The sequence below is a fragment of the Tamandua tetradactyla genome, chromosome 3, assembly GCF_023851605.1.
Source record: "Tamandua tetradactyla isolate mTamTet1 chromosome 3, mTamTet1.pri, whole genome shotgun sequence".
Lineage (NCBI taxonomy): Eukaryota > Metazoa > Chordata > Mammalia > Pilosa > Myrmecophagidae > Tamandua > Tamandua tetradactyla.
The window spans coordinates 209,120,335-209,407,234 of NC_135329.1; the positions used below are offsets into that span (position 1 = coordinate 209,120,335).

Genomic DNA, 286,900 nt, shown 5'->3' on the forward strand with positions numbered 1-286,900 from the left:
TTCTATCCTTATACAATCTCTCTTTCCCTCTCCCCCTCTGTCTTCCTTACACACACATGCGCGTATGTATATGCACACACATCTGTATCCTTTCTTTTACATTTAGGCAGCATCACAATATGCATGTTATTCTGCATTTATTTTCTTGGTGATTTTCCAATTCACCACACCTTGAGGTCCTCCCATTTACAGCTCTGCTATAGGAAAGTTCTGGAAAGTTACTCAGAAATCCCTTTCAAGACCTGGGGTGCCTCTGACCAGAAGCTTCTGTGATGGCTTTCTGGGTGACAGTTTTTGCTAGACCCGTTAATGGGCTTCATAATCATAAAACAATTGTTTTTCAATGGCTATGGTAATTGTGCATTGGCAGGAATTGAATAGTCAAGTATAATGAGTTTAATTCATTATAAGAGAATTTCTTTTAAGATTATCCAATAACTTCCTATGTTGAGTTTGCTATTGGGGATGGAGAGAGATGAGACATTTTAATGTTTGAAATTTCTTTTTATTGTTGTGGTTATTAAAAAATGCACTTCAAATGCATAAAGATGATGGATGAGGTTTGGTCAAGGAGAGCTGAGCAGAAGCAGAAATAATTGTCATAACAAATATTGACAACCTCTGATCCAGTCCCTGTTCTAAAATGATTTGTTTAATCACTGCTATAGTCTTTTGATGAAAAAGCCAAATATACAGAGTTAAATAGCTTCCCCACAATCTATATATACGACTGTTTTGGTTTAAAGCTGACAAAATGTAAGGTACCAGAAATTGATTGGTTTGTACAATGGGGATTTATTCACTTACAAGCTTTCAGTTCTTAGACTGTAAAAATGTCCAGCTTAAGGCATCAACAGGCAATGCTTTCTCCCTGAACACTGGTTACCCGCGAGCTTGGGCTCCTGTGTCAGGTGGCAGGGCACATGACAATGTCCGCTGGTTCTTCTCTCCTAGGTTTCGTTGGTTTTAGCTTCTGACTTCAGTGTCTTCCTCGCTCACCTTCTGCATGTTTCTCTCTTTTAGCTTCTGTTTCTCTTAGCTTCTGGGTGTCCTTCTCTCTAAACTTTTCTGGGTTTTTGCTTTTTTTTCCTCTATATTTTATCCTCTCATAAAGGACTCCAGTAAGAGAATTAAGATCTACTTTGAATGAAATGGGTCACATCTCAGTTGAAATAACAAGTCAAAAGGTCTCACCTACAGTAGGTCTACACCCATGGAAATGAATTAAAAGAACGTAATCCTTTCTGGGGTACATACAGCTTCAAACCATCACACATGCCTAGGGTGTCTGTTTTAATTAACAGTTGTGGTGGGACAAGAATAAAGACTTAAAAGTGTGAGCATAGCGGGGACCTTAAAGAGAGATTATGGCTCAGAGGTAAGAAATGTCCCAGGCCATGGGTAGAAATGGATATCATGGTGAGAACCCACAAGAACATGGAGAACGATCTGAATCCACATAGGCTCCAACTTTCCACCCCTCATGAAGTGCAGAAACCCTAAAATGGAAACTAAGAAAGAAATTGAAAACTTAGTTGAGAAGCTGTGGACACTTAAGACTTGGGTAGAGACAACTACAAGCAGGTTTCCCAAACCTGGGGCCCTGTTGGGAACATCCCCCTCAACTGTGCCCTAAAGATATTTCCCATTAGGTGAGCTCACACTTATGAATAGAACACACTGAGAAGTAGGAAGAGATGCAGACCACTGGCCAAAATGGGAGTTGACACATGAGGAAATAGAAATGAAAGAATAATATAAAAGAGATTTTTTGAGTATGTTTAATGTGTTTAAAGGGGTAAAGGAATAAAATATACAAAACAAGAATAGGAATATAATTTTTTTAAAGGAGATTCAAAGAACTAAGTAGAAATCCTAGAAATAAAAAAAATTTAGTCATCTACATGGTCTTAATGAGACACAACTTCAGATTTAGTGCGAATTGATGATTTGGAAGATGTATCTGAGGAAATCACCCAGAATGGAGGACCAGGAGATAAAGATATAGAAACTCTAAAAGAGAAATTGAAACCCATCTGGAGAATAAATCAAGAAAACCCACTATATCTTTAATAGGCTGTTCTGAAGAGCCTAGAGGAGAGAGATATTCAAAGAAATAATGACTGAGGATTTTTCAGAATTAAAAGACGTGCGTTTTGAATTTGTAAAAGCATTCTGAGTCCTAGACAAGGTGAATAAAAGTGAATCCACACCCAGACAACCCACAGGGATCTGCAGAATATCAAAGATGAAGGAAAATCACAAAAGCCATAGAGAGAAAGCAGACTGCGTGCAATTAATAATGAACATGCAGGAGCAGACTCGAGGGAAGCCAGGCCCACGTCCCTCACTTGGTGGCCCCCTTGCCCCTTCCTTCCCTTCTTTGGACTCTGATTGTGCACCTGCTAGGATCACCTCCTGGAATGTTCTGTCTCTGCTTCTGTACCCTTTATTTCTCTTCCTGGTCTAGCCCAGGTTCTAAACCTTTGTCCAGGAAACCTTCCTGACTATACCTATTCTCACCACTTCCCTTTTCTCTCAGTCACTGTCACGATTATACTCCACATCACAGCGTGGTCCCTGCCTTCCCCGACCCTATTCCTTGTGTGCTAGTCTTTTTTTCCCACCTAAATAAGCACTTGGACTCTGTTTTGGTTTGCTAATGCTGCTGGAATGCTATAGACCAGAAATGGAACAGCTTAAAAAAGGGACTTTACGTTGCAAGTTTACAGTTTTAAGGCCAAAAAATGGCCAAACTAAGGCATCCTGGGAAAGATACCTTGACTCAAGAAAGGCCGATGGGTCCAGAACGTTCTGTCAGCAGGGAAGTCATGTGTCTGGCATCTGCTGGTCTTTTGTCTTCTTTTTTCAAACACTTTCCCCAGGGGCATTTTCTTTCTGCACCTCCAAACATCTGAGTCTTGTGTTGACTCTGGTGGCCCTGAAGCTTTTTCTAAAATGTTTTCCTGTTAAAGAACTCCAGAAAGCAACCCCACATTGGATGGGTGGAGACACATCTCCATGGAAAGCAATTACTCAAAAGGACCTACCCACAACTGGGTGGGTCATGTCTCCATAGAAACAATTTAATCAAAAAGACCCCACCCAATAATATAAACTCAGAATCAAAGAGCAAGGCTTTTCTAGGGTACACAACAGTTTTAAATCAGCACAGACTTATCCATCATCTTTTTCCCCTTCTCCTCTCCAAGTTAACATGCTGCTGCTACCTAAGGTGTGTTCATGAACATTTTGTGAGCATTGACTCAACTGGTCCTTTGGGGTCAAGTACAAGTTAAATTTGCATGCTGAATCCATTCCAGTGTAAAGCCATTTTAGGCCCTCTTGAAGCCATATTTTTTCACTTGATGATCTGGACAGGACAGAGTTAAAGGGTCTCCTTGTTCCACACTCAAAAACCTTGCATTATAGGGCTTACAATTTTATTTATTTATTTATTTATTTTTGCATGGGCAGGCACTGGGAACTGAACCTGGGTCCCCAGCATGGCAGGTGAAAACTCTGCCTGCTGAGCCACTGTGGCCCACCCTACAATTACTTTTTTAAATGTCATTTTAAAAAAATAATAAAGTATCATATGTGCTCTGAAGTGTATGAAGAAGTAGACGTGACTTGTGATCCTACTACTTAAAATTAATGAGGGAAAAACAGAAAATGACAAGTGCTGGAGAGGATGCGGAGAAAGAGGCACACTTATTCACTGTTGGTGGGAATGTCAAAGGGTGCAACCACTGTGGAAGGCAGTTTGGCGGTTCCTCAAAAAGCTGAATATAGAATTGCCATACGACCCAGCAATACCACTGCTAGGTATCTACTCAAAGGACTTAAGGGCAAAGACACAAACGGACATTTGCACACCAATGTTTATAGCAGCGTTATTTACAATTGCAAAGAGATGGAAACAGCCAAAATCTCCATCAACAGAAGAGTGGCTAAACAAACTGTGGTATATACATACGATGGAATATTATGCAGCTTTAAGACAAGATAAACTTGTGAACCATGTAATAACATGGATGGACCTAGAGAATATTATGCTGAGTGAATCCAGCCAAAAACTAAAGGACAAATACTGTATGGTCCCACTGTTGTGAATGGACATTCGAGAATAAACTTGAAATATGTCATTGGTAACAGAGTTCAGCAGGAGTTAGAAACAGGGTAAGACAATGGGTAATTGAAGCTGAAGGGATACAGATTGTGCAACAGGACTAGATACAAAAACTCAAAAATGGACAGCACAATAATACCTAATTGTAAAGTAATCATGTTAAAATACTGAATGAAGCTGCATCTGAGCTATAGGGTTTTTTTTTTTGTTTTTGTTTGCTTGTTGGTTTGTTTGTTGTTGTTGTTTTTTACTATTACTACTACTTTTATTTCTTTTCTTTATATTAACATTTTATATCTTTTTCTGTTGTGTTGCTAGTTCCTCTAAACTGATGCAAATGTACTAAGAAACAATGATCATGCAACTATGTGATGATGTTAAGAATTACTGAGTGCATATGTAGAATGGTATGATTTCTAAACGTTGTGTTAATTTCTTTTTTTTCTTTCCGTTAATAAAAAAAAAAAAAATTAATGAGGGATAATATTTATACATTGCACATTTAGTGAATATTTACTAAATGCATATTTCGTGTCAGGCACCTGGTAAGTTTTAGGGGTATAACAATATACATTTTAAAGTATTTTTGTTCATTTCTTCAAAATAGATTTCTAAGTATATAATATTCAGATTCACTAAAGTGGGAGCCTTCCTTACATGCCATTTGGACCCTACTTTTTGTACGTAGCACCATCCCAACATTTCCTTATGCCATTACCTAGCCTTTAAAACATGATTTTAATTATTGACCTTTCTAATATTCCATTTTATGGATGAGTCACAATTTCTTTATTTAGTCCCCTACACTTAACACACATTTAGAACAGCTCTTTTGTGGTCCTGTCAATTCACTGGAGAAAAACCAAGATGTAAAAGCTTTGCAGTGGGTGCATGATGTCCTATCTACCCAGAAACTCCAAAAGTGACCTTATTTAGAAATAGGATCTTTGCCGAAGTGATTAATTAAGGAACTCAAGACGAAATCATCCTGGATTTAGAGTGGGCCCTAAGTTCAATGACTGGTGTCCTTACAAGAAGAGAGAAGATGCTGAGAGGCATGGGGAGAGGGCCCTGGAAAGATGGACAGCAGAGTGATGCCGCTGCAAGCCAAGGACACCAAGGACAGCTAGAAAGATGGGGATGGGTCCTTCCTGAGAGCCCTTGGAGGGAGCAGGCCCTGCCCACACCATGATTTCGGACTTCTAGCCTCCAGGATGATGAGACAGCACAATTCTGCTGTTTTCAGCCACCTCCCGTGTGCTAATTAGCTGTGGCAGCCCCAGCAGTCTACACAGGCACCAACTTCAAAGGTAAGTCCCTGACCTTCCATGGGGTGCTGGGTCAGAGCTGAGCTGGGTTTCCTGGGGCCTCCCAGGACAGTTCAGGAGAGCACACATTGGGGAGCATGGGTCTCTAGGGAGCACGCAGTAGGGGGAATGGGCCTCTAGGGAGCGCTGGCCTCCTGCAGGGCAGGTACCCCGCTCTGAGCTGCAGGAACCATCCAGAGCTGTGCGGCTGACCAGAGACATGGTGACAGGCCTTTGTCCAGTGGACAGAAGGGAAACAAAGAAGGGGGGCCTCCTTCACACACACACACACACACAGTTCTAGACTAAGCAGGAAGTGTACTTTGAACTGAATTTCACTGCCTTTTGATTTTCCCAGCTTCTGCGGCCTCGCCCATATGCTGGCAGTGGAGTGGGGTGAGGAGGTTTGTGTTCTCTGGCAGTGTGCCCGTGATTGACTTGTCCTCCTGGGAATGAGCTCATGGTCCCTGGAGCCTTAGCCATTGTTTTGGGGTAATAGAAGAAAAGGGTTTGCTGCCATGTGAACAGCCGAGTCCCTACCATATGTCAGATGCTGGGCTGAGAGGTTTAGATGAGGTATCTCATTTCACCCCCATGTCACATTCATTCATTCACTCCAAGAGTATTTATTGAGTGCCAATGATGTGTCAGAAGCTGTTCTAGACACTGGGTTATAGTAACAGACAAGACAGATGATGTCTCTGCTCTCATATAGCTTAGAGTCTGTTGGGACATTTTTATCTGCATTTTTCTGAGGAAGATACTGAGGTTCCAAGTGGTCAGGAAAGCTGCCTGCTCACCTAGCTAGTGTATGGCAGAGCTCCCTGCTCTTGTCCCACACTCACGTCCCAGTACTTTCAGGACTCTTGCAGGCCCTGGGAAGTATGCTCCCCTCCTGCTAACACTCCTCACTGCATTCAGGTTTAAGAGGCAAACTTGCCTCAGGCGGTGCGTTGGCCAGGCTCTGATTCAGGTATGACTGTGTAGAGAGCTGGATGGGCTTCCTGCTGGCTCATGAGAGGCTGCGTCCTAACTGGGCCAGGGCTGTCCCTGGAATGACTGATCAGATGAGTGGGAGGCAGATGTCAAGACTCCCTGGGGTGTATATAGGCAGATTCCAGAGAGAGGAGACCCTTAGTCTTGAGGTCAGGCCAGGGAATTTGGGTGCCACACTTTTCTTCTAGAAGCCGGGTTCCTAGCTGCCTGCACTGACACCTCACCTCACGCCCAAGCCCCGTGATCTGACCTGGAATGCTCCCCTCAAGGTATGGCTTATCTCTGTTTCCACCCACATGTTTTTTTGTTGACATAAACACCAGTTCTTCTGTGTAGGGTGATTATGACACAGTGGTGGGATGTCGGGGAAAGTCTCAGATGGTTGCGTTTTGAAAAAGCGTGCCAGCTCTCGGTGCCTCAACCCTTCACTAAGGCACCGCGCTCTGTTCTTGGGATGTCGAGAGGAATCGCTGGGTGGGGAACGTGGGGAGAAGGTTCACAGCTCATGAGAACGCCCCAGTGCTGCCCGCATGTCATTGGCCTGAGCTTCCGAAGGCCACTCGCCAGCCCATACCAGCCGGGGACCCACAGAGAATGGAGGTGTTGAACCCACTGGAAATGGGTTTTTCTTGGTAAAAGAGGCTGACCAGGCTCCAGGCTTGTGGCCCCGCAGCCTTGCTTCAGTGATGCTGCTAACAGATCAGAAGAGGACCACTTGCCCACTCTTTGAGGGGTGGCAGCCAACAGGTAAAGATCCCACCTAAAACTGAGCCCACGATCACGAGACCCCTTTGGGAACTGCTGCGAAGTGCAACCGTTTCTCCTTCCCAGAGTCACTGGCCCATGGTCAGATCCATGGCTCTCCCTTAGGGTTCTGAATCCTGGAGGGCAGGGACTGAGGACAATGCACGCAGCCGGCTCCTGGCACGTAGGAACACTCACGAGGGAGGTGTGAATTGCCAAACATCTCCCTGACATGGGCGAGCAAATGGTGGCGACAAGACCCCTGGATCTGGAAGGAGCCCAGGAGGGTGCACTCGTGCGGAGAGGCAGAGCGGCTGGCGGGGACCTCCCTGCCTCCCCGACCTGGAATCCATTCAGGCCGAGCCCTAGCCCAGGCCTCGGGGCAGGAGGAGCTGAGCCCAGGTGCTGGAATCTGCCCCGTCCAAGTTCAAATCCCGCCCACCTCCCCCACGCCTGGCTGCGCTCCCGGGAAGCCATCGGCTGCCCCTGTTCCCCCGGACCTCGCTCCTCCTTATGGCTTTCCAGCATCTGGAGAGGGAAGGAGTGTGAGCAGCCTCCACGCAGGGCCCTGCTTCCAGATGAGGAGACAGAACCCCGGCAGGGGGGGCTCACCTGCAGGTGCCCAGCTGCAAAGGAATCGAGCTGGGACTGGATTCTAATTTGTTGGCTCCTAATTCACTTCTCCCTGTGCGTGCAGTCTGAAGCTGCTGTGAGGGCTGGGACCCCTGGCTGGGTTAAGGTGGATCAGCTCTCTATAAGAGGTGGAAATTTAATAGGGAGCCCGGAAATGGCATCTTCTTTCTTTTCTTTTTTTTTTTTAGTTGATATTTCTTAAATGGTTTTTAAGTCCCCCTTCCTCCTTTTATTTTCCTTTGTTTAAAAAATATTTTAACATTTCTTTCAATACCGGATGTAGCAGACACACAATTAACAAACTTAGTCTGATTAACATGCACAGAACACTGCCCTCTAAACCAATGGTGTACTTATTTTTTTAATTGCACATGAAACATGTATGAACATTGATCATGGTGGGGTCATCAAGTCTTGAAAAATTCAAATAAATTAGAATTAAAGAATGTTCTTTTGCCACAGTGGTATTAAGTTAAGAAAAAGAAAACTGGAAAACCCCTAACTGAAACCAGAACTATTCAAACTGCATCTTCTTAAACTCCTCCTAGAGGGAGCATTAGGTGGAGTTAGAAGTTGACATTCGCCCCAGCTCTGCCACTTAGAAGTTGGGCAAGCTCGGTTTCCTCGTCTGGTAATGGAATAATGACACTATCTGCCTTATGGAGGCGCTGTGAAGACTAAACGGATGAATATTTGGAAAACACTCGGAGGACACTCGGCCCTCCGGAAGCACCGCCTGTTTGTTATCATTATTATGAAGGCATCTGGGGCCGGGCAGAGAGCTCACAGCGTCACTAGATGGTCTCCCAAGGAGGACGGGCTGGGACACGAGGGACTCAGCTGTCCAGCGGGTCTGCAAGTCGGGGCCAGCGCTGGGGGCGTGCAGAGGAGAATGGAGAGGATAGCTCGAGGGGCGCGGGGGTCCTCTTTGTCCTCCACCCCACCCCGCCCCCGGTGCCAGCTTCGTCTCTAAACATACATTCCACAAACACAGCCCCCCGCCCGCACGTGCCAGCTCTGCCCACCGCCGGCGCGAGGCAGGGCGGCCCCTGTAGGGGGCGCTGCGGGGTCGGCTCAGGCAGCGCCTGCAAAGCGTTGTCTGGGTGTTGGGCGGTGATAGGAACCCCCCACCGCCCCACCCCGGGCAGGGGTCTCTGTTTTCATTCCCGGTGCCTCCCAGGTTCCTAGAACAATGTCGGGCACGAAGTAGGCCACGATAACTATTTGCCACGTGAATGAATCAACTTGCCTCGCTCTCCAGGGGCCCCGAGTATGAAGGGGGAGCCTGGGAACCAGTCGCAGACACTGGAAGTTGATGCAGATGACAGCAGACTCAGGCATTCGCAGTTCCTCCCTTACTTGCCCCCCACATCATATCAGTTCCACCCCACCTGTCCCCAAGAGCCTGTGGACCCCTCACAGGTGTCACTGTCTTTGCATCATCGGGATTCTACCTGATCTCACCTGAAAAATTACAACAGACTCGCCTTCCAGCCCCTGAAACCCAAAGAGGGACGTCCTACAAGACAAACCTGAGGGGGTCACTGCCTCCTCTAAAAACTCCTGAAGTCTTCCCACTGCTTCTAGGACGAAACCCAGCTCCTCACAGCCAGCAGGCACCAGCACCACTTGTCGTCAGGAAATGCAAATCAAGCCAGACCCTAGGGTGACCAAAGTGACTGACAGGTACAAGCTTTGATGAGAATGGGGAGAAATTGGCGCTCTCATACGCTGCTGGAATTAATTTGCTAAAGGTGCCAGAATGCATTACACCGGAGATGGATGTGGCTTTTATAAAGGGGATTCTTTTATAAAGAGTTTACAGGTCTTTGGAGGAAAGGCAGGTAGCTTCCGTCTGAGTTGGTCTGTCACATGGGAAGCCACATGGGGACGTCTTCTGCAATTCTCTCCTGGCTTCTGTGTTCAAACAGCCTTCCTCGGGGTGATTCCTTTCTGTACCTCCAAACGTCTGGGTCCCAGCCGCCTCTGAGCACTGAGCTGAGGTGTGCTGGGCTGCTGAGCTCCTTCTCACTTCTCTGACCTCTCCTTTTAAGCCTCACTCATCGGGGAAGGCACTCCCCTTAGCCCACCCCAGATATGATGGGCCATAGATGAGATTCACCTGCTAACCTGCACCCCCTCCCCACCCCCACATTGTAGATAGAAGGCCAGCTTATTGTAACAGATACCGAAAGTTTTCACTCTGAGAACACCCTAACTACAACATTTTAATTTGAATTATACCGACACTGTTGAAGTGTCATCAAGGACATAGTTTCCAGAGAGATGTCTGCTGAGCTTAAATAAATCCTTGGTCAATTTTCTACAGAACACTGTTAAGCTGCATCTTCTCACCCCCTTATTTTCATTTTCAATCCTATTGGAGTTTTTTCCAGTTACATTTTAAATACTATTTTTTTTTAACATGGGCAGGCACCCGGAATCGAACCTGGATCTCCCGCATGGCGGGCGAGAACTCTGCCACTGAGCCACTATTGCCCGCCCCCAGTTACATTTTATAACAAAGTTTTAATGTTGCTTTGTCTAGCAAGCTCCATTTCCCTGAATTACCATTTGCAGAGGTAGATTTTATCACGAACATTTAATTCTATCCATAATGAGGCCACATACGTTTTCTCTTGTGCTGCATTGCCCGTACTTTTTGCTACATTTTCCTAACGATATTCATTATGGTTGGAATAAAAGATGGATAGGTTGTATTTATTTCTCAATTTTTTCCTACATTTTAAATAGATAGTGCAGATATATAATACAAAAAAAAGTGCAAGCATTAGAAAAAGGGCTCACAGAGGGGGAAAGGAAGCCTGCTGACCCCTTTCCCCATGTCCCCTCCCCAGGCAACATTCAGGGGGAGTGGGGGCACCCCTAGACTAGCTCTGATGGGAGATCAGGGGCAGGAGGTTTATGAGGGAGCGCCTCTGGGGTCGGCACTGAGGGGGCCGCCTGCCGTGCACGGAGGGGTGCTGCTGGCCCCTTGGGAGTCAGGAGCTGGGCTGGCCCTTTGAATTGGGATAAGGAGCCGGGTCTCCACATGTGGCCATGGGATAGGGACCGGGGAGATGCTTTCCAGCTAAGAACAGTTTTGGGGACTCTGGTCTGTGGCAGCACCCCAAGTCTAGGGTTTGACCTTCAGACCCGTGGGGGACTTGGAGGCCCACTGGAGACCACTCCCTCGTCACCAGGTTCTCTCCAGCCCTGTCCACCTTTGTGGTCAGATTGTCACTGTGCATTTGTGTTCTCCCTGGCTCTGACCTTCCCAGCCCACTGGTGTGTCAGGAGCTCCCTCTCCTCTACCCCCACTGGCAGCCCTGTCCCTGCTCGGGGTGGAGCCCACACAGCGGGGGCAGCCTGGGAAGGAGGGTCTGCAGAGCCAGGGCTTTATTTTTTTCCTTCCCTTTTTTTTTAAGAGCAACTTTCTAGGGCTTTGGAATTATAAAAAGCTCCCATGTGTCATTTTCTGGCAGTCGGACAGCTGCAGAATGCCACTTGGCGGGTGTCCCTCTCCTTCCCTCCGCGCTGGTTACCCTGGACTGATGTGGGTTTGGCAAAAGCCATCCACGCTTTATCACAAACCTGTTGTAAGGATGTTTGAGACCTTATAATAAAAAATATAACACAGAATGCAGTTTTTCCAAATCCCCCTCCCCGATTTCTCACGGGCAGAGCTGTGTCATCTGCACAGGTGGCATGTGCAGACATTTTTAAAGGGGTCTTGGAATAAAACCAAGGGTAATGAGCCCTGGTGCGAGGGGCCAGCTCCACCGATGCTCATGGCTAACTCCAGCGTCCTCTCTTCCCGCCCAGCCTCATGGCCCCCCGCCCCACGCTGCAGAAGGAGACGCTGTTCCAGTCCGGAACCCATGCCTACAGAATCCCCGCCCTGCTCTATCTGCCCCAGCAGGGCACCGTGCTGGCCTTCGTGGAGAAGCGAACGAGTACGAAGGATGAGCACGCGGAGCTGATTGTCCTGCGCAGAGGGACGTATGACGTGTCCACCCGCCAAGTCCAGGTAAGGCAGGACATGGCTATAGTTGCTTCTCTAGGGTTGCGTAGCACACCCCTCTCTGCTGGGTGTGCCCATGGACCCAGGCCTGGAATGATGGAATGTGGGGACAAGGCCATGGTGGAGGTCTGGCGGGGAGAAGGGAAGGGCACCGAGAGCGTCCCAGGGAAGCATCCGGGGAGGCGCAGAGAAGCTGCTTATCCAGAACACACACAGGTTCACCGGGCGCAGCTCTCGCCACCCCGGCTGCTTCTGCTTCGTTGCAGGGCTGGACGAGCAGGAGGGGAAACTGACGTTCTAAAGATTTCCCACAGGCCTGAGCACTCCGGGGAGAAATCATTCAGTACCACATAACTGAGGGGTTGGATCTTTTGAGTAAAATTAACGTGGGGGAACCATGGTGGCTCAGTAGGCAGAGTTCTTGCCTGCCATGCCGGAGACCCAGGTTCATTTCCCGCTGGTGCCTGTCCATGCAAAAAAAAAAAATTAACATGGGGGTGGGGGGCAGTTGGGGTGATTTATTGAGTCCTGATATTCCAGCAGTTCTATCAAGTTAATTCATTTGGTTGAAGACCCCCAAGGCTGGTGTTCTAGTTTGCTAGCTGCCGGAATGCAATACACCAGAAACAGAATGGCTTTTAAAAAGGGGGATTTAATAAGCTGCTAGTTTACAGTTATAAGGCCAAGAAAATGTCCCAATTAAAACAAGTCTATAAAAATGTCCAATCTAAGGCATCCAGGGAAAGATACCTTGGTTCAGGAAGGCCGATGAAGTTCGGGGTTCCTCTCTCATCTGGAAGGGCACATGGCAAACACAGCATCATCTGCTAGCTTCTTCTTCTGGCTTCCTGTTTCATGAAGCTCCCTGGGAGGCATTTTCCTTCTTCATTTGCAAAGGTCGCTGGCTGGTGGACTCTGCTTCTTGTGGCTATGTCGTTTGGCTCTGCTTTCTGAATCTCCCATTCTCCCAAATGTTTCCTCTTTTATAGGACTCCAATAAACCAATCAAGAACCACCCAAATAGGTGGAGACATGTCATCAGCTAATCCAGCTTAACAACCACTCTTGACTAAATCACATCAGCCAGGGAGATGATCTGATCACAGTTTCAAACATACAGTAATGAATAGGGATTATTCTACCTTTATGAAATGGGATTTTGATTAAAACACGGCTTTTCTAGGGGGCATACTTCCTTTCAAACACACTTCCTTTCAGCACAGCTGGATTATCATATTTGAAGGATCTAATAATACTATTATTATCATTCTGTGGTCATTATTTCATATGGCTGCTTAGAGCATAGGGTTCGAAGTAGCTGGACCTGGGTTCAAGTTCTGGTTCCACTACTTCCCAGCGGCATGACTTTGGATAGTCCATCTACCCACATCAAGGCTCCTTCTCTCCAGGTGTAAGAGGGAGTTAATAACACTTTCCCCCACCCCAGGTATGGGAGGGGGCTTGGACGAGAAAATGGGCTTTAGGCTCTGGGCACAGTGTTTGCACTTAGAATTGCTCACTGGGCTGTGTGTTAAAGAATGGAGCAGGTGGCTGAGCTGCAGCACATATGCCATAGATTCAGGTGCTTACAGGAGCTCAACGCGTGTCCTCAGCATCACAGGGCTGCCCCTCCCGGGCTGCGTTAATAGAGTACAATGAGACGAAGATGGGAGGGGACCATCATAGCCATCCTGCACTGGTGAGTCTGTTGGGTTGCCACGAGGGCTTCGCTTTTCAAGACTGGCAAGCTGGACTGGAACGGTAGGTTCAAGGAACCAGGAAGAAGCTGGGAGTGACTCATGCCTGAGTCATCTTTGTACCTCAGAGGCCAGCACATCGTAGGTGATGTGCAAAGTATGCTGAAGGCAATGGAAGTAACAGAATGAGTCAAGGATGAGCAGGCTGCTGGGGGGGCACGGGGGTAGAGCTCTGGCTCCCCTTGCTCTGGGGAGATGCTGTGGGGAGGAAGCAAGTGTCGGAGGAAGGGTTCTCCTGGGAGACCTTTGAGTCCCACCCCTCATGAGGCACACTGCCTCCGAGGCGGTGGCTCCTGTTACCCACCCTGGTCACTCCAAGGTTGTGCTTCTCTTTTTTCCTTTGTCCTCCCAATCAGTGGCAAGACCAGGAGGTGGTGGCCCAAGCCCGGCTGGAGGGACACCGGTCCATGAACCCATGCCCCTTGTACGATGAGAACACAGGGACGCTTTTCCTCTTCTTCATCGCCGTCCAGGGCCAGGTCTCCGAGCAGCACCAGCTCCGCACAGGGGTCAACGTGACGCGCCTGTGCCATGTCACCAGCGCCGACCATGGCAAGACCTGGAGCCCCGCCACGGACCTCACGGGCTCGGCCATTGGCTCGGCCCACCAGGAGTGGGCCACGTTCGCGGTGGGCCCCGGGCACTGCCTGCAGCTGCACAACCAGCCCCGGAGCCTGGTGCTGCCCGCCTATGCCTACCGCAAAGGTCTGCCCGGCCACCTGCCTGTCCCCTTCGCCTTCTGCTTCGTCAGCCACGACCACGGGCTCACGTGGCAGAGAGGGAACTTCGTGGCCCAGGACACCCTGGAGTGCCAGGTGGCTGAAGTCGGGGCTGGGGGGCAGAGGGTGGTGTATCTGAACGCGCGAAGCCCCCTCCAAGCCAGGGTCCAGGCCCAGAGTGCCAACGACGGGCTCGATTTTCAGGAGGCCCAGCTGGTGAGGAGGCTCGTGGAAGCCCCCCACGGCTGCCACGGGAGCGTGGTCAGCTTCCCCAACCCCGCAGCGGGGGCGGACCCCTGGGACAGGTGGCTGCTCTACTCCCACCCGGCCAACCACATGCACCGGGCCAACCTGAGCGTGTACCTCAATACACGGCCGCCGGCCCCCGCGGCCTGGTCGGAGCCCGCCCTGCTGGCCTCGGGGAGCTGCGCCTACTCAGATCTCCAGAGCATGGGGGCTGGCCCTGACGGGTCGCCCCAGTTTGGGTGTCTGTACGAAGCGGATAATTACCGGGAGGTCACCTTTCTGATGTTCACCCTAAAACAAGCCTTCCCGGCCGAATTTCCCGTCAGTGAGTCACGGCCCTGCTGTCCCGGAAAGGCTTCCCTTCTCCCTTCCCATGCTAATTGAAAGCCTAATTATTTTTCTCTTCCCTCGGTGCCCTTGGGACTTTGGATGCCGGCTTTTGGTTCCCTTTGTTAAAAGTGAGTGGGGAGGGCGGGCCGCGGTGGCTCAGCGGGCAAAGTGCTTGCCTGCTATGCCGGAGGACCTCGGTTCGATTCCCGGCCCCAGCCCATGTAACAAAAACGGAGAAACAGAATACAATAAAACAAGAAAATGTTTAAAAATGTTTCCCTTTCTTCCTTCCTTCTATCCTTCCTTCCTTCTCTCTGTCTTTCCTTTAAAAAAAAAAAAAAAAAAAAGGTGAGTGGGGAGTACAGAAACTGTATAAAAAGTGGAAAAAGGGATCAAACTTCGGCTAGAGCTGATCTGGATAGGACTAGGGGAAGTCAGAATACAGGGCAAAGGATGATATGGTCCATATTTTAAAACTTTAACTTCTGTGTGAGACCAAAGGAAGAGATGTTTATTTGCTGCAAATTTTGTGTTTTGGGTAGCATATTACCTAATTTAACTTGTATGGTCAATTTAGTTCAACACCATAAGTGCATGGAATCTTGAATAGGACGTGAGATCTTGTTGGTTTGTATAGGTCAGTGTGATGCCCTGATATATCCCAGAGTCATTTGGGCAGTGAATAAAAAAGTATTTTCAAAGTCCCCTTGGGGGACTGGGGAGAAAGGAGGAAATATTCCCATTTTGGGAATTCCTGATACTCTTGCAAGCAGTGGGGGCTGCATGAAAAAAAGCAGCAACTGATTTGGTTAAAGCTGAACTGATCTGTTCATTAAAAGATGCCTCTAGAGAGAAAAGAGGAAACCTACAAATGGGGAGAAGATATTTGTATACATGTATCTATCTGACAAAGGACTTGTATCCAGAATATAGAAAGAGCTACTACGAATCAATAAGAAAAAGATAAACCACCCATTATTACAGGCAAAGTCTTGAACAGGTACTTCATAAAAGAGGATATCGTAAAGGCTGCTAAAGATTTGAAAAGATGCTCAACATCATCAGGGAAATGCAAACTAAAACCATGAGATACCAATGCTAGTCCATTAGAATGACTGAAAAAAAAAAAAAAGACTTGACAATACTAAGGATGTGGAGCAACCAGAACACTCCTATATTCCTGCAGGATGTGTAACTGGTACCACCAGTTTGGAAAGCTATCCGGTGATATCTTCTAACACTAAACGTACAAGTACCCTGAGACCCAGAAATTCTACTCCATTAAGTATATATCCAAGAGAATGCAAACATCCACCAAAGACAGTTGCAAGAATGTTTTTAGCAGCTTTATTCGAAAAAGTTCCAAACTGAAAAAAAACATTTCCATCGAAAGTAGAAGGGATAACTAAATTGAGGAATATTCATGCTCTGAAATAGTACACAACAATAAAAGACTGAACTATTGCCACCTGCCCTAGCAGGGATGACTTTCACTGACATTTTGTTAAATGAAAGAAGAAAAACACAAAAGAGTACATCCAGTAGGAGTCTATTAATATGATGTTTAAGAACAGGCAAAAGGGACTATGGCATGTAATTCAGAATGGAGGTTACTTTTGGTGGAAAAGTGCCATCACTAACCTTTGGGAGCTGGCCACATTTGCATGAGCTGCTGCCGTTGTCGTGGGGATTTCCTATGCAAAAATTCTGTGAGCTGTACTCGAAAGACTTATGCATCTTACTGCATGTATGTTACACTTCCATAAAAAATAAATAAAAGTCAAACGAGATAGTGGATTTGCTATTTTAACTTTCAAAGCCACATAGTATATTGGGTTTTAAAACTTTGCAACTGAGTTTTTTAATAAACTTTTTATTTTGGAATAATTTTAGATTTGCAGCAAGGTTGCCAAGATAGTACAAAGAGTTCCCCACATCCAATTTCCCCTAATGTTAGCATCTTACATAACCGTGGTACATTTGTCAAAGCTAAAAGATGAACTTTGGTACATGACGATGAACTAAACTCTAGACTGTATTGGAATTTCACCAGGTTTTCTGCCAGTGTCCCTTTTCTGTTCTAGGATCCGATCCAGGATACATTTAGTGCATTTCGTGAAACTGGATTTTTACTGTAATGAATTCGTATCCTTAGAGACGCACACACGCGCGCAGAGCTGCGCTCGGTTCCGGCAGGCCCCTCCCCGCCCCCACCACCCCTCTGAAGCCATTTCCCCGACCAACACAGAAACAGACAAATGCCCAGAAGGTGCCCTTCCGGCCCTGAGCACTGGCGGGAAAAGGTGGGAGAGACGGTTCAGCCTCTGCAGACTCAGGAAGGTGCCCCCCAAATCACCCCCACTAGAGCTCCGGGTGCAGCCTTGTCCAGGGTCCCACTGGGTGACAGGCGACCAGGACTTAGGCCCAGAATGCAGGGCAAGCTGAGGCTCTGGGTTGGGGGAGTCCCCTTGGTCTGGGGTCTTGCAGATATTTGGCTCAGGGCTGCTGCCCCCACCCCACTTTGCCTCTGAGCTGCTCAGTCCATTCTTTGAACACCACCGTTAGCTGTGCCTTCTGGTGTGGTCTTCTGGGGGGTGGGATCACAGGTACCTCCACATGTGTTTCTCGGCCTGGCGGGGTCAGTGATCGGTGACCGGAGACTCCAGGGGCCTTGGAGACACACTCTGGGAGACCAGTGAAGGGCTCCAAGGCTGGGCAGGGGGCTCCAAACCTGGAGAAAGGGAGATGGGTCCTGACAAGTCCCCGAAGACGTCTGCACCTTAATTCTTGGAACCTCTAGATATGTTACCTTACATGGCAAAAGGAATATGCAGCTGCAATTCAATTAAGTGTCTTGCGATGGGGAGAATCTCCTGGATTAAGCCGTAAATATAACCACACGTGTCCTCCTAAGAGGGAGCCAGAGGGTGCTTTGACTGGAAAAGAAGACCATGCGCCCCCTGAGCAAGGTGCCACACTGCTGGCCTGAAGACGGAAGGAGGGGCCCCAAGCCAAGAGAACCAGACCTTCCTTGGTCCAGAGAATTCCCTCCCTGGAGCTCCCAGGGAAAGGGCAGGCCCTCTCCCCGGGACAGATGGACAGATGGCCATCCGTCTCTTCTGCCCTGACTCCAGCAGGAGTAGGCATCCTAGGACCTGGGGCAGTTCCCAAAAAAGGCCCGGGAGGGAGGGAGACCCTCCCCTCGGGGGACTGAAGCAGTGTCAGTGTGAGGAATCTGAGCTCATGCCAGCATCAGGGACCCCCGCAACAGAGTCAACATTTTTGTCACATCCTCATCGATCTCCCCTCTTTGGTTAGTCTAGACATCTGCCGGCTCCTGGGAAATGACAGGGAGTATTGAGAGTTACATGCTGGGGTCTCACCTGTCACCATGGCAAACCTGAAACTTTGCAGACCTGGACAGCTAAAGAGCCAGGTAACAGGTCAGGGTCAGTGACATGGTCAAGGCCAGCTGGTCCATGCCACCCACTTCAGGTGCCAACAGTCTGCTTTCCTGGGCCAGCCAAGGCCGCCATGACACAACAGATGCGTGTTGAGAATCAGCAATGGGCCAAATGCTGTTCTGGGGCTGGGGATTCCACCGTGAGCAAGGCAGAGCTGCTGCGCTCAGCTCCCATCTCCTGGGAGAAAGCAGACAGTGAGAACACGGGCAGCTGAGCAGGAAATGACACTTCTTAGTGAGACAGAGGGTGTAAAAGGGAGCAACGTGGCCAAGAGTGAGTGAGGACTGCTGAACCTGGGGTCATCAGGGATGGCCTCTCTGAGAACATGACATTTTAGTGGAGGCCTAAATAAGGAACTACAACAGCACACCTAGCCATGGGCCCTGAGACCTGGCCAGTGTCCGGCTGGCTACCTGACCCGTGGACTTTAGTCTCCTACTTTTCCCAGCATTGAGTTGGGCATCTACTCCACAGGTTTCTACCTGCAACTTGGAGCCACAGTTTTCAGAGTGGGGTCCCTGGAGCACGAGCAGCTGTGTCACCTGGGAAGTTGTGAGAAATGCAAAATCTTGAGACCTTCCTTAGACCTACTAAATCAGAAACTTTTGGGGGATGAGACCTCACAATCTGTGTTTTAATGAGTGTTCTAGTTTGCTAGTTGCCAGAATGCAATATACCAGAAACGGAATGACTTTTAAAAGGGGAATTTATTAAGTTGCTAGTTTACAGTTCTAAGGCTGAGAAGATGTCCCAATTAAAACAAGTCTATAAAAATGTCCAATCAAAGGCATCCAGGGAAAGATACCTTGGTTCAAGAAGGCCGATGAAGTTCAGAGTTTCTATCTCATCTGGTAGGGCACATGGTGAGCACAGCGTCATCTGCTAGCTTCTTCTCCTGGCTTCCTGTTTTGTGAAGCTCCCCAGGAGGCATTTTCCTTCTTCATCTCCAAAGGTCGCTGGCTGGTGGGACTCTGCTTCTTGTGGCTATGTCGTTCTGTTCTGCTGTCTCTGAATCTCTTCATTCCCCAAAATGTTTCCTCTTTTATAGGACTCCAGAAACTTATCAAGACCCACCTGAATGGGTGGAGATGTGTCGTCACCTAATCCAGTTTAACAACCACTCTCGATTACATCACATCTCCAGGGAGATGATCTGATTACAGTTTCAAATATACAGTATTGAATAGGGATTATTCTGCCTTTACGAAATGTGATTTTGATTAAAACATGGCTTTTCTAGGGTCCATACATCCTTTCAAACCAGCACAACAAGCTCTCCAGATGATTCCAATGCATGCTCAAGTTGGAGGAGCACTAGCTATTGGAAAGCTCAACCTGCTCAATACTTTGTCCAAGATGCAGGAAGCTCCTCTGAGTTCTGTAAGACCACCCTGTAAGGCTCTGGGTGGTCTTACAAATGGCCGCTTCTGGGATTTAAGGTCAGGAAACTCTTGAGATCCTTGGATGAAGGCAGTTGGATGATCTGGTCTGGGAGGGAGAGATGGGCAAGAGCTTCTCATCACATAGACTTCCTCTCTACCTGTGGCACGTGTGGGATGGAATGGGGGGGCCAGAGGGGTACTTTGACCCTCTAATTTGTCAAAACTATCAGAATAGGAAGCTCCTTTGGGCCTCGAGTGAGGGTCCACAGGATCTCAGTGAACCTTCCTCTGGGTGCTGGTGGGTTCACAGCCTCATCATTCTCTGCTGGTCTCTTACTGCTCTGGCCCCTGTTTAGCCCTGGTCCCAAGCCAGGCCCTGCAGGGAGAGCAGACAGGACAGACTGCTAAACCCAGACTGCCAGTAGGGAGAGCCTGTCCCTCGCAGGACACCCTTTCTCTGCAAGGCTGGGATGAACTTGAGGACAAGATGGTGGCCACAAAGACCAACTTAAGCTTGTTGGTTCTTAGAGGTGAGGCCGTTCTGAGTGTGCCAATTATCAGTCCTTTAGAAATGGAGGTGACCCCAAGCTCTGTTAAGTCTGATCATTCGATTTACAGGTGGGTGAAGAGAGGCCCCAAGTGACTGCCAGTTAGAGGCAAGGCCAGGGGAGGAAGGAGCACTTTTGGAGCCCAGAGCAATGTATCTGTTCTCAGTCGCCCGCATTGTCTCAGGTATCCTGGAGGTACAAAGAGGCCGGTGCTTCAGAGCTGGGATGTGGAATTTCACTTGGCCCATCTTCAAGACCAGGGCCACTAGCACTGCACACCTTGCCACCGTCCCTGTCCTCCCCCTCATCTCCGCCCCGGGGCGCACAGAAGGCGTAGCCCGCCCGGGGTGGCCTGGACCTGGCACAAAGCTGCTGTGGTGGTTTGAACCGTGGACCCTAACCAAAACCACACTGTTAGCTGTAACCCCCATCCTGTGGGGATGGACCCCATGTAGACAGGACCTCTGAAGCTGGGTGGCGTGGACTCAATTGTGGACAGCATCTTCTAAAAGCCTCCTTAGGTGAAGCCAAGCTGAACCAAGGCAGGCTTTAATCCATATTACTCGGGGTCTTTGTAGGCAGAAGATCCTCGTGTACTGTGAGTCAAGGACCCCGCGGGAGGACCAGGGATGTTGCCGGGTGGCAGGAGGCAAAACTGCGAGCCAAGGAACCCCAGGGACCGCAGCCAGCCAGCACCAGGGCATGGCAGGCTTCGGGGATTGAGTGTGGCCTTGCCAACCCTTCTAGATGGGACTTCCGGCTTCTAGAACCATGAGCCAGTACATTCTTGGTGCTTTGGCCGACCCATGTGTGGCATCTGTCATGGTAGGGCAGACCAGGATGGTGCCGGGAGCTGCAAGCCTGGCTTCACCCTCCCTTGTCGGCAGCCCCAGGCTGGGCACAGGCAGGAAGTGGGGAGAGCTTGGGGTTCAAGGCCCCAGTTCTCCACCATGAGGCTGCTGGGCAGGGGCCATGGAGCCATCTGCCTCTCATCCCCAACGTGTGACGAAGGAAGGAATGAATCCGGTATTTAAATGCAGCGCTTCACTCACACTGCTCAGGGAGGAGAGGTGAGAAAGCTGACTGTACTTCTGGCAAGGTATTCCTTTTTCAGATTCCATTTTCGTACAGTCTTTAGGGGAGGGCTTCAAAGTTGTGTGAACCGTGATCAGACATTTGGAAGTATAAAAAAGCAGAAGGAAAATCACCCGTAATCGCACTAACCAGAAGCACATTTTCTTCTGGTCTTTTAGCTGTGAATTTTTTTTTTCCTCCCCAAAATGGAGATCGTGCAGTAAAATTTTTTAGGGTCATGCTTCCCTCTCCCCGCCCCCCACTTGACATTGTATCATAAGTATTTCCTCCAGGTCATACTCTAACCAAAGGTACGTGGCAAAGAGATATTCCATAAATTATCTGAATTTGAAGTTTCTCCCTTTTTTTCTGTTATAAATAATAGAGAGATGAAAATCTTTGTGAGTAAATCTTGGTCCTTATCTACAATTATTTCTGAGTTCTCAGAATAATTGGTTATTTCATGTATTTGTTCTTTAATTTGTAAGTCCTGGAAGAATTGGAGAGGGTCTGCAGGGACCCAGCGGAGGCCAAGCCAGGTCAAGTGGGATATTGGCAGGTCGCTCACCTCCCCAGACCCCTATTTCAACTCTCAGCGAATGAACGAAATAGGCCAGGTGACCTCCAGGATGCTTCCAGCATCCATGACCCCGGAATTTCTTGCTTGCATGTCTGCCTCCGGTCTTTCATCTAGATTCTGGGAGCTGGGAACTAAGTGTATAAGAGGAAAGCCACTGTGATGGTTGGGTTCAGGCGTCAACTCGGCCAGGGGACGATGCCCAGTTGTCTCATCAGGCGAGCACTGGCCTGAATGTTGCTGCAAGGATAGTTTGTGACTGGTTGATACACCGGAAGGCTGGTGTATTAAATCATCAGTCAATTGATTGCATCTGTGGCTGATTACATCCGTGATCGAGTAGGGCAAGTCTCCCACAATGAGATAATCCATTGAGTTGAAGGCTTTTAAGGAAGAAGAGAGACTCTTTCACTGCTTCTTCACCAGCGAGCCTCTCCTGTGGAGTTCGTCCAGACCCTCCATCAGAGCTGCCAGCTTCGCAGCCTGCCCCATGGATTTTGGACTCTTCCATTCCCACAGTTGCATGAGACACCTTTATAACTCTCGTGTTTACAGATCTCTCCTGTTGGTTCTGTTTCTTTACAGAACCCTAAGACAGCCATTTCAGGGCATTTAAACTCATCATGGCGAGCTGTGTTTATATTTCCAAACAATGCATTTCAAAAGATTTCAAACATCCATTTTTGACTCAATAATTTCTTTTAGAGGACTCAATTTACAGAAAAATTGGCCATAAAGCCACTAACCAGAGAGACATCTTCAAATTCCATTTGTGTACTGCTGCGGGGCAAACAGATGAGTGCAACTGTGCGAGGAGCTAATGTGGCCCCACTAAAGCACAGAGTGAGCATGGGAAAGAGAGAAGGAGGCCAGGAAAGGAAGGAGAAACCTTGAGGAGCTCACAGTGACCTGCCAGGGAACTTGATTTCCTCCTCTAAGAGAGGGAAGCACTGGGGGAGTCCCAGAGCTGCCACTAGAAATACAGATTTTGGAAGGCGTAAGTGGGGCAAATGCCTTGGGAGAACATGTAAAGGGCAAAAAAGAAACTTGGGGGCCCCCAATGTACCAGAGTGGGGATGAGCTAGCTGGTCAGGGAGGGAGGTAGAGAACTAGGGGTGGGGGGAGCAATCCGAAGGGTTTCAGGGAACAGGCGGGGGACCGCAGGCTCACAGGCCCTGGGAGGGCTGGGTGGATGAGCCCCACAGTAGCCACTGGGTTGGAAGAAGGAAGTCGTGGGAGACCTTGACAAGAAGTTTCCAGGGTAGGGGTGGGGGAGCAGGGTGGAGCTGGACTGCAGTGGGAGGTGGTGACGTTGAGACAGTGAGTGGTGACAATTTATTCAGAAAGGTTTTCAGTTAAGGGGCAGAGACAGGGGCTACCCATGGGAGAAAGAAGCAGGTGGGGCAGGTTATTCTCAATCTTGAGTGCCCATTGGACACAGCCTGGGATCTTTGAACCTCACCCCAGAGATTCCCTTTTAATTGGGGTGTAGATGTGGGGGGGAGGGGGGTGGCGGGGGGAGGCATTCGAATGTGCAACTGAGGCTGAGAACCATTGCTGGGAGGATTTTGTTTTGTTTTTGGAAAAATTTTGGAAAAATCTTAAGCTTGCTTTTAGGGTGAGAGGAAGGAGAGAGTGGAGAGGAGAGAGCGGATGTCCAGGAGAGCAGGGGGTGGCTTTGGAGCTGGGCCCAGGCTGGTGATGAGGAAACCCTGGAGAAATATCGGGGGTGGGGCACAGCTGGGGTGGAGGTGGATGGGGATACATTTCAAGGTGGTCTACGGGACCCATCTATTCTTCATGGGCAGCAAAATAAGGGATTTTAGTTTTTGATGACTTCTTGGAATGAGCTGGTCTGAGGAGCACTGGAAGGTAAGGTAGGGAAGCAAGGATAACAGAGAAAAATGCAGGCTTTGGTAAGGCAGCCAAAGGAGGCAGGCAGAGGTGTCTGGGAAACTCTGGTGGCTGTGGGGGTCGAAGCCATGGGTTTGTCCTGGGACTAAGATGCCTGAAAGCAGGGTGTCCTTTGACTATGGTTGGCAGCCCCGGCACGGAAATGGAGTCTGGCCGGCTGAGAGATTTTCAGAGAGGCTGTGGCAGGGGAAGAAGGGACAGGGAAGTCGTTGAGGGCCCTGGAGAGAACAGTTGAAGTTGCGGACACTGTGCGCTGGAGGTCGAGTGTGTGGGAGTGAGGCAGGGGGGGAACATGGCCAGGGGCAAGGATGGCCTCACTGTGCTCAAAGGGTGGGGACTTGGGAGAGATGGAAGGGAAGGAGGGCGTGGTCCAAAGGGGTGGAGTGAGGTTCAGAGGCTAAGGTTTGGGTCATACAAGTTCCCTGGGCTGCACGCCACCGTGGAAAGAGTGGGGAGTAGATGCCGGATGCCGGCAGAGAGTAAGGAGGACAGCTGTAAGAAGGTGGGAAAGAAAGCAAGAGAGGCAGCTGGGGCCAGCTTACGGAAAGTCTTTGCATGTAAGGATTTGGGGTTTTGTTCTATGGCAACAAAGCCATTCAAAGATGTTCAGCAGGGAAGGCATGTGACGTAGGCGAGGTTTTAGGAAGATGAGCTTGGAAGCCCTTCACTGTCTGGATGGCCAACTGAGGACTTAGAACTGAACATCTGGGAGGTCGGTGCTGCAGAGAGAACAGGGCATGTGTGATGGGAAGGGACCCTGCGGTTAGACAGATTCAACTTCTATCCACGGCTCTGCTCCCTCTCCCACACCCCACCAAGGGGTTGGCAAACCGTATTTGAGTTCACGATAGAAATCCTAGAAGTAAGATAACAACATACTTCTGTTCCCTGGGGAACCTCTTCTGACTCTGCAGGCCACACACGCATAACCAAGGACCCTTATAATAGTCACTGAAAGGCTCACGGGTTGGGGACCTGCTCCCAACCTCACCACCCTGTTACTCGTGAGCTCTGCTGCTTCCAGCCATGGTCTGGGTGACCCTGGTAATGGGGACCCAAAGGGCTTCCAGTGGGAGAGGAGGCTGGGGTGATGTTACGTGAGCCAGGAAAGGGCTCTGGGCATGAAGAACTTCTGCAAGTTCAGCCTGGACCTCCTGGCTCATGCAACTCACAGAGTGTGCCGCGGCCTAGTGATGGGAGGTCAACCAGTTGCAGGCTGGACATTCACATCCGCCACTAGCTGCAGGTGAATTATTTACCTCCCTGCTGCTGAAATGGAGTAATAATAGGCCTCCCTTGGGAGTATTGTGGTGGGCAAACAAGGATTTTCTACAGAGGGTTCAGAACAGCGACTTGCACAATGGCTGGTGAGTAAATTTAGCTGTTATTGCTGCTCGATAAACGTGTCCTGGGTGCCTCAGCGTGCCGGCAGGCTTTGTGGCAGGGACGAGGCATGAACAAGACAAAGGTGGGTTCTCCAGGAGGTGACGAGCCAGGGAGGGCATCAGGAAGGCACACAGAGGACACTGCATGCCAGAATGGGGACACACTGTAAGAGGAAAGCGGCAACGTCAGGCTGTTGGGCTGCGTGAGGAGGGATGGCATCAGGCAGGGGTCTCGGGAAAAGGCTTATGCGTTAGGCAGACCTGCAAGGCTGGACTGGCCCAGGGAGAAGACGGCTGCACTGAGGGACGGTGGAAGGAAGAGAGGAAGTGGAGAGACATTTCAGAGGCGGTGTCATGCAGGTTTAGGAAGCCAGTCACCTGGCGTGGATGTCCTCAGCAAGAGCTCGGGCTTGCTGAGATCTGGGGGCAACCGAGCAGAAGATGCAGGGTCTGCAGACCTCAGCCCAGAGTTCACGCCAAGTCATGCACAATCTTCACCATCTCCAGATGTGAAAATATGGGCGTGTCTTGATAAGGGGGTCGAGGGGATGAGAGAGGACGGCGCGCCTGTGCATTAGGACAGAGGGTTGGGAGCTTCTGGGGGCAGACGGGGCAGGGGCCAGGGGGATGGAGATCACGAGACAATGCTGGGAAGAAGATTCTGGTGGGAATGAAGCTGGAACTGACAAGTTTCTCTTTCCTTTTTCGTTCTGGCACATCAGTGAGAGAACTGCTGGCTGTGGAGGCAGAGAGGAAGAGGAACGGAGTATGAAGCCTGGGCGGGTGGGGGGCTGACAGGTACCCGGGGCCCTGTGGCTGTCGGCAGCAAGTGCGTTTAGGCCGCGCGGTGGTGGGCCCTGCTGGGGGAGGGCTGTCGTGACTCACGCCTGGGAAATGCTCGGCTGGAAGGGAGTTTTGGGGAGGTGGGCAGAGGCCCTGGCAGCCCTGGCCGCCCCAGCACGTGGCTTAGCAGCCAGGTGAGGGCTTCGCTCAGGCTCTGGCTGGCGGGAGAGGTCTTCTCAGGGGGGGAGAGTGACAGACCCGACCCTGGCGTGGGGAGAGGGGTGGTTGCTATAGCAACGTGGTTACCACCTGGGCTGATCACCGGGTGCCTTGCTTGCCGCACCAGGCGTGGACCCTTCGCAGTGCAGTGTGGGACACTAGGCCCAGACAGATTTCCTGGAAAGGGGATGCATAAAACATTTTTTAAAATTCATATTGTAAACGCACAAGGGTAGCTCGTTCTTAAATAGATACTGTGATGCAAGTCCAGAATCCTTCTGAAACACAAGGAACCACTGCCTGGTTTTTTTTAAAACCTGTTTCGCAAGTAGAATTTTCATCCACGTCACTTTCATAAAGTGAGATACTCCTGAATCACCCCGCTGGGCTTAAGGACACACTAAGGCCCTCTCTCTGCACATGATGGGTAGATAAATGGGTGCGACGATTTTAGAAGACCTAGGCAAGGTCAAGGTTAAAGACGCATCCAGCCTTGGAACCTGAGTTGCTCTCCCAGGGATTTGTTCTGCAGGGACAGTGTTCTGCACAGCACTGTGACGTATGTCCAAGGGCACACTTTGTGACACGGTTTGTAAGAGCAAACATGGAAACTTTCCCAGCGCCTGTCAGTAGGAGACTGATTAAATGCCTCCCGTGATGGTATAGAACAGCACGCTGATTTAAAAAGAACCTGGAAGATACAAAGAGCTCCACAAAATCCTGAGAACTGTTGTTAAGTGGAGAAAGCATGGTGCACAATAGAGCCAAAAGACAGAAGGAAGGAAAGGAAAAGAAAGAGAAGGGAAAGGGAGGGAAGGAAATGAAATGAAAGGGAGGCCTTACTAAAATACGCTTGTCTATGCACAGAAAGTTTTGCAAGAATTCACAAGATGCTGGCCCTGTGGAGGTGGGAGTGGGTGTCTGCGATGGGAGGAAAACTTATTTGTCAGTGGAAACCTTTTCGTGCTGTAATTTTTACTATGTGTATGTATTGCTTTTCAACTAAAAAAAAAAGATTAAAAAAAAAGTTACTCTCTTCCTTAGTGTTCTGGTTTGAAAGGAAGTATGCCCCCTAGAAAAGTCATGTTTTAATCAAAATCCCATTTCATAAAGGTAGAATAATCCCTATTCAATACTGTATGTTTGAAACTGTGATCAGATCATCTCCCTGGATGATGTGATTTAGTCAAGAGTGGTTGTTAAGATGGATTAGGTGACGATGTGTCTCCACCCATTTGGGTGGGTCTTGATTGGTTTATTGGAGTCCTATAAAAGAGGAAACATTTTGGAGAAAAGAGATTCAGAGAGCGCAGAGAATGCTGCAGCACCACGAAGCTGAGAGTCCACCAGCCAGCCACCTTTGGAGATGAAGAAGGAAAACACCTCCTGGGGAGCTTCATGAAACTGGAAGCCAGGAGAGAAAGCCAGCAGATGACACTGTGTTCACCATGTGCCCTTCCAGCTGAGAGAGAAGCCCTGACTGTGTTCGCCATGTGCCTTCTCACTTGAGAGAGAAACCCTGAACTTCATCGGCCTTCTTGAACCAAGGTATCTTTCCCTAGATGCCTTGGATTGGACATTTCTATAGACTTCTTGTAACTGGGACATTTTCTCGGTCTTAAAACTGTAAACTAGCAACTTATTAAATTCCCCCTTTTAAAAGCCGTTCTGTTTCTGGTATATTGCATTCCGGCAGCTAGCAAACTAGAACACTTAGGGATCCCGAGAGCTGTGTGATGAAAGAGGGGTCTCCTGGAATACAATCCACATAAAATCAACCACATAATACCAAACTGTTTCAGCAGGATTTACGCACACCGTCCAGAACCAGGGGGGGTCTGTTTTGTTTCTTTACTTTTTATGGTGATAAGAATACTATGTGGTCAATGAAAAAAATCAGGAAAAGTGGAAGGAAGAAAAAAAAAATTGCTTGTGAACCCGCCACCTAAATCAACCTGTTCCCACAGCTGGTGTTTTCCTAGGAGAGGGGTTTTCTGTGGTCGGAATCGTACTGTATGCCCAACTAATTTCCTGATTTTTTTTTCTCTTAACATTGTAGTGCAAATGTTTTCCTAATTCCTTCACAATCTTAACAAAAGACACACATCTCTTCCATGGATGTGGTTAACCCTTGTCCGGCCCTTCCTTAAGTCTAGCCTTAAGGCTCCTTGGGGCAATTGGAGCCTATTTCATCTTCTGGCAACATCAGTGGCAGGGGAGAGCTGTTGGCTGCCCTGCCTGCCATAGCCCCGTACTATCCTTGAGCACAATTTCGAACCCCTTGAGAAATCTCCTCCGTCCCTTCCGGCGTCGTTACTGTGAGATCATGGAAGTTGGACTTCTTAGAAAGTGACACCCCGAGTCAGCCTGCCTGGGGAACTCGGAGCTCAGAGCCGTTGGCCGGAGCTCGCGGTGCCCCCTGGTGGCGGGGAGTGACAATGCTCAAGGCCGGCTCCACCGGGCGGTTTTTATCCCAGGGAAGGCGGCTTCTGCAGAACAGGGGCTTCTTCCCACCCGGGTTGGCTGAGCCCCTGGCCAAAGTCACCAATGCCCGGCTGCCCGTCGGGGCCCACTGTGACAGAAGCTGAGATTCGGAGATGCTGTGTTCGGGGCAGAGCTGGGGCTCGGAGCCGGGTCTCGCGCCCAGTGTGTGCACTTCGGGTCTGCTGTGTGGCTCGGAGAGACTCATCCTAGAGGTGGAAGAGAATTGGGAGGTGTGGGGAGAGGGTGCTGGGAATTCACACCTCCCCTTCCCAGCTTTTGGGGTGCTGCAGCTCCAAGAAGACGTGGGCTCAAGGACCCTCAGGGAGCACTCTTGCAACCCACTCTGCAAATCTGAGCCAGCGGGCTGTGTCCACAGGGTCCCGGGAGAGGAAAGGCTAACTTCGCCAACGCAGAAGCGGAAGCTGGGCTCCTGGGGGGAGAAGGCAGATTTGGGGAGTCAGACACCCGGGGAGGGGAGCTGGGGGGAGAGAGCTCTGGATGGGGGGAGGGGGTACGGGGAGCAGGGCGAAGTCCATGCCTTGGTTTGGAATCCTTCCTTCCCGGCTGGATTCAGGTGTCCTGCTCTGCAAGAGGTTTCCAGCAGCTCATCTGTTTGGACCAGCCCTCCCCTCCCACCCCTTCAAAAAGCAGCCTTGGCCTTCATTGGGAGGGGCTGATGGGGCAGGCCCATTCTCCCGACAGAGGCACATATTCTTCCCAGGAGCCACTGGCACTGTACTGGCTCCTGTCTTTGACCAGCCATGCCTGGTGCTGGTGGTAAGGAGAAGGGTCCCAGGGGCTGACCCCCTTGTCCCCGGCTCCCCGTCAGTGGGTGACCCCCTTCTCCAGCCCGAAAAGATGCTGTCAGGCCTGCAGGTAAGGAGCTGGCTCGCCATGACAGCCAATGGCAGCTTCTGAGTTTCATAGTCAGGTATTCGCTCCCTTGGCTTTTGGTGACTGAGTGACCCCTTCTTTCTTAAAGCAGTGGATGACACCTGTCATCTGTCCAGGTTGTTGGGGGGGACACGGCGGAGTCCCATTTGGGGTGCAGGGATGGGCTTTGATGGGCACAGGAGGTGAAGGAGAGCAGAGAGCTCTGATCTGTGTCTTCTCTCCCATAGCCTGGCCTCCCTGTGCCCCTCTGTGCCCTCCAGTACCGACAGAGCTGCACCCACATGGTCTCTCTGCTGGCCTGCACCCCGCCTCCACCCCCCCAATTCTGTTTCTCAAACAGGGTGGAGGACCTGGGGCGGGTAGCTTGGTGGTTGCTCCTCCTTCTACCTCTCCCCTGACCTGACCTGTCCTGAGGCTCAAAGGAAGAACTTTAGCCTGTAACCTGTGACCTATGACCTGTGACCTGTGACCTGCCCCCAGCAGGAGGCTTCCAAGCCGAATCCCTGCTAGGCCTTACATCTGCCACCTCTGCCTGCACGGCTCCCGGCAGCACCCTGGCCAGGAGCCCCCTCTGACGCTGCCACTTGCTTGACTTCTCGGGGGCATCATTTCATGCTGATCACCCCCAACACCTGCCCTCCTCACTCTCGGGGGACTTCCTGGCGGCTTCTGAGCGCGTGCGCCTCCCACTGCCTCCTCCCCACCGTCCCTCCTCCCGGGCTCTGTCCTGCAGCCTCTTGACCTCTCCCTCTGCACACGCGCCCTGTGGGTCCTGGCAACTTGCCATGATACCACATCCTGCCCGTGGTGCCCAGGGCTGCATCTGCCCGGGGTCCCCCGAATTTCAGGCCCTGACGCTTCCCTCTCCCTCGGACACAGCCACCTGTCCATGCTCCTCTACAGAACCGCCAGCCCTCACCGCCCTGTACTCACGGCGCCCCCACCCCTGCCCCGACCTCCATCTCCTGCCACCTGCGCCTCTAAGGTGCCGGATGGGTCACCACCCATGTCGGCTGCACGGTCCAGTTATGTAATCCACACCAGCCTGGCTGCTGCCGCGAGGTATTCTGCAGATGCAGTTGGCAGCTGCATCAGCTGACTTTAAGTAAAGGAGTTTATCCTGGAAAAATCACCAGAAGTCCTTAAGAGCAAACTCAGAGGTTTCCCAGAAAAGAAGAAATTTCTGCTTCAAGATGACAGTTTCCAACCTGCTGACCTGCCCAATGGACTTCAGACTTTCCAGCCCCCTACACTCGTGTAAGCCGATTCCTTACAATTCATCTCTTAAGGTATGTGTATGTCCTCTTGGTTCTGCTTCTCCGTGGAATGGTGACTGATGCACAGCACAGTCGCCAGTCCACCAGGCCCCCTCAAGGCTTCTCTGTAGCAAGTTCAACGCTGACCCATCCCCTCCTGGGTATGTGGTCCCTGGCTCGCTCTGTCCCCTAAGGTTCCTGGTTCTCAACCCCAGGACGATTGGGTGCCCCTGTGACTCACCTTTGCAGAGCAAAGAGGACAACTTGCAAAAATCCCACTAGAGACCTTTGAGAAAATATTATGAATAAAATGCAAGAAGACCTGTTGCCTCCACCCAGCCAGAGATGCCCTTTACGAAGCAGCTTCTCTCAGGGAGTTGCTGCCCAACCCTATTGATGACACATCCCGAGAAGAGAGACGTGTGTTAGTGTTCTGGGCTGCAAATCTGAGTCCAGGGGGAGGACAAATGCAGGTGGTTCCACAGTAGGCCACTGAAGTGGTGCTGGCATGCTGGTGTGGGGTGACCCACACGTCAAACACAAGACAAGTTTGGGGCTGTAGGCCACCGACGGTCCAGTCCTTGGCATGGAGCCATGTGGCAGGTGTTCTCCATCCCGGGGTGGCAGGTGGCAGGGAGGGCAGCAAGTATTCTCCACCCCGCGCACCTGGTTGATAGCATTGGACAGTCACTGACCCTTTCTGGGGGCTCCGAGCCCCGTGCCAGGCAACCTGTCTCGTCTGAGGGCTTTTGAAACCACTGCTGCACAGCCCCCGGGTTCCTTCCAAAGGATGTTGAACTGCTGCTCTCCGGTTTGGTCTAAGTCATGCCAGACATGGGACGGTCACCCTCGAGAATGGCGCTGCTCTTCTGGCACCAACCACAGCCGTCCCACCTCCTCTCCCCACTAGTGGAGGATGTGGAAGGCAGGGGTGCAGTGGTCAGCGAAGGACATCACAGTATCAGAAAGCGGTCACTGTGGCCAAGAAGTTCAAAAGCAGATGTGCTGCTCTACATTTATGCAGTCACGTCCTGAGCAAGGCATTGAACAGGACCTGATGACGATGAACATTCTTCCTGCCTATTCTGAGTAAGACGCTGTGTGGCCATCGGCCAAGCCGAAAAACCACCCTGGAGAGAAGTGCTGGAAGCCACTGGGAAGAATCACTGGGTGAAGCTGGGCCATGAGGACAGACATTGCCAGCAGTAGGGAGGGGGCCTTAGGGGACCACAGTGGCTAGAAGGTCTGTCCTGTTTCAACAGGTTCTGAAGCCCCGTGATGTGCTGCCACTTCGGGCTGGCTACGTGAGGTACATAATGAGCCAGGAATGGTGCCTTCGACCATCAAGGACATGAAGAAGTGATTCCTGGACCTGAGCAGGAAGAGATGATCTGAGCCCTAAAAGAATCTTCATGTGCTCTCATTGGATGTTGAACAGATACGTCACCTCCCTCTCGATCCAGTATTTTAAATCTTCATCAATAAATCACTGTACTGCACACAAGTCTAGAAATTATGTAGTACAGGTTTTAATTGAATTGTTTCACAAGTGGGGCACTGCAAGAAATATATATTTACCAAGATCTCACATACCATAGGGGCTGCCCTGATCTAGATGTTGGGATTTTCTGAACATGGAGGGTAGAAGGACAGGGGGACAAGGAAGCTGACCTCTTAGAACAAATCAGGCAATTAGAGTGAGAATGAAGTGAAGAAGAGATAGGCCTCAAAATTAGGAAGCCAGGTAGGTGTCTGTCCTAGGTTGAATTGTGCCTCTTAAAATTCATATCCACCCAAAATCTGTGATGGCAATATTTTTTTGGAAATAAGGTCTTCGCAGATGTAATCAAGTTAAGAGGAAGTGGACCTGAATCCAATGTAGTTGGTGCCCTTATAAGAAGAGGGAGATTTAGACACACCCAGAGGCCTGGGAAGAAGCTGTGTGAAGATGGAGACACTAACTGGAGGACTGCATCTGTCATCCAAGGAATGCTAAGGATGTTAGCAAGATTGGCAAAAAGAAGAAGAGAGAGGATGCAAATGAATAAGATCAGAAATGGAAGAGGAGACATAACCATTGACCCCACAGAAATAAAGGAAGTAATGACAGGATACTATGAACAACTTTATGCTAATAAATACGACAATGTAGATGAAATGGACAACTTTCTAGAAAGGCATGAACAACCAACTCTGACACAAGAAGAAATAGACGACCTCAACAAACCAATCACAAGTAAAGAAATTGAATCAATCATTAACAATCTCCCCAGAAAGAAAAGTTCAGGACCATATGGCTTCACATGTGAATTCTACCAAACATTCCAGAAAGAATTAGTAACAATCCTGTCAAACTCTTCAAAACAATTGAAGAGGAAGGAAAGCTACCTAACTCATTCTACGAAGCCAACATCACCCTCATATCAAAGCCGGACAAAGATATTACAAAAAAAGAAAACTACAGATCAATCTCTCTAATAAATACAGATACAAAAATTCTCAACAAAATTTTAGCAACACATTAAAAGAATTATACGTCATGACCAAGTAAGATTCATCCCAGGTATGCAAGGATGGTTCAACATAAGAAAATCAATTAATGTAATACACCATATCAACAAGGAATGCTAAGGATGGCCAGGAACCACCAGAAGCTAGAAGAAGCAGGGGAGAATTCAAGGAGACGCTCACTGGGGCCAAATGGCAAGGACAGAGGGGACAGGGGTCTGGGAGGGAAGGGTGGGTGGGCTGCTGGGGTGCCTATGAGATGTGGGAGAGCATCTCTACAGATGAGTCAGTCAAGGAACTAAGGGGCCAGTCTTGAGGATGGGACCTCCTGATGGAACCAGAGGGCAACTAGGAAGCTGGTAGATGCCAGCAGGGAAAAGAGAAATGTACAAAGATGGATTGTGGGAATATCATATGAGCAGGGGCTTCCTAAGGGGAGGGTTGATATGGCGATGCGGTATGAGAAACTAGCTGTGCTGTGCTCATGACCTTCGTGAAGGGAAAGGGGCCATGGATGAAGGGAAAGATAAGGTAACTGGGGTCCCAGGGGTAGAGCTGGCTTTGGGAACGCCAGAGCACGCAGGCCGGCTCTCTGTCACTACTGTGTCCACTGCCTAACAAGGCAGCTGGCCAGGGTTTCCTCAATAACTTTTTGCTGAAGGTTTTTCAGAGTTTCACCCTTGGGTTCAGTGGGAGGAGCTGAGGGGGGTGGGAGTGGTCAGGAGAGAGGAAGCTCAGAACAGCCTGGGAGGAACTTGGCTTCTGGGAGGTGGGAGTGAGGAAGGGGAATTTGTTGGGCTCAGATTCTGGGAGGAACTTCATCTGGAGCCCAGAGGTGCCAGAAGCATGGCGAAGCTGAGCTCGCCTCTGGGAACTGGGAGGCCATAGCGCAGGGCCCTGACCCTGCGAGGGTAGCCTCCCCTGATGGAAAGTCTTCTATTTGGGTACAATTTCTGAGCCTTGGGTCAGAATTGACCGCCTCCTTCCATCATCCCCCCACCCTTAGCCCCACTCCGGTTGCTCTTTGCTGAGGCCAGTTTAGGATTCTGTCCCCTGAAGGATGGGTCTGTGCCTACTCTCAGTTGTGGTTTGAATTGGGTCCCCCCACAGTGAACTTATTTGGAAACAGGGTCTTTGCAGATGTAAGTGAAAACAAGGTTGCACTGGATGAGGGTGGGTCTTTAACCCAACATGCCCGGTGTCCTCATAAGAAGCAAAGAGACACAGGGACACAGGTGTGGGGAGAAACCCATGTGACAACCGAGGCTGAGATCAGAGTGCTGCAGCTCTGGGCCAAGGGATGCCAAGGATTGCTGGAAGCCACCAGAAGCTGGTAGAGCAGCAAGGAAGGAGGTTTCCTAAACACTACCAGAGAGTATAAGTCCCAGCCGACACCTTGATTCCAGATTTCTAACCTCCAGAACCAAGAGACTGTGTTACAGCAGTCCTGGGAAACAAACACTCTTCAAACACTTTCTTTTGCTCCCATTTTCTGGGTGCCCCCCTCTGCTAAAGACAGGGCAATGTTGGGGGGCTCCTCTCCACCAGAACAGCTCATGCTTAGCTCCTCTATACACATTAGCTCCTGTAGGTGTTATTTTCCCCAGGTTTGAGAAGAAACCAAGGCTGAGAGAGAAGAAAGTTGGCCAAGATCCTGCAGCTTGAATGTTGGGGAGCAGGGTTCGCATGGAGGACTGCTGTCTCAGGCCCTGGAAGGGGGTCTGATCACGTCCTGGGGGACACGACCTGGATGTGGGACTTGAGGGCGCCATCTCTTGAGACGCTTAGAGACCTCTGGATCCTGGGCAGTGGGCCCTGATGTGACAACCCCCCTCCCACACCCCTTGTGAACAGGCAAACACAGCCATATCCAGCGCAGAGGAGGCACAGTCAACTGGTCAACCCAACTCAACTGAGCTGCGGAACTCAGGAAAGAACCTAAACCTTTGGCCAGCAGCCAGCCTTCCCTGGAGGGAGGGGTAGGGTCCTCTCATAGCTTGTTTCTGAGTGTCCTGGAGAGGCCCAGGGTGAAGAGCAGGCCTGCACTTATGCTATACATGACCCGCTTCTGAAGGCTTCCAATGCTCCCTTTGCTTTTAAGCAGGGATCTGATATCTTTGGGGTAAAATTTCTGAGCAGTCACTGAAAAGGACTCACCCTCGGGTTCCCTTGCACATGCCGGAGCCTCAGATTGAGTGAAACGGTGTCCAGAGCACCCTCCAAAGAAGAGGGAGGGTGGGTGCAGTTGTCCCAGCACCCAGAACTGTGCAGTGTCTGGGTGGCTGTGAGCCTCCAATCTGGCAGGGTGCCAGTTCAACTCTCCCCATCCTCTCCATTTTGCCAAGTCCTGGGGGCAAGTCTCAGTCCTAATTGAGTATCTTGAACCATGATTCCTGGGGCATGTAGGGGAACAGGGGGTCATTGCAAAGCCCTGGGAGGCTCAGGCCATCTGGGCAGGGTCTGGCACCCCATGGGGGTATTGGCACAGATCTCGGAATGCCCCTACTTTGGCCTGTCCATGCCCAGTAGGCCACACTTCATCAGAAGCTAGCCACAAACCAGGCAGGACTTGAGCTGACTTTTGCTGCTGCCGGAGACCACGACCCATTAAAAGGAAAGAGAAAACACCAGAGAGGATGAGGGAGGGGAGGCTGGGTGGGCTGGGAAGGCGGAGGACAGAGGACCCCAGCTCCCTCTCTCCGCACCCCGCCCCCCCCCCCCTGCTTGGTTTCTGTAATGAGGAAGTCCTCTGCAGCTCAGTTTCCTTTCCCTCACTGAGCGCCTGAAACAGGAAGTCGGTCAGTAAGCCGGTGGCAGCAACCAAGGCGACCCGGAGGGGACAGCAGGCAGGTCGCCGTGCAGGGCCCTCGCCTCCCGTCCGTGGCGCGTCGCTGGCCCCGCCCGGGCAGCCCGTGCCCGCCATGGTGCCCTGCTGGAACCACGGTAATATCACCCGCTCCAAGGCCGAGGAGCTGCTCTCCAGGACCGGCAAGGATGGGAGCTTCCTCGTGCGGGCCAGCGAGTCCATCCCGCGGGCGTACGCCCTCTGCGTGCTGTAAGTGCGCGTCCCTCTGGGGCCCTCGCCACCCCCAGGCCTGGCTGCCCCCCTCCCAGCGGGTGAGGGAGAGGCGCCAGCGCCGCAGGCCCCACGAGGAGAGGGGAGCCCCGCTCCGGGCCTACCTGGGGCCAGCATGGGGGCAGGTTGTTTTATGCCGCTGGACAGAATGATCGGTCTTGTGCGCTCCCCAGTTTGTTGGGGTCCCCTGAACCCCACCTTCGACCTGCTTGGCCTTGGCATTCAGGGCTCGTTTTGCAGTAGGTGGTGCGGTGCCAGGGCTCCCCAGAGCCACCTTGGGGCCTGGTCCCAGCCAACCCTGAGCTGTGTTGTCAGGTGATTTCTAAGGGGTCTGAGGGCCAAAAGCCGGGGGTCCAGGAGAAGGGGGTGCAGGCTCTTTGAGCCAGACTTGAGCTCCGGGCTCTGTGGGGTGGGTGTGTTCAAAAGCAGCTTGCTCAGCAACCAGGCATTAAAGATGTCCAGTTCTGAAATCCTAATGAGCAGCAAAGGTGCCCAGAGGCAATTCCTGGGTCTGGTCTCCAGGCCCCTGGAAGAAGCCATTGTGGGGGGGCCACCAGTCTGGGGTGGGTTCAAGCATGGAAGGGCTTTCCATTTGCGCAGGAGCCTTGGCATTCTGGGGCCTCGGGCAGAGGAGGTCCAGCAGCCCCTTCTCACACCCTCCCTGTCCTCTCCTCACCCCAGCCCTCAGTGGATTCCCCCACCCGCTGGGTCTCCATCAGGCCAAGTCCCTGCTCCCGCCTTGGGGACGCTGCTGAATGGGCCGGTTTTGATGAGAACCGAGGAACCAGCTACTTTCTGAAGGTTCCTTTTTCAAGCACCCTTAATGTCCGATTTTGAAGGAGGGGGGCTGGCCCCCCGGCCCTCACCCCTGCAGCCCTGTGGTCTAACCATTTCCCTACCTGTGCAGGGTGCAGGCAGGGGGAGGGCGTGTCCGCCCAAACCTCTTAAGGAGCCTCTCTGGGTTTCTAGAAAGATCCTCATGATTAGGGAGGGCCCTGCCTTCCCTGGGTGGGCGGGGGGGGGGGTCTCAGACCACAGGATCTGCTCTGGACCAGCACCTGCTCTGCTAAGCGTTTGTGCATGTGTCCTGCTACTTCCCCACTGTGCAGATGAGGAAACTGAGGCTGGGGCAGGTTAAGTGACTTGAAGACAGTTGACCCCAAGACCATCTGCCCCCAGAGGTCACAATCGAGACATCAGACGGTCCCACCCAGCCCGCCCCACTCGGGCCCCTAATCAAGCCAGGTGTGCGTGTAGCTTGGGGGTGGAAGTAAGAGAGGCAAGGGAGTTTACAAGGGCCACCTGGGAGTACTTAAAAAATGACCTGGACTCACGGCTCTCCCCGTGTCCTGTGCTCTGAGTCACTGGCACCGCCCTGAAGGCCCACTTCCTTCCCCCCACTCCCACGCCGCAGGGCAGGGACGTGGGCTGGCCAGACTTCCTGGTGGGCACTGCCTCCATGGGCCCCTGGTGTATTAGGGAGGCCAGCGTCTCATGGGCTGCCTTGGGCCCATGTGGGGTTCCGTCCTGCCGGGAGGGACCTTGGCCAAGGGCTGGTTGCGCCAGCTGCTCCCTGGGGGCCGAGCCTCCCTGCTTCACCTCCCGCATCCTCGCAGCAGCTCTTTGGCTGCGTATTCAGGTTACAGACGTGCAGCTTGGGGCTCTCTGACTCCAAACATCTGGGGCCCGGTCGAGCCAGAGCCAGAGTGGGCAGAGGTTCGAGGACCCCTGCAGGCCCTCCCTTCGCGTATGCACAGATGCGCTCAGAGAGGTGCAGGCATTTGTCCCCAACAAACTGGGACCCAGGCCAGTTCCCCTGAACTCACTCCTCCACCTCTCCCCAACCTGCCACCGTGTGCCCGTCCTGCCAAGCTTGGAGCTCGGCCATGTGCTGTCTCACCCGAAAGAGGCGCCCCGGGGAGCCCCCACCTACCCTTGGCTGGATCTGGGCCTCTGGTCAGCTTCTACCCCCAAAGCCTTGTGGCACCAAACAGCGGGTCTCGGGCCCCCCATAGCCAGGCCGTTCCCCCAGCTTGGTGCTCCCCCTTCTCCTCCGCCTTGTGGGGGAAACCACCCTTCTTGGGGCCAGGCTCCCCTCCAGGCTTCAGGGACAAGCAAACTTCCCCCAGAGTGGCCGGGCGCATATGATGGCGTCCCCTTTATTTTGCCAACTAAACGGGGGACAAGTGACTGCCATTTTGTAACACCTCTTTCATGAGCGAAAGCATTCTTTCACACCAAAAAGGAAAGGACAAATTATTTTTTTAAAAATGCAGTCCTTGAAATCAAATCCATTTCTCTTCATGGAAAACAAAGCTGGCTTTCGTCCTTTTCTCTTTCCTCATGGACTGGTGGAAACCTCGCCACCCCCTTCCTGGGGCACCATGTGGGGTGCAGGAGCCCCTGCTCCCGCGGCAAAGGGGGACAGAGGGGGAGCAAAAAGCAGCCGGGCTGTCAGCAGCTTCCCCAGCGGCGAGTTTGCACCTCTGCCGTCCCCTGGGGTCAGCAGCGGGTGTGGGGTGCAGGCAGGGCAGAGTTGGGGCCTTTAATGCCCTGCTTTTGGGGGCCCAGGATTGCAGGGCACTGCCAGGATCGTCCCCCGATGTGGAAAGGCCCCAGCCTGCCGGGTCCAGGTGCCCTCTGTGGTGAGCAGGCGCAGCGGGTTCATAGGGGGACCGGGCACTGCCTCGTGGGGGCGGGGCTGCTCGTCTGGACAGAGGACGGGGCTGACAACTGAAACGGAAGGCCACCAAGCAAGGGGCTACGACCGGTGCCCTCCTGTGCCACGTGCCCGAAGCTGAGCAAATGCCTCGTGTCTTTGCGCTTGGCTGGCCCATTGGCTGTCCCCCAGCCCAGAGGCCTGACCCCCCCCCCAACCCAACAGCCTCACCCCCCAGCCCAGCAGCCTGCCCCTCTCCTAGCAGCTCAGGGGACCTGGCTGTAGGGCAGCCGGGCTTGCATCTGGGGCCCAGAGAGCTGAGGTGGGAGGCCCAAGGCAGGTGACCAGGCGCTGGCGTCCAGCTCGGCCATCTTGGGGCAAGGGGCTGGCGAGCACGAGGGACAGCACACCCTGTGTCATCCTCCCCTGTGACCCCAAGTCCTCAGCAGAGCCTGCCCTGCTCAAGGGGGTCGAGAGGCCACCACGACAGAGACAGGGCCCTCATGGATGGTGGGGAAGAGGGCTGCGGCCTGAGCCTCCTCTCCCGGGCGTGCACTCGTGCTGCGGAGATGAGCTTATGCCTTGGAGCAGGGGCGGCTGCACAGGCAGGGCCAGAACAGGGACCAGCATTGTGGGGACACAGCTGTCCTCCCCATCAGAGCGACCAGCCCCCGAGGGAAGCCCACACTGTGGTTTGCCACACTGTGGTGTGTGGGCCTTTTAGGTGAAGCTCCCACCCGACCACCTCGGAGTGAGCTGGCTTCCCTCGAGGGGGAGGGTGGTGTGGGGCTGCCTCGAGCACAGACACCAACCCTGGGAACAGCAGTTGCGTTGAGGCACATGGGTTGGGTTCCCTCGGAAAGAGCGCTGCCACTCCTGCAGCGTGTGGGGCAGGCTCCTCCCGAGAGGGCGGTGCTCCCAGCTGACCTGGGCTGGGGGGGCTCGCCCGCACGGCTGGGGAAAATGGAGGGGCGCAGGAAGAAGGAGGACACGTATTCACTGGATTTCTCTTTAGAGAAGGCATTCCACTTGCTTGGAAGAAATAACATGCCTAGCCCTTCGAGGTAGAAGAGGGAAGCGCTCAACTCTGGTCAGCGGGGAAGGGATGGTGGTTCAACTCTCCTTACTATGTGCCAGCTGCCGTTTGAGGCACCCACACTTATTAACTCATTTAAGCTCACATTGATCTTCTGAGCAAGTAGTGTTATTGTCCCCACTTTACAGATGGGGAAACCGAGGCATGGAGAGGTTACATCACCTGCCCTGGTTTACAGGGCTTGTAAATGGCAGCGCCCATTCATGCACCCATGTTGGGAGGGACAAAGAGAGAGGGGAGAAAAAAAAAGGAGGGGCAAAGAGAGAAGATCCAGCAGAACTGTGTACATCAGAGGGTGGGGTGGGGGTAGGCAAAGGGCTGGAGAGGGGGCACCTGGTGATGGTGCCGCAGGGAAGGGATGTGGGAGGTCAGAAATGTCCAGAAGAGGTGGAAACGCTGCCGGGTGGTGGGACCAGGTGGGACCCAACTCCCCTCCCTCCAACCCCCTTTCAAAGCAGCGGTAAGTTTTGCCCTGCTTGTCGATCATTTTCTCACAAATGCAAAGAGACGCTGTTTTCCCTACGTGGTGCTGACAGGGAGGGGACGAAAAGCCAAAAGCCGACCCGGACAGAGGCAGAGAACCAGGGGCACCAGCAGCCAGTTCCCCTGGAAGACGAGGTCAGGGCACATTGTGCAAAGAAAAGTCTCCTGAGTTTTCCTTGGGCTCCAGGACCCAGAGGGGATAATGGGCCCCTGAGGTCTCTGTGTTCAGCTGATCAAGTGCGGCTCTATGCAAATGTCTCAGAACAGCTGTGTGCAAAGGCCCACGCCCCCCTCCCCACCCCCGGAGGAGCCCCTCCAGAGCCAGCCCCGGCTCTGGCTTTGGTGAGTTTTGCAGTTCAATTTTTCTCACGGACCCGGCTAAATTTGCCTGTGCGCCGGATGTCAGCGCTTCTTGTCTCCCCAAGCAAGGACCCATGGGTGCTGATGAGATGTGGAGCTCCTGCCCAAAGAGGGGGCGAGAGGATGGGGTGCTCTTCCCTCCCTAAATCCCCCCACTCGCTGTCCTAGGTGCAAGGCCCCTGGGGCGGGCTCCGTCTGACGGGCATTCTAGCGGCCCCGGGCACGCCGCATCCTCGCTGGTGAAATGTGGATGATGCTGTCTTTTAATTGAAATATAATTCACATATCATCAAATTACCCTTTTAAAGTGTACAATTCGGTGGTTTTTGGTATATTCACAACATTGTGCAACCATTACCAGTATCTAATTCTAGAACATTTTCATTACCCAAAATGAAACTCCATGCTCATGAGCAGCCACTCCCCATTCCCCTCCCCCTGCCCCTGGCAGCCACTGTGCTGCTTTCTGTCCTGTGAATTCGCCGATTCTGGACATTTCATATAAATGGAATCATACAATATTTGTTCTTTTGTGTCTGGCTCCTTTCGCTTGGCATCATGTTTTTGAGGTTCTTTCATGTTGTAGCATAGATCAGTATTTCGTTCCTTTTTATGGCTGAATGATATTGTGTTGTATGTACAGGCAACATTTTGTTTATCCATTTATTAATTGATGGATATTCGGGTTGTTTCTTCTCTTTGGCTGTTATGAATACTGTTATGTGCTATGAATATCTATGTGCATGTTTTTGGGTGGACATATCTTTTCAATTCTCTTCTCTTCTCTTCCACCAAGGAGTGAAATTGCTGGGTCACCTAGTAACACTTAACTTTTTGAGGTCTGTTTTCCTCAGTGGCTGCACCGTTTTACATTCCCATCAGCAGTGTATGAGGGTTACAGTTTCTCCTCATCCTCACCAGAACTTTTTATCTATCTTTTTTATTATAGACATAACACTGGGCATGAAGTGGTACCTCATGGTGGTTTTAATTTGCATTTCCCTAATGGCTAATGATGTTGAACATTTTTTTCATGTACATATTGGCCATTAGTTTACCTTCTCTGGAGACAGGTCTATTCCGAACATGGGTCCATTTTAAAATTGCCTTTTTTGTCTTTATATTGTTGTCATTGCTTTTCAAGAGAGGAAAATGGGAGCATGTGGCCAGCACCTAACCTACCAAAGGCTGGCCGTGATTTTTCACAAGCTGGAAGTCAGGAATGACATCTCAGAAGCAGAGAAGGACAGAGGCAGAGAGTGTCACTTCTAGAACTTCCTGAGGGCCTGCAGGAGCCTCCGGGGGACACTGGGCTGTCATGTGGGCCTCCTCGGAGGAAGTGCTCAAAGAGATTTCGAGGCAGGAAGAGGCCTTCAGTGACGCATGGGAGTCTAGCGGCTCCTGGGGCCAGGGAGGCATTTCTGGAAGCCTGATGGAGAGAAGGCTGGGGCGGGGATCCTAGGAAGGGCCACCAACTGAAATCAGATAGAGTGAGAATAACGTCAAGAGACATGGTAGCCACGTCGCTTATTATACACAGCACCTCAGCAGGCTAACCCCGAAAGGGACTGTGGAAATGAGCTGGTCCAGGGCACTCGTTCGCCAGCCAGGCACTGGCCATCCAGAGGTGGGGGGTGTGGGGACGGCTTGCCGGGACTATCACAGGCTGTCAGAGCAGGAGTGGAAATAGATCTGATAACCAGTGCAGCAGCCTTTCCCAGACCTTCAGTAAGTCCAAGCATGCAAAGACCACAGGTATGAAGAAGGAAGGCTTCTTCAGTAATATGGACACTGTTAATTTACTGGACTGCCTTCTCCCTGTCCTCTCTGCATGAGTATATATCATCCGTTTAGCTGTAACCAGGTAATTTTAGTCTGCTCTCTCCGGTAGCATTAGTGTTTTCCCATTTAATTAAAATTTCTTCCTAAAGATCACATTTAAGATGGATGCACGAAATCATATTACATGAGGTACTAGCATCTCTGAAATGATTTTTCTGTTGTTGGACATTTAAGTCATTGCAAGTGCTGCTGCTATTATGATATGACTATATGGAGTTCTTTGTTCAGAAATGTGAATTCTCATGTTCAGTCGTGGATTTGAAGGGTGGAATCACTGCATCAGAGGCTGGGAACATTTTAAGGCTCTTGATACAGAATGAGAGATTGCTTTCCAAAAATTTTGTTTCAATTTATGCTCCAGCAAGCAGTACAAGAAAGTGCCCACTCTGTTCCAATCTCCCAATTTTGAAGATTCTCATTCTAAAAAATTAAGTTGCATGGTGAAATGTGGTAAATATTCCTTTTGGTTAGCATTTCCTGACTGCAATCAGGCTGAGCTTTCTGATAGGATTATTAGCCTTCATAATTTCCCTTTCAGCAAATGGAATGTTTGGTTCTCTTTGTCCATTTTTCCATCGAAGTTGTGGTCTTTCTCCTAATCTTTATGATTTTTTTTTTTATTTTGAGAAATTTGTTCATATAGCAAAATCTACCAATCTTTTTCCTTTTCTCTTGTGGTTGTTTTCCTTCATTTCTCAATGTAGCAAGTCTCATTTCTACATTGGTCCAGATCGCTTGTTTTGCATGCAGGTTTTCCAGCCCCTGTGCTCTCACCTTCTCTTGTCCAGCACTCTGCAACAAATAACCAAGAGAAAATACAGGTTCGTGTGCGTTTGGATTAGAAGTCAGAGTCGCTGCCAGAGCAAGGCAGAACCGCTAAGGAGGTTCTCGAATTTTCCAGTTTGATTTTCCTCAGTCCTGTGTGTGGTGCTGTTTGGAGGTACAGTTGTCAGACTAGTAACCAGACGTGGTAATATTCATCTGAAAGGACAAGTAAAACACTGCGATGGCTCTTCCAGCGTCCCATCCCTCCTACCTGAGAGGAGACTTCCTGCAGCCTGTAGATTTGATCTGGAAAGACCATCCCTGGGAAAGCCCCTCTCCCCCACCCCCTAGCCGGGGGTCAGCATCCTGCCTTTACCCTCCGCTGCCCCGGGTCTCATGGGAAACCTGACCCAAGCCCCATGTTCTTGAGGATGGAATGACTCTCCTCTGTGAAAGGAAGTAAGTGGTGCTGGGCCCAGCGCTGCCTCCCCTGGATCTCGTGTGGGGTAGTCTGGACACAACTCCCTGAAATGTGCCCCAGTCCTGGAGTGCAGAGCACCCCAAAAAGTTGTTAAATCACCATAGACGCTGAGACGGGACTGGCTGCAACCCACTGCTCTATGGGCCTCTTGCCCGGGTCATGTTCCGGTGTAGTGGGGTTTTAAATGCATGTGTATATGAGTGTGTGTGCATGTCTGTATTTGTGCGTGTGCAAATGAGTGTGTGTGCGTGTACCCGCGTGCATCTATGACCAGAGTGAAGCCCAGACGCAGGTGGGGTGGGGACGGCGAGGGGGCGCCCTCTTCCACCGCCCCGACAGAGCCCCCAGGACCCAAGGGTTCTCCCAGTTCTCCTGATGGATTGCGTGCAGACTGCTGGTGGGACTGAGGTGCATTTGTCGTTCAAGTTTTAATCAGATCGGGCCCCAGGAACAACATCTGGGAGGGATGCGGGATTATTTACATCTGCTGGGGGCTTCTGAGTGTAAAAAGCAGGGCTTTGGGCAAAGACTTTCCAAGGGGGAAGTATTCTCTCTTCCTAGGTCCTAGATTTTGAATTCTGACCCATTTTAGTAATATGGAGAAGTTTCTTTGTTTTAAGTGCTTGGTTAAGCAGACGTTCCTCTGGCCGATGGCAGTTTGTGTCTGTCTCGTTGTAGCTCTGTGTCTTTTCCTTCTGTCTACAAACAGAGGCCTGCTTGGGGCCTCCCATAAATTAGCTGCCCTCAACTAAATAAAAGTCGGTTCACACCCTTGTCTTATTTGCATATCTACAAGAGGAAGTGTCACAAGAGCACTGCGTTGAAAGATAAAAGGATAGCAGGCTCCAGGCTGGCTTTGCCATTTGACTGGCAGCCTCTGCCCAGGCGCTGGGGCTGGGGGCGGTGGGGGTCTCCATTTCCCGCCCTGGGAGGTGGGTGGTCCTGAATAGAGATGAATCCTGGCCAACTCTGATAAAGATCAATTCTGCTGTCAGCTCAGGCTCCAGAGACAGGGCAGCGAGCAGAAAGATGGGGACCTAAAGGGATGGAGGAAGAGAGAAAAGGAATCTTCGCCATGAGAAGTGAAGAGATGGCAGAAGTGAAATTACCCAAAAGTTTTCCCACGATTTTATTTTAACATCGATTAACTCAAAAGCCACAAACTAAAAGATGAAAACGTTTGACCACGTAAAATTGTAAAACTTGTACACAGCTTTAAAAGAATTAGTAAGCCCTGTTAAAAGTAAATGACTACAAAAGTATGTTGCTGCATATGTCAGAGTCTTACAAATAAATGAAAGCTGAACGATTTTAAAAAGAGAGTGAACGATGTGACAAGGAATTTGCAGAAAAAAGAGCTACAAACCACTAAAAGATGAGAAAATGTACAACCTTTCTCATGAAAGAAGGACAAATTAAAGCAAGCTACCCTTTTTCTTTCAGCTATCAGATTTGCAAAAGTGAAGCAGTCTGATGACAAGCAGCTGGCAGGGTGGGGGGAGCAGACACTCTCATTTCCTATTAGTAAGAGAAAAAAAATGGCCCAACTTTGTTGGAAGGAAAATGGAAGTCTCCATCAAAATACAACGTGCCCATGGGATGTCCTTCAGCCTAGCTGTTCTCCTTCCTGTGATTTATCGACAATCACTAATGATAATAATTGTAGTGTTATTAATAATAATAATAACACGTAGTATTTAGTGTGTGCCCTACAGGGTTCTAAATACGCTTCATATCTTAACTCTTTTAATCCACCCGACAGATGGGTGATATGAAATTACTATCCCCATTTTATTGATGAGGAAACTAAAACTATGAATTCACTCACGTGTACAAAGATGTAGAACAGAAGTATTTGGTGCAGCATTACTTATAATAGCAAGAAGCTGATGCTACCTGTCCCTCACCAAGAGTCTGGTCAGATAAATGATTCTGAATCTACCCAGCGGGACACAGTGAGAGCATGATGAACCATCTCTATCAATCTATTTGTAGAATCCCTAAGATTTTTGTTTGTTTGTTCTAAAAAAGCAAATTTCAGAGCAAAGTATGACATTATTTGCATTTTCTAAATATGCATATGTGTTTGTGTGTATGCTTAAGAGTTCTGAAAGAGTTTTGAATCTAAGAAGCGGGACTTCCAGGAGGAGGGACGAAGACATTGCTTTTTTTTTGCATGGGCGGGCACCAGGAATTGAACTCAAGTCTCTGGCATGGCAGGTGAGAACTCTGCCTGCTGAGCCACCGTGGCCCGCCCAAGACATTGCTTTTCGTTTTACATCGTTCTATACAATTTCAATTAAAAAAAAAAACTAGTGTATGATTTTTAAAATCTAGTTAAACAATAAAATAGGCAAATACTGAGTGAAGGGCCTGGACATGGGAGGAGCTAAATAAATGAAACCTTTATAACGAAGCATTGTCTTAATCGCAAAAACAAAATAAAGATCTGTTGAGGTGGAGTGTGGTCCCTGCCTTAGAGGGTTCCTCTGGGGTCTGTGAAGTGGGAGGGCAGATTTTGGAGGTTCATGAAAACCCAAGCAAAGGAAATGAGAGGACAATAAGATAGGTCAGAGCACAAATCTGCTGGAAGATCTAAGACCCAAATATCCCTCTCCCCCCACCCAAGCTCCCATTGTCTTGCTGGGCTCAGAATTTCTGTAGATGCCAAGTGGGTGGACTTCTGTAGAAGCCAGGATGGACCTCCATGGCCATCTGCTGCTGCCAGGCTCCCAGCTGGACTTCCCACCAGTGTGCCCCTCTTCCAAGGAGCTCAGGCTTGATGACTCCCCCTTCCTCTCAGAGGCTTTAGGAAAGGAGAGACCCCTGAACCAGAGAGTGGAGAAGGTTGGTGAGAGAACCTGTGATTCCTAGCACCTTCCTCTAGGGCCTACTCAGCAGCTGCTGTGGGAATACAGGTCTCTGATGGTGATCGACCTTTGGGAGAATGAACCAAGGGTGGCAAGCCATGGGGGATGGGAGCTCAGCAGGAGGAGGGGCCCCATCAAAGCCTGGGCCGGTGTGGCCCTCTGGCTGGGGCAGTGCCCACACCTGTTCAGCATGACCCCACCTTGCTCAGCCCAATTGGAGCCCCATTTCTTCTTGAAACACCTACTTTGGCTCCTATTCTTTTGGCCAACATGACAGTTGAAAAGTGCAGGAAGCTTTCCACATGGCAGACTCCCGTATAACAGACAGGATAGCTGTCAAGCCCAGATGTACATCACATGTCACGCCCGCATGGCTTCACGTCCCATTTCCTGAAGCTCCTGGAATGCTGAGGAAGAGGTGGAGGGGGGCAAGGAGGGCCTCAGTCCAAGGTTGCTGGACATCAGGGCTCAGAGAACGAGCAAATTCAGAGCACGGTCAACTTAATTTGGAGACTCTGTGCCCATGTTCCTCTCCCCGTGTCAGGAGTTCTGGTCTTTTCAGGTATGAGAAAAATGGATTTTCCTGCATGGGTCTAATGAAGTGTTTGATCTATTGCAGGTACCGGAATTGCGTTTACACGTACAGGATTCTGCCCAACGAAGAAGATAAATTCACTGTTCAGGTAAGTCCTTTATAAACATAGAAATTTGAACGTGACTTGCACCTATATTGGCAGAGAAAGACAGTGAAAAAGAGGAAAAAGAGAAGGAGAAAAACCTTCCAAAGTAACCTTGGGCCCACGTGAGCCTGTCTTTCTCCTGGAGTCCATGGAGAGTGGGGTGGGGCCGTGATGTGGCCTCCAAAGTGACTGTGCTCGGTGCCACGATGGAGCCAGGGAGCAGAGACCATGGGTGTGAAGGGAAAATAATGGCCAAGAAGGGTTCCCAGGGGCCAAGGAAAAGAGTGGCTGTGGCTCAGGTGCAATCCCCTTCACTGCTCCCAAATGACTGTGAGCAAATGGTCAAGGAAGGGATGCAGGGGAGGTGAACTTGCTGAAGAAAACAAGGCCTTTGTCTGACCACGTGTGTGAAGCCAAGAGCCGCGGAGGCCAAGGGCGCTATTTGTAGGTGGCTGCACAAGGAGAGCATGGGGCTGGGGAGAAGGAAGGTGACACCTGTCTCTGCGTCCTCGGGGAGCCACTGCCATAGCTGGGAGCACAGTCACAGCCCGAGTGGCGCCGTTGGAAGAGTCAAGGGTTTGGAAATCACTTCATGGAGAAGCCGGGAAAACGGTGGAGGTGGGGGGAGGTGGAGGGCATGGTCACTGGCTTCCAAACCTTGAAGGAGTTGATTCATTTCATCTGGGCCCTTCAAGGCGGGACAGGTAGGCACAAATCACCAGAAATGGACCCACAGGGAGACGCTGTGTGGCGCAGAATGCCTCTCGGGAAGACTTTGTATGTCAAGGAAAGGAGCACTGAGTCAGGGGGCTGGGCCCAACCCAGGTGGTCCTGGAGCCTGGGTCTAGGACCTGAAGGGTCTCCGTGGGGGACACAGGTTGAGGCTGGTGGGCAGTAGCTCCGCACGCGCTCTCGGCACCAGTAGCTCACGATGGAAGGTTTTTAGCTAATCTCGGGCACCCCATGCCCAGGCTCCGGGCCTTGGCGGGAACCCCTGGGAGCAGGTGCTTGGCCGGCATCCCGAGCAGGAGGCCCTCCCGACCGGCCAGTGGCAGCTGGCTCCCTCGATGGCCCCTCCAGACTTTTCCGGGGTTTAGGACCACGTGGGTCTGCCTGGCCGGGCTGGCATCTTTGCTCGGTGGTTTGCCAAGAGGAGCCTGAACTTTAAGTTAAAACTCGGCCACGGCTTTTGATCTTCCTTCCCTTGTGGTTTCTTCTAGTCCTTCAAAGTGAAGAACACTTTAAGTTTGACTGTGCCTTCGGGGTGGTGGTGGGGGAGACGTGACCTTGCGGCTTCCCGTGTCTAGTTTGTACCCACGGCTTGTCGACCTGTGGAACGTGCCTGGGGCGTGTCCCTCGGGGCAGCGGCCTGTCCCCCAGCCGCTGCGGGGCCCGGGGCCTCGGCAGGCTTTGCGGGTCGCAAGGACTGGCTTTGGCTAATCCGCGTCAGGCGTGGGTGCGCCCTGGAGGGCGAAGCGCACGTGGAGGCAGCACGGGTGGAAGGGCCCCGGGGCTCCGGGCTCTTCCCCTGCCTCTCCGCATGACTCAGCTCTTCTCTGTGGGTCTGCCCTTCTCCCTCCCGCCGGTGCGCTTCTCTGTTCCCATGACGGGCGCAGCCCAAGAGCCACTTTCTCTGCACCAGCCCCCAGGGGCCACGAGCCTGGGCCCAGGTCTCTGTCCTGGGGTGCAGAGCGTGACTCCCAAAGTCCCCTCACTCAGCCAGGACAGCAGGCCGGCAGTTTTGGGGAGAAGCGTGGCTGGCTTCCAGACCCCAGGCACCCAGGTTGCAGGGACCCGTGGGGCTGGGCTGGGGAGGAAGTTCCACCTTGCATCGCCGCCTTTCTCTAAGAATAAGCCTGGTCTTTATAGGTGGGGCACATGTCTGCTGGGGAAGAGGCTCTAGCCCCCCACCTTCCGACTAAGCTTCAGCAGGTATTGATTGCTGCTTATTTTAACTCAAGTTCCTCTTTCCATGTTGAGACAAAACCTCACTCTCTTTTTTGAGCTTAGACCCAAGTTTCCAAATAACTCATCTACCTGGGCAGATGCAGCCAACTGCAGGATTCTAGCTCTGGAACGCTGCAGAGTGAAACATCAAAAGTCTTCACTTGCTTTCTTGTTTTAATTATCCTAGTAAGCCCGGCTTGCCGTGGCCTGTCCCCCCATCCGGCCCCCCCCATCATGAAATCTGTCCTCGTTTCGGCGAGGGAGAGGATGTGGCTCTTTACAGTCCACCCTCTTTTCACAGACAGGGGAGGGCAGGATGGGAACTGTAACTTCATTCAAGCCCCTTGTTTTCAGCGTGAAACCAGCCCAGGCCTGCACAGGTCGGAGCCCACAGCCAGGTCTCCGCCTCCCGCGGCTAAGCCCTGGGCCGGTGCCGGGGACAGGCACAGCCCAGGCCTCCCGGAGACTGTGGCCACTCTTCCTCTCAATGGCAGTGGGCAGTATCTGATCACCCGTGGCATTGGCCCTCGTGGCAGAGCGCACCTGGGGCTAAGGTGGATTCCTCCCGATGGGGAGCGGGGCTCGAGCCCAGCACAGGCCTGGCTGCCAGCTCAGCGCCACAGTCTGCTGACCCTGACAGCGGAGGTGGCACGGGGGCTGAGGTCCGGGGGTTAATGCGGGAAGAATGGCCAGGCCGGGGAGCGGTGGGCACGGGGCAGCCTCTGCCGCCATCACAGGGAGAAAGGACAGAACTCAAAACCTCCACGGGTATAAATCAGCTCCACCTCGCCTCAGGTGAGAGAGAAAAAAATGAGAAAGAGAAAGACAACAAAGGATTGAGAAGGAGGGAACAGAGAAGGAGAGCAGAAAGAAGGAAAGAACAAAAAGAGAAAAAGAAAAGGGAAGAGAACGACAAAAGGGGGGGGAAGAAAAGCCAAGGACGAGAGAGAAGTAGAGGTGGGCGCAGTGGGGTGGGGGTTGGGGTTTGACAGGAGGAAAGATGGAGATAGGAGCTGGGGCAACGAGACAGTAGAGGGCCAAGGGGGACAAAGCGGAGAGGAGAAGAGAGCGGAGGTCTAGGGGTTGCCGGCGGGGCTGGTGGAGAATCTGCGGCCATCGGTCTCCTCTAGCTCCTCTCTGAAGGTTCTGGACCCCAGGATCTTCATCACCTGGGCACAGCAAGAGGCCAAAGCAAGCAGCGACAGCTCAGCCCCCGGGCCTGACTTGCCCACACCCTAACGGGGTGTCTCTTGTCAAGTCCCCAATCTTTTTCTGCCCGAGAAAGAGAAGCAGCCCTCTCCTTAAGGGAAGCAGCCCTCATCTGTAGCCCTTGGCTCCAAAACCAGCTGTCTGGCTCCGGTGACATTGCGAAACGACCGGCCTCCTGGGGCGGGGGCGGGGGGGGTGGGAAGGAGAGCCCGAGGCTGCCCAGTCGTGTAGACTGACGCGAGCATGACCGAGGAGGGCCGAGGGGGACCAGGGGCACTCCAGTGGCTCTAGGACTTGTCACCCAGTGGCTGCCCCACACCCCATGCCATCGTCCAAGCAAACCGGGCTCCCCTCCCTCCAACCCTCCCCCCTCGCTCCTTTTCTGACATCCTTCCCACCGAGAACAAAGAGGGACATTAAAACCTCCCGTAATCCACCCTCCACCCCCCCACCCCACACAAACCGACATTCACTGGAAACTTCCTGCGGCGTCCCGCATCTTTTCTTATCTTTGAGGTGGCTCCCAGGACATTGGTTAAGTCAGGATGGGGACACGCGTGGGTTTTCACACACGTGTGTAAGAAGAGGGAATTAGAAAACTTCTGTCGCGTGAGATCTGCCCTGTCGCGATTGGGAAGAAACCCCAGTGGTTTGTGTCCTTCGGATGTTTTAAAGGAGAGGACTCGGGTCCCTGGTCCCTGCCGGCCGGGCAGCTCTGGGCAGCGCGGCTCTTGCTTGGCGTGGGTGTCCGGGAGCCTCTGGGAGAGTCGGGCCTGTTACCAAGCTCAGGAAGAGGGTGGCAGCTGTTATTTTCCGAGCGGCCCCCAGGAGATGGCAAGAGATTCTGTCTGAACCGCGGGGCGAAGGATGTGGCTTTAAACATATTTCCTGACATTGCACAATGAGAAGGAGCGGAGGGGCTCAGCGGACAGAGGCCCGTGGGCCAGGCCTGCCCTACTTGGAGGACAGCGGGCCTGGGGAAGTCCACCGTGGGCTAGGGGTCCTGTCAGGACCTGTTCTAGAAGCTCAGTTTTAATTTTTTCTTTTTTTTTGTCTGCTGAAGTACGTGGATGAGTCGGTCCATTTTCCAAGCCTCTGAATATCCAAAAACATCTCACTGTTGCCTTCACATTCAAAAGGGAACTTGGTGGATGTAAAATTCTCAGGGATCAAGTTTTCCTTCAGCGTTCTGCGGGGTTTTGTTTCACTGCCTGTAAGAATTTAGTATTACTGTCACACATGTGCAATCCAAAGGCTCACCAAGGTATAGCTACTAACACGGGAAACCTGCTTTTTTTTTCTGTTTTGAGGCTGGACAGAATCCTTTCTCACCCTTACCATTTTCCTTCTGCTGATGGTGCCTGGAGTACATGCAGCCCTTTCACTCTGCAAGCTGGACTCCAAGACTTTTCTTCTGTTTGATCTTTGAGTATGTTTTTATTCCAGCTCTTCTGGTTTCTTCCTTGGAACTTCCTGAGAAAGCTGAGTCTCCCCCTCATTTTCTAGACTTCTGGGACACACATGTCTTCATGACCAAGCCAAAGTCCAGCCCTTCTCCTGCATGGCTGCAGGCTATCCAGTCCTTTCTCAAGTCCTTCAGGCAGTTCTGGAGAGAGTATCCATGCTATTTGTGGCCTCCACCAAATGGCTATCTTTGTTTCCATGACCCCTACCCCTTCGCCCCCGGACGTCTTGTTTCTGCTTCTTTGTGCTCCAGAGACTTTGGTCCATGCTACCCGGGAACACGGGCCCATTTCCTCTCTTTGTTGTCCGAGGCAGCTCTCACACAGGACCAGCACCGACTGTGTGACTGATGGGTTTAGTCAATTGTACAACTGAGATGCCGTTTGTAACCGATGAGATGTGAAGGAAACTCTTCTGTACGGCTTCTGCTAAAGGTTTATTTGTCGTAGCAATGCAAGGATGAAATGGGGTTTTTTTTCTGCCTTTGGAAACTGTCATAGGATGTGATGTCTGGGGCTGAGGCAGCCATCCTGTGCCCACGAGGGTAGGTAGCTGGAGAGTGAGGCTGACATGCAGATAGCAAAGCAGAAAGACAAAATGAACACTGGTCTTTGATGATGTCATTGAACAACAGAATTAAGCAACCTGGGAGCTTCCCTGCTTATAGACTTCCTGTCTTGTGAGATCATCAATTCCTTTTTGTTCAAGTAATTGAGTTGGGGTTTTCTATTACCTGCAGCCTAAAGTATGGCTTTTGTATATGGCTGCAGTGTATTTGTGTGTATCCTAACATAGGTTTGGGCAAGTTCCTGGGGAACTTGCAAGTTCCAAGCAGAAGATGAGATGTTTAAATTGCACATCAAGTTCCATTGCCCCCAAAGTCCTCAAGCCATGGTCTGACATATGACTCTGTTTTATTTTCTTCATAACACTTTTGACTACCTGACTTTATATATTTATCACTTGATTTCTTTATCTTCTGTCCTAGAACTGTCCCTGCCACATAGTGAGTACTCAATGAACGTTTATCAAATGGATTCATTTTGCTGCTGCCACCCCTAAGATCATAGAAAGAGCCATCAGTTTGGGGCAAAATGTGATTTGTTTTGCCCTTGCTGCAGTTACAATTCTTACATCAGACCCTCCAGTGTCTGCCTTATCTGTTGACTTACGGCTCTTGTTTTTCACGACCAGGCCAGTGTCCCCTGCATGCTGAGAAGGATGCTCTCTTGCACAAGCTCAGCTTTGCTGGAGCTGCCTTCAGTGTGGATTTTTATTTCACCATCAAGTCTTCCATCTTGAAACAAGCCCATCCTGCTGCTCGGTCTCTCGTCTGTTGTCTGTTCTCTTCTCCTTCGCTTCCCGTCCACAGGGCAGCCCGAGCCTTGCCTGGACCCCACGCCAGCCCAACATCCCCTTGCCCTTGGTAAGAGGCTCCTTTTCCCTGCTTCCTTTGTTGCCTCGTCTGAACAGCTGGGCTGATGGCAGCACTTCCCTCATGGGCCGGTTGTGAGGACCGAAAGGGGTGGTTTGTGTGAAGTCCCCACCCGGATTGGGCACAGGATGTTCTACAATCCACAGTAAGGGGACAGCGCGGCACAGACACCCGTTCGTTCCTTGGCACCCAGGCGGGGTGACCCAGGAGGACCAGGCTGTGGGTGGGGTGCCGGGCTCAGGCGTGGGGGGACAGGGCCAGGGCCTGGGGGCCCTAAAGCCCCGAGAGCGTGGGGATGGGCAGCCAGGCAACCCCGAGGGATGTGGAGAAAGGACTGCGTGGAAAGGGGACCCCGAGGCTGTGCCTCTGTCCTGTCTGCGTCAGGACCCGCTTGAGAACTGGGGCTGTTCCCGCTTGAAGAGTGGAGAAGGCAGAGGCAGGGGCTGGCACCTGGGGTCCCACAGGGTGGCAGGAAGAGAGAGCCTTGTGGACTTCAAAGGCCACACGGAGGGTCTGGGGTTTGCCTCATCACCCCTTGCAATAAAGAAAGGTGTTTTCCAAAATCCAAGCGTCTCTGGCAAATGTACACCGAGACGAAGTCCCAGTGTCTCAGCACTGTGGTGAGGACAGGACACGGGGGATAGGCCCAGCCTCTAGAGGAGGAAGCCAGACGTCCACACAAGAAGATGTCATGGTTACCTGGAGAGTGTGCAGGAAAGTTAGAGTGCAGGAAAGGAACGAGTGGCTGCTGCGGGCGCCAGCGCAGCTGCCCCCACCGACGCCCACCTCCCACCCACCCCAGGGCCTTTGCACGCACCCTGCCCTCTGCTTAGGGCTCCGTCCTCCCAGATCGGCAGGGAGCTGGCTGCCCAACAGCACTCCTCACCCAAAGTCGGGTCCTGCCCCAGTGCTCCTCCTCGTCACCCCCTCGGTTTATTTTTTCTTTTTAGCCCTTAGCACTGTCTGCAACCATATTCCTTTCCTATCGAGGCTGTAAAAAATTGACAGAAATCTAGTAGCTTAAAACAATACAAATTTACCATCTTCCCATTTGGAAGGTCTGCAATGGGCCTCCCTGTTCTAAAGTCGAGGTATTGGCAGTGCTGCATTCCCTTCTGCAGGCTCTGGGGGAGACTTCTTTCTCCAGCCTCTAGGTGCTGTCTGCATTTCTTGGCTCACGGGGGTCCCCCTCCTGCATCTTCTGAGCCAGCCGTGGCCAAGCAGCCTTGCTCCTGGCACCACCTCTCTGGTTCTGACTCTCCTACCTCCCTCCTTCCTTCACAAGGACCTGGTGACCACACTGGGCCTGCCCAGGCCGTCCGGGACTGTGTCTCCATCTCAAGGGCAGCTGACGAGCAGTTTTAATTTAATCAGCGACCTGCCTTCCCTTTGCCGTGTAACTAGCACATTGGCAGGTTCCAGGAATAACAATGTGGACATCGGGCATGGGGGTGGGGTGGGGGTGACGGAGTTATTCTCCCTGCACAGCAATCTCTGTCATGTGCTGATTCACTCCTACATCCAGAAGGGCACCTGGCACATAGTGAGTGCTCAAGAAATATTTGTAGGCTGAATCAATGCAAGGGCGAATTTCTAATACCAAGGCGGTAGGGAAAGGCCCCCCTTTCTTTATCTCTAAAAGGAACAGGGTGGACTAGCAAATCTCCAAAAGCTGCCTCCTCCAAATTCCCACAATTCACTCTAGAAGGATGACATTCACGAAAGCTCAGGACGTGGGAGCGTCCGTGGAGTGTGTTTCATAATCAGATCCTGCAGTATTGGGGAGCGGCGGGTGCAGCAGAAGCTGGGCCTGGGAGAAAAAGAGGGGAGCAGCAGGGTTTGGGGGCTGGGCTGTCAGGTCAGGCGGGAGAAGGGCCAGGCGTCAGCTACCCCGGGGTCCAGGGCTGAGGACACCGAGCATCTCTGCAGGCTGCCATGTCTTTCTCCCGGGGGGCAGCTCAAGCCTGCTGGGAAGAACTTCTCAAGCATATAAAAATATCCCTCACAGCCTCCCGAAGTTGGAAAATGAAGACTGCTTGTGGCCCTGGGACACACTGAAGGCTTTTGCACCATTGTGGTTAATACAGGCTGTTAGTGCTGCTGAGCCCGAATAAGTATAAATACTGTCGCTATCCAAGCAGCGCCAAAGGAAGTGGGATTGAAGTCTCGAAGGGAGAAGTCAACCCCCAGCAGCATCTTCAGTGCAGGCCCTCGGGCGGAGGGAAAAGGGGAAATGGAAACAGTGACCAAGAAGGTGCGTGTGTCAGAGGGAAATGGCTATTTTAAAGGCAGATGTTGACTATCGGAGGTGGAAGGGGACTCGGGGACAGCCAGGCCCACCGCCTCTTCACTCATCACCCCATCTGGCTCCCGGGCCCCGGGCGCCCTCCACCCCCACCCTGCCCGCTCCGCGGCTCAGCCCCGGCCCACTCCCTCTCCCTCTTTGCCCCCCACCCACAGCGTGTACCTAAAAGGGTTCAGGATATTCCTGCCAGATGAATGGAAGGGTAGGGGAAAATAATTCACCCCCAAGATGGAAATTAGGCAGGAAGAAGCAGAAAGATAATGGAGAAATAAGTCTGAAAGCGGCTGTGACGTCCTATTCTCCCTTATGAGCCTGACTTGAACCGCTAACTTCTCTCTTGTCTAACTTTTCTTTGTCCAAAGAAGGATTAACAGAGATTGGTATTTTTTATCTCTGCTTTTCCTCTTAGAGAAGTAGTGCACGAGGGTGAGGAAGTTTAAAAAGAAAAATTCCCTGACATTGAAACATGCCTTGCGTCGTGCAAAAATGCTGATAGAAGTATGTATATATATACATATATACATATTTAATTCAAGTTTAAAACCTATAATATATTTGACATCTTAGAAACAGCCTTCATGCCTTTATGTTAAGCACAAAACACTCTCTGAGGCATTTAAAGATGTTGACAGTCCCCCGTTATTTTGGGGAGAAAAGAGAGGTGAAAGTTTGGTAATAATAGCAATCGTGCGTGGTCAGATGGAGCAAACTCTGCAATTCTAAGTTCGCGGTGACTCCCTTTCAAAGTGATTGGGAATATTGCCTGGGAATATTCTCAGCAACAACAGTGATGGCATCCATTGCTTGGAATCCTGTGACATCCAGAGCTGTCCTACCGCAGGCCTGTAGTGTCAGGTCACCTGCCTTTCGCTAGGGAAGCACGCCTCCCTAGTACCCCCCGAGTGTCCCTCTCCTGCCTCCCAGCCCATCAGCCCTGCATCCTTCCAGGAAGGCACTGCCGCCTGGGGGCTGATGGACATGTCACCCCCATCTCGTACCCGGCAGAGCCTAGAGCTGCTCAAGATCCCTGGCCCCACGCGGACACTGAGAACTGAAACGCGACTGGTCTAAACGCAGCTGGGCTCGAAGTGCGAAATACGCCCCTGATTTAGAAAGTTTAGTACCAAAAAAGACAAGGACACAAAATACCCTGTCAGTTTTCATTTGCTTGTGTGTTGACATTCTAATATTTTAGATATATTATTTCAATTAATTGCACCTGATAACTTTTTTTTTTTACTTTGTACAATGTGCTACTAGAAAATTTAAAATTACCTAGGAAGCTCGCGCCACATTGCTGTTGGCAAGCATGGCTCTGGGCCTTGCTACTGAAGTGCGGCCGGTGGCATCAGCCTCACTTGGCAGCTTGTGAGAAATGCAGAGGCTCGGGCCCCTCCCCCGCCCCAGACCGGTTGCATCAGCAGATCCCTGAGTGACTCCGGTGCTCATTCGAGTTGGAGGCACTGCTTTAGAAGTGGCATGGGATGGGGGATGCTGGGACTGGGGGCAAAGGGGGGCGAGGGTCCTGGAGAAGGCACCACCAGCCCCCGTCAGCATTTTAGTGCCCCAGCCCAGTACGGGACGCCCCCTCCAAGAATGCGTCCAACAGGTTTCCTGGACCAAGATCTAATACGCAAAGGACATTCCTGGCAACATTACTTCAAACCGGGGGCAAAGGAGAACCTGCAAACAACGAAAATATGTGATTAGCAGGGAACCACTCAGAGAAATTGTGGTCCAGCCAGTGGAAGACTAGCCAGCTCCTTAAGACATCACAGCCGAGCTGTGCGTGCTAAGAAGGAAAGGGCTCCAAGGTGAAAAAAATTGAAAAAGAAGAGAAAAGAAAGCTGATATTATCATATGAGAGTGTCTGGTTTGTTTTGTCAGGGGATAGAATATACACTCAGAATTGCTCAGCCATAAAGTGACCACAAAGATCCCCAAGGAACGGTCAACAGTGGGGCTGGAAGATGGTCCGTGGGTCTCAGTGGTCACCAGCAAGGAAAGGGAGCATCTACCTGCCAGTTTACATCCTTGGGCACCAGTTTAATTTTCTGACCATGGCCCAGATGTCAGTTTTATAACCTTTTTTTTTTTTTTTTAACATTTCACTTCTTGGCTTCATTTAAAAATTATTATTAAAGGGAATGGGATGGTCTCACAAAAATCTGGGAGTAAGGTCATCATAGTTTGGTAACCCACATGGAAGTTCTAACAGAGAAGCCTGGGAAATGGGGGCTTGGGATCAGATTACAAAAGAACGCAAATGTTGGGCGGGCCGCGGTGGCTCAGCGGGCAAGAGTGCTTGCCTGCTATGCCGGAGGACCCCGGTTCGATTCCCGGCCCCAGCCCATGTAAGAAACAAACAAACAAACAAAATATAATAAAACAAGAAAATGTTTAAAGATGTTTCCCTTCCTTCCTTCCATCCTTCCTTCCTTCTCTCTGTCTTTCCTTCCCTTCCTCCCTCTCTCTTTAAAAAAAAAAAAAAAAAAGAACGCAAATGTTGGGCCGGGGCATTCCGCTCTACTCTGCAGGACGCAGGAAGCCAGGGCGATTTCGTTTTTTTTTTAACTGAGATAAAATTCACATAACTTGACATGAACCATTTTAAAGTAAGGAATTGAGTGACATTTGACACAGTCACAATGTTGTACAACCACCACCTCTGACTAGTTCCAAACAATTTTCATACCGCCCAAATAAAACCCCATACTCATCTAATAATAATCTTGAAGTTAGTTTGTACATATATATATATATATATATATATATGTATATATATTTTAAGACCTTTTATTCCCTACGACCCTCTCTCTCTATCAAACCGGCAAGTGTTGAATCTGAACCCTCCGTGGCGAAAGCTGGGTTTTTGTGTTTGTTTAATGGGTGGTTTTTTGGTTGGATGCCGGGTCTTGGCATCGTCCCCTCCCTGCCCCGACAGGTGCCCGGGTAGGGAGTGTCCCCTCACGCGCAGGGGCTTTTCGGGTTCAGAGAAGAGAGGTGCAGCCACCGACCAGGCTGGAGAGGCTGCCGAGGCTGGGGGTGGGGGGAGGGTGGTCTGCACGCAGCTGCTCTTGCTTTCCTTCTTTGCCTTTTTTTTCCTGTTTGGTTGTTTGGTGGCTGGCTTGGCTTGATTTCTTGTTCAACCCAAATGAAATACGAATTACACTTTTTAAAGCATCCAAACCAAACAGAAGCACAGAGAATGAGAAACGAACGCCTGCCCTCTCCACAGCACCCCCACCACCATGCCCCTACACCCCGCTCTCCCCCAGGGCAGGGGGGGTAACCTTTGCCAAAAGTTGGGTATTTGCCGTTTTTTGTGCATTTAGGTAGACAGATGAGCCTGTATGAATGTATAGGTGGTTGGTTATTTCTTTTTAATGAAGTAAGATTACACGGTACGTATTGTTCTGTAATTTGCTTCCTTCCCCTTGCAATCTTTGAAATCTTTCCAAGTCAGAGCATGTATCTCGTGGGCTTCTTGTCTGTTGTAAAGTGCAGTTTGCCATCCTCCTACGGATGAACATTTAGGCTAGTTCCTGTTTTTGTTTCTGTTTTTGGTTATATAAAACCAACGTTGCAATGTGCAAGGCTTGTTTGTGCCTCCGTGCCCAGGTGTTAAGTTTTCTCCAAAATGCAATGTTGAAGGAATGCATACTTTGTATTGTAGATATAGCCAAATTTCCCTCTCAAAAGCCCCTTCGAGGTGACCCCTTATCCACACCTGCCCACCTGCGTACTCACAACTTCTCAGTACCGGGCATGGCTGATGTTTCCAATTTTTGCCAAACAGCAGATGAAATTTGCAATGTCAATGCTTAATTTGGCATTTCCTTCATTAGAAGGGAGGGTAAGGGTATTTTCACACGTGCACTCACCATTTGCATTTCTCTTCCTATGAATTGCCTATTTATATTTTGTCAAGTTTTTTTTTCCTTTTTTAAAACTCCCTTCTGCTTAAAAAAAGCTTTTCATGTATTTTGTGTATTAATTTTTTAGCTTTAGATTAGTTATGCTGAAAATATTTTCTCCCAGTCTGCTGTTCAGCTTTTTTTTTTTTTGTAACCTTTATTTATGGCACATTTTGTCGTGTGGAAGTTTAATACTTGTATGGCTCTCTCTTTTTTTTTATAATTTATTCTGGCTCTCTTTTATGCTTTCTTCAGTTTTCTTCATGTAGTTCCTACACCTGCTCTACGATGGGCAGATACTGTTTTCATTACTTTTGCAAACAGAATCATTCTTTCCCAGGGCATTGCCTGATTGGGTTTTGTTGGTGTATAGGAAAGCCACAGTTTTTGTAGGATGCTCTTAGCCATCTTTTGAATTATCTCACAAGCTTTAAGAGATTCTAAGTTAACTATCTTGGCCTCGCAAGATGATTTTGCTGTCTGCAAATAATGATAGATTTGCCTCTTCCTTTCCCCACCCCTCCCCGGGGAAAGGAAAGGTTTTCTTTTTATTTTTTCTGCTTTGCACTGTCTGGGACCCGCACTGCGGCGATGCGGATCGAAGACAAAGCCACATGCTGTCATCTCACTTCTGATTTCCACTTATGTTTCTGCTCCAGAAAGAAGATGCAAATCAAAGACAAGAAGCAAAACGAGCTGTGTTTGGGGGGGATGGGGTGAGGCTGGGAGAAGCGCATCAACCAAATGGTGCCCAAACTGGAAGCGCCATGTGGACGGACGCCGATGAGTCTGGGCGGGTTGTGAGCGGCAGGGCCTCCGGAGCCAGCACATCCACTATGGGGACCCCTGCTGGTGAAGCGCGATGCTGGGTGGCCGGTCAGGGCCAGGCACCAGGGAACTCTCGAGACCACAGTTCATTGAACCCTAGACAGTTCTGCTCATCTTTAACTTGTTCCTCAATCGGGGCAGAAATTGGCCTCCTCCTAGCGTCCACCTCTCGATCCCAGCTCTACTCATTGGGAATCCCGCTAACTCCTCACCCATTTGAAGATCCAGGCAGAGCTCCCTTGTGGTTTCAAACCCTCTGAGTTAGTTTAACCATTCCTTATGAGTCGTGCTCCTTCTCTGCCCCTCCCCCACCTGCCCCCCACCCCCCCTCCCTGTGCACTCGGCCTGGTTTCTCTTTCCTACACTGCAGAGGTGGACTGACCCTCCCATTAGACCCTCTTCTCCTCCTATGGCCCAGCAAGTGCTGGTGTTTGCAGGGAGCTTTTCTTTAGCATGCATTTGCCACCAGCAAAAGCACCATGGCCTTTTTTGCATGTGTTTCTGCTGAGTTAGACTCAGAACTTTTGATTACTTCTACCTAAACATCACACTGCGATGCCTGGCCCATCACTCCACAGCGCGGAGAATTGTTTGGTCCTGGTTCTGTCCAGCTCCTAGCATATTTGAAATCGCTTCTCACTCGGTGGAAGCTGCACATCGGTAAGCCTAACTGCCGGACCCTAGCCTGGCTCACAAGAGTTAGAACCCAACAGCACCAGAAACCCGCGCCTGCGCTGACTCCAGGACACCCTGGTCCATGTTTTTCTATGTAGTTCTCAAGAAAAAAGTCGTGGATGAATGAATGTCACAAAATGCTTTACTGAAATCTCTCTATACCAGAACAAAGATCCTAAATGGGTGGTCCGTGTGTTGCATTTTGTTTGGCTGATGCATACTCCTAAAAATTATGAAAATACTAGTTAAATGTTGCAAGCATTAAAAAATTAGGCTAGCTTACATTAGAATCTGGATTTTCAGCTTCATTTGTAAAACTTGATGAGGCAGTAACCATAGACCTACATTACGCCCGTGGTGATGTAACTGGAGCTGAATGGAAGCTGCTCCCTTCCAATGGGGCTTTTCTCTTTGATGTGCCACAGTCCTCACCTCCCCCTAGTGCCTCACTCCCAGCCTGCTCCACTCATTTAAATAAACTAAGAAAACAGGTTAACTTGACTTGGTTTGTTCTCAGTGAACTCTGGCTGGTCCTTGCTTTGGCACTTCTTCCAGAACATGCTTTTAGGGATCTATTCTAAAGTCTTGCCTGAGATGGCCCTGGAGCTCAGTAAAGTATAAACTCTAGAATAAACCATCTTGCCCATTATGAAAATCACAACATCCTTGGCTGGCCCCCAGGCACCCAGGCCCTCCTGTTGGCTCTTGCCTCCGACCCTTGAGCACCCCATGGAGAGCTCTCTCACCAGTTCTCTTCTTGCCTGGGATGCCATTTGGCTTATGTAGAAGCAGGGATCATTGCAGCCCCTTCCCTGCCAAGGGCTTTGGTCCCATGATGCAGGCGTGCCTTTATCAGTTCCGCAGAGCAGCCGGAACCTTCCAACGGTAACTTTCAGTTCCCCTGCAGGTCATGGTGTTGACTGAGCTGCCATCCCCTCCTGGGCACTTACCTGAGCCCCTTTTCCCCAAAGGTCTAGGGTGAGCATTGCTGGGGAACTGGAGGGTGCACATTTGTCACATCTTGCCGACCAGAGCACTTTTGTTGTGACCCCTTTTCAACTTTCAACAATCTCACTAGCCACCAGAGCAGGCTTGGAGCCTCCTGCTTTGACCTGGGCCTCTACCATCTTTAAGTGCAAAAGTGTGTTTTCTCTCTGAGCCCCTCCCCATGCCCCCAAACTAATCATTAACGGTCTTGGGAAACCATATTTTTTTCCCGATCGAATGTTGCTCTCTAGAGACCGGAGCCAGGCCGAGGGGAAAGCATGTATGTGTGTGAGGTCGGCCCCTAGGAATGGAAGGGACAATCTCTGCCAATGTGACCCCTTGCACCTGGCAACGTGTTTAAAACTGGCTCTCCAGGGGAGAAAGGAAGGCCCTGAGATCTAGTGTGCCAATTACCAAGGTGTAAATACTCACTTAGAGCTCCCACCCTGGTGGCCACTGTTAACAACCGGCTCTTGGGGTTCCTGACAAATCAGCTCTTGAGCCAGTGTGAGTCGGTGCAAGCAGCGCAGGGCGGCCCCAGCTGGCACGAGCTCACTCCAGCTCTCTGGACGCCTCTGCCCTCCAAGATTCACACCCCTGGAGCTTTGGTGACCCCACCTGCCTCCGGGGCTGGAGCATCTTTATCAGAGATTCCTGCAAGCAAATTAATCATCTTTTCTTGCAGCCCTTTTGCTCCCAAGATCCTTATTTGTAAGGCATTTTAATTCTGTTTTACCCATCCCTTTTTATCATATTCAGGGAGGATTTTATTATTTCCTGCCCGGCCCTGCTGCCTAGTAATTGCAAGATCACAGACAAATTCTCTTCTCCTCTGAGGTTCAGTTCCTTCATCTGAGAGTTGAAAGCGGATGCTACGTTAACCTGCTCTACACACAGCATTGCTTTTCCCAGTGGAGAACCTTCCTCTGTGCTTGTATTAGTTCACTGAAGCCCCTGGCAGAGGGGCCCTCAGGATTTCCCCTCCTGCATGAGGAAATCAGCTTAGGCTCGGAAGGAAATGGCATCCTCAGGCCGCACAACCCGTGGTGGCAGAGTTAAGACTTGAACCCACGGCCAGCGTGCTGTTTTCAAAACCATGCTGCGAGTATTTTAAAATCTGAGCTTTCCCCTAAGAATCTGGATTTTCACTTCTTCTTGAAAACTTTGAAATCCTGGCAACTCTAAGACTATGTTACCCTGTGAGAATACAAATGGAGCAAGGCAGAAGCTGCCCATCTGGAAGGGGCATTTCTCTGTCATGCCGCAGTCCTCACCTCCCCCTAACATACCTCTCTCTGCACCCACCTCAGTTATGTCAGGTTTCAGATGCTGCGCTTTTCCCCAAGGGCCACACTGCTTTCTAACTGAATGATACTTCCCCTTGCCCACTCTTTTCTTCCCACTGATCGAGGAAGAAGAGAGACTCAGAATATTAAGGTAATCAATTCAGACAAAATCAGAGAGGCCACAACAGAGCAAAGAACCTCTTTCACAATCAGGCTATGTGATCAAAAACTGCAGCGTGTTCTCATTATAAAGCCATGTTTTTACAGATTGTTTTAATCTCTTCTATCTACCCCATACTGCACTTGCATAACCCGCCCTTTCATGGGCAACCATTTCAGAGGATGTCTTTTTATTCTAACATGTTCTTAAAGGATGCGTGTTGCTTGTGTGCATGCATTTTTAATTTCCTGAAGTAATAACACAGGATTCGTTCTGTTTTGCCACTTTCTTTCACCAAACACTCTGTCCCTAAGGTCCTTCCATGTTGCTGTGTGCATATCGAGTTCTCATTTCTGTCTGCTGCCTGGACCACTTTACCTACCCACGCTCCCAGTGATGGGCACCCTGTGCCCTCCAAATCTCTGCCACCATGGACAGCCCTGGGATATATGTCCACATGGTGAAGCAGTGTGGGCCTGGGTCTCCCCCCCAGCAGTGGGATTGCTGGGGCAAAAGATGTGCACATATTTAAGATGCCTGCCTTGTGTCTGGTTGTGCCTCAGAATGGTTGCACTGGGCTACCCTTCTGGGACTCCTCCTATATCACAGATGTTGAGGGAGGGAGAGTCTTTTAATATATACTGCCCATCAGTGAATAATGTCCTCTGAATAGAGTTCAAGATAAGCTTGTGTTTTAGTTTCCCGGTTGCTAAACCAGGTACCAAACAATGAGTTGTCTTAAACAATGGGAATTTATGGGCTCAAAGTTTTGAGGCTAGGAGAAGTGTCGGCACAGGGATGCTTTCTCCCAGAAGACTGTGGCATTCTGGGGCTGACTGCCAGCGACCCTGGGGACTTGGCTTTTCCGTCACATAGCAATACCCATGGGAATGTCTACTTTCTTTTTCTGGGTTGCATTGACTTCAGCTTCTGGCTGCTCCCATGGCGCCTCTCTCTGTATCCAACTTCCTTTGTCCTCACTCAGTGTGGGCACATCTTAACGAATAATATCTTCAAAGGCTCTCTGTATAAGCGGGTTCCCAGCCACAGGACTGGGAGTTGAGACCCAAACGTGGTTGGGACACGACTCAATCCCCAACATCTGGCCTCATGACAAAGCTACTGAAACACACAGGCAGGCAGACGGGAGGACAGCAAACTTTTGGGGTCCAACAGCACAGAATATAGAGTGAGGGATCTGGGATCTGGGTTCAGGTCTTCATTCTGCTACTTATAGGGCAAGTCACTCAGCCCTTCCAGCCTCAGTTGCTTCATCTATAAACTGGGAAGGCACAGAAACCTACTAACAAGGTTGTTAGGCACTCAAAAAAAAATTCATCCTTTCATCCATTCATTCTCAACATTGAGCTAAATACATGATGCATTTTGTCACCTAGTGTTCCCAAGTCCGCCTGTCCTGTTGAAGGCATCCTGTGCCCCCTCCTGCTGGTGTAGAGATTCAAAGGGCCAGAGGCCAAGCTGAAGGGGAGGATTTGGGGCAGGTCTGTGCAAGCAGAACATGAGCTAGAAATGGGTGCTGAGGGTCTGCTGCGCCCATGGGGGCAGGGGAGGGAGGGAACGAGTGGGAAAGGACGGAATGGCCCCCTGGGGAAGGAGAAGGGGAGAGCGAACAGCTGCACATCTGGCCAACTCCATTAAGTGGGAGTCCAAATTCCTCTCTGGTGGTGAGGTGCCTGGACTGAGGACCTGAGGGACTGAGTTGTTGAGGAGTGGCTTAAGATGGACAAATAAAGGGACTGCTGTAGGTCACGTTCTCCCAGAATCAGATCTGGAGCTCAGGTGCTAGTTATTGGTTCAGGAAGGGCTCCCAGGAGAAACCGGGAAAGGAGTGGCATGCAGGACAAGGAAAAGGGGGACAAGAAGCCAAGCAAGGGGGCCATTTCAGATGGACACTCAGACCCAGCCTGATCTCACATGGAGCCTGGAGTGTAAACTGCATCTCAGAGTTTACATACTGCACAGGGTAAAGAGCAGGCCTTTGGGCAGCACAGTCCTGACACTCATCAGCTACCCCAGGTGGGAACAGGGAACTTCCAGGCACTTCTGGATTCCCATGAGTGAGGGGACTCCAGCGCCCAAGGAAAACTGTCTGAGGTTATAGGTGTGAGACTTCAGTAGCAAAACACCAGAGCCCACAGCGGTAGGGCTGGGAAAAGATGGAGCTGGGAAAGGGATCCTAAAGGATCTGGGTAGATCACCAACAGAGCCCCATAGAAAGACCTAACTCTGATTAGAAACTCCAAATTTATATTAACACCAAAGCTTTGCATATGCTGTTCCCTCCGCCTGCCATGATGTTGCCCTCACTCCTTACCTGCCCACCTCCTAGCCATCCCTCATGGCTCAGCTTAAGTGTGGCTTCTTTGAGGAATACCTCCCTGACCACGCTAAATCCCCAAGCAACTATCCTGTCCCTCACAACTCTCTGCAGCTTGTAATTATTTACTTATGTCCTTTCTGGTGTCTCACTTCTTGGCTGGCTGGGGATAAGGCATGGGTCTGTGTTGGCCCCTGATGAGTGTGGGTGCCTTGGGGGGAGCGTGGTGGGAGGTTAGAACCTGTTGTGGACTGCCTGCCTCCTGATGAGCCACCGGCTCTGGGTTTCTTCAGCCCCCAAAATGTGGCGTGTGGGCTGGACCTGGTGGCATGTGGTCCTGCAGAAATACAGGCTTCCAGGGAGTGGAGGATGCCACGAAGATGGTACTGGTGGCCACGCTGGGTGGAAAGATGGCGGAGTCCAGAAGCGCCTGAAGGCTTGCACAGAGAAAGACAGTCAAGGACACAGCCTCTGGGAGACTGGAGAGCAGAAACAGCAGAATAAATATGTGGCTCTCAAAGATTTGTCCCTGGGGGTCGCCTTGGTCGTAACACAAGTTACATGACTTTGGACAAGTTCCCGAAACTCCTGGAGCCTTGGCTTCCCCCTGGGTAAAGTGGAGATAATTAAGTCATGAGGCTCAATAAGAGGAAGACCCTTGGGAAAAGTTCATTCTTCCCATCACATTTTAATGTAATCCATTTTTGCAGCATAGGAAACAATCTCAAAAATCTCAGTAAGGATCACAGCAGCAGAGTGAATTCTCCTACAAAGGAGCCTCAATAAGATTAAATTCCAGTTTCTTATCAGAAACCATGGAGGCAAGAAGGCGGTAAAATGACATATTTAAAGTGCTGGGAGGAAAAATTGGCCCGCCAAGACTTCTCTATCTGGCAAAGCTGTCTTTCAAACCTGGGAGAGAGATTAAAATAGTCCCAGATAAACAAAGGCTGAGGGATTTGGTCACCATTAGATTGGCCCTATGAGAGATGCTAGCAGGAGCTCTGCAGGTTGAAAGGAAAGAACAAAAGACAGTAGAGCGAAGCTGCGTGAAGAAACAAAGATCTCCGGTAAGGGCAATGTTATAAGTAAATATTAATGCCAGTACTATTGTGTTTTTGGCTTGAAGCGCCACTTTTACTTCCTACAGTTTCTAAAAGTTAAATTAATATAATGTAATGATAAATCAGTGGTGTTGGACTCAGAATGTAAAAGTAAGGAATTTGTGGCAAGAACTACATAAAGGTGGAGGGATGGGGGAGTGCAGGAACAGAGCAAGTGTACACTATTGTTACATTTGTATCAAAGCAAGTGGGATTGTTATAGATTGGGGATGTTAAATTTAAGCTCCGTGGTACCCATAAAAGAAATCAGAGAATATGCAAACTCATAGAGACAGAAAGTAGAGCACAGATTTCCATGGGTGGGGACAGGAGAATGGGCAGTTAATGCAAAATGAGAATAGGGCTTCTGTTTTGGGTGAAGGGATAGTGCTAGTAATGGATGGTGGGGAGGCTACTGCAACATTTTGAGTGTGATTCATCCCACTGAATGGTGTGCTTGAGAGGACTTGAGGTGGGAAAGTTTATGTTGCATTCATGTCCCCACAATTAAAACTAGAAAGGGCAACTGTTTCCACTTCCTAACTCTCCTGGAATGCAATATACCAGAAATGGGTCAGCTTTTTAAAGGGCATTTATTAGTTTACAAATTTACAGTTCTTAAGGCCATGAAAATGCCCAAATTAAGGCATCAAGAGGAAGATACCTTCTCTAAGGAAAGGCTGCTGGCATCTGGGGTTTCTCTTTCACATGGGAAGGCATGTGGCTGGAGTCAGCTGGTCCTTCTCTCTTCGTCCTGGTTTCACAATGACTCTCTCAGCTTCAGTGGGTCCTTGCTTGCTGCCCCTGGAGTGTTTTCTCTCTAAACTCTAAGCCCTCTCTGTCCTTTATCCTCTCATAAAGGACTCCAGTGAGTGAGTTACATTCTATGGAAACAACCTAAACAAAAGGTCCCACCCACAATAGGTTTGCAACCACGAGAATGGATTAAAAGAACACGACATTTTCTGGGGTAAATGACCGGCTCTAAGCCAGCACAGTAACGAAAGAGACAATGACAATTAAATGCAATACATGGGCTTTAGCAAGGGAGGAGTAAAGGTTCAAAAGGACATTTTTAAGATATGAAAAAAATTGGAATACAGATTGTAAGCCTTATATCAATGTTAAACTTATTAAATGTGACAACTGCACCTAAGGTGACGACATAAGTGAATATCCTTGTTCTTAGGATAGGTACCTGGCAGTTAAGTATCAAGGAACATGTTGTATACAACTTACACTCAAGTATTCATAAAATTAATTGATAAATGGTTAGATATAGACAGATAGATGGATAGATAGGATGATATTGTAAAATATGGCAAAATGTTAAAATTGGTGGCTCTGGATATCTAGTGGGGGGAATAGGGGTATGTTGGAGTTCTCTGTATATGGTCTGTATTATTTTTGTAACGTCTTGTAAGTTTGTAAATATTTTAGAATAAACATTAAGACAAACAAATCCTCAAAACACCAAAAAACAACAACAACAACAAAACAAATAAATAATTAAGTGATAGGATAGATTTTTTAAATCTCGGTAGCTTACAAAATGTATTTCCCACTCCTGGGTCTGCAGATTGGCTGGGTCCAGTGAGCTATGCTGGGCTCTCCTGTGCTCACTGGACCAGCTGGCGTGGACCCCATTCAGATTCGGTCTGCTCCTCAAGTCTTCACTCCTCGTCTGGGCTTAGCAGCCAGCGGCTCCTGGGGATTCTCGTGGCAGATTTCAGGGGCCCAAGAGGAGCAACCAGGATCCTGAAAAGCCCTCAAGCCCTCAGCTCAGAACTGACACCTTTTGCCCACATGGTCCTAAAGCAAGTCACTGGCCAAGCCCAACATCAATGGGGCAAAGAAGGCAAGTCTTTCTACTCTAGTGGGAGACGTTGCAAAGCTCATAACAAAGGGTGTGGGTACAAAATCCCACAGCAGGAAAGGAGTGGAGACTGGGGCTGATGGTCCAGTCTGCCATGCCCCCCCCCACACACTTCCTTGGGGTCTGTGCTTCTCCTGTTCACGGGAGCTCTTGGGGAAGGAAGGAGGTCTTCCAGGTTCACCAACTACTCGCCTGTAGTGCTGGGCAACAAGCCCAGTTTCTAGCTCTCGACTGTGAGTGCTGATAAGGGACCTACCCGCGCCCAGGGTCTTTGTTGTGGGCCTAGATCCTCAGACCATGAGCTGATGGAGAGCATTAGTCATCCCCTCTCCCTTGCTCGACAGCCAGATTCCGATTGTGGTGACACTGACAGAGACCACAGAAGAAGCATCCCAGAGCCGTCATTTCAGTACCAGCCAGAGATGAAACTACCCAGTCCTTCGATCTGCAGTTCCTTTGATGTCAGGGGTTCAAAGCACTTTATAAGCTGCTCAGGTCTGCAAGGAGAGCACAGGACTTACTCTCACTGCACAGCATCTGAGGAGTCAAAGGCAGAGATTTGAGGCTGCGCCTTCTCAGAAGCCTAGGGAAGGTCTCAGTTTCCAGTCGAGAAAGCCTAAGGAGTTGAAGCAAATGCTTGTGTCTAAAAGTTGACCTCGCCCCAGGGTTTCCCTGGCTAGAGTGTGCAGTAGCGGGGCTGCTGGCTTTTGTTGGGTGAGAAGGGGGCCCCCAGCCTGAGGAAGAGTGGCTACAAGAAACAGCAGCTAAGAAGCGGAGAGGTGGAAGACTATAACCCCAGAGAGGGCTGACAATAGAAGGTGATTGTCAGGCATAGGCTGGAAAACAGGGCAGTTGCTTCTGAGGATCGGGGAGGGGTGTGGATTTAGGAGGGGTGTGGATTTAGAAGTGAAGGCAGAGACTGGCAGGGAAGCAGCGCCAAGTCAGTCTGGGAAATCTGCCCAGAACAAGGGAAGAGATAAGGTGAAGAGCCCTGCTTCAGGAAGTGGGAGCTGGCTGGAATGCGGTAGATGGAAGACCCCAGCCAGCCTGCAGGTGCAAGACAGAGCTCGCCCCCACTGGCGCCCGGGCCCACCGGACCGAGGCAGAAGGTGCTGTCCGTGGTGCTGGGAAAGTACGTGGTGTCTGGGCTGGGAGCAGAGCCTTGCAGAGGGCTGCAGCTGGTGGGTGGGCCAGGAGCAATGCAGTTCCCCTCGCCCTCCCCTCTTCCTTCCCAGAGCTGCCCCTTCACTCACTTCTGCATGTATGTAGGATTCAGCATGAGCCCAGTGTTGGCTTTCACCATTCTCAAGCCCCCAGAATGTGTGTTTGGGGACACTGCCACAGGGCATGTCAGTGGAGAGGACCATGCACCCAAAATAGGAAGCACCAGACTCTCCCCACCCACCACTACCCCCCACAGCGTGGGGGCCAGACATGCTGACATCCCCGACACAAGCTTCTTCCACATGCCGGGTTTCATACCCCCCAACCCAACCACAAAGGCACAGACATTTTAGGCTGCCCAAGGCTTGAATCTGCCTGAGGATCTCTAGCCACCCTGCTCCCCTGATGCTAGCAGCTCAGTGTCTGGTTCCCTACCCCTCTCCAGAAGCTTCTCCTGTGTGGGTACAAAAGTCAGTGGCTCCTCCACGCCCACTCCATCCTGTTGCTTATCTTGAAACATCCTGCCTGCTGCTCTTTGGCCAGTGTCTCTGACCACGCCAGCACAATGCTCAACCTCCCCAAGACTCAGTTTCCCCATCTGGAAGATGGCGATATCGACGCACTCTGGGGTAGAATACATTAGATAACATATGTGAATGCCCAGTTCCTGTCCATACCAATTGGTTAACAAATGCAAAATTTCTTCTCTCTCTCCCTACCTCCCTCACTTGTTTTATTCACTGGACATTCATTCTCTAGCAGTTTTCTTCTATTTGTGGGTAAAAATCAGAGCACTTCCAGGAGACCCCTCCCCTGCCCCCGACACGTGGCCCTCATCAGCTCCTGCTCACATGCTTCTCTGGCAGGCAAGGTCATGGCAGATGCTTCACTTGGCCCCTGCACACCACGAGAACAGCAATTCCCTTGCCCTGTCTAGGGCCCTGTGCCCAAATGCCAAAAGCCACTCCTCCCCCAGGTGCTGCCAGGTTCTGCATGGCAGGGCGGGGAAGGTCTCCTTCCCAGAGCATCACAAAACCTGCCACCAAAGTCCATGCCATTAGTCTCTGTGCATCATGCACCCTAGAAGCTTAAACCACATCCACAGGTCTGGGAGGGAAGAGAAGCCACGTCAACACCACCTCTGCCCCTCTGCTCTTCCTCCTCCAAACCAAACTCCCCCTCTACTCCTGGCCACAAAGCAAAGCCTGCCTTGTTCATTGATGGATGTGACTTTTGCTGGAGCCCAACTCTGCTGTGCCCAATCAATTGCCCACTGCTCCTTTTTCCACCCCCGGCTCACAAAATGAGCATGGACTGAAGCGTGGGCAGTCCCCTGTGGGTTGTGCCTGCAGGTGCACACGTCAATGGAGATGACCCACGCCCTTTGCTATGGGGCTGCTGCCATCCACCTCCACACCTTCCGTCCATTCTTAGTGCATGTAGCATTTATTTTGGTTGTCTGAGCATCATATGTTTCCAAGTTAGCTGTAGTTTTTGTACAGGAATTTCTAGACGTATATAGACCAGTAATGTTGATGCAAGATGAAAAAAAGTTTGGACACTTTTGGACAAGATGCCTTTTAAACCCCTCTCCCCTTTATGTGTCCAGGTATGAGTGTGTACGTGTGTGCAGACCGATTAAAGGGGCTAGGTGACCTACGGTCCATTAAACATTTTTATTGAGGTATGTAATTCAAAAAAAAGTTCGTATGGAACCACCATCCAGATCAAGATATAACCATTTCCATAGTTTAGTGGTTAGAATGCCCGCCTTCCATGCGGGAGACCCAGGTTCGTATTCCCGGACCATGCACCCAAAATAAAAAAATAAAAAGATATAACCATTTCCAACCTGATGGTCTTTTTCACTTTTGTATTTTTATTTTGAAAACAATTTCGAACACATTAAAATCGCAAGCACAGCACAAAGTTCTCTTGTGCACCCTTCACTCAGCTTTCCCACTAATGTTACACACACGGAGTTGACCTCTCTCCCACACGTGTTCGGGAGTGAGTTGCTGACAATGGCCCATGCTCCTAAACACTTCAGTGTGTTCTTCCTAAATGGTAAGGACGCTCTACTATGTAGTCACAGGTCAACCATCAGAATCAGGAAATTGACACTGATAAATACTATCCTCCAATCCTCAGGCCTCATTCAGAGTTCCTCAATTGTATTAATGATGTCCTGCATAGAAATACAGATGTATTTATATCTAATATCTATATGTGTACTTTTTCCCCTTTTGGAACAAGTTTCCATCCAGGATCACATGTTATGTGTAATTGTCAGGTCTATTTTGTATCCCTTCCTTGTCTTTCATGGCCCCAGCATTTTCAAAGAAACCAGGCTGGTAAATTTGTAGCGTGTCCCTCACCTTGAAGGTTCAGGTGTTTCCAGATGGACAGGTTTGGGTCGTGCACTTTTGGCAGCAGGGCCACAGCAGCGATGCTGTGTCCTTCCCCATATATCCATCTCAGGAGGCACCAGACTCCAACTCCTCTCATCGCTGGCAAAGTTCCCTTGGACCACCTGGTTAAGGCACTGCCTGCCTGGTTTCCCCATTGCAGAGTCACTACTTTCCCCTTTACAGTCAAAGAATATTTGAGAATATCTAAACACCCTGTTCCAGTGAACAAAAAACTATTTGCAAAGTCCCCTTGGGGGAATGGCAAGAAAGGGGGAAAATTCAACTTCCCCATTTGGAGAATCCTTGATATTCTTGCAAGCAGTGGGGACAACCAAAGCAACCCTCAAACTTGGGGTTCGATCATATGAAACTTATTCCCGCGAAGGATAGGCTAAGCCTACTTAAAATTAGGCTTAAGAGTCACCCCCAGAGAACCTCTTTTGTTGCTCAGATGTGGCCTCTCTCTCTCTCAGTCAACACGACAAGCAAACTCACTGCCCTCCCCTTCTCTAAGTGGGACATGACTCCCAGGGGTGTGGACCTCCCTGGCAACATGGGACAAAAAATCCTAGAATGAGTTGGGACTCAGCATCAAGGGATTGAGAAAATCTTCTTGACAGAAAGGGGGAAGAGAGAAATGAGACAAAATAAAATGTCAGTGGCAGACAACAGACAACAACAGAGTTGAGAGGTTATCTTGGAGGTTGTTCTTATGCATTTTAAAGATATCTTATGCATTTTATAGATTAACATTTTAGTTTAAGGTATTAGAGAGACTAGAGGGAAGTGCCTGAAACTATAGAGCTGTGTTCCAGTAGCCATGTTTCTTATGAATGTATAATGATATAGCTTTCACAATGTGACTGTGTGATTGTGAAAACCTTGTGTCTGATGCTCCTTTTGTCTACAATATTGACAGATGAGTAAAAAATATGGATTAAAAATAAATAACGGGGGGTGGTGGGCATCAGTGGCTCAGTGACAGAGTTCTCGCCTGCCATGCAGACCCAGGTTCAATTCCCAGTGTCTGCCCATGTAAAAAGCAAAACAAAACAAAAATAAGTAATAAGGGGAACAAATGTTAAAACAAATTGGGTAGATTGAAATACTAGTGAACAATGAAAGGGAGTGGTAAGGGGTATAGAAAAAAAATAGGGGGAACAAAGGTTAAAATCTATTGAGTAGGTGGAAATACTAGTGGTCAATGAGAAGGAGGGGTAAGAGGTAGGGTATGTGTGAGTTTTTTCTTTTTATTTCTTTTTCTGGAGTGATACAAATGTTCTAAAAAATGGTGATGGTGATGAATATACAACTATGTGATGATATCATGAGCCATTGATTGTACACCATACACGGAACGCTTGTATTTTAAGAATGTTCATGGTTGTGTGCTGCTTTGGTTTGATAATACAAAATAAATTAAATTTTTTTAAAAATACCCTGTTCCTCCTCAGACTTTTGCTTGCCAGCTTTAGCATCTATTAATGATTCTCATCTGAATCAGCTATTACTATGATGATTGCCAAATGGCGATTTTCTAATCCCATCAGTCCTTTTGGCAGTTTTTAATTGGCATTCTGTTAGATAGATCTTTCCCTTCTCATTTACAAATTTATATCAATATATGCTCATGAATTCCTATTTAATTCAAATAATTATTTTTGTCATTCATTTTGATGCTCAAGTTGTCCTGGATTGTCCTTTTATTTGGATCCTGTGCGCTTTTGACAAATCTCCACAGTTTTTGAGCATTTCCTTACTTTCTGGAGCAATAGATGTTCCAGGTTCACCTTAAACTTTCCCAGCCCCAGTCCTAGGATCAGCCATTTCCCCAAGGGCCCTTGGCTCCTATCAGTGTAAAATGGTGTTTAGCACCCAAGGTCTGAGCTCTAGTGTGCTCGTTGCTATGGGGCGCTCAACAGACAGAGCTAGGAAATATATGTGTGTGTGCGGCTTGCACAGCTACCTCCCAGCCCCATCCAACATGTCCATCATGCCTTCCTCCTTTCCATACTCCTAACTCCCTCCTCCAACAGCGAGAAACCTGCTTGCTAGTCTTGTCCACATTTTCAGTTATTTGCTCATTTGGCCGTGCTTCACCATCTCCAGCCTGCCGGCTTCCTCCTCGACCCACCCATCTCCGAGGCCCTGGCTGTGCACATAAAGTCCTTCGCCACTTCCTTACCCCAGCTGCATCCTCAGCCTCACCGGCTCTGCAGCCTCCTTGGCCTTGGCCACACTCCTTAGCCCTAATTCCAGGAACCCTGCTGGGCCTGGACACTTCAAAGGAAGGGAAAGGAGCGGATGGGAATGGAGGGGAAAGGAAGGGAAGGGAAGGAACGAGAGCTAATTATCTTTCAAGGAGACCAACTCTGGAGTCTATTCTGTGCCCCATGGCTAAAGAGGGTTTTCCTTTATGGCTTGGAAGTAGGCCTTGAAACCTTTACCCAAACCTGCCTGCCCTCCTCCCCCAGCCTTTCTCATCTCATGAAGTGGCACCAACATCCATCAGCTTACTAAAGCCAGAGATCTAGGAGACATCTTCCATGGCCCTCTTTCCCTCCCCAGCTCAGCGCTGCTGGCTAGTAGTCCTGCTGCTCTAGTGCTGACTCGATCTTCTCTCTCCCTCCCCGGCGCCCGCCCTAGTGCAATCACATTGGCGTCCACTCTGACACTGACCCTCAATAGCCAAAGTGATTTTTCTAAAATGTAAATCTGACCCTGCCACACATGCGTGTGTGCACACATATTCATGCACACACACCCGCCAGCTTTTAAGTATTTTAGTGACTTTAAATCACTTTTAGAATAAAACCCAAACTCTCCGCCAGAGCCCAGAAGGCCCAAGAGACCCATGAACTGGTCTCTCCCTGTGTCCTCCTTCCTTGCCCTCTGGCCTCACCAAAGTTGGGGACTGCAACTCTCAGAGGAGGCCTAGGGAAGAGAAGGTGGTCAAAGAATGAAAACGGTTTTGAGGGCAGAAGGGTTCAGCAGAAACCAGGAAGGGCCAAGGCAGGGTCCAGGAAGGGGTGGATCCCACCAATGGTGACAGGCAGACAACGGCCAGCACCCATGGGTACCTCTGCTGAGCTGGTCTGAGAATGGACATAACTCTGCTGGACCCGAGCATCTGGGGAGTAGCCGTGGGCTGGAAGTGATGATCCAAAGATTTGGGGATGGGGACCAAGCGGCCTCTCTGGAGACCACCCGGGAACAGGGTGACATCAAGACCCTCCCCCCTGGACAACCAATTCAATAGGCTGAGCCCTCGATCTCAGGGTTTGCCCCTATGAAGCTTATTACTGCAAAGGAGAAGCTAACCCTACTTATAATTAGGCCTAAGAGTCACCCCCAGAGAACCTCTTTTCTTGCTCAGATGTGGTTTTTCTCTTTCTAAAGCCAACTTGTTAGGTGACCTCACTGCCCTTCCCCCTATGTGGGGCATGACTCTCAGGGGTGTGAATCTCCCTGGAAACATGAGTCAAAACTCCTGGGACGAGCTGGGACCCAGCATCAAGGGATAGAGAAAATCTTCTTGACAGAAGGGGTAAAAGAAAAATGGCACAAACTAAAGTTTCAATGGCTGAGAGATTTCAGAGTTGAGAGGTTATCCTAGAGGTTATTCTTATGCATTACATAGATATCCCTTTTTAGTTTATGGTGTATTGGAGTGGCTGGAAGGAAGTACCTGAAACTGTTGAGCTGTGTTCCAGCACCCCTGATTCTTGAAAATGACTATGTAACAATATAAGTTTTACACTGTGACTGTGTGACTGTGAAAACCTTGTGTCTGATGCTCCTTTTATCCAGGATATGGACAGATGAGTAAAAAAATAAAATAAAATAAGTAAATAAGGATTAAAAAAATAAATAAATAATAGGCGGAGATAAAGGGTAAAAATCGGGTCAGTTAAAATACTGTGGGTCAATGAGAGGGAGGGGCGAGGAGTATGGAATGTATGAGTTCTTTTTTCTTCTTTTTCTTTGTATTTCTTTCTGGAGTGATGCAAATGTTCTAAAAATGATCATGGTGAAGAGTACACAACTACGTGATGATATTATGAGCCACTGATTGTATAATATGGCTGGACTGTAGGTGTGTGAAGATTTCTCAATAAAGAAATAGAAAATAAAAAGACCCTCCCCCACTGCAGCTGTCCTGAACAGCCAAAGCCCTGCTTCCCAGCCCCTGCTCTACTCTGCTTGTCCGTGGGGGCTGTGCCCCCAGGGCACGGGGACCAGGCCTGGGGGTCTCCCGGGGTGAACCCAGCTCGGTCCCCGGGACCCAGCGACGTTAGACAACTTTCCCAACCTCCGCCTGGTCTTGGGGCTTCCTCATCAGGAAAACAGAGACAATAATGACGTCAGCCGCCCCCCTCACCCTCCACCCTTCTCTCAGCAGCCCACCGGCATTGTCCCTGCTGAGACCCCTAGAGGCTTTCTCACTGAGCTTGAATTAATGCTTCAGTGTAGTGGAATAAGGCGTATGATTTTCTTTCTTTCTTTTTTTTTCTGTTTCTTAATGCTTTCCCAACATTTGTGAAATTTCCACAGTGATCGTATATGCTATTTCATTAAACCCGAAGGCCAGTGGCCCCACGGGAGATGGGGGGCACCTCTCTTCCCGGCACCCCTGCACTCTTGCTCTGGGCGCTTCCTGCCACATGGCCTCGTCCTATTTCAGTTCCCCATTTCAAAAGTGGCAGATGGTACTGGGGTTAAAATGACCGCCTGGGAAACTTGAGCCTGTCCCGGGCTCTAGGCCCGCCTGCCTTCCCCCCTGCACCCCCCAGGGGATGTTTGAAAGTCATACCCAGAGCTGTTTCTGGAAACATGTGTTTTCTGAGTGCTCTGCCTGAGTCCTGGGCAGTGTGGTTAGCAGAAACCTTTTGTTTTAATGGTCTTGGTGCCGTGGGCGGGCAGCAGCCCCTGTCCCCTTCCCCATCCCTTCCCCCAAGGTATTACTACCTGGGTGAGTCCAGGTGCAAAGAAGTGGTTGAAGGAGCTTCTCCATGCAAGGCCTAGCTTTGAAATCTCCATCTTCTGTGTTTTCCTCTACGACGTTTTGATTGTGAGGGCCATTTTATGTAGTGTGTACGTGTCCAGCCAGAAAGGTGCTTGGGGAATGTCATGGTCAGGTTCATGGGTCAACTTGGCCAAGTAGTGGTACCTGTTTGTCTGGTTGGGCAAGTGCTGGCCTGTCTGTTGCGATGAGGACATTTCATAGAATTAGATCATGATCACATCAGCTGCATCCACAGCTGATTCCATTTGTAATCAGCCAAGGGGAGTGTCTTCTGCAATGAGTGATGCTCAATCACTGGAAGCCTTTTAAGGAGGATTCAGAAGAGACAGGATCTTCCTGCTTTGACCAGCGAGCCTCTCCTGTGGAGTTCGTCCAGACCCTCCATCGGAGTCGTCGGCTTCACAGACTGCCCTGCGGATTTTGGACTCTGCGTTCCCGTGGTCGCGTGAGACACTTTTATAAATTTTGTTTTTGCGAGTGTTCCCTGTTGATTCTGTTTCTCTAGAGAACCCTAACTAATATAGGGAACCAGGAGGTCCAGTAAAACAGGGTCACTTTCCCGCAAGGACTTACAATCAGGTGGAGGGAGCTGGCAGAGAAGCTGCAACACGCGGCAGGAGGAGCTGCCGATTCTGGGCCAGGCCTGGCGGGAGCTGCGGGCAGAAGCTTCGTGGAAATGATCTTGCTGGAATCACCTGGAAGTTTCCACAGACCTAGAAATTGTTGTGGGAGGCGGGAGGAGAGCTGGGTATTTCGGCTCACAGTGGGAACTCACCCCTGCCACGCTTTTGCCCGCATGCTTTCGGCCATGACTTGTGGTAAGTTAGGGCCACTCTGTCCATCCGACGGCCGGAACAGGTGTCTGATCTGAGCCTGGCGGGCCAGGACTTAACACTCTGATTTACGGGATGAAAATCTTGCTTTCTCAAAACCGAGTTGTCTGTTTTGGCTAAAGGTATCTGCTAAAGAGAGGAGGGACTCATTCCCGGTGGATGAGGAAGCTGGTGTGAAATGGGAATCCTGCCAGTCGGGGACCGCCAGGGACAGAGAGGGGCTCACGCCAGGAACTCTCGGTTCGCTGGGTCTTCGGGGTCGCCTCCCCCATTTCACAGCGACTTGGCTTGTCGTTTCGGGAAGGCAGTCGCTGCAGAATGAGGAATGGCGTCAGGTGGGCCTCGACCGCTGAGGGGCCGGGGCAGCCCCGTTCCCAGGTGGGCCGCGCAGCCTCGGCGCCCCCTGAGCTGACCCCTGGTGTCTCGGGCTGAATGCGCTGCCCCAGCATCCCTGGGCGTCCTTCCACCGGAGACTGAAGGGCCGGGTGCTCCCTTGTTCCCAGGCCCGCCCGCTGCCCTTGCCACTCTCGGCCGGGTACCTCCCGCTGGCGTCCACCGGGCTTTGTCCAAAGGGGAGCACGGCCAGGCCGCAGGAGGGTGGGGGAGTGAGGGTGGAGGGCCCGCCGGCCCGGGACCCCCTGGCTAGCCCCGGGGAGCCCCTTTACAGTATCCCTCCACCCTGTCCACTAACGTTCTTCTCAAATGACCCAGTGGAAGGTGACACCCATTGCCTGCCAGCACCCTGATGGCACACGCGACAACCTGCTTCGCAAGATTGTGCATTCTTACCGCGCCGAGAGGCACTACCTCTGGCAGGTGTGCTCGGGCTGGGGTTGCTGCCCTCAGCCCCCCACCCGGCCATCTCTCTGCAGCCCAGGCCCAGGCCCGCGTAAGCCTCTCCCTGACCGTCTCTGCTCCTGGTTCCAGACGCCTGGAAGTCACCCTGATCTCTGCTTAACAAATCCGTCCACATCCAGTCACTAAATGCTGGGCACTTCCTGCTGCCAAGGCCTTGGGACGAGAGCCGGCGACAACAACAGGAACAAAACAGCCCCAGCTCCCAACTCGGGGGCCCGCGGTTGGGTGGATGGATGTTGGCTGGACCTGCCGTGGGAGGAAGCCCCAGGCCCATCCCCCCAGCCCCCACTCCGTGCGTCACCCACCTGGAGGTCAGGGGACGCTCAGCTTTGCTTTGGTGGCTTTGTTAGGTCACGCCAGGTGTGGCCACCCTTCAGGGCACACTGCCTTCCCCACTCAGCCCCCCAGCCAAGGTGCGCTGGCTCCTCTCTGCACCGGAAATATTGAGCCCCCCAGCACCTCGTCTCAGCCTCAGTCGGCTCCGTGTTCCAGCCTGGGCCAGCTGAGTCCTGAAGTATTGACTTGTTTCTTGGTCCTCTTTCCACGCCTTGGCTCTCTGGCTCTGTTCCTCTTCTAGAATGTACTCTGGACATAAGTTGTCAAAGGAGCCTCTGTTAAACCCGTCAAATCTTAGTGCCAAGAGCAAACATTGACGAGGACAACTCCTTGCAACAGTTCCTCCAAGGAACCCCTCATTCTTAACCCAGCCAGCGCCCCTGCTGTCCCCATTCCCTGGTGTCCGTGTGCTGCCTGCTGAGACAGGCTGCTTCTTGTTGACTCACCTGAGCAAGGTGAATCTGCACTTCAGGTGGGCTGTGCCATAGCCACCTGCTTCCTCAGGACGGCAGATGCTTCCCCTGGGGCTTCCCCTCCTGCGAGCTGTGTGGGAGGTGGAGAAGGTCGCCTCCCGGAGCAGCGACTTTCCATGGCCATTGTCCCTCCAGACAGGTTTGGACCCAATCCTCATTCTCTCCCTTCCCAGGAATTGGCGGGGCCACCAGCTGGCTTTGGTTGGCCAATACCTGGGCCCCTGGCTTCTGGGAACTGTTTAAGCACACGCCGCGTCCCAGCAAATGCATGTCTCTGCTGCATTCAGCACCTGATGCAGGTTCACAGTCCCTCCCCTCCCCCACGCCTCCCCCCCCCCCTTCCCTTCCACCTCTCTGCACCCGAAAGGGTCCCTTTTAGATGGTCCTGTCCTGGATGCATGCTTAGTGTGTCCCATATTTCATTCATTCTAAAATGCCTTTTTTTCCCCATGTTTGAGCATCTCTAAAATGGAATGTTTCTACAGTTGATGGGGTTTCATAGTTCATGGTTTGTTTTTTTATGGTCCATGAAATTAAAGGGTGCCTTACAACCCATGCCTCTGAAATTCCCGTTTCTCACGTGCTCTCTCAAACCTGCTTTCCCCAGACATCCCCCAGCTGAGAGCCCTTTTCCAGGTTCACCGGCAAGTTTTTTAACCCTGATGTTCTTTGATATTTTCATATGCTTTTTCCCATATGCCTGATGGCTTGTCACCCATTAGCTGCACCTTCTTTGACGAGATGACAGTCATTGTGGCGTGTTTAATCTGAATCAAGTTCTTAGATCTTGCATAGAGTCTAATTATTTTTGTTAATTCTGCTCACTTTAGATTCTGAATCGCCCCGGTTCTTTTTAGAAGGCCTGACTGCCACTGCTCAGACATTTCTGGTTCAACAATGCTTGAGACTGCTTAACTTGGGGCTTTGTGAAAGCAAAGGAATTTATTCAGAATTTTAAAACCCTTTGTTAAACTCAGTATAACTTGGTTATATAGCTCTGGCATTTATGTAGGTGTGCAGTGCAGCTGTCCTCCTTAGAGCTTGGAGTTGACCACCCAGATCAAGGGTCCAGGGGCAGGTCTGAGTCCGCCTTGGTCGAGGATGTCTGGGTCTGTCCTACCCTGGGTCACCCTGCCTTGTCCACCCTCCTGATCTCACTTAGCTGTGGCTCTGATGATCTTCAGGCCAGGTGCCACCCCAGCTCCCAAGGCAATTCTAACCAGGCTGATGGCAATAGGTAACTTGGAGGTGGGTGGGTCAAGACTCAGGCCAGATCCCACCTGCTCACCAACCTGGAGTTTTCCCCACCCCCTGTTTACCTGTTGGCCCCCTTGCCCTCATGCAGTTGCACCCCTTCCCTTCAAAAGAAGGCAGCTGGCACCCCTGGGGGAGCAGATAGACCCCTGATCTCGATCTCTAAAGATGATATCTTTTCAACAAATATCTTTACGTACATGAAAGTCAATGACTTTCCCTGGGATGAATCACAGGTGCACAGCGGTTAGAACATGGGCGCTATGCTTCTTGAGACCAAGGGGTCCCACCCCAAGGGGGTGCCTCTTTGATACCCCTCGCCCTACCAGCTGCAGACCGTTTCGCGCAGCCTGGGCTCACTGCCCACCCCTGATCCTGGCTACATCTTCATCCTCCGACTGCAGCCCAGCTTGGAATCCTCCCAGCTGCCTCCTGCTGCCCACCCTGCCCTAAGAGCCAGAGGGAAGGAGAAGCCTAAGATGCTCCGGGGGTTCTGGCTGGGCCACCGGTGAGATGGCAGCATCCTTGAGACAGAGAATACCAAGGAGAGGCAGGAGGGGCGACCGGACAGAGAGCTGGACATTTGCACGTGTTGGGTTAGGAGCTGGAGGGTGCAGCTCTGATGAGAACCCAAGCCTGGGGCTCCCTGGTTTCTTCTCCTGTTGGAGTGGGAATGGGACTGGGGCGGTGCCACGGTGGCGGGGGGGGGGGGGGGGGGGGGGGGGGGGGGACCCAGTGAGGAGAGGGGGCGTTCTCTGTGGGTGGGCGGGGCCTCTGTGAGTGGGCGGGGTCTCTGGAAGTGGGCAGGGCCCCAGCGAGGCACTTGAAGGGCCCTGAAAATGTATCCCCTGGCTCCTTCTGTCATCGGGAACAGAAATACAAACCAGGGAAGACTTTTGTAATATCTAAACCATTTTCTGAGTTTTGAAAGGGCAGACTCAGCAAATGGAAAAAGTAAAACTAAAAACAATTGCTGGAATAGATTCTTCCTGTGTTCAAATATAAATGTGGTTCCTCTAAGTTAAACATGACCCAGCAATTGCACTCCTACGTACATACATACCCCAAAGAATTAAAAGCAGGGTCTCAAACAGACAACAAGGTTCGTGGTGCCATTAGTTGTAATAACCGCAAAGTGCAAACAACCCAAACCACAGATGAATTGCTGGATTAACAGAATGTGGATATCCAAACAATGGAATATTATTATATAGCCTTATATAGGAATTAAGTTCCAATAAATGTTACCACATGGATGGACCCTGAAGATACTGTGTTGAGTAAAATAAGGCAGGCACAAACGGACAAATGCATAACTCCACTTACATGAAATGTCTAGAATAGGTAAATTCAAAGTAGATTAGAGGTTACCAGGGACTGGAGGAGGGGAAATGGGGAGTTATTGCTTCATGGAGTTTCTGTTTTGGGTGATGAAAAAATTTTGTTAATAGTTGTTGGTGATGGTGGCACAAAACTGTGGAAGTAATTAATGCCACTGAATTGTACACTTAAACATGACTAAAATGGCAGCTTTCATGATGTAGATATGTTACCACAATTTAAAAAAAGGAGAGGGGCAGGTTATATAAATGATCTTTTTGGGTAGGGTAAATAAAAATAACTCCCCCCAAACATAAACACACAACATCTAGAAAAACATTCTTAACTACTGAAAATAGAGTGGTGGAATTGCAGGTGATTTCTCTGAAAAGAAAATCTGTTTTTTTCTGAATTTGCCATATTGAAAATGCATTAACGAAACACTTTCATAAAATGAAAGTTTACAAAACACCTGGAAAAAAAATCTTTAAAGCTGCTTTACTTGTGCCTTTTGAAGACTGGCTCTCGGGAAACTGCTGTTCCCACAAGTGAGCGGGCAGGCGGGCAGGCTCCAGGCGCCAGGGCCCAAGACCGCTTCCAGAAGCCCGGTCATTGTTGGAGCAGCAGTCTCCGCGGCCTTCGTGGTTGGGGGCCGCTCCAGCCGGGTGACCCGTGCTTCTGTTTGGGAATCCTATCCTCAGGCTTCTGAAGGCGTCCCCATGAGATTCTTCACCAAGCTGGACCAGCTCATTGAGTTCTACAAGAAGGAGAACATGGGCCTGGTGACCCACCTGCAGTACCCGGTGCCGCTGGAGGAGGAAGACACCGGCGACGAGCCCGAGGAGGAGACAGGTAGGAAGGGAAGGCAGGAGCCTGAGGACGTGCCTCAGAGATCCTGCCCTGCAACCACCGTGGCAGAGAAGTCCCGGGGTGTTTCTCTCATGACAAGTGCATGCAGCTTAGGCGTGTCTGATTCTCAGAGGAGAGTGTAGTGTGGCTGCTGCGGGCAAGTTAGAAACACAAACTCTGGAGTCAGACAGACCTGGGTTGCAATTCCCGCTCCCTAGCTTATTAGCTGTGTGACCTCGGGTGAGTTACCTAACCTCTCTGAACCACAGTCTTCTTTTTAAGGAGACGGTAAGAATAGTATGTGCCTCTCAGGTTGTCAAAAGGATCAAATTGATCAATGAATGTAAATCCCAGAGCCTGGTACCTAGTAAGTGCCCAGTAAATGCAGCTACCCTCATCATCATCATCGGCTGAATTTTACTGTGAGCAGAATGAAGGAGGCAATCCTTAAATGGAACTGGAAGGATGGCCAAGTATTGCTTTATGTTGTCATTAAAAGGAAACAAACAGCACAGCCCCTTAAAAAAGTCTATTGAAACCAAGTACAGTTCCTAAAAAGTATGGTAGAATCAATCGGAAGGAAAGAGGTGTGCAGAGAGCGAGCTGGCCTGGTTGGTGGCCGTCTTTCCCTCTTGAAGACTCATTTCCTAGAAGAAAGCCCTAGAAACCTAAGTTTGGCTCACCTTAGTTGGCCAGGGCTCTTCCCAAATCCCAGCCCTGGGTGCTTCCTGGGTCCCGCAGGGTCTTGCCCCCAAGTCCCTGGCCTGGCTCCCGGCTACCTGGGTGAGATGCTGCCTGCCTCGGGCTGGGCACCCCTGAATCCCGTGGGCACCCCTTCCTCCTTCCACTGTCCTGGAGACCCCTCTTAGCTTGCACAGCCCATGGCTTCCTCATCAGAGGGCAGAGCCTGAGGACTGACCTCGCAGGCTCCGTGAAGGAGAGCCAGGCAAAGAGCATCCCCAAAACGGCCACGCTCCAGGAAGGTGCATGCTGCAAGCTGGCTGCACCCCTGCCACCTGCTTCTCTCCTCTGAGCGAGCGGCCCGGCTGGGCGACAGCCCCGGCTGGCACGTCCCCATGTGAGCATCCGAGGTGGCCAGAGGGCTGAAAAGCAGCTCTGCAGTTTGCCCCCTGCGCCCCCCTCCAGCGCTCCTCCCCACCCAGCTCCTCCTGGTCCTCTGGGGTTGCTGTCTGGCGAAAGACCCCCTGGCACTTTCTGCACGGGCTGGGAAGAGAAGCCCGGCTTGATGACTGCTGTCTTCCCTGCCCAAAACAAGCCCCAGCTGTCTGCTCCATCGAGAGAATGCGACACTCAGCCTCTGCTTAGAGGGTCTTGAGTCTTCTCTAGATGCCACCAGTCCTTCTGGGAGTCAGAGGGGATTCAGACCCCAGGAGAGAGGACATGATGGGTTCCGCCTCCAGCACACATTCCCGGGCAGGCAGGAGTGGGGGCGTCCCCGCTGGGCATCAGGTGGGGGAAGGCTGGTCATCCTAGACCCGAGGAGTTCTGGTTGCTGGGTGGCCTTCACCCCTTGGTGGTGCAGGAAGGGATCCCCCGGAGGGGTGGGCTGAAGTTGGGCCATGTGTTTCATATTTCAGGTCTCCAAGGAAGGGGAGCCCTGCTTTCTTTTCTCTATCTCTGAGGGCCTTGGGGAAGAGAGAAGAAAGGGCCAAGTCTGGAGAGAAAGCACAGAGAGGGGGAGGTCAGATGGGAGCAAGGGGAACCAAGGCCCCACCCTGGTATTTGGGCCTCTGCCAGGTCCAGGGCTTGGTGTGCGTGGGGTACCTGCCTCAGCCCCCCCAAAGTTGCCCACTTGCCCTTGATCCCAGCCCTCACCCTCAGAGGGGCCCTGTTCTGGTAGCCCCGTCCTGAGATGGGGTCCACCTAGGCCGCCTGCTCAGATACCTACCTGAGGCTTCTGGCTCTCCTGTCCGAGGCCAGCAGGCCTGAGGTTCCTTCCCCAGATGCCCAGGGGGGCCATCTGACCCCAGCAGCGAGACCAATGTCTAACAGGTGTTTGCCATAATGAGACCACAAACAGACAGCACGCAAGGCTCTGGGGTCCAGAGATGGCTAAGGCGGGTCCCTGCCCTCAGGAGGCTCCCAGACCACTCAGGGATGCAAGCGAGGAAGGCAGGGTAGGGGTGGGGGCGGGGAGACGCCCTCCCGGCCTGGCTCCCCACCCACACCCAATAGCTGGATGATGCTGAATAAGCCGGTGCTTAGCCGAAATGACACTCGGGTGCTCTCTTGGGTAGAATGTGTCCTGTCTCCGCCTGAGCTGCCGCCGAGAAACATCCCTCTGCCTTCCGGAGCCTCCGAGGCCAAGGAGCCCGCACCCTGCAGTGAGAACGCCCGGGGGGCTGAGGTGGCCAGGCCCGCCCTCTCGGAGACCCTGCTCCAGAGGCTACAGAGCATGGACAGCAGCGGGTGAGTCCCCAGTGGCCGGAGGACTCCCGGGTGCGGGGGGGGGGGTGCCCAGGAGAGCCGGCGGGGTGGGGGGGTGTGGGGGCAGCCCTCCTGCATGGGTGGGGCGGGGCCTTCCTCCCGCCTGTGCCCCGCCCACTGCCCCCCATCCCCCCCCCCACCCTTGGCAAGGCTGAGAGCTTTTTCGTGCTTTGGGGCCACAGGACAATCTTATCTCCTCTGCAAACTGACCATGTCCTTTGTCCATTTTCCTATCAGGGGCAGAATGTTTTTTGTCAGGTTTTGTGCTTGCTCTCCATCCATCACCTTTAGATAGATAGATAGATTGATAGATAGATAGATAGATAGATAGATAGATAGATAGATAAAAGCGGATATCTAGCTCGAGGCTTCCTTTCTAAGCTTTGCGGTGATTTTACATGTGTAAGTTTTAAATCCCTTTGTGACTGCAAAAGAGCTTTTACACTCAGGAAGCCCGTTCTTCCGCCGCCAAGGCCAGCCACGCCCCGTGCCCAGGGCCGCACCAGGGCTGCGGGCACTTCTTATGTGATGGAGCCGGCACCGCGGTCTCACCACGTCGGGGTTGTCATCCCGTTTACGGACGAGGCCTGGGCCGAACGAAGGCTAGCCCGCAGGCTCCAGGCCCAGGAAGCGCAGTGGGACTGGTCCCCGGGAGGGCCCGGAGGGGGCAGGGGGGCACCCAAGGGAGCCCAGTCTGGCCCCAGGTGAAAACCGGCCTCGGGTGGCGCTGCACTGCTTGCTGAGCTGTTGACTGGACGGTCCTCGGGTCCAGGTGTGAAGTCCTGAATCGTCGCCGGGGTGGGGGTGGGGAGGGCACGCGTGGGAATCTCGGCATCCTGGGTGCAAGGAGCTGGTCACTCCGGCGGTCAGGGAGCCCCACGGACCCCCACATTCCCCCACCCAGACCCCAGCATTCCCATGCACCCGGCCAGGGCTTCTCTGCCCGCTGCGGGCCCACCTCACTCTCCTGCCGCGACCAGCCCCCATGGGCGATGCAGAAAACAGAGGTGCACTTAAATTGGGAACTCCGGGGAGGGTTTGATCACCCCAAGGCCCAACTCACATGGTCGCCTTGGGCTGCATGGCGGTGGGTGGCCTTGCTCAGGGTTCAGAGGTTCCATCTCCACCAGGCCCGGGGGCGCAAGCCACAAGCTGGAGTTCCCTGCTGCAGACAGCCGGGCCCGCCCCAGGGCTCTAGGGGCCTGGGTTGTGCTTCTCCTCCTGGGTTGTGGCCCAGGAGGCGCCACGTGGCGTCTTTTCCTCCCCCCAAAAGCCCTCCAGTGCCATCGGGTCTACTGAGCCCAGTGGCCCAGCGGCTGCCTGAACCTGCTGCACAGTCCCTCCCCATGTGTTCCGCCCAGACCAGCCGCCTTCCTGTCACTCGGTAAAGGGGCCCCAGCGACATTTCCACATCTGGGATGGAGACGCAGCATGGCTCTTTGCAGTGGAAGGTGCGAGATGCAATCATTTTAAACTTCGTTTTATTCCCTTTGGTCCCATGGTCTCCAGACCTGGTCTCATTTGCGGCCTGCCTGCTCTGCTGCTATCCCTTGGCGTGGCCACAGCTTCCTCCAGCACCCCCACTCCCGGCTGGGTGACGTGGCTTGACCCTTTCACAGGTGTGCAGGCTAGAGAGGGAGGTAGAGTAGATCCTGAGGGAGTTGTCACCAAATACGTGTGGAATGACGTAGTAACTTAGTACACAGTAACCCCCCGGGTTAGTAACTTTTAAACTTCCTTTTCTAGTTTCTTTGTGAAAAAGGCTCACCCCAGCTCTCCACCCCCTAAGGAAAAGTCTTAACGTCAGGACTAAAGTGACGTCTTTAGCTTGAAAGATGGGTTTCAGCATCTCAGGTCTACTCTCTTATCCTTTGATTTGGCAAGATACAAAAGCAAATTCCTGGAGGCATGACTGAACCAGCCTGGTTGCTAAGGGACCAGGTGATTTTGTGTTCCACCTTGACATATCCGTCAGGTCTTCTCCACCTGCCAGGTTCTATTCTCCGTACGTTCCTTGAATAGTTGTCCCATGATAGATATAATATATAACATGATAGAATTGTGCTAACCAGTTAAATATCCCGTGTTTTGAATCCATCGATCCTCTATGACTAGTCCAATAGAGGTGTCTGAATTAACAAAGGCTTATTAAAACGTCCCCCCGTTTGGTTTCCTTGGGTTGCCTTCCTGACCCTAGTTTCCATGCTAAACACATTGAGTTCTTTGGGGAACAACCCAGGATGCTCCCGAGGGTCACCGCCTGCCCATTTCCTCTCAACCTATCCACGTCTGATGAGTCACAGTCTTCCTTTGACCCTGTCTCCTAACCAACCCTTCAACTCTTCAAGTTCAGGTGCGCCACCCAGGGTCTTGATGGCGCAGAACAAGGTTTGAAGCCATAGGGTGGGGGGCAGGCAGGGGGTTAGCAGAGGGGCATGGTGTCCACACAAGACCCTTTTGCTTCTGGGCTAACACCTGGCCGGGGAACCTTCCTAAAAAGTTCTGCCTGGGGATGGTAAATGGAGCATGGCAGAGGGGGCCAGGAAAGAGGCCACGTGGTGCCTGCCCTAGATTCTCTTATGGGTCACGAGAAACTAAGGTCTGCCCTGGGCATTTGAGTTAATCTGTTTTGCTTGTAAAATTGTATTTCCTGTGGAGGATGCCTTTAGATTCTTCCTAATTGTGAGAAAATCTTCACGGTCTTTTATGCACGTTAATTAGATCTAAGCAGTTAGGCCACAGTTAACCAGAAAATCAGTCTTCTATGACAAACATCATTTATATCTTTAAGTGGATAATTTCCTACGACAAGGACTTTAACAAATAGTTTCCTATTGCAAGGACTCATGGTCGCAACGTGGTAAGCCAGAAGTCATTAGAAGTATGAAAATATGTTTTTTAATATTATAGGACAGATTTTTGTCCTGTTTTAGTAAACAGCCACAGGCAAAAACTGGATTTTTATGATGTTAAGACTGGGAATAAGAACAGATTAAATTTAAATGTTATGATAATCGGTATGGAAATAATTGGCAATGTCTCTTCTCAGTCTAAACAAATCTCAAGGGCAAATCCAGGGCTTTCCAATTTTAAAAGCGACATTTCTGCATCTTTCCAAGTTTCCCATGGAGGGACAAGCACTTGGGGCCTCCTAGTTTTGTTTTTCTATTTTTTTAAACTTTTTTTATTGTGTTATGTAACATATATACAAAGTAAGGAAAGAAAAAAGCAATAGTTTTCAAAGTAGTTGCAAGACAGATCCAAGAGTTTGTCACGGGCTACAATGCCATCATCTCAGATTTTTCCATCTAGCTGCTCCAGAATATAGGAAGCTATAAGGAATATATTTTTTATCATCACAATCAACTTTTTTTCCCCCTTTTTTTGTGGAAAATAACATGTATACAGGGCCACAGTGGCTCATCAGGCAGAGTTCTTGCCTGCCGTGCCAGAGACCTTGGTTCGTTTCCTGGTGCCTGCCCATGCAAAAAAATAAATAAATAACATATATATATAAAAAAAGGCAATAAATTTCAAAGCACAGCACAACAATTAGTTGTAGAACAGACTTCAGAGCTTGGTATGGGTTACAATGCCACAATTTTAGGTTTTTATTTCTAGCTGCTCTAAGATACTGGAGACTAAAAGAAATATCAGTTTAATGATTCAGCAATTGTGTTCATTTGTTAAGCCCTACCTTCTCTGTATAATTCCACCATCACCTTTGATCTTTCTATCCCACTCTTTAGGGCTATTTGGGCTATGGCCATTCTAACTTTTTCATGTTGGAAGGGGCTGTCGATAATATGGGGTAGGGAGATGGAACTAGCTGATGTTCTGGAGAGGCTGGGCCCTCTCGGTTTCAGGACTTATCTAAACCAAGGACCCATCTGGGGTTTGTAGATTTCTGGAAAGTTACCCTAGTGCATGGAATCTTTGTAGACTCTTATATATCGCCATAGGTGTTCTTTAGGATTGGCTGGAGTGGTTTTGGTTGGGGATTGGCAAGTTATGACAGGTAGCAATGTCTAACTGCAGCTTGTGTAAGAGTGACCTCCAGAGTAGCCTCTCGACTCTATTTGAACTTTCCCAGCCACTGATACCTTTTTAGTTTGAGGCCTCTAGTTTTGATAAGGGTATTTAAAGCTTGTAGTCATTTTTCACACAGGTAATGACCAGTCTTGAGCGTCAGGCTCCTCATTTGAAAAATGGGAACAGTGACCGTATCTTCCTCGTGGACTCCCTTTGAGGCTCACATGAGAAAGTGCACATAAGGTTCTTCGCATAGCGTCTGGCTGGTAATTATGCTCAGTAAAGATGGGAACAGAGGCTGGAAAGTGATCCAGGAAGGCCGGCCATGGTGGCTCAGTGGCAGAGTTCTCGCCTGCTGTGCCAGAGACCCGGGTTTGATTCCTGGTGGCTGCCCATATGAAAAAAAAAAAAAAAAGAAAGTGATGCAGGACAAAAGGTGCTGGGCCACAGAGGTAGGGTTGGACCAAGGGTCCAAGGTGGGGAGTAGTAGGGGGGCCTCGCTGGCCGTGATGTACAGACATGTGGACTCCATTCACTTCGCCCAGAAATCGTGGGGCTTGGCCCGTGTCAGGGCTGGCAAAGATGGAGCACCTGGGCTGCTGCCACTGGCTCCCAAATTCACAGGACTCATCAGTACGAGCACAGACCCCCTCCTGGGCCTGGGATCGGGACCTAGCATGCGAGCTAAAGCCATTTGCCATCTCTGTTCGGCACTCAGATTCTGTTGGTATGAGTGGATGAAGTAGGAAACAATTCATTTATATCATTTTCTTAAGCTGGTGTGTCCCTTTTTTTTTTTAATGTTTTTATTGAGATAACTTCACACACATACTGTCCATGCATAGTATACAGTCAGTGGCTCACAATATCATCACATGGTTGTGTATTCATCACCATGATCATTTTTAGAACATTTGCATCACTCCAGAAAAGGAAATAAAAAGCAAAAGAAAAAACTCATACATCCCATACCCCTTAAACCTCCCTCTCATTGACCACTAGTATGTCAATCTACCCATTTTTTTTACCCCTTATCCACACCCCTCCATTATTTATTGTCCTTATTTTTTCACTCATCTGTCCATACCCTGGATAAAGGGAGCATCAGCCGCAAGGTTTTCATAATGACACGATCACATTGTAAAATCTATGTAGTTATACAATCATCCTTAAGAATCAAGGCTGCTGGAACACAGAGCAGCAGTTTCAGAAACTTCTCTCCAGCCATTCCAATGCACCATAAACTAAAAAGGGATATCTATGTAATGCATAAAAATGACCTCCAGGATAATCTTGACTCTGTTTGAACTCTTTCAGCCACAGAGCCTTTTTTTTTTTCATTTATCTCTTCCTCTTTTTGGCCAAGAAGTCTTTCTCATTCCCATGATGTTGGGTCGCAGCTCATCCTGGAGTTCTGTCTCACAATGCCAGGGAGATTGACACCTCTGGGAGTCATGTCCCACGTAGGAGGCAGGGCAGTGAGTTCACTTGCTGAGTTGGCTTAGAGAGAGAGAGGCTGGTGTGTCTCTTTTTAAAGGATAAACATTCCCCAGCCCCCCACCCCCACCCCACCCCACCAGTCTCACTTTCTTTTAGGAGCATCCGAAGGAGCCAGGGAGGCAGGATTGGCTTCATTTGGTCAGTCAAGGGCACTCACCCTTGCTGAGTTCCTTAATTCCTTTCTGACACGTGGACCCCTATATGTGTGCCATCTTCCCTCCAAAAGGTGGAACCTCCCTGTCTCATTGAAGATTCTGAAATGAGGGATTTGTTGTGGTGGTGGCAGTGGCTACTGGTGTTTTTGTTCTAATTTTTTGTTTAATTTTTTTAGGCTGCCAGAAGAGCATCTTAAAGCCATCCAAGATTATTTAAGCACTCAGCTCTCCCTGGACTCGGAATTTGTGAGAACCGGCTCTAGCTGTCTCCCACACCTGAAGAAACTGACCATGCTCCTTTGCAAGGAGCTCTATGGGTAATGGAGGGCAGGGGGGCAGGAGCAGGTGGAGGGGAAAAGGGGGACATGTCTGTCTTGCAGAGCATCAGCTTCTTGCTGTGACCTGGAGCTCCACCTCACCGTCCAAATGCCTCTGCTCTCAGATCAATGGAGCAGTTGGCTGAGCTCAGAAATCCTTGTGGCTATTTGGGGGATTTGGTATTTCAATGGTAGTTTTTAACAAAACTAAGGTCAAACTAAAATTAATTTTAGATCAGTTGCTCTGAGGAAGGAGGAAACTGGCAACATGTTTACACCTGCTCCAGATGCGGCATGTAAGACTTGTGCTGCCTTCTTGCTGTTGCCACCAGCCTGCTGGGTGTTTGAGGGATCCACAAGCTCACAAGGGCACTGTTTTAGTTTGCAAACTGCTGGAATGCAATGTACTAGACATGGGATGGTTTTTAGAAAGGGGAATTTATTAAGTTGCAAGTTTACAGTTCTAAGGCTGTGAAAATGTCCAAACTAAGGCATCCAGTAAAAGATATCTTGATTTGAGAAAGGCCAGTGGGTCCAGAACACCTCTGTCAGCTGGGAAGGCACATGGCCGTGTCTGCCAGCTTTCTCTCCCTCCTTCTTGTTTCATGAAGCTCCCCTGGGGGCATTTTCCTTCTGCATTTCCAAAGGTCTCTGGCTGTGTGGACTCTGTCAGCTCTTTCCAAAATGGTTCCCTCTTAAAGGACTCCAGTAAGCAACCCCACCTTGAATGGGTAGAGATACATCTCCATGGAAACCATCTAATCAAAAGTGACCACCCGCAACTGGGTGGGTCATATCTCCACGGAAATAATAAATAAGATCCCATGCAGCAATATTGAATGAGGATTAAAGAGCATGGCTTTTTTGGGGGTACATAATAGCTTCAAACCATTATAGGCACCAAGAAGATATCAACTAAAGTCAGTCTATCTTCATTTGGGATGGGATGGCCCAAGACTACCAGCCATAGCAATTTTTTAAAGGAGGCCAATTCACCACAATTTCAATTTTCCAATATTGACATCATCAAATGACTAACTGGCAAAAATTCTCATTTCTTTTAGATTCTATTGATTTGGACTTTTAAAGTTTAATTAACATTAAAATGAACTTCCTGTAATTACATTTTGATTGTTAGGTATACAAAATTAAGGCTAACAAACCATCTAAAGAATTAGCAAAAAGAATACTTAAAATGCTTAAAGCTTGAAAAAACAAAATAACATTCAAAAGCAGGTGAAAGAAATTCCATGACATATGAAAGGTTAACATTTTGGTTGAAAAAAATAGCATTGCATTGGGGTGATGTTTTTTTTCACTCTGTGCTGTTTTTTTTCCTCATTACTCATATAACAGTTTCAAGATTCTCTTGTCAACTTCTCTGGTGCCATATCAATTTTGGTTTAGTTAATATGCAGCAAAGAATCCTTCAGCATCAGTAATCAAATTGAACTTTCCTTTTAAAGGCTTATAAAACCACAATCAGTACATTTGGTAAATTTAGCAAATTGCTTCTCTAACAAATTGATCATCCATAAAACCAGCCAGTCAGATTTAATTTCAGTGAATTGACATTCAGCTAATGCAGTTTCAGCCAATTGGATAGGAAGACATCGTTTTTGGAGATTTCCATGAAGGGTGTTTTTTTTTCCCATTTGTTATTGTCATCAATCACTTATTACTAGGGGGGAAACATACAGACATGACACTTTTGTTTTAAGAAACAGAATTCCAAGATCATTGGTAACAGTCTTTTATTCCTGCTGCAGTTGACAACGTGTTGCCTGGCAGCTTTTCCCAAAATGGCTTTGCTACCTGACCTTTCCAGGGATCTAGTCATCTACCCACACAGAGACAGGAGCTTTCCTAGCTCATCTACTTCCCTGCTGCCTTATGCCCAGCTAAGAAAGTTCCTGCAGCTTCTAGCTGTTCCACATCTTTCTTTACTGATCAGTTAGCTTCTGCTTAGAATTAGAGACCCTAAAGTTCTAAATACACTTGTTTATCTTCCTCTTCCTAGGTAAAGTGCTAGCCAGGTTTGGGTGCTTTGTTAACTGGGGCTTAGCATTTTAGAAAATCTTGGATAGGAACCAAATTATGTTTCCCATCCTCTCTGCCACCCCCGAGGATGCTGTTCAGTGAAACAATTTGTACACCCACTGGCTTTCAAACTGCTCTGGTCGGAGTAGGACTTCAATTCATTCATTCAACAAGTATTGATTGAAGCACTTTTCTGGGTACCAGGGCTACAGAGATGAATACAATGCCCAAAGTCCCTGCTCTTTTAGACCTCGTTGGAGCCAGTGTCTTAGTGAGAAGCAAGCAGTAGATGGAGCACGTAAATAAACAAGATACTTTTGGGAAGGACTGTGAGAAAATGAAACAGGACAATGTGAAGGAGAGGACAGGTGGGTGGGTGGGTGGTGCCAATTTTCTTTGGGGTCAGGTAGGCCTCTCCAAGGAAGGGGTGGAGCTGGGACCTCAGTGACAAGAGGGAGCTGGCCATCCGGTGATTTGGTAGAGCAGTGTCAGCACAAAGGTCTCCAGGCAAAAACTGAGGCCCGGCTTGCTCAAGGAACAGAAAGTCTATGTGGCTGGTGCATACTGAGCAAAGGAAAGTTTAAGGAGTGGAGGTCAGAGACCGGCAATGTAACGTGGCCAGATTTAACAAATAAAACCATATGACTTGGCGGGCCGCGGTGGCTCAGCGGGCAAGAGTGCTTGCCTGCCGTGCCGGAGGACCCCGGTTCGATTCCCGGCCCCAGCCCATGTAAAAAACAAACAAACAAACAAAATATAATAAAACAAGAAAATGTTTAAAAATGTTTCCCTTTCTTCCTCCCTTCCTTCCTTCCATCCTTCCTTCCTTCTCTGTCTTTCCTTCCTTTCCTCCCTCTAAAAAAAAAAAAAAAAAAAAAAAAAAAAAACCATATGACTCCCAGTTGGGTTTGCATTGGAGATAAGCAACACATTTAAAAAAAAATAAGTATGTCCCATGTAATACTTTGGATATACTTATATGAGTAAATTAGGCATTGCTTACTTAGCATTCAGATTTAATGGGTGCGCTGTGTTTTATCTGGCAACCTGAGGTTGGAGTCATATAAGGTCTTATGAGGCCCTAATGAGTTTTAACAGGGTGATGGGGATCTCAGGAGACAGACCCAAGCAGGAGCCCAGGCAGGAGCTGCTGTGGTATCCAAGTGAGCCACGTGGTGGCCCGTTAGAAGGGAAGCTAGCACGGCCGGGGCCTGTGCCTGCTTGGCTCCCTGCTGAGCCCCAGGGCCCAGACAGGGCCCGCACGCAGTATGTGTGCAACAGATACTGATAAAATGACCCAGTAGCTTGGACTAGGGTAAGGGCTGCATATCAGGCAGAACTGATATGACTGGGGTATGTATAGAAGGTAGAGCCTTCCGGCTTGCTGTGTGATTGGACGTGGGGTGAGGAGAAGACAAACCGAGGGTGACCACTAGATTTTCCATGTAGCAACTTCGTGGGTGGTGACGCCAATTGCTGAGATGGAGAAAGTAAAGGAGGAGAGAGTGGCAGTAGGAGGGGCTAGCGGGGGGAGAATTCTCTTGGCGACCTTTGGCATGAGGTGCTATAGGGATCTGAGCAGAGTCACCGGCTGTGCAGTTGGTTTTAAGAGGCAGGGAGCCCTGGAGCTGGGGATATCATTTGGGAATTGTTAACATATTCACTACACTTAAAGCTGGACAATAGGGTGCAGTCGGCCTAGGTAAGAATGCAGGTGGAGGAGAAGAGGGGCCAGGCTGGACTCCGAGGGGTAGAAAAGGAGGCTGAGAATGATGCCAAAAGAACTGAGAGGTGAGAAAGACTGCAGAGAGCCTCCTCTGCAAAAATGTCACTCCATTATCAAAACATTGTTCTGAAATAAAGAATTTTCAGCAGCGCCAAAGGTCAGTAAATTAAGCTCAAGGAAGTTTAGGAACCCCAGACTAGGCTATCTAGAGTCAGGGGACACTTTTCCAGGGAAAGAGAATAAAAGTACAAGAGTTTGGAAATATCTGACAACTCCTGAAATGCAGAAATGGGAAGGATGGCAAGAGGAATTTAAAAATAAAACACTGAGGAGTAGGAAAGGGTATTTTATCTATTAAGTGAGAGTAGAGTACAGATTTGAACTAACAAACAAACGAAAATACTTCCCCATAATTACAACTGCCTCATTGGCGGCTGTAAAAATAAAGCTGTAGTTTTCAAATCAAATTTGAAAATCAAATCACAAGCCAGAGCAGACTCTTAGAGAAGTATATATAGAACGCAGGGAGGCCTAAATAAGCACATGCATAAGCAGAATGTGTGACAAAAAATTTGATAGTATTTGGAGAGAATGTGCAGAGATTCAACTCAGAGCTCGTGAAATGGGCTCTCAAAGAAGCTGGAAAAATCATGGTGCATATTTGACAAATACATGTATAAAAGAAGAATAATGCTCTAGGTTTATAAAGGAACTAAAACTAAATATTGAGGAACCTTATAAAGATCTAATTAATATAACAATAAAATAGCAACACCTAAACCTCTTACAATGTTTTCAAACCACAAGGAAAGACAAATTCAGCAAGTAGAAATTCCCATGGCATTAAAAATGACAATATTTAATATTATCCACGCTCCTTGACAATGCAATTAAAATTCGGTAACAATATCTCCAAGAAAAAGACCACTGACCTGTGATTAACCCAATCTAGAAGTCATTCAAGAACACAGGGACTCTTTAGAGATTTGAGAAATTCTAAAATATGTCCCTATCACATGCTACTTCAAAAAGGATCTAAGAAAATTTTCCAGAAATTTTAGAGTGTTGGTGATCTTAAAAATCAGAACCTGAAAATCCCAGGGCCAGATGGCTTCACAGAGGAATTTTACCAAACATTCCAAGAAGAACAAACACTATTCCTGCCCAAACTTCCAAAAATTGAAGAAAAGGAACACTACCTAAACTAATTCTACAAAGCGAACCTCATTCTAATACTGAAACCTGGTAAGAAAGGAAAAACTACAGACCAATCTCTCTAATGAATATAGATGCAAAAATTCTCAACAAAATACTTGCAAATTGAAGCCAATGGCACATTAAAAGAATTATACACTCTGACCACGTGGGGTTTATTCTAGGCAGCAGGGGTGGCTCAATACAAGAAAATCAACCAATGTAATACAACAAATTAACAAATTGAAAAGAAAAAATCACGTGATCATCTCGATTGACACAGAAAAGGCATTCAACACAATTCAGCATCCTTTCTTGATAAAAACACTCTAAAAGATAGGAATCAAAGGAAACTTCCTGAATATGATAAAAGGTATATATGAAAAACCCACAGGCAGCATTGTAATCAACAGTGAAAGACTGAAAGCCTTCCCCTAAGATCAGGAACAAGACCAGGATGCCCACCTAAATAGGTTGAAAGATATTACATATTCATGGATAGGAAAAACTAAATGTTGTTAAGTTGTCAATTCTACCCCAAAATTCAATGCAATACCCATCAAAATTCCAACAACCTACTTTCAGACTTGGAAAAATCATTTACCAAATTTATTTGGAAGGGAAAGTGCCTTGAACAGACAAAAGCATCCTAAAAAAGTCAAAATGGGATGACTTACACTTCCTGACATTAAAGCTTATTACAAGGCCATAATGGTCAAAACATCATGATATTGGCACAAAGATAGACATATCAACCAATGAAATTGAATCGAGAATTCAGAAAAAGATTCTCAGATATATGGTCAATTGGTTTTTAACAAGGCCCCAAAATCCACTGAACTGGGACAGTTCTTTTCAATAGTCTTTTTCAATAAATGGGGCTGGGAGAACTGGACAGCCATACCTAAAGGAATGAAAGAGGACCCCTACCTCACACCCTATACAATGAGATCTCACATCACACCTATAAGAATGGCCTCCATTAAACAGACAGGAAACTACGAATGTTGACGTATATGTGGAGAAATAGGACCACTTATTCACTGCTGGTGGGAATGTAAAATGATACATCACTGTGGAAGACAGTGTGGCAGTTTTCCAGAAAACTAAAGATTGAAGGATTCCACTACTCAGTATATACCTAGACAATATGAAAGCAGTGACATGAACAGACATTTGCACACTGATGTCCACAGTGGCATTATTCACAATTGCCAAAAGGTGGAAACAATTTAAGTCCATCAACAGAAGAGTGAATAAAAAAAAATGCATGTTCATATGATAAAATATTATGCAGCAGTAAGATGAATGAGGCCCAGAAACATAAGACAAGATGTATGAATCTTGAGGACATAATGCTGAGTGAAATAAGCCAGACACAAAAGGACAGATATTATATGATTTCACTAATATGAACTAACTAAAACGTGTAAACTCAAAGTCATAAAATGTAGAATATAGCGTAATTAGAGATAGACAGGAGCTAGAGAAGGGGGAGCAGTTACCTAATATGTACAGGATTCTTAAGAAGGTTAAACACAAATGTTTGGGAACGGATAGAGGTGATGGTAGTTCATTATTAGGATTATAAGTAATAGTGACATATTGTAGGTAAATTTGATTGAAAATGATTGTTTAAAGTCATGCATGTAAATACATTCTTGCATGAACTACTATAAATGTAAAAAGGTAATAGAAGGATATACAGGGAGAAGACATAGCTATTGCAAACTATGGACTATAGTTAACAGTAATATTTTAATATTCTCTCATCAACAGTAACAAATGTGCTACACCAATATGAAGAATCAACAGTAGGGAGGGGATAAGGGATATGGGAGAGTTTGGTTTTCATTTTTTACTCTTATTTCTGTTCTGGAATAATGAAAATGTTCTAAAATTGACCATGGGGATGCATGCACAACTATGTGATGATACTGGGGACCAGTGATTGTCAAAAAATAAGAACACAGCAGTTTACTAAGCAGTTCGATATTAATGTAACCAAAGCAGAACACAATATGATGGAAATAGAAATAAAATAACAAAACTAGCCATGGCCACCCAATGCCTGGATATTTTTAAATAGTCTCCCAAATAAGAGCTGAGTTAAGGAAGGAACCGACACAATAATATCCTACATGGGGCAGATGGGGAGGCACAGAGTGGAATCATCAAACGACTGAATATCGGGACTGTATGTGATGCAGCCAAAGCATTATTTGGAGGAAAAGCCATAGCGTTAGATGCTGTATTATGAAAAGGAGAGTCGAATAATGGTTCAAACACATCATAGAAAAGGAATCCAGACTGTAAGTGTGGGCAACAAGTGTCATGTTCTAATCACCTTGCTATTACCCTTGTCTACAAAGTGCCTGCAGTGTTTGTTCAGCATTCCCCAACAAAGCCTGAATGTTTACACACCAAACACTGCTCTGGGGCTGGAGATTTAGGAGTGCACAGAGCCTTCAGGAAAACTCCATTGAGTAAAGGACCAACAACCAGAAAGGAGAAGAACAGAAGAAAAACAGTAAAAGACAAAAGCAGATATAAAATAGGAAAAAAGTAACAAATCCAATTAAGGAATCTTTAAAAATTAGAAATGTCAAAGAAGACTTAATCTGCATTAAAAAATGTACAAATCAATAAAGAACACGGTACGAGTACATGGCTACAAATCTTCAAATTAGAATAAAGTGGAGCAAACATTTTGCATATAATATGAAACAGAAAAATTACCCTGAGAATCTTCCTTTGAACTTTCAAGGAACAAACAAGTGACCTCAGGCTATATAAATTGTTCCTGAGTGAGAGAAATGTATCTAATTCCATCTCCAAGAAAAGTATGGTTCAAATTCAAAAACCTAGCCAAGAGAACAGAAATAAAACTGTATCTGGTTTCATTTACTAATATGTGCAAAAAATTTCTATTCATTCTAACAATATTATTTGGTGTTATGAAAAACGTAGGGTTTATCTTAGAACTCATTCCAAAGGCGAGTCAATATAAAGGAAACACTGTGATTTAGCAGCTGAATAAAAAATAAAGGGCGGGCAGACAACTTCGTGAAGAGTCACCGCGGTTTCCTGCTTCAGCAGCGCCTGCAGGGAACCGGCACTGGCCCCTGTGACCGGCCACCCCAAGCAGCCCTCGGCCACCTCTGCTCAACCGCCCGCCATGAGATCACCTCCCCACCGCAGGTGTGCCCGGACTAACACCTGGCTCAGAGGCCCCATCACCACCAGGTCAACGGGGAGCTCCACCCTCTCACGCCCACCTGTCCACGTCTTACCATTGCCGCGATGATGGGGCTTTGAGGAACTTTGCCAAATACTTTCTTCACCAATCTCAGGAGGAGAGAGAACATGCTGAGAACCTCAGGAGGCTGCAGAACCCCCGAGGTGGCCTGTTCTTCCTCCAGGACATGAAGAAACCAGCCCGAGAGGACCGGGAGAGCGGGCGGGACGCGAGGAAGAGTGCTGACGCCTGGGGAGAAGGGAGAAGAAGTCACGACTGGAACTGCACAAACTGGCCCTGACAAAGAGGCCCCCACTCGTGTGGCTTCCCCGAGTCGCTTATGTGGAGGAGCAGGTGAAGTCCATCGAAGAATCGGGCAGTTACGTAGCCGACCCACACAGCTGGGGGCACATCTGGCCTGGCAGATGGTCTCCCTGACAAGCCCACGCGGGGAAGCAGCGAGGCGCAGAGCTGAGCCTCGGGCTGCCTTCCCGGGGCCACGGGGGGGCTTCTGCGGTCCACTCAGCCCTGCACGCGCGTGGGATTCACCTTTGCCTTTTCTATAGGTTGTATCAACACCCGCCAAGTTCTTTCATTTGGACCATTCCTTCAGATAAAGTCATTTGGAACCCCCCAAATAAAAAATAATAATGACGGGTTCATTTGCTTAGATGTCCTAATAGATATGATACAATTTAAAACTCATTTCTAATTTTAAAAAGTCGTTTTTCAAAAAAAGGACTAAAGAGGAACTCTCTAAGGACAGGGAAACATTAAACTCACTCCATTGGACATTTTAACAAAAGAAAAAGAGGTGCCCTTTATCACCTTGTTATTTAGTGCTGTGTGGAAACTATTTTACTAAAGGGAGACAAGAAAAAGGAGCAAAGACCGAGGAAGCAAAAATAGAGACAAGAAAGTGTCAGACCATTCCTTCTGGGTCTGGAGACTCTGGATGCGCTGGAAGGGAATTGGGTGGGAATTGGGGGGGAATCAGGAATATCCCAACCTTGAGAAGGAGGCAGGCGGCGCTGTGGCTGGGGAAGGGCTGCGGGCAGCCTGGGAAGGCCGGAGGGTGGGGGTGGCAGGCAGGGGGCCTCAGTCCTCCCAGCCGTCTCGGGCCTGGCTGGGGCTCCCAGCCCTCTTTGTCTTGGCTGCCCGACAGTGGCAGCTGTGGCTGCCTGCAGGCACACGTCTGGGAGCTGGTGACCCGACTGGACAAGCTCCTCAGGATTCCCATCGTGGCCCCTTATCTCTGCCCTGTAAGGGGCAGCTCTTCCAGCGTCTTCTGGGTCATCGGTCATTCCGACACGTCCAGACATAGCTGAGGGCCAAACGTCTCAGAAGAATTAAACGGGCAGAAATGCAGAGAAAAATAGCCTTATTTCCAGACCCAGTACTTCAGGCTGTGTAAATCCTCAAGATTCAGTTTGCTTGTCTGTGTGTGTGATTTAGGATAACGTTTTGAAAAAGGAGAATGAGGGAAATCTATTTAGTGTCCAAACCTTCCAAATTAGTGCTTTCGAAACTTTTTTGGCTTGCAATTATTTTACGAAGTGACACCTCAAACCATTCTGTGGACAGAGGGGCAGAGCAGCTCTGGTCAAGAAGAGCAGAGAACCAAGCCCCTGCTTGCCCAGCGCTTGATGCCCTCCCCCCTCCCCCACCCTTTGCACCCCCAAAATGAACCCCACCATGGCCAAGAAAAGTGTGCACAAGGTCTGAGCTAAGGGAACGGTGGAAAAGAGTAACTTGTTCAGTGAGACTGAATAGAAGCACACAGAAAAATTAACTCAACTCCTCACATAATAAAAAAAGATTCCAGTAGGAAATTAAATATATATATAATATAAATGTATATATTTATATATGTGTGTGTATACATATATATGTAGTTTTTCGGTTATTTTGAGATGTTTGCTATTATAAATAAAGGCTTCTCTGAACAGCATGTTCATATAGCTTTACTTATTTTGAATTACTGTCTTAGGATAATCACAGATTATGGCTCTTGATAAATATAATCCATTTATACAGAGCTTTTAAAAGTTGTAAGAAATCAGTTTAAAATGAGAAAATAATTGCTCCCTAGTAAATACTGAGGATACATTTTTAACTGAGGTCAGCAAAGAAATCTTTGCTGAAAAGATGAAAAAATAGAGCAATAAAAAAATTTAAAATCACTTTATAATAAAATCCAGCCTTCTTAGCATAAAAATAACAGTATGGGAAAGACAAAAAATACCTACAGCTCCTAGATTAAATTAAAAAGCAAAGCCATAGGTAAAGAGTTTATACCACTGTAAATAAATTCTGAACCGAAAATAGATAAAAGATATGCATGAACTGTTCATACAAAGTGAAATATGGTAGAAATCAAGCATGGAGAAAACCACTTAATGATATTAGAACCTACGGATATGCAGAACCATTTATCAGTATTTAAGTGCAGTGTTGCACCATTAAGAGAGAGAAGAAAAGAATCAAAGAAGGCGGGCAGGACATCAGGGTCAGTCCTGACGCTGGGTAATTGGAACCATCACTCAAGGGTTTGGCAGTATTTTTCAAGAGCCACAATCTCGGTTATGCTAAAACCATCATTCCAAATAAGTATAGCTATGTGAACAAGCTGTTCAGAGCAGCCTTTATTTATAATAGCAAAGATTTCAGAATCACCCAAACATCTAGCAATCAATTTTGGCACATTTAACAGAATATTTTGGAACCATTAGAATGCTCAGTACGTAAAAACACATAAATGGTTTTTTGGTGAAATAATAAGTGAAAATTAGAACTCAAAATTCTCTGCCCATGGGAAGGGAAATAAAATTGATAAGGCCCTGGAATTGGGGTAGTTGATGGACTAGAAATTCCCATCCCCTCTGGGGCTCCTCTCAATTGCTAAAGATGGAATTTAAAGCAAAATCCCCAAACCATCAGCAGCAGGAAGCCCCTGGGGCGCTATTTAAAATGCAAATTCCCGAGCAACCAAAGCAGGTTGGGGCCAGAGATTTGCATGTTTAAGTTGGGATGGGTGCGGGGAAGGGGCGAATCTTAGAAACGCCAGAGGTTGGGAACAGCAGGTCATGTCCTGATTTCGAAGCACAGTTTTGTGACTGTAGAATTGCCTTTTCTACAGGCTAAACAATCTAGTACGGCTAAGCGGAAACCGAAGTAAAAGCAGCTCTGCACATCACAGCTCCAGCTTCGTCCAGGGTGCCCAGGACGGGGAGGTGGCGGGGGTCACAGGTGGGGGAAAGGGCGGGGCAGCATGAGAGACCAGGACCTTTGCCCGGACTTGCCCCTCTGGGGAGGATTGCCTGCTTTGACCAGAGCAGTTGTGATCTTGACTCCAGGTGGAGCCCGAGCTGCCCTGGAAGCCCCTGTGCGCTCCCACTAACCCTTGACCTTCACCTTATCTCCTTTCCAACCCCCAGAGAAGTGGTCCGGACCCTTCCTTCCCTGGAGTCTCTGCAGAGGTTGTTTGACCAGCAGCTGTCCCCCGGCCTACGCCCACGATCTCAGGTAAAGGGTGTTGGGCTGGAAAGGTGAGGTGGAGACGGGCAAGGGGTGGGGGCGGGGGTGGGGGCTGAGTCAGCAAGTGCCAGGAGGGCTTAAAGCGAGGAAGGTCGCTGCTCTGTGCTTGCTGTGCTCCCAGAGTATGTGTTGGGGGGGGAGGGGGCGCCTACACCTCCCACCCCTCGACCTAAGGCATTCCCGTTGCCCGACTTCGATTGAAGAATTAAGATTTCAAATGCTGCACCCATCAGCTAAGCTAACCAGACAAGGAGGCAAACTTGGGCCTTTCCCCCATCATTTCTCATCAGAATCCGAAAGGACATAAAAATCTGAGTTGACTGAATTCCTCTTAATCCTGCTTCTTGCCCCTGGGGGCAAAAAATATGAGTAAGCCAAGGCAGGTTACCAGTGAACAAAGAGAAGGTGTCCCCGCGCCACGCTGAGAGACAAGCTGCTGGCAGAAAATGCTGGCTACAAATATAAGCGACAAAGGATGACTATATATATTTAACTATAAACAACCCAACTTTTTAAATGGAAAAAGATATAAGAAAGGCAGTTCACAGAAGAGGGACCAGGAAAGGCCTCGCTGGTGGAGGGGCCGCTGAGGCTGGGACACGGCAAGGTGGCGGAGCAGCAGGGGCTCGCCCGGCTCAGCTGTGGGGAGTGGAAGTGGGTTTTCTGGAAGGCGGTTTGGCCATTCGCACAATGAGGTTCAGACCCCACCCGGGCCGCTGTCCAGGGCGCACGTGTGCCGCGAAGGGTGCTTCCTGAGCAGGCACGCAGGAAGGCACCTGATGGCGAGGTGGCTATGTCGAGGGTGCCGTGGGCACCTGTGCAGGACACTGCGAGGCGGGACGCGAGGCTCGGCCGGCCGGTTAGACCAGACGGACTAGATCACTGGTCACCGCTGGTCACCGCGGGGAAGGGCCTGGGCTCGGGGAAGGGGACCCGGCAGCGCAGGGCCGAGCGTTTGTCCTTACTGTTTATTTGTGTTTTAACTGAGAAGACCTATTTGTGTGCTGTTTGTACAACTTACTTTTGTTGGGGGGAAAAGTAATTTTGCTTTCCTTGAAGTGAATGATGGGTAGATAATTCAGGAAAACAAAAACCAGTCTAGGCGCAGCAGGGACCGCTTCCAGATGCTGGAATGTACACGGGCTGAGTGGGAAGGCGCGTGGGTTAGGACAGCGAGCAGACGTGAGCTGCCGCGGCTGTTACCCCACCGGTGCCGTCACACCGCAGGTGCCCTGGCAGAGGTCGAGGTGTTGGCCTTCGGTGCAGGACGGAGCCACCTGGGGGGTTGTGTCCCACGTGGACGGAGGAGGGCCCTCGCTCCCAGCCGCTTGGGCGACCCTCAGTGTTAAAGAAAAGCAGAGGATGTCGTTATGCTTGGGGTAGAGGAAGGCACTCTGGCCCCGAGGTCAGAAACACCTCGTGCAATTTCGGATGCATTTCTGACCCACCTTGCCAGGTCTGGGTCTCTGCAGTGGGCTGCGGGCTTATTTTAAGGGGTAAATGAAAGTGTGCCTGTGAGCCCACAGGCTGTGTCACCATCAAGTCCTTTCTTTCCGGTAGGCGTGGACCCCTGCAAGCTGGCCTGCGGGTGGGGCTTGGGGGTGGGTGGGGTGGGGAGCTGGGCCTGCCCTGTGGGAAAGGAGAGTCCACCTTTGTCCTGGCAGCCAAAAAGGGCAAGTAAATGACCAGGTGAAATCTTGGGTGGGCTCAAGCAAAGCCTCAGCCTCACAGTTCCAGGCTAAGCAGCAGGTCAGCCCCAGGGTTTCTCAGCCTCAGCAGTACTGACATTTTGGGCCAGGCCATCCTTTGTCATGGGGGACTGTCCCCTATGTTATAGAAGGCTCAGCAGGGTCCCTGGCCTCGGCCCAGTGCATGCCATTAGTATCCTCCTGTGGTCATAACCCAAAATGTCTCCAGGCTCATCATATGTCACTGGTGAGAACCACTGGGCTAGTCCTGGGTGGAAAGCTGTGGTCTACACCAGCTGTGGGACCCTGGGCACATGAACTCACTACTTTGGGCCTCAGTTACCCCATCTGTAAAGCAAGGATTAGAAGAATCTGTGCACATCAGGATTAGATGAGTTCATATATTTCAAATGTGCCTGGCACATAATAAAAACTCATCAAATAAGCATTATTGTTAGGCAGAAGTATTTTTCTAATACCTTTTGTTCCAGGAACTAACTCCCAGCTTGTCAGTAATGTCACTTATGCTTTGTAAGATTTGGCCAGACCTCCCCCCAATATCACAAATCAAAAGGAAAGGAGGGGGCGGGCCGCGGTGGCTCAGCGGGCAAAGTGCTTGCCTGCTATGCCGGAGGACCTCGGTTCGATTCCCGGCCCCAGCCCATGTAACAAAAACGGAGAAACAGAATACAATAAAACAAGAAAATGTTTAAAGATGTTTCCCTTTCTTCCTTCCTTCCTTCCTTCTCTCTGTCTTTCCTTTAAAAAAAAAAAAAAAAAGGAAAGGAGGAAGGGTGCACGGGTGGTTCAGTGGTAGAATGCCCTCCTTTCATGCGGGAGACCCAGGTTTGATTCCCGGACCGTGCACTGCCCCCCAAAAAAAGAAAACAAAAGGAGGAAAGGCAGCAGCCTAACCTTCCACCGTGGGCACCCCAGGGAGACAGTGGGCAGCTCCACATGTCCCTGGGGGTGATGGGAAGGCAGTAACTGCTGTCCTTTCCTTTTCTGGGGGGATCAGCAGCCATAACCCGGCGGTCTTGGACTGCACAACCACTGAGCTGCCTGCCTTCTCATCCAGCAGACGGCCTCTCTGCTCTGCCCCCACCCGCGCCCCGGCTCCACTCCTTCGAGCAACATCCCTGGTTCAGTCCTGTACACTCAGTGTGAGCCTTATTACGGAGCAAGGAGAAAGCCAGAGTCATTAGAGAGCCTTGGCCAATATGAACTGCTGTGAAGGTGGGGGCGGTGGGGAGGATGGCCAGGACCATGGTGGCAAGGACAACAGTGAGGTGTCATTGGCTGTGGTGCTAATGCTGGACGAGTGGCCTTGGTGACCATGGCCGTGGCGGTGGTGGAGACGCTGGTGAAGCCTGCAATGCTCTTGAAGGTGGTGTGGTGGTGAGGGCAGCAGGGTGAGGATGGAGGTACTGACCGTGGAGTCGTAGACAACAGCAGCTGGGTGGAAAGTTGAGGCCAAACCAGAGCAGCCTGGCTAGAGTTTTGAGAAGGCACAAGGCAGAGGTGTAGCTCGTGGCTGGCGCTGCCCCCGCTCCATCCTGCCTGGTGTTCAGAAGTCCCACGTGTGCCTGGTTTCCATCCCACCCTAAGGGCAGGGCTGGTGTCTTGATGCTGGGCCACTCATGCCTGGCTGCGTGTCCTGCACAGATGGGGTGCTTGGTGAACGCTTGTCCTGGCACGAGGTAGTTGGAGACCACGGATTTGGTGCCGAGCAGACATGACTTCAAGTCCTGTTCTGCCATGTACCAGCTGTGTGACTTTGGACAGGCAGCTTTAGCTCTCTGTATTCATTGAACAACTTGACTGGTGCCTTCTGTTGGCCAGGCACCATTCTAGTCTCCAAGGAAGCACCACTGAACCTAGTAGGTGGTCCCCACTCTCATGGGAAACATACAGTGAACAAAGAAGTGATGGAGAGAACTTTAGCTCATGGTGATTGATAAGAAAATAAACAGGGTGGTTTGGTGGCCATGACTCGGTGACTCTTTTAGCTGGAGTCGCCAGGGAAGACCTCTTTGCAAATCTGAGTGCCAGATGACAAGGATGCACCCTCTGCAGGTAAAATTAGTCTGGTCTCTGGGGATTCCTCAGAAAGAAAGATAATTTTCTCCTTGCAGAGGAAGCAACTTGCCTGGCGATCTCTGCTTTGGAAGGCGGGCAGGAGCACCGGGCAGCAGACCTAGGGAAGGCTGAACCAAGGACCCTCCAGTCTGGGCTTAAGCAATGGAGTGGGGCAGCTGAGACATGCTGGAGGAGAAGCAGACTTAGGGGGAGGAAGAAATACAGATTTATTTTTTGGTCCCTGGTAATTTTGAGATGATTGTCCAATATTCCTGATTTCCTGATCTGCCAGTGGGAGATGACAGCAGTGCTTGGAGGGCTGCTGGTGGGTGAAATGAGATGACAGGGGAAAACACCCGGCGTGTCCTCTCGGTGGCCAGCGCCCTGCAAACGCTATCCTTATTTGCCCTTTGCCTCCCTTGCAGGTGCCTGGGGAGGTCAATTTGGTCAACATGGTGGCCAAGCTCAGCCAACTGACAAGTCTCCTGTCCTCTATTGAAGATAAGGTACGGGTGGGGCTCCTGCAGCTTCTCTTGACTTTGCCTTTCTGGGCAGAGAGGTCCCTCCCCTCCTCTTTGCCCAGGAAATCTGAGCTGCTCTGGCTCTATGCTCCCCTCGACCCCCAGTCTCAGACGCTGCCCACCCCCGCCTTGGCCTCCCAGCCTGAAGGGACTGTGCCTCTGTCCCGCCAGGTCAAGGCCTTGCTGCACGAGGGTCCCGAGCTGCCCCACCGGCGTTCCCTCATCCCCCCTGTCACCTTCGAGGTAAGTGGCCTGTGAAGGGGTAGGGAGGGGATGGGGGGTTGGTCCGGCAGAACTGCCTCCCCAAGAGGATGCTGGCATGTTGGAACAGGTTTCCAGATCCACCTGTGGCACCCCCTCGTGGGAGACCCCCAAGGGAAGAGCATCTCGTGGCCACAGATTCTGCCCTTCCCAAAATGGGGACCCCCAACTGTCCGCGAAGTAACGCTGCAAAGGGAGACCGGGGAAAATAATACAATTCCTCTGCTTTTCCCGAGAGTGACTGAGTTAGACTCTCCAGTTCTGGTCCTGAATTTGGAAACATGGTACAAAGTCCTCTCTAGCCCTAGGGATAATGCTGAGTATTAAGATGTGTTCCCACTTGCTGCACAGAGCAGGCCTGAGCAATTGTCTTTTTATCAAATTGCTATAAGTAAATGGTCAATTATTGGTTGTAACAAGGCCTGAGAGTTTAAATCCACTGCTAACATTCTTCTAGAAGCCTATGACACATCAGGTTCTGGGGCATTGTCAAATTAATCCATGAGTGGGCCATTTTTCCAGGTGTTCCTTCTGTTTCTTCCGTCAGTCCTGGTGGCAGAATGGCTGGAGTACACAGTCGGTGAGCTCCTGGAGCTGGGCTCGGGTGATGCCCATGGAAATGTTGGGGTGCTGTGCTCAGGACGGGGAGGTTGGACAGGCCCACATGGGACACCAAAGGCTCGTTGCCCAGGTGTCGCCCAGCCGGGAAGACGGACCAGCAACGACCCGGGCAGAGAAGGGGTGGACGGTGTTCTGGTTTGCTAGCTGCTGGAATGCAATGTACCAGAAACGGAATGGCTTTTAAAAAGGGAATTTAATGAGTTGCTAGTTTACATTTCTAAGGCTGAGGAAATGTCCCAATTAAAATAAGTCTATAGAAATGTCCAATCTAAGGCATCCAGGGAAAGATTCTTTGGTTCAAGAAGGCCGATGAAGTTCACGGTTTCTCTTTCAAGTGGAAGGGCACATGGTGAACACAGTCAGAGTTTCTCTCTCATCTGGAAAGGCACATGGTGAACATGGTCAGGGTTCCTCTCTCATCTGGAAGGGCAGATGGGGAATACAGCGTCATCTGCTAGCTTCTTCTCTTGGCTTCCTGTTTCATGAAGCTCCCCAGGAGACATTTTCCTTCTTCATCTCCAAAGGTCGCTGGCTGGTGGACTCTGCTTCTCGTGGCTATGTCATTCTGTTCCGCCATCTCTGAATCTCCTCCATTCTCCAAAATGTTCCCTCTTTTATAGGACTCCAGAAACTTATCAAGACCCACCTGAATGGGTGGATTTGCCTCCAGCTAATCCAGTTTAACAACCACTCTTGATTAAATCACATCTCCAGGGGGATGATCTGGTTACAGTTTCAGACATACAATACTGAATAGGGATTAGAAGAAACGCTGCCTTTTCGAACTGGGATTAGGATTAAAACATGGCTTTTCTAGGGGACATACATCCTTTCAGACCCTCACAGAGGGCTTGTGCCTGTTTTGCAGGTGAAGGCAGAGTCTCTGGGGCTTCCTCAGAAAATGCATCTCAAGGTCGATGTTGAGTCTGGGAAACTGATCATTAAGAAGTCCAGGGATGGGTCCGAGGACAAATTCTACAGCCACAAGAAAAGTAAGCCCCCCTGCGCCAGCGACAGTGCCGTGCTGGAGAGTGGCCAGTGGCTGCCTCTAAGGAGAGCAAGTGTTCCCAGCAGCCCACCCCTGCGGGCCTGTCCCTGTCCTGGAGTACTGGCTCAGCCTGCCGGGGCCGCTGAAACAAATCCCACAGGCAGGGTGGCTCAGACAGCAGCAGTGTACCATCTCCCGGTCTGGGAGGCAGATCTCTGTGGCAAGCTGGGGGCGGCTTGAGCCCCACCTCAGCCTCTGCTTGTGTCCCATGGCCGCCCATCTCCTTGCCCTTCTGACTGTGCAGCCCACTCCACGTCTAAGCGCTCCGTCCATTTGGAATTATGGCCCGCCCTCATGCACTCGGGCCTCATTTTAGCAGGCTCTCCAAAGATCCCACGTGCGCATGAGATCATGTCCGCAGGACCAGGGGCTCGGCCTCAAGCCTGGCTCTGTGCCATCCACAGCAAACCCGCATGTGCCCTCCCTGTAGCCACCTGGGTAGCGCCGCCCCGCCCCCAGCTCCCGCCCAGGTCCCTGCCCTGTAAGCGTCCACCCCTCCTCGGGACCCCTGGGGAGACAAGCTTACCCCAGCCTTGTTACACGCAGCACACCCTACCCTGGGGAAAGCTTCCATGTGTGTGTGTGCGTTCGTGAGCTCTCCCCCCCTAGTAGCCGGTCTGATGCGCCCATCCCCTCCCATCACAGTGGTAGTACAGGGCCTTGCACAAATAAGGTGAAAAAAATGCTCGTTGAATGTTTGAGATGATGTAGCAAGGGGGGAGGGCATGGATTCTGGAACTAAACTGTCTAAATTCACATCCCTACTCTACCCCTCACCAGCCGTGACCTTGGTAAGTTGCTTAACCTCTCTAGGCCTCAGCTTCCTCCTCCATAAAATGGGGATAGTAAGGATGGAGTGGATAACACATGTCCACTCCTTGGGATAGGACCTATGCAGTATTTGGAACATACTTATGTTTTAAAAAATTGTCATTTAACTGAAACTGAAATCTACCTGGGACTGGCCCTGTGCTGTAGCCTCCTGCTTTTGAGCCGCACCTGGGCTCTGATTCCAGGATCCAAGGTATGTTGGGGGGGATCAGCAGGTGGGGTGAGAGTCTGGGGACCAGGCCTGTGCAGTGAGGGGACAAATGCAGATAGCAGAGCGGGCGTTAGGAGTCAGCCGCGCGTCCCAGCTCAGCCTCTTGTGACCCTGGCTTCCTGCCCAGGGGCATTGGCAGGAGCATCTCATAAGGCTGTTTTGAGCCTTAAATGGGTGGGTATCAAAATGTGCAATGCCACGCGTCTGGTAGCTGCGTCTCCACTCCCACCATCGTTCAATCATCCTTCCACGGCGGCCGGGTAGAGCTGGGATCCTAAGCCCACGGGCTGTGAGGAAGGCAGAACTCTGACAATTTCTTCCCCCCATCTTTGGTTTCTTTTTCCTCTTATTGAATTTGGGTCCACCCTTTTTAGCTGTAACTTCTTCTCCTTGACAGGTAAGAGGAAAAGTGTAAGTTTCAAACTAAACCCTTTCAACACAGCCCCCTCCTGCTCAAACCATCAGCAATGCCCCACTTATCCTGCCCCAGCTGGCTGCAGGTGGAGGGGCCTGCCCTGGTAGGCGTGCGCAGCTCTGCGCTAATGATCCAAGCTCTTTTCTCCTCTGTTCTGCTGTCCTTGAATGGGGCACCTACTGGCTGAAAGAATGGATGGGTGAATACATGGACTTCTGTCTCTCCTAAGTCCTGCAGCTCATCAAGTCTCAGAAGTTTCTTAACAAGTTGGTGATTTTGGTGGAAACCGAGAAGGAGAAGACCCTGCGGAAAGAATATGTTTTTGCCGACTCCAAAGTAAGTGACAGCAAAGGTCTCAGATGGGCAGAGGGTGGAAGGGGATGCGTGTCTTTTGAGAGTCGCTGTGCACCGGAGAGCGTGCCTAGGGGGCTCACGCGTGACCACCTGGGAAATCTGAGCTCAGAGACCTTAGGGAGCGTGTTCAAGGTCAGCTGGGATTTAAGCAGCCTCAGCTCCGTCTGAATCTGGAGCGCATGTGCCTCTACCGAGCTGCCTCCCAGCTGAGGGCGTGTCCTTTATCACGCACCCCCCCTTTTTTTTTTTAACTGCTATTTCTTTATTATTCTAATTTTTATTAGAGAAGTTGCAAGTTTGCAGAAAAATCATGCATGAAATAGAGAGTTCCTGTAGTCCAGCATGTGGACACTTGGCACTAGTGTGGTACATTTGTTAACAATTCACAAAAGAACATGTTTATAATTGTACTATTAATTATAGTCCATCTTTTACAATTGGGTTCACTGTGTTGTCCAGTCTTATATTTGTTTTTTTAATTTTTGTTCTAGTAACATATATACAACCTAATGTTCCCCCCCTTTTAACCACATTCAAATGTGTAGTCTCGTGCTGTTAATTACATTCACAATGTAGTGATGCCATCTTGCCTGGGAGGCTTTCAGCATCTGGATTCTGAAGCCCCCTGGGCACCCCTGGATTTAATTCCAAATCCTCCCCAGTGCTTCCCAAAGACATCTGTTTCCCCCCTGTGCCCCTCCGGCAGACCTGAGACCCCTAAGAGGACTGGATCCTGGAGTAGGGGGTTGGGAGGGATGGGATGGAAAACCCAGGCTCTGTAGGCATCGAGGTGAGCTCCAGGCAGCCAAAGGCAGGGGCGCGGAGAGCTGGCCCTTTGCCTCTCGAGTGTGTCCTGCCACCCGGGGAGGCCCATCACGTGGGACTTTGGGCACCTGCAGGCTGCCCAGCGTTGGCTGAGCTCGTGGGCAGGGCTGGGAGGAGTGAGGGCAGGGGGTGGGGGGCAGGGAGAAAGTAGAGCGGGGCGGGCAGCGTTCTGGGCCCACGGGCACTGGCCTGAGATCAATTCTGCCACATTGCTGCAAGCTTGGAAGGACCGAGAGGCAGCTGCAAACTGAGCCCTCCCCGACTATGGGCAGGTTTTGCTAAGGCAGCCCCACTTGGGTGAACTGGCTGCTTCACAGCTGATTTACAAAGAGATTTGCAGTCCTTAGGTTCAGCCGTGTGAAATCGCCCTCTTTTTGGCTCTAGAACATTTAAGCATTGACAATTTCATATGGTTCAGTTTAATGCTTGACTGTACACTTGTTTGAAGTCTGTCTCCCCCACTTGCCTGAAACCTAAGAGAGGGCGCAGGCCAGGTCTGCTTTGGGCCCCTCTGTGTACCTAGGAAAACCAGATGCAGCCTGGTAAGGAGGCTGGAAAAGCCTGTGTGCTCTTTTCTTCTTAAGATTTCTTTCATTTAACTTTTCTTTCATTACGTAAGTAACCTATTCTCATTGGTGTAAAATTGAACAAATACAAACAGCCAAAAGAATCTTTGGACTATAGCCTTCGGTGTTTTCCTTTTACGCAGTGAGGCTATTCAATACTGTTTTATGATCTGGATTTTTATATTTAACAGTATATTGTGAACATGTGTGTCCATCCAAGTGCTAAAGACACTTTTGGACCATAATTCTGAACTTTTCTGGTATCCTAGCATATGAATGATCCGAATACAATTACTAACGAATCCCCTTAAGGCTGGACCTGAAGGTTGGTTGTTGCTAGTTTTTTCTCCGTTGAAAAACGCCTGCGTGTCTATTGATCCGGGCATTGATTGTTCTCGTGGAGTGACATCTGTGCAGGGGCGCGGCTGGGTCAGAGAGAAGGCGGTGTCGGACTGTGGAGGCGCAGCTCCAGGCGGCTGTCCCGGCGTTCACACCGACTCACCCTCTTCTCCGTGTTCTCGAAGCTGACCAAGTCCTTTGAAAGGTGGCGTGTGCGGGGCGGCGGGGTCTTTCTCAGTCTGTCTGTCCTTCCTCCCTAGAAGAGGGAAGGCTTCTGCCAGCTCCTTCAGCAGATGAAGAACAAGCACTCGGAGCAGCCGGAGCCCGACATGATCACTATCTTCATCGGCACCTGGAACATGGGTGCGTCCGGACACTCCCCCCCCACACTGCCCCTGCTATAGTCCCCTTCCCCGCCTCGGGCATCCCCACGTGATCTGCACAGCTTCCTTTTCCTGAGATGGTTTGCAAGAGAAACAAGCCAGGGAATGCTCACACCCCTAGAGTAGCAAAAGTGGGGTGATTGCATGTCTAAATGGAAAGTTAGAGGTAAAGAGAACAAATACTGAGGTGAAGGGGCTCCTTGGCCCCCTACCTGGAAGAAAGAAATCTATGCTGGAGAAGGGTTGCCAGATTTAGCAAGAGATAGATGGGTGGGCGGATGGATGGATGGATGGATGGATGGATGGATGGACGGAGGGGTGGAGGGATGGATGGAGGGATGGAGGGATAACAGATGATAGATGAGTAGACAAATGATTGATTGATAGACGACAGCTGATACATAGATATGCAGACAGATGATAAGAGTATAATAAATACGTAGATTGACAGCAATAATAGATGGTGGATAGCTGATAGATGGGGAGGTAGGTAGGTAGGTAGATACAGAGGATGCCCAGTTAAATTTGAATTTCTTATGAACAAAAATTAATTTTTAAGGGAAATACTCAGCCAGAAATATATACATACAGGATGCCCAATTAAATTTGAATTTCAGATAAGCAGGTATTGCATGAAACATACTTAAACACTGAAAAACAATTCGTTGTTTATCTGGAATTTACATTTGGTTGGGGATCTATGTTTTGTCTGGCCACCCTACTGTCCCCTCCCTTTGTTCCAAGCAGAGTCAGGTCCACATCTCCCTCCCCCAGCCCCCCCAGCACCCCAACACCAGCAGAGCAGGTATCGCCTGAGAGTGTTTGGCAGGAAAGGGGTGAAACCAGCCCTTTGTGGGGGGCTGTGGGAGTGGCTTGGGGTCATTTGGAAATTAAACCACAGCCTATGACACATCGTGGCCTTTCCTCAGGGCGGGGATGAGCCAGGGTCTCCCCAGAGGCCAGCGGGAGTAGCTCCTGGATCCCCAGGTCCAGGGGTTTGGGGGCCACAGCAGCACCGCGGTAGATCCGTGAGCTCCACTTCTAGCCTTTGGGGTTCTTAATGACCACCTGGCTTCTTCCGCTGTCACTCTGGGGCCTGCACACCTGAGCCCTGGCCTCTTCCTTTCTCTCTCTGAGCAGAGCGCACTCAGGTTTTCTGGACAACCCAGGGTTGCCCTGTGGCGCAACAGCAGGGGGCGCACTTCGTGCAGGAGACAGTGTGGAAGGGGCAGACCGGGGGCCACTAGAAGGGGCGGGCGGGAGGGTCTCCACCAGCAGACATCCGCCAGTCCCTGGTGCTTGCACAACCCGCGGGCCGGGAGCCATGCGTGGGGTGTGTATACAGAGGTGGGCAAGTTATTCCATTCTTCACCTCTTGATACCTGTGGGCCGAGAGAGTTCTCTGCATTTACTCATCCCCATGGGCATTGCAAGGAGAAATAAACCTTCGTCTTTCCTTCATAAAGCTTTTTCTATTCTTTTTATTTTTTTAAAATATTTTTATTGAGAAATCTTCACTAACATACATTCTTTACATGGTATACAATTGATGGCTCACATCACATAGCTGTGTATTCATCACCGTGATCATTTTTTATAACATTTGCATCTTTCCAGAATAAGAAATGAAGAGAAAAAACTCATACATCCCATACCCCTTACCCCTCCCTCTAGTGTTTCCATCTACCCAATTGATTTTACCCTTTGTCCCCCCCATTATTTGTTTATTTTTTATCCATATTTTTTTACTCATCTGCCCACACACTGGATAAAAAGGAGCATCAGACACCAGGTTTTCACAATCACAGTCACATTGTAAACATCTTTATACAATTGTCTTTAAGAGTCAAGGCTACTAGAACACAGCTCTACAGTTTCAGGTTCTTCCCTCCAGCCACTCCAATATACCATAAACTAAACAGGGATATCTGTATAATGTACAAGAATAACCTCCAGGATAATCTCTCAACTCTGCTTGAAATCTCTCAGTCACTGACACTTTATTTTGTCTCATTTCTCTCTTTGGTCAAGAAGACTTTCTCAATCCTTTGATGCCAGGTCCTGGCTCATTCCAGGAGTTCTGTCCCCGTTTGCCAGGGAGGTTTACAGCCCTGGGAGTCCTGTCCCATGTAGGAGGGAAGGCAGTGAGTTCACCTGCCATCAGCTCAGTTTTCCAAATGGGAATGGGGAGGGAGTTGTTCCAAACTTTTCCCATCCCTCAGCTCTCGCCTTTGCTGACTCCCTGCCACAGGTTAGAAGGTCCGTCCTAAACCTGTCATCCTTCTTGGCCGTCTCACCAGCAGTAGGATGTCCACTCCCAGAGGGCCAGGACTGTGTCTCAATGAACTATCACTGCCCCAAAGCCCAGGACAGTGTTTGCATATTGATTGCCAGTTCCCACCCAGAGTCTTCAGGGGTTTCTAGGCTTTGAACCTTAGCGTTATCTTCAAAAAAGAGACTCTGCTGAGCTCTGACCCTGCAGGCGTGCTGGGAGATGTTGGTACTTGGGTGTCCCCCCCACCTCGGATGTTTTTGTATGGCTGGGTAACCCCTGTCCTCCACGCTTCTCCCGCTCCTCTGAGTCCCCCTGATTCCTTGGACTAGATGTGCCTTTGACTCACTCAGTGTTGGGTTTTGCTGTTGAAGGTAACGCCCCCCCTCCCAAGAAGATCACGTCCTGGTTTCTCTCCAAGGGGCAGGGAAAGACGCGGGACGACTCTGCCGACTACCTCCCCCACGACATCTACGTGATCGGCACCCAGGAGGACCCCCTGGGGGAAAAGGAGTGGCTGGAGCTCCTCAGACACTCCCTGCAAGAAATCACCAGCATGACTTTTAAAACAGTGAGGAGCCCGCCCGGGACCCTGGGGCAGGGGCTCCCGGGGAGCGTCCCAGGCACAAGACAGGCAGGGCTGTGGGTTCCCAACTTCCAGAGAGGTCTGGGTGCTCTTGTGGACCCCCACCTTCCAGGCCATTAAGATGCAGCACCCGGGAGCATATGCAGCTGCGAATAGTCTGGAGTCCCCCAGCTTCCCTGTCCCTGCTTGTAAGAGATCATCTTTCCATCTGAATCCCAAAGCAAAGACTGCTCAGCTTCGTCTCATCCCTAGGGCGTTGTTAGGAAGTTTAGGCGGCCGGGGCTGGGTGTGAGTCACCGAGCGCGGGATTGTGGGGCTGGTGTCACCACCTCATCCCCATGCTGTCCCCCTTCAGATTGCCATCCACACTCTCTGGAACATCCGCATCGTGGTGCTGGCCAAGCCTGAGCACGAGAACCGCATCAGCCACATCTGCACGGACAACGTGAAGACGGGCATTGCCAACACGCTGGGTGAGCCGGGGCCAGCCCCAGGACGGCAGACCCACGGCCGGGTGCCCCCTCGCCTCTGTTCCCACGCGGGGGCGGGGCTGCCCCAGGGCCTCGGGGCTTACCGCAGTGCAGCTTCTGGTTCAGGGGGACTTGGAGGAGACCTGAGATCCTGCATTTCGAATAAGCTCACCAGGGCTGCTGGCATACGGAGCCCTCTGGGTATCAAGAATCTAGAACAGGGGTTGACAAGCTTTTGCTGGAAAGGGCCAGAGAGGGAAAAGCTGAAGCTTTGCAGGCCACATTCACCTCTGCTATAGTTGTACAAAAGCACCGACAGACAATCGGAAAAGTGGGTGAGAGCGGCTGTGTGCCCGTAAAAGCTTCATGACACAAATGGGCAGTGGGCTGGCTGGGGCCCAGGACTGTGGATGCCAACCCCCGATCTGGGTCCCGTTCACCCAGGCTGGGCCGGAAAACACTGGAACCCGCTGTGAGTCTGTGGGTGCTAATCACAGGCATTTATGGGAACTGAAATAACAGGGGACTGCTGGGCTGTGAGTGTGTGTCATCTGATTGCAAGTGTGTCCGTGAGTGTGTGTGAGTGCCTGAGTGAATCAATGTTTGTGTGCGTTTGTGAGAGTGAAGGCATGTCTGTGAATATGTCTTTGTGTGTATGTATGAGTGTGAGTGGATGTCTGAGTGTGAATCTATGTGTGAGTGTGAAGTTGTGTGTGAATGTGAGCTCATGTCTGAGTGAGTCTGGTGAGTGTGTGCATGACTGGGTTTGAATCTATGAATATGTGTGAGGATGTGTATGAATCTGAGTGTATATGAGTATTGGGGCATGCGAGTGTGAGTGTGTGAGTGTGAGCACGTCTGAATGAACCTGTATGTGAGCATATCTGAGTGTGAATGCAAAGATTCTATCTGAATCTTTGTGTGTAGGCATGTGTGTGAGTGGAGGATGTGTGTGTGTGTGTGAGTGTGTCAGGAGTTGCACACAGGTGGGGTGGAGGCCGGGCCAGCAGTTTCTGGTGGTTGGAGCAGGACAGTGCAGGGGCCGGTGATGGGGGGCGGCCATGGTGGAGCAGGAGGCTTGCCCTCAGGCCCGCAGCCTGTGCCCTGCACGCTCCCCCGCTTCCCCTTCTGCCCTCACTGTGGGAGCCACGGAGCCCGCTGAAAAGTCCCGGCCCTCGGCTGCAACCCTGCTGGGCCCCTGCCCAGCTCCTGTTGGTCTGGGTGCCAGATTAGGGTGCACCGTGGACGGGTCCTCCACTGTCATAGGCACTAGCAGATAAGTGGAGACCCAGTAGAGTGTCAGGGCAGAGAGGGACCCTGCCTGTCTCGAGAATCTCTGAGAAGGGGGCTGGGGCCACTGTCTGTGGGGAGGGAGGAGGGATGGGCCCTGGGCGAGCCTTCCGGGCAGCGGAAACAGCCCCAGCAAAATCCTGAGGCCAAACAGACTAACTAATGATACATACACATATAGCCTGTATTGTTTCTACAGGTATTCAGTATAAAAGAAATTATTAGAGGGTGGTGCAACGGTGGCTCAGTGGCAGAGTTCTCGCCTGCCATTCTGGAGACCCGAGTTCGATTCCCAGAGCCTGCCCATGCAAAAAAAAAAAGTAGATATTTTACCTTCCATTTTTCTTACTGAGTCTCAGAATTGCACCATGTATTTTACACTTAATGCCCATCTCAGTCTCGTTGAACCACATTTCAAGTGTATGATGGCATGTGGTCTCTGTCCCACCTACCTGATCCTGCCATTGTCATGACAGCAGCCCGAGACGAGACATAACCAAATGCATGGGACAGCGTGCCACCAGAATGTTATTTATGGATGCTGAAATTTGACTTTCATGTAAATTTTATGTCACAAAATCTTGTTTTGATTTATCTTTCAACTATTTAAAACTGAAAATCATCGTTAGCAGGCAGTGGGCCCAGCCCTGACCTAGAAGGCTTCTTGAATGCAGATTCCTGGGCCCCACCTCCAGAAGGCCTGAGGAGAGGGAGATTGGGGTGGGGCCCGAGAACCTGGAACTTCTGACAGGTTCCCAGGTGCTGCTTGCTGGTGCTGTCGGCCGGGGCCCACACTTTGAGAACCACTAGTCTGGAACATATTTAGACTTTGACGAAAGGCACTTGCTCACCATACCAGCTTGTGGTCCTGCCAGGAACCTTGAGTTAGCTCAGGGGGAGGCAGCCCACTCGGTCCTGGGGCCTGGGCACCTCCTGTGGGTCTTTTTCCTGCCTGTCCTGCTGCTTTCAGCAACCACTGGTCTCTGCACTGATGTCTGTTCCTGCCTGGCCCGCGGGATAACTGGTAGACCCCGTACAGAGGGAGCTGCCGGCGGGGTGAGGGTGGGGGGAGTGGATTCCACCACCGGCAGCTCCTCCCTGCAGACAACCTGGAGGCTGCTGGCCGCTGCCCTGTACCCCTGGGCCTGACCCCTGCTCTGGGGAGACAGGCCCACGCCTGCTTCTGGGCAGGTTCCAGGGAAGCATTTTCTTGGCCCCCAAAGGAGCTTTCTCTTCCAGAGCGCCTGGCCCAGCCCCCCTCCCCAGTGAAGGTTTTCCCTTCCTCCTTCACGGTCCTCCTTCCCACCCCTGCTTTGCTCATTCTTCATTAACCACGTCCTTTTATCCTGATCCACGCCCCCAGCTTCATTTTGACCTCTTTCTCCACGCTACCTTTAGGGAACAAGGGAGCTGTGGGTGTGTCCTTCATGTTTAACGGGACCTCCTTGGGATTCGTGAACAGCCACTTGACTTCCGGAAGCGAAAAGAAACTCAGGTGAAGCCTCTCATCCCAGAGAGCCTGCATTTGAAGCGCTGCCTGGGCAGGCCCCCGTCCCGCTCGGCTACGCTGCTGGGACCCTCGTGGGTTTACCAGGCGCTCACTGGTCCCATTCCCGGCACAGTGACCGCGCGTCAGATACATCTCGACTGGTGTCTTTAGCTTAATAGACACCTAAATGCCACTCTCTTTCCAAAGGGAGAGGCTCATCCGAAGCACCCTTCAGATCAAAGTTGGTTTTACCTGGTGGCCCAGCCAGGAAGCCGACCTTCTAGAATATGCACAGATCCATTTCCCTGCGGGGCGGGTGACGCTCTGTTCCCCCAGCTCCTGCCCCCTGTGTTCTTAGCTGACCAGACAGGCCCTTTGCCTGCCGCCGTCCCCACTGCCTGTGAAGCTGCCTTCTGTGCTTGCCCCAGCTGGGCTGGAGACCCACGTCTGGATGTCCCCCCCATTCCCTTTGACTTCCCGCCGGCTAGCAGAGTGGGGAACTCGTGACCCCGGCCCAACGGCTGCTTTTCTCATTTAATCAGGCGAAACCAAAACTACATGAACATTCTCCGGTTTCTGGCCCTGGGAGACAAGAAACTGAGTCCCTTTAACATCACTCACCGCTTCACCCACCTCTTCTGGCTCGGGGATCTCAACTACCGCCTGGAGCTGCCCATCTCGGTAAAGGCCTGTTCTGGGCCAGTATGCTGGGGAAGGGGCTCCTGCGGCTCCACTGCTGGGGAGGGTCACTGGGAGATCCGGACCCCGAGCTGGACACTCGTGGTTATAGAGCCTCAGCTTTCCACTGTGGCTCACCCCTGCTCGCTCCTTTCTCCCATGTCACTGTCATGGCCGCCCCCTCTCCTCACTGACCCTATGGCCCTGTGGTCAGCCAGTAAGTGGTAGTCCTGCAGCTTGTGGGTCCCAAATGCCCAAGAAAGGTATTTGAGCAGACCCACGCATGTTTTCTTACCAAATCCTGGGCCAGTCCGAGGAAGATGTTCCTTCAGTTGGATGCCCACCCATGGTCCCATCTGCTGGGGAGGAGGGAGGCATAGTGTTTCTCACTATAGAGGGCTAAAGATTCCTTGGCAGGGGTGTAGGCAGCCAAGCCAAGACAGGTCTAGAACCAGAACCTTGCTGCTCTTTGGTACTCCCAAATTATGGGGCAAGGGAGAGACAAAGCCATCCTGTGGGCAAAATAATGCCCGTCTGCCCAGAGACCTCAGTTCACAGCCTCTACGGGTGTTAAAGATGTTCTTTAAATTCTGCAATTCTCTGAGGGAAGAAGGGAGGAAATAGAAACTGACCTGATTCTACAGAATGGGACACTGAGACACAGACAGGCCAAGGAAATCATTAAGAACCAGTTACAATCACAGACCAAGTTGGGATTGGACCCTGAGTCCCACAATCCCAGATGTGTTCCAGCATCATTCCACATCCCTCAGCTGCCTCTGGGCCTCTCACTACCCCACCCCTACACCTCCTTTCCTCACGAGATGCTACTTGCTACAACTCTTCTCCTCTCCCCCATGGCTGAGAGGGCAGATCATGGAGGTGGTGAATGGGGACCCCTTTACTGTAGGGCCGTTGCTATTATGCACACTCCCCAAGAATAGCCAAATGCATTCAGAGGCTTGGGACCTGGCTTAGGCTGCTAAGTACTGAGACAGCTGGTTCAAGTTGGCGGGAGAGAGGACCGATGGGTTCCAAAGCCAGCACCTTCCATTGGTGTCACCCCAACTCCGCCAGAGAATAGCCTGGATCAGGAAGAGCCAGAAGCCCACAAATTTGGGGGAGTGGGCCTTCAAATATTTTTATGGGGTTACACAGGCTATCTCATTTCCCTCTGAAAGAGAGAAAGATGTACCTATCTCTAACGAAGTTTTACTAAAAATTATACTAAATGGAGAGAAGGGTCATGGAGTTCCTGCTTAATGGGAACAGAGTTTGTCTGGGGGCACGAAACATTTTGGTGGTGATTGTAATCAACGCCACTGAATTGTACACTTAAAATGGTTAAAATTGCAACTTTTATGTTATGTATGTGTAATCACAATAAAATTAAGAAAGGAGGAAGGCAAAAAAAAAGCCACAACAACCTGACGCATAGATCAGCTTCTCTCAACTAGCTATTAAGGTGTTTGCTTCCCTGGTTTAAAAAAAAATAAAGATACTGAAAGCCAGTGTGTGCAGACTAAAAGTCTATATGCAAATTTGGAATCGCCGGGAGCTGCTGTTATCCTCATGATATTTTACTACTCATACGGTTCCCCTTATAAAATGGGTGAGTGCTAATCTGCTGCAGGGGCTGGGCACGTAGCACTGGTGTGGGCAGGGGGCGGGGGTCGATGCATCCTATTATGTGGGTGAAGAAGGACTGTCTCACCTGGCCTGGGCATGCCCTGTTCCTAGGAGGCAGAGGCCATCATCCAGAAAATCAAGCAGCAGCAATACGCAGACCTCCTGACCCACGACCAGCTGCTCACGGAGAGGAAGGAGCAGAAGGTTTTCCTGCACTTCGGTAAGAACCAGGGGCCTCTCCGGTCACCGTTGCATCTCCCCTTTCCCTCCGAGTATCTTTAACCAGGGGAAGGATCATGCCTGGAGAAGAGGGAAATTTGGTTAGATGTGAAACTTGGGCAATCCAAACTGAAATCAAAGTCTCTCCATTTCAGAGGAGGAAGAAATTACATTCGCGCCGACCTACCGCTTTGAAAGACTGACTCGGGACAAGTACGCGTACACTAAGCAGAAAGCCACTGGGGTGAGTCCTGCCCCCCAGATGCCGCCCCTCCGCTCCGCTGCCCTCGCTCGCCCCACCCACGTGGCAGAGCGAACGAATGAAAATGAGAAATCGTGTTGCTTCGTGTCACTGAGCAAAAACCTTCCCTAAGACGACACAGGAAAACCACACTTGCTCACTGCAAAGAGTTGAACTAATGACACGTATGATTTACTGTCCATCTCAGATACTCTAAGGTTCTGAGAAGCATTATTTCTTTATCAGAACCTTTAGAAACTTAAGAGATTATGATTCTCTATGAGAAGATTAGTATGCAACATTTCCCAAAGGTTTTGGTTATGAGATACCAGTTAACATCTTATAAAGTCACTCGTGTCCCAAGGAACCGTGTTTGGGAAGAGCTGCATTCAAGCATTCATTCATTCATTTGCTCCACAGCTATTTACTGATGGCTGGGCACCCTGCTTGCTGAGGGGGATTAAAGATGAACGAGATACCTGCCCCCAAGAAGTTAATGGCACAGAAGACAAGGCTAGACAAAATATACAACTAATTGTAATTCAGAGACAATGTGATAACTCCAAATGCTGTGAGGAGCAGGCAGAAGCAGAAAGGATGACTTTAGGACAGGGAAAAGTCCTCAGTGGGTTGCTGTCAGAAGTACCTTGAAGGACAGCTTGGATTCTGACAGGCAGACGTGAGGAGAGGTGGGGGCTGAAACCTTTCCGGAAAGAACTGCTGGAGCAGACGCCAAGGCAGAAAATCCTGGCCCGATCCAAGGAAGCCATCCCCATGGCTGGGTCCCCTGGTGGTTGTAGTGGAGTGGTGAGTTACCCAGGGAAGCTGGAGGCCATGGGAGATGCAGAGCAAACACTGGGAATCACCAGGGCTCAGGGGTACGTGAGGAACCAAAAGTGGGAAAGAAAGGCCAGATGTTGGGTAGATTCCAGAACAGAACAGGAGTTTAAGAGGGAAAAACTGAGAGGAGAGTAGTTCAAGGACACCTGCTGTGAATTATAGTGAGATGCCTGGGACACCCTCTTGCAGGTGCCCACTGAGCACTGTGCAGGTGGGGTCACCTGGCTTAAAGGCACCTCAGGCAGGTGTGCAGGGTCACATTTGGGGACTGGTGAGCTGGCAGCATCAGAGGGATGCATAAAGAGTAACCTAGCATCCATATAAAAGAGGAGGAGGATACACAGGCCCAAGTGAGGGGTTTCTGCACAGAAGAGATGGTGGGATCCATGAAAGTTGGGGAGCTTGTCAAGGGGTGAATGGAGGGAAAGTGGGGAGCTATGGGAAGATTCAGGGCCCACTTACATTCAGAGACTAGAGGAGGACCCAGCGGCCACCTGGAGATAGAAGAAAAGCACTCACGTAGGTGGGAAGAGGACAGGCAGCTTAGCATCGCAGAAGCCAGGGGAAGAGAGACTTTCAAGGATTGGCAGTCGGCAGTGTGAAAGGTGAGTCAGGGAGAATGAGACCCAAGCCCAAGGAGTTGGAGTTAGTGGTTCAGAAGATTTGGTGGACCTGAGGAATAGGAACCATGGAAGTGAAATCCAAACTGCAAGGTCTAAGAGGGTTTTTTTTCCCCAAGGGTGTGTAGATGAATCACTTGGGAAGCATTTTAGAATATAATTGTTTGGGCCTTCCCTCTAGATTTTTTGATCAGTGGGTCTGGCTGCAGCCCTGTTTTCTATATTTTTGTAAAGCTCCACAGGTGATTCTCAGGGGCAGCCGATGCTGAGAACTGTTATGACAAAAAGTAATTGTTTGGAAGCATTTATGAAAGCTAAACATGCACCTACCTTATGATTCAGCATTTCCACTTTGGTCCATACCCAAGAGAAATGAATACATTTGATCGCCAAAAGACAGGTACGAGGGTGTTTATAGCAGCTTTGTTCATAATATCCAAAATCTGGAAGCAACGCTCTTCCCGTCAACAATAGAATGGATAACTGTGGTATACACACACAGTGGAATATCTCCTCAGCAATATAGAGTGCTTCTACAAGCAACCACAAGAACATATGCTGAATGCATCCATCAAAATAGGCAAGATAGGCAAAAAATTGATTTTGCCTAAAATCAAGAATAATCAAAATTAATCAATGGAGACATTAGTCAAAATAGCAGTCTTCTGGGGTTGGGGCAGTAGTCTCAATCAAGAAAGGGCATGAGGGGTTTTGGGATAATGGAAATTTTTTATATCTTGATCTGAATAGTGGTTAAATGGTTGTATACAAATGTGAAAAGGCATCAAGATGTACACTTAAAATTAATCTACTTGACTGTTGTACATTGGATCTCAAGTAAAAAGAAAAGTGGGTAACCCAGAAGTGGAGTAGTGAAAATAGAACATACTTGAAAGAAATCTGGTAAAAGGAAGAAAAAAAAGTAACTGAAGGTGATGCTAGGGGTATGCTCTTTTGAAATGAGTACCTTCATGTTTGTAAGCAGAGTAGAAAAAGGTAGAGCATGAGAGGGTAAGGATATTGTTTAAAGAACAATAGCAGTCATTGACAATTTACTTGTTTCTTACACCCTGTAGATATGAATTCCTTGAAAGCAGGGGTTGTCTTGCCCACCACTGTTCCCTGGGACCCTCGAGAGGGCTTGTCATATAGTAGATATTGTTTGAATGATTGGATGGATGGGAATGTGTATGGATAGATGGATGGATAGATGGATGGACAGATGGATGGATTGGTGGATGGTTGAAAGGATGAGAAGATGGATGGGAAGGTGGTTTTATGGGTGGAGAAATAGGTGGATAGGTAAATGGATGGTCACCCAACAAGTGGCTGAATAGTTGGGTATTATGTAGGTTGAATGGACTGATGGATTGATGATGGATAAATGGGTGGTAGATGAATGGACAGATGGATGGTAGATGGGTGGAGAGATGAATGAATGGCTAAAATATGTTATTAAAATAATATCTGGAGAAGATGGATAGAGACTAGATTGAAAATTAAGGTAGAGGGATTCACCTGAGTCAAAAAGAAAGTAAGAGAAGGTGAAGCTATAAGAGATTCTGACATCATGAGGAGGCTAGGTGAGGAGGGAGCACAAGCCAGATGAATTGATCTTACTTCTAAAGCAGGGATCCAGGATGTCTGGATGTGTGGGGTATGGGAGAGGAATCAGAATTTGAGAAGATTGAGGAGAATTTAAAGCTGCCTATGGGGAAATTCTATAAAGAACTAACAACAGATGAGTTCAAAGGTTACAGAGGACACCAGTTAATCTTGTCTTTTAAGGATTAAAAAAAAAAAAGTAGCATTTTACAAAGCCCATGACCTTGATTTGCAGATGAAGTACAACTTGCCCTCCTGGTGTGACCGGGTCCTCTGGAAATCTTACCCCCTGGTGCATGTGGTGTGTCAGTCCTATGGTGAGTGGAAACTCTCAGGGTAGGTGGGAGGGTTTGGAGAGCTGTACCCAGCGGGGAGACACAGCTGCTCTCAGGTGGAAGGGCTGCCTATCTCCCTGCTCCGTCTGTGCACCTGTAAAAGGGGGGAACTGCCAGCTACCCCGACCAGCTGAGCCCGCCACTGATGCAGCGAGGGCCCCGCCCCACCCCCAGCCTTAGGCTACAGCCCAGTAAATATCCCCAGGCTCAGGGAACATTGGAATTATGAAGTGCTTTGCAAAATAAGCCAGTTTTATTTCTTTTGCAAAGAATATATTAGGCATAAAATGTATCAAAGTGCTTTTTAAATAGGTCAAAAATGGTAGATCAAATATTAGCCAATTCCTGTTATTCAACCTAATCCGTAAGTGTACACCTGTGGATTTAGGGAAGGAAAAAGTGGATTGAACTGATTAAAAAGGGCATAGAAATATGCAGTGTTAAAATAAATAATTATGAAATAAGATTTTGTAACAATTAAGAAAAAATTGTTGACTCCGTAAATTTAAGGTATGCTGAGGGAATTCTTAATCGTTCCAGGGCTTCTTCTTTTTTTTTTTAATGTTTAAAAAGCAGTTTTGTTGTTTTTTGTCCTTTGTTTTTTTATTGTGAAAACGTATATACAAAAAAGCAATAAATTTCAAGGCACACTGCAACGATTAATTATAGAACAGATTTCAGAGTTTGGTATGGGTTACTGTTCCACAATTTTAGGTTTTTCCTTCTAGCTGCTCCAAAACACGGGAGACTAAAACAAATATCAATATAGTGATCCAGCAGTCATACTCATTTATTAAATTCCATCTTCTCTGTTGTAACTCCTTCTTCTCCTTTGATCTTTCTCCCACTCTTTAGGTATTTGGGCTGTGCCGGTTCTAACTTTTTCATTTTGGAAAGGGCTATAGATAATATGGGATGGGGGGTGGCACTAGACGGTGTTTTGGAGAGGCTGGGCCCTCTGGGTTGCACAACTTATTTGGCCTAGGAACCCATTTGGAGGTGTAGGTTTCTGGAAAGTTACCCTAGTGCACAAAACCTTTGTAGCATCTCAGATAAAGCCCTAGGTGTCCTTTCAGGTGCAGGAATGGTTTTGGTTGGGATTTGGCATCAGGGTTTATTCTTAAAAGTTACTGATAAGTTCCCATTACTGGCAAAGTCAGACCCTAAAACCTTGTAGAGCGGGGTTACAAGGAACAGTGTCCTGATTGAGAATCGTGGTATTATTTCAAAACATTGCTAAGTCCTGGGCACAGGTATCCCAATGAGGCAGAGGGGCCCCCTGGTCCCCAGGTTGTATCTCGTATGACAAGGGCCCAGGCCCAGGGATCCACGGGGGAAGTGACAGCCTGGCCCATGACCCCGGACCCATCCCACAGCTGGGCCCCCTCTCTGGGGGCCGGCAAATGCAATGCTCAGGCAACCTGTCCCCCTCCCAGGGGCAGGACAGAAGTGACATTGAACTGTAGTCCCACAAAGCCGACAATCCATTTCTATCCCTTTCTTTTGTGCCTGCCTCCTGCTGTCCAGAAAGGTTCAGGGAAACCACCCTGGGCAATTAACACAGGTCCCCCTGCCTTCCCCTCAGTTCCTGGGCTCCGGCTCCCAGAGGCGGCCTCCCTTTTAGATGTGGGAAAGGCAGCCCGTGCAACAGCCCCAGCCAAGGAATTGACCCACCTGCAAATCCCTGTACCAACCCCCTGGCCCAGCCTCTTCCTTGCATGCTCCCTCCTCCCCTCCCTACACATCTCTCACCTTCCAGGCCTGTGGCCCCTTGCTGGCCCGGTCACCTCCCCAGTCGTGCCAGCACCTTCTCCTCTGAGCCCTCCTGCTTCCCCCATGCTTGAACTCTGTGAGTGCTGCCAGCTCTGGTTTCTAGGAAACCCAGCCATCTGCCTCCTTCACCAGCCTCTGCTGAGATGCAGGAGAAAGTGGTGGCTGGTAGCAGTACCACTGACTGTTTTTTACCTAAACCTGGCATTCAAAACTATGCGGCAGTGGAGTGTTTGGGGAGAAAGGGAGGGAGATTGGTCCGGAAGTGGCCATGAGGAGCAGGGAGGCCCTGGCTTACCCACTTCCGGGTCCAGGCCATGAGAGATGGCGGAGGAGGACCTGCCTAAGCTTGAGATGCTGCAGTGTCTGTGGGGAAGGGCCAGAGCTGGGTGGGGAAGGTCAAGGGAAGGCTGAACACACAGGGAACTTCACTTAGGACGTTTCACAGTGGAAGGGTTGAATGAGTTGGGGGTGGGTGGGGGGTGTACGGGGAAAGAAGAGGAAATGGATGTCCAGAGCTCAGAAAATGGGCTTAAGCTGGGAGCCTGGTGATTCACAGAAGCAGTGTGTATCAGTTATCTATTGCTGCGTAACAAACTTCCCCATAATTCAGTGGCTTAAAACAACCACCATTTATTTGCCTGCGATTCTATGGGCCGGCAGTCTAGCTGGGCTGAATAGGGACCATTCATGGCTTCTGTGTTTGATGTCGTCTGGACTCGCTCATGCCGGGAGCTCACCCTTACCCGGGGTGGGGTGGGTCTTGGTGGAGGCAACTGTGGTAACGGCCTTGTGTCCCCCAACATCCAGCAGGCTTGTCCAGGCTTCTTTGCTTCCTGGCCTCAGGTTCCCAGCAGCAATCCCCAGTTGTTGAAGCACTTTATATATAAGCTTCTGCTCACCTCACATCTGCTAATAACTTGTTGGTCAAGGGAAGTAACATGGTCATGCAAAGTAGTGGCTACAGGGAGGCCTGGGGAGCCCCTCCCAGGGTTTAAGGACACAGAAATTTAGAGCTATTGCTATTCTTCCTGTTCAGTAAATATTTAAAATGTTTTGAGAATTTTTGGGAAAAACTTCTTGTCAATCCATTAATCTCTCCCTGGAACACTTCCTCTTCATCGCCATCACAAACCTGTGCTGTCTGCTCAGCCCGCCTCCCCTGTCTCCATCCTCGCCTCCCTCACGGAGCTCTGGGACCTCACCGCCTTCTTCTTATCCACCCCCAAACTTTTGATGCCTCCCCTCTTCTTCCTCCTGTCTTAGGAAGGGACGCCCTCCTCCTTTCTTGGCTCACCTTTGCACCTGGACCCTGACTCCATTCCCTCCTTTCCCCAGCACCAGTGTCCCTACTTCCTTCTGCATCCCTCTCTCCATTCTCTCATTCTTGTTTCCATTTGTCTTTCTGCTGGCTGTCGTCAGGGAGCACATCTCATGGTTATTATCCATCTGTATTACTTTTTAATGTAATACTTAAATCCTTTGATTATTTGAGGTGGAAGGGGGGGTTCTAGTTTGCTAGCTGCCAGAATGTAATATACCAGAAACAGAATGGCTTTTGAAAACAGAAATTTAATAAGTTGTTAGTTTACAGTTCTAAGGCTGAGAAAATGTCCCAATTAAAACAAGTCTGTAGAAATGTCCAATCTAAGGCATCCAGGGAAAGATACCTTGGTTCAAGAAGGCCGATGAAGTTCAGGGTTTCTCTCTCAAGTGGAAGGGCACATGGTGAACACAGAGTTTCTCATCTGGAAAAGCACATGGTGAATACGGTCAGGGTTCCTCTCTCATCTGGAAGGGCACATGGCGAACACGGTGTCATCTGCTAGCTTCTTCTCCTGGCTTCCTGTTTCATGAAACTCCCTGGGAGGCATTTTTCTTCTTCATCTCCAAAGGTCACGGGCTGGTGGACTCTGCTTCTCGTGGCTATGTCATTCTGCTCTGCTCTCTCTGAAATCTCTCATTCTCCAAAATGTTTCCTCTTTTATAGGACTCCAGAAACTTATCAAGACTCTGGGCGGAGACATGTCGTCACCTAACCCAGTTTAACAACCAGTCTTTATCTCCAGGGAGATGATCTGATTACAGTTTCAAACATACAGTATTGAATAGGGATTATTCTGCCTTTATGAAAAGGGATTTAGATTAAAACATGGCTTTTCTGGGGGACATACATCCTTCCAAACCAATACAGGGAGGTATTTATCGTTTGCTTGCTGATTTGTAAAAGCTTTATTGTAAAGGATCTCAATCTGTTTTATTATTTCCTGGTCTCCTGGGTTGACTATCCTTCCTTTGCCCTTCCATAAATAGTTGGTGAATCTCAGCATTTCATTCTTGGGCTTGTCTCTTCCATTATATCATGTCTTCCCTGTGGAAACCCAGACATTTTCATGGCTTCTACTGCCCCCTAATCTCATAACTCCAAGTCTTTTTCTTTTTTTTCACATTTGTTTATTGTGAAATATATATAGATGCAAAAGCAACATATTTCAAAGTACGTTTCAACAATTAGTTATAGAACAGGTTTCAAAGTTTTGTATGGGTTACAGTTCTATAATTTCAGATTTTTCCCTCTAGCTGCTCCAAGACACTGGAGACTAAAAATAAATATCAATATAATGATTCAGTAGTTTTACTCATCTGTTAAATCCTAACTTCTCTGCCGCAACTCCTCCTTCTCCCAATCTTTAGGAATATTTGGGTTATGCCCATTCTAAAATTTTTCCTGTTGAAAAGTGGTATCAACCATATAGGATGGGGGATGGATTTGGTTGTTGTTCTTGGAGAGGTTGGCCCCTCTGGGTTTCAGGTCTTATCAGCCTAGGAATCCATCTGGAGGTTGTAGGTTTCTGGAAAGTAAACTTAGTGCACGCAGCTTTTGTGGGATCTTAGATAGAGCCCTAGGTATTTTTTAGGTTTGGCAAACCATGGCAACTAGCACTATCTAGCTGACGCTTGCATAAGAGTAGCTTCCAGAATAGCCTCTCGACTCCATCTGAAATCTCTTAGCCACTGATAGCTTATTTTGTTACATTTCTTTTCCCCCTTTTGGTTAGGAAGGCATTGTTGGTCCCACAGTGCCAGGGTCAGGCTCATCCTAGGGAGTCATGTCCCTCATTGCCTCAAGACATAACTCCAAGTCTTTGTCCCCAGCCCTGAGTACTCAGTTTCCCACTAGACATTGTCACTGGATAACTCAAAGGACCTCAATGTTGAAGACGGCAGAGTGAGAAACCTCAGGGCTCCATCTCCTCACAGATCCTCTGAACAACCAGTAAGAACTAGTAGAAGCATCTTTCTCAAAACTCCAGAAAATTGCTAAAGGACTTACTAACAGTACAAGCACAGAATCAAGAGAAAATCTTCTTTAAAGTGGTAGAGGACTTTGTCTTTGCCACTGGACTTGTACAGCCATCTTGAGAGCCCTCTTCTCCTGTGCACAATGGTCACTTTTACGGAAGAACTGATAGCACCAGTTGCAGAAGCAGCAATAGTCCTAAACAATAAGATCACTGTAGTGGGTGTTGGGCAAGTTGATGTGACATGTGCCATCAGCATTTTTGGAATGCCTCTGGCTGACAAACTTATATATGTGGATGTTTTAGAAGATAAACTCAAAGGAGAAATGATGAATCTGCATCATGGAAGCTTGTTTCTTCAGATACCTAACATTGTGGCAGATAAACATTACTCTATGACTATCAATTCTAAGACTGTCGTGTTAACTGCAGGAGTCTGTCAGCAAGAGGGGAAGAGTTGCTTCAACTTGGCTCAGAGGAACATTAATGTCTTAATTCATTATTCCTCAGATCCTCAAGTACAGTCCTAATTGCATCATAATTGGTTTCCAACCCATTGAATATTCTAACATGTTACCTGGAAACTAAGTGGATTACCCAGGCCCCATGTAATTGGAAGTGGGTACAATCTGGCTTCCACTAGAGTGAGTTATCTTATAGTTGAAAAACTTGGCATTCATCCCAACAGCTGCCATGGATGGATTCCAGGAGAACCTAGAGACTCAAGCATGACAGCATGGAGTGGAGTGAATGTGGCAGGACTTTCTCTCCAGGAACTGAATCCAGAAATGGTAACAGATAATGTTGGAAAACGGGAAGGAAGTGCATATGATGGTTGTTGAAAGTGCCTATGAGGTCATCAATCTAAAAGGATATACCAACTGGGCTATTGGATTAAGTGTGACTAATCTGATTGAATCCATTTTCAAAACTCTGTGCAGGGTTCATCCAGTGTAACAATGGAGAAGAAGATTTATTGCATTGAGAACGAAATCTCCATAACCTTTCCACATATCCTCAATGCTTAGGGATTGACCAGTGTTATCTACCAGAAGCTGAAGGATCATGAAGTTGCTCAACTCAGTGCAAATTCCTTCTGGGACATTCAGAAAAACCTAAAAGACCTGTGACATTTGAGTTCTATGCTGTAGAAATTTAAAAACTGCAATGTGATTAACCTTGAGCCATTAGTTGTCATCCATGTGCATGGATCACAGTTTGCTTTTATCTTCCTAGATATGTGAATTTGGGCCCACAGAATCAAAACTAATCCTTGGTTTAATGCTTGCAATAGGAACCCTTAAACAAAATTAACTATCATAGTGTGAAAAGAAAGTGGTAGGACCTCGTGACACCCAGCTGGACCCTTTCCCCTGCCTTCGCCAGCTCAGTGCAGAGCTAGCCCATGCTCCTAATACAGATCCCTGGTCCCGGTCCTGGAGGGAGCAGAGTACATGCTGGAAGCATGTATGCCTGACCCAATCTGTCTGGTGATGGCCTGAGGGACTCACCATCCCAGAACTTACCCTGCATGTAGAAGGCAGCTCACTGAGGTCTCCTACAAAACGCTGTGGGAGGGATGCCTGTGGCAAGGGACTGCTGGCTGTAGGGCATATCGTGCACTTCCTGAGACTGTGAGCAAACTCTTTCCTGGAGAAGAGAGGAATTCCTAGGGCCAAATGGCACAGCCAAGACAAGATGCACTCTGAGAAAGGATCATAGAGGCCCCAATTCTGACCTGGATCTACTCTTCAAATTCAGTCTCCCCGAGGGAGCACAGTCACACACTCAATCTGCAAAGACTGAGAAAAAGGTGTTTTGTTTTATTTTTTTCTGTTACTTTCTAACATTCAAGGAAAACACTGTCATAATAATAGCTGGATACAAACTTAAGAAACAGACACATCAGAGTCTGAAGTCAAGCAATAACACATTAAAATTTCAAAATGTCTAGATTTCAGCAAAAGGCTAAAAAGCATGAGGAAACAAAGTGATGACCCAGGCAAAGGAGAAGATGTCCCAGAATTAGGATATACCAAACAAAGACTTTTCAAAAATGTCCTAAATATGCCCAAAGAGCCAAGAGAAAACAGGGACAAAGAACTAAAGGAAATCAGGAACTTAGTAGGTGAACTCAAAGAGAATATCAGTGGACAGGTGGAAATCATGCAAAAGGGCAAAGTAGAGCTGATGACCACAGTAACAAGAATTTAAAATCTCCTAGAAGGGGGTTGCAAGGGTAGTTCAGTGGTAGAATTCTCACCTGCCATGTGGGAGACCTGGGTTTGATTCCCAGTCTATGCACTTCACCCCACCCCCCCACCAAAAAAAGATCAGCAAATGGTGCTGCAATAACAGGATAGTCACATGGAAAAAAAACGAAATGTGACCCTCACCATATAGCAAACAAAGGGGAAAAAAAGTCCCTAGAAGGGTTCAATAGCAGATTGGAGCTGACAAAAAAGAGTCAGAGAACTTTAAGATAAGGCCATTGAAATCATCCAGTCTTGGATTCAGAAAGAAAAAAGAATGATGAAAAGAGAACTGGGCCTGAGGAATCTGTGGGACAATATCAGGTATACGAGTGAACACACTGTGGGTGTCTCAAATGAGAAGAAAGAGGGAAAGGGGGACTATTTAAAGAAATAATGGCTGAAAAGTTCCCAGATTTAGTGAAAGACTGAAATATACACATCCAAGATACTCCACCAACTCCAAACAAGATAAACCCAAATAGATCCACAGCACGCCATGTTATAGTCAAACTGTCAAATGCGAAAGATAAAGAGAGAATTCTAAAAGCCACAGAGACGCAACGTGTCACATTCATGGGAGCCTCAGTAAGGTTAAATGCTGCTGTATCAGAAACTATGGAGGCAAGAAAGTGGTAAGATGTCGCATTTAATAAGTGCTGAAAGCAAAAAATTGCCAACTAAGAATTCCGTATTTGGAAAAAGTGTCTTCCAAAAATGAAGGGGGGATTACGACATTCCCAGATAAAGAAAAATGGAGGCACTTTGTCACCATAAACCAGCCCCACAGGGGCTAGTAAAGGGAGTCATATAGGTTGAAAAGAAAGGACACTGCACAGTTGACTGAAGCCACATGAAGAAACGAAGATTTCTGGTAAAGATAAAGGCAGGGGCAAACACAAATACTGGTACTCTTGTATTTTTGGTTTGTGACTCCCTTTTTTACTTCCTACAGGGTCTAAAAGGCAAATATACAAAATGTACTATTAAATCAGTGCTGTTGATCTCATCATGTAATTTGTGACAAGAACCACTTAAAGGTGGGTGGACAGAGGGGCACAGGAGCATGGTGGGGGCATTCTATTGGAGTTAAGTTGGTATCAAGGCAAATGAGATTGTTGTAGATTTAGGATGTTAAATTTAAGCCCCGTGGTAACCACTAAGAAAATATCAGAGAATAGAGAATAGGGCACAGGTTACCAGGGGGTGGGGGACCGAGGCAATAGGAAGTTAATGCAAAATGAATGAAGGGTTGTGTTTGGGGTAAAGGGAAAGTTCTAGCAGTGGATGGTAGTGAGGGTACTGCAACACTGTGAATGTGATTCATCCCACTGGATGGTGTGCTTGGGAGAGGGTGGGGTGGAGGGTTTAAGCTATATATCATCCCACAGTTAAAAAAACAAAAACTGAGATGACAATTCAATGCAATACATAATACAGGATGGGATCTAAAAATGGAGGAGAAAAAGGCTCAAAAGGATATTACTGGAGCATAGAAAAAATTGGAATATAGAATGTAAGCTTTATATGAATGTTAAATTTCTTGAACTTGATAACTGCACTTAAGGAGATTATGATACGAGTGAATGTCCTTGTCTGTGGGAAGTATACATGGAAGTATTATGTATTCAAGGAATTTGATATGTACAACGAGCTCTCAAGTGTTTGATAGGACAAATAGACAGACAGACAGAGTGTTATGGCAAAGGTGACAAACTGGTAAAATTGGTAGACCTGGGTATCTGGGGGCAGGGAGTAGGGGTATGTTGAAGTTCTCTGTATGGGGTTTGTATTATTTTTGCAACTGTCCTGTAAGTTGGAAATGAGCTCAAAATAAAAAACTAAAAAAAAGAATGCAAAACTCGGTATTTCTTTCACTCTGTCCTTTCTCTTACCCCCTCCAGAAGCGCCCTGCTGCCTTCCCTTCTCAGCCGAGTCCAGTCTCCTTAACAGAGTCCTGTGTACTCGGGGTCTACACACCCCCACTTTCCTCTCCCCTGCGGGCGGGGCACTGTGAGCTGGGGGGAAGATGCTCTGCTCAGGGACACTGATTAGCTAACTAACCCTCGGTCCCAAGTCCACTCTGGGTCTTGGATACCTCTCAACAAATATAGCCATTAGACCATAAAAATCTTCACGGTTCATCCCCTTGATCTATTTATAATTTTGTAAGTCTTTAGGATAAACTAACGCATTTTATTCATGGAGGAGATAGATGTCTTTTATGGAGCCTTTAAATCATGGATGTAGAAAGTCAGTGAAATGGCAGATGTGAAACCACAAAACCTCTGGAGAGCTCCATAAAAGTAAATTTATTTCTACCATGGGCTTGTCATCCTTGGCTCTGACCAAGAGGACTTTTCCTTTCCTGCCCAGAAACGCCTTCCTTCTATTTCCATATATACAAAGAAATTGAAAATAGAATCTCACATACTTTCACACCAGTGTTCCAAGCAGCCTTATTCCCGATAGCAAGACGGTAGAAAAAACCCAAGTGTTACCAGCAGATAAATGGATTAACATACATAGTCATGATAGGATATTGTTCAATGATAAGAAGGAGTGAAATCCTAAGCCATGCCGAAACCTGGAAGAACCTTGCAAACTGATGTTGAGTAAAATAAGCATGCACATAAAATACCGTGTGACTTTCCTTATATAAAATATCTAGAAATAGCAAATTGATAGAGACAGAAAGTAGTTGAGCAGCTACCGGGTTTGGGAGAGGAGGCAAAGGGGAGTCTTGCTTGGTGGTTAGACAATATTTGTAAATGTTAGAGATTTTTAAATAAAAATATTTTTAAATACCTTCTCTTCCCTGCAGGCAGTACCAGTGACATCATGACAAGTGACCACAGCCCAGTGTTTGCCACATTTGAGGCAGGGGTCACCTCCCAGTTTGTCTCCAAGAATGGTAAGTGGTTGGCAGCAAGCGTTTCTCCTCCACAAAGCCCGGATGCCTTGGGCACCCAGCTTTCGGTTGCAGCTGTGGCTTGGAATTGTCAACCCCACACCTGGATTTCAGTATAGAGAATTTAATTGTTCTATTTTGCAAATTTGTCAGCTTTTGAGCCCTAGTTTTAGTACAGTCTGAAAAATTGGGTAACAGTGTTTCCCAAGTGTGATATATATACAACCAATGATGATTGTGGACGGGACATGAACAGATAGTCATTTATAGTGCATTTCTTTTAATATGTTTTAAGTCTGTCACTTCCGTGCAAGGCAAGCAAGAACGATTTTCTGTTTAGACATGAGACATACGATCTTATTTAAATGCATTTATTTAAGTTTACAAAATGAGTCTATTTAAGGGAATATAGTACAGAGTCGTGGCAGACAAAGATGGTTCAAATTGTAAAGGTGGATGCAGATGACTTGAATTTTAGAAATAAACAGTATTTTGCAGGTAATTTTGTTGTTGTGTAAAATAACATATACAAAAAAGCAATAAATTTCAAAGCGCACCGCAACAGTTAGTTATAGAACAGATTTCAGAGTTGGTATGGGTTACAGCTCCACAATTTTAGGTTTTTCCTTCTAGCTGCTCTAAGACACTAAACACTAAAAAAAATCAGTAAAATGATTCCATACTCATTTATTAAATCCTATCTTCTCTGTTATAACGCCACCTTCTCCTTTGCTTTTTCTCCCCATCTTTAGAGGTGTTTGGGCTATGCCCATGCTAATTTTTTCATGTTGGAAAGGGCAGTTGATAATATGAGATAGGGGGATAGAACTAGTTGATGTTCTGGAGAGGCTGGCCCCTCTGGATTTCAGGACTTAACTGACCTAGGAGCCCATCTGGAGGTTGTAGGTTTCTGGGAAGTAATCATAGTGCATGGAACCTTTGTAGAATCTCAGATAGAGCCCAGGTGTTCTTTGGGATTGGCAGGAATGGTTTTGGTTGGGGTTTGGCAAGCCGTGATACATAGCAATATCTAGCTGAAGCTTGTCTAAGAGTCACTTCCAGAGTAGCCTCTCGACTCTACTTGAACTCTTTCAGCCACTGATACCTTATTTTGTTACAATTCTTTTCCTCCTTTTGGTTGGAAGGCATCGTTGATCCCATGGTGCCAGGGCCAGGCTCATCTCTGGGAGTTATATCCCATGTTACCAGGGAGACTTTCACCCTTGACGTCATATCCCACATGGGGGGAGGGTAATGATTTTACTTGCTATATTGGGCTTAGAGAGAGAAAGGCCACAACTGAGCAACAAAAGAGATTTTCTGGAAATAATTCTTAGCCCTAACTACAGGTAGGCTAAGCTTCTCTGCTACATAAATAAGCTTCACGAGAGCTAGCCTCAAGATCAAGGGGTTGATCTATTAACTTGGGAGTCCCTAATGTTTGAGAAAGTATCAGGGGTTTCCCTGGTGGTAAAGTTTAGTAGTTCTCTATTTTTTCCCCCATCTCCCAAGGGAACTTACCAATACTTTTTAATTAACTGCCCAACACACTCTGGGATGTATCTGGGCGTTACATTAAGCTATACAGAATTACAAGCCCTCATTCCCGTTCTGGGCTTCCTGTGTTTGGGTTGTTTAAATGACCTATCCAGGCAGGTTGAGTTAGATTATGTGCTACAGGAAATCTAGGTTTTGGACAAAGTAAACCTTTCTTCCTTTGGTCTCATACAGTAGGTGAAGTTCTAAAACACAGATAACGTCCTCCTTACCCCTGTATTCTGATTTACCTTAGACCCTACCCGATGAGCTTCATTCTTATCTCTAATTGAAGTCTGATCTCTTTTTCAATTTCTTTAACAGTTGTTGTATGAAGCAATGCTGACTTTCAGAGCTGCAGAACTTCTACTCTGAGCCTTAGGTTTCACACAGGTACCCAGAGTTCCAGGGAAATACCAGGTTATACATATATAGTGCAGCATCTCAAAATCTAGAAATAACAATTATAAATCCAGATTAATGTGATTGGTATAGGAGCTTACAGTCTAGTCCCCAGTTTTCTTACAAGTATTTTCTAAATGCACCCATACAATATTTCTTCTTTTGTTTCTGGCTTATTTTGCATCCCATAATGACCCCCCCAGGTTCATTCACCTCATTGCATGTCTCATGACTTCGTTCCTGTCTGTAGCAGTACAATGTCTGATCACATGTATGTGCCATAATTCCCCATCCTACTTCTCAGTCTGTGTATCCTTCAGCCTCTCCGTCCGTTGGGCATCAGGTATAACGTCCATAGTCAGCAGTCTGTGCCTCACATTATCCTCACTTAGTGGTGATGACACTCTCAATTCTAGACAATCTTCATTGCTTCCAAGAGAACAATAACTGGTAAACGCCCTCATGAAATAAATGCAGGTGATTTGGAATGAGAACGCCGTCCTCGTCCCCGCTGGGGCCCAGGCGCTCTCCACGGCACGGCTGCCCCTTGACCTGGGTGACCAGGGGAAGGTGCTGCTGCCTCCTCTGCCTGGCCCACTTCTGTGTCACCCACAGCTCAGGCTCCCTCAGGAAGGCGGAGTGGGGACCCAAGTCCAGGTCGGGAGAGACAGGCTTGTCCTGCAGCTTTCTTTTTTTTAATATTTTTATTGATACATCCTCATACATTCCATACGTGGTCTACAATCAGTGGCTCACAATATCATCACATAGTTGTATATTCATCACCACAATTACCTCTTAGAACATTTACATCAATCCAGAAAAAGAAAGAAAAAGAAAAAAATTCGTACATACCATACCCCTTACCCTTCACGGATCACCAGCATTTCAATCTACTAAATTTATTTTGACATTTGTTCCCCCTATTATTTATTTTTAAGCCGTATGTTTCACTCATCTGTCAATAAGGTAGATAAAAGGAACATCAGACACAAGGTTTTCACAATCACACAGTCACATTGTGAAAGCTATATCATTATACAATCATCTTCAAGAAACATGGCTACTGGAACACAGCTCTACATTTTCAGGCAGTTTCCTCCAGCCTCTCCATTACACCTTAACTAAAAAGGTAATATCTATGTTATGCATAAGAATAACCTCCAGGATAACCTCTCGACTCGGTTTGGAATCTCTCAGCCATTGACACTTTATTTTGACTCATTTCTCTCTTTCCCCTTTTGGTCAAGAAGGTTTTCTCAATCCCTTGATGCTGAGTCCCAGCTCATTCTAGGAATATCTGTCACACGTTGCCAGGGAGGTTTACACCCCAGGGAGTCATGTCCCACATAGACAGGGGGAGGGTGGTGAGTTTGCTTGTTGTGTTGGCTGAGAGAGGCCACATCTGAGTGACAAAAAAGGTTCCCTGGGGGTGACTCTTAGGCCTAATTTTAAGTAGACTTAGCCTATCTTTTGCAGGGTTAAGTTTCATATGCACAAACCCCAAGATTGAGAGCTCAGCCTATTGCTTTGGTTGTCCCCACTTCTTATGAGAATATAAGGAATTCTCCACTTGGGGAAGTTGAATTTTCCCCTTTTCTTCCTGCATCCTTCTTGCCTGAGGACACAGGTGAGGCTTCAGCGTTGACCTCCTGGAAGCTCTTCTCCATACTGTGTGGTCTAATGTCCAGGACCCAGCCATGTAACGTCCCTCTCCAGCCAGGCCTGGACCCACCGTCCTGTCTCCTTTGTAGGTCTGGCCACTGTGCCTTCCACTGTGTGTGGAAGGTTTCCAGAACCTTCCTCGCCTCTAGGTTCCTCGACTTCCCTGGCCCACCCATCTCCCCTCTCTAGGCTTCTACAGCACTGATGAGGCTCCTGCCATCTCAACCTCTCTTACCGAGCAGGCCATCCTCAGAGTCAGGCTTGGTGTCCCCCCCATTGGGATAGTGCCTGAGGACACAGGAGATGCTCAAAAATCCTGATGACCTGGGTCCAGCATTGCTTGAATGTTTTCCTAAGCAGAGCCCTGGCCTAGGTGCTGTGGTGCTTAAAGAAAAAAAAAAAAAGATAGTAAGTAAGGATGGGAGGGAGAAAGAAATGTTTTCCCCTCCTCTCCAATGGCTCAAAATTCTTACGGAAGGACAGAACACGCATCCAAAACTGCTTAAGACCCTGGCAAAAGCATCAGCTCAACTAATACGGATGATGCCAAGTTAACTGAGTACAAAGGCGCTTAAAGAGCCCAGAGTAAGGAGTGGGGTAACTGTGCCTGAGGAAGGAGACACGGGTATCCCTCACCTTCCGAACAGAATTGGAGTTTATCTGGCTATCGAGTGACTGAGCCATTATATAAACTCTCTCCGCCAGAACTAACCGGGAAACTGAGGCTGTAGCTGACAGCGTTGCCCCCGCAGCTTTGGTGGCACATTTCTGAGTCTCGTCTCTAGGTCCCTTGGCTCCTTGAAGCATTTGCTCTCTCTGTACTGCTCTCTGTCATTGCCAATTCATGATCTGCCAGAGAGCGAGCCCCCTCCAGCAGGACAGCGTAGAAAGAGAAGAGGACAGTCCAAACAAAAACCCCGATTTTACAGGTGATAGCTAGCTTTCCTTCCAGTTTGTTTTATCTTTTCCTATTTAGATTCTGACATTTTTAAATTCTTGCATTTTAGTAAGAAAGCTACCTTACTATGGATATTAGCAGTTTATGGACCTAATATTTGCAAATGGTCTATTTGAGCAGATAAAATTATGTAATGCAGAGTTTGAAACAGCAGAACTTCTTATCTTTTTTCTTTTAATTGTACAATGTCCCACAAGTTATGGCAGTGTACCTTGTGCCACTGAACTCCCAAAGTGCCCCAATTTTGTTTTTTTACTGTGCTTCACATAAATAGAAAAAATAGTTATATTTTATCTGTTTAGTCATCAGGGCTGCTCCGGTGGCAGGTGGGATTTCACAGTAGCTTGGCTTCAAGGAAAACTTCTCCTTCCACGTGGACTCTTGCCTTCCTGGCTCCGAGAAGGAGCTCAGTGTGATTTGAGATGCTGCGTCTCCAGGCACGTTGCCGAGTCGAGTCTGTTCTCACCTCTTCTAGGCCCTGGGACTGTGGACAGCCAAGGGCAGATTGAGTTCCTCAGATGTTACGCCACGCTGAAGACCAAGTCCCAGACCAAATTCTACCTTGAGTTTCACTCCAGCTGCTTGGAGAGTAAGTGGTGGCTGAACGACCCTTTGGTCAGGGTGGGCCAGGACGCTTTTCCATAAATGCTACTTGACCCCCTTTCTCCCTTCTGCAGGAAGGACTCACTATGGGCCTTAGTGGGGATCAGAGAAGTGGGGGGTGTGGGTGGAGGCTACAAGGGTCAGGCCCCCCTGTGCCTGGGATGCCGCTGCAGCCCTGGGGGCAGGGGTGGTCACTGGCCTGCTGACCTCTCAGCAAGTTGTGAGCCGTTAAACTGGCTGGGTCTCCTCTCTGCCCCTTTAGGGCCGAGCTTAGCCCATTGAGGGTCCCCCAGTCAGCCAGGGGAGGCCAGCCCTGCAGCCTGGATACCACCCCCTGTCCTCCCCCACCGTCCCTCCCAGCTCCTCTCACTGTCTCCCAACGTAATGGGCACCTTTCTTGGGTGATCTGGAGCAAGAACAAAGCGGAGCTGGACGGCACCTCTCCGCCAGCAGCAGGTCACGCAAACTGTGTTTAGGAAACACCCTTTCTGCGTGGCATTTCTAGACACATTGTCTAAAGCTGTTTCACAGCAAGAGAAGATCTGTGTGGTTCCCAGTTCTCCTCCCAGGGATGGTCCGGAGGTGGGGAGAGAGGGACGATCTCCCCAAAAGGGGTATTTAGTGGGGCTATGCCTGGGATGTTTCCAGAAATTGGGGAGACGGGGGTCGTCAGCCACAGTGCAGCGCTGCCCCCAGCCCCTTCCTTCTCCACATCAGCCTGCGCGCAGTCCCGGTGACAGCTCAGCCTTCTTCACCAAGTCCCCAGGTCCCAGCTCGCTGCGCCGGGTCACAGCACTTCCAAAAATGATGAGGATTTTAGTGCGGGTGTTTTTAATAAACTATCAAGACATTTGCATACATTTCTATGGAAACAGCATATTAGGAGGTTTAAATTAGAATTTCAAAAGGGTGCTATGTTGAGTGGCGTGGGACGAGCTGTCATGCTCTCCTAATCTTCTTGCCTGTGTGTGATGGTTTCTTTGTTGCCGGGAAGGAGGGGGAGTCTCTTTGGTTTTCCTAAAAATATTTAGGAAATGGCAAATGAATGACCATCCCCTCCACAAAAACAGAATCCCCAACCAACCTGATTCCCCAGAGAGGCTGAGGCCCCTAGAGATGCAGAAGCAGGGGGAGCATCCTCAGGGCTCTGGGGGCGGGGGCGGGCGGGGGGGCTGCGGCTGGGACAGGAAGTCTGTGCGGTGTGAGTCTTGCTCTGTTTTCTGGACACCGGCCCGCTCGTCCCCTGTCAGGTTTTGTCAAGAGTCTGGAAGGAGAAAACGAAGAAGGAAGAGAAGGGGAGTTGGTGGTGAAGTTTGGTGAGACCCTTCCTAAGGTAAATTCCAGAACAGATCGTCCCCTCGCCAGACCCGCCGTACTTAGAGCACACCCTCGGCCGAGGGGCTCCACGGCCCCCTGTTCAGCAGCGGTTAACGAACGACATGCCTACGTCGTTGTCAGTCCTTCTGATGGGCCGCAGACGGGATTTAGGGGCGGCCTCACCTGACACACGATTTCACAAGGAAGGGAAACTGAGGCTCAGAGCCCAGAGAGACTTGTAGTGACAGACCCACCCCTAGGGGCCTGAGTCCCTTCTTCGGTGCTTCGCAAACCAAACCAGCTCTTCCTCTGATGTGTGGGAGGCGCCCCACTGTGGGTTTGAGGTTCCCCCACAGCAGGGAAAGCCTGACCTCAACATGCCCCCTGCCGGCCACTGGAGCCGCTGGAAAGCAGCTGCTCTCCACAAGGCTGGCAAGCAGAGCAGGATTCTCTGTCATCCTCTGAGCCACACCTCCAGGAACCTGCAGGCTGGGCTGCAGGGTTGGGAAGGGGGGCGGGCCTTGTGGGTGCTGCTGCCTTCCATGCAGCCAGCTGTCCTGGGAGGGGGCGGAGAGAAGGGACTGCTCCCTGCACTGGGGGTACAGGGAGTGGGGTGCAGGACTGCTGAGCCTGTCTCCCTGCTGGGGTCCCCTGAGGCCTGACTCCCGGTCCCATTTCCATTTGCATAACAGCCTGGTCCCACTCCCCACGGTCCCCTTTAATTATGGGATCTGCAAAGGAGGGAAGGAAAGGAAGGAAGGCAGTGGAGGTTGGGGCAGATTTGGGGTGAGGCCAGCTCCCAGCTCAGAGGCCTAGGGTGCAGGGTGCTGGCAGGGGCAGGGAGGGAAGCTAGTCCCCCACCTTGCTGGACAGGGTGTACACGTGTTTTCCTCCCTGCTCTCTTGGGCATGAGGGGTAGAGACACCCATAATCCTGTTTTCTCAAATATTCTCCACACCTGGGCTGGTGGCCTGCGCCCCCACCCCCACCCGCACAGCCCTAAGCCTGCGCTTCTGTCTGCAGCTGACACCCATCATCTCTGACCCCGAGTACCTCCTGGACCAGCACATCCTCATCAGCATTAAGTCCTCTGACAGCGACGAATCCTACGGTAAGGGGCTCGGCTCAGATTCTGGGGGTGCGAGCCCTGCCCATAGGCTAGACCGCCTCTGGCGTCCGGGAGGCTGTGACACCCCCTTCACCCCAGCCTACTCCTTGCTTTTGTTTCCCTGCCTTAGGGATGCCAGGGGGACATTTACCCGTGAGTCACCCTCCAGCCCCATGGCTTCAGCAGCCACAGCTTCTCCCATTTCTTGACCAAACCCCCCACCCCGACCCCATGCGTCAGATTCTGGGCCAAGGTATTAGTTTAATCCTAACAATGGTTTTCTGAAGCAGCTGCTATTGTCTCCATTAGTTGATGAGAAAACTGAGTTCAGAGAGGGTAAGGGGCTCTCCTGTGTCACACAGCGGGTAAGTGGCTGCGCTGTGATTTGAACCCAAGTCTGCCTGTCGTTCTCTGCTTCCTGCTTTTCTGGCCAGCCTCCCCTGTCTAGGTAGCCCCTCCCTGCCTGGGCCTGTTCTCCGAAACACTTGCCCAAGCTCTGTCCCCCAGCTACTGCCCTCTGCTTGAAGACCCCACACAGGAGACTCAGCCCGAAGGGTTGTAGGGTCCCCTGGAACCGGACCTTGGGGTGCTGATATGTCTGCCCAGTGCTCTCTGGCCTTCTGCTCAGCACAGCAGACTGGAAAGGTCCTTGGGGGCCTGCAGCCCCACCCGCGCGGTCCTTCATCACTGGGCATCCCTGCAGCATGTCCTGGGTCTGTCCCGGCTGCAGCCCAGGGACAGGTTCTCCCTCTCCCCAGTAAATCCACGTGTTCTTCCTAACATCTCACAAAGGCCACCGCCCCTCGCTTGTCCTGGCCGCTTGCATTCTAGCTTGGGGCTCTGCTCAGGCCCAGGTCTCCTCCCTGCTCAGTTTCTCTTATTCTCTGCTTTCGGAGACTGCTCCACGTGTAAGGAGAAGCCTCTTCCATCCCTTCCTCCCTCATGCTTCTTTCTGCTCACAGTTCCCAGCTGTAAACTTTCTGCCCAGATATGTGAGCCTTCCACCCCCTCAGATCCTCTCTTGCTCTCAAATTTGGTATTTCTCACTTGTTAACTTTTCCCTTGTAAGTAACCAGGAGGCCATGGGCTTTTGTGGGGAAGGCCAGCTCATTTGATTTGGAGAAAAAGGAGGGAACTGGGGGTCCCTGGCGAACCAGTGATCAATACGGTCCCCGAGCATAGGGGCAGGGTGGGTGCCCCCGACCTACCCCCATCTGCCGGCATCTTCTGAGGTGGCCCCAGGGCGATGGGCACGTCCACCTGGCAACTTCCTGTGCACAGGATAGTTTCCCTTTAAAGGATGGAGAAAGGGACAATAGGAAAGGTCCATGGGGAATGAGACACAGATATGGTGGAGGCTGTGCCCTGCTCCTCTGAGCGGGCCCCGTGTCCAGACAGGATGGACTGAAGACGGGAAATGAGGGAGCCGGGCTTCCCAGGAGGTCTTTATTGGATAGCATTTAAAACGGTCTTCATTGCTGGAATCCTCCCATGTTCATTCGGCATTAGAGCCACCCCCGCCACATGCCAGTTCCTTGAGGGTACGACAGGACCTGTGCGTTTGATGTGAGGGGCACTTAGGCTCTTAGAGTGGGAGGGAGGCAGACGTGACAATGGCAGGGGCGCTGGGAGGTAAGTGCTGGCTGTGCACAGGAGAGGAGCACCCAGCTCAGCCCGGCAGGAGTGCCGGGAAAACTGCATGGAAGCAGAATCAAAAGGATGAGGAGATGTTAACAGCTGACAGGGAGAGAGTGGAAGAGTGTTCTGGGTAAATGGAACAGCATATACAGTGGCTCAGCAGTAGGAAAGAATGTGATATTCTGAGAACTGAAACTAGGTCATTATGGCTAGAGCGGAGGAGACAAGAAACAAGTAGTCAGAGGAAGGAGCCAGGTCCAGCCACTCGTTACAGGTCAGACTAAAGAGAAATACCTTATCTTGAGGGCAGCAGGGAACCACGGAAGGTTCAAGCAAGAGAGTGACATGAGCAGATTTGCATTTTAGAAATAAGCGTTTGCAGTGATCGAGATGAGAGACGAGGGAGTTGGAATGAAACTGGGGACGGCACAAATGGGAAGAAGAGGGTAAATCAAGAGCTATCAAGAAGGAAAATGTGTTTGGCCAGGGAGGGGTGGGGAAAGGGAGGCGCCGATGACCCTGGCCTTCTGGTTTGAGTCCCGGGGTCAGCGGCGTCTCCTTTTCCTGGGCTGGGTCAGGTGTGGTGAGGAGCCAGCAAAGGATACTGAGTCAGCACAGCCAGCGAGGTGAGAGGAAAAGCAAAAGGCTGTGGCACTGGAGACACCAGCAGGTGAGAGTCCTTTCCAGGAGGCCTGGCTGCAGTGGCAAAGGCACTGAGGAACCCAACACAATTAAGTCCCAACAGGGTCCCTTGGATAAAGTGGCTCAGAGGCCGTCCGTGGGCTTGGGGAGAGCAGCGTGGGGTGGGTGAAGCCACCTGCAGACTGTCAGGGAAGGGATGGGGACAAGGGGGCAGAGACCTCGAGGGAGAACAGCTGCAACAGGTCGGGCTCCAAAGCAGAGGAGAGCAGGAAGCTGGGGTCAAGGGAAGGTGTGTGTTTGCTATTAGAAGGAAGCGATCCGAATGCTTGTAACGCCATCAGTAGAAGCCAGTAAGGAGAAGGAGGCTGCGGACACCAGGCCTGCAGCACGGGGCACGGTCCGCCAACATCCCCCGGCCGTTCTGTCCCCATGGGGGAGGTGACTCGGGGTTACCAGGCTTGCTGGGATTAGAACCAGGCAACCCAGACTTTAGCCCCATGGACGCCAGCACAGGCGAGAGGACAAGTACTGCTGTCCCAGGGTCCTGGGGCTGTTGTGACAAGGTCCCACAGGCCGGGTGGCTTAAAACAATAGGAATGCTTTCTCTGGGGCTTCCCAATCTCTACATCCATCTCCACATGGCCGTCGTCCCCCGTGGGTCCATCCTCACGTGGCCATCCCCTCTCCCCTGTGGGTCCACCTGTCTGTCTCCTAAGGACAGCAGGTCTGGTGGGTGAGGCCCCCCTAATTCAGCACATGCTCATCTTAACTGACAGCATCCTCAGAAAGGCAAGTGGCAAATAGGGGCACAGCAGAGGGGTTTGGAGGGGATGTCACTCAATCCATAATAACTGGTAAGAGAGTCTCTGAGCGTGGGGCCAGAGGGCGAGCAGAGCCGGATGAGGGACCGGGGCCATCTGTCACAAGTGGGGCAAGGAGAAGGAATCTGCGCAGGTGCGGGAAACAGGGAGTGCGGGGCTGGTTTTCTTGTTCAGCTACTGTATTCCTTCTTAGTTTCTTCCTCTTGACAGTCATATTCACAAGCAGCATCTCAACAGTTGGTGAAAGACACAGTATCAACGCATTCCCTAATACAGCAGCCGATTTTATTTTGGTTTCCCATTTCCATCCTGGTTATGTGAAGGTTCTGTAGTTTCACACTTAGAATCATCCCAGGGCTTCCATTTTATATTCTGCTTTCTTGGCCAAGTGTTCATTAATAAGTACTTTGCATGTCCCGCCTTCACACCTTCGTGGTTATCATTTTTTGTGGCTGTGTAATACTCCATGGCTTTACTACATCCCTGTTTTAAAAGTATTCCCTCACTGCTATTAGGGAGGCTGCCGGTTATTTTTGTTGGTTAGCATATAATGCTGAGATGAGCTTCCTTGTGGAGATTTTTTATTCTCCTTCAGGTGTGCTTTTTTATTTTGGATTGTCTCTTTGGGATGTATTTGCATGTTTGCTGAGTCAACGGGCATAGTATGTCTGTATCTGTTGACACCATTTCTGGATTTCTGGAGAGTTGACCTTGCTATGTCTATGTGTATGGATTTCCCCAGATCCTTGCTGGCATTGGGTATTACCTTGCTTTCTCTTCTATTTTGTGCCAATTTCTTCACTGAAAAAGAAAAACTTAACGCTTTCTTAATTTGCATTTTGGATGGCTGGGGAAGCTGAGAAATTTTCCTTTGATTGAAATTAGTCAATTACTCTTCTTTTCATGTGACACATCTGTTTACAGTATCTACCCATAAATCTGCAAGGGATTTGATTTTGAGATGCTCATAGAGTTCAGATAAAATACCTACTTGTCTGAGGTTTCCTGCAGACACTGTTCCCAGACAGTTTTTTTTTACCCCTTTGTGCCAAACTTTTGCACCGTCTTATCTGTCAACCCCATTTTGTCATTTTTTGCCTTGCTTCAAGCCTTGGAAAGCTGTCACTCCCCAAAGCCATCAAATTAGTATCTGGATTTTCTAAAAAAATATACATTTTTTTTTTGTTCACGTTGACTAATCCACATGAATATGTTTTGCTGTAAAGTTTCAGCCATTTCCCCAAATTGTCAAGTCTGAAAGCGTTATTAAATAGCCCTTGCCCTGGGTGTAATTTCAAAGGCTGTCTCGGGTGTTAGAGCTGGGCGCCCAGGCCCGAGGCCGGGTGTTTGCCTGGCGAGGTGGCGGCGTGTTGATGCAGCAACTGTCCCACAGGTGAGGGCTGCATTGCTCTGCGGCTGGAGGCCACGGAAATGCAGCTTCCCATCTACACACCACTCACCCACCATGGGGAGATGACGGGCCACTTCCAGGGGGAGATTAAGCTGCAGACCTCCCAAGGCAAGAAGAGAGAGAAGCTCTACGGTAAGACGCCTCCCTCCTCGGCCCCTCTTCCCGGTGCATTAGGGAAGGGGACGCGGTCTCTCTCGGTGAAGCCGGTGAGTCTTCTCTCCACGCTGGCCCCGAAACAGAGTTTTGGCTTTGGAAAGGTCTTGAGGCAATCTGGCCCAACCCTCCCCTGATTCAAGGCTTTTCCCACTGAACCCAACACCCGGCAGCCCGCCATCACTCTCCCCAAACCCAGTCACCTTAGAGCCTTGGATGGAAGAGCGAAGAGTTAGGGAGGTTTCCATGTTCCCTTCTCTCTCCAAGATGACAAAACAGACCTACCTAACATTAGGGTATGGAAGGAGACCCCTACATCCCTCCTTCCTTGGGCCACGTCCTTGTGGCGTTTCCCTGCTCCAGCTCCTGCCACCCTCCAAAATGGCAGCAGTGTCTGGCCCGCCCGTCCCCATCCCTGGCAGGGCTCCCCAGCACCCCTTGCCAACTTGAATTCAGGTCCTTCTGTTCTGTTAATCACACCTTCCTTGCTGCAGCTGGCAGCTCGGGGGCTTCGTTCACGGTGGCGCTCAGCAGTAACGCCGCTGGGACCCCACACTCGTCCCAGGCCTTTCTCTACCCCACGTGAAACGCCAGCCAAGTCTGTCCCTAGGGGGGACCCTGCCCATCCCGTTAGGATAGTGCCTTCATCTCTTAGATAAGAATTGTCACTGCTCAGATGTGAGAATATTGAATTGTGGCCAAAAGACCCTTATAACATTGTGAGAACATGAGGAAGTGTCTAGATTTGAATGTATCATTTTCTCTTAATCCTACTAAAATTTTGAAACTTAGAAGTTAGCATTTGTACTTCTCAATAATGTGCATTCTGATACAACCTCTCTGCTTAAAATAACCAAAGTTTTGAGAGGTACAGAGCTGCTCAAAGATTTGTTTATCAGGTATTTCCTCCTTTTCACATAGGCAATAGGTGATATTTTTTCCCTTTTCCTTTTTGCTTTAATTCTACTCGAAAGCATTCCAATATCAACAATGCCAATCATGAACTGGCCTTTAAGTATATACCTGATGAAATGATCATCCTACACATGTTTTCTCAATAGGCCTGTGAGCCAATGCTGTTACGGATGGGGAAACCGAGGCACAGAGCGGTTAGGTGATTGGCTGAAAGGTGCATAACCCGTAAGTGGGAATGCAGAGATGTGAGAGCAGGTCCGTCCAGCGCCAGGCTGGAATTCCTAAACCTGGTGATTTCCTGCCTCCAACGTGAACAGCAAGAGACCAGAACTAGCACCTGGGTGGGTGCTCTAGCACCCTCGGCACCAGCCCAGGGATTGGTCTATGAGAGGGTGTGCCCGCTAAGGATGTGCCCCACCCCCCTCCGCCTGTGGGAGGTCCTTTCTCTAGGGTGGTGGTAGTGGTCGCTGGGTGACGGGATTCATACCTGCACAACCATAAACCAGAGTCAAAAGTGATGGCAGGGTCCCCATGAGTAGGTTGGCTTTGGGTACCAAATACTGTTGTAGAGCCACCTTTTTTTTTTAATTAATAAAACCAATCAACATACAATATGAACATTCCTTTTTTTTAATCACATAGTTGCATATTCATCATCATGATCATTTCTTAGAACCTTTGCATCAATTCAGAAAAAAATAAAAAGAAAATAGGAAAAAAAATTCATACATACCATACCCCTTACCCCTCCCATTCATTGATTACTAGTGTTTCAATCTACTAAATTTATTTTGACATTTGTTCCCACTATTATTTATTTATTTTTAATCCAAACGTTTTCCTCGTCTGTCCATAAGGTAGATGAAAGGAGCATCAGACACAAGGTTTTCACAATCACACAGTCACATTATGAAAGCTATATCATCGTACAATCATCTTCAAGAAACATGGCTACTGGGACACAGCTCTACATTTTCAGGCAGTTCCCTCCAGCTTCTCTGTTACACCTTAACTGAAAAAGGTGATATCTATTTAATGCATAAGAATAACCTCCAGGATAACCTCTCCACTCGGTTTGAAATCTCTCAGCCATTGACACTTTATTTTGATTCATTTCTCTCTTTCCTCTTTCAGTGGAGAATGTTTCTCAATCCCTTGGTGCTGAGTACCAGCTCATTCTAGAATTTCTGTCCCTTGTTGCCAGGAAGGTCCACACCCCTGGGAGTCGTGTCCCATGTAGAGAGGGGGTAGGGCAGTGAGTTTGCTTGTCGTGTTGGCTGAGAGAGAGAGGCCACATCTGAGCAACAGAAGAGGTTCTCTTAGGGGTGACTCTTAGGCCTAATTTTAAGTAGGCTTAGCTTATCCTTTGCAGAGTTAAGTTTCATATGAACAAACCGCAAGATTGGGGGCTCAGCCTACTGCTTTGGTTGTCCCCACTGCTTGTGAGAATATCAAGAATTCTCCACTTGGGGAAGTTGAATTTTCCCCCTTTTAGAGCCACCTTTTTACATCTATTTTATTCTGCTCTGACAAGAAATATTTGCCGGCTTTGTCTCTTGCAGAAATGCCACACAGAATAACAATTCAGGGTCATGCGTGCTGACTGTCCTGCCTCCAGAGTCAGTGGCAGGCGTGATTGCTCAATCACAGAATTCTCCTGAGCCCAGATGAGGCCTCAGAGTCTTGCTTAACCCAGCTACCCAGGCAACTATTATTAACTGCCCAACTTCAGCATGCAAAAAGAAACCTTTGTGCCATGCTAGCCCTCAAATAATAGGGTCTGGGTCCTCAAATCCTCTTTCCTTTGTAGACTTTGTGAAGACTGAGCGTGATGAGTCCAGTGGGCTGAAATCTCTGAAGAGCCTCACCAGCCACGACCCCATGAAGCAGTGGGAACCTGCCGGCAGGTAGAGCAACGGGTGGGCCAGGGATTCATTAACTACCAGCAGGGCTTCGCAGGACTTGTGGAAAGGCGAGCTGGGGCACAGCATTGGAACGCAGAGCTACCAAGGACAGGGAGGAAAAGGAGACTCCAGCCCAGGAGAGGTGCACTCCTGCTTTACATTTTGGGAGTCTAATGACTACAAACCCATGTGTCTTGGTGGGACGAAGGCAGGAAATCGGGAAATTCCTCTGTGGTGGAAAGTCAGTCCAGTTCAACAAACATGCATTGCGCCCCAGCTTTGGGTCAGGCACTAGAGAAATCAAAGCAAATCAGATGCAGTCCCTGGCTTAGGAGCTCCCAGTCGAGTTGAAAGGAATGCCGTCAGGAAGAAGTAACTGCAGAGATGACCGAGCGGTCACCGTCTCTGTCACGGGGCTGGAGTCCTTCACCAAAAAGCCCCTTCCTGTTTCTAAATGGAGAAGAAACAGGCAGGTTGCTCTGGCAGATGCTGAGCTGAGAGTAATCTAGACACTTAAGTCACTATTACTGGGGGATAGTGAGCCCCAATAACAGGGTCCCCTCAACTCGCTGATGCAGCCTCAAGTTGCAGCATCAGGGCTAGTGAGGGACTCCACGGTGCTTCACACCTGCTGACGGGGCAAAGCTGTGCCCAGGTCAGCCAAAGCGATGGTCCCAAAACAAGGTGCAGGGCCCGGCTTCTGCCTGCACTGCATGTCCCCTAGCCCAGCCCCGTCCTCTCCACTGAGCCCCTTGGCACACAGAAACTCCTGTCTCTAGCCCATTCCTGAGTCCACGTCCAGCATCTCCACTGCTCGTGGCCATGACCACGGAGGCATGTTCCCTTCCCATCCTCTCCTTCCATCATTGTCCCATCGACAAATGCATCCTAGCTTTAAAATGCCTGCTTGGCTCCAGAATCAGGCTGAGTATAGGAAAACAGACTATTTTCTGTTTTGACTACTATTTCTAGTGTTTCTTTCATAAGCCTACACGAATAGATGGGAGTGAGAGATGAGCCAGGACAAAGCTGCTTGAGCAAAAGGCAGCTGGGAGTGTTCCTGACACCACATCTAATTGGAACTCTATCCGTCAGCTCTCAGGAGTGTGTGGTCTTCCAAAGAAAGAGGACCCAGCAGCACCGAGACGCAGCAGAGTGCGTCCGAGTGTGCCAAGGCTGTCTGTTAGGGTCTCCTCGCCATGTCCCGGCTGCTCCTACACAGTGTAAAGCCAGTTCCTCCTTCCCCCACTGGCAAGGCTCTGAGGCTCATCCTCTCTGAGCTGCTCGTCCTCTCTTAGCTCCGCGTCATCTCTCCAAATGCCTGCGTGGCCATCTCCGTTCAGATGCCACACACACACATCACACACATGCACACATACATGCATGCACATGCACACACATACACACACGCACACCGGCACATCCCAGATAAAACTCTCCACTCGCCCTACCCCATTTGGAGCCTTCCCTGGGACTGCCCTCCATCCCCGTCCAGTCCCCCGGCCCCACCAACCTCCCATGCCATTCTCTGGCCTGCTCGTGGGTTTCCACTCGGTTCCCAGATCACAGCAAGTCCCTCCTTGCCTCAGGGCCTTTGCCCTTACTGCTCTCAAGACCCCGCACCCGCCCCGCTTTCTTACCACTGGGTCTCAGCTAAAAGCCCACCTCCTGCCCTCAGCCTGCCCTGGCCATGTTCTGCCCAGCTGGTCCCAGCCTTCCCCCCACTCTCTCCCTCTGCCTCAGTTGTTCCTCACGAACTGCTCAGAAGCATCTGGCTGTCACCGAGCTTGCTTATCCTGCTTCCTCTCCCATCAGTGGGGAAGTTCCATGAGCATGGACGCCATAGGTGTCTTGTCCATGACCACATTTCCCTCCTCCAGGCTCAGGGCCTGGAACCCTACCAGACGCTCTGTAACCCATTTGTCGCTTGAATGAATGAAAGAATGAATGAACATATCCACTGCCCGAAAAGAAGGGAGGCACTAAGGAGAAGCCTGAGCGGTGGCCCCAGACCAATGCTCGGCTGCCCCGACCCCAGGAGGGCAGGGGGCCCGCAGTGCGATGGTTTTGTCTCCTGCCAGGTTTCCTCTGTGCGGCGGCTCCGGCGTCACTGAAATCATCAACCTCAACTACATGGGGGTTGGGCCTTTCGGGACCCCGATGCCCCTGCACGCGAAGCAGGCCCTCTGCTCCGAACAGCAGCCCCCAGCCTGGAGCTGTGACTCCCCGCCCAAGGACACCTGCCTCGGAAGGGGAGAGGGCCCCCCCACACCTCCCTCCCAGGCACCTGTGTCACCCAAGAAGTTCTCATCCTCAGCAGCAAACCGGAGTGCCTGCCCCAGGGCTCAGGAGTCAAGGTGAGAGCCCCGTTCCCTGTGACCTCTCCCCCCTCCCTTGTGACCTCTCACCCCTTCCCTGTGATCCCTCCCTCCTCCCCTCACAGCAGCCCCCTGGGTTCTCGCCTGGAAAGCTCACAGCCCCTGGAGGGGACGCTGCTCGAGGGCAGGCATCCGTGGCCTCCTGGCTCACTGACTTGTCCTTTGGGCCTGGAACACAGTAGACACTCCATAAATGTTCGTTGCATCTCCAGTTACCAACCTGTTGGCATAAACGTTAGAGGTTTAAAGAAAGTAGGATAGAAAATGTTAATACTGCTGCGGAACACCCTCTTAAAAACTCCACGTTGTAAAATAATTTTCAATAACCAGTGCACCCCTCAGGGGTATTCCCACTCCTGAGAGACACCGGGGAACAGAGGCGGACATGGGAAATGACCCCACGAAACTCCTTCCCCAGCCCCAAGTTCTCTCTTTTTGCAACCACGAGGATTCCTGTTCCCATGTGCAGCTTTCACATGCTGCCTATTGATGACAATTTTAGAAGAAGACAACAGAGATGGAGAATGAAAAGGGGAGCAGGGCAGGCAACCCAGCACAGAGAGTAGGGTTTTGGCCATGAAACTGGGGGTGACCAGGAGACACTAGAGAAAGCTAATCAGAGTCCAGGCCCAGCCAGGCAGCCAAGGAAGTCAGTGCTTGGAGTCACAAGTCCCAAAGCCACAGCTGCTTCTCACGGGTGCTGCCACCATGAAGCAAAGCATCTCGGGAACACGGGACTGGGCAGCCCTATGAGGTTCTAGTAACAGTGCAGACTCCAATTAGCCAGGATTTAAGAGGCCCCAAACAGCCCGGCCTTGCCTTCCCTTGGAGTGTGGTCTTTACTGTAGCGTTTTGAACAGAGGATAAAAACGTGTATAAGGACTTCACAGGTTCGTTCCAGCCTCTCTTCCCCTAACCCCGTTTTTGTTTTGTTCCGTTCTTTCCTGCATGAGGTCTGAAGTTCCCCAGCAGCCGTCGTCTATCGCACGAGTTGTCAGGAACCGGGAAGGGGTGTGGCCCCCTCGTGTTCCCCAGTTCTGAGCTTCTGGGCATCGCCCACCTGACCTGGCTGGGGGTTTCTCTAGATTGTGAGGCAGTTTAGTTTTTTCCTTAAACTTTTCTTCCAAAAAAAGAAAAGGAAGGAGGATGAAGGAAGGAAAGACATGAGAAAGGGATTGAGAAAAGAAGGAAAGAAAGGGATCAATAAATAGGATTGTTCTGGAGCTCAATGCAGCTCTCTTCTCACTTCTAGTCTTCCTGATTTGTTGATATGCTTTAGGTGCTTGTCACACCCTAGGAAACTTGGGGGAAGGGAGAACAACAACCTCAATTTCCTCTTCTATAAAAGGGAGGACAAAAGCCACCAGGTTTGGCAAGGGTTGCCTTTGCCAAAGGAAGAGGAAAAGGAGCTCTAAACAACAACAAAGAATAAGTGCTGAAATATTTAGGGGAACTGTCTCTAAGTTCCCGAAGTAGATGTATCTTTGTTCTTAATTTGAACACAGCTCAGATCCGGGTAGGGAGCGTGTCCCCTCCAGCTGCAGGGGTGACAGCTCAGTCCCTGGGCTGGGGTCCTCTAAGCTCCCCTTCCACCAAGGTGTGCTTTGGGGTAAGATCCAGCAGCTCTCCTTGTCTGATGCAGCCTGCTCCGCTGCTCCAGACCTCTGGCTCAGCCTGGAGCAAAAAAGTATCTCCAGCACCCCCTTCTCCTCCCACCGTTGCCCCAGACCCAAATAGGGTGACCAACCACCCTAGTTTGCCCGAGACTTTGCCACTTCTAGCACTGAAAGTTTCTATGTCCCAGGAAATGTCTCCATCCTGGGCAAATCGGGACAACTGGTCACCCTAACACAAGTCACGTGGTTAGAAACAATTCTTCTCTGGCCCTGGCCCAGTGCTTAGCTCCTTTGGAAAACAGTAGAGATGCACAGTCTCCTGAATCTGAGAAGTGGAATCATTTTTGCAACAGGATATTGGTCCCCTCCTTTAACAATCATGACCTTCTGTGATTTCTTGCTACCTTTGGTTGGGGGAGTAAAACTTATTTTAGAATTTTTTGTTGTTTTCTCCAGCCTGCCCCCAAACCTTCCTTCCTTTCTCTAAGAGGAGGAGTTCTATGGGGAAGACTTCTCTTGTCTCCTGTGCTTTCCCCAAAGGAATGAGCTTTGGAATCACAAGGATGCCTGAGTCTGGGGTCTTCTTCCTGCCTCTGTCCCCCAGTTTCCTGAGGGGACCCCCTCACTTCAGCCATTGACAGTGGGGCAGCCAGGTGTCAGGTTATGCATTTCTTTTTCTCCTCTCCCTCTTAATCCTTCATGTGAACACTTCTTGTCATTTCTCCCTCTCCCACACTCTTCCCTGGGCTAACGCATAGCAAAGCTATGAGGATCCAGAGGGGAGGTTTAGAAGATGGCTTCCCCAAGTCTTTGTTTGAGTCTGCAGTGGGTCTAGTTATGTAACTGCTTCCAGGTCTTTCCAAAGAGTAATGAGCAAAAAAACCCGAGTCAAATCTTCTTTGGCATATCCCTGAGGCTAGCCATCCCTGAAATCCCACATCATCTCTACTCATTGGCTGCTGTGCAAGCAGAGTGTATCTCACCTCTGTCCCCCAACCCCATACTGACTCCCCAAAGAATCTTTCTGATTAGCTGTTCAGTAACTTGAGCAACGTCTCAGCACACATTGTTCTGGTAACAGGCATCACAACCTGAACAGTTCAGTGGGTTCCAGGAGACCCACTTGTCCTTCACGACAGCTTTCTATTCTGTAGAAAGGAGGACCCAGAACACTCCCCTCGGAGATTACACTTTGGTCCGAAAGTCAAAAGTTTTCCTGTTCCTTGTTCTCACAATTTCCTCAGCAGGAAGTCACCTCAAGTAAGAGCAGTGATAGATTCGAAAGGAAATGCAACAAATAAAGGCAGCGGTTGCCTATCTTGGATTACAACATGGGATTAGGTCTCTATTCATAACTAAAACAGTCTGGTTTTTTAACTATCGGTCTTTATTTCTCCTGATCCTTGCGTCTCTCCAGGTTTCCTCTTCATTTTCCCTATGGTCACCATTTTGTTCCTTCCCGCTCATGAGTTATAAAGGAAACTACACTCACCAGAAACTCTCTGACCAAAAGTCATAATGGGCTTTATATGTTAGTCTTATTGGCCCCTGAGGACAGGGAATAGTGTGTGTTTTGTTCAGGGCTGCAGGTACCTGGGGCAGTGTCTCACTCATAGGACACTTCTGGTCCACTGAGTGGGCATGCAAATCAAGGGCTGAGCAGAATTGCTAGTGATGACAGAGGGGAGGCTGCAGGATTCTTGGGCGAAAACAGGAAAGGAAATCTGTTAAAAGCAGAGCAGGAGGAAGGGACAAGGGAGAGCAAGCAGGCTTATCTGACGAGGTCTTGGGAGGATGGTTTTGCTACAGGGGGTGCAGCGTAAACCCTCCCTTCCATTTACTGAATGTCTCTACAAAGCCTTCGGTAAAGTTCCTCTTGATCATGAATACTCTGGTGTGACCAGTTTTTATGAAAAAAGTCCCAGGCAAGAACTGAGGTTGTCCATGAGCACCTACCAACATGTGATTAACACAAGCATCTTCTCTGTTAATTTTTAAAATTGAGCTAGAATGCACATAATACAAAATGAGCCACTTTAAAGTGAGCAGTTCAGTGGTGTTTGATACATCCACCATGCTGTGTAACAATTCCGAAACACTTTCATCACCCCAAAACAGAACCGTGACCCATGAAGCAATCACTCCACGTGCATCTCCTCTCCTTCATGTGAGTTTCTTTCCTGCCTCTCTTTTCTGTGTCTCCAGGCCCAGTGACCTGGGGAAGAGCATAGCAGAGCCTTTGCTTCAGGATGACCTGCAGCTGACCAAGCCAGAGATGTTTGAGAACCCGCTATATGGGTCTGTGAGTTCCTTCCCTAAGCCAGCTCCCAGGAAGGAGCAGGAGTCCCCCAAAATGCTGCGGAAGGAACCCCCGCCCTGCCCGGACCTGGCAGCCCCCTCGCCTAGCATCTTGCTTACGAAGGTCCAGGAGGCTGAAAGCACAAAGGTGACGGGCAAGCAGGCCCCTGCGCCCTTCCTCACCCCCACGCCCCGGCTCCGCTCCTTCACCTGCTCCTCCCCGACCGACGGCAGGACGGCCCCCGGGGACAAGAACCCAGGGAAGCCGAAGCCCCCGGCCAGCTCCCAGGTCCCGGTACCGGCCAAGAGGCCCATCAAGCCTTCCAGGTCGGAAATGAGCCAGCAGGTGGCACCTGTGCCCACGCAGCGGCCCCCTCTCCCGGTCAAGAGCCCGGCTGTCCTGCACCTGCAGCACTCCAAGAGCCGCGACTACCGCGAGAACGCCGAGCTCCCGCACCACGGCAAGCACCGGCCCGAGGAGGGGCCGCTCGGCAGGACTGCCATGCAGGTGGGCTCGGGCTGCATGGGCAAGTGCATGTGCGAGTGTGCACGGGGTGCACACAAGTGTGCGTGCAAGTGTGCACGTACCTGAGAGTGCTGGGATTGGGGACCGAGAAACAGTGGTCCTGGAGCTATAACGTGAGCAAAGGGACACAGCCTGTGATTGACCTGGGCTTGTCTGTCCTCAAAGCCCTTTCTGGTGATTGTTGAAAGGGTCATTTGAGGGGCTGTGTGGCCCCAGAAGGCTCTGTAAACAGATGGAGCCCTTGGACTTCCTAGTTCATTACTATTAGTTCCCGGGATTTCAGAGACTTCAGATCCAATGTCCCCTTCCTTCCTATGAAATCAGTTTCTTTTTGAGTGGTTAAGAACAGACTCTAAAATATAATGGCTAGGAAAAAAAAATTTTTTTATATTAAAAATATCTGTTTACAGAGCCTTCTGGGGCCACACAGGGCTAAGTAAGAGTCTCCACACAGCCCCTCAAATGACCCTTTCAACAATCACCAGAAAGGGCTTTGAGGACAGACAAGCCCCGGTTAGGTTAAGAACTGTCTTGGATTTGAATCCCAGCTCTCTGTGCTTTGTGCCTCGGTTTTCTTACCTGTAAAAAGGGGCTATTACTGGTAGCTGTCTCAGGGAGAATTCAATTAGAGTGTGCATATGAGTATGTATGTGTATGTATGCATGTACCTGTCCCCTTAGCATGTCACCTGTACTCCTACCCACATCACTTGTTACTCTATAGACAAAGTATGTGCAACAAGGCGTGCCAGCTCCTCCTGGCTCGAAGCTGAAGGGAGCCCAGTTGCATCCCCAGCCGCGGGGCCCCGGGGCACAGCTTCCATTCAGCAGGGCCTGCGAGGATGAGCCCCTGACCACAGCCCCTGACCTCCTTTCTGTTCTTGTCCCTGCAGTGAAGCCCCCAGAGAGCCAGCGCGAGATGGGGACCCCGGTGATGCCCGCGGCTCCCAGGAGCTCCTGTTGTCTGCACCTACCTAAGCTTATATGCAAGGCTCTGTAGTTTTCAAGAAGGGGGCTGACTCCTGGATGGCCGGCAGTGTGCAGCTGGCTGTGAATTTGGTGTGACGTGATCAGGTCGGAAGGAAATGAACCCTGGACGGGCAGCCTCCTGCCCACTTGGGTTCCCAACCTCATCCCGGTACAGGGGGGCCCCAGGAGCGTTATTCAGGTCTCCATTTTGAAGAAACAAAGTCCAGATGTGAGGGTAGAGAAATAAACAATAATAATAATCAACATGTTAATAATAATAATGCTGCACGAGTTGAGCAGTGTGCCCAGCACACGCCTTACGAACATTGCCAACTAAAACCAAGTCCCCACACCCACCAGTTCAAAGCAGGGTATGTTCCAAGCAGTTTGAACAAAAGCATTAAAACAGCCAGCGTCCTTCAGGACTGAGACGAGGGCTTGGCACTTAGGGAGCTGAAAAGTCCTGGTGATTACTTTAGGGTACAATGAACCTGCCCCTGTCTAGCCTCAGTAATGCCAAGCGCTTTAGCTAAAGCCCCCTGTGGTTCCTGCACAGCTGGAAGGAAACGGACACTCGGCTCCTGCCCTGCAGCACAGAGATAGCCCGGCCTGGAACTGGGGGTGGCCAGGCCTCCAGTGGACAGCCACCTCCAGGCCACAGGCAAGCAGGCCCTGCTGCAGCACTGTCATTGTGTGAACGGTCCCAAAAGCCGTGTCCCCAGCCCGGTTGCTCGGGAGGCGGGCACTATTGGCTCAAGGCTCTAGAAACAGTGCCGCCTTTTCTTTCCGAAATCCATGTTTTTCAGCCATGCTTCCTTGATTAGCCAGAGAATAGGTTGGTGATGTCTTTTCTTGTTTCGTTTTGTTTTGTTTTTTAAATAACAGAATTAATGTAGGAAACCAAACCTGTAAGTGTGTGTGCGTGCCGAGAACGGGTACATCCACTATTCCCACGTGTGTCCGTCCGTGTAACCAATAAATTGTGCCCTTCTTCACACAGTACCCACCTGAGTGGTAATTTTCCCCTGATATTTAGAACCATAAAGGTTGTAGGGGCTGGTGTCTGGAGCTTAGCACTTCTCTCTAGAAAGTTCTGCCTGCTTTTCTTCCAAGGGCTTGAAGCTTGAAAAGGCTGGGGAGCCTGGAGATGTCTTAACCCCACATATGCATGGCACAGTCTTGAGTCCCCGCCTCCGGCCTTGCAGGGTGTTTGCTGTGGGGGCTGTGGGCCAGGGGTTCCCCTGCAGCACGTGAGGGTCTCCTGGGACATCTTGAAGCCCACCACAGCGGTTATCACGGCTCTAGCCATCCTCCCAGGTTTTCCAGGGCAGGGCGCTGTTGTATTATTTAAAAAATGTGGCTGGCCTTTGGAATTTCCTGGGGGAAGAGTCTTGGTTATTCCTGATGGGCCCCTGGCCCCACCTGGCCATTCACCCTAAGGAGAGGACACAGGGTGGGGCTGGCTCACCTGCAGCCTTTGGGTGGGGCCGGCCATGCCAGAGAGGTCAACCATAGGATCAGAAGGTTGGGGCTGCCAGCCACACGGGTCAGCCTGATCTCCGGGGTGGGACGGGCCTTGGAGAGGAGGAGCCATGACCCCTAAGAACTCGTCCTGAGAGCGATGACTCCCAGATCTCACCCTCTGCCTTTCTTATTTCGGCTCCACTTTCGGATCCTTTTTGTTATAATAAAGCTAATCATGAGGCTAGCACTTTCCTGAGTTCTGTGAATTGTTCTAGTGAATTATTGAACATGGGGTTGGGGCGGCCAAATTTGTCGCCCGTAGGTGAGAAGTGAAGGTGACCCTGCGAACCCTGAGCCGGAGGCTGGTGTCTGTAGAGAGGGCAGCCTTGTGGAGGGTTGTGCCCTTAACCTGTGCACTTGACCTGGCTCCAGGTGGTTAAGAATCAGAAGTTATTACAGTTGGGGTCAGACCTTAGTAAGGACACGTGTGCTCGGGCCTGCTGACAGCCACCGCCCGCTTCTTAGCTAGCCCCCAGTTTCCCACTCCCCACCACGCCCGTGACACACAAACAGCACAGAGAGCTGCTGCTGTCGGAGGGGGCGACCACATAATGACATCGCCTTGGACCTGCCTTTGTCACCGCAGCCCCCCAAAAAGTAGGGAGGGGCGCTTGGCCCATTGGGGATGCTTCTGGGGGCGTGGTGGGAAGGCACCGGCCCTTGCCATTTGACCAGTTGAACCTGGGTGTGGAGCAGGAAGAGGGGATGGGTCACTCCCCTGTCACATGAGTGTCCATCACCCAAGGTCAAGCACAAACAGCTCCAGAGACTGCACACCGTGTGAAATAGCCCCCAGGTTGTGGGCCTCCAGCTCCCTGTGTTAAGGGGCAGCTTGCCCTGTCCATAGGTCAGGAGGGCATCCCAGGGGACCAGCCCAGGCGCCTCGGCCCACGTCCAGTACCCCGCGGCCTGTGCCACTGCTCCCGCCGCCTCAGGGTGCCAGGTGGTCTCTGCTCTAAAGAGCCAACCACAGGGCCACCAGCAGGCTCGCTGCAGAGCTGGTGGATGGGAGTTCTGGGATCTGCTGGGCAAAGCCCTCAGTGCCCTGCAGTGATGGCATGGGAGAGGGCAGGGCTCGGGCCTGAGAGCCCAGAGGGCCCGCAGGTCCTCACCTCCATCTAGACAGGGACCCCCTGCCCACAGGCGTGGTTCCTGGTCCCTAGAACCCTGGCCTTGACAGACCAAGGGCCAGGGTAGGGGGCCAGCTGGAAACCCACCCTCACCTCCTTTAGGCCACCCCACCCCTTCCTGCCAGCACCCCGCAGATGAGGACACGCATCAGAGACCACAGCCTGCAGGCAGCCCCTTGGCTGGGCCTGGGCAGGGCGAGGGGCCTGCAGGGGCTCCGGCCACAGGTGAGGAAAGAGCTCAGCTCCACACCCACAGGGAATGGACGCCCACCCTCCCCTCATCTCGGAGGGAGCCAGGGAGTGAGTAGAGGTGCACCCTGTGGGGCGAGCTACCCCCTCACCCTCTTCCTCTGAAGCCCCAGCACAAGGCTGCTGTGGGGACCGGCCCTGGCTGTAGGTAGTGGGCCTGCCACCACGCCCAGAAGGAAGAATTTCCATCCTCATCCTTTCCATCGCTCAGGCCCGCCCTCCCCGCCCACCCCCATCCCACCCCTCAAATCCCCCACTGCGGCAGCTGGCCAAACCCTTCTCCCTGGGCTCTGGCCCACCCTCTTTCATCCCTGCTCCTTCTCCCATCTCTCCTGACACCCCCCAAACACCCAAATTCCCCCTCCTGTCGGGGGAAACACAGCAATTTTCACCCCTTTCTCATCCACGTAATTTACCTCTGTTTTGTTTCCCTTACCGAGCCCCATAATTAAAAAGCGTAGCCAATTGACCAGCTTTCCTTCACAAAAGTGCCCCCCCCACCCCCCCCAGAGATGAATTCAAAAACTCCCTAGAATGCAGAAGCTGCTACTGGCTTGTTTTTGGTTTTGTTTTTTTTTTTTAACAAACACATTTTTCCCTTTTCTGCCTGTTTACATGAAAGCTGGTGGAAAGCGGCAGAGCTTTCTGCACACAGGCAGGAGCTGTCATCTTAATGGGGACCCCTCCCCGCAGTCACCCCACTCCCCAGCCAGAATGGCAGCTGCCTGCCGGTCAGGGGATGGGGTCAGCCGTGCCCACTCCTCCTTCTCGCTGGGTTATTTTTCCATGCCATTTCCCCCACCCCAATAGGAGGGAAATTAGTGAGTCATTGAGAAAAGCTCTCTCCCACAGCTACCTTCCTTAACCCCAGCCTACCAGGTTCTCTTGTGTGCTTATCCTAAAAATAGCTCCTTTCTGCCCGCAAAAATTTCCATGGAGATCCAGCCATCTCTAGGCCTGGAAGCTTTCTGCCAGGAGCAGCAGCCCAGCTCCCAGCCTTCAGGGCAATAGAAAGAGACCTTTTTAATGCAAACGTGTGGTCTCATCCCTGGAGGGACCCCCTCCCCAACCCAACCCCCAGTACCCACCAGGTCTGGCTTTGGGGTACCTGCAGTGGCCAAGTAGGGTTCAGGCACCCTGGATTTCTCTTTGTGGTCTGATGGGGGCTCTTTGCACTGCTCAGGTCATCCAGGTGACAGCAGACCCCCTCCCTTCCAGGTGAGAACAGACCCCTCCCCCCAGGTGACAATAGAACCCCTCCCTCTCAGGTGACAGCAGACCCCCTACCCCCTAGGTGACAGCAGACCACCCCCCTCCCAGGTGACAGCAGACCCCCTCCCTCCCAGGTGACAACAGACCCCTCCCCCCAAGTGACAATAGAACCCCTCCCTCCCAGGTGACAGCAGACTCCCTACCCCCCAGGTGACAGCAGACCACCTCTCTCCCAGGTGACAGCAGACCCCCTCCCTCCTAGGTGACAACAGACCCCTTCCCCCCAGGTGACAAGAGAACCCCTCCCTCTCAGGTGACAGCAGACCCCCTACCCCCCAGGTGACAGCAGACCACCTCTCTCCCAGGTGACAGCAGACCCCCTCCCTCCCAGGTGACAGCAGACCAGCACTGGTGGGCGATGCTCTGCCAGCGGGCGCAGCTCATGCTCTTCCCTCATTTGCCCCACAAACATCGCTGGGCCCCCCCAGTGTTGATAGCAGGAGGTCAGCAGGTTTGGGTGGGGAGGCCACAGGGGATGGTGGAGCAGGGGTATTTCAGGCTGTGGGCTCAGATGGCCTGGGACTTGGTATCTTGGCCATGATTTCCTAAAGATGCTCAGTCTCCTCGTATGAAGGCGTTTGCTGGGGGACTGGGTGAGGGGGACCAGGCGAGGAGGAATGGGTGAGGGGGACTGGGAAAGGAGGAGTGGGTGGGGACTAGGTGAGAAGGATTGGGTGAGGCCTTCTCTGTGTATTCGTTTGTTAAAGCTGCTGGAAGGCGATATACCAGAAATGGAATGGCTTTGAAAATGGGAATTTAGTAAATTACAAGTTTACAGCTCTAAGACCCTGAAAATGTCTGAACCAAGGCTCCAACAAGAGATTATCATCATTCAAGAAGTGTTGGCGCTGTCTGCAGCCCCTCTGTCAGCCGAGAAGGCACGTGGTCCCTTGCTCCTGGGCTCCTTTGCTCTCAGTCTCTGTTTCCTGGAGTTTCCTCTCTAAGCGTCTGTGGGCCTTCACTTAGCTCCTCTGGGACACACGTCTGGGTTCTGACTTGCTTAGCATCTCATGGGAAGGCACACGACAATGTCTGCTGCACTCTACCCATGTCTAGTCATCTGCTCTCTCTGTCGGCCCTCCAAGCATCTCCAAACGTCCGTGTCTCTGTTAGCTCTGGAGCAACTGTTCTCCAAGCGTCTGCATCTGAAGTTTCTCCAAAGTGTTTCCCCTTTTAAAGGACTCTAGTAAACTAACCAAGCCACCTTGAATGGGTGGAGTCACATCTCCATCTAACCAAAGGGCCTCACCCACAATTGGGTGAGCCACATCTTAGCAGAAATAATCTAATCAGAGGGTTTCCATCCTATGACATGGCGGGAGAGAACTATGCCTGCTGAGCCACCGTGGCCCGCCCTCCACCCTACGATATTGAATCAGGGTTGAAGGACATGGCTTTTCTGGGGTACATGAAGCAATGCAGGCGGCAACCAGTGAAAGCCCTTCTCCTCCTGGGGGAGGCCAGGTGCTTAGGGAGAGGGCTGCAGAGGGCAGGGACTGGGACCCAAGAGCGAGGCTCCTTCCCAGTAGTTGGGGGGCCTTGCGCTGGGCCTCCCAGGGGTAGGCAAAAATGAGGAAACAAGGGAGGAAGCCAAGGGGCCTGTTGAGGAGGTTGTGTAAAGCCTTAGAGGAGAGGGGCTAGTGAGGTCAGGGGGCTACTTAAGGCCAGGAGATACTCATTGTGACCAGGGGTGCTAGTGGAGGCCAGAGGGGCTAGTTGAGGCCAGAGGGGTGTTTGAGGCCAGGGGGTCTAACTGGATTCCTTTAGTTGCCCAGATCCAAGCTGCTCAAATGACCTGTGCTAATGGAGCCCACCTGAGGGGTACACAGGATGTTCTCAAGTAGGCGCCCACCACACTCCAAAGGGCAGGGCCGGGCAGGTCCTCTTGCTAGCAGCATGTGCTGGTCACAGCCCCAGCTGCCACAAAGCAGCTCTGTGACCCACTGCAGCCCATTCCCTGGGCCCTGTTTCTCTCTCCATCGGCTCCTTCTTCCAAATTCTTTAGCCAAGGAAATGACCCACAGTCCAAGCTTTATTCCTCAAGGAATGCGGAGCCATAGGGGACCCTGGAGAGGTGACATGCCCATACATGCGCTTAGGAAGGTCGAGAAGAGGGTGAAGGGTGCCTGGGACACACGTTTAAGGATGGCCTCGCTCTTGGGTCCCTCCCAATCCCCCGAATTTGCAGGACTCTGTGAGAACTGCCTCAACGTTTTCTGCCCCAGGCACCACACTTGCCTCTGCTCCCATGCAGAGTAACTGGAGAAGCAAAGTGCAAGGCCAGGGGGAGCTGAGTTTCCCTGAGGAGAAGGGGGCAGTGCTCCTGAGAGCAGCCCAGGCAGGGGCTGGGGCAGACGGGCCCCGGCAGTCACTGTCCTTTGCAACATGTGGAACTGTGGCATAGTGCAAGGGGCGTGAATGGAACTGGCATGCCTTATTTGGCGTAAGTCTCCATAAATAGTTTGCCTTGCTTCAGTTATTTAAGGAAGGGGTTCAGAGCACAGACTTTGGAGCTGGATGCCTACGTGAGCCAGCTTGGCAGCTGGGACGAGCCCTGAGGAGTGAGGCAAACCCCCTGCTGTGCGGATGGATGACCCTGGTGATGAAGTTCCCTCAGGAGTTAGCTGGGGGGAATCTTAGGACTTCAAGTGTAGTGTTTAGAATGACCCTTACCATGGAGGTTAGGGCCTTGGGCTCTGAGGCCAGCTCACTGGGTTTAGCTCCATCCTCACCCCACCCTCACCCTGACACACACATACACCAGCTGCCTGGCTGCAGCCAAGTGCTTAAGTTCACATCAAGTTGCCTCAGTTTCTTCATCTATGAAGAGATGATAATGATACATCAACCTCATGGGGTCTTTGTGACGATTAAAAGACCTACTTAGTGACAAATGACCACGGATGCATGTAAAACTAAATGTCAACTCATTGATGTGATGATTTGACAAAAGCAATATAACTCTATGTTTCTACTTCAGCCTCAGCTGCTGCAAAGGCCAGGCCAGGCTTTGCGCTTACTCCTTGGGTTACTGGGCTCTTGGGTTCAGGTCCTGCCTCCAGATCTGCCGAGCATCACTGCTAGAGGCCATCCATTGCTGTGCATGGGCACAGATGCTCAGTGCCTCCCAGCAGCAACATGGGCACCATGCTCTCGCCCCAGCTGCCAAGCCCAGGTCCAGTGCCCAAGAGAGGGCCAGGCTCCATCCATGGCTCTCTCCAGCCATGTCAATCTCTGTCCTCATCGGTTTCCATCTACGTTGGTCTCCAGCCTTCTTGGCTTCTGTTCCCCATCAATCTCCATCAATGTCAGTCTCCTCCACTCTTTCCCCTGGCCCTTTCATGCCTAACACAGTCATCATCATAGATCTTCTCTAGTCATCAACAGACTGTAACAAAGCAATGGTGAGCATGGACTGAACATTGCCTCCTCTTTCCATATTAACTCCCAGAGGAACCAAACCAAATCAGAACTGGGAAAAGAGCTGCTCACCATAGTTCAGGGGTGTTCAACTGTGGCACTATGACATTTGGGACTGGGCAATTTCCTGTTGCAGGGCCTGTTCCATGCATTTTAGGATGTTTAGCAGGACCCCTGGCCTCTACCCACTAGATGCCAATAGCCCCCCAAGTAAAAATGTCTCCAGACATTGCCAAATGTCACCTGGGTGGAGTCGGGGAATCACCTCCTGATACAAACATCTGTCATAGGGCACGTCCCCCAATAGTTACTCATTGTTGAAGAAGGCAAGGCACTGATCCTGACACCTGAGAACAACAACAAAATGAAAGCAGGAACCAAGAAACAAGAAGGTGCTCCCCACAGGTTTGTAGAAGTGTCCCCAAGCCAGTTTGGCTCCTTTCACTTCAAGGGATAAAGCGAGGTCACCGAACAGATGGGTTCTGGCACCAGAGGGCATGGGAAGTGGGGGAGCCCCAAATTGGCCCTGCCTTGGGATGTTGGAAGCAGGGGCCCCTCAGCTGTCAGGATATCAGAGCTCGTCCCAAGCCCAGAGCTGGCCTTGAGGCCCTGCCAGCTTCTGACCCCATCAGACCCTTTTTGGGGTCAGTTAATCTCCACCTGTACTGTTATTTTGGTTCCCCAGAAACAGGCTCCGAGACAAAGAGTTGTGTGCAAGGAAATTACTGGGTAGGAACTCCAGAATATACCAGTAAGGGAGTGGGGAATTGAGAAGGGAAGGAAAGACTGTTCTTCAAATACCAACTGCAAGTTCGAGGGTCCCCAGGGCCACCCTCACTCTGACCAACTGGCTGAAACTTTGGGGTTCCCACCATCCCCTCAGTTTTAATTATTTGTTGGAGCGACTCACAGAACTCCCTGTAAGGGCTACACTTATGACCATACTTTTACCTGTGTTTTGGTTGGGTTTTTTTGTATACTATATAGCAGGGTCACATTTCCTTATTTTTCCATGTGAGTATTCCATTCTTGCAGAATCACTTATTGAATTTTTTGTTTGTTTTGCTTGTTTGTTTGTTTTTTGGAAAGTGCATGGACCGGGAATTGAACCCGGGTCTCCCGCATGGCAGGTGAGAATTCTACCACTGAGCTACCCTTGCACCCCCACAACTATACTTTTATTATAGAAAGAAAAGGACACCAATCATGATTCAAGAAGAGAGGGCGCGGTCTGGGAGGGTCCCCAACACAAGTTTCCGTGTCTTCTCAATGTGGACTCAGAACCCGTCACCCTCCCAGCACATCAGTATGTACTATCAACCATGACCACTTCCTGGGGATTCAGTGCCCAAGACTTTTTATGGTGTTTCATTAGGTGAGCCTAGTTCAGGGAATCAATATTTTTGTGGTTGACCACAATCTTGAGCCTCCTACTTCCTCACTCTCCTGCGATCAGGCCACTAAGACCACCGGCTCTAAGCCTCAACCCTAAATCATCTTATTAGCATAAACTATTCAGCTGAGCTCCAGGGCCCGCTGTGAATAAAACAGACACTCCTATCAGAAGAAATTCCAAAGATTTAGAGGCTATTTCCCAGGAATCAGGGATGAAGACCAGACTGACCAAGTCCTTTATTACACTACCCGGGGTGGTCTTTCCCTGTTTAGGGTTGCCAGATTTAGAAAATAAAAATATAGGATGTCCAGTTAAGTTTGAATTTCAAATAAACAACAATTTTTTTTTTTTAGTACAAGTATGTCCCAAAGAATATAAGTACGTCTCAAATAATTTATCTTAAAAATTCATTTGTTGGGCAGGCCAAGGTGGCTCAGCAGGCAGAATTCTCGCCTGCCATGCAGGAGACCTGGATTCGATTCCCAGTGCCTGCCCATGTGGAAAAAAAAAAATTCATTTGTTGTTTATTTGAAATTCAAATTTAAATGGGATCCTGTATTTTACTTGGCAACCCTAAACCATTTAAGAATCCAGGCAAAAGACTCCATCCCCTGGAGGAGAGGATCACAGTGCTTCCACTCCTGGTGGAAGGTTACAAGCCTGTAACAAGCAAAGAGCAGTTATAATAAATAACATCACCCACAGACTGGCTTGGCATCAAAGAGAACCAAATAGAAGCTGAGAGAGTGGCTTGTTTTAGGACAGAATTTTTAAACATAGATTAAACCGTACAGAAGTAAATAGTCTGTCACAGTTTAATTTAATTTGTAAGTTATCTAAAGTTAGTTATCTTTTTGTTGTTATGACTTTGGAAAAGTTAACCGCTCTGGGGAGATAGAATTTGAAGTTTGAATCAAATTAATTTCAGGTGGGCCACGGTGGCTCAGCAGGCAGAGTTCTCGCCTGCTATGCTGGAGACAGACCCAGGTTTAACTCCTGGTGCCTGCCCATGCAAAAAAAAAAAAAAAAAAAACAGAAAATTAATTCCCCTCCTCAAAAAAAAACAATCAATACTTTTCAGAGGAATTTAATAAAATTCAGAGGATTGCAATTATCTTTCATAAGGTCCAACCCCAAGATGACCAGATGTTGGAATTAGCAGATGAAGATTTTAAAGTAACTATTATAACTACACTTAAGAACATAAAGGACCTTTTCCTCATTGCCTCCTGAAATCAAGAGGAGTCCGCAGCAGCTCTACTGGAACCATCCATGAAAATTCAGCCGGGGTTCACGCTCTTGCCACCTCTGCTCAAATACTTCTGCTGCCTTCTATCCTTGAATGAGCTCATGTTCAAAGGGGAAGGGAATTAGACTTCACCTTTTGGTGGGAAAAGTGTCAAAGGACTTGCAGACATCTTTTAAAACCCTACAGCTTTGAAGAAGAGTGTTGATCATAACTGAATGTGCTTTTCTGTTGGGCAGCAAGGAGAGAAATCAAACTGCATAATCCTCTAGAATACTTTTTAAAGTCCTCATTCCCCATTTCTCTTCCAAAAGACCACTCAACCACACTTCATGCCAGCATAGCTGCTCTTCTCCTCTCCCCCAATTCTCCCCTTCCTTTCCTCTCTCTCTACCCTAGCTCATGAAACCCCTTTTCATAAAGTTAAATTTAGAGCCTTACTTTTTTCCTTTCTTCATGGTCCATTTCTATAGATTTCCTCAATCGATCCAACAAAGCCCTTCCTGCTCAGAATGCTTTTCACATATGTGTGTGTGCATATTTGAAAATAAACCCAATAATTTTATCTCAGTAATTATATTTGAAAATTAACCAGAAATTTAACTAGACACCTTTGTTCAGACATACCTCGTTTTATTGCACTTTGCTTTATTGCACTTTGGAGATACTGAAATTTTTGCAAATTGAAGTTTTGTGACAACCCTATGTCAAACACATCTAGCCACTATTTTTCCAACAGCACATGGTCACTTTGTGTGTCTGTGTCACATTTTATTAGGTTTTGTTTATTGTTTTTTTAGACATAATGCTATCGCACACTTAACAGACTACAATACAGTGTCAACATAACTTTTATAATCACTGGGAAACCAAAAAATTCATGTGACTCGCTTTATGGCAGTGATCTGGAACCAGACTTGCAGTGTCTCCGAGTTGCGCCTGTGTGCGCACAGCCCATAAATATAAACATGTGCACCTGGACGTATAGGAAGCAGGACACATTCAAGGGAGTTTAAGCATAGAAAATTTAATGGAGGACTATTTACAAAGTGCACCTAGAGTTAGGAGAGCCAGCAAGGGATATTAAGGCATTCAGGGACTAGAAAGAGAAGAAAGCCATGGGCTCCCTTAGATCTGGGAGGCGTGGGGGAAAGAAATGGTGTTATCCAAGGAGGGAGGGTTGAAGCCCAGGAAGAGGGGTTCCCACCAGAAGTTGCAGCCACATACACAATAAAGAGAAGCATAGGGAGGCAGGAAGGGTGTGGTGGCAAGGTATTATGACTTGCTCTTCTCCTGCCCTTTCATCTCCCATTGGCACCCCCATTGGCCAAGTCCAACCAGAGGCCAGAGGGCAAGAGAGCTCAGATAGTGAGAGTGTCCTTAGGGATCAGTGCCTCGGACACTGTGCCACAGACACAGTGGAAAGGGGCGGAGGATGGGTGAGGAGGAAGGAGGGCAAATGGCTATTAACCAGAATAGCTGATTACAAACCTGAGTAAGATCATCTTCTGATGGCAGCACCTGCAAACTACACACAGAGTCTTGGAGAGTAAAGGATGTTGGGGGAGGCCACATGCCCAAACAATTAAGAAAAATAGGCAGTGACAGCAATTTGGCATGACAATCCCTCTTAATTACATGAGCTAACGAGGCAATTTTCCTGGCATGATTTACCCCGAAGTAATTTATATTTGGCTTGGAGAGCAGAATGGTTTTTATAACAGATTCTTCTAATTATGTTTTGCTTATGTTAATTCGAGGATTTGATTCCCCAAGTAAATACCACCTGATCACAAAGCAGGGTGGTTCAAAAGCACACTGAGCGCCAGGTGGAAGCCACGCCGAGATTTCACAACTTGCTGCAGACAACGAAAGAGTCAATGAAAGTTTTTGCACTTGTTTCACGGTATCTGCTCTCTCTAACCTGTTCGTTAAATTATGAAAGGTGGCTGGTCTATCTCATTCTCCTTCTGGAGTTCGCAAAGAAAATGGGACCCAGATTTTGCAATTCATAAAAATCACCCAGGAAATTTACTACATTGCGGATTCCTAAACTCTGGGAGGTGCCTGGGAATCTGCATTTCAATAAGCACACCAGTTCATTCTTACGTAGGTGGTAAGGGCATCACACTCAGAGGAGAACTGATCCAAGAGCTACACACACAACTCATTCCCAAAAGAGGCAAAGTGGTCGAACAGATAAAGTGGTGGTGGTCAGGGTCGGGGGGGGGGGGGTTGATTGGGCGCCGAGGCTGGGTTCAAATCCCAACTTTATCATTAATCAGTTAAGGCAACTTCTCTGACTCCTATTTGTGAGAAGGGTAATAAATATGCCCCAGAGTCATCGGGAAGAATGGAGAAATGAGCGGAAAGTGAAAATCATGGGTAAGACGCAATGGCATTTACTCTTTGCACCCACAAGCTGCTTCAGCAAGATTTTCTCAAGGTCTTCCTCGATCGAGCTCTGAAAGTCCAACCTTCGAGGACAACGAGGATCTCATTAGAACTGTTTCCTTTCAGTCACTGTCACCCTGATATGCTGGCTTTCAGAGATTTCCTATTTTTTGAGGCTCATTCTTTCCTTGTTTCTACTCATCAAATTATTATTCATCTGTAGCATATGGACAACAGGTTTTTTACCCATTCTTTCTTGCCGTTGGCATTGTATCATGCAACAATATGGTGCCCACACAAAAAAATATTAAAACGAACTGTCTTAAATTTTTGGTTTTGGCTCATAACGTTGCATAATGAAAAGGAAAATCTTTCCCACAGTTCCAGTGGTGCAGAAACATTTAGAAGTGATTCTAAATATAGACTCCCAGATGACAGAGGGGTTGTTTCATGTCATTTTGTGATTTCTTTTTCACAGCATGTTCTATGCGCTGGAATGAAAAATTGTAAGTGAAGTCAGAAGGCTAAATTGAAGTGAACCTTTGCTCTTCGTTCAGGCAAAATACATTTTATTGCCATTGAATTTGTTGTGCACCTTGGCATCAGCTCTCCAAGCAGCAAAACAAAAATCAGACCTCATGATGCAATAGTCTAGATTTGCCTAGATCCTAACAACGACTGCACATCTTTTCTAATCTTTTTCTTAATCCACTTTCGGTGAATAAATGCGAAAAGAGTGTCCAATTGTTCCTCTTAAATCATCTTAATTGGACATGAGTGTATGTGATTAAATGTGACTTGAAGAATAGTTACATAATTTAATTACTAAGCGTAGACAGCATATAACAAGGCTCCGATTCTTTTCTGCCAATACATGGCATATAAATACTGCTTGTTACGGAGAATAAATTTTAACTGCAAGCCATTCCAAGCAAACTTGAACGTAACCTATTAATGACTTACAAAATCTGTTCTGGCCACTAGACCTATGCTTCTCAAATTTAAGTGTACATAAGAATTGCCTGAGGAGCTTGTTTTAAAAACGCAGGTTTTTGGGCCCACCCACAGAGGCTGTGATTCAGTAGCTCAAGGGGTGGGGTGGGGTGGGACTGGGGGTGGTTGGGAGGTGGGATGGAGGGGAGTCCAGGGCAGGAAGGGACCCAGGAACATGCATTTTAAACAAGCTCTCCAGGTGATACTGATCTTGCTAGTTGGGGATTAATCTAGAACTAGTCAGCCTAGAAGGGGCGCTTTGGGGCTAAATAAAAATGCACGGCCATATGCATTCTCTATCTGACCCTCACTACTCTGTGGGGTGGGTCTTCTGTGTATTTTATAGAGGATGAAACTGAGGTTCAGGGTGGTGGGGACACTTGGCAAAGATCGCACAGGAAAAGTGGAGAGTCAAGTCTCCAAACTACGCGCCCAGTCTCCAAACCTTTTCTTTTCAACTCCTTGTCAAGAGTTTGGTTATATTGCCAGGATATGTGGAGGTGGGTTAAGCATTTTACATAAAAAATAAATCAATTACCTCTCAGAATTAATTTTCTCTACAAGAGGAGGTTACTTCTGTCTTCACAGAACAGCAGCTACACAGGAAACGATTCAAATTCTAAGAAAAGTCTCCCTCAGTCTCCACCTTCAGGCCTTTACAATACTTCCATCTTATGGTCGGGTGTGAAAATAGAAAATTCATTTCAGGCCGGACTTGCCCATGGTTCTCACATCCTCTGTGAGACCCCCTGATAACCTGACCCAAGGACACTCTGGTAACCTGGAGCTGAGTGAGGGCTATGGCAGGAACTATTTCCTAAAGGGATCAGAAAAGTGATTGTCAAAAACCTAGCTCTGGAGGTTTCAAGACTGAGTTTTGCAGTTTTGATGAATTCAGTAATTTTCCAGCACAGCAGAGGACCCCATGCAAATGGGCAGCTTTTCTTCACTGAAGGCAGAAACTTCTATCCAAGAAGGTCTCCTTCCCTTTTTTTTTTTTTTGAGAAATCAGTGGTTTATTCAGGAGTCAATATGTGGGGTTAGCACCGCTGAATCAACTCCACAGAGTCTGTATTGCATGCAAATAAGCGTGTGTACAGGTAGGATTCTTGGGGGAGAAATGTCTAACCACGTCAGCTTCCTGTTTTCTTCTTCTTTTCCTTGTTATTGTGGTACTATCTATACAACACAAAATTTCCCACTTTAACCATTTTCCAGTGTACGATTCAGTGACATTAATTACATTCACAATATTGTTTACCATCACTGCTATCCATTATCAAACTTTTTCAGCACCCTAAACAGAAACTTTGAACCCATTAAGCAATAATTGCCCATTCCCTTCCCTCAACAACCCTGCCACTGGTAACCTGTAATCTACTTTCTGTTTCTATGAATTTGCATACAATTTCTGAATGGAATTGTACAATATTTGTTCTTTCGTGTGTAGCTTATTTCATTCAACCTAGCGTCCTCAAGATTCATCCCACGAGCTTTAGGGCTGACTGGGTTGGGTTCCCCAGAACTAGGGATTCTGGGATTTCTGGAAGAAATGCTCTCACCCTAGGCATCAGCCTAGAAGTGAGGGTAGCAGGATAGCAGAGGAAAGAAGCTGAGCAAAGCTGTAGTTTTAGAAGTCTAGCCTCCATTCTGGAAGGTCAGTCACATGACAGATATTGTCCCGCTCAGATGCAAGGGGTCCAGGCATCTATGCCCCTCCCTGTCTGAAAGTCTTTGGCTGTCTCCTACACATCTCTAGGAGGGGAAGCAGTTCCCATTAACCAAGAGCTAAAGTCCAGCTCTCTGCACTGAGATCCCTGGGAGACAATGTGGCCCAGCTTCAAATCCATGACTGATCCAAAGAGATATTGGCCAGAAAGGGCCAGTCGTGTAGTAGAAACAGAAGAGGATCTGGGAAAGAAGAGCCCTTTTCTGCCTGGGATTTCCCTCAGAGTCTGGGCTTCTTCCTTTCTTATCTTTCTCCTATGACGTGGTGTTTTAGTTTGCTAAAGTTGACAAAATGCGAAATACCAGAATTGGGCTGGATTTTACAATGGGGATTTATTAGCTTACAAGTCTACAGTTCTGAGGCCAGGTGATGCTGTCCCTGTAAAGCAGAGCCCACAACATCATCGACACCACCGTGGTGTAATGAGAATTAAATGAGGTGATAAATATAAAGTGTGTAGCCTGACATATTGTACATGTTCAACAAATGCTAGCTGCTACTACTAGTCTTCTTTATTATTATTATAGGAGGAAAAGAGTGAGTTTTTCTGTAGCGATTTCAGAGATACCTTCACCCCAGTGGTCTCTCCTTACAAGTGAATTGATCCCTACGGTGGAAAAAAAAAGTATCACATTCTAAAACCTGAAGTTATTTTTTCTTTAAGATCTTCACCTTCCTCGGATAGTCTTCTAATAATAGCATGGCGTTCAATGAACACTCCCCCACTGGGCCAAAGGGGACAACACTAGCAATGACCATTCCCTGCTTTTTTCTTTCTGAGAGAACCCCGATTTTGTTCAGATATTGTTCTGGTTATCTTTTGCTGCCTTACAAATCACCCCATATTAAAAATAACAATTCATTAAACACACAATTCCGTGCCTGACTGGGCTCAGCTGGGCATCTCTTGCCTGAGCCTTCTCATGCAATTGCAGTCAGAGGGTGGCTGCAACTGGGGTCACCTGAACCCTAAACTGAGCTGGACACCTCATATTGCCTCTATATTCACAGGTCTGGTGCCTGTGTTGAGATGGCTGGAACAGCTGGGAACTGGCCATCCATCTTTCCCTTTGCACACACAGCCTCTCCACGTAACTAGCTTGGGCATCTTCATAGCATGGTGGTCTCCTAGTAGTTACACTTTGTACATGGTGGCTGGCTTGGCATGGAGCAAGGATGGTAGGTTGAATTGTGTAACGCAAAAAACACATATATTTAGTCTTAATCCATGTCCCCATGGGTATGAACCCATGATAAATAGAACTCTTTGGGCATGTTAATAGTTAAGGTGTAGCCAACTGTAGCAGCATAGGTCATAATCCAGATTACTTGAGGCCTTATAAGGAAACCCAGAGGTCACAGAAGAAAAGTATAGAGAAGACACTTTCAAGTGATGACACAAGCCAAGGAACCTCAAGGATTGCTGGCAGCCAGCATGAGAATGTACAGACTCTGGGAGAAAGCAAGTCTAGCTGATATATTGATTTTGGACCTCTTCTAGCCTCAAAGCTGTGAGCCAACAGATTCCTGTTGTTTAAGTCAACACATTGTGTGGTATTTGTCATAGCAGCCTAGCCAACAAAGACAGTAAGTATTTCAAGAGGCCAAGACAGAAGGTTCAAGGTTTCTTTCTTTTTTTTTTTTTCTTTTACATGGGCAGGCAGCGGGAATCGAACCCGGGTCCTCAGGCATGGCAGGCAAGCATTCTTGCCTGCTGAGCCACCATGGCCCGCCCTGTTCAAGGTTTTTTATAACCTAGCCTCAAAAGTTACACAGTGATACTTCCATCACATTTTATAAGTTACACAGAACCAGTCCAGATTCAATACAAGAAGGAACTATACAAGCATTTTGATACTGGGAGGTACTCTCTGGAGGCAAAGGGGATCTTTGAAGACTGGCTCTCATTAGCACTCAACCCTCTCCCACTTAGCCACATGCCTCAGGAAAAGCTGACCTCACCCCAGTCCAAGGGCAAACCAGATTGGTCTAAAAGTGAGCCCTCTCCCTTTGCCAGGAATGAGCAGATGATCCTATTATGACCAGTGAGATGTGAGAAATATGAAGTTTCACATTTCTAAGAGAGAATCACAAAAAGAAAGGGTCTCTCTACTTCCTTGGGTCATTTTCAGAAAGGGACATGATGCCTACAATGGCTACCGTCATTTGCCATTAGCCTAAATTTGACGCCAACTTTAAGAATGGCATAGCAGAGAGATGGATCCATCAACTCTGAAGCCTACTCTATCTTGGGACTTCCTGTCATCTATAATAATAATAAACCCTTGCAGTTTAACCAGAAGAAAGTAAACTTTTTAGTAAAGGATCAGATGGTAAATATTTTAGGCTTTGTAGGCTGAGGCAAAATTAAGCAACTGTTTTCCCCCAAAGGCTAATATATTTTTAGCTGAAGGGCTGAACAAAAAACAAGGGGCAAGCTGGATTGGGCCCAAAGGCCATATTTTCTGTACCTTGGTTTAAGCCACAAATTAAGATTCCTGTTACTGTGGCTGAAATCATCTTAACCTCTACAAGGGATTAGCACTGCTGATATAAGAATGTTACTTAAGTCTGCTTGTCATTCTAATTCCCACTGTAAATCAATCCATTGGCTCTCAAGCTTACAAGTCAGTAAACTATATCCTACTTTAATTATTGCTTGCATAAGAGAATGAATGTTTGTCTTTCTCTCCTGTTCTCTCCCCTAATTCCTGGCGCTGGTGACTTTTCAGGTTAAGGTAATGGATGCAGGGCAGGGGCAAGGCTTCTGTAATAGAAGTTAAGACCTGAAAAGGGAAAGATATTCTTATAGCTTAATAAGGCAGAGAAGATTCACTAGCAAGAGTCAAAGATCTGATTCTCTTTTAGATACTTCCCCATCCCCATACCCCATCTTACCAGATCATAAAGGTCACTTACCCTCACCTCCATCACACATGCCTAAGGAAAGTAGACGGATGGATGGATGGGTGGAAGATATAGCGGATGGTTGAAAACTTTTGTAGGGGGTTAGACACAAGAGAGATGGGCCTTGAGGTAAGAGAGGTAAGGAAAAGAAAAAGAATTGGATGGAGGGGGAAAAGAAAGAAAAATTATGTTAAGCAGAGGATGTAGAGGTACTTTGTCAAGCAGGGTGTGATCAGTGGTGTGCCCCCAAGATCTAGGGTGGGGCCCAGGTACACTGGGAGATCTCAGGGGTAATGTGGAAATACCAGAGAAGCCACTCCTGAATCTGCCTTCAATGTGACTCTAAAGGCTGAACCTGAAAAGAAGTAGCAATTGAACATTTTGAAGATACCTTTTGCACTTTTTAGGCTAGACTATTTTTCCTTGGACTGTACTGTTCCACATTTCCAGGAAAACAAGGGCTGTGCTGGGGTTACATCGGTTGTTGAAAGTGCCATTTATCCATGCACACTGCTTGACAAAATTAAGGGAGGTCTGCAAACATTTCCAAGGAAACTTTGGCTGTGCGGTAGCTTGTAAGACTGAGATGCTGTGTGCAGTTTGGGATAGAAATAGTTCCTTATTGGAAAGAAGAAGTTCAGGACAAAAAGGTGACATGCATGTGAAGTCCCAAGCCACAGGGAATGGCTAGTCTTGGAGCCCCGTCTCTGAAGGGTGCTGTGTCCTTAAGTGGCACCTCCTAATTAGGAGCACTTTGGGAACACTTGGAGGGTAGCAAACAGGACTAGCCTCCCAAAGGCATAGTGCCTGGACATCCAAATTTGTAGATGAAGTTCAACAAATTGCTGTTTTGGTGTAAGAACTTTCAAAGGACAAAATGTGAACTTGATTACTCAATAAAGAACCACATCTCATGGTATACAATGTTTAATCAAAATACTATCATGCTGCTATTTTGTGGCTCTACTGAATGAGAATATGGTATTGGTTCGACACCCTGCAGAGCTATTACTATCTCATGAGTCATTTGAAAAGTACTTTATAAAATGGCGTCCCTTTGTTTTTCAGTCTAGGGGGGAAGGGAAAATAGTTCTAACATATGGCAGCAATATTTTCTCATATTCTATATCTATTCTAATATACAGGTCCAGCCACTGACTAGTCAGGTGTCTTCGGGCAAGTCATTTAACCTCTCTGTTCCGCAGAGTCCTTATCTGTGAAATGAGGATGAAGATGCTGTGTTACCCTACTGCTTAGGGTTGTTGTAAAGATAAAGTGAGTTAGTATATGTAAAATACTCAGAAGATTGTAAGACCTATAAGACTGTAGAAGTATTTGCATTTATTAGATATCTCCCAGAGTCTAGCACCCTGCTGAATAAATGATTTTATCCACAAACGTGTTAATTTCTACAACTTTTTCTTACATAAGTAGTAATGTGCAATGTATAAAAATTAGAAATGCATATGAGAAACAGAAAATATAGAAGAAATCAACAGTAATGCCATTGCCCAGAGATTATACTATTTGTATTTTCACATATTGCATTCATTAAACATGTACTGAGCACATAATATAAGAAAGATTTCATGTTCTTGCTGGGGTATAATGATGAGCAAAATTAGACACAGCCCCTTGACTCGTGTAGTTTACCATCTAGTGGCGGGGTGGGGGGTGGGGAGACAGAGCTTAATTAAGTAATGATACAAATGCATGCACTTCTTAAGACAAGTAGCTATAAAGGAGAGGTGAACTTGTAATAGAGAGATCTGACCTAGTCTTGAAGGTCAGGAAGAAATCCCATGAAGAGGTGATAACTGAGCTGAAAATGAACTCATAGAAATTAACTTGGAGAAATCAGAAAAGTGTGCTGGACAGAAGTACAGTAAATGCAAAGGCCCTGTAGTAGGAGAGAGCATGGTGAATAGAAGGGAGTAAGGAGAGGTCAATGTAGCTGGAAAGTGCACTAAATAAAGGTGAGTTAGTGAGAGCCTGACCAGACCAAGCTTAGTATTCTTGTTCATCCATTCAACAAACAGTCATTGTGAAGAGCCAGGGAAACACTTACTTTACACAAATTGGATTTATATTTTATGTATATAAATATTAATAAATATTTATATTTTATTATGAACATCTTTTAATCAATCTCTAGTTGTTGGAAATTGAGGTTGTTCCCAATTTGTGACTATTATTAACGATGCTGTAACAAGCTTTTTTGTATATGGACACTTACCTAAGTTTTCCTGGCATAAATTCCCACAAGTAGACTTGCTGATTCTGAAAAGTTGTTAATGTATTTTAACCATAATCTTGTCTGGAAAATTAACATGCTTAACTGTCAAGATGTGATGCTGGTGCCCCTGCCATTCTTGGTGACTTTCAGAACATGTTTCTTCAGTGTGTGTCAGAAAGTCACTCCTATTTCTGATCCCCATGGGTCCTTTCCATGACTTCAGGTTACTGTACTGACTGCCAATGAAATACATTTATAGCTGTTAGAAGCCTGACTTCCTCCTCTGCTCCATGGGAGAGGAAAGGCTTACTTAGCTGTTTCTGATGGGTCTTAGTCTCTGTTCTAGTTTGCTAGCTGCCAGAATGCAATATACCAGAAACAGAATAGCTTTTAAAAGGCGGAATTTAATAAGTTTCTGATTTACAGTTCTAAGGCCAAGAAAATGTCCCAATTAAAACAAGTCTATAGATATGTCCAATCAAAGGCATCCAGGGAAAGATACCTTGGTTCAAGAAGGCCGATGAAGTTCAGGGTTTCTCTCTCAAGTGAGAAGGCACATGGCTAACACAGTCACGGTTTCTCTCTTGGCTGGAAGGGCACATGGAGAACACAGAATCATTTACTAGCTTCTTCTCCTGGCTTCCTGTTTCATGAAGCTCCCGAGGAGGCGTTTTCCTTCCTCATCTCCAAAGCACTGGTTGATGGACTCTCTGCTTCATGGTGCTGCAGCATTCTCTGCTCTCTCTGAATTGCTCTCATTCTCCAAAATGTTCTCTTTTATAGGACTCCAGAAACTAATCAAGACCCACCCAAATGGGTGGAGACATGTCATTACCTAATCCAGTTTAACAACCACCCCTGATTAAATCACATCTCCAGGGAGATGTTCTGATTACAGTTTCAAACATACAGTATTGAATAGGGATTATTCTGCCTTTTTGAAATAGGATTTAGATTAAAACATGGTTTTCCTAGGGGACATACATCCTTTCAAACCTGCACACTCTCAACTTGAGATACACTGGAAGAGGTGGTTTCTGAAACTCCTTTCCTCGCCTCTGGCCTTTATTCAGTTTCACTTTCTTGCAGTAAATTCACAAACTTGTTAAATACAGATGGAACTGAGATGATTCTCAGACTCATGTTTTTTCCCATTGTACTAAGCTTCGTGACAGGAGCCATCTTCTCAGGAGCTTGCATTCTCCATCTCCCCTTTACAACATCTATTGTAAAACGGTTCTTTCCCTTCTTCTAGGCTTGTTTGTATCTTAACTTTTCTAAGGTCCTACTTGGTTAATTTAGGTAATACATAATTTCTAGGGTTTGATGATTAACATCGCCATGTCTGATGTATTTATTTGTATGTATTTCTGTAGCTCCTGTTTGCATTTCACTTCTCCAGTGCAAACATGTTACTGGACAAAGGTGGTGGATTCTTTAACCCAATGTGCTCAAAGGACCAATTTGGGTTTCAAAGTGAGAAAAGTTTCAAAGTGAGAAAAGTGTTTTGCTGGGGACATAGCAGGAGATCAGATGGCCTAGCAGCCCAAAATCTGTCTCGCCAAACTGTAATAATTTTAATAGCTTTCTAGAATTAAAAGATGGGCAGAGTTTAGGATAATGAGCACAGTGGCCCCAGATGATATACTAGAGGTGATCTAATTGTTGAGCATGTGCAGATTGATTCCATACATGTTCAGTCACAGAACATATGTAAGAAAATGGGGGCTTTAATATGATGATGAGTGTGATTTTTAGTATTACAATGAGGTATAGGTAACTTGTAGGTTAAAATCTAAGTTACTGTGCATGTTAGGTGGGCCCATTGGTTAGATCTGGTCTCGGTTATTAAGATAACTGGACTTGGTGTGGGTTAGTTCTGGGTTGACCAAAGACAATTCATTAATAAACATGAGTGGGTAGAAATGAAGGTTAGTTAACAAGATTTTTACAATCAGAGGGGCAGAAAACAAATCATTATCTGAGATCAAGGCAGCTGGGCTACAATTTAGATATTTCAGGCATTTCCCTCTGTCTACTGCAATATACCAGAAAGCAAAAACGTACATCTATATAATAATTCGGTAATCAAAATCATCCTTTAAATGCTAATTTCTCAGTTACAGACAAACCTGTTTCCAAGGTCAGTGGAGCACTCCTGCTAAAGCAGCTGAACTTGGGCTAAGCCGTGGAGGCACATCAGGTATCCAGATCAAGTTAGCCTTACCACATGCGACAGACGGTGCTAACTGCATCACAGTTTATTCCTTTTATCCTCATAACAACCCTATGAGGTAGGTATTATCACTGTTCCCTTTTTAAGGATGAGGACACTAAGCCTTAGTGAGGGCGTCACTCTCCCACGATCACATAGCTATGGTGTAGGGACTGGACCCCACTTCCGTTTGATAAAACGAAAACTCTAAAAAGGGGAACAGGTTAAAAAAGAAAATACCGCAAAGAGACAAGCAGCAAAGGAAACGGAGGAAGGCGGCGAAAGAGGCCTTTTTGCTGTTTCCTTCCCGATCTAAGTTAGGTCTCCAGCGCGCCGCGAAAGGCCCCCCAGCGGCCGCCTCTCTGCCCCCAAAGCAGCCGACCTCCAGGTAGCGTCACCACCAACCGGCCTGCGCCAGCGTCGGTCGCCTGCATAATGACGTAGCACGTCGGGTGAGGCGAGAGGTCTTCCGGGCCTGCGCCAAAACTATTTCCGGCAGGAGCCGGAAGAGCGTCTCGGATGGCGTCGGGGGCGGCCTCTGAGTGGGGGTGAGGTTTTGGGCTGCCGGCCTTCCGGCGCGCGCTGGCTCTCTCATGCTGCAGGCTGCTGCTGCGGGTCCCCGTTCGGATTGGCGACGCTGAGGCGCCCGGGCAGCGCGCGACATGTCGTCGGGCCTCCGCGCCGCCGACCTCCCCCGCTGGAAAAGCCACATCTCGGAGGAGCTGAGGCGCCGGGACCGGTTGCAGAGGCAGGCATTCGAAGAGATCATCCTGCAGTGTGAGTGGTGCTCATGCGGTCTCGGGAGCAGGGCGGGCTGTGGGGGCCTCGCCTAGGCCACGTGGGGTGCCAGCGGGAAACGGCCGCGGAGTCCCCCGCGCCGCCCGAGCCCTCTGCGGCCGCCCTGGTTGCTTTGTGCCTCCGGCTGCCCGCACACCTTTCCAGATTTCTTATTTTCCTTTCCCTTTATTCTTGGAGGGAATTGTGGAGTGTTTCCCTTCCTAAATAGTGCCGGTTTTACGGGCGGGCACCACTCATATTTGTGATGGTAAAGTTCCGGCAGCGCACACAATGCCCGTGCAGTTACACAGAAGGCTCTAGCAACTTCCCACTTAGACGATTGTGCTAATGAAACGGATACTGACTTTAAGCATTAATTCACAGAATTAATACCGACTTTAGGGTGTAATGGAGCGTTTAGCCTGGATTCCTCAGACCTCTTGCTCCACTCCACCATGTGTTCTATTAGTACATTAGGTCTTAATGTAATTTTTGGTTGGGACTTAATAGGCTACTGCAGGTGAAAACCTTCAGTATGAAAGACGTGACTTCCCCAACCACTTTCGCTATTTGGTTTTCTTCCCTATAGGAAGTAGTTTATACTCTCAGATAAGCTGTGATGAGCATTTCCCTGACTCTACCCCAATCTTCCCTAGTTTTACCATGTCACATTAGGGGAAAGAAAGGGCTACATTTCGGTTCTGTGGTCCCATATGTTCCTTGAAGTATGACAACTCTCCCTAGTTTTGCTGATGATGGGTTCAAAGTAATAGTTACTGTTTATTGAATTCTGATTTGTACTGAATCAGTGGTTCTCAAAACTTGTTCCGGCAGTAGAATCACCTGGGAACCTTTTAAAAACTGTAAATGAGGATGAAGCATGATCTGCCTGCTTCATAAGAGCAGTGCTGTGTACATAAGTGCTTTGGAAGTTATCTTCATTATAGTCTATGAATGTAAGGTGCCTTGAATTGCTCAGAAACAGATTGAGTGTTTTCTGGCATTTAGAAAATGGTCAACTTGACGGGGCAAGAGGATGTGGAAGAAATCTCAAAAACAGGACCCTAGTCCTGGAGAGGGAGTGCATCAATCATTGAGCAGTTCTAGGGTAGTGTATAGTGGGTTTTGTGGGCTAGGAGAGAAGAGGATGGAAGGCAGCTAGGGGCCAGGAGAGCAAGACAACCTTTGCCTGTCATAGGTCATAGACTTCTGTCTAGGCTTTGGGGTTTTCATTGGGAGATCATTTCCAGTTTGTCTGTGGAACATTCCATTCCTCATTCCAGCCTTCCCGGGCTAGTCAAGTTGTGACCATCAACTCAGTCTCTACTTCAGAGCTTGCAGAGAAAGATGAAAGAGGCCATGTGGGTGCCCCCTTCTGTCTCCATCCTTCTCTTTAGTGAGAAGAAACTGGGAAGTGTCAGGGTTCTTTAGAAGAACAGAACCAATAGGAGGTAGGTTGATTGATTAAGAGTTTCATTTTATGGAATTGGCTCACGATTGTGGGGGCTGGCAATCTGAAATCTGGCAGATTGGAAGTTTAGGCAGGAGTTGATGCAGTCTTGAGGCAAAATTTCTTCAAGAAATCTGTTTGCTCTTAACACCTTCAACTGATTGAGGCCCACCCACGTTATCAAGGGTTAATCTCCTCAGCGGATTGTGTTAGCCACATTATAATATGCCTTCACAGCAACACCTAGATTTCTGTTTTAACAGGTAAAATTAACCATCACAGGAAGACCTTTCTTGAATACCTCAGATTCTTTGAGAGACCTGAAATTATCACCAGGCATCCAACTTTGGTGTGATGTTTTGAAGATTTTATTATGCGTGTTTGACACTGTTGAATTTGAAATCTTTCTCTTGGCCATAGAACTATTTCCCTGTTCGTCTGAGCAAATTAATTCAACTCATAGATGAAGAGAGTTTTTTTGTTTCTACCCAGGAGTTCCATTTTCAGATATCAAGGAGAAGTGAGACTCAAGAGTCTCTTCAAGAGTAAAGATAACCTCTTCTGACAAGAAAAGTCACCAGCATAAACCCTAACCAAATTTTGTTCCAAAACAATTCTAACCTCGGACTTTTAGGATTTATAGCATTCCCCTCTGATTGTAGCTATTCACCAAAGTTTCCACCATCAATTTCTTATTCTGCTTTGTGTCCATCACCAGCTGATCTTTTTGTCCTCCTGTGTGTCTGTCATTCCTAACTACATGTTCTTTCTAGCCCTGACTTTTCTTTTGAATATTTGCACTTGTGTTTCCTGTCAAGTTTCTTATCTTCAGAAAGAACTCATTTTTTTCCCTAAACTCTCCCCTCTATTCTTTGTGTGGCACATTGGTGTCTTCTTCCCAGTTGCCTGAGCAAGGAACCTCACAATCAGCTTTGACTTCCTACAAATACAAATTTGCCCATGTAATTGCCTGCTTTTAAAATCTATTAGGTTGAGACTTCCAGGCCAAGATGGCGGCTTAGCAATGTGCACGTTTTAGTTCGTCCTCCAGAACAACTAGTAAATAACCAGAAACAATACAGAACATCTCCTGGGGCCACGTCAGTGACCAGACACACAGCGTACCCCAGTCTGGACCAGCTGGCCCAGCTGAGAGCCCCCCCAGAACCATGAGTTCCCCAAGCTGCGGCAGCTGGCGCCCCTCCCCCACAGCTGCTTCCCAGAGGGGAAAGGAAAGACTTTACCAGCAGCAGGGGCTGAGCACAACCAAACGCCAGTAGTGGAATTAATTAACAAATTCTGACTACTAAAAATAGGCCCCCAGCTCAGGTGAACCTGGTCAAACCGGAGGTTGCTCATTTTTGCCCTGGCCCCAGGGGGGCAGGGCTGATGGAAAAAGAAAAAAAAAAAAAAAAAGAAGGAAACAGAGGTTTTTTGGCCGTGTTTCTACAAAGGCTAGACTGTGTTTGGGTACAACATCAGGGCTCCTCAGGCTACAACTGCCCCAGGCATAGGCAGAAACTCATTTTGAGAGCTTGTCTGGAACCTGTGCCTTCCCCAAGGGAGGGGTGAAGCCCAACTCAGGTGGAATCCCTCTCTCAAGGAATTTAGACACCAGGGCTTGGTAGTTTGAAGCCATTAAAACAAGCCTAAAACCCCTCCTCTAGCTCCACCACACCCCCAGCCAAAATTAAAGATACCGCATCATCTTATGCTGGTGGAACCTATCGGCACACAAGAACCACATACTGGGCAGGATAAGAAAAACAGAGCCCAGAGACTTCACAGGAAAGTCTGTACCAACACAGGTGATTCATTCCTCTGGATAGGAGGCCAATTTGGTCTGGGAAAATCCAGCTTGGGTCTATAATACCTACGTATACCCTCCTAAGGGTGGGGGGAAAAAGGCACCCTACAAGCAGGACAAGAAACAAAACAAGAACTGAAAAATTCTCCTCTGTTAAACAAAACCTAAGCTAGAGATCCAGAAAAAGCTGAACTGAATGTCAAAGAACAGAGAGACAACAAATTCATCCAGCAAGAAAACCCTAGGTAAAAGAAGTGAAAGCAATCTCCAGAATAAACTAATTAAGGTAATTAAAGGCCTAGACCCCAGCAAAAAATAACAAATCACACTGGGAAAATTGAAGATATCGCCCAATCAAAGGAACAAACCAACAATTCAAATGAGATATAGGAGCTGAAACATTTAATTCAGAATATACGAACAGACATGGAAAACCTCATCAAAAACCAAATCAATGAATTGAGGGAGGATATAAAGAAGGCAAGGAATGAACAAAAAGAAGAAATTGAAAGTCTGAAAAAACAAATCACAGAACATATGGGAATGAAAGGCCCAGTAGAAGAGATAAAAAAACAATGGAAACCTACATTGGTAGATTTCAAGAGGCAGAACATAGGATTAATGAACTGGAGGACGGAACATCTGAAATCTGACAAGAAAAAGAAAATATAGGGAAAAAATGGAAAAATATGAGCAGGGACTCAGGGAATTGAAGGACAACATGAAGCACACGAATATACGTGTTGTGGGTGTCCCAGAAGGAGAAGAGAAGGGAAAGGAAGGAGAAAAACTAATGGAGGGAATTATCACTGAAAATTTCCCAACTCCTATGAGAACTTAAAATTATAGATCCAAGAAGTTCAGCGTACCCCAAAGAGAATAGATCCAAATAGATGTACTTCAAGACGTTTACTAATCAGAATGTCAGAGGTCAAAGAGAAAGAATCTTGAAAGCAGCAAGAGAAAAGCAATCCATTACATGCAAGGGAAGCCCAATAAGACTATGCATAGGCTTCCGGAGAAGATGGCGGCTTAGTAAGACGCGTGGGTCTTAGTTCCTCCTCCAGAAAAGCAACTAAAGAAACAGAAACAATACGAAACAGCTCCCGGAGCCACGACAGAGACCAAAAAGACAGCGTACCCCATTCTGGAACGGCTGAACGGGCAGGGAGAATCCACTGCGGTGAGATACCCGAGGGGCGCGCGTTTTCCCGGCCGGGGGGCTGGCGACTGGGGTCCCCTCCACGCACGTGGCTCCCGGGTCTGACTGGGAACGTTGGATAGCGGGGCCCTCCCGTCACGCTTGGCGTTTCGGGCCAGCTGGGCAATTAGGACCGGCACTCTCCCAAGCCGCAGCGGCCAGCGACCCCCACCTCCATGCGCGGTTTCCCGGGCCGACTGCCGTGCAGACAGACGAGCGCCACGAGCGCCACCTACTGGGCAGGAAAAGAAAAACAGAGCCCAGAGATTTCACAGAAAAAGCTTTCAACCAGCTGGGTCCCACACCCAGGGAAATCTGATCAAATGCCCAGACACCAGCAGAAAATAATGGATGACGCTCGGAAAATTGAAGATATGGCCCAGTCAAAGGAACAAACCAATAGTTCAAATGAGATACAGGAGCTGAAACAACTAATGCTGAATATACGAACAGAAATGGAAAAACTCTTCAAAAACCAAATCAATAAATTGAGGGAGGACATGAAGAAGACATGGGCTGAACAAAAAGAAGAAATAGAAAATCTGAAAAAACAAATCACAGAACTTATGGGAGTGAAGAACAAAGAAGAAAAAATGGAAAAAACAATGGATACCTACAATGGTAGATCTAAAGAAACAGAAGCTACAATTAGTGAACTGGAGGATGGAACATCTGAATTCCAAAAAGAAACAGAAACTATAGGGAAAAGAATGGAAAAACTTGAGCAGGGAATCAGGGAACTGAATGACAATATGAAGCGCACAAATATACGTGTTGTGGGTGTCCCAGAAGGAGAAGAGAAGGGAAAAGGAGGAGAAAAACTAATGGAAGAAATTATCACTGAAAATTTCCCAACTCTTATGAAAGACCTAAAATTACAGATCCAAGAAGTGCAGCGCACCCCAAAGAGATTAGACCCAAATAGGCGTTCTCCAAGACACTTACTAGTTAGAATGTCAGAGGTCAAAGAGAAAGAGAGGATCTTGAAAGCAGCAAGAGAAAAACAATCTGTCACATACAAGGGAAACCCAATAAGACTATGTGTAGATTTCTCAGCAGAAACCATGGAAGCTAGAAGACAGTGGGATGATATATTTAAATTACTAAAAGAGAAAAACTGCCAACCAAGACTCCTATATCCAGCAAAATTGTCCTTCAAAAATGAAGGAGAAATTAAAACATTTATAGACAAAAAGTCACTGAGAGAATTTGTGACCAAGAGACCAGCTCTGCAAGAAATACTAAAGGGAGCACTAGAGTCAGATACGAAAAGACAGAAGAGAGAGGTATGGAGTAAAGTGTAGAAAGAAGGAAAATCAGATATGATATACATAATACAAAAGCCAAAATGGTAGAGGAAAATATTATCCAAACAGTAATAATACTAAAAGTTAATGGACTGAATTTCCCAATCAAAAGACATAGAATGGCAGAATGGATTACGACCCAGCAATACCACTGCTAGGTATCTACTCAAAGGACTTAAGGGCAAAGACACAGACGGACATTTGCACACCAGTGTTTATAGCAGCATTATCTACAATTGCAAAGAGATGGAAACAGCCAAAATGTTCATCAACAGACGAGTGGCTAAACAAACTGTGGCGTATACCTACGATGGAATATTATGCAGCTTTAAGACAGACTAAACTTATGAAGCATGTAATAACATGGATGGACCTAGAGAACATTATGCTGAGTGAGTCTAGCCCAAAACTAAAGGACAAATACTGTAAGGTCCCACTGATGTGAACCGACATTCGAGAATCAGCTTGGAATATATCATTGGTAACAGAGACCAGCAGGAGTTAGAAACAGGGTAAGATAATGGGTAATTGGAGCTGAAGGGATACAGACTGTGCAACAGGACTAGATACAAAAACTCAAAAATGGACAGCACAATAATACCTAAGTGTAATGTAACTAGGTTGCAACACTGAATGAAGCTGTACCTGAAATATGGTTTTTTTTGTGTGTGTTTGTATCTTTTGTTTTTGTTTTTTTTTCTTTTTCCTTTTTATATATATATATTATTAGTATTATTATTTTAATTCTCTTCTCTATATTAACATTCTATATCTTTTTCTGCTGTTTTGCTAGTTCTTTTCCTAAATCGATGCAAATGTACTAAGAAATGATGATCATACATCTATGTGATGATACTAAGAATTACTGAGTGCATTTGTAGAATGGAATGATTTCTAAATGTTGTGTTAATTTCTTTTCTTTTTTTTGATTAATAAAAAAAATTAAAAAAAAAAAAAAAAAAAAGACTATGCATAGATTTCCCAACAGAAACCATGGAGGCAAGAAGACAGTGGGATGATATATTTAAATTATTAAAAGAGAAAAACTGCTGACCAAGAATTCTGTATGCAGCAAAACTGTCCTTCAAAAATGAGGGAGAAATTAAAATATTTTCAGAGAAAAAAATCACTGAGAGAATTTGTGACCAAGAGACCAGCTCTGCAAGAAATACTAAAGGGAGCACTAGAGACAGATACGAAGGCAGAAGAGAGAGGTGTGGGGAAGAGTGTAGAAAGGAAGACCATGAGTAAAGGTAAAAAGAAGGAAAATTAGAAGGACATATAAAAGCCAAAAGGCAAAATGGTAGAGGAGGGTGCTGCCCGGGCAGTAATAACACTGATGTTGATGGATTAAGCGTCCCAATCAGGGGGCATGGACTGGCAGAATGGATTAGGGAATGGGACCCATCTATATGCTGTCTCTACTCAAAGGACATGAGGGCAAGGACACAAATGGACATTTGCACACCAATGTTTATAGCAGTATTATTTACAATTACCAAGAGATGGAAACAGCCAAAATGTCCATCAACAGATGGGTGGCTAAACAAACTGGTATATACTTATGATGGAATATTATACAGCTGTAAGACAGAATACAGTTGTGAAGTATGTAACAACATGGGTGGACCTTAAGGACCTTATGCTGAGTGAGATTAGCCAGAAACAAAAGGACAAATACTGTGTAGTCTCACTGATATGAACTGACATTAGTGAACAAACTTGGAGAATTTCGTTGGTAACAGAGACCATCAGGAGATAGAAATAGGGTAAAATATTGGGTAGTTGGAGCTGAAGGGATACAGATTGTGCAATAGGGTAAGATATTGGGTAGTTGGAGCTGAAGGGATACAGATTGTGCAGCAGGACTGAATGTACAAACTCAGAAATGGACAGCACGATACTACCTAACTATAATACAATTATGTTAAAACACTGAATGAAGCTGCATGTGAGAATGATAGAGGGAGGAGGGCTGGGGGCACAATGAAATCAGAAAGAAAGACGATGAAGATTGAGATGGTATAATCTAGGATTGCCTAGAGTGTGTAATGACAGTGACTAAATGTACAAATTTAAAAAACGTTTTTGTGCGAAGAAGAACAAAGGAATGTCATTACTGCAGGGTGCTGAAAACAGATGGTAATTAATATTTTAAAATTTTAACTTATGTGTGAGACTAAAGTAAAAAATGTTTATTTGGCACAAAATTTATATTTTGACTAGTGCATTTCCTAATATAACTTATGTAGATAGCTTGGTTGAACAACATAAGTACGTGGAACCTTGGTAGGACATGAGATTTTGTTGGTTTGTCCAGAGTGATGCCCCGATGAATCCCAGAGTGATTTGATCAGTGAATGGAAAAGTATTTGCAAAGTCCCCTTAGGGGAATGGTGAGAACGGGGGAAAATTCAACCTCCCCAAGTTGAATTCTTGATATTCTCACAAGCAGTGTGGACAACAAAAGCTGTAGGCTGAGCTCCCAGTCTTGGGGTTTGTTCATATGAAACTTAACCCCACAAAGGATAGGGTCAAGTCTACTTAAAATTAGGCCTACGAGTCACTCCCAAGAGAACCTCTTCTGTTGCTCAGATGTGGCCTCTCTCTCCAGCCAACATAGGCAAACTCACCAACCTCCCCCTGTCTACGTGGAATGTGACTCCCAGGGGTGTGGACCTTCCTGGCAACATGGTACAGAAATCCTAGAATGAGCTGATACTCAGCATCAAGGGATTGAGGAAACCTTCTCGACCAAAAGGGGAACAGTGAAATGAGACAAAATAAAGTGTCAGTGGCTGAGAGATTCCAAACAGAGTTGAGAGGTTATCCTGGAGGTTATTCTACGCATTAAGTAGATATCACCTTGTTATCCAAGAGGAAATGGAGAGGCTGGAGGGGACTGCCTGAAAATGTAGAGCTGTGTTCCAGTAGCCATGTTTCTTGATGATGATTGTATAATAGTGTAGCTTTCACAGTGTGACTGTGTGATTGTGAAAACCTTGTGTCTTATGCTCCTTTTATCTACCTTGTCAACAGATGAGTAGAACATATGGAATAAAAATAAATAGGGGAAGCAAATATTAAAATAAATTTAGTTTGAAATGCTAGTGACCAATGAAAGGGAGGAGTAAGGGGTATGGTGTGTATGGTTTTTTTTTTTTCTGTTTTCGCTTTATTTTTCTGTTGTCTTTTTATTTCTTTTTCTGAATTGATGCAAATGTCTAAGAAATGATGATGATGATGAATATGCAACTATGTGATGATATTGTGAATTACTGGTTATATATGTAGAATGGAATGATCTCATATTAAGAATGTTTGTGTTTCTTTCCTGTAATTTTTTTTAATTAATTAAAAAATTAAAAAAAAAATCTATTAGTTTACTTTTGCCAGCAAGGAAACGTTTAAATTTCTTGACCTGCCCTTTTTTTTTTTCCAAAGAGAAAAAAGAGTTTATTATTAGGCATGTAGTAGGAGAGCAGACAACCTAGCAGCCCAAAATCTGTCTCCCTGAGTTTAGAGGGCTCAAGGTTTTTAAGGATTTTTATTTTTTTAATTTTTAAAGTACCACCAAACACAAACATTCTTAACTTTTGATCATTCCATTCAACATACATAATTAGTAATTCACAGTATCGTCACATAGTTGCATATTCATCATGATCATTTCTTGAAACATTTGCATCTATTCAGAAAAAGAAATAAAAAGAAAACAAAAAAGTTCATACATACTATACCCCTTACTCCTCCCTTTCATTGATCACTGCTGTCAATTTCAATCTCAATTTATTTTAACATTTGTTCCCCCTATTATTTATTTTTATTCCATATGTTTTACTTGTCTGTTGATAATGTAGATAAAAGGAGCATCAGACAGAGTCACATTGTGAAAACTATATCAGTATTCAATCATCTTCAGGAAACATGGCTACTGGAACACAGCTCTGCATTTTCAGGCAGTTCCCTCCAGCCTCTCCATTACATCTTAACTAACAAGGTGATATCTATTTAATGCGTAAGAATAACCTCCAGGATAACCTCTCTACTCTGTTTGAAATCTCTCAGCATTGACACTTTATTTTGCCTCATTTCGCTGTTCCCCTTTTGGTCGAGAAGGTTTTCTCAATCCCTTGATGCTGAGTATCAGCTCATTCTAGGATTTCTGTCCCACGTTGCCAGGAAGGTCCACACCCCTGGGAGTCATGTCCCATGTAGACAGGGGGAGGGTGGTGTGTTTGCTTGTTGTGTTGGCTGGAGAGAGAGGCCACATCTGAGCAACAGAAGAGGTTCTCTTGGGAGTGACTCGTAGGCCTAATTTTAAGTAGACTTGACCCTATCCTTTGTGGGGTTAAGTTTCATATGAACAGACCCCAAGTTTGGGGGCTCAGCCTATAGCTTTGGTTGTCTGCACTGCTTGTGAGAATATCAAGAATTCAACTTGGGGAGGTTGATTTTCCCCCTTTCTCACCATTCCCTGAAGGGAACTTTGCAAATACTTTTTTATTCACTGATCAAATCACTCTGGGATTCATCGGGGCATCACTCTGGACAAACCAACAAAATCTCACTAACCTGCCCTTTTCATATATTGATTCCAACATGAATTTCCCTACATTACCTATTAACTGTCTGTTCTTCCTTCTGCCTGGACCATCCTTTAAGACCTGGCTCACATTTCGACACCTGTGGAACTGTCTCTGAAAATGACTGGAGAATCACTCTTTGTACCTTTTTATACTTGACCCTCATTAGATTTGCTCTTCTTGAATTCAGGGACCATCTTATTCTTATTTGTATTCCTGGTGCCCCAATGAACTTCTTTTTAAATTTACCAAATTATGGTAAAGTTTTCCCGTATTCTTAGAGGTGTACAGCATTTCACTTTTCCGTTATGTTTGGTGTGTTTCTTTCCTTCTCTCTTTTTTTTTCCTCCCACTCTTGAGGTTCAAACTAGTAGCTTGGAAATAGAAAGCAGTTTTGACTGCCTTTAGTAGAGGGCTCATTTTTATTGTATACGTTCATGAATTTTGTACATTTGCTACAGTAGATCACAAATAAGAATTAATGAGATCCACCCGGCTTGTCTTCTGGTTATTTTTTTGGTTCAAATCTTTATAACATATAAAGTAGTACTGAAGTATTCTAAAGTGTATATAGGTTTTAATAACTTATTTTTCACCCTCCCCTCCCCGCCCCCCCCCTTTTTTTTAATAGATAACAAGTTGCTGGAAAAGTCAGATCTTCATTCAGTTTTGGCCCATAAACTGCAAACTGAGAAGCATGACATACCAAACAGGCACGAGATAAGGTATTTTAAAACCAGCCTATATTCTTTGTGTCTCCTCTATTGAAATGTCGTTAACATTCAGTTCTCATTTCTAATAATGTAGAAGCAAAGCAAGTACTGTTTCTTAGCTCAGGGTTTTGTCAGCTGCTTTCAAGTAAGAACTGAAGCCAAATTATTAAAATAAGTTTTTAAAAGTTGTGTATATACCTAAAAGGTCTGTCATCAGTATGATGCTTTCAACTTGGGAAATTTCTTAAGGCAACTTTCAGGGCTATTTTTCTTTTAGCCTGCCAGGGCTCATTTTTAAAATTAGAGACAAGAAAATACTCCTGCACAGATTTACATAGATTTCATTAGTATTAACTTGGGCGGTGCATAAACACAAATTGCTTTTTATACAGTCTGGGTCTCTGATCCTTTTTAGTTCAGTGTTTTTCAACATATTAGTAGATTGTGAAAGTTTTAGCAGGTTGTGACAGGCTTTCTTTTTTTAAGAAATAGAGTAGAAAAATATCAGTGCATTTCAATAGGAAGGATAAGTTTGCTTCATTAAACCATATATGTGAGAGTACAGTGTGTTTGCTGGGCCATTTATGTAAACTATTTCTCATCAGGGTTATGGTCAAAGAAACCTGAATGCCATACTTATCTAGCAGCTTAAATGGGATCATTCTAGAGTCTTCCTGTCCTCTTTTAGTGTTCATCATGTTTGCATATTAAATTGATGGGTTGAACAGGAACAATACCCATTATTGCATTAAAACACATAGTTTGCACCTTGATTAACATTTAGCTATTGTCAAACAAACTTGATAGTAATTTGGGTTTTTTTTTAAAAAGCAAATGGTATGTTTAGCTTAATCCTCTAGAGCTTGATCTCCTATCCACTTGTGTGCATCCATGATTTCTCATGCATAGCTTCATGGCCAGATAGCTTCCTAGAAGAAGACAGAGTGGAAGATGGTGGGGAAGGGAGAAGCAACCCAGCTCAGGTTTCATTCTTCCTTAACAACAACCAGGTCGTTTGGGAGAGCCTGCTTGGCTGTGGTCTTGGAAGGCCTTCCATAGGATTTGAAACACTGTTGACAGTATTCTGGCCCATTTCAGGTGTGGATAATGTCATTCACCTTTTTCATATAGATTCAGTCCATCTGAAAACTGCAACAGTATTTCTCTCTGGTTAGAGTCTTGGTGACTGTATTCTTATACCCGTTATCTGTCATCCAAACTCATTTGCTTGGGAAGGTATTATAAATAGAACTGGAAAAACCTTTTAGCTGAATTTCACTGGGATGGTCCTTTAATTGGAGTTCTGTCCTTCCCTTCAAATATGTACTCATAAACACAGCTCTCCTCCCTGACTTCCTTGTTTCTATTAATGGTATCCTCGTTTTCCACCTATCGTCCATGATTCCTTTTCTTCATACTACCCTACCCTTTCCCATATCCATTCAGTCTCCCAGGCCATTTGATTCTTCATCCACAGTCTCTTTTGCACCCGTCCTTTAGTTTACAATTTATTTTACCTCTACTTATTTTATTTCTGGACAATGGCAGGAGCCTGGTAAACTCAGTAGATGTTATGTGTTGCTGTGTGCATGAGGCATTAGTGTTACAGGACAAAGGTTATGGTTTCTTCTGCCCAACACGCTCAATAAGCAATTCCTGAGACACTGGGGTTTCAAGGAGAGAAAGAGTTTATTACTATGTGTGCAGTAGGAGAGCAAACAGCCTAATGGCCTAAAATCTGTCTCCCCGAACTGCAGTAATTCAAGTAGTTTTATTAGAGAAAAGGTGGACAGCTTTAGGACAATGAGCACAGTGGCCCCAGATGATGTAATTAGGGGTGATTTCATTATTGAACGTGTGTAGCTTGATTACATGCTTAGTCACAGAATGTATGAAAGAAAATGGCGAAATGAGGTGTAGGTGACTTGTAGGTTAAAGTGTTGGCTACTGTGCATGTCAGGTGGTCAACTTAGGTTAAAACCAGGTCTCAGTTATGGAGATAATTTGGGACTTTGGGTGGGTTAGTTCCGAATGGCTCCAAGACAAACCTTAGGCGCTATCTTAAGTAATTACAGGACTGTAAAGTTGAAAAACTGGGTAATTAGGTCCAGATGGTGAGTCACAAGGTTTTTACAATCACAGGAGCAGAAGATAAGGGCTATACAACCATTACCAAAGATCAAGGCAGTTGGATTACAATTCAGAGATTTCAGGCATTTCCCTGTCTACTCTGATATTCCAGAAAGCAAAAAGGAATATTTATATAATGATTTAGTAGTCACAATCATCCCTTAAATCCTGATTCTTGGTTTAATTAGAGACACAGCAATGAAAAGGCCTGCTTTCAAGGAGTGCTCAGAACCTAATGATGGAAACAGATGGAAAGTGGTGCTGGCTAGAGAAAGCATGGTCAGGGTGATCATAGGAGACGGGCTCCTCCATGACTTCCTTTCTCCTTCTGACTCTCCTCACCTCTAGCCCGTTCCTTCCTAATTAATAAGAAAAAACTGCATTACTGTGTTTGAATAGCTTTATCTGCATCAATTATCAGACTCCCCATTCAAGTGCTTTCATCTCTTTGCCTAAGATTAAATTCAAACTTTTCAGCCTGGAAATTGTTTATTTCAGTAGTTCTCTAGGTGTGTTTCCTGGTCCAGCAGCATCTGAGAAATGCTTAGAAATGCGAATTATGGGGCCCTACTCCACACCTACTAAATCAGAAACTCTGGGGCTGGGACCCAACAATCTGTTTTGACAAACTCTCTAAGTGATTTTTTTCATCCACCTTGGAAAGCACAGTTTATGGGCTGTTACAAGAGTTTACTTTAATTTTTTTTTTTTTTTTGGCATGGGCAGGCTCCAGCATGACAGGTTAGAATTCTGCCACTGAGCCACAGTTACAGCACCCGAGTTGACTTTTATTTGAGTAAAATTAGGAAGTCATTGAAGGTTTAAGCAGTGAGAAGTAACATGTGCTATATGCTTTTCGCTTTAGTCTCCTCACCATTCTGATGTGTGTGCTCTGGTCTGGTTGTATTTGGGGTTTAAAGCTTTGTTCCTTTGACCTTTCTGCCTCATCCTCTTATTTAAAACCTGCCCTTTGTAGGAGATCTGGCTCTAATGCCACCCCTGAACAGCCCGTACCTCTCCTCCAGGGAAATGTCTGCTGCTTCTAATCATAATTAACCTTTTTTTGTCTGTACTCTTCTTTGGCACGCTTTTGTTTTGCCTTGTATTCATCTCTTCTAGAATGCCAGTCCTTGTTTAAGGGCCCACATCTTATATTTTGCATATTCCATGTTGCTTTGCATTAATTTAAGGGAATTTGATAAGATCTCCTCTAATCGTGTTATCTAATTCAGGGGGGTTTCGTGTAAAGTGTGTTCCACTTTCTAATCTGTTCGCTCTTTCCTCATAGTATAAGATTGGGGAAGCATCAGATTGCTTCAAAACATAAGGTGTGTTGGTATGTATTAAGACCAAATAATAAAAATACCTGTAGAGATGGAAGGTAAAATTAGGAAGGAGTATTATGCTACCCTCCTTTTTTCTGGTTCAGGTTTATCATAGACCACATGTAGTAGGCAGTTCTCCCCTTCCCCACTTCAGATATCCATGTCCTTAAGTCTCACCCAGCCTTCTTTTTCCCATCTTCATGCTCTTCCTGAGTGATGGCTTCACCTACTCACTATAGTCTGTAGAGGCATTGGCTAAACTTCAAATCCATGTTTCTAGTTGCCTGCTGCTTCCCTGATTACATAAAATTGAACTTCAATCACTCTGCTCCCTATCTGCCCCTGCTTAATTTTTTTTACAGCACATGTTGCCACCTGACTTCCTAGGTTTACTTGCTTATTGTCCATCTTCCCTTCATTGATGTCAAGCTGCATGAAGGCAGAGCTTTTGGTTCACTGCCTTCTTCCTTGTTCCAGAACAATGCCTGGCACTCATTGAGCACTCAGGAGTACTTGTTGAGTGAGTGGACTTTGTTGCTTCCTCTGTAGTGACCTTTGTTTCATTCTGGATTCCGTCCTTTATTCCTGACATTATTCTTGGTTTTGTTTTTCCAATGTGTCTCACATCTCCTAGTTTCTGTTTCTGGTTGGTATTGGCTGCTATCTGCAGTGGCCTGGAGAAATGAAGTTACTTTATTATCTATCTTGTCTTGTACAGGCTTGAAATTTGAAGTTACTGTTCTGTTGCCTCTTGAAGAGGATTGGGGTTTGAATTTTTCCCATCCCTTTCTTACATGTTCTTTTCATCTGCCTGGTTTGGGCATTTAGTCCTGGACATGATGGTGCATGGAATGATAGTCAGTTACAAGAAATGGCCCAGCTGAGGATTAAACACCAAGAAGAACTGACGGAATTACACAAGAAACGTGGGGAGGTAAAGATGGTCACTTTTCTTACCTGTGTTCTGCTCTGCATGAGGGTCCCATTGTAGGGGCTGGGGGTGGGGGGTGGCAGGCATTTGATGAGTTGCTGTCTCCTTGTGTGCAGTGAAAAGGGAGGATGGAGGGAAGATCATTCCTTCTAAAGGTTGCAACAGTCCTAGCTATACTCGGCATCATAAAGCTCTGACTATGGGAGTTGAAAAATGGGGGAACCACCAGGAAGGCTGAGCCTGTCAGCAGGAGGGCAATCTTCCCATCTCTGGCTATCGTGCCTAAAAAATGGCATTCAAAATTCAAGTGTTGAGACTTTTAGGGGAGAATTAGCTTGCTGCTTGGTCCCCTGATGGTCTTACTAATGGAGGGAAACCTGTTTGAGTGTGAACCCTTGAAATTCCAAGGGAATTCGATTGAAAAAAAAAAGTCCTAGACTGTGTTTCCCCTGGATGATGATCTTAAGCAAAAATTCTTATTGAAAAAGGTACTGTTTATCATTGATGATTAGTTGAAACTAGTCTCCAAAAAGATACCTGAGATTGGGAGCAGAAAGGTATCCTCTGCACGAACCTGGCGGTCACCCAGAGCACTCTCACTCGTCCAAGCCTGCTTTGCCAGGGAGCAGTCCAGACAATTCTCTGTATATCAGTTGAGGTCCTGCTCCTTTCTGCCACCCAGCTCAGGGAGCCTCGATTCCCTTGCCCAAACCCATAGGCAACTTTCTTTTTGAAAAATAAAATATTAGCCGCCTACTGTTTATTTTCTAAATGAGGTCCTAATGCCTCTCATTTATGAAAGTATTCTTCTCTGTCCCCCAGTTAGCTCAGTTGGTGATTGACCTGAATAACCAAATGCAACAGAAGGACAGGGAGATGCAGATGAACGAAGCAAAGTGAGTATAGAGAGGTGATGCCTCGTGGAGGGCCTGGTCATTGTATTGCACATCCTGTTTTGCTCTACACTGTCCCATGAGGGGAGCAGTGGTGATTAGTGATAAATAGTAGCCACACTGGACTCAGCAAATTTTATTTCATGAACACATAGCCTGGGATCCTTTTCTACCTGCTCTAAGAAATAGGAAAAGCAGAACAGTGCCCTTGGTCCTTCCAGGTTCCCAGCATTCTCCTAGGGAAGTAATCTTGGCCCTTGCAAGTGTCCTAGAGGCTTTCGCAGCTCTCTCCGTAGCTCCTGGAATGCAGGTAGAGCCCAGATGTCTGAGTCTGAGCAGGAGGACTGTTCTCCTTTGGGGAGAACCATGACGGACTGTACCTTTTTCCTTTTTCCTTAATATTCAGAGAGGCTGAGAGGTGTAGGATTTGCTCAGGCGTTCTCAGTGATACAGCTGGTGAAACAGCATTTCCATCCTTCCTTTTCAAGCCCCCCACTTAAGTATTAGAAGCTCACTTGTTCCTTCAAAATCTGTTTTTCTGAAAGGAGTTTTTAGTGTTTTTAAATTTTTAATGTAAAATGTAGCATATATACAAAGAAAAGAAAGAAAAATTATTTTCAAAGTAGATTTTAACAAATAGTTAACAGAGCAGATTTCAGAGTTTGTTAGGGGTTACTATTCCACTGTTTCACATTTTTCCTTCTAGCTGTCTGCAAGAAGCTTTTGCTAGTCATTGATAGTTAGGATGAATTTCACCCTAGATGTTTCCTCTTCTAATGGGATTTTCCTGTAAACATTGGGGTTGGGACTGGCTAAGTGAGATGTAACACAGAGTGTTTGGTGTAGTGCCTGGTACAAAAGCAGTGGCAGTTCTTGTTGGCCAGCCTCACACAGCTCAAGCATGTGGCCAGGTTGTCTGGGTTGGGTTCTGGGTTGGGTATAGGGCAGTAGCCATGTCATTCCTCCTCACATGTTCTGCTTTTCAGAATTGCAGAATGTCTGCAGACTATATCAGACCTGGAGACAGAGTGCCAAGAGCTACGTGGTAAGCTTCAGGATCTTGAAAGGGCCAACCAGACCCTGAAGGATGAATATGATGCCCTGCAGATCACGTTTACTGCCTTGGAGGAGAAACTGAGGAAGACTACGGAGGAAAACCAGGACTTGGTCACCAGATGGATGGCGGAGAAAGCCCAGGAAGCCAATCGCTTAAATGCAGAGAATGAAAAAGATTCAAGGTCAGATACTATCCAATCTATAGTTACCAGTTTCTATTTTTAGTAGAGTAGAGCCTAGTTCTATGAAGAGAAATCTGACAGCACTAACGAAAAGGCAGGAAATGAGACAAAATAGAAAACCACAAATTTAGCAGTATCAGTCACTGAAAGAAAAGAGATTTGCTTTATAAGAACACTTTTACAACCCAGCAAAGGATTACCTCCTAACAGGTTGGCCTATATTGTTTGCCACTGAAGAAATTCAGTGTTTCAAGGAGAAAATAATTCCTGAACTATCTAAATTAAACCAAATTATTAGAAAAAAATTGGAAGTCCCCCTCTCCTCCCACTAACTTTATAAAGCCGTTCAAAGCCATGCCCGACATTCTGCTCTTGCTAATACCCAAGCAAAGTGTAGTCAGTCTTACATGAATGTAAATAAGAAATTCCTAAATGAAACCCTTTGGTACCTTCTTTTTTTTTAATCACTGCAGTCCTAAGATTTATCCCAAGAATTTAAAAAACAGTTTGGGAGATAATTAAATATATCACATGGGTGATAAAAAAACTATAGGCAACTTTAGTAGATCTCAAAAAGGCCAGTTGGTCAGTATAAGTTCCCAGATCTCGTATTGCTTAAATTGGGAACAAAGCAATGCTTTTAATAAAAACGCCAGTCTCTTACCAACAGCTAAAATTGGCATTTTTAACAAGGAAACCTCCCACCTTGACCCATAGGAATCAGAATCTCTGTGGTGGGAAATGTTTATGTTGTAAAGCTCCTTCAGAGATTTTAAACAGAGTCTAACGCCCACTGTTCTGCTTATACTCCCATTAAAACCGGGAACAAAAGAAGGAAGAGCCCACGATGCTGTCATGTTGCTTCAGTGACATTGATCCAGACACTCTGGCCATCAACTAGGATGTGACACTGAAGTCAGAGTTGACAGAATGAAATGGGGAGTGGGTACGTGGGCGGGCCCGTGGTAAAATGCTGGGTTCAGTTCCTACCCCATGCACCCCCCTAAAAAAAACAAATGAAGGGGGGAAATCAATGACTACCCACCTAGAAAACCTAAGAACACAATTGGAAAACTGTTTATAAGAGTTCAACAAAGATTAAAACACAGTTTTTAAAAATCATTTGTTTAGAATTTGAGACTATTTCAGTTAATTTAAAAGAATGAATACATGGAAATAGGGAAGTCTTAAAGACTGAGAGCTGACCTATCAGATAATTTCCTAAATCAGTTTTAAAATCTGTACAAAAACCAGAACTGCAAAAGTAGAAAATGTGACTAGCTGTTTAAGAAAAATTCATAAATAGGAATATTGGAGGACTTTTTAAGTATGAAAGTAATGGGATAAAGAGGTGACTGGATAAAATCTTTGGATTTTCTTAACATCAAAGAACGTTAAAGAACAAACTAGAAAAACAGTTTCAAAATAAATATTCTTAATATAGTCAATAAAGAAAAGACGATCATTCAAACGAATGGGTAGACTAGCTTAGGTAGCTTACAAAAGCAGGTGTAGATGTGGTCAGTAAGTACAACAGAAAAGCTTGCAGGGGAAGATTAAAAGGTGTTTTCACACATCACATGTTCCTGCTGGAAAACATACCTGCACAACCTCTTCACACTTTGGGATGACTGAGAGCATTAAACATGTCCCCACTTTTTAAACTTTATCCTCAGGATATAATGAGACATGTTCACAACATTTTTTTGTGAACATTATTTACAGTAGTGAAAAATTAGAAACAATACATCCCTTGGGAACATAAATTGTAGTGCATTATATTTAGTGGACTTGTTAAAGCCATTAAAATGATGTATTTTAGGACTATTTAGTGGTATCCAAAAATGCATAAAATTAATATATTAGATAATAGCAGGATATAAAATTGTCTCATCTAATTGATCCTAATTTTCTGGTGAATCAAAAAGAATAGAAGGGGGCAGTGCAACGGTGGCTCAGTGGCAGAATTCTCACCTACCATGCTGGAGACTGGGTTTGATTCCTGGTGCCTGCCCATGCGAAAAAACAAAATTCAAGAAATGGTTGCTGTAAGAAGGGGATACTCACATGGGAAAAGAATGAAACGTAACCCCCACCATACAGCATGAAAAGAAAAAAAAAGAATAGAAGGAAATACACCAACCTGTTAATAGTCTTTATTTCTGGATGGCAAGATTGTGGGTTTTGGTTTTTTCATTTTAGACTTTTCTGTGTTCTGAGTCCTACAGTGGACATGGGCGTCTATTATGCTAAGAAAAAAATACGCTGTGCCTTTTGTAATTCTTTCTTTCTCACATTTACTGTGAGTCGCTTGGCTTTTGCCGTGAAGCTCTTAGGCAGTCACTGGTGGTGAGGACACCCGTGACCTGTGAGTTAGGTTGCATGTTAACCATGACTGAAAACTCACTTGATAGGAAAGTGGAGAGGTGTGTGGTTATGGTTAGCTCAGGAAAGAGCACTGAGCATCACAGTGGACAGAGAAAAAAAATACAAACTTCTCCATGAAAATGATATCTGAGGTACATTTCTGCCTTTGTTTCCTGTTTCCTTTGAATTGTTTTTCCAGGAATATGCACTTGAATATGGAGCCTGGGGATTCTTTTCATTACTTTGCTCAGATAGTTCCTCCTAGAAATCATCCCTACTTATTTCCCCCTTCCTACCCGTTCCTAAGATTGTGTTCTTCCACTTTGAACTTTTAGCAGCTTTTATGTATTAGTTCATTATGTAGCACGCCATGTGAAATAGCTTTTCGTGCTGTGCCTCCGTAAGCAGATGTACGTCCCTGTAGTCCAGCCCGGCAGCTGCTGTGTTAAGGTGCTCTCAGTGTAGGCTGGAGCTAACCTCTTAGCTGTCCTAATGAAGGCCTGACTGTAAGTGTTGTTTTCTTCTCCCTGTGACCTTAGGCCAATCTTTTATCCTTTCCTTGCAGAATTTGGACCTATGGTTATAATTTAATAGATTTTAGATAGTCAGCAAATGCCTTTCCTGTAGGCATTGTGAATCACATATATCCCTCACACTGATTCTGGTATCCCTCAAATGTTGTGTAGTCCAGGTAAGAAAATTTTGTTAAGTTGTATTTTTGTAATTTTTCCTATGAAAGCTATTTTCCATCTTCAAGGGTAATACACTGTTTCAAGCTACACCCTTGGGTGTAGAAGTGGGTCTTCTCACGCTAACTCACTGCTTTCTCTAGTAACTTCATCTCTTCTGAAGCCTAGAAAACTTTCCTCATTTTCTAGGAAATTAATCACTATGGTAGAAGCTTTGCTTAAATAACTTTTGCCTCTGTAAATAGTCTGATGGGAGAAGCAAAATTTATGAGAAGCTTTGGGGGAAATAAAAGGTGTATATGCTGAGTGAGTTGGAGTGATAACTTCTGTTATGCCCTGAGGTGGCACAACTGTAAATGCCACAGGAAGAGGTCAGAAGGGCACTCTCCTGAAGACAGTGTCAGGAGGAGCTTTATGGAAGAGGAGTTTTGATAGGTGGAATAATAGGTTTTCCTACAAGCAATTATTTATTCATTTGCTTATTATCTTTTTATGTCTGCAGTATTCAGAAGCCCTTGTACTGTTTTTCATTTTCATCTCAGTCATTCAACCCAGTGGAAGCAGCTACAAAGTTTTTGTGGCTGGGAGAAGTGGGTATACAGGTAAATAGCAAAGGATGTGATGTGGAGGCACAGTTGGTGGAAACTATTTAGAAATGGAAGGCAGGCAGGAAGGAGTCTTGGTACAGGTAGATAGTAAGGCCCTTTCAGGTCCACGCAAGAGGAGTAGGGCCTTGGACAGAAGGAGGAGCACTGAGGAGAGCAAGGCCTCATTTTCTCTGGTAGCAGGTTCCTGTGGGGCAGCTGTGTAAGAGTGAATTTCTCAGAATTTATGACTCAAGATCAGATTGTAGCAGTTCAAGGTTAAAAATTAAGAAGCAGCTGAATTTAGCACTTGGGGAGGAGAGACAGAAATGGTTCTGAGAAGAGAGTAGATGAGATTTCTGTCCATGTAACTTTCTGCCATAGCCAAAATTTCTGTGTCTAGCCTTAGTAAATTAGAAGTTATGTGAACATCAGAATTTTTAACAGTGCCTCAGCTTCCTCATCTATCATATGAGCAAAAACAAAATAAGGAAAACAGTGCCAGGCACAAGTAAGTCCTCAGTAGACCCTAACTGATTATTCCTGCTCTGGGTATGTTAGGGTGAGACTGTTTGTTACAGAAAACCAAGTCACAATTATGGCTAACCCTGAGTAAACCTGATGACCTTTCTGTCCATAGAGGCCCTGAGTTCTGCCAGGTGGGTCTTCTCACGCTAACTCACTGCTTTCTCTAGTAACTTCATCTCTTCTCTACACTTTACTCTAAAACCCCCTAAAACCCCTTGTAACTGGGATCCTTGCATATTATTGCGGCTTGATTAAGGTTTGAGACTGAATATCTTTGCCCAGGGTTGTTGTTATTTTAAATGAACTGAATACTCAAATGTGTTATCAGAACTAGTAGTTTGTAGAGGAACCAAACCAAAGGCTTTCTTTAAACAGACATAACTAGTGGGCTTCTTTTAATAGGAGGCGGCAAGCCCGACTGCAGAAAGAGCTTGCAGAAGCAGCAAAGGAACCTCTACCAATTGAACAGTAAGTAGAAATAATACACAAGTTACAATGATAGTCTTAGTGGTTTGACTCACCTTTTTTTTTTTAATTTATTATTTTTCTTTTATTAGTTTCTTTTTTTGATTCATCTTTTTTAAATAGTTGAAAAATTTTTTATTCCTGTGAAACCACTACAGATTTTAGGGGGGAAAAATCTGAAAAATTTAAGGAAGAAATAAAAAACATTTCATTCTACCAGAAGTAGTAACATCTACATAGCATCTAAGTTGTATTGTGATGGCCTCTAATTTGTCACTGTTAAAGATGCTTTTCTCTCCCTAATTGGGACTGTTGCCATATAATCTGAACTGAGTTCTTCCTTTTGCTCCTTTTTGGTTTGTGACTTTTACATGGAAGTCTGGCAAAATACTGGAAGCATAAATGAAATCTGCAGTCTCTTGGAACAAAAGGAATTGAATGAATTTTGGAGAGATTCCTAATCTTCCTCCAAGTTGTGGTGGGAAATCTTCCCTAAGATTTGAGGCTTTGTTTTGGAAGTGGATGGATATCTCAATGACTAAATTTCCTTGCATAACTAGTTCAGGATGTGTTTCTTTTATGTTGAAATATGTTTTGTAATATAGTGTAAGAATTATAATCCACTGTTTTATAGATGTTGGCTATTTTCTTATGGTAAAAATTCCATCAGGAATCATCCACTAGGTAGGGGTCTTAATTTATGAGAAAACAAAAGATTCTCATACCAAGCCTTTGTTTTAGATATATGGTATGTGCCTATCTTCTGTACTCTGAGATGTGGGAAGTTCATCTCAGATGTGGTTATTTTCCTAAAGTCATAAAGTGAATAATAGTTGACCTGTCAGTGAGCTTTGGTTACTTAAGATAGCAAGAACATCATTTGCATGCCTCCTGTTTGCCAGTGTCCACAGGTGACTAGGTGTGACACAGTTTATTTTTCCTTTTTTTTTGCATGAGCAGGCACCAGGAATCGAACCCAGGTCTCTGGCATGGCAGGCGAGATCTCTGCTTGCTGAGCCACCGTGTCTGCCAGTGTGACACAATTTAGGCAGGTCAGGCAGCCATCCTGTCCAAAATCACACGGGAGCAGGCTGAGCCGAGATATGAGCCTGTGGTTTCTGACGGTGAAGAATCTCTTCTTCATCTGTGCACTACCGTGCTTCCTTGAGTGGAATTCTGGATTGAAGGATATTGACATCTTTGATGGGTTTTCATATGCTTTGCCAAATCCTAGTATAGTCGGTTCTCACTATTCATTGGTTTTGTGTTTGTGAATTTATTTACCCCCAAATTTATTTATAACCCACAAATCAATGTTTGTGGCAGTTTCATGGTCATTCTTGAGATGCACAGAGCAGAAAAACATTGAAGTTGCTTGACATACATGTTCCTAGCCAAGGTCAAACCAGGTGAAGTTGTACTTTGTTTCAGCTCAAATTGTGAACAGGCATCCTCTTCACAGAATGGTTAGTGCCACATATTTTTGTACTTTAATTGATGGTTTCGCTATTAAAACTGGTCCCCAAACCTACTTCCAAAGTGCTGCCTGGTGTCCCTAAGTGCAGGAAAGCTGTGGTAGGTCTTAGGGAAAATACACGTTAGATCAGCTTCGTTCAGGTTTGAGTTAGTGTTGTTGGCGCTAAATAAGATGTCTTTAAACAGAAGTGCACATAAAACAAAGTTATGTATTCATTGGTTGGTTGATGGTGTTGTAAACACAGGCAAACAGAAATCTAACCCTGTGTTTCCCCTAGAAGCAAGGCTTCAGGAGTCACTAGGTCAGCATTTGTTCTGACTTTACAGAACATCACTACCATATATTTATGATAATTGACTATTTTCTTGTGGCTTTGAACCTTTGCACAGCTCCAAGTACCTTAAACAGTAAAATCTGTCTCAAACACTTACCTATGCTCACTCAGTTCCTGTCGTCTCACTCTTGCCATCTCTGCTGTCCTCCCGCACAATTGACTCCAATACATGAGGTCTGCATGAAGCCAGCCACAAAGAAAGTGTGACCTTGTTCTCTTCAGCTAGACTTGCCTTTACACTCTTCCACATCCTGGCCAAAACTGGGAGACAATTACATGTAATCCTAGAACAAATAGCCAAGGAAGATACGTTTTCTTTAGTTTGGCTTAAGTTGCTTGGTAACAAGTTAAGTATATATTTACATAATCCACATAACTTGTCATGGAAAAACCTTGCTTTCGAGTTTTTATGAATCCAAACCGAGTGATGAAGTCTCGGATTATTACATTTTTTAATTTTACTTCTCCATGGATTGCAGCTCAGTAGGAGGTCACTAAGTCCAAAATGATTACTTACCTTGCCCCCAACTAGGAAAGATGTGACCCATAAAATGAGGAAGAAGGGGGAGGTTCCAGAGGGGCTTTGTGTCCAGCTGAGATATGACACTGCCTTTTCCTGGTTGGGATAATTATGAGCTCTCAGCAAAGGACCATTTTCCTGTGACTTCATTATTTCTTTGCAATGTAATAGACTCTCAGTATCAGAAGCAGTAAGCATTTAAACATAAGCATAAACCACTCAGCATCAAAAACAAATTGTATTTAGTTTTGCATTCTGCTTTGTATGTCCGTCTTTTTCCTGCTTTATTTTTGTTATTAAAGTAATATTTCAAATTGGGTTGTAAATGCAGCTTCTTGGTAGTGCTTTTTCTTAGTCACCCGGATCCCTCTCCCTGCATTGCCATTTCTGTGTCCTCCCCAGCTGCTGTCTCTCCTTAGCCCTCATCTCGTGAAACAGCAGTCAGGCTGTTCAGGTAGTTAAGCTCCTTCAGCTCTGAACCTGACTTCTGATGAAAAGAATCTACCTTGGTTCTGTTTATAGATGTCAAAAAATATTATTCCCTTGCTATCCAAGGGTGAGCTGTATTACCTAGAAGTATCGAAAACTCACTATAAAAGTAATTTTCAATTGGAATCCTGCATCTCTTCTTAACAGGTTAAATGTTATAATGTTGCCAGAGCTCTTCCTTTTTCTCCAAAGAACCTTTAACTGTCTCCGTCTGTAGACAAGCCACATTATTGTGTGTGACTAGGAAATGGTGTTGGCATCTGCAGAAAAGCCTCCTCACAAAGCTTCTGTTCAGCAGAATCAAAGAATTGGCTTCTTGCCTGTCTTCCCCAGGGATGATGACATTGAAGTCATTTTGGACGAGACCTCTGATCATCCTGAGGAGACCTCCCCAGTGCGAGCCATCAGCAGAGCAGCCACGTAAGTATCCAGGTGGTTGGGTTGGGCCAAGGAAAGGAGAGCTCGAGCAGCAGTTTGACAGAGCATATTGGACATGACAAAGTAGCCTAGTCAGAAGTCCCCAAAACCCCAAACCCCTTGCTGGGACTCTTATAGAACCACGGAGATGATTAGGTCCCTGGTCGTCCCAGTCTCTTGTCAGTTCAGCTCTACTTAGTGAAAGTGCATCCATCCCCTTAGTGCTGGACACTTAAACCTTGGCAGGAAGAATGATTGTTTCCATCAAACTCTCTAATTTTTACTTGGCCTCAAAGATTTTTATTATTTGCTAAATCAGTATTTAAAAGATGGAGATTGATTATAATAGCTATAAATTTGTTAGGTCGGTTAGACGACTTTATTGTCTAAAATATTATTCTCAGGGAAATTAATTTAATGCTATGGAACCTTGTTTCTTTTAAAACTTTAGGCTGGGTTTTCCCTCCTTTTTACTGTTTTCTGGTGGTTCAGTACTGTGTTGGGTTTCTTTCAGCTGGGGTTTGAAAACTAAATGGGAAACATTCTCCCCTCCCTAGTACTTGTTTTTTTTGGACTGTGGTTATTGATTGATTATTTGGGCAAAATGTTTCCAAGGTTTAAACCTATCCTCCCCTCCTCTTTAGTAAGCGACTCTCGCAGCCTGCTGGAGGCCTTCTGGATTCTATCACTAATATCTTTGGGTAGGTTAGAAAACATTCATCTTTCCTTTTTAATATTTGTGTAAATATATCTAAGCCTATGTACATATATATATATATATTTAATGTACGCCAGAATTTCAGTGGTACAAGGTATACAGATGCCTTAATTTCAGCTTTCATTTAGCTTCTTTTTTCCTTCACATCCTTTTTCTTAACTCTTGCTAAGTGTTGACCTCTGGCCTTTTCCTTTAGTTTGTCCGAATCTCCCCTTTTGGGACATCACTATTCTTCTGATGCTGCCAGGTGAAAATATTAGCCTCTCTTAGTCCAGCATGTGAGTGTGGGTCGTTGACAGTAACGCTGATCACTGCTTCACTGCTTCAGTCATCAGGTTTACACATGCTAACTGGGATGCTTTGCATGTTCCTGGGAATGCTGTCAGCCTTCTCAGGGGGCCCCGTTCAGCTGAACTCTTTGCGCAGTAATCATGCTCTCATCACTCTTTCTTTTGGCATGCATTCGACTCCACCTTGAACGCAGTGTAAGCTGAAGAGGAACTTAGACATAGAAATCACCTTAAAATATGTTTTCAAAAAAACCAGAGAGCAAGCTTTTATATTAAGTTGAGAATGTTTCCAGTTTTTGACCAGGAAAGCATTGTTATTCAGAATTGCTTTTTTTCTATTGTGAGTTCTTGAGTCCATGTTATAGTGAGCAGGGGAGTGCAGGTATGTGCTGGTTGTCCTCCCATTTGTCATTTGAGTGAGGATGCTTCTCATTTTGTGAATTGGTCTGTGGTTTGAGGGGTATCTAGAAGGGAACAAAACTATTGACAAAGGGAGTCTGCTTAAGCAAGGTCATCTTTGAATCTTGTATGCCAGTTTGATGAAAAATTAACCTTGTGCAATCCTGTCTTAGTATTTTTCTTTGTTATCTCTTAGGAGGCGTTCTCTCTCTTCCTTTCCAGTTCCCCAGGATAATGTGGATCCTCATCCAGGTTCTAGTAAAGAAGTGAGAGTGCCAACTACTGCAGTATTTGTCTTTGTGAGTATCATTTATATCCATATATATAAGCTTGGGATACTGGCACAGCCTGATAGTTAAAGGATCTTTTACATGGATACTTTTCTTCTCTTGTTGTTAAGCTAAGTTTTCCACCTTTGTATTTGTATCAGGCTCTTATACCTGTTGGTTCTGTCTGATGGAAGAAATTACTATATTTTGTTTATCTTCAGAAGACAAAATTTATTTTAGCTATTCACTGTAACAAGGACTAGCCAAGAGAGAGGATGGTAGCATGAAGAATGGGCAAGGGATAACTAATTAAGGATGGCAAGAAATTGAAGATTAATTCCTACAATTATTGTCACATGTTGGCTCCAGTTTACAGTGAGAATTCTAGTCAGTGGTCCATTTTGGAGGACAGACTGGTAAACCGGTAAGGCAGCTGTTGGCTTCATCAAGTGTATTCATATCTGTATGACTTCTGACCTTTGGGTGCAGATGGCTGGGACATAGTTCTGGACAGAAGCTACCGTGACACCAAGCTTGTCAGCTGAAGATCAGAGGATAATCCAGGGCCCAGGTGGAGTAACTGAGCAGAAATCCAGGGCTCGGGAAACTGTGACTCAAGGCCATCTAAGTTCTGGGAAGTTCAGAGGCCAACGGGCAGACCCAGATGGCCCAATAACTGGGTGGTGTGAATAAGGAGGAAAAGACTTGGTGAAAAATAGAATGGAGTTTTTGTGGAGATAATTTTCAGTTCTAGGCATAATGGGCATCTTGGTTAGCTGTTTCCACAAAATGAACTGGCTGAGTGAGTAACTTCCCACCTGGTATGTTGTAAAGAGTTCCCCACATGAATACCTCTCTCCACTCCCTCCACCTCTATGATTGTGTAGTGGTGTGGGCCCCTCACAGAGGTCTGTGATGATTGGTAAAAGGTCTGATTGCACTTAATGTCACAGTTCCTTCCTTGCCCTCAGCTCCCAGCAGCCCATTCTTTTTCTCCTGTCACATTTAAGTTGTGTGTATGGGATAATGGAGCAGCTGATAATTTGAGATTCTATCAGTTTGTGTTTCTGAGAGCAAAAGTTTCACAGCTGATGAGTATCCAACAGAACCAGTTACAAAGGAGGCTCATGAGGGTAAGTCATGCATGGGCTGTGACAGTGCATGATCTCAAGTTTTCAATCTGAGACCTCTGCAGTAGAGAGAGACCATGAAAAAGAAAAGGGAAAAAGTTTGGTGAACTCTCATGCAGGTTTTCAGCAGTGAGAATGAGGGGACAATGGGAGATCAAATTGCCAAGCAAAGTCATGTTGAACGAAAGGTCATTTCCTGGTCAGTCAGGAGTCGCACTCTCAGTGGTATTTTAAGCATATTATTTTTTTCAGTACCAAGCACATGTGAAAATCAGATTGTCTTCCCAAAACTTTATGCAATTGATTGATGGCCTAATGACCTAATATTTAAATTTCATGCTTTCCATGTGTCTGTTTTTTTTCCTTTTTATTATAAAAAATTTCAAATATGCGGAAGTAGAATAGTACGAAGACCTCACAGCTACCATCACCCTTCCATAGCTGTCTGCCCCCCAACACACACACACACACATTTGCTGAAGCTATTTAAAGCAAATCTCATACATCATTTTTCATAAGTACTTCTTTAGCCATGGTCATTTTAGGAGAGTAGATTCTAGCAATTTCTTCTGTTCCTCTTCCCATTCTAGGATGGGATCCTTTTTAATTGGTTTCCCTTTTCCTAAATAGAAATGCCATCTTTTCAGGTCATGTGTGTCAACACTGAAATTCTCCTATAAAGAATTTAAATCCTCACAAAATAATAAGTTAATTTTATTGAAGTGCTGCCTGTGGTCAGGCAGGTCCTGTCCTGGATCACAAAATCAATGGGAATCTATTTTTGTAGATGTGTAAACTGAGGCTTTGAAAAGCTAAGAAGCTTGGCAGAGCTCATATCTCTAATCCGTACTAGTGCCATAACGTTCCAGGAAGCATAACACAGAACACCATCATAACACCATGTCTGGCAGTAGGACCAGCATCCAATTGTAAAGCTCACTGTAAAACATTTCTTTATCACCAGAGGCTACAGTGTACATTTCTTAGATACGTATTAAATATGTAGTGTAATGAAAACTAGACCAAAAAGAGAGGCTAATACTTTTAAATTATCAAGGTCATAATAGAATATCTCAGAAGAAATAAAACTAATGCAAAGATAAACTTTAGGTAGTTAGTCTATACAGATGGTAAAAAGTGTTTTAAGAAGATTACACTGTGCTTAAATGTATACATAAAATGATAATAGAACCTTAGGATGCCCTGACCTAGGAATTCAGTTTAGTTTTTAACTGGATTCCCTCTGTTTAAGGAGGACTGGTCATCTTGAGTTAGGAGCCTAACGTGTTGACTCGGATCGGGCTCTTCTGAATCATGATATTGATTAGTTTTGAAAAAGCTGCTTGTCTTGCAGGATGCACATGATGGAGAAGTGAATGCTGTGCAGTTCGGTCCTGGATCCCGATTACTGGCAACTGGAGGCATGGATCGGAGGGTTAAACTTTGGGAAGTCATTGGAGGTGAGCTATTATGTTAGAAGATAAAAAAAGAAGCTGTTGTGGTGATGTCTGGTTGACCTCACTTTCTGACAGTCTTCAAATATTTTCATCTTTTCCATAGAAAACATACAAACCTTTTGTGTAAGGAGTCACTTGAGCAAAACATTCATATTTTAGTTACTCGGTACATCTCAGTGTTTGTTTGCTCAGACTTTCCAAGTAGTGATTCCAAGTTACTGTAAGTTATGGATATGTTTATTATTAAGTAAAATTTTTTGGGTAACTTTTCTCAAATGTATACTAGTCAGAATCTCAAAGTAATAGTGGTTTTAGAAGGAAAAGATCTTCAGGTCATGGGTTCTCACTCTCTCTCTCTCTACCTTTTTTTAGTGTAGTTTTATTGAAATGTGTTCACACACTGAGCTTTGGTTTACACATTTAGTAATGGCTGTTGTCACAACTTTGATAAAGAATTGATTAAAATTGAGGAAAGGAAAGAGATGTATCACCTAAAAAAACATTTAACAATTTAATACTTTGAAAAAAATTAATGAACTTATCAGGCATAACCCTTAGGTCAAGACTTACCTCTTTGGCTCTTGTTGTAGAATTTACCTCAAAGTGCTCAGAAATGGGGTGGGCCGCGGTGGCTCAGCGGGCAAAGTGCTTGCCTGCTATGCCGGAGGACCTCGGTTCGATTCCCGGCCCCAGCCCATGTAACAAAAAACGGAGAAACAGAATACAATAAAACAAGAAAATGTTTAAAAATGTTTCCCTTTCTTCCTTCCTTCCTTCCTTCTATCCTTCCTTCCTTCTCTCTGTCTTTCCTTTAAAAAAAAAAAAAAAAAAAAAAAAAAAAAAGTGCTCAGAAATGAAATGGCACTAAAACAGAGAATGGAGTTAATGAAACCATTTCCTAGATTTTTAGAGCTAGGCAGAGCCCAATTTTGACATGATTTTTGAGATTCTTTCAGAGATACATTTCTTTTTAACTAAGGGTAAAAATAAGGAGTAAGGCTAAATGTTTGATAGGAAGCACTTCTTCACATTTCCTTCGTCACATCAGATACATCATGCCTGCCCCACAGTAATTAAGTCCACAGTGCTTTCAACTCTGTTTCCTCAACAGCCCTGTGACCATTATATTACAGATGAGAAACCTAAAACTCAGAGACACTAAATGGTTTACACAGTCACATGACTAGTGTGTGGTGGCACTAGGACCAAATCCAGGTCTCATGACTCTGCCCTTTGCCTTTTCTGGGCGAGGTTGTTACTGCCAAAGCACAGGGGTAACTGCTTTAGGTGATTTTTAAAGCAAGACAATGTCTTGATCCTTTTGATTAGAATAGATGATCGTTAAAGCACCCAATCTTGTCTGTTCTGTCCTTTGATTTTTAGAAAAGTGGCTCAGCAGTTAAATCTCTGGCAGTTGCAGTTCAGTTAGAGCCTGATAAAATTTACCTTCTCCCCGCCCCAGAAATACTGCTTTAACTTAATGATAATGGCTGAAGCTGTTATGAAAAAATAATGAAGCCGTGTCATGGAAATAGACATTTTGTTGGATTCGGTTTTTTAAATCTAAGCAAATAGTCTGGTTTGATTATGGCGTTGAGATTAATTAAATAGAAATTTATTTGATTTACTCCTTGGCCAGTAAAAGCACCTATAAGAAAATTAGAGATGTTAACATTTATTCCTGAAAAGGAAATAAATGATAATCAAAGTTGATATTGACAAATTTGTTTTAATAAAACCAGAAGTTTATGCTGGTTCTACAGAAGTATGATATAGAGTGTTTGGCAGTACTCCTTATAGTTTGGGAGAACAAGTATCTGTCATGTTTTGACAGATAGGGCCTTTTGTCTACAAACAGTGTATTCAATTTACTTTTTCCCGCCCTTGGCTGATATTTACGGAATCTTAGGAAAGGTCAAGTTTAGTAGGCCTTTTATGAAATACTTCAGGGGTCCTGTTTTTTACCTTTGGAAAAATATCAGAAGGAATGACACTTTCTCCTACTAGGAATGCTTGTTTTTGCTCATTTGCTTTAAAGCAGAAGTTCCACTGGGAGTTAATTATATAAATGCAACTGACAGCACATTCTGCCCTGGCGCCTTCCAGATAAAAACACTTTAATAAGGTATTAGGTCCCTTTTTTTTTGGTTGTTCTATTGAGTTAAATTAACATACCATACAATCCATCTAAAATGTACATTCAATGTCTTCTAGTATATTCACAGAGTTGTGCATTCATCATCACAGTCAATTCTAGAATATTTTCACCCTGAAAAGAGTTCACTAGGTTATACAGTCCCATATTTCATCCTCTGGCTTTCCTTTTAGTGACATAAACAATTCTAAACTTTATCTTTCAACAATAGTTGCACCTGCTTATCATTGTAACACTGACTATAACATGCTCCCATCACCTGCATCCATTTCCAAACATTTCCAGTCAACCTTATTACATATTCTGTACATATTAAGCATCAGCTCGCTGTCCTTTACCCTCATTCTATCTTCTGATGACCTTTATCCTAGATATTAACACCAGGAGTTTGCTACTTATACTTAGATCATATTAGTGAGGTCATACAATATTTGTCCTTTTGTGTCTGACTTATTTCACTTGACATGATGTCCTCAAGGTTCATCCATGTTGTTGCATGTGTCATGACTTCATTTCTTAACAGCTGCATAATATTCCATTGTATGTATATACCACATTTTGTTTATCCATTCATTGATTGGGGGACATATGGATTGCTTCCATCTGTTGGCATTTGTTAATAATGCTGCTGTGAACGTTGGTTTGCAAATGTCTGTTCACTGCCCTGCTTTCAGCTCTTCTGGTATTTATCTATTAGCAGGATTGCTGGGTTATATGGCAGTCCTATACTTAGCTTCCTGAGGAACCACCAAACTGTCTTCCACAGTGACTGCACCATTTTGCACTCAGTATTGGATCTTTTGAGATCAGCTTCTTCTATAGAATAGCATTAATTGATCGTTTCTTAAATTTGGGGCATAAACCAAAGAGATTGTAGTTAGAATTTGCAGTAGTACAGGTTTGTCTCTTAATTCTAGTTGACACTTAAAAAAAAACCTCCTGAGGGCTAGGATCCAAGAAAAGGCAGTGTATGTACTATAACTTGGTGAATAAATTCAAGGCAAGAGTTCCTTAACCAGGTTAGTAATCCCTTGCCAGCTGTAAACCCATAGCTGCATCATTCTGCCATCTGGTCCTCATTGTTCTTGTCACTATTCTTGCTTTTGGAAGTTACTGAATAAGATGTAGAGCTAGTTGTTCAAATTTTTCCTATTCTGTGCTCTCCTTTTGTGAATTCAGTTAGAATGGTTCCTTTAATTGTTTTCTTAGTGGTTTTTTTGTTTGTTTGATTTTTGTTTTTGGTGAGGGGAGCAGAGTACCTGGGCCAGGAATTGAACCTGGGTTTCCTGCAAGGCACATGTGCGTTCTGCTTGTAGTTCATCCTTAAGCTGCCCTTTAGAAAAAGCGATATAATGAAATTGCCATTGGAACTTTTTTCCTTAGTTTATAGCTACACTACTAAATCCTCTATGTGGGTGAAATTTACTGAGAGAAAAAATTTGAAGTAAACGCAGTCTCTAGGCCAACTGACGTATTTTTTGTTCGTTTGTTTCTAAATCTTAGGTCTATCTCTTGTAAAGGGAATTGATAACTAAATTTCTGGCAAAAAGGTAGTTAAGAGCATACATGCAAAATACTAGCGTTTACATACACTTAGATATTCCCTACTCTTAGAGGTGGACTACTAGGGCCTTTTATATACTGTTTGTCCTGCTATTCTTGGATTCTGAGAAGTTGCAAGGAAGGTGCAGTTTGACAACGTGTCATTGGCTTCCCATTGTATTTCAGGTACCCATTTGAATTTATTTATTGACTTTATTTTAACTTTCTGTCTTTCCACAACCTTTTTTTCTTTTTATACAGACAAGTGTGAGTTCAAGGGTTCCTTATCTGGCAGTAATGCAGGAATTACAAGCATTGAATTTGATAGTGCTGTAAGTACCTGATATCCATGTAAATGTGTGATTTTAGAGGTTTTAGATATTTGGTTCTTGAAACGGAAAATTAACTAACCTAGTTTCTCTTCCATTCTCTACATCTTTAATCAAATTCATGTAAAAGAAGGATGTGGGTACATGATAGAAATAAATGATGTTTCAATTCTGATAAATGCTTGGGTTTCTGGCTTATGCATTCAGCTCGTGATGTTACTCAGTACTCTGTTTAGTGTGCCATATTTTGAGTGTTTAGATGCTGTACTCTTGGGACTAGTATTGAAAATATAATAAATGTGGTCCCTACCTTCAAAGAATAACAGTTTAAATGAGGATAACATGAGAGTGTTTATCTATAAATCTAAACTAGTAAATCTACAACTAGTATAATTTGGTTGTAATAAGGTTGTGGTAGAGCTGTGAAGTCAATAAGGTAACTGAAGTGAGGACATGGGGTAAGGAACAAATCAGACATTTGAGGCAGACCTCAAGGTAATTGATAGTTGCAGAAAGTCAGGAAAGGAGATTAGAAACAGAAGCAGGCAGGGCTGGTGCAGTGGATGAGGTGGAGGTAATAGCTGGATGAGGAAAGGGTAAATTCTTGTCTCACGAGTCATCATCTTTAGTGTCATCTCTGGGGAGTCTTCTTCAAATGCCGACTGGGCTAAGGGTCATTCCAAGTTTCTGTTGCATCTCGTGCATATCTCTTCTGTGGAAAGGTAATTGTTTGTGTCTCTTTTTAGCCTGAGCACGCCTTGGGGGCAGGTACCTGAGTGTCAGTCATCTATGTTCCCTCAACATTGGGCACAGTACCTAGACTCTTAGATTCTTAGTAACTGCTCTTTAAATTTAGTTGGAAATTGATGAGGAAATAAGTGTGGGCCAACAGATTTGTTGTGTTGAAGGGCTTCAGCTTCTATAAAACAAGTTGGAGTCATGAGAGGTTTTTAAAACCTTAAATTACTGTTCCCCTTTTATTTTTATAGGGATCTTACCTCTTAGCATCTTCAAATGACTTTGCAAGCAGAATCTGGACTGTGGATGATTATCGATTACGGGTAAGACTCAGTTAAGAAAGCAGTATAATCTCTAAACTTCATGTTGTTACCAAGGCACAAAATGTAGAAAATGGCAGATTAATTAATTAGAAGACTGTTCTAATTAATTAATCTATGTTCCAGTAAATCATTAATTAATCTATGTTCCAGAAAATCATACTTGATTCACCATGCCTTTTCCACTTTCCCTTCGGAAAGTTTGTATTTCCACTTTGCACTTTTACTTTGTCCAAGAATCAATTTTAAAATGTCTCCAATAGGACCCTTGCATTTTCATTGAAGACTTGCAGTGTTCAGTACATAACAAGTTGTGGTGGATTTGTATTTTAGCTTAACTTCAGAGATTTTAACACCAGCTTATACATTGTAATTCTTATGGGTCCTAAAACTTAAATACCTCACAGAATATTTAGCTGAAAAGTCAGATGTAAAAGTACATATGAATGAAGTCTTGCAGTTGAACCCAACTTGCCTCAGAGTCTCTTGGCATCTAAGAGAAAGACCAAAACATGATAGTTCCAACACTTGTTCTCTTGACAAAACAGCTTTATAGAGATGGTCTGTCTCCTTAAGCTTGAAGTGAGTTGTCACATGAATTCACTAAATAAAGGTGATTAAGCGAAATATTAAAGAATAACTTTCACCTTGGTGTGTAAACATTTTACCAAAAAAAAAAAAATTTGACACAAGCAGTTTGTGTCAGCCCTTAAAAAACACAGAAGGGGGCGGGCCGCGGTGGCTCAGCGGGCAAAGTGCTTGCCTGCTATGCCGGAGGACCTCGGTTCGATTCCCGGCCCCAGCCCATGTAACAAAAACGGAGAAACAGAATACAATAAAACAAGAAAATGTTTAAAAATGTTTCCCTTTCTTCCTTCCTTCCTTCCTTCTATCCTTCCTTCCTTCTCTCTGTCTTTCCTTTAAAAAAAAAAAAAAAAAAAAACACAGAAGGCATAATGTTAAGGTAAATTTACTGAAGATAAGCCTACAGGTTGGGGGTCAGGGGGAGCTGCAGTAGAACGGTCCATATTAGGTAACGTAGGAAAAAGGTAAAAGTATTTTAGGACCACTATTTGGAACATCGTCAACATTAGCTCTTAGCCAGTAACTAGAGGTTAGTAATTCTTTATTATTTAAGAAGATCCAGATCTACATATCCCAAAGATGACAAAGGCTGTGTTCTATTGTGGAAGCTAGAAAGCCTGCCTTGCTGCTTGTCTTGATGAAGGACCAGGGAGGTGGACTGCTAGGGTGCCTGCCGGCAGGGACGAACTTCTTCCTCCAACAGCAGTTCTTATCTGTTCAGAGGCTTGGGCAAGTTCTCACTGGAAGCTGTATGGTTCTGCACCATACCACATGGAAAGGAGGGCTAGCCAGTTCTAATGACCACATTGTAATCATCTAGTGGTGGCCATAACTGATTGAACCATTCATCTTTTGTTGGATGTTTAAGTAGAAGTTCAGTACTTCTGCAGTTAATTTCCTTAAAAGGAAAGGGAATTTTCTAGAATGGATTTTATGTGTAGATGCAGAACATTACTTTTAAATCATGGCAGGCAGAGACTTCCGGAGAAGATGGCGGCTTAGTAAGACGCATGGGTCTTAGTTCCTCCTCCAGAACAGCTACTAGGGGAGTAGAAACGATACAGAACAGCTCCCGGAGCCACGACAGAGATTAAGAAGACAGCGTACCCCATTCTGGAATGGCTGACTGGCTGGGAGAACCCACTCCGGTGAGATTGCCGAGGGGCGCGGGCTTCCCCGGGCTGGGGCGGCAGGTGGCCGGAATCCCTCCCTCCCTCCATCCCGGGCCAGCTGGGAGAATTGGACAGGCGGTCCCCTCAAGCCGCGGCGGCTGGCGCCCCCCCATGCGCAGCCCCCCGGACCACCTGGGAGAATTGGATCGGAGATCCCCAGGCCACGGAGAACGGTGACCGGGGTCCCTTCCAAACACGTGGCTTCCTGATCCAGCTGGGAATGGTGCACTCCCCCGGGCCCCGGCGGCTGGCGCCCTCCCGCCACACTTGGCGCCCCGGGCCGGCTAGGAGATTCGGACGGGCGCTCTCCCAGGCTGCGGCGGCTGGCGACCCTCCCCGTGTTCAGATCCCCGGGCCGGCTGGGAGATTCGTATTGGCACTCTTCCAAGCCACTTTGGCTGGTGAACCTCCCCCACAGTGAGAGTTTTCCAAAGTTAAAAGACCCACAGCACCTTTTACTGGTGTGACCCACAGACAAACGAGTGCCACGAGCGCCACCTACTGGGCAGGATAAGAAAAACAGAACCCAGAGATTTCACAGAAAAATCTTTCAACCTGTTGGGTCCAACACCCAGAGAAACATGACTAAATGCCCAGACGCCAGCAGAAGATAACGGATCACGCTCAGAAAATTGAAAATATGGCCCAGTCAAAGGAACAAATCAGTACTTCAAATGAGATACGGGAGACAACTAATGATGAATATATGAACAGAAATGGAAAACCTCTTGAAAAACGAAATCGATAAACTGAGGGAGGACATGAAGAAGACATGGGCTGAACAAAAAGAAGAAATAGAAAAACTGAAAAAACAAATCACAGAACTTATGGAAGTGAGGACAAAGTAGAAAAGATGGAAAAAACAATGGATACCTACAATGATAGATTTAAAGAGACATAAGATAGAATTAGTGATTTGGAGGATGGAACATCTGAATTCCAGAAAGAAACAGAAACTATAGGGAAAAGAATGGAAAAATTTGAACAGGGGATCAGGGAACTGAAGGACAATATGAACTGCACAAATATACGTGTTGTGGGTGTCCCAGAAGAAGAGAAGGGAAAAGGAGGAGAAAAACTAATGGAAGAAATTATCACTGAAAATTTCCCAACCCTTATGAAAGACCTAAAATTACAGATCCAAGAAGTGCAGCGCACCCCAAAGAGAATATACCCAAATAGTCGTTCTCCAAGACACTTACTAGTTAGAATGTCAGAGGTCAAAGAGAAAGAAAGGATCTTGAAAGCAGCAAGAGTAAAACAATCCATCACATACAAGGGAAACCCAATAAGACTATGTGTAGATTTCTCAGCAAAAACCATGGAAGCTAGAAGACAGTGGGATGATATATTTAAATTACTAAAAGAGAAAAACTGCCAACCAAGACTCCTATATCGAGCAAAATGGTCCTTCAAAAATGAGGGAGAAATTAAAACATTCTCAGACAAAAAGTCACTGAGAGAATTTGTGACCAAGAGACCAGCTCTGCAAGAAATACTAAAGGGAGCACTAGAGTCAGATACAAAAAGACAGAAGAGAGAGGTATGGAGAAGAGTGTAGAAAGAAGGAAAATCAGATATGATGTACATAATATAAAAGGCAAGATGTTAGAGGAAAATACTACCCAAACAGTAATAACACTAAATGCTAATGGACTGAATTCCCCAATCAAAAGACATAGACTGGCAGAATGGATTAAAAAACAGGATCCTTCTATATGCTGTCTACAGGAAACACATCTTAGACCCAAAGATAAACATAGGTTGAAAGTAAAAGGTTGGGAAAAGATATTTCATGCAAATAACAACCAGAAAAGAGCAGGAGTAGCTATACTAATATCCAACAAATTAGACTTCAAATGTAAAACAGTTAAAAGAGACAAAGAAGGACACTATCTACTAATAAAAGGAACAATTCAACAAGAAGACATAACAATCATAAATATTTATGCACCGAACCAGAATGCCCCTAAATACGTGAGGAATACACTGCAAACACTGAAAAGGGAAATAGACACATATACTATAATAGTTGGAGACTTCAATTCACCACTCTCATCAATGGATGGAACATCTAGACAAAGGATCGATAAAGAAATAGAGAATCTGAATATTACTATAAATGAGCTAGACTTAACAGACATTTATAGGACATTACATCCCACAACAGCAGGATACACCTTTTTCTCAAGTACTCATGGATCATTCTCAAAGATAGACCATATGCTGGGTCACAAAGCAAGTCTTAACAAATTTAAAAAGATTGAAATCATACACAACACTTTCTCGGATCATAAAGGAATGAAGTTGGAAATCAATAATAGGCAGAGTGCCAGAAAATTCACAAATACGTGGAGGCTCAACAACACACTCTTAAACAACGAGTGGGTCAAAGAAGAAATTGCAAGAGAAATTAGTAAATACCTCGAGGCAAATGAAAATGAAAACACAACATATCAAAACTTATGGGACGCAGCAAAGGCAGTGCTAAGAGGGAAATTTATTGCCCTAAATGCTTTTATCAGAAAAGAAGAAAAGGCAAAAATGCAGGAATTAACTGTCCACTTGGAAGAACTGGAGAAAGAACAGCAAACTACTCCCAAAGCAAGCAAAAGGAAAGAAATAACGAAGACTAGAGCAGAAATAAATGAAATTGAAAACATGAAAACAATAGAGAAAATCAATAAGACCAGAAGTTGGTTCTATGAGAAAATCAATAAGATTGATGGGCCCTTATCAAGATTGACAAAAAGAAGAAGAGAGAGGATGCAAATAAATAAGATCAGAAATGGAAGAGGAGACATAACTACTGACCTCACAGAAATAAAGGAGGTAATAACAGGATACTATGAACAACTTTACGCTAATAAATACAGCAATTTAGATGAAATGGACGGGTTCCTGCAAAGACATGAACAACCAACTTTGACTCAAGAAGACATAGATGACCTCAACAAACCAATCACAAGTAAAGAGATTGAATTAGTCATTCAAAAGCTCCCTAAAAAGAAAAGTCCAGGACCAGACGGCTTCACATGTGAATTCTATCAAACATTCCAGAAAGAATTAGTACCAACTCTCCTCAAACTCTTCAAAATAATCGAAGTGGAGGGAAAACTACCTAATTCATTCTACGAAGCCAACATCACCCTCATACCAAAACCAGGCAAAGATATTCCAAAAAAAGGAAACTATAGACCAATCTCTCTAATGAATATAGATGCAAAAATCCTCAATAAAATTCTAGCAAATCGTATCCAACAACACATCAAAAGAATTATACATCATGACCAAGGAGGATTCATCCCAGGTATGCAAGGATGGTTCAACATAAGAAAATCAATTAATGTAATACACCATATCAACAAATCAAAGCAGAAAAATCACATGATCATCTCAATTGATGCAGAGAAGGCATTTGACAAGATTCAACATCCTTTCCTGTTGAAAACACTTCAAAAGATAGGAATACAAGGGAACTTCCTTAAAATGATAGAGGGAATATATGAAAAACCCACAGCTAATATCATCCTCAATGGGGAAAAATTGAAAACTTTCCCCCTAAGATCAGGAACAAGACAAGGATGTCCACTATCACCACTATTATTCAACATTGTGTTGGAGGTTCTAGCCAGAGCAATTAGACAAGAAAAAGAAATATAAGGCATCAAAATTGGAAAGGAAGAAGTAAAACTATCACTGTTTGCAGACGATATGATACTATACGTCGAAAACCCGGAAAAATCCACAACAAAACTACTAGAGCTAATAAATGAGTACAGCAAAGTAGCAGGTTACAAGATCAACATTCAAAAATCTGTAGCTTTTCTATACACTAGTAATGAACAAGCTGAGGGGGAAATCAAGAAACCAATCCCATTTACAATCGCAACTAAAAGAATAAAATGCCTAGGAATAAATTTAACTAAAGAGACAAAAAACCTATAAAGAAAACTACAAAAAACTGCTAAAAGAAATCACAGAAGACCTAAATAGATGGAAGGGCATACTGTGTTCATGGATTGGAAGACTAAATATAATTAAGATGTCAATCCTACCTAAACTGATCTACAGATTCAATGCAATACCAATCAAAATCCCAACAACTTATTTTTCAGAAATAGAAAAACCAATAAGCAAATTTATCTGGAAGGGCAGGGTGCCCCGAATTGCTAAAAACATCTTGAGGAAAAAAAACGAAGCTGGAGGTCTCGCGATGCCGGACTTTAAGGCATATTATGAAGCCACAGTGGTCAAAACAGCATGGTATTGGCATAAAGATAGATATATCGACCAATGGAATCAAATAGAGTGCTCAGATATAGACCCTCTCATCTATGGACATTTGATCTTTGATAAGGCAGTCAAGCCAACTCACCTGGGACAGAACAGTCTCTTCAATAAATGGTGCCTAGAGAACTGGATATCCATATGCAAAAGAATGAAAGAAGACCCATCTCTCACACCCTATACAAAAGTTAACTCAAAAAGGATCAAAGATCTAAACATTAGGTCTAAGACCATAAAACAGTTAGAGGAAAATGTTGGGAGATATCTTATGAATCTTACAACTGGAGGCGGTTTTATGGACCTTAAACCTAAAGTAAGAACACTGAAGAAGGAAATAAATAAATGGGAGCTCCTCAAAATTAAACACTTTTGTGCATCAAAGAACTTCATCAAGAAAGTAGAAAGACAGACTACACAATGGGAGACAATATTTGGAAATGACATATCAGATAAAGGTCTAGTATCCAGAATATATAAAGAGATTGTTCAACTCAACAACAAAAAGACAGCCAACCCAATTACAAAATGGGAAAAAGACTTGAACAGACACCTACCAGAAGAGGAAATACGGATGGCCAAGAGGCACATGAAGAAATGCTCAATGTCCCTGGCCATTAGAGAAATGCAAATCAAAACCACAATGAGATATCATCTCACACCCACCAGAATGGCCATTATCAACAAAACAGAAAATGACAAGTGCTGGAGAGGATGCGGAGAAAGAGACACACTTATCCACTGTTGGTGGGAATGTCAAATGGTGCAACCACTGTGGAAGGCAGTTTGGCGGTTCCTCAAAAAGCTGAATATAGAATTGCCATATGACCCAGCAATACCATTGCTAGGTATCTACTCAAAGAACTTAAGGGCAAAGACACAAACGGACATTTGCACACCAATGTTTATAGCAGCGTTATTTACAATTGCAAAGAGATGGAAACAGCTAAAATGTCCATCAACAGAAGAATGGCTAAATAAACTGTTGTATATACATACGATGGAATATTATGCAGCTTTAAGACAAGATCAACTTATGAAGCATGTAATAACATGGATGGACCTAGAGAATATTATGCTGAGTGAGTCCAGCCAAAAACTAAAGGACAAATACTGTATGGTCCCACTGATGTGAACGGACATTCGAGAATAAACTTGAAATATGTCATTGGTAGCAGAGTCCAGCAGGAGTTAGAAACAGGGTAAGATAATGGGTAATTGGAGCGGAAGGGATACAGACTGTGCAACAGGACTAGATACAAAAACTCAAAAATGGACAGCACAATAATACCTAATTGTAAAGTAATCATGTTAAAACACTGAATGAAGCTGCATCTGAGCTATAGGGTTTTTTTGTTGTTGTTTTTTACTATCATTACTACTTTTATTTCTTTTCTCTATATTAACATTTTATATCTTTTTCTGTTGTGTTGCTAGTTCCTCTAAACCGATGCAAATGTACTAAGAAACGATGAAAAAAAAAAAAAAAAGAAAAGTCCAGGACCGTATGGCTTCACATGTGAATTCTATCAAACATTCCAGAAAGAATTAGTACCAACTCTCCTCAAACTCTTCAAAAAAATCGAAGTGGAGGGAAAACTACCTAATTCATTCTACGGAGCCAACATCACCCTCATACCAAAACCAGGCAAAGATATTACAAAAAAAGAAAACTACAGACCAATCTCTCTAATGAATATAGATGCAAAAATCCTCAATAAAATTCTAGCAAATCATATCCAACAACACATTAAAAGAATTATGCATCATGACCAAGTAGGATTCATCCCAGGTATGCAAGGATGGTTCAACATAAGAAAATCAATTAATGTAATACACCGTATCAACAAATCAAAGCAGAAAAATCACATGATCATCTCAATTGATGCAGAGAAGGCATTTGACAAGATGCAACATCCTTTCCTGTTGAAAACACTTCAAAAGATAGGAATACAAGGGAACTTCCTTAAAATGATAGAGGGAATATATGAAAAACCCACAGCTAATATCATCCTCAATGGGGAAAATTGAAAACTTTCCCCCTAAGATCAGGAACAAGACAAGGATGTCCATTATCACCACTATTATTCAACATTGTGTTGGAGGTTCTAGCCAGAGCAATTAGACAAGAAAAAGAAATACAAGGCATCAAAATTGGAAAGGAAGAAGTAAAACTATCACTGTTTGCAGATGATATGATACTATACGTCGGAAACCCGGAAAAATCCACAACGAAACTACTAGAGCTAATAAATGAGTACAGCAAAGTAGGTTACAAGATCAACATTAAAAAATCTGTAGCATTTCTATACACTAGTAATGAACAGGCTGAGGGGAAAATCAAGAAACGAATCCTATTTACAATTGCCACTAAAAGAATAAAATACCTAGGAATAAATTTAAAGAGACAAAAAACCTGTATAAAGAAAACTGCAAAAAACTGTTAAAAGAAATCACAGAAGACCTAAATAGATGGAAGGGCATACAAAAAAAAAAAATCATGGCAGGGAGGTAGATGAGGAAAATGGGGTTCAGGGAAGCTAGATAAATTTCCTAAAGTCACAAATTTAGGAAATAATAAATCTAGAATTTTAATTGAGGCCTAGATTCCCAAGCCTCTGCTTTTTCCTGTGTTCAGCTAATCTGGATTTTCTAGACCCCGAGATACATCAAAACTAAACAATTATTGAAGAGGTAAATTTTTGCCTTCCTTAAATTAGTCCCTTTAGAAAAAATGGAACCATTTGGTAAGTCAACCAGTTGTGTAGAATGATATTTTTAGTTCATAAAAGAGTTCTGCATAGGTGGACCTCAGCCTTTGGGTCTGAAATAAGAAATAACAGGAACGGGACCTATAAGCACAGGGATAGACCTGGAAGACAAAAAGTTCAGGTAAACTTTTCAGGTGAACTTGATTGTAGAGGTGGGCCAGAGTTGCATTGGAGACTGTGATCTCATTATACTGCAGCTCAGGCTTTTGTTGGTGGAGCTGCTATTAAGTTGGAGGCTAGTGATGGTATGCTGGTACCCTAGCCTCATTTGTTGGGCTCATTAGCCTTTAGGACCTCTGTTTATAACCATATCCTGTTCTCTGGATAAATATGGTTGGGGTTCAGGAGGCCTTTCCTCATAGAACTTTTCTGTCCTCGTAGAACGCTCATGAAAGACTTACCAGGGTTCAGGAAGTAAAATACATTCCCTGTTGTAGGGATCTCTGTTCTCCTTATAGGCCCTGGTTAACAGATGCTGTTGGAGGGTGTAAAGAGACCATTCATCCATGTTCCGAAACTTATGGGGTAATTCCTGCCCTAACCAGTGTCTCCTTAGCTTATATGGTAAGGAATGATGTTGGAAAAGACTGAAATGTAAAAAGTAGCTGGTTGAATGCTTGCTTTTAAGCCCTTTTAATGAATTTATCTTCAGTACAGCCTGTTATTGAAAGAAGGCCTCTGAAATTCCTACTAGTCATTTCAAAACTGCCTGGGTTTTGTGGAGTTTACCTTAAGGAATTGAGTTGAAGACCTCACCCTGCTTCTACCTCTAATGGTGATGGGAAGTGACCAAAGTGAGGGTTGGGTTTCAGACAATGGTTTTCTTATTAGAAACTTCCTTGTGGAGTTCTGCATTTCTCTAGAATCTGTTGTCTTTGGTTAGTGTTAACGTTAGCTGTGTGACTAAGTCAAATCGAACTTCTTGGATTACCTAAATGAGTAATTTTAGGTTTAGAATGAATAGTTGGCAAGGAGTGTCTGCCATGAGGCATAGGAAGAGTCTCTGTAAAGCCCTATAATAAAAAAATTCTTTGAGCCTCCCCACTTTGAGGTTTGGCCTCTTGGGACAGCCACTGCCCCAAATATTTTAGTCCCTGTTAAAAGTAGAAAGTAAAACTTTAATGTAGTTTTAAAATGAACTATTAAAATTACATGTAGAATACACTAAGAGAAGGGAATTTTAAATCAGTATGAGCAAGGACTGTGTAAATGACAAAAGTAAATGCTTGTAGGAGCCTAAGTTCTGTACCATCAAGAGCACAGAAATGGATCTTGTCAAGTCTCAGGAAGAATTCCAGCTGAGTTTTCCATCGAGAACAAAATGAATGAAAGTCCAGATAATAATACAAATGAAGAGCCTGAAAATTAAAATGTCCCTTTATTGTGTTAACGTCATTTAGTGAAACTTTTAAAGTGACCTAGGTGTGTGCTAGCTAAGAAAATTTTAATTAAATCATGTTCTCAGTACTTGAAGATTATTCAGGTATTATTTTGAAGACTCTTGAAAAAGAAGGAATTAAAGAAAGAAAATCAATGCTATCACCAGTGCCTTGTGCACATGGTACCTTGTCTAGTTCTTGCTTCACCATTGAGAAAGAGGTTGTTCCTTTTTCACAGATGTTAAAGTCTGCAAAAATAAGTGTATTCACACAGTCTATTTATGAGTGATGTATTTTCCTTCCATTGTTTGTGAAATGTTATTTTTACTTTCATAATAAGAAAACCGACAGTCCACACAGACACACAACTTAAAAATTATGATGAGGTAGTTATTTGTTAAGAGTTTGAGAAATTAATTTACATAATAAGTAGCCTACCCATGTTTTCTGTCTTGCCTCAGTGATTGACACAGATCAGATGATATATACTGAGTAGAATCATTATTCCTGTGTTGTATTGACTGTAATATAAGATACCATTTTGCCAAAGTTTTCTTGATTTTGCAGAAGGGATCAGTGGGGAATTTTCCAACAATTACAGCACAACTGCCACTTGGCTGACAGCTGTCGGAAGGTGCCAGCCCAATTTCAGAGAGGTTTAAATGTGGAAAAGACAAGTCTTAATCCATGGAAACACCCTCTGAAAGTAGATGTGTATATGGTCCTATGGTTTCTATTCCTGTACTACAGTAGGGTTGATCCATTACTAAGAATAGATGAAAGGCTGATTTTTAAAAATGAAATACTACAAATTTAGTACTAACCTCTGAGATCTTCACTTTGGGAGTTGGTCTGCAACCCAGTGAGTTAGCAGTTGTATTATCTATGTTAGGGTCTTTTTTTAAGCATTTTTTTAAGTTAAGACAAAAAAGACATGAGTGAATTTCTTCTGAGCCTTTGGGGTTTTTTAAATATAAAAGTTTTGATCCCATACTGAAAAGAGGTCAATGATGAATAGTAAAAGGTCTGACTCCCCAGGTCCCCTCCCTGCACCCAGGGGGTTCCCAGCTACCTCTCTTCCATCTGGCTCCAGTAGTGCTGTGATGGGCAGAAGGGCAGCTGACACACAGTGATATCCCTTTCTGATGTTCCTTGGAGAGCCCAGGGAAGACACTGTGGTCGGCATCCAACAGATTACTTACAAAGGGATTTTCGTTGATGGGATGTTGAACTCTGGGGTTATGATCTGATGTTTTCAAGCTGAGACCTTTGACTGAAAAAACTGCATGGGTTTTAATTATTTATATAAAGAGTATTGATGTTTTCTTTTGTAAATGATGTCTGCGATGAATCTGTCTATTCTGATTTTAAATATGGAGCTAGCTTTTGTAGGTACTGTGGTAAAATCCAGGCTTTTACATTTTTTTATTTTGATATACTCTAACAGTACAGGTATCTGTGCTAAAATATATATTTGTGTTAATGTATATCACTACACATATAATTTAGAAGTAAATTAGAATTTTAGTTTAAAAACTAGAAAAGAAAACAGTCATTTAAGACGCTGAAATCTCACATCAGTGAGATTTTGCTCTACATAGATAAATAGTTGAACAAATAAATACATTTTAGGAGTGCAAGAGGAATAAGGACGGTACTTGTAGTTTGAGTTCCTCTTTTTTTTAATCTATTTTATTTATTAAATGTACCAACATACAAACATAAACATTCTTACCATATGATCATTCCATTCTGCATATAATTCACAATATCATCCCATAGTTGTATATTCATCATGATCATTTCTTAAAACATTTGCATCAATTCAGAAAAAGAAATAAGAAAACAGAAAAAATTCATATATAACATACCCCTTACCCCATCCTTTCATTGATCACTAGCTTTTCAATCTAAATTTATTTTAACATTTGTTTAAGGGTGAAGTTTTTTGTTTTTTGTTTTTTGTTTGTTTGTTTTAATGTTATTTTTAGTAGGAGACTTATCTTTTTAGTCTTAATACCACAATTCTGGGCATTACTCCAAATAGGCTTTTGGGAATTTCCCTTAGTTACTCTTCTGGCCAAAACTGTTGGGATAAATTGTGTCATATTAAAGACGTAGCTTCTGTGGTTCCAGAACCAATTTATGAAACTGCTTAGTATTCTTTTCCCTTTGCTTCTCATCATTTTGTGTCTCAACCATGTCTTAAGGATGTTGTACAATCTGACTCATTTGAAGTTTTGAATACCTTTGGTACTTTTCTGGAACAGTAAACATGTGGAACCCCTGAGGTTTACAACATGGCTGTGTTCTCTCTCCTAGCACACCCTCACAGGACACAGTGGGAAAGTGCTGTCTGCCAAGTTCCTACTGGACAATGCACGTATTGTTTCTGGAAGCCATGACCGGACCCTTAAACTCTGGGATCTACGCAGCAAAGTCTGTGAGGAAATTCATTCTCTCTCTCTATGTGTACAACTAGACATTAATTAGAGAGGGGGTTGTTCCTACATTTTAGTGTGATAAGGCTTGAATTTCAAGTCTAGTTTCTTATTCACAGTAGCACTGAGGAGGTAACAGTGTCATCATGCTGCAGCTTCATTTACATATTAATAGTTCTGATGACTTAGTGGTTAGAGGGTACCAGTATTACATCATGGGTACCTTTGCCTGTAAAATGTTTTGTTTTTCTTTCAGGCATAAAGACAGTGTTTGCAGGATCCAGTTGCAATGATATTGTCTGCACAGAGCAATGTGTAATGAGTGGGCATTTCGACAAGAAAATTCGTTTTTGGGACATCCGGTATAATACCCAAGAGCTTGGGGGTGAATGGGTCTGTGCGCAGTAGAAGTACAGTGATGTTTTGCTTATGGAATGTGACTTGAAGATCCCTAGAAATGGCAGGGATCTGCCATTTTAAATAGTTTAATATTCTTTACCCTGAGGTTGACATTTATTGAGCATGTGCAATGTACTACATCTTCTACTAGTTTCTAGGAAAATAAAGGACCAGCTATTTTAAATTTTAATAGTATAGCAGCATTATTTACAATTGCAAAGAGATGGAAACAGCCAAAATGTCCATCAACAGACGAGTGGCTAAACTGTGGTATATACATACGATGGAATATTATGCAGCTTTAAGACAGAATAAACTTATGAAGCATGTAATAACATGGATGGACCTAGAAAACATTATGCTGAGTGAGACTAGCCAAAAACTAAAGGACAAATACTGTATGGTCCCACTGATGTGAACCACATTAGAGAATAAACTTGGAATATGTCATTGGTAACAGAGACCATCAGGAGATAGAAATAGGGTAAGATAATGGGTAATTGGAGCTGAAGGGATACAGACTGTGCAACAAGACTGGATACAAAAACTCAGAAATGGACAGCACAATGCTACCTAATTGTAATGTAATTATGTTAAAACACTGAATGAAGCTGCATCTGAGGTATAGTTTTTTTTTGTTTTTTTTTTCTTTTTTTCTTTTTTATTTTATTTAAAATTTTTTTCTCTCTATTATCGTTTTATTTCTTTTTCTGTTTTTCTATTTCTTTTTCTAAATCGATGCAAATGTACTAAGAAATGATGAATATACATCTATGTGATGATATTAAGAATTACTGATTATATATGTAGAATGGAATGATTTCTAAATGTTGTGTTGATTTTTTTAATTAATAAAAAAATTTAATAGGGAAGAAAGGAAAAAAAAACAATGCTGTGCTGAAGAAGAGATGAGTACTTTTGTATTCCATCTTTGGAAATATGTCTATTCAAACCTCTTGCCTGTTTTTTGATTGGGTTGTCTTTTTATTGTTGAGTTATAGGATTTCTTTCTATATTCTGGATATATATTGGATATGCAGTTTTCAAATATTTTCTCCTATTGAGTAGGCTGCTTGTTCACCTTTTTTTCCTTGTTGTTCCCGTTATTTATTTATTTTTAATCCATATATTTTACTCATCTGTCCATAATAGATAAAAGGAGCATCAGACACAAGGTGTTCACAGTCACACAGTCACATTACGAAAGCTATATCATTATACATTCATCTTCAACAATCCTGGCTACTGGAACCACAGCTCTGCATTTTTAGGCAGTTCCCTCCAGCCTCTCCATTACACCTTAACTAAAAAGATGATAACTATTTAATACCTAAGAATAACCTGTCGACTCTGTTTGGAATTTCTCAGCCATTGACACTTTATTTTTTCTCATTTCGCTCTTCCCCTTTTTGGTCAAGAAGGTTTTCTTAGTCCGTTGATCCTGAGTCCCAGCTCATTCTAGGATTTCTTTGCCACGTTGCCAGGAAGGTCCACACCTGTGGGATTCATGTCCTATGTAGAGGGGCGGGGAGGGTGGTGAGTTTGCTTTTTGTGTTGACTTACAGAAAGAGGCCACATCTGAGCAACAAAAGAGGTTCTCTTGGGGATGACTCTTAGGCCTAATTTTAAGTAGACTTTGTCTATCCTTTGTGGGGTTAAATTTCATATGAACAAACCCCAAGATTGAGGGCTCAGCCTATTGCTTTGGTTATCCCCGCTGCTTGTGAGAACATCAGGAATTTTTTTCTTGATTTCCCCCTCAGATGGTTCATTCGTTACTACTGTATAGAAACACTACAGATTTTTGAGTGTTTATCTTGTAAACTGCCACTTTGCTGTACTCATTTATTAGCTCTAGTAGTTTTGCTGTGGATTTTTCAGGGTTTGCAACGTATAGTATCATATAATCAGCAAACAGTGAAAGTTTTACTTCTTCCTTTTCAATTTTGATGCCTTGTATTTCTTTTTCTTGTCTAATTGCTCTGGCTAGAACTTCCAACAAAATGTTGAATAACAATGGTGATAGTGGACATCCTTGTCTTGTTCCTGATCTTAGGAGGAAAGTTTTCAATTTTTCCCCATTGAGTATAATGTTAGCTGTGGGTTTTTCATATATTCCCTTTATCATGTTGAGGAAGTTCCCTTCTATTCCTATCCTCTGAAGTGTTTTCAACAAGAAAGGATGTTGAATTTTGTCAAATGCCTTTTCTGCATCAATCAAGATGATCGTGTGGTTTTTCTGCTTTGATTTGTTGATGTGGTGTATCACATTAATTAATTTTCTTATGTTGACCCATCCTTGCATACCTGGGATGAATCCTACTTGGTTATGGTGTATAATTCTTTTAATGTGCTGCTGGATTTGATTTACAAGAATATTTTTTTTGAGGATTTTTGCATCTATATTCATTACAGAGATTGGATTGTAGTTTTCTTTTTTTGTAATATCTTTGTCTGGCTTTGATATGAGGGTGATGTTGGCTTCATAGAATGAGTTAGGTAGCCTTCCCTCCTCTTCAGTTTATTTGAAGAGTTTGAGCAGAATTGGTACTAATTCTTTCTGAGTGTTTGGTAGAATTCACATGTGAAGCCATCTGGTCATGGACTTTTCTTTTTGGGGAGCTTCTTAATGACTAATTCAGTTTCTTTACTTGACATTAGTTTGTTGAGGTCGTCTATTTCTTCTCAAGTCAATGTTGGTTGTTCATGCCTTTCTAGGAAGTTGTCCATTTTATCTACGTTGTCTAGTTTATTAGCATAAAGTTGTTCATAGTATCCTCTCATTGCCTCCTTTATTTTTGTGGGGTCAGTGGTTATGTCTCCTCCCCCATTTCTGATTTTATTTATTCGCATTTTCTCCTTTTTGTCAACCTCACTAAGGGTCCATCAATCTTACTGATTTTCTCATAGAACCAACTTCTGGTTTTGTTGATTTTCTTGATTGTTTTCCTGTTCTCAGTTTCATTTATTTTTGCTCTAATCTTCATTATGTCTTTCCTTTTGCTTGCTTTGGGGTTAGTTTGCTTTTCTTTCTCTAGTTCTTCCAAGCGACAGTTAATACCTCAGTTTTTGCTCTTCTTTTTTTGATATAGGCATTTAAGGCAATAAATTTCCCTCTTAGCAGTGCCTTTGCTGCTTCCCATAAATTTTGATATGCTGTGTTTTCATTTTCATTTGCCTTGAGATATTTACTGATTTCTCTTGTAATTTCTTTGACTCACTGATTATATAAGAGTGTGTTATTGAGCCTCCATATATTTGTACATTTTCTGGCACTCTGCCTGTTATTGATTTCCAACTTCATTCCTTTATGATCTGAGAAAGTGTTTTGTATGATTTCAGTCTTTTTAAATTGAGACTTGCTTTGTGACCCAGCATATGATCAGTCCTTGAGAATGATCCATGAGCACTTGAGAAAAAGGTGTATCCAGCTGTTATGGGGTGTAATGTTCTATAAATGTCCGTTAAGTCTAGTTCGTTTATTGTATTGTTCTAATTATCTGTTTCTTTATTGATCCTCTGTCTACGTGTTCTGTCCTTTGAGGAGAGTGGGGAATTGAAGTCTCCAACTATAATGGTAGATGTGTCTATTTCTCTTTTCAGTGTTTTCCTCATGTATTTTGGCGCATTCTGGCTCGGTGCATAAATATTTATGATTGTTAGGTCTTCTTGTTGAATTGTTCCTTTTATTAGTAGATAGTGTCCTTCTTTGTCTCTTTTAACTGTTTTACATTTGAAGTCTAATTTGTTGGCTATTAGTATAGCTACTCCTGCTGTTTTCTGATTGTTATTTGCATGAAATATCTTTTCCCAACCTTTCACTTTCAACCTATGTTTATCCGTGGGTCTCAGATGCATTTTCTGTAGACAGCATATTGATGGGTCCTGTTTTTTTAATCCATTCTGCCAGTCTGTGTCTTTTGATTGGGGAGTTTAATCCATTAACATATAGTGTTATTACTGTAAGGGCAGTCAGTACTTTGTTCTACCATTTTGCTTTTTGGGTTTCATATGTCATATCTAATTTTTCTTCTTTTTGCCTTTACTGGTAGTCTTCATTTCTGTACTCTTCTCTACACCTCTCTCTCCTGTGTTTTCCTGTCTCTAATGCTCCCTTTAGTATTTCTTGCAGAGCCGATCTCTTGGTCACAAATTCTCCTAGTGAATTTTGTCTGAAAAAGTTTTACTTTCCCCTTCATTTTTGAAGGACAGTTTTGCTGGATATATTTATTTTGCTGGAATTCTTGGTTGGCAGTTTTTCTCTTTTAGTAACTTGAATATATCATCCCACTGTCTTCTCTCCTCCATGGTTTCTGCTAAGAAATCTGTGCGTAGTCTTATTGAGCTTCACTTGTATGTGATGGATTGCTTTTCTCTTGCTACTTTCAAGATTCTCTCTTTCTCTTTGACATCTGACATTCTGATTAGTAAGTGTCTTGGAGTACATCTATTTGGATCTGTTCTGTTTAGGGTATGCTGCACTTCTTGGATCTGTAATTTTAAGTCTTTCATAAGAGTTGGAAAATTTTCAGTGATCATTTCGTCCATTAGTTTTTCTCCTTTTCCCTTCTCTTCTTCTGGGACACCCACAACAGGTGTATTTGTGCACTTTGTGTTGTCATTCAGTTACCTGAGTCCCTGCTCATATTTTTCCATTCTTTTCCCTATATTTTCTTTTGCTTGTTGAATTTCGGATGTCCCATCCTCCAGTTCACTAATCCTATCTTTTGCCTCTTGAAATCTGACATTGTAGGTTTCCATTTTTTTTTTTTCATCTCTTCTACTGTGCCTTTCATTCCCCTAAGTTCTGTGATTTGTTTTTTCAGACTTTCAATTTCTTCTTTTTGTTCATTCCTTGCCTTCATATCCTCCCTCGATTCATTGATTTGATTTTTGATGAGGTTTTCCATGTCTATTTGAACAACCTGAATTAATTATTTCAAGTCCTGTATCTCATTTGAATTGTTGGTTTGTTCCCTTGATTGAGCCGTATCTTCAGTTTTCCTAGTATGGTTCGTTATTTTTTGCTGGTATCTAGGCATTTAATTTCCTTAATTAGTTTATTCTGGAGATTGTTTTCACTTTTTTTACCTAGGATTTTCTTGCTGGATGACTTTCTTGTCTGTCTGTTCTTTGACATTCAGTTCAGCTTATCCTAGACCTCTGGCTTAGGTTTTGTTTAACAGATAAGAATTTTTCAGTTCTTGTTTTCTTGTTTCTTGCCCTGCCTGTATGGTGCCTTTTTTTTCTTCTTTTTTTTTTTTTACCTCCTTAGGAGGGTCTACTTAGGTATTATAGATCCCAGCCAGATTTTCCCATACCAGACTGGCCTCCTCTCAGGAGGGAAGTCACCTGCATCAGTTTTCCCTGAGGGTAACACCCAGCAGGTTGGCAGATTTTCCTATGAAGCCTCTAGACTCTGTGTTTTTCCTATTTTGCCCAGTGTGTAGCACTTTTCTCCCTGCGGGTCCCACTAGCATAAGGTGGTGTGGTACCTTTAACTTCAGCAGACTCTCCCTGCTGGTAGTGTGGTTGAGACAGAGGAGAGGTTGTAGGCTGGCTTTAATCCTTCTGTTTTCCAGACCCTGGGGTCTGAATTCCTTGAGGGAGGATTCCACCTGAGCTGGGCCCTACCCCTCTCCTAGGGAAGTCACAGGCTCCAGACAGACACTAAAACAAGCTTAATTCTGCCTATGTGTGGGGCAGTTGGAGCCTGCGAAGCCCTGCAACTGTATCCAAGGAGCAGTCAAGTCATAGAAACACAACCACAATAAAAGAAAAATCCTTTTCAGAGCAGGTGTCCCATCACAGTCCCCCCAGCCACACACCCGCCCACCCCCGATCCTCGGGTTTGCCAATCAAGAGCTTAAGTTGGTATGTTGCTTTGTTTATCTCCAGATCCTATGTGCCCCTCCTTTCCTTCAGGGCCCAGACCCTTTGAAGTATTATGTGGTATCTAGTCCAAAAAAACTTCTTTTTTTTTTCTTTTCCCACCAGCCCTGCCCCTCTGTGCTGGGGCAAAAACCAGCAACCTCAGCTTTTACTCAAATTTCAGCTGAGCTGGGGCCTATTTTTAGTAGTCAAAATTTGTTAATTAATTCCACAGTTGGAGCTTGATTGGGCTCAGCCCCTGCTGCTGGTAAAGTCTTTTCCTTTCCCCTCTGGGAAACAGCCTGTGGGGGAGGGGTGCTGGCTGCCTCAGCTTGGGGTACTCAGGGTTCTGTGTGGGCTCACAGCTGGTCCGGACTAGGGTACACTGTGTGTCGTCCGGTCACTGACATGGTCCCAACGGTTGTTTTGTACTGTTCCTGGCTATTTACTAGCTGCTCTGGAGGACAGTCTAAATCCTGCTCCTCACTAAGCCACCATCTTGGCACCCCATGTTCACCTTTTTAACTAAGTCCTTTGATTCACAAAAGTATTCAGTTTTGAAGAGGACCCATTTATCTCTTTTTTCTTTCATTACTTGTGCTTTGGGTATCAAGTCTAAAAAACTTCCATCTACCACAAGATCTTGAAGATGCTTCCCTACATTTTCTTCTAGGAGCTTTATGATCCTTTCTCTTGTAGTTAGTTCTTTGATCCATTTTGAGTTAATTTTTGTATAAGATGTGAGTTAGTGGTCCTCGTTTATTCTTTCCCAGCACCATTTGTTGAGGAGACTGTTCCAGTTGGTGGGCGTGGCTGTCTTGTAGATGAGTACTTCTGTATGTTAAAGAACATCTTTTAAGGTTAGCGTCAGAGGAGAAGTAGCCTTCACAACACAGCAAAGCCACTGAAAGTCATTCCAGCCCAAGCACAAACCAAAACAGCAGAGTGACCTGGTGTGGCTAAGATGGAGCAGGCAGGTGAGGGGAGGGCACATAGGCAGATGAAACTAATAGGGGAAGTTGGAATCAGGTTGGCTTTACTCCATTTCCAAATGACTTAATCTGACAAGTCATTGATTATTTAGCAAGAAAATGATTGTCTCTTGTAACTCTATTAGATTACTTCTGTGGCCATTTAGTGGATGTATTGGGGAGCAGGAAAATCAATAAAGAGATGATGAGTACCTGAACTGAAAGCACTAGGAGATGAAGTTGGGGAAATAGATTGGAGTTAAATGTGGAGGATGAGAAGAAGTAAAGATGGTGTATCAATGAGAATGAAGTTAGGAGAAGGTTTAGAGAATGCATTCAGATGTGGACATTGATTCATGGCTTATTCTAATAGGCATTTGAAAAAACATAAGAAAAGTTGTGGAGAGGTTGAAGATAGAGGGAAAAATCAGAAGTCCTTAGTGAACAGGCAGGATTGAAGAGTTGGGAAAAGCTCAAGGATGGCATGTAAAGCAGCAAGAGAAAGGGTGAAGACAACGCTTAAAGAACTACCCAAGGAAGGGTGGCCAGAAATGGGCAGGAAGCTGGGAATCCCATGATGGACCGAGGTTGGGGCTGGGGACAAATCAGAGCCGTCAGATGCCAGGAGAAGTCAGGCAGGGTGGGTGAGGCCTGAAATGAGACCATTGGGTGTTTTTGTTAGGAGATCATTAATTGGTGATCTGATTCAGTAGAGGACAGCTGGGGGTAGAAGCCAGATTGTAGAGAGTGTAAAGTGAGGGAACAGTGATTATAGGTGGGGCTTTGAAGCATAATAGGGTTCCAGAAAGGCCTGGATGAAGCTCACGGGTCCTGGGCACCACTTCTAGTTTTAGTCAAACCTTTACTTAGCTTCTTTAAATCTTGGAATTGTAGAATTACAGTGGGTATAGAATATACCCCTAGTTTACCCCTAATTTGACAGATGAAGAAACCAAGTCCCAAAGGAGTTGAGTAACTTGCTTAAAGTTACATATTTAGCAACAATCAGATAGATTCTCTTGCTTAGTTAACTTGTGAGGTAGAAAATAATTTCTTGAAAGTTTATGACAAAGTCCCTAAATTTGGTACCTTTTTTGGCTGTGTCACCAACATGGTGACTGAGGCAAGGAAAAAAATTTGAAGAATAAAAGGAAGAAGAAAGGAGTTGAGTAGGTGGCAAATGATCTCCTCCTGGGCCTGCCCTGGGGCCACATTACCAGATCTAGGACCCCCAAGCTGGAATTGGAGGAGCCCAGCTGAATTTAGCAAGTGTGGCAGGAAACCTAGGAGGGATCAACACACTTCGCATATAAGGCAGCCATTTACCCTCAAACAAGTTCCTGTGCTTTTGGTTGAAATTATATTCGTTAGATAGTAGTACTGGTCAGTTCATTCTGGTCAGAAACTCTGAATGGCTATTTTCTTGTCATTCCAAAAATGGGCAAAGAAATTCATACCAAATTCACATTTCCGGTTCTCAGCACTACCATAGGATCTGTTGAAGGGAAAATAAAAGCAGCCACAGGTTATTTTTATAAGATTGGAAACACATTTGCTGTCCTTGGAGAGTATTACACTGTAGTTGAATAGTGGTGCCTTTTTTGTTTAAGTTAATGGTATGATATCCTGGTTAAAGGGAAGAAGTTCTGATCCTGATATGTTGCATTTTCTCATCTGTCTCTTAGGTCAGAGAGTATAGTCCGTGAGATGGAGCTGTTAGGAAAGATTACTGCCCTGGACTTAAACCCAGAAAGAACTGAGCTCCTAAGCTGCTCCCGGGATGACCTGTTAAAAATTATTGATCTACGAATAAATGCTATCAAGCAGACATTTAGGTAACTAAAGACATGTGGGGTTTGGTTTCCTTTGAGTTTTACTAGATTTTGAAGATTGTATGAAGACCCTGGCTTCTTGCCATCTTCTTTATTGAGTGCCGGGAGTGGCCTTGGTAATGTAGTGACCTCTTGTCTGTTTCAGTGCACCAGGATTCAAGTGCGGCTCTGATTGGACCCGAGTTGTATTCAGGTTAGTGGTGATGCCCCCACCACCACCATCTGCAGCGGCTTGGTTGAAATCAGTGGTTAGGCCAGGGGCATTTTCCCCTTGGGGAAATAGAGCTAATTTGCTCACTGCCTCCTCCCACCTGTCCAGGAGTTAGCCCATAAGTTCACTGTTAGAGACCACCATCAGTCTCTTTCCTTTCTAGCATTCTTCTCTCTCCTAGTACTCCTTTTTTCTAGTGCCTGTTTTTCTCTTCCAGTGCCTATTCCTATATTGTAAAGAAGCTTCTCCACAAATGATGCTGCCTTTTTTACTTTCCTACTTTCATTGAAACTCTTAGTCATTTGGGGGGTTTACTTCACTCTTCCTGTGTGCTGCATAAATATATAAAAATATCTCTGAGACCTTGAGTCTGATCGCTGGTTGGGCCTTGTAGTCCACTTGTAGAGAGTAAGGCTGCAATAATAGGGTACAGCAAGTATGCCCTTGAAGGCTACACATTCTATTCTGATTTCTGGGTAAACAGGAGTGGTCATGTGTTTGCCTCATAAAGGAAGAATAAATACCACATCTGGGGCAGAGGGCCTGGAGCTGCTGAATAGGGGGCTTAACAACTTCCCTTCCCTTCCTTTATCCTAGCCCTGATGGCAGTTATGTGGCAGCAGGCTCGGCCGAGGGCTCCCTCTACGTTTGGAGTGTCCTTACTGGGAAAGTGGAGAAGGTCCTTTCAAAGCAGCACAGGTGAGATGAACCCCCTCCCAGGCTGTGGGCACCCCAGGACCTGCTCCCAAATGACCAGTCAGCTCCGTGAAGGCAATGCCTGCCCATTGCTCAGCTGTCTGTCAGTTAGGTTATTTGAGAGGAGCTGGGGTTCTAGGATTTTAGATTCAGACAACAGTTTCCTGCTTATATTCTACAAAATAGTCCAGTTAAAATAATTAGAATGGTGGCCATTGAGGAAAAGTTCAAAGAAACCCATTCACTTTGGCTTTCCCGTTACAGAGCACATGTTCTCATCCTCCTTTTCCCTTCTCTGTGCCTCTCTATCCTGCTGTCTCTCCATCTCTCCCATGGAAGACCCTTTTGTCAGTAAATTGACTTGTAAACACTGATTCTTGTATACCTTGTTTATCTTCCGTCTAGTTAAAATTCAGATGCCCTCCATCCTTTCCTCTGGCACCCATTCTGAACACCTTGAACCTTCCAACAGCAGCCTCTTTCTCCTACCCTCCGTAGACAGTCACACTGACTTACCTTAACACAGATTCCTTCAGCTTTCTTAGGCTCTGTGTAAACTCCCCACTTGTGAGTGTATTATCGAAGAGTAAAAGAGGAAGTTGGAAAATGTATTGCACAAGAAGCTGGTGTTCTGTTTACTAAGATCTCAACCCAAATGTTCTGAAGCCTGATTTTCTGCTTTCTTTTTGAAGCTCTTCGATCAATGCAGTGGCATGGTCTCCCGCCGGGTCTCATGTTATCAGCGTGGACAAAGGAAACAAAGCTGTGCTATGGTCAGAATATTGAGCGACATGTATACAAGGAGCCCTTCAGGCATCCTCCTCAGGAGAGAGCCTATCCAAAGCCAGAGAGGAAATGGACTCCGTCAGCAGCACCTGGTCACGTGGCTTATCGGGGCATAGCTTTCACTTCCTAGGGAAGAGTGCAAGAGCTTCCTTTGGATAGGATTGCTGGGAGTTTGGACTGAGGTCTCCATTGGCCTATGAGAGTTAACACTGAAAACACATCTAACACTGCAGGCACTCAGCAGAGGTTGGGGTTCTTGCCTTTGATTTGGATGGGAAACACTAGTAATTCAGATTTTCCATACCTCATTGGGTGGAGCACAAGGCACCCGCTTGTTTTCCTCACAGGGCAGCAGTGCCAAAGACACCCCACCCAACTGGGTGTTCCTTCGCCTGTGCTTTCTGCCATCCTTCCAGATGGCCTAATGTATGTCCCATCACTTCGGAAGAACAGAAACGCAGATGCAGGGAATATTCCAAGCTTGAAGGAAACAATGGGAATGCAGGCCTCTCTGGTGGTCTGCCCCTATCACAGGGCTCTTGTCCTGCTCTCATCGTATTACTGCAAAAATTTCCTTTGGTTTCTCAAACTGTTTTTGGAAGGATGACTGTTCTTGAGAGCTTCTGACCTCCTTTTACCTCAGCCTTCTGTGTATCTGTTTTTTGGTTAGGACATAAATCTCAATTTGATTATAAAAAAATTGAGGTCAGGACAGAAGTGTGAAGACTTGCCAGGGAGGTGAGTGTGCCACAGAAGTAATAAATGTATTCCTGTAGCCTCTGCACATTCCTGGGAGGCGGGTACACGCCACTTTACCAGGTGTGGTTAAATGACATTACCAGTGACAAGGGATTTGAGGCTGTACTTTTATTACTCTGGAGCTGTTAATGCCAGGCCACTGCCTCTCAGCCCGGCACGCATGCCACACCCCTTTGTGCTTTGGTGCAGGGGTCCGTCCTGGGAGCGTGGGAACGTGTAACCTTCAGATTTCAGTCATCAGGATAAGCCCAGGAGAACATTGGCCTGTGGCATTTAAAAATATTTCTCTTTACCATTTTACCTGTATATAAAATTCTGTTCTCTGCTTGGGTGTCTAAAACACCCATGCTTTAATCAACTTTTTAAGTTGCACTTTAACGTTATTTTTTCTTCCAAACTTGTTTTTAGGACAATTTGGAATGTAAGTGAAAGAGATTGAATGAAAGAGGAATGATGCTTATTTCTTTTCCTCTGACGGGGCAGTCTCATCTCTTTCCCTTTTCCCCTGTCTTCATCTCCTCTTTTCAGTTTGCTGTTCAGAGAACTTGGGTTAAGGGGACTTGGAATTCACAGATTGGGGCACATCTTTTATTTATTCATTTATGTTGCCCAACAGTACTTGATTGTAAATTAAAAAAAAATCTACTATATACTTTTCAGTTCTAGGCCTCTTGGTTGTTATTTTATTCTCCTTTATTAAGAAAGAAAGAAAACTATTTCTTTAATTGGTTTTCCTGGTATTTTTTTCTTTTGTAAATAAGGGATCATATTTCTCCGGTCTTCCTTCATTGTTCATCATTGAAGTCCTTTTCCACAAGTTATCACTCTATAAATGTATCAGCATTCCAGCTTCCTGTCATTTGCAGATCTTAGTTAAAACTGGAAATGTTCAACACACTGACTTCATTCCTCTTGATACCTGCAATAGAGACTTTATTCATAGAACTCATGTGAATTATACATGCCTCTCTCTTTTTGGCCTCCAAGCTTTCTCTTTGCTAAAGAAGTGTGAACTACTTCTGAGCAGAGTTTATTCATGATAGCACAGATACCTTAACCGGTAGCCTTGTGTCGGAACAAATTAAGATCTTCCAGGAATACCCCCCAAAAAGACTGCAGCTGTACAGACCCATTACCACCCTTGTATTTATTTAAGGAAAGCAGCCAGAAAGCTTAGCCTGCCAACATGAGTCAGGATTCCCTCCTGATCTGAAGTCACAGAGTCAGCTCACAAGCCAAAAAATCTGAATGAACCCTTTACAGTCACTTTTAAGACCAGGTATAGTGGTTCTTAAAATAAGTGTTGCAATAACCTCACATTACCCTGTTTTTTTTTAGCCTGTGAGGGTGGGTATAGCTGCTCTGTGGTTTTATTATATAGAGAAGGTGTTTCAGCTTGAGATCACTCCATAGTGAAATCCCTCTTCAAGTTGCTGTTTTGTCAGGGTCAAGCTAAAGAAAGGTATGGGGTTCTACAGTAGTGGGCTGCTGTCTTGGTTGGTATGACATGACCCTGGTGTCGTTTAAAATCTCCCAGGTGATTCTTGGGTGCAGCCAGCATTGAAAACTGGTTAGTTGGTCCTTGAATGTTGAGGGTTGGTGTCATAGATGCTGTCTGCTACAAGACCCACTTTGATCTAGACATTAACACATCTCAGAATTTGAGAAGTAGAAAAACATGTTAAATGAGGTGAAAATTCCCTAGACCATTTCCCAAAGTGTGATAAATCAAGTTCAGTGCCTTATTCTTTTCTTAATTCTTTTTATTGAGAAATCTTCACACACATATATTCTATAAATGGTGTACAATTAGTGGCTCACAGTATCATCACATAGTTGTATAATCATCACCATGATCATTTAGAATATTTGCATGACTCCAGAAAAAGAAATAAAAAGAAAAAGCTCATGTACTCCACCCTTCACCCCTCCCTCATTGACCATGAATATTTCATCTACCCGGTTTTACCCTTTGTTCCCCCATTATCTATTATATATTTTTTAATCCATGTTTTTTTACTCGTCTGTCCATCTTGGGATAAAAGGAGCATCAGACACATGGTTTTCACAATCACACGGTCACATTGTAAAAGTTGTATCTTTATCAGTCGCTTTCAAGAATCAAAGCTACTGGAGAATGTACGTGTTTGTACGTTTTATCAATAAAAATTTAAAAATAAGGGCTACTGGAACACAGCTCAACAGTTTCACGTACTTCACTCTAGCCACTCTAGTATACCATAAACTGAAAAGGGATATCTATATAATGCATAAGAATAACCTCCAGGATAACCTCTTGGCTGTTTGAAATCTCTTAGTCACTGAAACTTTATTTTGTCTCATTTCTCTCTTCCCCCTTTTGTCAAGAAACCTTTCTTAGTCCCTTGATGCTGGGTCCCAGCTCATCACATGAGTTCTGTCCCACATTGCCAGGGAGTTTTATACCCTGGGAGTCATGTCCCAGTGGAGGGGGTGCGTTGAGTTCACCTGCCGATTTGCCTTAGAGAGACAGGCCACATCTAAGCAACAAAATAGGTTCTCTGGGGGTGACTCTTAGGCCTAATTTTCTTTTCTTTTTTTTCATGGGCAGGCACTGGTAATCGGACCCGGGTCTCCGGTGTGGCAGGCTAGAACTCTACCTGCTGAACCACCGTGACCCATCTGCTTAGGCCTAGTTTTAAGTATGCTTAGCATATTCTTTGCAGAAATAAGTTACATAGGGGTGAACCCCAACATCAAGGACTTAGCTTACTGAGTCCTGTTGTCCCTACTCCTTGTAAGAATATCAGAAATTCTAATGGAGAAGTTGAATATTTCCTCCTTTCTCCCCAGTTCCCCAAGGAGACTTTGCAAATACTTGTTTATTTACTGCCCAAATTATTCTGTTATCTATTGAGGAGTCACACTAATGTGGACGACCCAACAATATCTCATACCCTATTCAGGATTCCATGTACTCAAATGGTGTTAGTGCCTTATTCTTTTAAGCCCGTATCTTTCTTGTATTTCTTTCATAAAGCCCTCCCTAAGCATTTTCCCCATCATAGTACACAGGAATTCCACGTGAACACTGGGCTGGAAGCAGATGGCTCCACCCAAAGGCAGGTGGTTGGGGAACTCCAGGTTGCTGAGTGCATCCAGGTAGAAAACATGTCTTCTAAACACCTGTAGCGCAATCATCATTTCAGTTGATTTGACTTTGAAATGTGAACTTACACTGATAACTTATGTGGGACACCAGGAGGCAATTGTAGCAATGATACATTATCCCCAGATTGCTTACTATAATGCAGAAAACAAAAAATTCTGTTTTTAGAGGATGCGTTGTATTATAAAAGGAGGCTGTGGCTCTCAAATGCTATAATGTTATGAATCACATCCCTTTTCACAGATCGGCAAAAGTTTTACAGCTAAGCTAGAAACAGTCCTCTCTGGAGTCCTACCCACCAGGTGGGCACATTGGTACAGGCACTGCCTGCTGCTTCAGGCCCATAGAGCACATGAGAGTTAGGACGCAAAGCACATCTTCTGTGGATAAATGAACCATATTGATGCCTTTAGTCCAATACATAGTTTCTCTCCCAGGCCCTATTGGTACTTGGAATTCCAAATTTTCCATCCAATAAGCTGTTAAGATCTCAAGTAAACTATGTATCTGCATAGATTCTATAAAAGTCTATTGTTTATTTAAGGGATGCTGGTAAGATAAGACTCTGTTGCACAAAATGATTCTTAGCTGCCTGAGGCAGCTCTAGTTTTCATTGTATGTTCCCACTCGTTTGCCATCTGTGCCTCTGTCCTTCCAGATGCTTCATCCATTCTCTTGTCTCTGACCAGATTTCTGCTCCTCAAACACCCCTCACACCTCGGTCCATCTTCCCCTGTACAGCTGTCCTCTCTTTTAGCCCTGGCCTGGTTGGTAGGCAGGTGGGGTAATATAGTTAGGATAGCCCTGGAGCTGCCAGGTAAGCTTGCTGGGGGATTATCTTTTGCACATAGGCAATGGTGACTTGGGCTCCAGTGGACCCATCACCTAGCAGTTTTGCCAATCTCAGTTTACTCGCCTGTTTTTCTCCAGTGTGTTTAAAGGCACGTTTCAGACATGCCGTTTTACCCATAAATAAGCATACATCTCAAACTAATCAAATATTGTGCTATAATTATATCTAATAGAATTTACTTATTAATTAATGTGACCACTATCCAGTCCATATTTTCTAAATTGTTTCAAAGGTGTCCTTTTCTGTATGTTGTATGGCAGGGTCACATTTCATTTTTCCATGTAAGTATCCCATTATTGCAGTACTCTCAAAAAAGTTGTTGAATTTTGTTTGTTTGTTTTGCTTGTTTGTTTTTTGAAAAGTGCATGGACCAGGAATCAAACCCGGGTCTCCTGCATGACAGGCAAGAAGTCTACCACTTGCACCCCAGATGTCTTATTTTAATATGTAGTTTATTCGAAACAGGATCCAATTAGCTTTTGCTGCATAACAGACTACCTCGAAATGTAATACCATGAAACAACTAAGATTTCTCATGATCTTATGAGTTGGCTGGGCTGGCCAGGCTTGGGACTAATGGTCTATGGTGGGCTCGCACGTGTCTGGCTGTTGATGTGCTGTCAGGGGTCAGGGACGATGCAGCAAAAAGCAGGTATCAGGGTGCAAGCTCTTGTCACCCCTCTGCTTGGGTCGTAGCTGTTAACCTCCCGTTGGCTAGGGCAAATGGCACAGCCTACCCTGTCTCAGTGTACAGGGGACGCTGCCTGGCAGCATGGATACAGAAAAGGGGGCTGTTGCAACCATTTGGCAGGAACCTCAGTCAGGGCTATACTCAGCTGCCTGACTGTTAGGTCTCTAATCCTGTAACAGTATCCCTTACCAACCTTGTTTCCTTAATGTCCCACACCAGATTTGTTTGACTTTCCTCATATAAGCAATAAATTGATGTCTAAAGTAGAGAGCATTGCCCCCCTGCCCATTGCTGTGTGCCAGGCTTCTGCTGTTGCTTAACTTTGATACCAGGACATGTGCTGAAGGGAGAGGCTGAATTCGGGCCTTGGACTCATTTTCTCGGGGAAATAGAGTTGAGAGAGGCTAGGTAGGTTTGCTAGTGAGCTAGCTGGGCCAGTCAGATCTTAGGTAAGGGTAAGTTGAGGATACCTCAGCTTCCATTTGGCACAGGAATTCATCTTTTTAAAGAACTTTCAGGCACATTTAATGGCTCTTCCCAACCTGCAAGACAGGGCAGGCCATGGGATTCCCTTCTACAGGTGAAGAAAAGATAGAGCATTGAGGCAAAGCAACTTTCTCAAGATCATAGTGGATTCATCCATAGGGCTCTCTGTACAACATGTTCCCATTACCTGGAAACCTAGAGCATGCAGTCTTTTCTTGGCACACCTCAAGACAGACTTGAAACATATTTAGGGTTGGGTGTTGAGGGTGGTGAGAGGGTTTCACTGCCCATGAGGAATGTAGCATTCATGTCCTAATCATGGAAGGATTCATACATGAAAGGGACATTAGGCTAACTTGGAGCAATGGAGAGAAGTAGAAGGGAGGCTGATTTCATACTAGCAAGGAATTTTCTCATACGTACATACTGTTTCAAAGAAGGGTGGATCATACAAGGTAATGATTTCCTTGTCCTTGTAAGCATTCAATAACTTCTTGTTGGAGCCATTGTAGAGGAGAGCCAAGAAAAGGGTGAAGTGTGTACTAAGTGACCACCTTGAGCACCCACAGCTGTTACTGGCCAGGCCAAGCTAAATCAGTTCTCTTTTTAGGCCAGTAGACTAAGAGGTACATGTTGAAATTATAAGGCTTTAAAAAGCTCTGATCCCTGCTCCCCATGCATACTAGTTGCCTCAAATTTCTCAAGTCAGCTCTGCTTTAGTAAAAGCAAGGCAATGAGGACAAAATGTTTTCATTTTGTAACTGATGTTTAACAGAATGTACAGGTTTTCCTCCTACATATGCCGTAATAAACTCTTAAGACGATAACCTAACTGCAAAGCCCTCAAGCTTCTTAGCTGAACGTCCTGCCCTGTGCCCCGCCCCCTGCAAGCTGGCTCTTGTGTTTAGTATTTGGAGATAAAACAGGGCTTGTAGCTTCCTCTCACCAGAGACTGACTCTAGAAAAAAAGTACTGCCATTTACAGACTAAAGTCCCAAAGGAAATGTAGGGCAAGGTTGTCAGTTTTTATTTTTGTTGCGTAAGGATTTTTTTTAAACTACTGTCTGTTCTCATCTTTATTTAATAAATGACAAGACGTTTTTGTGCTTGTGTTTGGGAGCTGCATTCTATATTATTAATGGGGAAAAGTACTGTGATGTTTGTAATTTACTTTCAAATCATTCAAAAAAACACATTAGTAGAAGTGGGAAAATGTTAATTATCAAATCTTTGGTGGTGTGTGAGTGCTTATTGTGCTGCTCTTTCAACTTTTCTCTGTATTTTCAATTTTTCATAATAGCCTTCTAGAAAAGGTAGAATTATAGTGATAGAAACTTATAAATATGGTTGCCTGGAGTTGCAGGGGTCAATGGAGAGATAACTGAAATGGGTATTAGGGAGGTTTGGAAGCTGGTAGAAATGTTCTGTCTTGACTTTGGTAATAAACAACGATGTTTAATTGCCAAAACTCATTAAAATGTACACTTTGCATGGGCTGCTTCTTTTATGTAAAGTATGCCTCAAAAAAGATGGGGGTGGGTGGGTAAAAGTACATTTTAATACCAAAAATCTGAAATGTTTGTAGTCTTAGAATAAAGGGTAGTCCTTTATATTGAATGAATTTGGGTGAATGAAAAAAAATCCCAAAATGTCTGTTTTCCCAGTTCGCCACCAAGCAGAGAAAAAATTGTTACAGACCAGGGTTTGACTGAGGTATTTCCAAAAACAGTGAGCTCTATAATCCAGTCTCACTCTCCCCCAATTTCCCCACCTACAAGGCACTGGTAGGTTAACGACTGGCAACACCAAGGCTGGAAGAGAGCAGGAACTTGCCAGAAGGAGCTACTGTTCTGCACACAGGGCCTGGCTTTCACAGCCATCCTTCAGTCTCCCCCTCTGATGGTGACACTAGAAGAGAAGCCCTCATCATTTTTCTTTCTCCTCTTTTTGGATTTTTTAAGGGAAAAACTAGATATTCTTTTTTTTTTCTTTATTAATGATTTTTTAAATTAGCTTATTTTCAGTTTTGGTAACATGCATTTAAAAATATCATTTTAACCATTTGAAGTAGACTATTCTTTGACATGAAGTACATCAACTATACTGTGTAATTTCACCACTATTTCCAGACTGTTTTCATCATCCCAAATCAAAACTCAAATTCATTCAGCAATAACTCCTCTATCCCTTTCCCCCTATCCTGGTAACCACTATTCTGCTTTCTGCTTCTGTGAATTTGCTTATTCTAAGTTTTTCATATAAAAGAAATAATGATATTTGTCTTTTTTGTCCCTGGTTTAATTTCATTCAACCTGATGTTTTCAAAGTTCATCCATGTATAGCATGTACCAGCAAATCATTTCTTTTTACAGCTGAGTAACATTTCTTGTAGTATATAACACATTTTGTTTATCCATTCATCTGTTGATGGGCACATGGGTTACTTCCACCTTTTGCTTTTGTGAATAGTCTTGCAGTGAACATTGATGTACAAATATCTGTCTGAGTTCCTGCTTTCAGTTCTTTTGAGTATAAACCTAGGTGTGGAATTGCTGGGTCATAGATAATTCTATATTTAGCTTTCTTAGGAACTGCCAAACTGTTTTCCACAGCGGCTGCACCATTTTACATTCCCACCAACAATTAACGAGAGTTCCTGTTTCTCTACATCCTTGCCAACAATTGTTGTTGTTTTTGTAATAATAGCCATCCTAGTGGGTGTGAAATACCATCTTGAATTTTAATTTGCATTCTTTTATGGCTAATGATGTGGAGCATCTTTTCACATACTTACTGGCCATTTGAGTATTTTCTTTGGAGTAGTGTCTATTCATATCTTTGGCCCATTTTTTTAAACATTTTTTATTGTGAAACATATATACAAAAAAAAAATTCAAAGTGCATTGTAAAAAGTAGTTACAGAACAGATTTCAAAGTTTGGTATGGGTTATGGTTCCACAATTTCAGATTTTTCCTTCTAGCTGCTCCAAGACATTAGAGACTAAAAGAAGTATCAATATAATGATTCAACAGTCATACTTATTTGTTAAATCCTGTCTTCTCTATTGTAATTCCACCTTCTCCTTTGATCTTTCTCCCAAATAGGGGTATTTGGGCTATGTCCATTCTAACTTTTTCATGATGGAAAGGGATTTTGACAGTATGGTATGGGGGATGGAACTAGTTGCTGTTCTTGGAGAGGCTGACCCCTCTGAATTTCAGGACTTAAGTTGCCTAGGAACCATTGGAGATTGTGGGTTTCTGGAAAGTAATCTTAGTTCATGAAACTTTTGTAGAATCTCAGAGCCCTAGGCATTCTTTAGATTCAGCAAAAATGGTATTGGTTGGGATTTGGCAAACATGGCAATTACAATATCTAGCGAAGCTTGCATAAGACTAGCCTCCAGAATAACCTTTTGACTATGTGAACTCTCTTAGCCACTGATACCTTATTTTGTTACATTTCCCCCTTTTGGTCAGGAAGGTGTTGTCGACCCCATGGTGCGAGGGCCAGTCTCGTCCCTAGAGTCATGTCCAATGTTGGCAGGAAGACTTTTACCCTGAATGTCGTGTGCCATGTAGCAGAGAGGCTAATGATTTTCCTTGCAGAGTTGGGGAAGGGGGGGTTGGCCCACTTTTTAGTTGGGTTTATCTTGTTGACTTGCAGGAGTTCTTTATATATTCTAAATATTAAACACTTAACAGATATATGGCTTCCAGATTTTTCCCCTTATCTTTTCACTTTCTTGATAGTATCCTTGATGCACCAAAGTTTCTAATTTTGAAATCAATTTTGTTTATTTTTTCTTTTGTTTCTTGTGCTTTTGGTATAAAATTAAAAATCCATTGCAGCTTCTCCATTACTGCCTTTTTTTGTTTTGTATTTAGTTGTTTTTTTCCAATATGCCTTTTTGATTCCCTTCTTCTTTCTTTTTCTCTATATGTTAAAGTTATTTTCTTAGTGTTTACCTTTGTAATTACAATTAACGTCTTAAACTAGTAACAACGTAGGTCAACTAGTACCAACCCAAATGTTTCAGTTTCAGTTGTGTACAAACTCTACTCCGGTATATCTCTGTCCCTCCCTCTTACATCTTTATACATTATAAGCCCACTGACGTGTATTTAAAATGTGTGTCTATTAGGTCATTGGTGGGGGTGAGGGGGAAGAGCGAGGAGCAGTTACAAACCAGAAGTACAGCAATACAGGATTTTATAGTTACCTGTATAGTTACCTTTACCAGTTCTTCTTATGGCTTCAAGTTACTGTCTAGTGTCCCTTTATTTAAGGACTTCCTTTAGCATTTCTTGTAGGACAGATTTCTGGTAATGAATTCTTTTGGTTTTTGTGTATCTGTAAAAGTCTTAATTTCTCCTTCATTTTTAAGGATTTTAACTATGTCATCCCACTATCTTCTGGCCTCCATGGTTTCTGATGAGAAATCCACTATTGCTCAAATTAGGGATCCCTTGAATCTTTGTGCTTCTCCGTTACTGCTTTCAGAATCCTCTTTGTCTTTAGATTTTTGAAGTATCACTATAATACATCTTGATGTAGATCTACAAGAGTCTGTCCTACTTGGATTTCATTGGACTTTTTGTATGTATAGATTTATATTTTCATCAGATTTGGCCATTTCTGGCCATGCACCAGTTTTCGGCCATTATTTCTTCAAATGCCTTTTCTGCCCCTTTCTGTTTCTCTTGTCCTTCTGAGACTCCAGTGATGTTTATGTTGGTATGCTGGATGGTGTCCCACAGGTCTCTCAGACTCTGTTCATTTTTCTTCATTTTTTTTCTTTCTGCTCCTTACACTAATAATTTTAGTTGTCTTGTTTCAAGTTCACTGATCCTTTCTTCTCTCTGTTCATATCTGCTATTGAGATCCATCTAATGAGTTATTTAATTATTGTACTTTGCAGCTCCAAAATTTCTGTTTGGTTCCCTTTTATAATTTCCATATCTTTATTTTGTCCAAAGAATAGTTTTCCTCATTTCCTTTATTCTTGTGTATGGATACGTTTAGCTCATTGAACATGTTTAAGGCAGTGATTTAAAGTCTTTAACCAGTAGTTCCAATGTATAACCTTCTCAGGATGGTTTCTGGCAAACTTTTTTTACTGTGAAAATGGGGCATACCTTCCTGTTAATTCATATTTTGTAATTTTTGTTCAACTGAATATTCTGAGTAATATGTTGTTATAAATCTGAAAATCTAAGTTCTCCCTGTCCTCTCAGATTTCTAGATTTATTGTTCTTGTTAAGAGCTGGAACGGTTTGTGGCTTTTCCAAACTATGTTTGTTTCCATGAGGGGAATGAAGAGACTAGAGAGAAAAAATAGATTCTGTCTCTTTAAGACTTCTGTGTTGCCTTTGCTTGAGCGGATTTGAACAATGGCTGTCCTCAGAGCTGGCTCCCAGTGAACTGAAATAGCTGATCAAAAGCGGTGATTAGTGATCTGATCACACACACCCCTCTCCCTGATTTTGGAGGACTAGGTCCTTAGAGGAATCCTGGCACCAGCAAGTTGCATCAGGAGTCTGCGCTGCAGTCCCCACTGCTGTCTGCCACACGGCTAGGAGATAGGGGATAGTAGCTGCTGTATAGATGGTGAAATTCACTAGTATTTTTCACGATTTCCCAGCCTCTTCCTCCAGCTCTTCCCTGGATACTGCCCAATATTCCAATAAACTCCACAGTTTCAAAATAGTTCATTCAGATAGTTCCTGCCAGCTCAATAGTTGTTTTGATAGAGAGACTGATTCCTGGAGCTTTCTACTTTGCCTTCTTCTCACAATCCAGATATATGTTTAAATGTATAACAGTTTTATATTTTAACCTTTCTGTTGTCATCAGTGTAATACGTGATTATCGAAGAAGATTGGAAATTTATGAAATTTACAGGCAAGGAAATTTTTAAAAAAATACTTGAAGCTTTATTTTCTCACCACACAGAGACCCCAAAGTTAGCTCCTTGCAGATTATGCATTTGTATGTAAACATGCATATATATTGTGATAGGTTGGATTACCCAGAATAAAACATGTTTGTAATTAACCCTACTTCTGTGGGTATGAACACACTGTAAATAGAATCTTTTGAAGATGTTAGTTTTAGTTAAGGTGTGGCCAACTGAATCAGGGTGGGTCTTAATCCTGTTATGGAGGTATCATAGGAATAAAGCCATGAGAAGGAGCCAGAAGCTAGAAGTCAGTGGAACCCAGAAGAGAAAGGAGAGGACATCATGTGATGGGACAGCCAAGGACCCCAAGGATGCCAGCTGGCCAGAACGCTACCAACCCAGGGAGGAAGCAAGCCTTCCAGTCTCTGAAACCATGAGCCAATAAATTCCCATTGTTAAACCAACTCATTGTGTGGTATTTATTTTAACAGCAGGGTGTCTAAGACATATATGTATATGTGTATATATAGCACATGTGCATGTGTATATGTTTACCAAAATGTGATCATACCACACATACTGTTCCACAACCACCTGTTTTCAGTCCCAATAATTTCTATAAATTATTCAATAAATTCTATCCCAATAATTTCACTTCACTGACACTCACTTGGCCCAAAGTGTCCTATGCATGCTGTTTGTCCAACTGGGCATCCAATCTGGGACCACAAATTGCATCTGGATGTTGAGTCTCATCGGTGTCTTTTAGTCTAGGACAGTCCCTTTTCTGTATCACTGATTATGGAAGACACTAGCCTCTTTACGAATTTGTCTGGTAGCTCTCTATGCTCTACACTTTCCATAAAACTAGAAGTGATGTCTAAAGGCTTGATAGTTTGTGCAGTTAGGATTCCACCTTGCGATGAGAAAGTAATCCATGTGATGTAGAAACAGCCATTTCCCCATCAACTCTTCGCCTAATGATTTTAACACCAATGAATAATCCTTGTCTGTGTTGACAATTTCACCAAGGTTTCTCAAGTGATGTTTTTCTAATTCTGTCATTTCTTTTACATTTATTAGCTGGCATTTTGTAAAGAAAAGTTTTATCGATTAAAAAGAAGTTTCCCCCAATTTTTAGGTGGTTGTACTGTTGTAGCTCAATAACTCACTGATTCAGTCAACATCTGTTAGGACCCCAGTTCTAGAAGCTGGAAATGAAGCAGGTATAAAACAAAAAACCTGTATACTCCTGGAACTTGCATTTGAGGAAGGGGGACAAACAGTAAACAAGCTGAATAAGTAAACTATCTTGTATGTTAGATGGTTATGAGTGCTACAGAGAAAAGTAATGCAGTAAAGGGAGAGAAAAGGGTTTGGGTAGGTGATTTGCAATAATGGATAGAGTGACCAGAGATATTCTTGCTGGAAAGGTTACAATGAAGTAAAGAACTAAAGGAATTAAGGGAGTAAATCATGTGGCTATGTGTGGGAAGAGTACTCCAGAAAAGAAAGTAGCAAAAGCAAAGACCCTGAGGCAGGAGTATGCCTGGCATGTTTAGACAAAAAAACGGCAGTGAACTGGAGCAAAGTGGACGAGGGCTAGAGAGGGGAGAAATGAGGTCAGAGGTCCAGGGGAGCCGGGTTGTGCACGGCCTCACGGACACAGCCCTGACTCAGGTGAGTAGGGTTTGGATAGGTGCTGGCACCCCAAGGCTCAGAACAGATGCTCTGCTTTCACTTGCTCTATCCACAGACAGCAGGTCAAGTTCAGTTCATCCACATGTTAGTGGCTGCAGCTCTTGTCCATTCATTCCCTGAGTGCCCTTGGGAGCCAGGCATTGTTCCAGGCCATGGGAATAAAAGATGAGAGAAACAAAAACGACAAGGGCTCCTATTCTCAGGCAGCACAGAGTCAAGTAAGGAAAGAGACCATAAAATAATCACCGAGTCAAATGCAACTGGCTTCTAACCTAGTCCAGGAAGTTGGGAAGGCTCCCTGAGGAAGTGATTCCCGAGTCAAGAGCTGAAGGGTAAAGAGTAAATGAGAAGAAGATTGCTCCAGGTAGAGAGTGTAGAGTAGGACAACGTGGAAAGGCAGGTAAGGAAGGGCATGAGGAGTTGAGGCTTGCTGCTGTGTCCTGAGAGCAGTGGGGAACCACTGGAAAAGTCTAGGCAGGAGGGTGATAGGAGTGGGCTCAGGCCTGGAAGTGTTGCCCTTACATGGAGAATGGCCTGGAGGGAGAGAGATGTCTGTAGTCAGAAGTCAGGACACTACGGTCAACAGAGGGGCCTGGACTCAGGAGGACTGGGTAGAGATGGGACGATGAAGACAGGCTGCAGAGGCATCAGGGACATGGATAGTCCATGCCAGCTGGATAGGCTGCTGGTGGAGCAAAGGTGTATCCAGCTTGGCTTGCACAGTACCAGGGTTCATCTTGAGGCTGACATTTCTCCTTGACCCTTCTGTGTCCCCAACCTCAAGGTTGCATTAGCTGCCTGCCAAGTTTAATTAAGTTTGTTAAGCACTTGAAAATCCCCTGTCCTGGTGATACCTGGGAATAAAGGGATAACCAGTCTATTTCCAGAACCCAAAGAGGTTTAGTATAAAAAGTAGCTTTCATTGAGCTGCTGTCCCTCCCACAGCACCTTCCCCAGGCTGGTTTGACAGCGCATGTGTCTGCAAGATCCTCCGCAAGGAGACTCACCTCACTTAAGGCTAAGAACTGCTGAAATGACCAATTCAACCATCTTGAGGTTAATCTAATTGCCATTCTGCTCCTTAAGTGGGATTTGGTTTCTGAACGCTGAGTCCCTGGAGCTCGTCATTGTCTCAAGATCCACTACAAATCCCCTGTGCACATCAGCCAGACACCTCAGTGCATCTCGGGGTGGGGTCAGTTGGATAAATAGAGCCAGCTCATTCAGAAGCAGGGGCTAGCTGCTCATCGGTGGAGGCCACAGGGACACTTTCTCCACCTCTCACCGGAGTCCATCCCATTGTTTGCTGACAAACCATAAGGTATAAGATAACCCTTGTCTAAACCTTCCCAGAACCCTTGGTGGGGGTGGGGTCAAGGAAAGGCAAGTGGACGTCCTAATGGACAGTTTCACATGGTCATTCTCTTCCAGTTTCCATGGGACTTGACTTGTTAAAGATACGCTGAGTGCATTTAACCCCAGACAGCTATGACTGTCTCTTAATTGTCTATAGGACTGGGGAATGGAGAAAGAGACAGCAGGAAAAGGGAAGTGTTGCTTAGCATGCATTGCTGAGTAGAACTCTTGTGGATTGAATATATTTTGAAAACCATATCTGTAATGTGATCATGTGGCGGGTGTCAGGAACTTTTTCTACCTCATTGCCAAAGATTCCTGGAGAGATTTACCATGAAATGTTTCAGGCTTATCAAAAAAGAATGTATAAAACACTTTTTAAAAAAGCACACTGCATTAAATGTTTAAAAACTAAATCAAGACCTTAATTCAGTCAAACATGGGTTTTGAGGCAGGTAGAAGGATATGCCCAATGATGGGCAACAACTCATGATTGGGTTTATATTTAGGATCTCTTTACCTTTTCCCAGCACACTATCACCTGACACATACCCTCAAGGTGAAAGAAGTTGCCAGGGCCAGGTACCATGGCAGGCAGCATGAAGACGAGTAAGTCTAGCCAAAATCACGTTATCTTCAAGAAGATCTCCAGGGACAAATCGGTAAGTGGTACAGGAGGGAGTGGGGATGATGGTAATTACTGTACAAAATATAACTAAATGGAGCCTTTTCAAAAATAGACATGATTAACACCAAAACCCTGTTCACATCTTCTCTTTAATCTCATCAATACTGTATGGTCCTTTGACCCTTCATTTCTCCCCAGTCTGTCAGTCCCCACCCCAACCTTCACATTTACTTCTTTTCCTAGCCAGCTTTGAACCCATTCCAAACAGGGTCCTGTCAGTACTTGAAACTCACCCTGCTCTTTGTCTATCATCTCACCTGCCTGGGGAGAGCCTCATGCAGATCAATGCGATGCCCTGCCTTCCCCAGCTGCCCAGTCTCAAGCCTCAGCTGAGCCTTCAGTGCCTGGACAAGTGAGGCCAGCACAGATGCTCCCTACCTGTGCACCACCCCTGCACTGTGGCTGTCCTGCCACCGAGGCCCTGGTAACCATCCATTGTTGGTTCCATCAGGGGCACGTTAGATAGTCTAGGAGTGTCCATTGGCTTCCTGGCGTGGGAAGCCTGATGGAGGCACAGTTGCAATCCACCAAAGCGGTGAGGGTCCTCTGTGACAAGATCCTGGCTCTACTTGCCAGCTTCATGGGGGCCGACAGTCTAGCTCAGTGCTGTTCTATGGAAATACGATACAAGCCTCATGTATAATTAAAAATCTCTAGAAAAGGTAAGAAGGAACAGACAACATTTCCTTTAATACTATATTTTATTTAATTCAATATATCCAAAAGTGATCATTTCAACATATAAATTGCATAGAAATTATTGATGATATGTTTTACCTTATTTTATCCTTATAAGTCATTGAAACTGGTGTGTATTTCATACTCCCAGCACTTCTCAATTTGGACTAGCCATATTCTGAGCCACAACTGACTAGCAGCTACCGTGTTGGACAGTACAGGTCTAGATCGTTCTTCCAGCTGACTTCTAAAGCAACACTGGGCCTAAAGGAAACTCTCTGACCCTTGTTGTGCACACAGGAGAGCCAGGCTTCACGCAGACACCCTCCTGCTTTCCTCTTCTGTCCTAGCTGGGCCATTCCACCATTTCCATCAAGTCCTCTGATTCTATGGGTGACATATTGGGTGCCCCATGCCTTTCGTTCTCCAGAGTCTTTTTCCAGCTTGTGATTTTCAACAGCCCACATCACTTTGACTTCTGGCAGAAGAGGAAAGACAATCACTTCTGCTGGTCCTCTTTGTTTCTTCATTTTTTTCCTCGCGCATAGTTAGACATCCTTTGAATGGAGTACTTTGCAATTTTTTTGCATATCAGTAGTCACAGGAGGTAGAAAATAATTCATCAATTTAATGTCTTGTGTTATGGTCACACCGACTACTCTTGGTATTAGGATCAATCAGCTGCAATCTATGTATGGCACCACACATGGCTTACCCGGGCCCTGGGCCGCTTTCCCTGTGGTTCTCTCCACTCTGCACTCTTCTTTGTCCTCAGGCTGATAGCAAGATGGTTGCCCCAGCTCCACGCATCTCTCCTCACTTGGCAATATCCAGAAGAAGGAAGTCTCTTTTGCTCCCAGGGGTTTCTTTTTAAGAATGAAGAAACCTTTCCCAGAAGCCCACAGCAGACCTTCTGTTATATTTCATTGACCAAAACTGGGTCACATGCTGTTTTGATTTGCTAAAGCTGCTGGAATGTAACCTACCAGAAATGGGTTGGTTTTTACAAAGGGGATTTACTAGGTTACAAATGTACAGTTCTAAGGCCATGAAAATGTCCAGATTAAGGCGTCAAAAGGAAGATACATTTTCAGAGGAAAGTCTGCCGGCATCAGGTGTTCTGTCACATGGGAAGGCACGTGGCAATATCTGCTGGTCCTTCTCTCCTCCTTTGGTTTCAATGGCTCACTCTCTCTCCTCTGGAGCTTTTCTCTGGATTTTTTTCCTTAGCTTCTCTCTGCTCTCTGAGTTTCATCTGTCTTTTATCCTCTCATAGAGGACTCCAACAAGGGGATTAAGACTCACCCTGAATGTCTTGGGTCACATCTCCAGGGGAACAACCTAATCATAGGTCTTACCCAGCAATAGGTCTGCCCAACAGGGATGGATTAAGAGAACATGGCCTTTTATGGGGTACATAATAGATTCAGACCAGGACACATGCCCGCCCTAAACCAATTCCAAGCAAAAGGAATTAGATGGTCATAGTTGGATCAGGCCAATCAGGAATCACACCCTGGGTCTAACTCCTTTTAGCACACAACACATGGAGGATGGTAGAACCTGAATTCAATTGGTAGCTGCTGTCCAGGAAGAAGGGGAGTATGGCTCTAAGGGGACAACCAGCAAGGTCATCTCTGGTCTCACATGATCCAGTCCCCCTTCTATACCTGCTTCTGTCCTTCTTCCCTTCTGATTACAGCAGAAGAGGTGTTCTTGCTCCCACCTGAGGTTCACCACTTGATTTCACCCTGGTCTCATGGCCAAATAGCTCCTTGGGTCCTCAGCTATCAGCCCCTCTCTGTCTGGACTTGTTATTAACCTCTCTCTCTCCCTCTCTTCTCTGAGCATGAAAACAAGAACAAAAACATTCCCTGACCCTATCCTCTTCGCAGCAATCTCCTATCTCTCTTTTTTTTCACAATCAAAGCATCTTAAAAACAAAGTAAACACCCATTCTCTCAACCTTCTCCCCTCCTGTTTTGGTTTGCTAAAGCTGCTGGAATGCAATATACCAGAAATGGGTTGGCTTTTACAATAGGGATTTATTAACTTACATTGTACAGTTCTTAGGCCATGAAAATGTCCAAATTAAGGCATTGATAAGATGATACCTGGACTCTGAAGACAGGCTAATGGCATCTGGGACACCTGTGTCACACGGGAAGGCACATGGCCAGCGTCTGCTGGCCCTTCACTCCTGGGTTTCGTTGCTTTCACCTCCTGAAATCTACCCTCCTCCCAACTGCAATCCTGCCGTCTGACTGGCTTTCCCTTCCCTGTTCATTCTCCACTTTGCTGCTGAGATGTTCCAAGTCTCAGTTTTCTCTTTATGAAATGGGGTTAATTCTACTCTCATAGAGTTGTAACAAGGGTTAAATGAACTATTGTAGCCAAAGTGCTTAGCCTGGCACCGGATACATAGTGTCCTACATGGTATTTAATTGCAGGTTTTTTAGTCTGTTTAAAATCCTTCAATGTTTTCCTAGATTCTTTAGGATTGAGTTCTACAAGACCCTTTCTGCATCAGCCTGCATCCCTCTTCGGCAGCCATTCCAGGAGCCACTGGGACTCAGGGCTTTGCATATGCTTTTCTTTTTTTGCCCAGAAAGCATCTTCTGTCCCTTACCCCCACCCCACCATCCTCATTACCTGGCTCCACTGTCCCAGAGGTTTTCTTCCTTCTGTCCTTGCCTCCCCCCATCCCTTCCCAGAGGCTGAGTCCAGCCCTCCACTGGGAGGAGGCAGGCTCCTGTAGAAGCAGGCTCCTGTAGAAGCAGCCTGGACCAGTTGGAGCACATGCTGGGTCAGGGTTGCACACGCCAAAGGGGAGAGTGTGCTGGGCTGGAGGAGGGCGGGGCCACTGAGGTGTTCCCTGGAGTGGGCAGCATGACCCCAGATGAGACGCAGCAGAACAGCCTTCCCACTGGGAAACAATGGGAGCAGAAGCACAGATCTGTGGTGTCTCAGGAACTTGGTGGCTCTGATGTGGCTGGAGTACAGGGGAGGGCCAGCAGTGCAGAGATTACGTCCCAGACATGGCTCAGAGACAAGAGGTGACCGGCCTTGCAGGCCATGCTCGTGGGACCAGATTTTCTTGGATGAGGAGCAGGAGGCCACCAAGCGCTGTCCAGCAGAGTGGTGACGGCAGTCAGGGCTCCTGCAAGCCAGGTGACACCTCCCAAAGGGTGGCTTGGGGGAGAATTTTTTTTAATTTATTTTATTTATTAAACATACTAATATACAAACATAAACATTCTTACCATATAGTCATTCCATTCTACATATATAATCAGTAATTCACACTATCATCACATAGTTGTATATTCATCATGATAATTTTTTAGACCATTTGCATCAATTTAGAAAAAGAAAACAGAAAAAAATTCATACATACCATACTCCTTACCCCTCCCTTTCATTGATCACTAGCATTTCAATCTAAATTTATTTTAACATTTGTTCCCCCTATTATTTATTTTTATTCCATATGTTTTACTTGTCTGTTGATAAGGTAGATAAAAGGAGCATCAGACACAAGGTTTTCACAATCACACAGTCACGTTGTGAAAGCTATATCATTATACAATCATCTTCAAGAAACATGGCTACTGGAACACAGCTCTACAGTTTCAGGCAGTTCCCTCCAGCCTCTCTGTTACATCTTGACTAACAAGGTGGTATCTATTTAATGCGTAAGAATAACCTCCAGGATAACTTCTCAATTCTGTTTGGAATCTCTCAGCCATTGACACTGTATTTTGTCTCATTTCCCTCTTCCCCCTTTTGGTTGAGAAGGTTTTCTCAATCCCTTGGTGCTGAGTCCCAGCTCATTCTAGGATTTCTGTCCCACATTGCCAGGAAGGTCCACACCCCTGGGAGTCATGTCCCATGTAGAGAGGGAGAGGGCAGTGAGCTTGCTTGTCGTGTTGGCTGAGAGAGAGAGGCCATTGGGGGAGAATTTTTTTTTTTAAATCATTTAACTCAACTTTATTTGACCATAGAACCTTTTCCTTTCTTTTTTTAAAAATTTATTTATTAATTAAAAAATTAAGAAACCAAAAAAATCAACATATATAATCAGTAATTCACAATATCATCATTTAGTTGCATATTTATCATTTCTTAAAACATTTGCATTAATTCAGAAAAAGAAATAAAAAGACAATAGAAAAAGAAACAAAATGAACACAGGAAAGGAAAAAAAAAAAGATTATACCTACCATACCCCTTACCCCTTGCTTTCATTGATCACTAGCATTTCAAACTTGAGGGAGAATTTTTAAGGGGACTTTTCACAAAAGTATGGGCAGGAGTGGAAGAGCCCATAAGAAGCGCTCGGTCTGCCACTCCCGCTGGATGTGGTAGCAGCTGGATGCTGTGATCTCCTTGGAATGAGGGACCCAGCAGGCCCCAGAGCCCAGAGGCAAACAGGACCACCTGCCCGGAGCTGTGAGCAAGGCAAAGGGATATGCAAAGGGCAAAGAGACCCTGCGGGAAAGTGGGGCTGACTTCTCCTCGCTCCTTTCTCTCGCCAACATCCCGGCCAGTCCTGACCAGCAGGTAGAGGCAGGAGAACCCCTTGGGGTTGACTGACACTGGCCAGCCTCCTAGGTGGAGTGTGGCAGAAAAGGACGGGAAATGGATCTGGGGGGTGGGGGCCACAGGAGGGGCCACAGGTAGTTAGTGCTGCGTCCAGGAAGCGTGGGCTTGCTGGCGGTGTGGGGCACTGCACGTCTCTCTGGACACCCACCTCCCGCCTCTGTCCAGGTCATCGATGGCCCTGCAACTGGGCTTCTGAACATTCCCATGGAATGTTCTCTGTAAACCAGGACTTCTTGAAGTCACTTCAATATCAGTAAAACAGATAACCTAGGAGGCACAGGGACCACTCAGGGACATGGGGTTGAGAGCAGAAGAGGATTCAACACCAACAAAAGTGGTTTAGGAGATTCATGAAGAGAAAAACCTGTAGGGAAGGAGGGGTCTGGCTGGTCCCTGCGCTCATTCGTTGGTTCACTCAGCAAGCGTTGATTGAATTCCTGCTGCACCCCAGTTACTGCAGGAGATACCATGATGGCCAAAAGATGTACAAAAAGACACAGAACTCTCACCCACGAGGCACTCATGGGCCCGTGGGTTAAAGTGGTGAGGGGCATGTACCCAACCCATGCTTTCCACAAAGGTTGTGGGTAAAGGGACTTTTACTGTTAGGGACGCGGAAACAGGACACGAGAGGATGAGGCCAAGGGGGAGCTCATTCTCCTTCCACCCCACCCCCAGCTATTCTCCCACACTCCCCCGCCTGCCACAGAGCATCAATTCGGGTTTAACTGTACAGAAGTTCACCTGGCACGATTTCAGGGACCCCACCAGAACTCCTGCCTATGGTCTCAGTCCAGAAATTCTTTAAACAAGAAGGGAAAACTTTCCATTCTTTCTTTCTTTTTCTTTTTTTTTTTTTTTTTAAACATGGGCAGGCACCAGGGATTGAACCCGGGTCCTCTGGCAACCATCCTTTCTTTTTTCTTTTTTTAATTAATTAAAAAAAATTAACTAACACAACATTTAGAAATCAGTCCATTGCAACCATCCTTTCTTGATGGGAAAGAATGGGGAGAAAAGGGAGCCCTGACCATCCAAAGGGCTGGGAAGAGTTCCTTTGTGTAGGGAAGAAGTGAGGGAACCAGAAAGATGGGATCAAGAGCTAAGGACAGAGCACACCATGCCTGAAACCCACCCTCTCAACCCACAGCAGCAGGGAGGAGGGCGGTAACAGGAAAGGTGCTGAACCTGTTGGCCCCCCTTTTCTAGATTAGTCAGGATATTTGGCCTTTGCTGGTCTTTACCATGAATGATTTAGTTTATGTTCTTTGACCATATAGCATCTGCACCTATTCTGTCCACAGGTGACCATCTACCTGGGGAAGAGAGACTATATAGACCACATTGACCAAGTGGAACCTGTGGGTAAGTTGAGTTTGGAGTGAGATTTTAATGATTTAAATTAAAATTTAACAGACAACCGCTGGGGTCTTTTAACAGACAACTGCTAGGGTCTTTTTTGGGGGGCGGGGGGTGTATGATCCTGGGTTTGAATCCTGGTCTCCTGCATAGCAGGCAAGCATTCTACACTGAACCACCTGTGCGCCCAATAGAATAGTGTCTTATTTTTCTTTTTAAATCGGCCTCACTCATATTTTAATCCAAGAAACATGTCAGTGAAATGTCACTGGAAATGATTTTAAAGAGTATGGGGAGACGAGCAATTCATTTCTAGAATGGATGAAAAATTCTGAATATTCAAAGTAAAAAATATATATAAATATACAGACATGGAGACCTTTCAATCAAAGGCACAAAAATAAGTGCACAAAAAGATATTCAACATCATTAGCCATTAGGGAAATGCAAATTAAAACTATAAGATATCACGACACACCTATCAGAATGACTACAATAAAAAATAGGGACAAGACCAAACGCTGGCGAGGATGCAGAGAAACTGGCTCACTCTTACGTTGCTGGTGGGACTGTAAACCCATACGCCACCCTGGAAAACATTTTGGCAGTTTCTTAACCGACTAAACATGCACTTACCATACGGCCCAGCAATTGTGTTCCTGGGCAATGATCCCAGAGAAATGAAAACTTATGTTCACACAAAAACCTGTACACAAGTGTTCACAGCAGTTTTATTTGTAAGGGCCTCAAAGTGGAAATAACCAGAAGATCTCTCAGTAGTGCCTGGTTAAACAAACTCTGGTACATCCCTATTGTGGTGTTACAGAGACAAAAAAAGCAAGTGGACTATTTATATATGAAACAACCTGTGAATGTAAAGGGCATTGTGCTGAGTGGGAAAAGCCAATCTCCAAAGGTCACATATGGTGTGATTCCATTTATAGAATGCTCTCGAGATGACAAAATTATAGAGATAGACGACAACCCCTGGTTGCCAGGGATTAAGGTTGTTGGGAAGCAGGAGACAGTGTGGTTATAAAGGGAGGCAAGCATGGGGAATCTGTATCTTGATTTCAGTGGTGGTTACACAAATCCACACATGTGATAAAATGACACAAACCTGCGTTCACACTTTGTACCAATGTCAGCTTCCTGGTTTTCACGTTGTACTATAATTATGTGAGATGTAGCTGTTAGAAGAAACTGGGTGAAGGATATGTGGGATTTCTGTGTACTATCTTTGCAGCTTCCGTTGAATCTATAATTATTTCAACATAAAAAGGAAAAAAAAAAAAGAGAGAGAGTGAGTACAGAAAAAACTGAGAAAGGGAGTGTTCCTTGGCAAAACTCTTTCTGGAAGGTCATTTGAGTCTCAAAATTCAACTCCAATTCTACAATCGATGTTTTAAAAAATCATGGATAGATGTAAAAGTTTATCTACAACAATGTTCATTGCAATATCAGTTACAATAAGGAAAACTTGGAAACAACCTAAATACCCTAACAAGAGGGGATTGATTAAATACTTTATGGTACACCCATTCAATGTACTAATATGTAGTCATTAAAATGATAAATACATATATCACTTGTCATGAATAGTTGTTTGCAATTTGTAACTGAGTGACAGAACAGATAACTGAGCAGTATATATAGTAGGATCTCATCTTGTGGGACATAAAACATTTCTACAATTAAGTGTATATGTATGGAAAAAATTCTACTCCAATATCTAGGCAGTGGGTATCTCTAGGTAGTAAGAAATTGAATGGCTTTGTTTTCTCCTTGCTTAACTTGACTTTCTAATTTTGTCATGAGAAACATGGATTACATGTACAACTGAAAATATCTATCGTCTTTTAAGAAGGCTTCTGGTTTCTTTGCTCTCTTCCACACTCATTATTCTCTCTTGTGATTTAGATGGTGTCGTGCTCATTGATCCTGAGCTTGTCAAGGGAAAGAAAGGTGAGGTGGGGCCTGTCCACAGTGGAATGAGGGGCCACTCTGCCTGCTGTCTGGGAAGGGGCACTTCTAGAAGCTGAAGCACTGTGCCGGGAGAGGGAGAAGGCAGTTGACATCTGTTTGGCATGTCCACTTCCTGCCTGGACGTCTCACTGCCCCCCCCCTCCCTTGTACAGTACGCCCAACACGGGGTTCTGTCAGGCTGGAGCTCACCGCCCCCACTTTTCAGATGGGAAAGTGAGGACTCAGGGTAGATCTGAGTCCCCAGCGGCAGGCTACTCAACAATAGGCCAGCGAGAACTGACGTCTGTCTGTCTGTCTCTAATGACCGAGTGCTTCCCTCTGTGCCACGTAGTTCTACACTAGGGACAAATCCAGAAGGGGCCCCCTGGGTGATTTTATCTTCAAAGGAGGAAATCATGCCTGTTGGGAGACAGGGGAATTAAAAATCAGAATTTAATTTTGTGCTGAGCCGATTGTTGGCAGTTGTGATGTGTGTGTAAGTAATTGGTTGCTAATAACAGGAAAACTAAATGAGAACAGATCCCAGTTTTCCTTCTGATGATGTCATTGTGACTCAGTCCGTTCCAAATATGCTTTTCTGAGTGACTACTGCTGGCAACTGCAAGGAATTATTCATGACTGGGAAGGGTCCGTGGGCCCATGTCAGGGGTGGGACCGTTAAGATCCAGGGGGTCGGGGCAGAAAGGGCCCCCAAATCTCCACCCTGTATCGTCTCCAGCATTGTCCTGGCTGCCTGCCCCTCTCGAACCCTGAAGTCCCGTGCCCTAGGTCAGAGCAGGTCAGAGCAGCAGCCGGCTCTAGGGCATCTCCCTAGTTCTGGGGGAGGATCTGGGGGGGGGGGGGCGGGTCAGACGCCCCAGACGCCCCAGGTGCCTGCAGGCGCCACTTCTGATGTGCTTTACCTGCAACGCTAATGTGCTTCCTGTTGTTTTATTTACCACGTTGCAGATAGTTATAAAGCGTCACCCAAACACTCATGGTGAACTTTCACGCCATTCTTTGGCCCACTTAGGGTGCAATTAATGTCCATTTAATCAAACTGAATTTTCAGAATGGGAAATGTTTAGTAAGTTTCAAGGCAATGGGAAAAGAAGGGTAGAGCTCTAAGCTTCCCTGACTTAATTCCATCTCTCCACTTGGCCTATAACCCCCTCCCAGCGCCTCTCCATACCCCACCCCCAGGGCTGGCCCAGGTCTTTTCTGCTCCCCGGCCCTGTTTCCCTCTGTTCCTTACCTTCACCTCCACCCCATCCAGACACTCCAACTCCAGAACGAGCAGCCTCACCCTGCTGTTAGCAGACCTCCCCGAGGTCAGGAGCTGGGGGGACAGGAGAAAGGAGTGGCAGGAAGTGGAGCAGGGTGGGTGGGCACCGAGGGCTCTGTCTGTGGATTTCCACTATCCTGGCAAAATAATGTGCTAAGAAGGAAGATGCCCCCACCCCACATACTCCCCTTTAAAAGAATCGACCCAAACCCCAAGAAAGGTGCCAAGTTTCCAAAACGATGTGCAGCAGCTGGGGGTGGTTCTCTCAAATCCCATCTCCCCAGATGCTGAGGGTTGGAGACCCCTGACCCCGGTGTGAGTGGCTCCTTCTTGGCCCACTCAGCCCCCTGGCACCTGCCCATCACCTCGATGGGGCGGGGGGCATCCCAGCACCAAGTCCCAACCTTCCCTGTGTCTTCCTCCCAGTTTATGTCTCTCTGACCTGCGCCTTCCGCTACGGCCAGGAAGACATCGATGTGATCGGCCTGACCTTCCGCCGGGACCTGTATTTCTCTCGGGTGCAGGTGTACCCTCCCGTGGGGGCCGCGAGCGCACCCACAAAGCTGCAGGACAGTCTGCTGAAGAAGCTGGGGAGCAACACGTACCCCTTTCTGCTCACGGTGGGCGTGCTCCTCGACAACACCACCCCCCCCACCCCACCCCCCCCACTCCCACCCCCACCCCTAGCCCTCTGCCCACTGCATCTTATCATGGGAATGGGAGCAAGGAAAGTGGACCGAGGGATCACTTCACGTTTGTGGGCCTGTAAATTGCACCCTGGAAGGAAATTCTAGATTGCATGGTCTGTGATTGTCTTTTTTTAAGTCCTTGAAAATAGCCTCTCAGCCTTTGAATGCACCATTTCAACCTACGCTTTGAATATTTCCCTTCATCCGACCACCTAATTATATGCGCATGTGTTATTCCTCTGCTCACTTATCTATAAAAAGAAAGCACACAGCAGTGCCCCTCCTCTGGCCAAGGAGTTCCCAACAGAAAGAACACCCTGTGGGATCAGGGTCTCAGGGAAATGAGCAGTTGTCTTTGTACTTGTCAACAAGTGGATGGAGGTGGATACATTCCTTCATCTCTCAGCCATGCTGAATTCCCCTTCTCTGAGACCTTAGGCAGAGCACACAATGGGGAAGGCTAATTCGTCTTAAAGTTACATACTCCGCAAGAGTTACGTGGTCCCGTGTGTTCCCAGGGGCTGATCCCAGGTGTAAACAAGTACTACCTTTTTCAGACAGCTTATCAGCGTGTGCCCAGAAACTGACAAATGTGCTTTCTTCTTTTTCGGGGGATGGGGTTGGGGGTGCATGGGCTGGGAATCGAACCCAGGCTTCCTGCATGGCAGGCGAGCATTCTACCACAGGATCACTCATGCACCCCTGACAAATGTGCTTTTTGACTCGACATGGGACTTTATCCTACAGCATTCATTGGACAGAAGCATACAAAGAGGTAGGAAGGGGGATATGCGTTGCAGCATTGTTTATAACGTCAAAAAAGTCAACAGCATTTCAGAAGCAAACCAAGGGGACCGGCTAAATTAAATGTGATGTTATAGAAACCCTAAAAATAGTGATGTAGAACTGCGTTGCAAGGCATGGAAAGTGTTCTGGACGCCTTTTGAATGGGGTTGGGGATGGTGAGGTGAGTGAATCAGATTACAAAACACGTCCATCACAGGCGCCTGTTCCTCTGAAACACACACTTGCGTGTGCAGATGTGCACTTGGGGCAGTTTGGAAGGTTGAATTAGCAACGCTGCGCTGCATGTTGGGGTGAACATGTTTCCCTCTGTGCTGTCTTGTCATCTGCATTTTCCACTTTTTTTTTTTTTTTTTTTTAGAGAGAGGGAGGAAGGGAAGGAAAGACAGAGAGAAGGAAGGAAGGGAGGAAGAAAGGGAAACATCTTTAAAAATTTTCTTGTTTTTATTGTATTTTGTTTGTTTGTTTGTTTTTTACATGGGCTGGGGCCGGGAATCGAACCGAGGTCCTCCGGCATGGCAGGCAAGCACTTTGCCCGCTGAGCCACCGCGGCCCGCCCCATTTTCCACTTTTTATACAGCGAATATACTTTATATGTGGAGTGAACTCCCTCTGAAAGAAATTATTTTCTATTTGTTTCCTTCCACAGTTTCCTGACTACTTGCCCTGTTCAGTGATGTTGCAGCCAGCTCCACAAGACATGGGGAAGGTTAGTTGAAGAAGAAATGCAAAGGATTCATTCATTCATTCATTCTTATATATATATTTTTTGAGGATCTGGACTTTTTACTTGAGAAATTATAAACCATGGTCAATTTCGCTCAGGATAAAATTACCTTGTAATTGAAAATTTTTAAACATTAAACTGCCCCCTTCCTTTCTTTTTCTGACTCTGATACTTACTTGGCCATACTGTTAGGTTCCAATATGTAATTTGCAAACTGAAGCCCTGCTAAACATTGGATGAAGCAGAAAGGGGATGGAGCTCTGCAGAAACTGTTCTTTTTAAAAAAGATTGTATATATATATTAACCATTTTTAGGGTACATTTCAGTGGCATTGATTACTTTTACAATTTTATGCTGCTGCCTTCCATTACTAAAACATTTTCATTACTCCAAACAGAAACTTTGCCCCCCATTAAGTAGTAATTCCCTATTTCCCCCTACCTCCAGCCCCCAGCAACCTCTAATCTATTTACTGTTTCTGTGAATTTGCTTATTCTAGGTATTTTATATAAGTGAAGTCATACACTGCCCTTTTATGTCTGGCTTCTTTCAGTTAGCAGAATGTCTTTAAGGTTCATCTATGTTTATAGTATGAATTGGAACTTCATTTCTTTTAATGACTGAATATTATTTCCATTTTATGGATAGGCCACTTTCTGTTTGTTCATTCATCCATAGACAGACACTACCTTTGATTCTACCTTTTGGCATTTGTGAATAACGCTGCTGTGAACATTGGTGCACCAGCATCTGCTTAAGTCCCTGCTTTCAATACTCTGGGCATATACCTAACAGAGGAACTGCTGGGTCATGTGCTAATTTCATTTCATTTTTGAGCAATTGCCAAACTATTTTCCACAGTGGCTGCAAGACTTTACATTCCCACCAGCAATGCAGGAAATTTCCATTCTCTTCATTCATGTCAATACTTATATTCTGTTTCTGTTGTTTGTTTTAATAATAGCTAGCCTAATGGATGTGAAGTGTTATCTCATCATGGTTTTGATTTGCATTTCCCTAATGACTAATGATGTGGAGCATCTTTTCACATGCTTATTGGCCCTTTGTTTAGCTTCTTTGGAGAAATGCCTATTCAAGTATTTGCCCATTTTTTAATTGGTTTGTTCATCCTTTTGTTGGTGAGTTGTTCCACAGACTTTTAAAATAATTTTTTCTTTATGAAAAATTTCAACACATACATAAAAGTAGAGACACCAGTATAATGAATGACTATGAACTTATCGCTCATCTTCAGCAATTGTTAACCATGACCAACCTTGTGAACAAGATAGTCATGCCCGACCCTCATGGAGCTCACACGTTGCAGAAGGTAACAGGTAACTAGTTGGTCCATGGTCACATCAGGTGGCAATACGTGCTCAGAGGACGAAGGCTGTCAGGGACAAAGGGACGTTTGTTCAGGGTATTCCAGGAAGGTCTCTAATAAGGCAATGCAGAGTAGAGACCTGAAGGAAGCCAAGGAGAAAGCCTTGCTGTTCTAGGGGAGAGTCTTCCAGCAGAGGGAACAGGACAGCAAGGGGCCTGGCTTGCTTGGTGGGGAGCAGCAGGGGTAAACGGGAGAAGCTGAGGCCAGAGCAGTATGGGGAGGTGTGGCGATCATGAAGGACTTTGCACACCAATGCAGGGACTTAGAGCAACAGGATCTGACTCAGGTTTTCAAAGGATCACTCTGGCCACTGTGGGCTGAGGTTGCCGTGCATGATCTGTGAAGGGATTGAAAAGCAAGGGGCTGAGTGCATGCAGAGAGGCGTGATGGCGCTGGACATGCAATCTAAGCAAGGCAGGGTGGGCAGCGAGGACAGGACGGGCAATGGAAAGGGCTAGGACCCCTGGATTACAGGCTGTTGGCCGGGGAGTCATGCAGGAAGGAGCTGCAAAGATAAGAGGTGACAGCAGAGTGACGGGTCTGTAGGGGATCCTAGAAGCCTGCACTGAGAGATGGTGACAAGGCTTAGGGCAGTGTTTTACAAAGTCGGGGGCCCGACTCATCAGTGGTTTGTGAAATCGATGTTATGGCTCAGAAATGGCATTTTTATAAAATGGAATGGAATGAAGTAGAATAGATAAGGTCAGACTGTGTCGCATGTAGCAAAGCCACTGCTTACATGGAGGATTTCATGTATTTGTGCCGATCTCACTTTTCCTCTAGGCCCACCTGCACCCTGGGCACCCCTGCATACTTATACCTGGGTTGAAGAGTCAGGCTGGGAGGGCGTGACACTCAAAGCTCAGGTGTGCACACAGTGGGGCTGAGGGCTGCAGAGGGCCTCCAGTGTGTTACTGTGACCCAGACAATGCTTAAATGTTTTTTTAATGTAGTTGATTTAAAAATCAACCATCAACTGATGAACAGATAAACAGAATGTGGTCTATCCATGGCTTGGAGTATTTTTCAGCCATGAAAAGGAATGACCTGTAAGACGTTGATTGTACACTTTGGATGGATTGCATGGTGTGTGAGTATATCTCAATAAAATTGCATTACAAAAAGGAGGGGGGAAAAAGAATGAAGTTTCGGTAGATACTGCAATGTCGACAAGCCTTGAAAACATTATGCTAAGTGCAATCCAGACACAGAGGGATAAGTATTGTCTGATTCCACTTCTATGCAAATTCATAGGCACAGAAAATAGATTAGAGGTACCTGAGGCGGGTGTAGGGTCGGGGAATAGGAAGTTAATGCTTTGTTCAGAGTTTCTGTTTGGGATGATGAAAAGGTTTTGGTAATGAATGGTGGTGATGGTTGTACAACATCGTGAAATTAATTTGTGCCATTGAGTTGTACACTTAAAAAATGGTTGAAATGGCACATTTTATGTCATGCGTATATTTTACCATAATGCATTTTTTTCAAATCAGGAGATTTCAGCCCAAATACCATATCCAGCCTCTTTTTAAGAATCGGCAGCAACACCAGCACTGGCCCCCTTCCTGCCTGGCCAACACTTGGCTCAGGCCAGGGCTTGACACCCAGGCGTGCTGGCTGGTCTGTGGGCAGCTGCATCTGCTATAAAACATGTGCATGGGGTCACGTTTGAGCAGGAAAGCTAAGTTAGCGGAGTGGTGCCAGATGCTGGGTGAGATGTGGGGAGGCAGGGACCCCTGAGACATGAGTCATGCCCTGTGGGCACCCCCAGGCTGAGTCTCCCCTCTGGGGCTTTGGGCCCACGACACTCTCCTCTTCCTAGGGTCATTTTGTTCATCCTAGGGTCATTTTGTTACTACTACGCTTCACTATCTAGTGTCTTCAAAGTCTAGTTTGGCCCTAGGAAGGATAAGGTTAAAACAGAAAGATGGTGACCCGTAACATCCCCGGGCAAGCTGGGAGCCAGTCTGGCCCCCGGGAAGGGAGGCACCAGCCACTGCCCTGTGTGTTCTCTCGCCCTGACAGTGCTGTGGGGTCGACTTTGAGGTCAAAGCATTCGCCACAGACAGCAGCGACTGCGAAGAGGACAAAATCCCCAAAAAGTAAGAGTGTGCTTGTGGAAATAAGTGGGGTCCAGGGCCAAGGCAGGCGGGGAGAAGGAACGTGTTGCACCTTTATCTGCCAGGGCCGGCGAGGTGGGGCTGAGGGCACCTGCCCAGTTCAGGCCAGCTTGGGATGGACCCTCTCGCAAGAGGGACAGGGTCAAGTGGGTGATCCACTGGGGTGGAGGTAGGGGGACACAAAGAAAGGAAACGCCAGGGGAGTTGGCCACCTCAAGAGCTCCTGTGAGCCCTTAGACAGCTTCCAGAATCCCTCTTTCTTCCGTTTTCTTCTTATGCCTCCACCAGATTTCCACCTGTACCCTTAACCTTTTCTAATAACAATAAGCAATGCTACCAGTGCATCACACTTCCCTGGGGCTTTGCTGCACTCTCACTAAGGCACAGGATGCCCTCATGCAGCAGCTGCCCACCAAGGCCCTCCTTGGGGAAAGCATCCCGACCGGAGCCATCACCTTGGGTTGACCAGAAGCCTGGTCCCCTGGCTCTTCCAGCTACCAGGGCTGTCCCAGACTCAGACCAGCATCCTGTCCCCCTTCTAGTTGTTCTCTCTCGATTGGACACATAGCCCCGATACGGATATGGGGGGAGAGGCTGGGAGGGCCATCGGAGCCTCCTGTGGGGAACTTCTTGCCCACAGGAGCTCCGTGCGCCTCCTCATCCGAAAAGTGCAGCACGCTCCGCTCCAGATGGGCCCCCAGCCCCAGGCTGAGGCCGCCTGGCAGTTCTTCATGTCGGACAAGCCCCTGCACCTGGCCGTCTCCCTCACCAAAGAGGTAACCCGCCCACTGGAGGAGGCAGCCTGCTGGGCTCCCCCGACCCGGGTGGGGCAGGGTGGGACCTCGGCACCCCACCTCGGTGGCAAGTTCTCTTGTTTCTGGGGATAGTTCAGTTGGTGAATTGTTGGCTTTTCTCATCATTTGCAGCTAATGTGAGCCAATCCCAGGGAGAGGGAGGGGTGACATCTTGACCCCCACCTCACCCTGCCCCTGGCTATCTTTGCCCTCTCTCTGCCCACACTGGGCCTGGTTTACTGATGGAGCATCAGTGGTATGATGATTACAAATTGTTGATTTCCCTGAAAACCTTAAGTTTCATCAAAACCAGGCAGGGGTGGTAGTGTCACGTGAGCATGTGATCTGTTAGGCATGTCGTGGGAAAAAGGTGAAGAACCACTGGCCCAGCTGTCTTGGGACCCTCTGGTCACCAGTAGATGTGCACAACACGTTTGGGGCAGGAACCCAATGTACTGAGGACTGGACGTGAGACCCCAAGGCTTAGTCTGATGTAACTTTCAGGACTCGGGCATTCTATCCACACTGGTCTCCCAGACACTTCCTGGGCAGAACCTGTTCTGGACCCTTCTCTAAAGGAAGCATGTTGCTAACACTTTACCTTTCTTAAGAGTATGGAAGTTCAGCCACTTTTATTCTAGTTAAAGGGATTAAGATGAGCATCTAGAAACCTCAAGATTCTTTTCTCCTTTTCTGACTCACCTGCTAACTTTTCCAGATATATTTCCATGGGGAACCTATTCCTGTGACTGTGACCGTGACCAATGACACGGAGAAAACAGTGAAGAAGATTAAAGCGTTGGGTAGGACTTTCCTCTTAAAACTCAAGGGCAGTCTTCTAGATTTTCTCAGTTGATCGTATTTCCTCAGGTCCTATAAGATCCTTCTAGAAGGGCCCTTGGAATTGCCTCTTTGTCTCTGCTGTCCCTTAGAGAAAACTTATAAACGTCTCCTACCTAGTTTAGGTCTGTCCTCTTGGGACAACACCCTTGAAGGGTGATCTTCCCATCTTTCCATGGCTGTATCTTCCAGGTCAGATGGCGGGGGAAGACATGGGAGGAGTTTTCCTTCTTGGAGCAGCAATCATTTTTGTTCACAAATACAGCTCAGTGTGGTGGGAAAAGTACTGGATTCAAAACACCTGGACTTAATTTGTAGGCTGCAAAAGAGCCTCTGAACCCCCAGTTCCCATGTCCAGGAGAAGCTCCTTGTCTACCTGCCCAGGTTTTCTAAGGCTTTCAAGAAAGCTCACATACAGCAGTACTTGGTAAATAGTAAAGAGCTCATTACACTTTTATCACCAAAACAAGATGACTGAGCCTCACCTTTAACTGCAGGAAAGGTTCCTCCTGCTTACTGTTCCTACAATTTCCTCAGCTCAGAGTCATCAGAGTGCAGGGCATGGTCTTATATGAAGCTATTTTTAATTGATTGAATGTAAAGGAAAGAAAGGGCCACATAAAAAAGATGTGATGAAATGACCTGGGAAAGTGACTTCCAAGTTTATTTCTAAGCTCAAGCATTCAGTGACCAAGATGAAGTTATAGTATCTGAGGGTGACCAGCTGTCCAGGATTGCCCAGGATGGAAGGCTCTGGACTTTCAGTGCTACAACAGGAACAATGCCAGACAAAGTGGGATGGTTGGTCCCTTTACGGGTCGTGCAGCACTTTCCTCTTTCCCTGTGTGTCTGTTGTAGATTAAATGTGGGAATTTGGTTCTGTGCTAGATAGCATGAATTCTTAATTTAAAAGTTTGGTTCTGTTTGGTGTTGGTTTAACTCGTGTGCCTTGAAGTCTTCATGGGATTTGGAGTTTTTTGGCATGTTGTCTGTAGTGTCCAATAAAATGTTTCACAAAATGGGGGGATTAATAAAGCCTTATGCATTTTTTAGAATGGTTTCTCAAACCTGATATCAAAGCTGTTAACCTTTGAAAGTTTTTGACTTTTATGAAACAAAATGTTAATAGCTTTCTATAAGTTGGGCAGGGTGCTGAGTGATTCACACAAATTGTTTCTTTTAGTCCTCAAACTTGATTTAAAGGAGATTAAATGTCGTTTTTTAAATCCTCACAACAGTCCCATGAGTTAGGCACAATTATCAACCTCATTGTATTGATGGGGAACTGATAAGTAACTCACCCTACAGTTAATAAGTTAAGAGCTAAACTGGTATTTGAACCCAAATAGTCCTTGAATTAAATTTGTGCTATCTCCGATGGTTTCTAGCTTGGTGAAGAGGAAGGACAATGCTCATTATTTAGGGTTATGTTGAAAGGAGTTGGGTTTGAAGAAAAGCAAATGGTAGATTCTAGGATTCTGGAAGATTCTGTGCCTTTGAAGGATAGCCAGGGTCATCCCAAGGACAGTCGGAAATAAGTCTGGGCTAGAAAGAGAGGAAGGTACAGGAAATGTGTTTCAGGGAACTCTGGCTCATGGGTGGGAGTTGACACAAAGCAGACAATTGGCAAAGAGAAGTGGCCAGAGGACAGACAGGGAATTTGAAGCCTTGGGCTTAGAAAAACAAGTCTAGGAAGCCATCTAAAAAGGTCATCGGAGAGGAAAACATTCCCAGGAGGGCCAGGTGACACCCTGCATGGGTGTGAGAGACCCCACGCTGAGTCATCCACCGCTCTTCTCCCTTTGCAGTGGAACAAGTGGCCAACGTGGTTCTCTACTCAAGCGATTACTATGTCAAGCCGGTGGCCATGGAGGAAACACAGTGAGTAACTGGTTGCCCTTCCCTGTCCTGGGAGACCAGCCTTCAAGGTCAAGTTCCCCTTTAGTCACCATAGAAGAACTAGAATGCCCAGTTCACCAACTTTTCACTTCCTTCCCTTATCTTTTTTCTTTTTTTAAACTTTTTTTTATTGTATAATATAACATACATACAAAGCAAAGAAAGAGAAAAGCAATAGTTTTCAAAGCACTCTTCAACAAGTAGTTATAGGACAGATCCCAGAGTTTGTCATGGGCTACCGTATGATCCTCTCAGATTTTTCCTTCTAGTTGCTCCAGAATATACCTTCCCTTTATTTCACTTCAAAGGCTGTGAAGAAGTTATGTCTCAACTCTATTTCTACCTTATCCCTGCCTCATCCCACCCATCTCCCAAGAGTTCTGAGAAATCAGTCCAATCTAAAGAATGATGAAGATGAGAGAATTGATTAAATGTCAGAAATGGGTACAGCTGACCTTACTATTTAATTTTGGAGCAAATTTTAGGAATCTGATACTGTTCCATTCCCCATCCCAATATAGTCAAATGATCTGTCAGCCCAGGCTGGAGTTCCATGGTGGTTAATTTTGTGTGTCAACTTGACTAGATTATGGTGTTCAGTTGTTTTGTCAAACACTAGCCTAGATGTTGCTGTGAAGGTGTTTTATAGTTGTGATTGACATCTATAACCAACTGACTTTATTTTTTTATTTTTATTAATTTTTTTAAACATAACAAACACAAACATTCATACCATATGATCATTTCATTCTACATATATAATCAGTAATTCACAATATCATCACATAGTTGTATATTCATCATCTTGATCATTTCTTAGAACATTTGTATCAATTCAGAAAAAGAAAAAGAAAACAGAAAAAAATTCATACATACCATAACCCTTACCCCTCCTTTTCATTGATCACTAGTATTTCAATCTATTAAATTTATTTTAACATTTGTTCTTCCTATTATTTATTTTTAATCTGTATGTTTACTTGTCTGTCGAAAAGGTAGATAAAAGGAGCACCAGACACAATGTTTTCACAATCACACATCACATAGTGAAAGCCATATCATTATACAATCATCTTCAAGAAACATGGCTACTGGAACACAGCTCTACATTTTCAGGCAGTTCCCTCTAGCCTCTCCATTACACCTTAACTATAAAGATGATATCTATTTAATGCCTAAGAATAACCTCCAGCATAATCTCTTGACTCTGTTTGGAATCTCTCAGCCATTGACACTTTATTTTGTCTCATTTTGCTCTTCTGCTTTTTGGTTGAGAAGGTTTCCTCAATTCCTTGATGCTGAGTCCCAACTCATTCTAGGATTTCTGTCCCGTGTTGACAGGAAGGTCCACACCCCTGGGAGTCATGTTTCATGTAGAGAAGGGGAGGGCATTGAGTTTGCTTGTCGTATTGGCTGAGAGAGAGAGGCCACATCTGAGCAACAAAAGAGATTCTCTTGGGGGTGACTCTTAGGCCTAATTTTAAGTAGGCTTAGCCTATCCTTTGTGGGGTTAAGTTTCATATGAACAAACCCCAAGATTGGGGGCTCAGCCTATTGCTTTGGTTGTCCCCACTGCTTGTGAGAATATCAAATATTCTCCACTTGGGGAAGTTGAATTTTCCTTCTTTCTCACCATTCCCCCAAGGGGACTTTGCCAATACTTTTTTATTCACTGTTCAAATCACTGTGGGATTTATTGGGGCATCACTCTGGATAAACCTACAAAATCTCATGCCCTACTCAAGTTTCCATGTACTTATAGTGCTCAATTAAGCTGTCCATATAAGTTATATTAGGAACTGCGCTAGTCAAAATATAAATTTTGTACCAAATAAACATTTTTTGCTTTAGTCTCACACATAAGTTAAAATTTTAAAATATTAAATACCATCTATCTTCAACACCCTGCAGTAATGACATTCCTTTGGTTTTCCTCATGCAAAAACATTTTTAAATTTGTACCTTTAGTCACTATCATTATACACTCCAGGCATTCCTAGCTTATGCCATCTCAGTCATTATTGTATATCTTTCCTTCTGACAGAAAAAATTCATACATACCATAACCCTTACCCCTCCTTTTCATTGATCACTAGTATTTCAATCTATTAAATTTATTTTAACATTTGTTCTTCCTATTATTTATTTTTAATCTGTATGTTTACTTGTCTGTCGAAAAGGTAGATAAAAGGAGCACCAGACACTGATTTCCTTTGTGCCCCCAGGCCTCCTCCCTCTGTCATTCTCACATCCAGCTTCATTCAGTGTTCTAACATTATTGTATTACAGTTAGTTAGTATTGCACTACCCATTTCTGAATTTTGACAATCAGTCCCGTACAACCAACTGACTTTAAATTTAAAAGGAGTTGACCCTTGATATTGTGGATAGGCCTCAGCCAATCAGTTGATGGCCTTAAGAGCAACAATTAAGATTTCCCAAAGAAAAATAAATCAATCTTATCTGAATTCCCAGCCTGCCAGCCTGCCTACAGATTTCAGACTTGCCAGCCCCATAATCACATGAGCCAATTCCTTAAAATCTTTCTCTCTTTCTCTTTTTGTTTTTCTGGAGAACTCTGACTGATACAGGTCTCTCTCTCTCTCTCTCTCTCTCTCTCTCTCTCTCTCTATATATATATATATATATATATATATAATATTTTATTTCTAACACTAATTTTTTTTATTGTGAAAAAGAACATATAACAAAAAAGTAATAAATTTCAATGCACACCACAACAATTGGTTGTAGAATAGATTTCAGAATTTGATATGGATTACAATTCCACAATTTTGGGTTTTTCCTTCTGCCTGCTCCAAGACACTGGAGACTGAAAGAAATATCAATATAATGACTCAGCAGTCATACTCATTTGCTAAATCCTATTTTCTCTGTTATAACTCCACCTTCTCCTTTGATCTTTCTCCCAATCTTTAGGGGTATTTAGGCTATGCCCATTCTAACTTTTTCATGTTGGAAAGGGCTGTAGATATTATGGGATAGGGGCATGGAACTAGTTGATGTTCTGGAGAGGCTGGCCGCTCTGGGTTTCAGAACTTATCTGGCCTAGGAACCCATCTGGAGGTTGCAGGTCTCTGTATTTTGATCTTCTCACCGATTTTAAAATCCTGTACCAGTGACAACTGGATTCAAATGATGCATCAATTCTTAGCCTGTTGGCTTCCTTTAGTAGAACTGACAAAAAAGAATCCTGCAATGGCTCCTTCGTGCTATAGTGAGAGACCTGCTCAGTTAAGCTTTGTGCTAAAAAGTCAAATCAATTCATTTAACACACAGGCTACTGGGGATTAAACCCCTGCCTCTTTGGAGGGTAGCATTGGAAGATTTTTCCTCCTTGTCTGGAATGTTCTATGCGTGGTACATAAAGATCTTACCAGTGTTACAGAAAGGAGGATGGTCAGGAAAGATGACATAATTCAGCAGGATAATATTACATAAAATTTAAAAGACAGCCTTGGGGTCAACTATTACTCAAAAGAGATTCAGGTTAAGTTTAATTATAGATTTAAAGGGGAGGAGGAGGAAAGAACCAAAACTTATTGACAGACTCCTTTGTGCCAGTCCTGGGGTATGTCCAACTTTTTAGGGTTCATCCTGGCTCACTCTTGTGCCCTGGGCATCTCAGCCCTGGCTTGACTTTTGGCATTTGCTCAGCAGTGATGGGGGCAAATAGTCCAAAGCTGTGTTAATCCCATTATCTGTCCTCATTTCAGGCCTTGGGTGCATTTTGAACCAAATGATTCCTAAGAAACTGAGAACTATTCTAGGACCCCCATAAAGGTGTGAGAAAGCTTCAATGCTGAGCCAACCCCAGCCAATGGATCTTAGACTAGAGGCCACTCAGATGGCTACAGAACAGAAACCAATATCCCCGAACCCCATGGCTGTGCTGGACTCTGGTGAGCAAGCCTCCTCTGTACCAGGTCAGGCCTAACTGCTGGGCTGCTGTCCACCATCCAGTCCCAGGGGGCCCATGCTGACCTCGATGAGTCAGCACCCAGAGGAGCTGGACAGTGGCTGGACTGGCCTCAGGACCCTTGGCACAGTACTTTGGCAAACCTTGCAGCAGGAAAGGCCATCACTCCAGCTTGATCCCAAGGGCCCTTCCTACAATGGTCACCTCTACAAGTGTGATTTCTGCCTCTGTCATGCTGCTGCCCAAATCACACTCATTAGGAGAAGAGAGACTCCATTAGGACCCTGATGGGACCACGCAGCCACTTGGGGCTCGAGCTCAAACAGAATTTGGTAAAGACCCTGCCTGGGAGCTTCCTGCATACACTGGAGGTGGGAGAGCAGCAGCTGCTTTGAGCTCTCCAGGGAGAGTTCAGATCTTAATGAGGGAAGAACTTCTGGGCCTGGCAGTTCAGACTTCCAGCCTGTCTCTAAACAGATTGAAAAAATGTCCCTGATGCCAGCACCTAGGCAGAGCTTCCAGGGCCTTGTCCTGCCTTCTTCTGGCCTAGTGTGAGGATAGAGAGCACGCTACGTAGCATGGCCAAGGGTGAGATGGAGCATGGACAGCTCTCAGCACGGCGCGTGCTGCATGCATGGATGGCTGAGCCCAGCATCTGATGCTGCTCCGAGATGCTGCCTGACCCTGGAGATATACACACAGCTTGTGTCACCAACTCGAACACTGTCCTGCCCTTTGGGACCCTCCTCTGCTATCTGTCAGGTGTTGGTTAACCCACTGCCCAACCAACAATTGAGACAATTGGGTAGAGAAAGAGTGTGTATGCTACTTTTAACCCAAACCAGTCCAGTGTGCATGGTGCCCAGAGCACCCCACCTCACCCATACTGGCTGCTCACCACCCAGGCACATGACCCAAGAACTTCTACCCTGGTGTTGATGCTGACACTGGCCAGATGGCTTCACATCCAGGAGGAGACTGTGGTTCTCTGAGCCTCAAGCTAGTTGGTCTCATTTAACTCTGTAGAACTTTCTAGAAATTCAGTGAGCCAGAGCAGGCTTGGGGGCTTGAGGTAGCATCCTAATGTTGCTACCAGCCTACTTTGAGGTTTAACTAATAATGTTCTGCTTCTTGTAAAGCAGATTCACAAGCTTTTTCAAATCTGAACTGATCTTTTTGACGAGTTTCAGGGAGCTTTGATCCTGGAAAACCATGTCTTGTGGGGTTGATGGTGGTGTTTACAGTGGTAAGTGACAACTGACCAACTCTCCTTTCTGTTTTTCTTCCTCCAGAGAAAAAGTGCTACCAAACAGCACTTGGACGAAGACGCTGACACTGGTACCCTTGCTGGCGAACAATCGAGAAAGACGGGGCATTGCCCTGGATGGGAAGATCAAGCACGAGGACACCAACCTCGCCTCCAGCACCATGTGAGTCCTTGCAGCTCAAAGCCCGGGGAGGAGGCTGGTCTCTGCAGCGGGACTGGCACTGCTCTGCTCCCCTGTCTTATCTCACCCCCTGAGCTCAGAAGTTGCTCGTGCAGGATGAAGGGCTGTGTTTTGCAAGGCAGGATGCAGACTTAGTGGTCTGGCCTGCCATGGTGGTTACAGCTGCAGGCTCTAAAAACAACTTTGCACCAAACCCCGGCTCCACTTCCTACCCGCTAGGTGATCCTGGTAAATTGCCTGAACTCTCTGAGAATCTCAGTTTTCCCATCCTTATATGAGAGTGACAATGGTTCCTATCTTACAGAGCAGTAATGATAAGTGCTCAATCAATGTCAGCTATCACTATTTAGAAGTATTATTAACTAGTATAGTGTCCTATGCATATTAACTGAATTATACATTTGGCTACATTTCGTTCATTTGTTTATTCATTTTCCAACAGTAAAGGTAAAAGAACAGGAGACCCCAATGGCTGCAGATGTTGATTCCACTTAAATGAGGATAAGCCCGACTCAAAGAAACACTGGCCAAATTTAGGCAGCAGATCAGATACCCACTGCCATACCTTTTTGTCTGTTGGTGAACCCCAAGGGTTTGGGTAGGAGCCATGGCCCAGGCTCATGCTCCCATATTGTCACCATTTCCCATGTGACATGCTGGGGGCTCCCGTGTGGCCCTGGTGAGACCACCTATGGGTGGTGCCCATGGGAAGGGGCAGGTGTGTATGAAGATGTGGCCCCATAGTCTAGGAGCACATATTCTCTGAGATCTAAATATGGGGGGACAAAGAATATTTGGCAGAAGGTCATACTGCAGGAGCCCAAGGATTTTTGGAGGATAATTGGCTGAGCTATTGTGTTAGATTCTACGGCACACTCCCGAAGCCCTAAGGGCAAAAATAACAGGGAGAAGGATATCCTAGGTCAAATTATTCAAGGATAAAAATCATAATATCAATAATGACCAATTGCATTTATAAAGCACTTTACTGGTTTATGGAATATTTTACAAACACAAAAGTCTCTGTCTTTGTGAGGATGGCATATGTATAGTCATTTTATGGATAAGGAAATTGAAGTTCAGCCACAATGATTGACTCACCCAAGGTCACCCGGTTGGTTAATGGCAAGGCAAAGTCTGCTCCTGACCCTGAGTTCCTTGTTTCTCTCCCAGCTTCGGCACTGACATCTAGGGCCCCTGAAAGTGACACCCACAGCAGAACTTGGATCTGCAAATCTCTGCATGTGTGTGTATGTGGTGTGTGAATCTTCCATTCAAGGAAAATCCACACACACTATGGCGTGCATGGGTGGGACTTGGAAGGGATCATCACCAGCAGGGAGAAAACTCATGGGTGTTCCCACCCATGTGACAAAAGCATATTCTGTTCCCCCACTTCTGATTGGGTCCCGTTCAGTGCAAGGTAGAGTCAATCCTGTGCAAAGAGCTAGAGTCTCAGACTTGCATCCTTTTTTTCCTCTTTGGTGGCCACCTCTCTCTACCCAGTGCTTGGCTGCATTCCACAATTGCAGACAAAAGGCATTTGGCCTCATAAAGGAACCTCAGGTACCAGTGAACTGGCACAGCATTCTTTTGGGGGGCATTGTGGTCCTAGAAGCACATGTCCATGGTGCTTCCCTGCCCAGGCTTCTCAACACACCCTCCCCTGCCACCTACCTCCAGCCTCTGGTTTCTACCTCTGTTCACATTATTTTAGCTAGTATTTCATGACTTTCTTTGTATTGTAGCTTTTGTTATTGGACAACCTAAAACACGTTGGGTCACGTGAGATAAAATCTATGTTAAATTGCCTAGCATGGTGCCTTCTTATAGTTGGAGCTCAATGCTTACTAGTGGAATCTATAAATGAAATTTTTGTTGAGGAAATTACTTGTCAGTCTGTACTCTCTCTAGGGCATATGTAGTAGTCTCATGCACCTCTGTTCCTTCATGTAACCATTTACTCAGCTCTTGGTGCCTACTGGGTACTGGGGACACAGAGGTATCAAGAGCCAGGAAGAGAACAATCCCAGTCCCCTGCAATCAGGGTTGATGGAGGCCCATGGCCTTATCCCACAAGTGGGGTGCTGAGGAGGGAGACCTGGCATTGTCTGACAAGTGGGCAAGAAGGCTTTCCAAAGTGGGGTACTGGGGGATGGGGGGAGGGGGGAGTATGTTTCGGGACAGGTCTGTGTTTGGTGAAGTCAGTACATGGAATCTGAGTTGGCAAAGGCAGGCAAAGGCCGGATCATAGATTGCCAGCTGTGCCCCAGTGCAGTGGGCAAGAGCTCAGGGAAGGAGCCTGGCATTGAGGAGAGAAGCTATTGAGATAATCCACGTGGGAGGAAAGCATATGGGAGGACTCAGTGTCCTGCCAGGGATGGGTGGTTATGGCAGGTGGGAGGGAGGGAGGGACTGCAGAGGATAAGGCTTCTAGCTGGGTGACCAGGTCCATGAGCATGAACTAAGAGGGGGCATGAAGAAGGAGGAACACTCCGTCCTCTCTGAACGTCTAGAGGAGGAAACGCCATGCTACAAAGCACGAAAGGAATTCTCCCTGCCCCGATTCTATAAAGTTCTAGGATTCTGACAGCTTGATTGATTGACTGAGTTCACCACTTCCTGGAGAGGACACCTCCTTGTTGGCATGCATGGGTGAGAGGTGGAAGGGGTCATTCATCTGGTCTTCGCTTTGCCCGGCTCCCCTGAATTCTTCTCCTTTTCTTTGTTGTTTGGGCAGCATTAAGGAAGGCATAGACCGGACTGTCCTGGGAATCCTGGTATCTTACCAGGTCAAGGTGAAGCTTACAGTTTCCGGGTAAGTGTCTAAGCGCCACCCCTCCTGCTCTGTCCTGGCCTTCCATGGTCTCCACAGTTCCTTTTCTGATTAAGTGGGAGACACAAAGAAACAGGAGGTCCACAAATTCTATTGATTACCAAGTGGAGTTTTGGAGAGACTATACGTGAATAGTTTTGCAATTCTGTCTGATAAAATCCCAAGTGGAAAAGGTAGGAAAGCAGACTGTGAGATCTGCACTCTATTAATACGACTTTGCAAAAATAGTTGTGCCCATGCTCAGGCAACAGAGGTTGTATGCAGCAATGAAAACCATGCCAGGTTGTCCTTTGGAAAAGAATGGCGGCTGTCAAACGAGCTGTCAGCAGATGTTCATTCATTTGTGTCTCAGGAGGCATCCTTTATAAAGGGGAGACTTTTCTTTCTCATCTGTGCTCTACCTGCTGTAATGACAGGATTTGGGAAGCTCCTTTTCACACACATAAATTTCAGAGTTCTGAGGAAATGGTTTTCCATTTTTTGTAAAATGAGTTTTTCCCATTTCTTTAATCTCACCCAAACTCTTGAATTCTTGAATTCTCATTTTCCTTTTCAAATTCCATTGCCAGAGGCTTTGGATGACCACAAAAGGCAAGGGTTTTTTTTTTTTTTTTTACTGTTCCATGTCTGTAAGTAGCATGGCTAGCATGGCAAAGTAATCGACAGGTCTATTTTGCATATTTTATTAACACAGGGCTTATATTTACTGTGTTTTCAAAATGGATCATGTTTCATTTCCTTTCCCCTGAGGGGACCTATAAACAGAGTGGAGTTTCTTTTTGCAGTTGAGATCAATGAAAAACAGGTATTTCACAATTACCTGATTCTGCCACAGACTTTAGGGCTTAAACTTCAGTGATTGCCTCTTTTTAATGAATTCTCTTGAAAAAAAGATACAATCACAAGTAGAAGGAAAGAGTTGAGTTGAAAATTAAGAGCTTTGCAAAGATCCTGAAGTTGTGAGTTGTGATTTGTGAAGTGTGAGGGGGACTTGTCCTGCTTCTGAAAAGAAATAAAATCACATTACTGTAGGGGGGCGGTGACCACAGTCTGTTTTTGTGTTTCCTAGCTTTCTGGGAGAGCTCACCTCCAGGTAAGCCTCTTCACTTTTTTTCTTCTCTGCTGGATTCCCCAGCAAACCTGGGGTTCAATGCCAGCATCTGGTGAAATCTGGTTTCCGGGCATTTATGCTCAGCAAGTTATGAAATGATACCCACTGCCTTGGAATGCATCATTAAAACCTAGGTTAACAGGTGTGCGGCTGGGGGTGTTTCTTTGAGACTGCTGCTGGGCCTATACCTGGGCAAGGACTCATATACACCCACACCCAGGAAACTGGCACACTCAATGGGGCTGCCTTTTAGACCAGGCATAAAGAAGTGGACAATTAAGTGACAACTGAGACAGGCGCTGACCTTACATTCTCTTTCACTCTAACCCCAAGCATCTCTCTCCCTCTCCTGCAACCCAAGGTATGCCTTACACCTAGACCCCTGGGCACCTGGGGCTGACAAGGGTGGCTTGGTTGTAAAGAGATGGGCTTTGACTAAAGAGGTGCCCCACCATGTGGGAGGCAGTGGGCCCTGGGTGAAGCAAGGAGGGACCCTCATTTTCTTCACCTCTTCCCTAATATTTCCATCCTTCATTTGCCCAGATTTCCTTCTGTTTCCTTCCTGACTTCTTTTCGTGAAAAGTACAAGGTGCCCCAAAGTCCTTTAGCTTTTGGAATTCTGTGCCCTCTTCTTGCCTCTGTACTGCTTTTTAGCAGGTGGCTGTGTGCCCTGCCCCACAACACACCAGCCCTCAAATAGATTTTTTTTTTTTTTTTTTTTTTGCATGGGCAGGCACTGGGAATCGAACCTGGGTCTTTGCATGGCAAATGAGAACTCTGCCACTCAGCTACCGTGGCCCACCCTCGCACACAGATTTTTAAATACGAAAATTAGTGTTCTCTTGGAAAAAAAAAATAACTGTTGTTTCTCCAGGATTTCATTCCTTTTCTATGCACAGTATTATATCACAGCAACCTACAGCCAGGAGCACGGGGAACCTAAGACACACTAGCTGCCTGGGCCCTGGGTAAATGCAACTTTTCCACCACCTGTTCTGGGGAATACATTTCCAACTCCTGCCTGGCCACCTGCTGATTTCTTTTTCTTTCTCTACAGTTCCACTAAATGCTCTTTGGGCTTGGGCCTGGGGGGTCTTTTGTGAGTCTCTGCAGCTCCAGCCCCTCGCTGCCACCACCGTGAGCATGCGTTCTCACCAGTTTGCATTCTTCTTTTTTTATAGTGAAGTGGCCACCGAGGTGCCCTTCCGCCTCATGCACCCCCAGCCTGAGGACTCAGGTCAGTCCCTCCCCTACCTCGGCTTTCTCCAGCCTTCTACTGTTGCAGATTGATTCTTTAGTCATCCCTAACCTTTCTTGAACACATCGCCAAGCATGGGAATGGCCAGGTATACAGGATTCCATTTCATCTGCACGACGGCCTGCCTGGCCTAGAAAGGAGTGCACCAGGGGCGTGGCAGAGCCTGGAGCCGGTGGGCCTTCCCTAAGCTGGGGCAGAACCCACCCTCCTCACCCTCGGACCTGGGACTCTAATTAAGTTTTTCTGGAATGAATTAAAAGCCTTGGTTCTGCCCTCCACAGACCTGGATTTAGATTTAGAGGTGTTTCCGGAGAACATAAATTTGAGAGCCTGAGGGCCTTTGAATTTCAATTGGACCCAGAAGGCCTGACATTTATAATGTTGACAGTGGTGATTGTGATGAGGATATAGTGCGCTGATAAAAAACGACCAGCTCCATCCTG

At 46.5% G+C, this 286,900-nt stretch overlaps 4 protein-coding genes and 2 non-coding genes across 8 annotated transcripts in view; all 6 read left to right on the plus strand.

The window, feature by feature from the left end:
- The first annotated feature begins 6,589 nt into the window (after positions 1–6,589).
- NEU2 (neuraminidase 2) lies at positions 6,590–15,612 on the plus strand. The gene is made up of 4 exons (XM_077152068.1): positions 6,590–6,704; positions 11,638–11,842; positions 13,950–15,016; positions 15,237–15,612. Exons 1-3 carry the CDS (start codon positions 6,691–6,693, stop codon positions 14,940–14,942), a joined length of 1,212 nt encoding a protein of 403 aa, XP_077008183.1. The 5' UTR covers positions 6,590–6,690; the 3' UTR covers positions 14,943–15,016; positions 15,237–15,612.
- A 20,564-nt stretch (positions 15,613–36,176) lies between these two features.
- Positions 36,177–161,192, plus strand: INPP5D (inositol polyphosphate-5-phosphatase D). The gene is made up of 27 exons (XM_077155447.1): positions 36,177–36,431; positions 47,628–47,691; positions 83,595–83,745; positions 86,001–86,172; positions 92,054–92,194; positions 103,830–103,917; positions 108,122–108,202; positions 108,389–108,460; positions 109,968–110,091; positions 111,834–111,940; positions 113,949–114,051; positions 116,718–116,914; positions 117,285–117,402; positions 120,088–120,184; positions 120,721–120,859; positions 122,597–122,705; positions 122,860–122,948; positions 126,246–126,327; positions 136,494–136,583; positions 141,617–141,730; positions 142,995–143,077; positions 144,085–144,172; positions 148,664–148,813; positions 151,560–151,656; positions 153,735–154,010; positions 157,853–158,453; positions 159,364–161,192. The coding sequence occupies exons 1-27, from the start codon at positions 36,298–36,300 to the stop codon at positions 159,364–159,366; spliced, it is 3,570 nt and encodes a 1,189-aa protein (XP_077011562.1). The 5' UTR covers positions 36,177–36,297; the 3' UTR covers positions 159,367–161,192.
- Positions 161,193–182,607: 21,415 nt separating this feature from the next.
- On the plus strand, positions 182,608–253,430 carry ATG16L1 (autophagy related 16 like 1). Of its 3 annotated transcripts, XM_077155448.1 has the most exons (19): positions 182,608–182,927; positions 193,910–194,003; positions 198,275–198,380; positions 199,200–199,273; positions 200,257–200,508; positions 205,079–205,144; positions 208,295–208,381; positions 209,023–209,079; positions 209,293–209,343; positions 209,982–210,084; positions 212,539–212,644; positions 216,600–216,670; positions 217,657–217,728; positions 230,242–230,362; positions 230,617–230,722; positions 239,287–239,436; positions 239,579–239,626; positions 240,242–240,343; positions 241,033–253,430. In XM_077155448.1, the coding sequence occupies exons 1-19, from the start codon at positions 182,813–182,815 to the stop codon at positions 241,124–241,126; spliced, it is 1,875 nt and encodes a 624-aa protein (XP_077011563.1). In that variant the 5' UTR covers positions 182,608–182,812; the 3' UTR covers positions 241,127–253,430. The 3 variants fall into 3 exon arrangements, with proteins under 3 accessions (XP_077011563.1, XP_077011564.1, XP_077011565.1); XM_077155449.1 differs by lacking the exon at positions 209,293–209,343 and having other exon boundaries at positions 182,616–182,927; XM_077155450.1 differs by lacking the exons at positions 209,023–209,079; positions 209,293–209,343 and having other exon boundaries at positions 182,624–182,927.
- Positions 210,962–211,242, plus strand: LOC143678588 (small Cajal body-specific RNA 6). The gene has a single exon (XR_013173368.1).
- On the plus strand, positions 228,922–229,187 carry LOC143678586 (small Cajal body-specific RNA 6). Its single transcript, XR_013173366.1, has one exon.
- A 3,180-nt stretch (positions 253,431–256,610) lies between the features above and the next one.
- SAG (S-antigen visual arrestin) overlaps positions 256,611–286,900 on the plus strand; it is a 33,172-nt gene continuing 2,882 nt past the window's right edge. The window contains exons 1-13 of the mRNA XM_077152069.1: positions 256,611–256,685; positions 263,299–263,359; positions 265,274–265,318; positions 267,030–267,223; positions 268,746–268,805; positions 272,237–272,313; positions 272,972–273,107; positions 273,844–273,928; positions 275,774–275,846; positions 281,097–281,234; positions 283,993–284,070; positions 285,158–285,181; positions 286,381–286,436. Coding sequence (XP_077008184.1) covers positions 256,611–256,685; positions 263,299–263,359; positions 265,274–265,318; positions 267,030–267,223; positions 268,746–268,805; positions 272,237–272,313; positions 272,972–273,107; positions 273,844–273,928; positions 275,774–275,846; positions 281,097–281,234; positions 283,993–284,070; positions 285,158–285,181; positions 286,381–286,436 — 1,102 coding nt within the window. The remainder of the gene's footprint in view (positions 256,686–263,298; positions 263,360–265,273; positions 265,319–267,029; positions 267,224–268,745; positions 268,806–272,236; positions 272,314–272,971; positions 273,108–273,843; positions 273,929–275,773; positions 275,847–281,096; positions 281,235–283,992; positions 284,071–285,157; positions 285,182–286,380; positions 286,437–286,900) is intronic.

Excerpts from the sequence above, each read along its gene's own strand:
- NEU2 (XM_077152068.1), top strand. Across the intron at positions 11,843-13,949 it reads TGTCCACCCGCCAAGTCCAG|TGGCAAGACCAGGAGGTGGT; the intron begins GTAAGGCAGGAC and ends CCTCCCAATCAG.
- INPP5D (XM_077155447.1), top strand. The coding sequence starts at position 36,298 with ATGGTGCCCTGCTGGAACCACGGTAATATCACCCGCTCCAAGGCCGAG. Across the intron at positions 116,915-117,284 it reads CCAGCATGACTTTTAAAACA|ATTGCCATCCACACTCTCTG; the intron begins GTGAGGAGCCCG and ends GTCCCCCTTCAG. Across the intron at positions 141,731-142,994 it reads TCACTCCAGCTGCTTGGAGA|GTTTTGTCAAGAGTCTGGAA; the intron begins GTAAGTGGTGGC and ends GTCCCCTGTCAG.
- ATG16L1 (XM_077155448.1), top strand. The coding sequence starts at position 182,813 with ATGTCGTCGGGCCTCCGCGCCGCCGACCTCCCCCGCTGGAAAAGCCAC. Across the intron at positions 198,381-199,199 it reads TACACAAGAAACGTGGGGAG|TTAGCTCAGTTGGTGATTGA; the intron begins GTAAAGATGGTC and ends TCTGTCCCCCAG. Across the intron at positions 208,382-209,022 it reads GCCATCAGCAGAGCAGCCAC|TAAGCGACTCTCGCAGCCTG; the intron begins GTAAGTATCCAG and ends CCTCCTCTTTAG.